Raw genomic sequence first — 288,358 nt, 5'->3', positions numbered from 1 at the left:
GCAATGGTTGTTACAATGAATGCTATTACATATTAACGTTATCAGTTCGAAAAAAAGACTTGACGTCCATCAAGTTTAACCTTTTAAGTCTATATAACCCGCCTAACTGCTAGTTGATCCAGAGGAAGGCAACAAAAAAAAAACCCATTTGAAGCCTCTCCAATTTGCCTTAAAGTGGACCTGTTGCCCAGACTGTATAATAAAAGTCCCTTTCTAATTAAACATGAAAATCCAAATTCTTTTTTTATTAAAGCATTCATAGCTGTTGTAAACTCATGTAACGCTTTTCTGGCCTATCCCGCCAATTAGGGGTTAAGGGTGTCCAGCTAGTGTATGAGCATGGGTTACAGTGTGAAACTACACTCAGGGCGGAGCCTTCGCTAAATGGAAGCTTCCCCTTTAAGATGGTGTAAAACTACAACCCACAGGCTAATTAGTGTAAAAGATAGATTAATGGACGCCAGGAGGTTCTTAGATAGTGAAAACAAGTGAAATGGTTTATTGAACCCAAAAGGATATGCAAAGGCAATTGACCACAGGTTTACTCACGCAGGAGTTGTAGTAGGATTTAGCACATCACAGAGGAGAAAGGATAGCATTGATGATGATGCAGCATGTACAGATGTCACTCCCCAAGTCAAACAGTAGGAAGAATATCTCACTCCCAAAGACCAGCGACCAAAGTGAAACAGGATCGATCAAGTAGGGGTCAGGCAGTGCTCTGCTAACTGAATTCCCTATCACTGAGTTCCTTACACTAAAGGCACCTTAAAAGCCTTTGGGAGGCTACTCCCTGCTATTCTCCTCGTTGGAGCACAGAACTGCTCATGCTACCTTAATCTAGCTATCTCTCTCTCCTAGAGAGACTATTACAGATCTGCCCTAATGATAGCTAATCCTCATTCACGGGATTGCCTGGTTCCCGACTTCAGCACCAAAGGTACAGGTCCCTTTGGGGTAAATGGCTTTACTGGGGCCTTGGTGATCCCAGGCTCAATGGGAAACACCAGCAGCACAGACACCAGGAACCAAAGAGGAAGAGGCCACTCCCTACACAGCACTATATAGCAGTGTGGCAGGGGAGTGTCATTACACTCTTTGTCCAATAGGTGTGGATGTTACACTTTACCAGTTAGAAGGGCTAGGCCCAATAACAAGGGAAAAGAGAACTTAAGCAAAGGTAGGGGATTAACTCTATAGGAGCCTAATAGAGCCTATAGGTCCCTACATACACCCGGGGGAAAAATCCATTTCGTCCCGACAATGGTGAAATGATATAGACACAATAGTAACAAAGTGAATATACAAGTGCAAACCAACAATACCATTGAACATCACTCTTCTGGTATCCCCTCCTGAGGAATACCTGGTAACAATGGGTACTGTGGAGAAAAGAACAGTAAAGAGCAAAAGTGCAATACTGTGTTGAGTAAGTTTCAGTGCAAATAACATCAGTTGCATAACTTTATTACATTCATGAGAACCCATAAGGACACTCAGGCACTTAACTTACGACACTTGAACCATCCATAGAGTATCAGGAGGTCCAGGCCCAGGCTTGGCTGAAAAGAAAAATTAGCATACATTTCTTTTCACACATGAACACTCATTTTCAGTGCAGTTGAGTTACATGACCCCACCATAACCAAAAGCTTTATTCCATATCACACCCCCCCCCCTACCCAAGTGTACAAAGTTACTGAGAGCCACTTGGGGAGTAGTAAGGCAAGAATAAAGGTGCTACTCAGCGAGTAGTTAGAGGTAGAAGAGTTTTGGTGGGGGCTCAGCAGTCCTTTCTCATGAACCCAACTATTTACAAGTGGTCCTGGACAATGTCCATAAGTCCAGCAACTGAAAATGGTGAACAAACAAATGAAGAAGGCCCAAACAGGGCATCAATCTGGACGACTTCTTTGAAGAAGGCCCCAATAAACGGGCATCAATCCAGATGAAAGAAACAAAGACAACCCTCAAGGAAGTCTCAACAAACTGGAGCCCAGAGAGAGCTGTGCAAACATAGAGGGGTCATACACCCGGAGGAATTACAGTCACACCTCCTCTAAGGAAGGCTTTTCGATCCCTCTCCCAAGGCATGATCTGGCCCGTGTGTCCTCATATGAAAGGTAGTAGTTGGGGTGCGGCTTGTCAACGCGGCCCCCATTGGATATAAGCTCACTGAGCCCAAAATGCTTCTCTTCCTGGAACTTCCCGCAGCTCTTGACATAGTGCTTCAGGATGGTATGGCCGTACCACCACTCGTGAACCACGTTGCTGAGGAAATTCAGGTCACGCTCCCTCTTGGTAGCGTCGCTGTGGAAGAGGCCTCCAGAACCAATTCCCTCCTTCCTGAGGAGCTCCCCGTAGATCCATTCATCAAGGTGCTTTTCCATCTCATCATACACCCATTCGGGGGCATACGGCATGTAATAGCCCCACTGGTCATACACCTTGATATTGATGATCCTCTGGATCCTTGAGACAGTGCGCTGCTTCTTAGGATCAGCACGCCCAGGGGAGACCCAAAAGGAATTGTCGACTTCAGGGCTCTTAGGAGGCAGTGGCTCATAACAGAAAAACTTGGTATCAGAAGACGAAGATGGAGTTGGCAGAGGTCCAAAATCCATTTCGGCCCAGTCTGGCTCTGGAGATGCTATAGAGAGAAAGCTGCTCTCCGCAGAGGAACTGGGTTGGGAGACATTAGCATTCCCCTTAGTGGAAGCTGTGCTCCGTGGAAGCGTGGAGGAAGTGCGGCCGCGGCCCCTACCACGTGTGGCAGGTGTTGCATCTTTAGCGGGAGGATCTAAGGAAATGCCCCCCATAGCAACAGAGGCTTGTTCTTCACCCACAGCCGTGGGACTAGAACAGCGTGGCGTTGGTGATGGACAGGCAGGGGGTGCAGGCTCATTGCCAGTCACGGCTGCGACATCAGGCACCCTGGGGACAATCTCTTCTGGTGCGGGAGGTGCTGGGGACATGATCATTGGCCCTGGGGACTCCTCTACAACAGCTAGGGGCCCCATCCAGCAACCAAACCCACACACATGGCACGAAGAGCTAATTCTTCGGAAAGCTCTATCCCCTTCAGCGCCGCAGCGCCCACAATACGCCACAATCCCCTTACATTCGGCAGTGATATATTTTTCCCCAAAAGTGCCGTTCCACACATACCTCTTATTGCTCGTTTCAGGTAGTGGGTCTTTCAGGGTGAAGTTATTGGAAGCAGAACCGGCTTCCGGATCAGGCCAGCCGTCCCATCCATGATCCGCCATCTTCAAATCAGCCGCTCGCCACGTGGCTAAAGATGGTTGGCAAATGATGTACCCGCAGCCGCAGGGTATTGGACAGAGCTAGTATGAACTCCGCACAGGATCCGGCCACAGCCGTGGACCGGTAGAGGTGCGGCACTGGGGACCTTGACAAAGTTGATATAAACCGTCGGGGTATCCGCAGTGAAGGGCGATATGTTTGTAGCTAATATCGCTACTAAAATGGAGTAACTGTGCTTACAATCCTCACCGTAGCAGTCGCTAGGTTTGTAAAGTAGGCCAAAGCAGGAACTGTGCTGGGACACGTCCTCCCTCCAGATAACACTCCACAAAATGGCGGCGATGACGTATAGTCATAGACTGCCTCCTTGCCCAAGCGCGCCAAACAGGATCTGCGCGGGACAAGATGGCGCCTGAAAATCTCGCGAGGGCTAAAATGGCGCCAGCGACGACTCCAGTGCAAAACAAAAACGCCAGCGAATACGCGCCTGGCGGGACTTTAGTGGCGCAGGCGAATAGGGGAAACGGGGAGAACCACCAAGCCCGAACCCACGGCCTTACTATGCGCACACCAAAAATAGCAAGTGCGTGCAGGACTGCCTTTTGCCTAACGGGTCCGGCAGCCTGTCAGCAAAATTTAAAGGTACAGTGCACCAATTTCACAAAAATTGTAAAAACACAAAATATAGCCTGGATTGGGGGCGGGGCCCCACGTTGGGCGCCAAAATGTAACGCTTTTCTGGCCTATCCCGCCAATTAGGGGTTAAGGGTGTCCAGCTAGTGTATGAGCATGGGTTACACTGTGAAACTACACTCAGGGCGGAGCCTTCGCTAAATGGAAGCTTCCCCTTTAAGATGGTGTAAAACTACAACCCACAGGCTAATTAGTGTAAAAGATAGATTAATGGACGCCAGGAGGTTCTTAGATAGTGAAAACAAGTGAAATGGTTTATTGAACCCAAAAGGATATGCAAAGGCAATTGACCACAGGTTTACTCACGCAGGAGTTGTAGTAGGATTTAGCACATCACAGAGGAGAAAGGATAGCATTGATGATGATGCAGCATGTACAGATGTCACTCCCCAAGTCAAACAGTAGGAAGAATATCTCACTCCCAAAGACCAGCGACCAAAGTGAAACAGGATCGATCAAGTAGGGGTCAGGCAGTGCTCTGCTAACTGAATTCCCTATCACTGAGTTCCTTACACTAAAGGCACCTTAAAAGCCTTTGGGAGGCTACTCCCTGCTATTCTCCTCGTTGGAGCACAGAACTGCTCATGCTACCTTAATCTAGCTATCTCTCTCTCCTAGAGAGACTATTACAGATCTGCCCTAATGATAGCTAATCCTCATTCACGGGATTGCCTGGTTCCCGACTTCAGCACCAAAGGTACAGGTCCCTTTGGGGTAAATGGCTTTACTGGGGCCTTGGTGATCCCAGGCTCAATGGGAAACACCAGCAGCACAGACACCAGGAACCAAAGAGGAAGAGGCCACTCCCTACACAGCACTATATAGCAGTGTGGCAGGGGAGTGTCATTACACTCTTTGTCCAATAGGTGTGGATGTTACACTTTACCAGTTAGAAGGGCTAGGCCAATAACAAGGGAAAAGAGAACTTAAGCAAAGGTAGGGGATTAACTCTATAGGAGCCTAATAGAGCCTATAGGTCCTTACACTCATTTAAAACTTAGATGTCAGTCACATATTGCCTGCCCCTCCTCTATGCCTTATGGGGCAAGCAATTACTTTCACTTTCCATTAAGCACTTTCTAGATGTCACTGCTCTCCCCACATTCACCCAGTTCTCTAAACCATTTAATTGTGTAATCAGGGCATGGGGATGCACATCAGGTCCCCCATTCTGGTGCACAAACAGGATTCTGAGATGATGCAAGGCTTGTCTTAATCACAGTGTCCACAAAATGGCTGCTGCCTGACTTGCTATAATTATGAATTCCCAGACTGAAGGAAACGAGATTCTAATAATTTATATAGTGAAATTTAAAGTTCATTTTGCTTGATTAACATGATAAAATAGGATTTGGAATAGCTTTTTTTGGGTGACGGGTCCCCTTTAAAGTTATCGAATGTATCAGCCTGTATGACTGATTCAGGGAGAGAATTCCACATCTTCACAACTGTAAAGTATATTGTGCTGTGTACATTTAATATACTGCAAATGTAGATTCTAGACCTAATGCATAAGATTTGTACATAAAAATAGTAACTACCACTCAGAAAATTTTACTTGCGCTTAACAGTTGCCTGGTGTATTTTTTCTTTCACATTTTGATAAATTGGCCCTAAGTGGTTAAACTTATACATGTAACTTTATTAAAGGAAAACTATACCCCCCTAACAATGTAAGTCTCAATAAAAAGATATTGCATAAAACAGCTCATATGTAAAACCCTGCTTCATGTAAACAAACCATTTTTCATAATTATATACTTTTCTAGTGGTATGTGCCATTGTGTAATCATAAATAGAAAATTGCCATTTAAAAAAAAAAAAAGGGCCGCCCCCTGCAATCGTACAATTCACTGTGCACACACAAACAAACCAACAAACCATACATGTTAGGTCACATTAGCCAATTAACGCACAGAGTTCTGTCTTTTGCTTCAACACTTCTTCATGTTACAGTTAGAGCTGGAGTATTTCTGGTCAGGTGATTTCTGAGGCAACACAGACCATCACAAAAATGGGGGTTCAAGGCAAGAGATGTAAAAGGGCAATATTTACTTTAAAAAAAAAAAAAAAAAAAAAAAAAAAAATATATATATATATATATATATATATATATATATATATATATATATATATATATATATATATATATATATATATATATATATATATATATATATATATATATATATATATATATATATACAGTGTACACACACACACAGAGTAAGATTCTTTAATATGCCACTTAATATGATGTAAACTATCTGTTGCTTAAGTGTTCATTTTGGGGGTATAGTTTTCCTTTAACATGTGGCTTTATCCAAAGAAACTGCAACAAATAGTGGGAAGATGTAGATGCATATTAGATACTGTAAACATTAATGCACAATTTCTTTGCAGGCAGCCAGCATCTGCAAAGTGGTACGACAGAAGAGACTACGTCTTTCTTGAATTTTGTGTGGAGGACAGCAAAAATGTAAAAACAGACTTCGATAAAAATAAATTAACATTCAGGTAAGCAAACTGGCTGTTTTAGTGGTCATCTGCTTTAACAAAATTTTGTGTTTCAAATAATAAAACTTGTACAAATGTTCTAAATCATGGCAATTTAATGTAAACACGGTGCTGTTACTTCATTATGTTAGTGCCTTTTATACATAAGTAGTTCAGAAATTAGTTATTGTAAACATACTTTGAGTGCTTCTGTAAGCTGTTTTTTTTTATGATATGTTGGCAGACTGCTAATATCAGGTTTTCAGCTTTCTCAGTCAGCAAACGGTTAACTGACAATACAAGATGTGAATACACATCACCACTGCCACTCTGACCTTCAAAGAGAGCTGTTGAGCTGAAAGCCTGTTTACCAGTCTACGGGGGTTGTGTTATAAATGGCACTAAGTTTGCCCGGGTAGTAACCCATAGCAACCAATCAGCAGGTAGAATTTACAGGTTGCCTGTTTAAAAGCAAACATCTTATTGGTTACTGCTACTGGGCCAACTTAGTGGCTTTATTACATATAGGGGCAAACTGCTAATATCTAAAACTCTAAGCATACACTGAATTAGGTTAATTCTTTGGGTTTAGATCCCTTGTAAGATGAAAAATAATGTATAGCTGTTAAAACACTAACATTTGTTTATGTTTCAATTTTATCTGCTTGCAGATTTTTATAAACCCTTCTATGACACTAATGAATATACACTTTAGTTTATAGTTATTGTTCATAGAATACAGTATTTGGTGATTCAAACTTATTTTTTTCTTTTTTTTTACAGTTGTCTTGGAGGAGCGGATAGTGTAAAATATTTAAATGAAGTTGAACTTTTTCAGTCTATTGATCCCAATGTAAGTTAACATACTGTCCTTTTTTTTTTTTTTTTCTTCCATTAATAAGTTCTAGAATAATTTATCTTCATACTATCTGGTTTATTGTAATTTTGTTTTGCAGTTATCTTGGGTCTTTAAACAAGATTCAAAATATAAATAATACATGTTGAGGGAAAAATTGCAACATTTTGTTTAATTAGAATTTAGATGTGGAAAGACTGCCAGCCCTAATATCCGTTTCAAAGCATTTTAAAGAATAGGTTACATGTATATCAAAATAAAAATCTGACCTCATAAATATTCTCCATTACACTTGCCAGGGCCCAAAATGCTGAAACTAACTTTATTTCGAATCTTTATGCATTTGAAAGTAAAATATGTTTTTTGAGCAAAGAGGAGCATGCAGGTAGGCTGTAAAATGAATATATTATTGCTTTTTTCCTGAGGATTTTAGCTAATATGCAGAGCAGATTCTACAACCTACATGGGAGGTCCCAATGTAGTTTCTTAAAGAGGAAACTACTGCTAATTCAGTAGCGTTTTTTGTGGACATCTTTTTTTTTTTTTTTAAATAGCATCTAGTGATGTTAGTATGCCTTAAGAGTAAGTAAAATCTTGAAAGTTTGTATGGTTTACCTCCAAAAATAGTTTTTTTGCCCACACCCCAAATTGACTTGTATATTGTCTTCTTCTTTTTTTTTTTTTAGGCATCTAAACATAAAAGAACAGACAGATCTGTTTTGTGTTGTTTACGAAAAGGAGAGCCTGGAAAATCATGGCCACGACTGACAAAAGAAAAGGCAAAGGTATTTTACTACATAAAATATTGCAGGTGTAGTAGGTGAGAAAAAAAGAAGCTTTAAAATATATTACACTGACATTTTGCAGATCTTCAAGAATGTTTCTTCATGTTAGGGTCTGTCCCACTGCATATTACAGTATAGCTTGCATGCCTCAGATGCTAAGCAGCCTACCAGTGTGTTAATGGCTGTTCAGATGTAGCAGGTCCAACGATAAAGCATGGAGGGGTGTCTTTCTTTTTACTTAAATGTATTGATTGGTGTCTGTGGATTTTATCAGTGACTTGCTTGTTGGGGATAAAACCTGCTTGATCTTTATGCATCAGGTCACTGATACATGAAAATTTTTGCTAATAATTTAAGATCAGTATTAAGCACCGATATGGGACGAAAATTGTCTTATCCCTATTAGGCTTAGGTATTACAGCTATATGAGCTGATTGGGAGTCACGATCAAAAGTCTTTCCCAGACATATCATTAAATAGGGATACCTTAGGGGCAATTGTTGAAGCATATTGCCTATAATATTTGGCAGTGAAGCCAAGCCATCAGTAGTAGCTTCTTGACTTCCTGTTCAGTCATTGGCAAATTTAATTCCATTCTTATTTTCTCTATTGCTTGCCTATGTGTGGTAGTGGGCCAAATTTTATTTTCGGTTTCAAGTAGTGTCAGTTGACCCATCACGGATGACATTTTTTCTTTTAGTTCTTTTACATTTAGCTGAGGCTTGTATCGGTAGGCCTCAGGTATAGGCCTTATGGGCTTGCCCACAATGTGGAAGTCTTGATGTCAGGGGTTCTATTTAATTGAAAAAAAGATTGAATTTCTTTTGCTGTTTGGGGAGTGAGATAGAAGGGTATCGTCTAGTCTCCAAGTATATTGTTGCGGTCTAGGTGCAGTATTTCGTAGCCAGAGCTTAACAATAGAGTGGTCAGACCAAAGGCAAACATGTATCGAGGTACAAGTTATGGCAGGGGCCATGGGTTTATTTAAGAGGATCATATCTATTCTCGAGTATGATTTGTGTGGATGGGAAAGAAAGTAAAGTGTCTTTTAAGTGGGTGAGTCTCCCAACGCACATTTAAGTGGAAAATTAAGCCCTTTAGTGTTATGAGATGCGCATGTCAAGGCCATATTACCATAATAGAAAATTAAATACCCCTTGGATACAAATAAAATGAACAAATTACAATAAGAAAGCTAACCAAACATGAAATAAACATCTTCTTGCAGAAGGATATTTGCATATGCAGGGGTGGGCCGAAACTGTATATCAGCTTCGGGGGGGGGGGTCTGCCCCAGGGTGGTGATCTTAAAAATGCATAATTCTGTCTCCAAAGCGACTCTTTAGTACCTCATGATTTTGAATGTCTGTGCCACAGCGCTGAAACGGAGTCCCTGTTGTGACAATCCCCTTTTGGAACGCCACCAGCTATCTCATCAGTCACGTCTGTTCTATTTGGTCATCTACATCAGAACATATATGACACCACATGGGGCTAGTTTTTGCAAAGTGTTTTTTGTAACAGCAAAACAGTTTGACTATTGTCTAGGTGAATAGATTAGTGGTAATTAATATATCAGTTGTTGCAGTTACATTGTTTGCCATCCCTTTAGGCCTATGTCTGTCAAATATCAATTTATCTAAAACAGTGTGGCAGTAAGGTGGATCAAGCTTTTATTAGACAATGGCTGCAGTTGTTTAACTTGGAATTTCAGATGTGGGGATTTTGAGGGCCCTACAACCTTGCCCCTTTTCATGGTTCTTTAAATTTGTATGCAATACCAGAGTCTGAAAATGTTACTGTGTTCTCTATGTATCTTAATTATTCTGTAATTTTACTGTATTATATATTCTGTGGGCAAAAGTATTTTCTAAAACTCCCCAACTGCTGCACAGAGGAGGCAGAGTATGAATAAGGTTCTGCTTGGATGTGCCTATTTGATCCCATTGAGCAAACCTGCCCTCAATGATTATAAATGGTAGTTTTCTTTCCTGATAGTGTGGCTGCAAAATGCTGTGTACTGTTATTGTATTTTCAGTGATTGCCTTTTAATATATATGTTTCTCTGTCGTCTCAGGGGGACACAGGGACTCTAGGGGTTTAAGCTCCACCCTCCAGGAGGCAGGACACTTAGAATAAAAAAACTTAAGGGGCGTGCCAAGGAATAGGCTTAACCCCACACACTGTAAGCATACCTCAGTTTTTAAGTGTCCTGCTTTCAAGGAGGATGGACTTCGCATGCTCTTCAGCAGCACTCATCATTGTGGGGTATCTCCAAGTACAGGAATGCCTGTTTACTCCTGGAATTCCCCCATCGCGGGATTCTTCACCGGGGTCTCTACCCTAGCCATTTCAGGCTATATCCGACCCACACAGTCACTACCTGCCACCCACTAGGGACAGCAGCACTGTACGGTGAAGCACCGGGTGAGTACCATGGCACTGTTCATGTATTCCTCCCCGGGTTGCTCTCCCCCCCCCCCTCCCCCCAGTCAGGGAGAGTAGGCCCACTTATCCTTGGGGGATTTGGCACTCCAAGGCGCTTCCGTTCTCCCTCTACCGCTCAGTCGGCTTTCGCGCGCAGCTCCTTCTGCGCTTCAGTCCTGGAACGCATCGCGTCTATGCGTTCCAGGCGCCATTTTGTGTTAGCGCGAACAGAAGGAGCTGCTACGTGCGGTTACACAGCGCGCCTTCTCTGCTTATCCAGAGTGGGACGGAGAGGGACTCACAGCAGCGCTCCAAAACGCGGTGCTGCCTACTACTCCTAGGGCACGCTCTCCCTTTCAGGAAGCAGTTTTTATAACTTTTCACTGCAAAATTAACCCTGCGCTCTCCAGCCATTCCTCAGCAGGTACCATTGACACTGCATTATGGCAGAAGGTAAGTCAGGGGGACTTTTCCCAAGGGCCGGGGGGAGAGCACCAACAGCACAGGTTACCTATTTTGCCTGCAAAAATTGCCACACAAAAATACCTGGGGGTCAGGCTGAATCCCTCTGCAGATCTTGCTCCAAAGGTCAGGGCTCTGCACCTGCCCAGGAACCTGCCACACCCGAGATTCCTCAATGTGGCGAATCTTCACAAGATAATTCTGCACAAGATGGGATTGCAGGTACATCATCTGACCCCCCAGCCCCCTCATGGGCTATCCAGCTTTCGCAGTCTCTAGCATCATTGCAGAGTCTACCTTCAATTGCTGATAATCTAGGCAGGGCCATAGCCAAACTAGCCCACAAGCCTAGCGGGAAGCGTAAAAGACCTTCCAGTCCCACAGCGGACGACGACTCCCATTTATTTTCTGAGGGCTCTTCATCTGGAGGAGCTGCCTCCCATTCAGAGGGTGAACTCCCACTTTCTGATATTTCCTCTGACGAGGAGGGGGACCACGAGGAGGAGACCAAAGGCAGAGAGGTTCCTCACGATGTGGATCATATTATTAAGGGAGTGATGGAAGTACTAAAAATTTCACAGTCAGCAGAACAGCACACTTCTTCTGCAAATCTGTTTAAGAGGAAACATAAATCCTCAGCTTGTTTCCCATCTCATGAACAACTTACCAGCATTATCCATGATGAATGGAATTCCCCTGAACGCAAATTCCAAGCTACTCGGAAATTTTCCAAGTCCTATCCATTTAATAAAGAATCGGTGGAAAAATGGTCTATGCCACCAGCAGTGGACGCTCCAGTTTCTAGACTCTCTAAGTCCACTGCCTTACCTGTTACAGACGCGCAGCCTTCAAGGACCCATCTGACAAACGGCTAGAGGGATTCCTGAGGGCAGTGTACTCATCTGCGGGTTCTACCCTTCGCCCTGCCCTGGCGTCCGCCTGGGTAGCCCGAGCCATACAAGCCTGGTCCGAATCTCTAATTTCAGACATTCAAGAGGGTGTCCCCAGAACGGACCTTATGTCATCTGCACAATCCATCGCGGAGGCAGCAGCATACTTGTGTGATGCAACTCTTGATACAATTCAGATTACTGCACACACCTCAGCACTTTCTGTGGCTGCCCGCAGGACGCTCTGGCTTAAGAATTGGACAGCTGATATCAGTTCCGAGAAATCCCTAACCTCGCTCCCCTTCAAGGGCCAAAGACTTTTTGGGGAAGAACTTGAAAAGATAATCTCACAGGCCACGGGGGGGAAAAGCACCTTCCTCCCCCAAAACAAGTACAGAAACGCATCATCTTCTAGACGGGGAAAGTTTTTTCGTGGCCCCAGTGAAAGATTCTCCAGACGAAACAGCCCCCCTCAACGTTCCCAGTTTCGCTCCAAACACAGCGACAAGGGCCGTACACCATGGAAAACTAACAAGTTCCACAACAAACCTTCGGCCGACAAGTCCACTTCCGGCTGACGGGGCACCCCCTCCGGGGTCTCAGCAATCAATAGGGGGCAGATTGCTTCGATTCCGGGAGGTATGGAACCACTATTCGTCAGACGCCTGGGTCACCGAAATAGTTACCGAGGGTTATCATCTGGACTTTTCTTCTCCCCCCCCCCAGAAAATTCCTCATGTCCAGGGTTCCATCCAAGCCCGACAAAGCTCAAGCCTTCCTGGACTGCATTTCCAACATGGAACGGGATGGAGTGATCATTCCTGTTCCCCCGTCAGAGACATTCTCAGGTTTTTACTCCAACCTGTTCCTAGTACCCAAGAAAGACGGATCATTTCGACCAGTGCTGGACCTGAAATTTCTCAACAAACACATACGTTCAGTACGGTTCAAGATGGAGACCCTACGATCAGTTATCAGAGGTATGGAACCGGGTCAACTGCTGATGTCCCTGGACATAAAAGATGCCTATCTCCATGTACCGATATGGCCTCCTCACCACCGCTTCCTCCGGTTTGCCTTCACGAACCGTCACTACCAGTTTGTGGCGCTTCCATTCGGATTGACCTCTGCTCCCAGAGTTTTCACCAAACTCATGGCGGTGACAGCAGCAACCCTCCGACTTCAGGGAGTTTCGGTGACTCCATACCTCGACGACTTGCTCCTGAAGGCCAGAACGGCAGATCAGTGCAGAGCACATCTTCAGACGGCAATATCCCTGATCCAGAGCTTCGGCTGGACCATCAACTGGAACAAATCCAGTTTGACACCCAGTCACCAGATGATGTTCCTGGGCCTTCAATTCAACACCCTAACCCAGCGGGTATCTCTACCCCAAGACAAGCAGAGGAAGATAAGGGATCAGATCACTCTTCTTCGTTCCAGTCAGCCACCCACAGTCCACCTGGCAATGAGGGTACTGGGACTGATGGTCTCGTCCATCGAAGCTGTACCATTTGCTCAGTTACACCTTCGGCCTCTACAAGCCAACATCCTATCGGGATGGAAGGGGGGTCCTCTAACCCAGAGAATTCACCTACAGCAAAAGACACGAGACTCTCTCCTTTGGTGGCTAACCCAACACAATCTCTCCACGGGTCAGTCCTGGGCAGTCCCGGATTGGACCGTCATCACAACGGACGCGAGCCTTCTGGGCTGGGGAGCAACGTGGGGCAAACTCTCCGTTCAAGGTCTTTGGGCTCCCAGCGAAGCCAAGCTTCCAATAAACATCCTAGAGCTTCGGGCGGTAAGACTAGCCCTCAGTCACTGGTCCTCACGACTTCAGAACAACTCGGTCCGAGTGCAAAGCGACAACTCCACCACAGTCGCATACATAAACAGACAAGGAGGAACCCGCAGCAAAGCGTGTCTAGCGGAGGTGGAACTAATCCTGACGTGGGCGGAACTCAGCTCCGTCAGACTTTCCGCCATACACATTCCGGGAGTGGACAACACTCAAGCGGATTACCTCAGTCGAAACCAGCTGGATCCGGGAGAATGGGAACTACATCCCGACGTCTTTGCGGACGTCGCGAAACTATGGGGTCGTCCCCAAATCGACCTCATGGCATCCAGAAACAATCGCAAAGTACCCAACTTCTTCGCTCGCTCTCGGGATCCGATGGCGATGGGAGTGGACGCCATGACACAAGAATGGCGGTTCGACCTGGCTTATGTTTTCCCTCCACTTCCCATGCTCCCTCGGGTACTGAAGAAGATCCGACAGTCACCCTCGACTGTAATCGTGATAGCCCCATATTGGCCCAGGAGAACTTGGTTTTCGGACCTTCAGGAAATGTCCATAGCACAGCCACTTCGACTTCCGGCCCGGGAGGACCTCCTCCACCAAGGTCCCATTGTCCACCACAACCCAGGGCTGTTCGCTTTGACGGGCTGGCTGTTGAGGCAACCATTTGGAGAAGAAAAGGCTTAACAGAGGAGGTCATTGCCACAATGCTGAAGTCACGCAAAGCCACATCCTCCAAAGCTTATCATCGGGTGTGGCGCACTTACTGGACGTGGTGCCATGAGGCACACTACCCTTTCCTTGAATTAGACATTCCCAGAGTTCTCTCCTTCCTGCAAAGGGGTCTTCAGCTAGGCCTCAAGTTAAGCTCGCTGAAGGTTCAAGTCTCCGCTCTTTCGGTTTTGCTCCAGACTCGACTTGCTATGGATGACTCGGTCCGCACATTTCTGCAGGGAGTGGCCCAGATTGCTCCGCCATTCCGGCCACCAGTTCCAGGATGGGACCTCAACCTGGTGTTGGAGGCTCTGCTCGATCCTCCTTTCGAGCCCTTAGCATTCATTCCAGAGACACTTCTCACCTGGAAGGTAGCGTTCCTAGTAGCCATTTCCTCTACCAGAAGAGTCTCCGAACTCGGTGCCCTTTCGTGTGATCCTTCCTTGCTAGTCTTCCACAAAGACAAAGCAGTGCTACGCACGGTGCCTTCCTTCCTACCCAAAGTCGTCTCCTCTTTTCACATCAATCAAGAGATTGTCGTCCCGTCCTTCTGTCCGGCTCCAAAGAATGATAAAGAACGGCGTCTTCACAGTCTGGATGTGGTCAGAGCACTTCGCTGGTATCTTGAACGCTCTAAGCCCTTTCGACGTTCTCAAGCCTTGTTTTTGCTTCCATCCGGCCCCCGTCGGGGCATGGCAGCTTCGAAGACGACGATTGCGAGATGGCTTCGGGAACTCATCCGTCAAGCTTATCTAGCCAAGGGAAGATCTCCGCCAACATCAGTTCGTGCTCACTCCACAAGATCCATGGGAGCTTCCTGGGCTTGGCGTAACTCGGCTTCTTTGGACCAGATCTGCAGAGCAGCCACTTGGTCCTCGGTTCACACATTCACCAAATTCTATAGCCTTGACACGTTTTCTTCTGCGGAAGCCGCCTTTGGCCGCAAGATACTGCACTCGGTGGTGCAGTAACGTGTCTTCTCCACTGTTATTCCTGATTTCGCTCCCTCCCTGCTGTTCTGGGGCTGCTTTGTTAAGTCCCCTAGAGTCCCTGTGTCCCCCTGAGACGACAGAGAAAACAGGATTTTTTGTTACTCACCGTTAAATCTGTTTCTCTGTAGTCGATAGGGGGACACAGGGCTTCCCGACCCTAGCGAAATGTTGACCGTTTGGTCTTATGGAAAAGTTTCCTTGGTTTTACCTGTTGCCAGTTGAGTTCTTTTAGATTTTTTTCTGCAGTCTCTTTGGTACCAACTGAGGTATGCTTACAGTGTGTGGGGTTAAGCCTATTCCTTGGCACGCCCCTTAAGTTTTTTTATTCTAAGTGTCCTGCCTCCTGGAGGGTGGAGCTTAAACCCCTAGAGTCCCTGTGTCCCCCTATCGACTACAGAGAAACAGATTTAACGGTGAGTAACAAAAAATCCTGTTATTGCTATTGTAATGGAAGATGTTGTTGCTGGTTTTATTGCAATATTTTAATTACTTTTATTTTACAGCTTAATTGGCTTAGTGTGGACTTCAATAACTGGAAAGATTGGGAAGATGACTCTGATGAAGACATGTCAAATTTTGACCACTTTTCTGAGGTAACTGTTCATTTGTAACAGCAGTATTTCACCTAAAGACATAAAAATTCTTGAAAGGGAAATAGCAACTTTTTTCAGTCAGCAGCTTTATCAGCCTCTGTAATCTTAAATGGGAACTATTGCTAAAATGAAAATGTAATATTGGCTTCTTCATACTGAAATAAGAAACTTTCTAAATACAATCAATTAAAAATTCAGTACTGTTTCTGAAATAATCAAGTTTATCTTCACTATTTCTCTCTCAGTTTCTGTTTCTCTTCATTCTGTCCATGCAGGAGTTGGGTGTCAGATATTCATTGACAGTTAGATCCAAAATATCTTATACAGGGGCTCATGTCTCTCTTCATGCAAAATTTGTGCAAAAGGCAGTTATTTTGTTAGATTTTCTTTGTACTGGAATCTGTTATTTGAGTGAGCTCTGCTAAATGAGCCCTCCTAAAAGATATATTGGATATAACCGTCAATCAAAATCTGACACCCAACTCCTGCATGAAGACAGAATGAAGAGAAATTAGTGAATATAAACTTGCTTATTTCAGAAACAATGCAGCATTTTTAATTGTTGTATTTTAAATGTTTCTTTCATCAGTATCAGCAAGCTTATATTAAAATTTCATTTTCAAGATAGTTGCTCTTTAAGAGTTTCAACTACTGACTCGGAGCAGGTACAAGAAAATGCATAAACCAAACACAGAGGCAAAGATTACTAAAGGCTCCTCCTGTCACAGCTACTTATTTGCTGTGTCGATTTTGTTTGCATTTTTTTGAATTATATATGCAGTTGTTACTTTAATTACAACCCTTTAAATATGAAGTTATGTTTTGGTATTATTTAGAACAAAGGCTTGGCAATTTAATGTACTTAAGTTTTTTTTTCTCTCTCCTTTAACAGATGATGAACAATATGGGAGGAGATGAGGATGTAGATTTACCAGAAGTAGATGGTGCAGATGATGTAAGTTAGTGCCCAGACATTATATAGATGATCATGCAGAGACAATTATGCTTCTAGTCCACTCCACATGCCTGCACCAAGGCCAGCTAAGTGTCTCACTGCAGACAGAAAGAAAGCCAAATATGGCCTTAGATGGACTGGTTCCATGTGACACCAGGTGAAGGTCCATAGTACAAGTTGATCCAGGGACTGGTCCAATTGCCATTTTGCAGTCAGGAAGGAATTTTTCCCCCTCTGAGGCAAATTGGAGATTCAGATGGGGTTTTGCCTTCCTTTGGATCAACTGGCAGATAGGCAGGTTAAAAAAAAAGTTAAAAGGTTGAACTTGATGGACGTGTCTTTTTTTTTTTTTTTTTTTTTTTTTTTCCAACCAAACTTTCTGTGTTACTATGTAAGAAAAGGCTGTTAAAGATTACATCTAACCTTGTTTTCTACGAGTGTTATTTTAAAGGACAATTTAGAAGTATGTAAGTAATATAAGTAATGGCATTAAAATATAGATTGTACTATTAGTATGACACTGCACATCTTAATTTCTCTCTCTAATTTGTTTAGGACTCACCAGACAGTGATGATGAAAGTAAGTTCTAGTTCTTCCCATATATATATATATATATATATATATATCTATCTATCTATATATATATATATATATATATATCTATCTATCTATCTATCTATCTATCTATCTATCTATCTATCTATCTATCTATCTATCTATCTATCTATCTATCTATCTATCTATCTATCTATCTATCTATCTATCTATCTATCTATCTATCTATCTATCTATCTATCTATCTATCTATCTATCTATCTATCTATCTATCTATCTATCTATATATATATATTATCTATATATATATATATATATATATATATATATATATATATATATATATATATAATCTATCTATATATATATATATATATCTATATATATATATATATATATATATATATCTATATATATATAATCTATCTATATATATAATCTATCTATAGATATATATATATATATAATATATCTATATATATTATCTATCTATTATATATATATATATATATTATATATATATATATATATATATCTATATATATATATATATATATTATCTATCTATATATATTATCTATCTATATATATATATATATATATATATATATATATATATATATATCTATATATTATCTATCTATATATATATATATATATATATATATATATATATATCTATATATAATCTATCTATATATATATATATATATATATATATCTATCTATATATATATCTATCTATATATATATCTATCTATATATATATATATATATATATATATATTATCTCCTGACATGCAAAAATTTACATATTAAGTACAGTAACTTGTCATAGTTATTGTAACTGTGAAATGACTGTTCATTTTCTAAACTGTGTTTTTTTGGTTTTTTTTTTTTTTAATTTCTTTACAGAAATGCCTGACCTTGAATAAGAAAAGTCCTCTTGCAGTTTGGGAAATGGATGGGAAAATAGGTGGAAAGCAAAATATTTCAACACACTGCAACACTCGCTGAAATCTGAGTTGTAAATACAGTTACTGAGTACTTCCAGTCAGCCTTGTTTGTTTATCACCACCAAATGGCTTTCATTGAGGGTCAGAAATTACAGTTGTACAGTGCATCATTCACTCATTCACACCATTCAGCCTCTTCTAGATGTATTTTGTTGATTACCTGTATTTATGCAAGACTTCACAGCTTGGTATTGCATATAGTCACAATATCAATGCACTTAAACTTTTTTTTTTTCTGGGGGGGGGGGGAGATGGTGTGCATCTTATCTGAACCAGCAGGTCACATCTTACATGTGTATCTCTTCTGACAACACATACAAACATTTTCCCAAATTAATGTACACATCTTAGCAATTGTAATGGAACCCAGGTCAGATTCTTCTTTGTGGATCATAAACACAGCCAAACGGTCACTAAGCATTGTAGTGGTGGGGACAAGTGGCTGGCATGTAGGTCCTGCTTTGGATGCGACTGGGTTAAAAGATTGAACATTTGAATGAAAATAATGTGGGTGAGTAGCAAGACATGTTAGGAGAGACGGATGTGCTGTTTGATTATGGAAAGGTGATTCTGAAGTAATACAATTGATCTATTTTGCATCAGTGTATAATTGCACAAGTCTCAATCGTCTGATCAATTTATAGTAGAAAACCTGCAAATTAGAAAGAAATAAGAAAGTATAAAACTGCAATCCACAGCTTTTCTTTTACTCCTAACTGGTTTAATTTTATGTAGTGTTCACCCAATCGTGTCACTCTTGGGAGTTTGTTAGATGCAGCACGGAACTTAATTTTCCTTTAATAGCGTCTTCTGTCAATACTGTGACACAAGCTGATTTTATTTACCTTAATTTTGAAATGTGCTTTTGTATTTTAATGCTTTGATATAGCCATACCATTTGTTCCCCATATTAGTTTCTAGCAGCACATTCTATACATTTGCTAGCCTTATTCTAATTCAGATTTTCAGGACATCCTTATGCAACTACTTGTCAGTAAATTCAACGTGTGTGTGCTTTTAGAAGGATTGTCTGGGTTATGTTTTTGGGTTGGACACCAAGGATGACAGTAAGAACTTTGTTCTCACAGCTTCTAAAACATGCCTGTACAATTGTTTTTCTTTCACCCGTTTGCATCTCTGTCTTTGGAAGAGTGCAGCCAGCTGTACATTATTTCTCATCAGTCTGTACATTTAGACCAAATTGTATTTGCACTGTCACAGTATATATTAAAAAGAGAGTAACAAAATGTCAATACACTATTCTGTTTTGTTTTATTCCTTTTTTTTTGATCAGGAAACGATACCTAAAGTTGTTTTGGAAGTGGTGGGGATTTTTTTTTAATTGTCTGCATTATTTCTAATAAACTGTTAAGAGACAATGTGATTTTTTTTTTATATATATGTATATATTTTATTTTTATTACAAAATGTGAAATCTTTGCATTTATGTATTAACAGGCTGGGAGAGTTTATTTTTTTTTTTTTTTTTAACACTTTCTAAAAGTTTGCAACGGTTTTTTGTTTTTTTTCTTACAGTTGCTCTGTAACGCCTGCCCAAACAGCATTTTTCTTTTTACGAAATATAATACTGCTTTTATTGAGAAAAATACAAATAAAGAAAAAATAAGGACATATAGTGGTATTCGCAAGGTACAATGTGCAAGGACATGACTCTAATCTTGCATCAATATACAGTTATTACATCTCCAGTAAACCATTCACTCCTATATTGCATAGAAATCTTGAAATGGTAATGGCTAGCCTAGAACAGTTGCGTGCATCATAAAGCATGTAATGTGACCTTCTTAATGTGGAGGATTGGGCTGAGCAACCTGGGTGGATATGGAAATCTGGTGGGAAGTCCATGGCTCCCATGCTTGTATGGTTTTATGTCTCTTTTCCGGGTCAGTTTCTGACAAAATTTCCATACATTTCCTTGACTCTATTCGTTTTGTTAGCTGCTGTATCAAAGGAGTAGTTGGTGTTTTCCATGTAATAGCTATGAGGGTTATTGCTGCGTTCAGTATTTGGAACAATAAGCGCCTTTCATCCTTTGAGATTGGTACTGGATACATTTGGAGTAACGCTATCTGAGACAACTGGGGTATTTCCCTTTATGAGTATCTCTTTTATTAGGTTGAAGGTTTCTGTCCAGAATGTTGTCACTTTTGCGCACTGCCACCACATGTGGAGCATTGTACCCTGTTGTCCACATTGTCTCCAACACACATTGGGGTAAGTTGGGGATATTTTGCAATCCTGGAGGGTGTCAGGTACCATCTTCCAACCACCTTTATGTTGGTTTCTAAATGGTTAGTGCAGTGGGTGGCACCTTTAGGACTATTTATGCATGCAGACCACTGAGGCCGGAGAGAACTGTAGTTGTAGCTCTTGTTCCCACTTGTCCATGTATGGAAGTTTTTGAGATTCCTCTCTTTGCATTTGCATTTATAGCAATCCGACAAAATCGCTTTTCAATTCCAGAATTTACTACAGAGGTACTCCATCAGTGTCTTAGTGCGTATGGTTTTGTAATCCAAAGTTATGGTGCGCAGAAAGTGAGTGATTTGTCCATAGGTATACAATTGCTGCTGTTGTAAACCATAAGTTTTCACCAGGTCCTCGAACTGTCTTAGTGTTGATGCTAGGTAGAGGTTTCATAATTGGAAAATTCCAGCCTCAATCCAACTGTTAAGGGTTATTTGCGGTATGAAATATTTCAATGCTTTTAAAGGCAGCAAAGGGGAAGGAAAGGTGCCAAATTTAAGCTTTTCTTGTGTTGAGTCCCGGATTTTTATGGACAGTCCATTGGTGGTCTGGTTTTTTTAGGCATTCAAAAAAAATGAATTATAGAATTGTCCCCTATCATATGAGTCTCCATATCCACCCATGCTCTACAGCCCTTCTCCGCATGTAATCAGACAACTGATTCCAATATGGTCACAATGTAATAGGCTTTAATCTTGGGTATCCCCAATCCTCCAGATGATCTAGAATATTGTGTAGTCGAGAAGGCCATTCTCGGGGGCTTTTGCTGCCATATAAATTTATTTATAGTTTTCTGTAAAGTTGCTAAATATTTGAGGGAGTGGTACCTGTAACATTCTAAACACATAAAAGATTAATTTTTATAGCCATTATGCGCCCATACCATGAAATTTGTTTCTTTTCGCCATCTGTTACATTCTAATTCAACTTGTCTTTTCAATGGAGAAGGATTTAGCTTGAATATAATTCTGGGTCTTTGGGTAGTTTGATTCCCAAGTATATAGGAATCACGCCACTCAAAAGCGTAGTAATGTGTAATCCCTTCCAAAACCTGCCTAGGTATGTTAATGGGCAATGCTTGTGTTTTTATGGTGTTCATTTTATACCACGATATTGTTTGGAACTGTTCTAGTTCTCAAAGAATATTAGGTAGAGAGGTTAGGGGATTTGTGATAGCCAGGAGAATATCGTCTGCAAACAATCCAATCTTCTTTTGCCCTACAGGTGTGGGTATGCCCTTTATATCCTGATTGTCCCTTATACTTTGAGCCAGGGGTTTGACCATTAAGGCAGAGATCAAAGGCGATAGTGGGCACCCCTGCCTTGTCCCATGCGTGAGCTCGAAGGTGTCTGACAGGGCTCCTACGGTACAAACTTTAGCTGTCGGATATAAGTATAGTGGGGATATAGCTTTTAAAAACCGTACTACAAGCTGGAATTTTGTCAGTGTAGCTCTCATATACTCCCAGTTTACCCTGTTAAAACGCCTTCTCTGTGTCTAGGGAAAGCAGTAGGGCTGGTGTTTTAGTGCTTTTAAGTAAATGTAAAATATTCTGGAACCTCCTGATACTGTCGGCTCCTTGTCTGGTAAGTATGAATCCCACTTGATCGTTTTTAATGAGAGGGCAGTACCAAATTAAGTATTGGGCTAGTAACTTAGAGTATATTTTGAGGTCAGTATTAAGCAGAGTGATGAGTCTGTAGTTTTGACGCTGATCTTGGGTTTTACCAGGTTTAGGGGTGGTAACCACATGGGCATTTAAGAACTCTGGATTGATCAAGCCTGTGTCCATGATATTCCTGGAATAGTCGGAGCATTTGAGGAGATAAGTCTACATACATTTTGTAATACTGATTAATAAAGCCGTCTGGGCCCAAACAGCATTTTTAATGGGGCAGTATGTATCTTTGTTCAGCATGAGTTCAATGAAGAGGACTTGTATCAAGCATATCGGTTTGTTTCTTTCCTCCCTAAACAGGGAGATTGGACTAAGGGAGGGGGCTGTACACTGATAATGTAATGATCTATCTCTATAGGACTAAACATGAAGTAGCTTCAATTTCCCTGTCTAGAAACAAAACCTGTAGGCAAAAAGTATGTATATCTATTAAACTTGTTTTGAACAATGGGGCAATACTGCAATTCAGATATATGCGAGTGTCCAGTCATTCCCTGCGTTGTTTGCCATCTATTGAATGGACCCAGAATGAAGAATAACATTTATGTTTTCAGAAGTTTTATATGCTCATATCTAGAAACCCATAGTAACCAAATCAGGTGTTTTCAAACCGCTGCCTGTAAAATACTAAGAAAAAAAGAGAAAAATTGCCAGCACACAGTTTGCCCTTTAAAAAACAATTTTTACAAAAGATGAAGGCATTGGTACCACACAAAATATTTAAGCTCACGTGCCACGTCAAGGCCCCTCATTGTACACAAGTCCTACGCTATTTATGAGCATTCTAAGTTTGTAGTGCTTTTTAAATCCAGTCCCCAGCAACCAATGTGAGTTGTAAGACCAATGTGCGCTTACCCTTAGCTTAGGAGCTCTAGTGGGAAAGCAGGGACTTTTAAGCCCCAGCCAACAAACATACACCTGTGAATAATTACCTTCCTTTGTAGTGCATTAAAATCAAGTCCCCGAGTAAACAATGTGACGAGTAATAACGCCATGATGCACTTCCCCTCACTCGGGCTATAGTGAAAAAGCAAGAAAGGAGCTTTGTAGCCCCAGTCAATTAACATACATCTGAAAGCGATTCCCTATTTTAAAGGCTGAATGGCAGCTATAGGCAATATTTGGCTAAAATTTGTAAACAAAACATAAAAAAGAAATCGCCAGTGATCAGTTTTAACCCTTTAAGTGCCAGCAGAATTTCACATTTTGGTTACGCGAAATGCCAGCCGTTTTTAAGCATTTTGTGCTCTCTCACTTTAGGGGCATTTTCTGAGGGGAAACCTATAGTTTACCTAGGAAAACTATACATTGTTTTTTTCGGTAGAAACTGAGCTTTCTAAATCTGCCTGAGTTTTCATGTATTTCCACCTGTGCAAAAAAATTTATAGTGCTAAATACCAAAAAAAAAAGAAAAATTACCATTTTTCATCGTATATCAATTTATACCAGAAAAATATTTCATTTTACAGATGAAATCCAACTGATTTGGAAAGCCTTATGTCTCTCGAACGTGCCAATACCAGATATGTATAGTTTTAGGGAGATTTAGGACTTCTGTACAGCAAAAACTCCCCGGCAAGTATATTACTGAATTTTGAAAGCACTAAGGCAGAAAACGGCATGCTTTAGATTCCAAGGCAAAAAATCCTGAAACCATAGGTTTACCCCCAGAAAACCATACATTTTTGAAAAGTACACATTCTGCCGATTACAAAATGGGTAACTATGTCTCTCTACTCCCAACTACCAAACTGAAAGCTTGTCTGAACATAGCGGTTTTTCAAAATAAAATTCAAAATTTTGAAAAATCATTTCAAAGGTTTTATTTTGCTGCTCCGCATATCCCAAACTATATTAGGTACCAAGAAAAAGCACCTGCAATAATGATTGCCAGGGGTCCACTGAACAGTTTGATACCCATTATGCATAGGTTTACCAAAGTATCTGGCATTTAGAGGCCCCAAAATGAAGTTAGCGCATACAAACAGTCCCGTGCGTAACTTCAGCTAATGAAAAATCAACACATTGACTGCATTTTTGTGGGGTAAAAACACAGAAATATATGTTACCCCCCAAAACCCATATATTTTTGGGAAGTACACATTCTACCGAATCTAAAATGGGTACCCATGCCTTTCTGCTCCAAACTACTGAGTCGCAAGGCTTTTCCCACAATTGTCGGTTTTTGGTGAAATATCTGAAATTGCCTCAAAGCTTCAACTTCTCAAGCACCATATCACCCATGTATCGTTACGCACCAAAAAAAAGCACCCTAAATATGATTTGCCCAGGGTTCCCCGAACAGTTTGGTGGCCATTGTGCATAGGTTTAACCAAAGTATATATGGCATTTAGAGGCCCCAAAATGAAGTTAGCGCATACAAATTGTCCTGTGGGTAACTTCAGCTAATGAAAAAATCAACACATTGACTGCATTTTTGTGGGGTAAAAACACAGAAATATATGTTTACCCCCCAAACCCATATATTTTTGGAAAGTACACATTATACAGAATCTAAAATGGGTACCCATGCCTTTCTGCCCCAAACTACTGAGTCGCAAGGCTTTGCCAAATTTGGCGGTTTTGGTAAATATTCTGAAAATTGCCTCAAAGCTTCACTTTCCAGCATCGTATTGTCCATGTATCATTACCCAGCATAAAGCATCCTAAAATATAAACATAGGGGTCTACTAAACAGTTTGATGCCCAATGTGCATAGATATACCAAACTATGTGGCGCACAGAGACCCCCAAATGACAATATGTATAGACATTTTTCACGGCCTGACGCGCTGGCTGCTGCAATATAACCACCCCGGTGTGTGTATTATGCGACATTAGACCACCTAACAGTACAGAGACCCCAGAAAACCATATATTTTCAGAAAGTACACATTCTGACGAATCCAATATGGGTAAAATAAGTCTTTCTACTGCAAACTGCCAAACTGCAAAGCAATGCTGAACATAACGGTTTTTATCAAATTTCTGAAAATCGTCACAAAGCTTGAATTTTACCCCATTATATGCCCCACAATCCGTAACTTATCAGCATAAAACATCCTGAATATGAACGCCAGGGGTCTACTAAACACTTTGATGCCCAATATGCATAGATATACCAAACTATGTGGCGCACAGAGACCCCCAAATGACAATAGTGTTTATACATTTTCACGGCTGACGCGCGCCGGCTGCTGCAATATAAGCACCCCGGTGTGTGTAATATGCGACATTAGACGCCCCTAACAGTACAGAGACCCCCAGAAACCATATATTTTCAGAAAGTACACATTCTGACGAATCCAATATGGGTAAACTATGTGTTCCCTACTGAAAACTGTCAAACTGCAAAGCAATGCTGAACATAACGGTTTTTTAATCAAATTTCTGAAAATCGTCACAAAGCTTGAATTTTACCCCATTCATAGGCCCCCACATTTCGTAACTTATCAGCATAAAACATCCTAATATGAGCGCCAGGGGTCTACTGAACACTTTGATGCCCAATATGCATAGATATACCAAACTATGTGGCGCACAGAGACCCCCAAATGACAATATGTATAGACATTTTCACGGCTGAACGCGCTGGCTGCAGCAATATAACCACCCGTGTGTGTATTATGCGACATTAAGCACCCTAACAGTACAGAGACCCCAGAAACCATATATTTTCAGAAAGTACACATTCTGACGAATCCAATATGGGTAATAAGTGTTTCTACTGCCAAACTGCCAAACTGCAAAGCAATGCTGAACATAACGGCTTTTATCAAATTTCTGAAAATCGTCACAAAGCTTGAATTTTACCCCATTTATATGCCCCACATTTCGTAACTTATCAGCATAAAACATCCTGAATATGAACGCCAGGGGTCTACTGACACACTTTGATGACCCAATATGCGCATAGATATATCCAACTATGTGGCGGCCGCACAGAGACCGCCCAAATGACAACTAGCTGTATATACATTTCACGGCTGACGCGCGCTGGCTGCTGCAATATAAGCACCCGGTGTGTGTAATATGCGACATTAGACCCCCTAACAGTACAGAGACCCCAGAAAACCATATATTTTCAGAAAGTACACATTCTGACGAATCCAATATGGGTAAATATGTGTTCCTACTGCAAACTGTCAAACTGCAAAGCAATGCTGAACGTAATGGTTTTTATCAAATTTCTGAAAATCGTCACAAAGCTTGAAATTTACCCCATTATATGCCCCACATTTCGTAACTTATCAGCATAAAACATCCTAAATATGAGTGCATGGGGTCTACTGAACACTTTGATGCCCAATATGCATAGATATACCAAACTATGTGGCGCACAGAGACCCCAAATGACAATATGTATAGACATTTTCACGGCTGACGCGCTGGCTGCTGCAATAATAACCACCCGGTGTGTGTGTTATGCGACATTAGACCACCTAACAGTACAGAGACCCCAGAAAACCATATATTTTCAGAAAGTACACATTCTGACGAATCCAAAATGGGTAAATAAGTGTTTCTACTGCAAACTGCCAAACTGCAAAGCAATGCTGAACATAACGGTTTTTATCAAATTTCTGAAAATCGTCACAAAGCTTGAAATTTACCCCATTATATGCCCCACATTTCGTAACTTATTCAGCATAAAACATCCTAAATATGAGTGCATGGGGTCTACTGAACACTTTGATGCCCAATATGCATAGATATACCAAACTATGTGGCGCACAGAGACCCCCAAATGACAATATGTATAGACATTTTCACGGCTGACGCGCTGGCTGCTGCAATATAAACCACCCGTGTGTGTATTATGCGACATTAGACCACCTAACAGTACAGAGACCCCAGAAAACCATATATTTTCAGAAAGTACACATTCTGACGAATCCAAAATGGGTAAATAAGTGTTTCTACTGCAAACTGCCAAACTGCAAAGCAATGCTGAACATAACGGTTTTTATCAAATTTCTGAAAATCGGCACAAAACTTGAATTTTACCCCATTATATGCCCCACATTTCGTAACGTATCAGCATAAAACATCCTAAATATGAACGCCAGGTGTCTACTGAACACTTTGATGCCCAATATGCAAAGATATACCAAACTATGTGGCGCACAGAGACCCACAAATGGATATATAGTAGATAAAATTTACATAGGCAAAACAAACTAACACAGAACAGTGTGAAATGCAAATAAATCACCAAAAACTAATAAAACCCAAAAATCAATGCTTTTTTTTTTCACACTAGTGTAATCAGCCACCAGAATTACCGTTTGAATATTTTAGCTGGGCCAAATCGATTATACGGACAGAAACAAGTGAACAACACAAATGCAGAGCTGAAAATGCAATAAAATGGCTAAAAATTCAATAAAATGGCTAAAAATGCACCAAAATACCCAAAATTGCAATATAACCACCAAAATAACATACAAAAGCTATTGCACAGTACGGTTAGTGAATACGCTATTCGGAACGGCAATAAAACATTTTTTTAGCCCAAAAAGAGACGATGCCGATAAGAAAAAAAAAAAAAAAGCCACAAAGCCATATATGTACATATGCGTGTGCACAACGGGTAAATTGCATGTTATTTGCCGCGTGTGCGCGTGTGCAAGTGTACATGGGTGCTGTGATGTGCTTGTGACCCCCCCAATCCCCAAAAATCTATGTGTGAGTGCTGTGTAAGTGTGAATGTAAGTGTTATATTACTGTAATAAGTGTGTGTTGGTGTGTTTTTGTGTGTGTAAATGTTACACTTACCTGGGGTAGATGCATCAGATCGATGAGAAAGGGTCCCACGCACAGCAGATCTCCAGCTCCAACGGTCAGCAGCCATGGGGGGGCGGAGCTGGGCGGAAGTGCAGCGCAGGCAGCAGCAGGACGCATAGGAAACGCGTCCCTGCTGCTGCTTGGGCCCCTGGGCGATCGCGCCCCAGGGGCCACACGATCCCCTGCTCTGCTCGTTGTCTAGGGGCAGGGGATCGTGAAGGAGGTGGAGCGAGCGGCTCTAACACCCGCTCCTCCGCTCGCAAACCCGGAAGTGCTGCAGAACGTAGAATCTACGATCTGTGCACTTTGGGTCCTTTGATCCACAGAACGTAGATTCTACGTTCTGTGGCACTTAAAGGGTTAACTGATTCTGTGGCGTTGACCAGCTGCTATAAACACCATTGTGCCAGCTCTCGGCCTAACCCACATTCTGGAGTTGACCAGGAGCTATAAACGATAAAAAGCCAATATTAAGATATATAAGAGAAAAATTGTCAGCACACGGTTTGCCTTTAAAAATAATTTTTACAAAAAAATTGTCTCTAGGAAGAGAAATTATTTTGGAATTTGAGCAGATTTGTAATGAAAGTGGTTTGGCTGGTGCTGTGAAATAAACTGGTCTTGATGGGAAAAAAAGAAGGTATTGATATCCAGCAGGTTGTGGCTATAATTCAGATCCCACCTGCTTATCTGTATTGTTCCAAATGTTACCGTCTGCATGTTAAGTTGCTTTTCCTAATGTTGAAGGACTCACCAGCAGATTCCTTTCTCCTCTCAGAGGCCATAGGGTTTGGTTATTGATCTGAATGAATTGAAAAATGGCGTCAACAATAAAATGTCAAATGACATCTAAAAAGGGGAGGGGGGAATTTGCAGTCTGGATCCATTTCCTGTTGCAGGTGCAGTGCACAAAAACATCTCTGGGAAATTGGGAATGCACCCTATAATGTTGGAGTGCTGTATTCAAAACACACACGTTATCAAATGCTACTTAAAAATAACAGTGTAATGTGACAATCCTGTTTCTCTAGTCGGCCCTTCTGTCAGTGCAGACATCAGGGGTTTTGTTTTCATTCACCTCTGGAGGCAGGACAGAAATTTGTCTTTGGTACTTCTGGTCCCTCCCTCTGTGTACATCATTTTTTTCTTTTTTTTTATTTAACCATTATTATTTAATTCCCTCTCTCTCTTAAAATGGCCAACTATACCAGCTACATAAGGTACGCAGAGCTAGCACTCATGGATTATTGGGCACGCAGCGCTGCCCTTAGAAAAATCATTATGGCACGCAGAATTGCCCCATAAGAATCGTTATGACACGCAGAAATGCTTCTTAAAAATCATTATGGCAAGCAGAGCTACCGATTTCCAGCATTGGTAACACTCAGACCAACCATCTCCATCTAGGAGTAAGCAAAGCGCACCCCCCTCATCTTATGGCACGCAAAGCAACCATCGGGATCTAATTATACACTGTGTCTACTCGATCAGTGATGGACTATCAGGCCAGTATTGCGGGGGCACTCATAACAGGAGAGAGAGAGAGACACACAGGGCGGCTAGGCAACACATGTGCCTGATTGCGCACACCAAGGAATCTTTCGCGCCAAGCATTGGGGTGCCTTGATGTCATACTTACACCGTTGCGGTAGTGTAGGGGAAAGTTAACAAATAGTAGTAGATAGCACAGAAGACAGCGTCTTTACAGTGAGCACCTGCACAATAGCATGGAGGAGACTGATTCATTAAAGGACCTCAGGGAGGTAGTACAATCTGTTAAAAAGAAGCGACCGGAGAAATTACCGAAATGCAAGGTATGCAAACACTCCTTGAGAAAATCAGATCAGATTATTGCTCTGACTGCAAACCCGCTCCAAAGACCCCTTCATTAACGGATCCACCAGTACTATCCCTTCAAATGACAGCCATTACAGGACTCGACTTCACCACCAAATACTCCATCTCTAACCACAACTCAGAGACCCCCAGATGAGTGTCCCATACCAATATCCTGGGGAAATGAGCCACTTGCCCATACATCTGACCAGGGTCCAGCTCAGATTAGGGAGTTTCTTCAGATTATGAGGACAGTACAACCACCCCCTGTTCAGAGGGAAAGAAAGAGGTCTACAGCTAACAGAAAGCGTAGAACTCTAACATTATCACCATCAGAATCTGAAGAGGGCCAGACCTCAGACTCAGAAGAGGAAAAAACACCAAATCCAGAATCAGATAGCTCTGATCACTCCCAGCTTCAGTCTGATTCAGACTCTGAAGGGGAAGGTCCAGCAACAGCCACTCCAGACGTGGCAAAGAGACTACTGAGAGAAATGATGCAGACTCTGGAAATCAAGGACAAAACAACTGCTCTCTCTAAGGCAGATAGACTCCTAGGAGTTAAAAAGAAGTCAAAATTAGCCTTTGTCCCATCTTTAACTTCCATTACACAGGCTATAGAGACGGAGTGGTCACACCAGAACGCCGGAGTTGCACTTACACAAAGATTCTTTAACACTTATCCAGATTATCCGAAGAACACCAAAGAAATGGGATAAAGCCCCAAAAGTAAATTCAGCTGAACACTCGACTGTCTCGCCAAACAGCATTACCAGCAGAGGAGGCACAAGAATTGGCCCGACATCCACCAGAAACGAGACAACAATTACAAGCGGAGGCAGAAAGACTATCTACCGCCTTAGCCTTCCTAGCAGAGGCAGCAATGGAGATCACCAAGCTTGCAGCTAAGACAACAGCAAATGTGGTGGTTGCACGCAGAGCTATGTGGCTCAGACATTGGACAGGATATACAGCCATCAAAAATGAGACTCTTGTCACTGAAGTTTACAGGCGACTATTTTCGGACCTGATTTGAAACATATAATATCTGAAAGTGACGGGAAGCAAGAGTACCTTCCTACCCACAGGAAATTTGAAGCCATTAATAGATACTCAGGCAAGAGATCATGGTCCTCACAGTCGAGACCCTTTCGTCCTACAACAAGAGCTCCTCAACGGATCAGACTGCAAGACACAGAAAGCACAATTGGCAACAACAAGCACGTAATACCTGCCTGACTCAGCCCACCAAATCAGGGCATAGCAGGTGGGGGGCAGACTTCAAGAATTTATTGGGATTATGGGAGATACACATCACAGACGATTGGGTACTGACCATATTCAGGCAAGGATACAAGATACCTTTTTCCCCACACCTTCCACTAGGGAAGTTCATCACGTCAAGGCTACCCCTCAAAACTACACTTACTTACAACAGGCAGTAGACACACTGATTCTAACCGGGGTAATCGAGCAGGTCCCAGAATTCTCAAAAAGTACAAGGGATTCTACTCAAATCTATTCCTAGTCCACAAAAAAGAGGGATCCTTCCATCAAGTACTCAACCTAAAACCACTAAATCCCATGATACTAAAACAAAGATTCAGGATGTAGTCCATAAATCAGTAATTGCGGCCATAGATCTACGGGATGCCTACTTACACATACCCATCTCCCAGTTCTCAAGAAAATTCCTCAGGTTTTGCCATCGGAGAAAGTCATTATCAGTTTACGGTGGCTGCCCTGTGGTCTTTGTACAGCACTAAGCGTCTTTACCAAAGTTCTAGTTCTGATAGTGGCGTACCTCAGGTCCTTGGGTGTGAACATCATTCCCATACCTCGACGATTTCTTAATAAAGGCATCCACAGCTCAACAAGCAACCAGGGACACACAATTATGCTCAAAGTACTAGCCCAGCATGGCTGGTTAATCAATCACAAAAAGAGTTCACTAATACAAGTCAGACAATCATTTTCCTGGGACTACTCTTCGACTCCAAGAGACAAAAGGTAATACCTACCACAAGACAAGGCACGAAGTTACAGCAAATGACCCAGTAATTTCTGAAGAGGGAGGAGACCTTAGCAGAGGACTGCTAGGGACTGATGGTAGTAGCTCTAGAGGCCATACCATTTGCCAGGTTTCACCTCAGATCTCTGAAACACAACTTCCTCAGATACTGGGACAGGAACCATCAGAATCTGGAACAGATTATCCCTATCTGTCAGACAACCAAGGAGAGCTTTGTTGGTGGACAGTAATACAGATCCTCCTACAGGGGAGGAGTTAGACAAGCAATATCTGGGAAGTAGTAACCAAATTTACTAACACCAGGACCAATCAAGCATCCGAAGGTGACATGCTACGACTGACTGCATGGCTCTTGAGACCAACTGGTATCTACAACGCGGTTCTGGCAGACAGCAAAAGACATTATGTTGCAAGCCCGCAAGCGATCCACTTCTAAGGCATATTATAAGACCTGGAAAATGTTTATTAACTGGTGCAACAAGAGAGACATTCAGTGGGACTCTGTTAATTCAAATCAGATGATAGAATTCTTAGCAGAAGGGTTCCAGAAGGGACTCGCTCTACGTACTCTTAAGACGCAAATTTGTGCCCTAGCGGCTTTAACTCATACAAAATGGGCAGATTGTCCCACAATACAACATTTTATCAAAGGAGTGACTAGGGCCAGACCTCCACTTAGGGAGCCTTTAGCCACATGGAGCTTACCGCTGGTCCTCACAGGCTTACAACAACCACCCTTTGAACCATTAGCAACATGTGAACTGAAGTGGTTATCCCTAAAGGTTACTTACTTAATTGCAATTACATCAGCAAAACGAGTTTCGAGATTCAGCTCTTTCCTGTAAAGAACCATGGCTCACGTTACATCAAGATAAAGTGATTCTCAGAACTGCACCAAGTTTTCTTCCAAAAGTAGTGACTGAGCGCCATATGAACCAGGATATCATTTTGCCATACTTTTGCCCAAACCCATCTAATGACAAGGAAGCAAAGCTACATAAGCTAGATGTGGTTAGGGCACTTCTCATTTATCTCAAAAGATCAAGAGATTATAGTAAATCTGATTCTTTGCTTGTTTCGTAATGTTACATCACACAAGGGAAAACCTGTGTCAAAAAGGACAATAGCACGTTGGCTAGTTGATACAATAAACAAAGTTTACGATGACAGTGGTACAAGACCATTTGCAGTTAAGGCTCACTCTACACAAGCACAAAGCACTTCATGGGCAACTGCTGAACAAATATACCAAGCAGCTACTTGGGTATCTCCCAATACGTTCATTAAGTTTTATACGTTAAACGTTTATGCTTCCAGATCGGCTGCGTTTAGGGTTGCCACCCGGCCTGTATTTTTACCGGCATAGCCCGGTAAAACACCTGCCGGGGCCCGGTATTACAAGTTCACCGGCAATGTAGCTGCTGGTAAATTTGTAATACCCTTCGGCCTGCCCCCAATCCCCTGTAAAACTTAACCACCCCCTTATGCTTCAGGGATTGGAGTTTGTGGGCAGCCATCTTTTCGGGTCTTTGGTAATCTGAGAATGAGACAGGGGTGGCGGTGCATGCACAGTTGGAGCAATTCCCGGTTTGCAACAACTGCACATACGCAGAAATTGCCAAAGCGCCGGAAGAAAGACCCTGAATCTACATCGAGGGGTAAGTAGAAAGTATGGGGCATTTGCTCGGGGTAGCAGCTAGGCTTGGGGGAGGAGGGAGGGGGGTCTATGTGGGGTAGGGTTTTTTTTTAATAAGGGATTTGTTTCTCCTTTAAAGGACAAGAAATTGTGTTGTCACTGTATGATGATTATGCCTCAGGGGAAGGAAGTTATGCAAAGAGAAAGCTCTGGTGGTTCAGCCTGCTTTTCTGCTGCTAGGCTTTAATTATGTGATGGATTAAAGAAGGCAGTGTGTGATTCTATGAAGCAATGGTGGCAAGTTTCATCTTCAGAGGAGGAAGGAGAATTTTTGTCCTTAGCAAGGGAGGATCAGAATGAGGTTGAAGGTTTGATACAAAACGTATTCCTTCACTTAATAAAGTTTTAAGACTAGAGGAAGTCTAGTCTGCCCGGGTTGGGGCAGGCAGAGTGCAAGTGGAGTCAAACAGGCAAGGGTCAAACCAGGAGATCAGGCAGGCAGGCAGGGTCAGGATTTCGGAAGTCAGGATCATCAGAAGCAGGCAGGGGTCACAACAGATAGTCAAATCACAGAGAATCAGAAGCTATAATAGCACAGAAGCACCAGAAACTCACTAGGAGATACCTATAAAGGGCAAGGCAAAATACGTTTTTGTGGCCTTCAAATACTTTTAAATTTGCGCCACTGCTTGCTGACGTCATCACGCCAGCGCGCATGTGCCAATAAACTAGGAAGTAGCATGCCACGCGCGCCTTAACAAACACTACTTTGTGGCTCAGAGGAGCAGCAGCATGGCGGCCGCCCCCGCCGAGGAGGCTGCAGGCATCCCTGCAGACCCCCTGCCACTAGACCACCAGGGTAAGTGTTACATTACCCCCCCCTCTAGGAGGGGCCACCAGACCCCCAGGTTTCTCAGTTAACAAGGTGGAATTGTTTCCTGAGACAATCAGCTCTAATGTCACAGACAGGAACCCAAGAATTCTCCTCATGGCCGTAGCCCTTCCACTGTACTAGGTATTGCAACTTACCCCGCACAAGGCGAGAGTCAAGGAGTTCTTGGATTACAAACTCAGGCTGACCTTCTACCAACACTGGGGGAGGAAAGACTGTTGACTGACCTGTGAGGCTGGTTTTAAGAGAGAGACATGGAAAGAATTAGAGATCTTAAAATTATCAGGTAGTTTGAGACGAACAGAAGAAGGATTAATAATTTCAGTAACGGGATATGGACCAATAAACCTGGGCCCCAACTTGAGTGAGGGAACCTTAAGTTTGATGTTCCTTGTGGATAACCATACTGAGTCTCCTACCTGATATTTGGTTGCCTCTCTACGAGACCTATCAGCTGCCCTCTTTTGAGCAGCCGTAGCTGCAGAAAGAGAGTCGTGAACCCCAGACCAGATCTTTGCAAAATTGTTTCAAAGAAGATTTGAAAGATGGTACAGAGGATAATGAACCAGAAAAAGAAAATGCTTTGGGAAAATAAAACATTAACAATAAAAAATGGTAATTGACCAGTAGAAGCATGTGTTGCATTATTGTAAGCAAATTTCTGCCTAAGGTAATAGTTCAGCCATGAAGATTGGTTGTCAGATACATAACACCTTAAAAATTGTTCAAGGGACTGATTAACCCTTTCAGTTTGACCATTGGTCTGAGGGTTATATGCAGTAGAGAAAGGCAAATCTATCCCAACCAAAGAGCAGAATATTAACTGGAAAAACCGTGTAATTTGAAAATATTACAAATTAATAATTCAGCCAACGTTTTAGCAGATGGGAGGTGTGGGAGGGAAATGAAATGACTCATTTTGCTGAACCTATCCCACCACCACCCAAATCACAGGGAGGTCAACAATAAAATCCATAGACGGGACCAGCGGTCTGTCAGGAATAGGTAATGGCCTTAGCAATCCCTGTGAACAAGTTCTAGAAGACTTTGATCTCTGACAAACAGGGCAAGAATTACCACCACACAGGCCCGGACTGGCAATCTGTGGGTTTTGTCAAATGCCAGAGGGCTGCTATAAGGTGCCATAGAAAGTCAATATTTAGTGGGCTGGTGGGAGCTGTTTGGGCCTCTATGTGGGTTGATTGGGCCCTCTGTGTACCTGAAATGCCAGAGCCTATTTTAATTCTCAGTCCGGACCTACCACCACACATCACGGGACAATAATGACATAGTTTTTATATAACCTCCCGGAGGGAGTATCTACAGGGGCAGAAGATTGAACTAAGGATAATTGTTTGGCAAGGTTCTGATCCCAGAGCTGCCACAATCAACTCACCCGGAATGATGGGAACACACTAAGTTCAGACAGGTTAGACTCAAAACTCCTAGAGAGTGCATCGGCCTTAGTGTTTTTGGAACAGGCCTGTAAGTGAGAGAGAAATTAAACCGGGTAAAAAATAAAGCCCATCTAGCCTGCCTAGAGATTCAAACCGTTTGGTAGACTCGATGTATAACAGATTCTTGTAGTCTGTAAAGACTGTTATGGTATGTTTAACCCCCTCCAACAAGTGTCGGCCATTCCTCAAAGGCCCCATTTGATAGCCAACAATTCTCTTTTTCCAATTTTAGAATTGGCTTCGGGCAGGTGAAAATTTCCTAGAGAAGAATTCACATGCATGCACCTTGTTGGTTATTGGATGCCTTTGAGAAAGGACTGCCCCAACCTCTGAGGCATCAACCTCTACAATAAAAGGAAGCGTGGTAACGGGGTGACGGAGAATGGGGGCAGATACAAAGTCTTTTTTTAGAAATTCAAAAGCTTGAATAGCCTCGGGAGGCCACATACTTGGATCTGCACCCCTTTTTGGTTAGATCCTTGATTGGAGACACCACCAAAGAAAAGTTTTTAATGAACTGATTTATAATAATAATTAGCAAATCCTAAGAATCGTTGAGTTGCACGTAAAGAAAGAGGCTGAGCCCAATCCAGTACGGCCTTAACCCTCCCAGGATCCATTTCAAGACTCTTACCTGAGATGTTGAAGCACAAAAATTGGACAGAAGAAACCTCAAAGGTACATTTCTCAAGTTTCGCAAATAAATGATTCTTTCTTAATCTGAGCAACACCTCCTGGGCATGTTTTTGATGGTCACTCAAGTTAGAGGAAAAAATTAGAATATCATCAAGATATACCACTACGAATAACCCCAGCAGCTCCCAGAAGATGTCATTGACAAATTACTGGAACACTGCGTGGGCATTGCAAATGGCATCACTAAATTTTCATAGTGGCCATCCCTGGTGTTAAAGGCCGTTTTCCACTCATCCCCTTCCCTGATACGGTTGAGATAATATGCACCTCTAAGGTCAAGTTTGGAATAAATAGAAGCATTTTTGACCTGATCGAATAGTTCAGAAATCAGCGGAAGGGGATAACGGTTTTTGATGGTAATTTTATTAAGACCTCTATAGTAGATACATGGGCGAAGACCTCCATCCTTCTTGCCCACAAAAAAGAACCCAGCACCAGCAGGAAGAAGGCCTAATGAAACCTCTTTAGAGATTTTCTTTGATATACTCTTTCATTGCTTGGGCTTCAGGCAAAGAAAGAGGATATATCCTCCTTCTAGGGGAGTAGACCCGGGAATGAGGTCAATTGGGCAGTCATAACGCCTATGTGGGGGTAAATTTTCTGCAGCTCTTTTAGAAAATAAACCCTCTAGAGACGTGACTGCCATCAATTGAGGAAGACTTATGCAAGAGCCCTTACATTTTTGACCCCACTGAAGAATCTCCCCAGTTCCCCAATCAATATGTGGGTTATGTACCTGTAACCAAGGTAAACCTAAAATGAGAGGAGAAGAAGAACCTTCAATAACAAAGAAAGATAACTCCTCAGAGTGCAGGTTGTTAATGCACATGAAGAAGGCCACCGTTTTCCTGGTTACCAGAACTGACCCCAAAGGGCTTTTGTCAACAGCTAAGATTCTCATGGGAGGATTTAAAGGAGTTAGAGGAATATTAGACCTCACTGTGAAGGCAGCATCTACAAAATTCCCCGCCGCCCCAGAATCCACAAAAGCGGAAACCTTAACTGAGCCCATAGACCAGGTTAAATTAACAGGCACCATGATCCTAGAGGAAAAATTGGGGAGAGGAAAATTCTCGACCCAAATGGAGCTCCCCTTCTCCATTAAGGCCTTTGTAGTTTCCCGGCCTCTTAGGACACTGATTGATAAAATTACCCTTTTCCCCACAGTAAATACATAGACCCTGAGACCGCCTGCGAGCCTTTTCCTCAATTGAATGGGTTCCTCCTGAGGTAGAGGCGCAGAGGGGTTAGATGGCTTAGCAGACCCAGTTGGAAAGGAAGTACCCTTCTCACCCCTTCTCTCCCTCTGTCTTCTTTCTACTTGGATGGCAAGAGACATTAGATCATCCAAATTAGTAGATAGAGGGTAGTTTACTAAGCTGTCCTTGACAGTATCAGAGAGCCCTATCCGGAATTGGCTACGAAGAGCCAAGTCGTTCCAACAGCCCACTGGCGGAACTCGTACAATACACCTCTGCATCCCGTTTTCCCTGGCGTAATTTACAAATCAGCAGATGATGCACGATCCGGGTCATCCGTAAAGAAGGTGTTAAAGAAGGTTTCAAGGGAAAAACAGCCAGGGTCAGAGGAGGATAATCTTACAGGTCATCCTGTAATAGGGTCATTACAAACCTCACTTTTTCCTCCCCAGTAGTGAAGGAGTGAGGGAAAAAACTCAGGTATAGTTTGCAAGACAAAAATTTGGTTCTATCCCCACTAAATTTTTCAGGGAAAGAAATTTTGGTTTCATGGGGTTTATGAATATTACCCATCCCCGCATGAGAACCCACTTGGATGGCAACAGGAGGTGAAACTACTGGACTTGGTGCGTGTTGTTGGAGTGTCCAGTCTGCGAGTCAGGTTAAGAAAGCCTTGCATCAGATAATCTTGCTTTCACTCTTGGTCCTCCATGCGCTGTAGCAGAGTAGTGAGGAGCGCTTCGGTGGGTAGAAGGAGCAGCGGCAGCGTGACCTTCGTCTTCCATTCTGGCTTGTTATAATGTTGGCCCGTTATAATGTCATGGTCGGCACTCTAAATTCAGAACCAAAGCTAAGCACCCTGTTCTCGGCTCTTGCTTCTGCCTTTAACAGCCACCTTTCACCTCGAGAGGAGCCCTTGGCTAATCGAATGCCGCCAGGTCTTAATAAGAGAGGTGCAAAGCGAAGGGTTCTGAACGAGCAAAAGGGCACAACGGTAAAGTCTTTTGGGCAGAAGGTCGCAGTACAAGGCGTAGACAGAAAGTGAAGTCAGAACAGGCCGGGTCGGGGCAGGCAGAGTGCAAGCGGAGTCAAACAAGCAAGGGTCAAACCAGGAGATCAATCAGATGGGATACGGAGTAGAGGAGTCGGTAACCAGGCAGGGTCAGGATTTCGGAAGTCAGGATCGTCAGAAGCAGGCAGGGATCACAACAGGTAGTCAAATCACCAAAGAATCGGAAGCTATAATAGCACAGAAGCACCAGGAACTCACTAGGAGATAACCTATAACGGGCAAGGCAAAATAAGTTTTGTGGCCTTTAAATACAATAAACCAGGAAGTAGCGTGCCGCTCGCGCCTTAACAAACACTACTTTGCGGCCCAGAGGAGCGGCAGCGTGGCGGGCGTCCCCGCCGAGGATGCTGCAGACGTCCCTGCAGACCTCCTCCCACTAGACCACCAGCGGTAAGTTGTTACAAACAGGAATGGAAGGGATATAAGCAGACCCCAGTAGAGGCTAAGTTTGCTGCATTATATCCTTTTCAGCTGAGGATATGGAGATTTGGGATAAACCCCCCACCTTCCAGTAGATGCTCCTGTGGCTTATCAAAAAAGTCAGCTCTGCCAATTGATGATGTGTCTGCACTTAGGGTAAGGGCACACGGGGCAGATTCAGGGAGATTAGTCGCCCCCAGTGACAAATCGCCTCTTCTTTGGGGGTGACAATCCCCCCGAACTGCCTTCCCCTACCTTCCCGCTGGCTATAATGAAAATCGCCAGTGGGATGGCACTTGCGGCAATTCGCTTTCCTCACGAGGAAACTTTGTGCGACTTCGGAAGATGAATCGCACGAGTGCCATCCTGCTGGCAATTTTTCATTATAGCTGACGGGAAAGTAGGAGAAGGCAGTTTGGGGATATTGTCACCCTGAAAAGAGGCGATTTGTCACCGGGGCGACTAATCTCCCCGAATCTGCCTGTGTGTCCTTACCCTTAAGGGTCTGCTCCAGACACTAAGGGGGTTATTTTTTTAAAGGTCAAGTGTGTTTATCCCGAAAAAATTTGAGTTTTGGAGGTAGTATTCAGTAAAACTTGAGTTTTTTTGGTGGTTTGTGCTCGAAAACTTGATAAATTCGAACAATTCTAGCTTTTTTTTTTCGCTGGACAAATCAATAAATTCAACTATTCAGGTAAATATAAAAGCCAAGTGTCTTCTGAACAGTTTGATGCAATTATGTATAATATACTACTAAGTTGAGACCCCAAAATGAAAATTGTGAAAACTTGCATTTTTTAAAGAAATGTCTTCAAATCGACTCAGCTTGCATTTTAAGAATTCAATCAGCCTTGAAAATTTTGATGGCAATAAAAAATGCAATAAAATGGCACAAAAATTTGATTAAATCACAAAATAATCTTATTTGTCTTTCTTTTCTGTATTTCCAAATTCCTTTGTGTTTGTTTTATTTTATTTGTTATGAAAAACTAAATAAAAACATGTGTTAAAAAAAATCACCAAAATAAAAAGAAAGTAGCGAACAGGGAGAACAATTAGCCAGTGGGAAAAAATACATACTTGTTATTATTTTTTTTTATTACTCCTCTTTTCTTTTCAGCATGCTTGTGAACGAAATGCAATCACATGCCTGGACTCTGGTGTAGGTGGCCTGAAACTGTCTTAAAATAACATTATGGACTAGTGAAGAACTAGTTTATGCCTTCCTTTACTGTTGGAAAAAATGTGATCAACCAGCATGGCTGGCCAAGGCAATGTCTCAAATGCTATAAACAGTTACATAACATTTAAAAATAAAAATTTTATTGGAACATATCCCAAACATGCATTCCCCCTGTCTTTTTTGTGCAGGGCCAGGGCCTCTGACTGACCCTGGGCTAATGTAGATCGCTGGGTAGTTCCTGGGGACATATTATGTAGAAATATGAAAAAAATCAGCAACTAGGCACGCCTGATAGGGAACCAGTGCATACCATTGCTTCTGTGAAAAAGATGATCATATTGAAAGCAGCACCATATTTTATTGATTATTGCATGACATTATGAGGATTTTCAATACAGGTATAGGATCTATTATTTGGAAACCTGTCATCCAGAAAGCTCTGAATTACAGAAAGGCTGTCTCCCATAGACTCCATTTTATCCAAGTCATCCAAGTTTTTAAAAATGATTTCCTTTTAAACAGTTCCTTGTACTTGATTCCAACTACGATATAATTGATCTTTATTGAAAGCAAAACCAGCCTTTTGGGTTGATTTATTGGGTTATTTATCCAAGGTCGAGTTTGTGAGGGTTTTTTTCTACCTCGAATAAACTCGCAACTCGAATCTTTGTTTATTTATGAAAAAACTCCAATGTAAAAAAACTCGAATCAATGCAATCAGGGGTGGGGGGAAACTCAAATACTTTGAATTGATTGGCGAAAAAAAAATCACAAATAGTTTGAACTGATCGAGTTTTTGAGTGCAAAGCACCAGAAGAAACCAGAGAATCATATAGGCTAAAAACATCTTCAAATAGTTCAAAGGACTTCTACATGACCTGGACAGGTTTTGACCTGGACAGGTTTTAGCTGGAGATTCTAGCTTTTGTTTCTAGCTTCGTGCATAATAAATATCGAAAAATTCGAGTTTTTCTTACCTCAAAAAATTTGATTTTTCAGGACAAACACAACTTGACCTTTGATAAATAACCCCCGTAATGTTTACATGATTTTCTAGTAGACTTAAGGTATAAAGATACAAATCGGAATGATCTGTTATCCAGAAAACCCCAGTTTCCAAGCATTCTAGGTAACAGGTCCCATACCTGTATACTATGGGGGTTATTTATCAAAGATCGAGTTATGTTTTTCCTGAAAAATTTGAGTTTTTTCAAGGGTAGTTTCAGTAAAAACCTGAACATTTTTGTGATTATTATTGCCCCGAAGCTGCTGAAAAGACTCCAGTTAAAACCTGTAAAGGTCATGGAGAAGTCAATGGTAGAGGTTTTTAGAACCATTTGAAGATGTTTTTAGCCTTCATGATTTTTGGGTTTTTTTCTGTGGTTTGCACTTGAAAACATGATCAGTTCTAGCTATTCGAGTTTTTTTTGTTGTTGATAGTTCGATCAAAGGAAGTCATGTAGCAAAAAGTGTGTGACTCAGAATTATAGACTATTGGGACATTTAATGGACTGTCAGTAATCCATCAGACACTGGAACACAGGCTTTAAGGCTAGGACTTCACGGGCGATTTCACAGTGATCTGACGCACTGTGCAAAATCGCAGGCGTCACGTCGGATGCGACGGAAACAAGGTAAGTAATTCAATTGTCGCATCGTGTCGCATTGTTGATGCGACGCGACACGACTGTCGGATGCAGACGCTGCACGCTGCGTCTGCATCCGACAGATGCGACACTGCCATTACTTACCTTGTTTCCGTCGCATCCGTCGTGACACCTGCGATTTTGCGTAGCGCGTCGGATTGCTGCGAAATCGCCCGTGAAGTCCTAGCCTAAAACAGAGAGTGAAAGGGGTGGTCCACCTTTATGGTAACCTTTATTTTGTTATAGAATGGCCAATTTTAAGCAACTTTTCAAATGGTTTTCAATAGTTTTATAGCTATTTGCCTTTTTCTTCTGACTTTTTGCAGCTTTGCAATGGGCGTCGCTGACCCCTTCTAAAAATCAAATGCTCTGTAAGGCTACACATTTATTGTTTTTTTATCACTCGTTTTTTATTACTCGTCTTTCTATTCAGGCCTCTCCTATTCATATTCCAGTCTCTTATTCAAATCAATGCAGGGTTACTAGGGTAATTTGGACCATAGTTACCCCGATTGCTTTAGATACAAATTGAAGAGCTGCTGAATAAAAAGCTAAATAACTCAAAAACCTTCAATAATAAAAAATGAAAACAAATGTCAAATTATCTCAGAATACCACTCTCCATATCATACTAAGGGGCAGATTTATCAAAGGTCGAATTTCGAAGTTGAAAATACTTCGAAATTCGACCATCGAATTGAATTACTTCGAAATTCGATATTTTTTCATTGAATTCGGCCATTTGCGGTCAAAGTAAAAACGTTCGATCGAACTATTAAATCCTTCGATTCAAAGGATTTCAGCGATCAATCGAAAGATTTTCCTCCAACCTCGAAAGACTTAGAAAACTGCTCTAGAAGGTCCCCATAGGCTAACATAGCACTTCGGCAGGTTTAATTTGGAGAAGTATTGAAGTTGAAGTTTTTTTAAAGAGACAGTACTTTAATTATCGATATGGTCGAATATTCAAACTTTTTTACTTCGAATTCGAAGATGAAGTCGTAGTACCCTAATCGATGGTCGAAGTATCCAAAAAATTACTTCGAATTCCGAATTTTTTTACTTTGAAAATTCCCTCAAATTCACTTCGACCCTTGATAAATCTACCCCTAAAAGTTACCTCAAAGGTGAACGACCCCTTTAAGTAAGCCCTTTTAATGTCAGTGCTCGTGGCCCAGTGGCCCTGCTACTTGTCATTTATATTTCCCAGTTCCGGTGGGCTTACAATTTCCTCACTGTCCATTCAGCCTACAAATTGGAACTAGTCAGACTAGGATATTACGGCTTGTACTACAGTGTACTACAATGCCCCAGCACCACGTTGCTCATCACACTTCCTGCTCTCAATCTGAAAGACACTGAAGGACATGACCGCGCAGGTCACAAAGTCTCCCAGCTCCCTCCTCTCTAGGCGGACGGATACGCCTACTTCCACACTAACGTTATTCTGGCCACAATAAATATGTCATCCAATTGAGAGACGCCGAACACTAGAGTGACGTCGTAACTGGCCAATCGTCATTGTAACTCCGCCCCGTGACGTTACTTTGCATCCCCTTTATGTACCCGCCCCTAGCGCTATAGCCTCTGAGTGCTCTTTCTGCGCTGCTCTCCGCTGCTAACGCCGCCATGATAGGGGCTGTCGGACGTTGTTCTGCTGGTGCCCTGCGGGCTCTGAAGCCAGCATGTAGCCCACTCCAGCTCGGGCAGAATCTTCTCAGATGTTCCCCTGCAGCACTGCACTCCCGTGAGTACCGAGTCCTGGATGTATGGCAGTGTGACCTAGCGGTGTCATTGAGTCGTGGTTAGGCCTCTGCACTTCTCAACCGGACTGCACAGCGTTGTCAGTGATTTATATAAAGCAGGGTATAATGGTGGTATGGAGATGCAAGCTATTCTTTCCTTTACGGCTTCCAGTTTGCTATTTGTTAAGGCGCGGCTTCCATCTTGCAATGACTTGTCCATGCCGGTTACTCACGTGGCTGTGACAGGCCCGGCAATTCCACAACTCTCCACTATACATGAACAGCCGCTCACCTTCTGTGTCTGGCCTGTCTTATAGCTTCTGTGTGTCTGGCCTGTCTTATAGCTTCTGTGTGTCTGGCCGGTTTTGTTGCAATGTCGCAAGTCGCCTGATTGAGGTGCAAGGTCATGAGTCTCCGTTGTTCTGCACAAGACCTCCCAATATACTGTCTGCATAGAAACTTTTTCCCCAGGTGTAACATATTTTGTGTATATTGTAGGGAGAGACTATGCAGCTCAGACATCCCCAGCAGCCAAGCCTGGAACAGCAGTTGGTCGTATTGTTGCGGTTATCGGTGCCGTCGTGGACGTCCAGTTTGATGAAGATCTCCCACCGATCCTGAATGCCCTGGAGGTACAAGGCCGAGACACCAGGCTGGTGCTGGAAGTTGCACAGCATTGGGTAAGTATCCCTTTTTAGGGCAGAGACAGACGAGAAGATTCTGGTAGATTAGGCGATCAATGGCCTCTTCTTCGGGCGACTAATCTACCCTCCCTGCTGGCTAGAATATAAAATGGCTGGCGGGATGGCACTCTGAGCGCTTCGTTTTCCAAAGTTGCCTCAAGAGGAAACTTGGGCAACTTTGGAAAACAGAGTGCTCCGTGTGCCATCCCGCCGGCCATTTACATTCTAGCAGGAAGGCAGTTCGGGGAGATTAGTTACCCCGAAGAATAGGTGATTTGTCTCCAGGCAACTAATCTCCTCGAATCTGATCGGTGTCTCTGCCCCTTAGTCCAGAAGTAGCCATTAACTCCTCTAGCCCGACACTTCCATGAAAATGATTATCTCATTAGACCTTATCGTTCCTTCTGCCAGTTCATAGCATGAAGCAACTTCTTAGTTCTGCGAGACAGTAACGTTAAATCACCTAATGCATTGTCCTTGTGTGCCTCTGAGGCTCTGACCCGCTCATTCTTTCTCCAGTGATAAAACACTGTGCCGAACAATTCCATCGGATGGCACAAGAAGTTTGGTGAGAGCGCGCAGAAAGTCTTGTATTGCATGACTACACAATCAGCAATTCCATGTCGCGCTCCTGAGACCCTTGGATAAAAATCATGAATGCTCATTGCCGTGAACCCATGATGAAAAGCCCCTATTCCTACAAAACAGTAGAGTGCACTGGCTGTTGTGAACTGTATTTTCTGTAATAAAAACCATACACACTATGATAAATCTCTAGTAAGACTGGACATGTTCTAAACCATCTTTTTCTTTTTCCAATGCCATACTCTCCTGCCTCTGTGCAGGTTGCAGCCATCCATGCAGAACCCCCAATTTGGCGAGAAATGCGATTTGAGCACAGGAAATCTTGCGTTACATGAAGCTGATTCAAAGTTGTATATCATGCTGGCACCCATTATCCAAAGCAGGAAAAATCTACGGTAACTTTTTTTACTTTTATTTCCTCATTGCTCACATTTTAACCTTGGCCGTCAGTAGTACGCGTCCTATTTCTGCCACTCAAACTGCAACTGCTAGAGAACGCGACAAGCAGCTGAAATTCACTGGCGGTTTGGAACCTTCCTTAATCGGTTATTTAATTTTTTTTCTGCGACTTGTTTATCTTTATCCTATACAGGTATGGAACTATTCTCCAGAGAATACCAGACCTTGGGACTTTTTGGAAATAAGTCGGAGATTCTGTAATTTGGAGTTCATAACCAACAATCTAGATATAAAATCTATGTCAAACTTATATCCATTTTCGCTCCTCAATAAAGAAGTTAAGCTTATCTCTATTGCGATCAAGTACAAGCTTACTGTTTTTAGTTATTCCGAGAAAAAGAAAATCATTTTGTAAAGACACTTCTGAAAATGCGAGTCTATGGGAAGACGCCTTTCCGAAAATCGGCAGCCTTTTGGATTACTGTTTTCACACTAACAATCCTGTGTGTGTCACCTGGTGTGTGCTGCCCTGTAAAAAACAAAAAAGCCTAGTGAAAACATGGAGGCACGCTGCAACCTTAGTAAAAGCTTGGAGTGCATAAAGTTTTGAGGAGCCTAACCCCCTGGCAAATCTCTGTTGTCTTTTAGAGCCTAAGCCATCAATAGGCGATAGCGCAGCGATTTGACATGCAACACGTGAAAGATAGACAATCAGTCCGACCCTTTACAAACCATAATCAGCCCGCCGACTTCTTAAGCCCGCAACGCTGGCGAAATTTTCTCGTCCGGCATCTCTATGAGTTACTCGCTAAAATCGCATGCGTAAAATAAGCATCGGCAATCCTTACTTTCTATTGTTGCTCAAATCGCACCTAGCACACAATTTCGAACACAGTAGCAGAAAAGCATCGCCCCGCGTTGTGTTACCTGCCGCATTTTACCGATTCCCCATATGACACCAGCGCAAAAAGTTTCCCATCGAATTGCTGAATCGCCGCGAGTCAAATCCCGCTGGCTAATCGCCTAGCTGTCCTTAGCCTTAAAGGGTGTCACTTTCACATCCAAACACTTTTTTTTTACGTTTCACAAAACGTATATTGAATGTCATCTCTCTGCGTGTTGTCTGGCAGCTCCAGTAATTCAGATGCAATTCTAATTCTTAAAAGTTGCCACATATTCGTGATCACTTATACACTTCACTCTCTGGCCAGTATTAGCAAACATAATTGATATCAAATTTAACATCTGCCTGTAATGAACCCCAAACCAGGGTTCCTGCCCTCAGCAGACCAAACTGTATCCACTATGTATCAATTATATAAAACAACAAGTTAATCATCGCTATAGATGACCCCACTCCCCCTGACCTCAGCCTTTCCTTTAGAAAGACAAAAGGCGAGAAATGAAACATTTACTCTGTTTTTACTTGGTAACAATATAAACCAACAACTGCAACTTAAAATTGCTTTGTAGGTAACCACCCTTTAAAGTTAACTTTTTAAATATAATCATAGACTTGCTAATTCTAAGAACTCTATAAACATTTTTTTATTATTTTTATATTCTGCTTACAGATGGCGCTGGCCCACACTGAGCCAACATCTAAAATAAAAATGCCCTCCTAGAAGCCGCATACTATTCTTATTTAATCTTATCTTTTATTGAATTTCCCTATTCAGCTTTCCGTTTCTCTCATTGAGATCATGGCCTGGTTGCCCTAGCAATCTAGGACGGTCTAGACCCCGTTAGCAACCAGATGCTAAACTGCCAAACTTGGAGCTGCGAATAAAAAGCCTAAATCAGATCAGACATAAATAATAAATGAAAACCACACAAACTATAAATGAAAAACAGAATATCACTTCTCCATTCAGGATGTAAATGCTGAATAAACCCTTATATATGATTTAGCAGCAAAAAATATGCGATTAGATTTCGTTCATGGTATAGGCCCTGACTGTATGGAAACTATACTCGACTTTGCCTTCTGTGTATATTTTTCATGTATTGACTTCGTTCTTCTGACATTATCTGACAGCACATGTGTAATCTGAAAAGCGAAGCCTAAAATAAAGCGACACCAACCTTCTCCAATCTTTTCTTTTATTTTTCTTTTTTTTTGTGTAAAATTCGCACAAACTGTTTTTTGTCTCAAGTCCGTTGGGTGGTGCAGCGCAGTAGCGCTAAAACTCTGTGCTACCACTTAGCGCGAGCTGATCAACAATGTACGACTGCAAAGCGGACCCATGGTGTTTACTCTGTCTTGCTCGAAGTCGAGAACGTACACCTGAAAGCAACATATTCTGTATCATGAAATGAATGAATCTGCGACGTTATCAACTTGAAGGCATCGACTACATCAAAGTGAAGTGTTTAGAACATAAAACTGAGGCCTGACGTCTGTTTAGAAATCGAAACGGTTCTGAACTAACTTAAATGGCCACCTAAATGGGTTTTAAGTATGGAAATGACCATTGGAAACGCTACATCGTTAGATCTTTCTTCATACAGGCCTCGCCACTCCGGTATAATGGGCAGATAATGTAGCCTCCCAGATGCCAGACTCGTGTTGCTCTTATACTGTGTCCTGACGGTCTATGTGCGCAGAATATTCTCCAGACTGGAAGGCAGAAAGGAGACGCTGACGCGCGAAAGCCGACTGAGCGCGGTAGAGAGGGAGAAACTGGAAGCGCCTTGGAGTGCAAATGCCCCAAAGATAAGTGGGCCTACCTCTCCCTGGACTGGGGGGAGGGGGGGGGAGAAGCAACCCACTCGGGAGAATACATGAACAGTGCATAGTACTCCGACCGCGTGCTTCACCAGTACAGTTGCTTGCTGTCCCTAGTGGTGGCACGTTAGTATGACTGTGTTGGGTCGGATAATATAAAAGCCCTGGATAAATGGCTAGGGTAGAACGCTCCGTGAAGAACTGCCCCGCGATGGGGGAAATCCAGCGAAGTAAAACAGGCATGTCCTTGTACTTGGAGATATCCCTCACAAAGCATGAGTGGCTGCACTAGAAGAGCATGCGAAGTCCACTCCTCCTTGACAAGCAGGTACACTTAAAAAACTGAGGTATGCTTACAGTGTGTGGGGCTAATCCTATCTTGGCACGCCCCTTTAAGTTTTTTATTCTAAAGGTCCTGCCTCCTGGAGGGGAGCTTAAACCCCTAGCATCCCTGGTCCCCTGAGACGACAGAGAACATATATACTTAAAAGGCAATCACTGAAAATACAATAACAGTACACAGCATTTTGGCAGCCACCTATCAGGAAAGAAAACTACCATTTAATAATCATTCTGAAGGCAGGTTGCTCAATGGATCAAATAGGCACATCCAAGCAGAACCTTATTCATACTCTGCCTCCCTTGCAGCAGTTGGGGAGTTTTAGAAATATACTTTTGCCCACAGTAATATTATAATACGTAAAATTACAGAATATATTAAGATACATAGAAACACAGTAACATTTTCAGATCTGGTATTGCATAACAAATTGAATAGAACCATAAAAGGGGCAAAGGTGTAGGCCCTCAAAATCCCCACATCTGAAATTCAAGTTAAACAACTGCAGCCATTGTCTAATAAAAGCTTGATCCACCTTACTGCCACACTGTTTTAGATAAATTGATATTTGACAGAACATAGGCCTAAAGGGAAATGGCAAAAAATGTAACTGCAAACAACTGATATATAATTACCACAAATCAATTCACTGAGACAAAAGTCAAACTGTTTTTGCGTACAAAAAACACTTTGCAAACTAGCCCCATGTGGTTCATATATGTTCTATGTAGATGACAATATAATACAGACAGGACTGAATGAGAGTATCTGGTGGCGTTCCAAAAGGATTTGTCACAACAGGGACTCGTTTTCAGCGCTGTGGCATCAGACATTCAAGATCTATGAGGTACTGAAAGAGTCTTTGGAACAGAATTATGCATTTTTAAAATCACTCACCCTGGGGCAGACCCCCCCCCCCGAAGCTGATATACAGTTTCGGCCCCCCCTGCATATCAAATATCCTTCTGCAAGAAGATGTTTAATTTCATTTTTTGGTTAGGCTTTTCTTATTGTAATTTGTTTCATTTATTTGTATCCAGGGTATTTAATTTTCTATTATGGTAATCACTGGCCTTGACATGCGCATCTCATACACACTAAAGGGCTTAATTTTTCCACTTAAATTGCGTTGGCAGACTCACCCACTTTAAAAGACACTTTACTTTCTTTCCCATCCCACACAAATCATACTCGAGAATAGATATGATCCTCTTAAAATAAACCCATGGCCCCTGCCATAACTTTGTAAACCTCGATACATTGTTTTGCCTTTGTCTGCCAACTCTATGTTAAGCTCTGGCTACGAAAATACTGCATCCTAGACCGCAACAATATACTTGGAGACTAGACGATACCCTTCTATCTTCACTCCCCAAAACAGAAAGAATTCAAATCTTTTTTTCAATTAAATAGAACCCCTGACATCAAGACTTCCACATTGTGGGCAAGCCCATAGAGCCTATACCTGAGGCTACCTGATACATAGCCTCAGCTAAATGTAAAAGAACTAAAAGAAAAAATGTCCATCCGTGATGGGTCATACTGACACTACTTGAAACCGAAATAAAACTTTGGCCCACTACCACACATAGGCAAGCAATAGAGAAATAAGAAATGGAATTAAATTGCCAATGATGAAGGAAGTCAAGAAGCTACTACTGAATGGCTTGGCTTTCACTGCAAAGTATTATAGGCAATATGCTTCAACAATTGCCCCTAAGGTATCCCTATTTAATGATATGTCTGGGAAAGACTTTTGATCGTGACTCCCAATCAGCTCATATAGCTGTAATACCTAAGCCTAATAGGGATAAGACAATTTTCGTCCCATATCGGTGCTTAATACTGATCTTAAATTATTAGCAAAAATTTTCATGTATCAGTGACCTGATGCATAAAGATCAAGCAGGTTTTATCCCCAACAAGCAAGTCACTGATAAAATCCACAGACACCAATCAATACATTTAAGTAAAAAGAAAGACACCCCTCCATGCTTTATCGTTGGACCTGCTACATCTGAACAGCCATTAACACACTGGTAGGCTGCTTAGCATCTGAGGCATGCAAGCTATACTGTAATATGCAGTGGGACAGACCCTAACATGAAGAAACATTCTTGAAGATCTGCAAAATGTCAGTGTAATATATTTTAAAGCTTCTTTTTTTCTCACCTACTACACCTGCAATATTTTATGTAGTAAAATACCTTTGCCTTTTCTTTTGTCAGTCGTGGCCATGATTTTCCAGGCTCTCCTTTTCGTAAACAACACAAAACAGATCTGTCTGTTCTTTTATGTTTAGATGCCTAAAAAAAAAAAAAGAAGAAGACAATATACAAGTCAATTTGGGGTGTGGGCAAAAAAACTATTTTTGGAGGTAAACCATACAAACTTTCAAGATTTTACTTACTCTTAAGGCATACTAACATCACTAGATGCTATTTAAAAAAAAAAAAAAAGATGTCCACAAAAACGCTACTGAATTAGCAGTAGTTTCCTCTTTAAGAAACTACATTGGGACCTCCCATGTAGGTTGTAGAATCTGCTCTGCATATTAGCTAAAATCCTCAGGAAAAAAGCAATAATATATTCATTTTACAGCCTACCTGCATGCTCCTCTTTGCTCAAAAAAACATATTTTACTTTCAAATGCATAAAGATTCGAAAATAAAGTTAGTTTTCAGCATTTTGGGCCCTGGCAAGTGTAATGGAGAATATTTATGAGGTCAGATTTTTATTTGATATACATGTAACCTATTCTTTAAAATGCTTTGAAAACGGATATTAGGGCTGGCAGTCTTTCCACATCTAAATTCTAATTAACAAAATGTTGCAATTTTCCCTCAACATGTATTATTTATATTTTGAATCTTGTTTTAAAGACCCAAGATAACTGCAAAACAAAATTACAATAAACCAGATAGTATGAAGATAAATTATTCTAGAACTTATTAATGGAAGAAAAAAAAAAAAAAGGACAGTATGTTAACTTACATTGGGATCAATAGACTGAAAAAGTTCAACTTCATTTAAATATTTTACACTATCCGCTCCTCCAAGACAACTGTAAAAAAAAAGAAAAAAATAAGTTTGAATCACCAAATACTGTATTCTATGAACAATAACTATAAACTAAAGTGTATATTCATTAGTGTCATAGAAGGGTTTATAAAAATCTGCAAGCAGATAAAATTGAAACATAAACAAATGTTAGTGTTTTAACAGCTATACATTATTTTTCATCTTACAAGGGATCTAAACCCAAAGAATTAACCTAATTCAGTGTATGCTTAGAGTTTTAGATATTAGCAGTTTGCCCCTATATGTAATAAAGCCACTAAGTTGGCCCAGTAGCAGTAACCAATAAGATGTTTGCTTTTAAACAGGCAACCTGTAAATTCTACCTGCTGATTGTTGCTATGGGTTACTACCCGGGCAAACTTAGTGCCATTTATAACACAACCCCCGTAGACTGGTAAACAGGCTTTCAGCTCAACAGCTCTCTTTGAAGGTCAGAGTGGCAGTGGTGATGTGTATTCACATCTTGTATTGTCAGTTAACCGTTTGCTGACTGAGAAAGCTGAAAACCTGATATTAGCAGTCTGCCAACATATCATAAAAAAAAAACAGCTTACAGAAGCACTCAAAGTATGTTTACAATAACTAATTTCTGAACTACTTATGTATAAAAGGCACTAACATAATGAAGTAACAGCACCGTGTTTACATTAAATTGCCATGATTTAGAACATTTGTACAAGTTTTATTATTTGAAACACAAAATTTTGTTAAAGCAGATGACCACTAAAACAGCCAGTTTGCTTACCTGAATGTTAATTTATTTTTTATCGAAGTCTGTTTTTACATTTTTGCTGTCCTCCACACAAAATTCAAGAAAGACGTAGTCTCTTCTGTCGTACCACTTTGCAGATGCTGGCTGCCTGCAAAGAAATTGTGCATTAATGTTTACAGTATCTAATATGCATCTACATCTTCCCACTATTTGTTGCAGTTTCTTTGGATAAAGCCACATGTTAAAGGAAAACTATACCCCCAAAATGAACACTTAAGCAACAGATAGTTTACATCATATTAAGTGGCATATTAAAGAATCTTACTCTGTGTGTGTGTGTACACTGTATATATATATATATATATATATATATATATATATATATATATATATATATATATATATATATATATATATATATATATATATATATATATATATATATATATATATATATATATATATATATATATATTTTTTTTTTTTTTTTTTTTTTTTTTTTTTTTTAAAGTAAATATTGCCCTTTTACATCTCTTGCCTTGAACCCCCATTTTTGTGATGGTCTGTGTTGCCTCAGAAATCACCTGACCAGAAATACTCCAGCTCTAACTGTAACATGAAGAAGTGTTGAAGCAAAAGACAGAACTCTGTGCGTTAATTGGCTAATGTGACCTAACATGTATGGTTTGTTGGTTGTTTTGTGTGTGCACAGTGAATTGTACGATTGCAGGGGGCGGCCCTTTTTTTTTTTTTAAATGGCAATTTTCTATTTATGATTACACAATGGCACATACCACTAGAAAAGTATATAATTATGAAAAATGGTTTGTTTACATGAAGCAGGGTTTTACATATGAGCTGTTTTATGCAATATCTTTTTATTGAGACTTACATTGTTAGGGGGGTATAGTTTTCCTTTAATAAAGTTACATGTATAAGTTTAACCACTTAGGGCCAATTTATCAAAATGTGAAAGAAAATACACCAGGCAACTGTTAAGCGCAAGTAAAATTTTTCTGAGTGGTAGTTACTATTTTTATGTACAAATCTTATGCATTAGGTCTAGAATCTACATTTGCAGTATATTAAATGTACACAGCACAATATACTTTACAGTTGTGAAGATGTGGAATTCTCTCCCTGAATCAGTCATACAGGCTGATACATTCGATAACTTTAAAGGGGACCCGTCACCCAAAAAAAGCTATTCCAAATCCTATTTTATCATGTTAATCAAGCAAAATGAACTTTAAATTTCACTATATAAATTATTAGAATCTCGTTTCCTTCAGTCTGGGAATTCATAATTATAGCAAGTCAGGCAGCAGCCATTTTGTGGACACTGTGATTAAGACAAGCCTTGCATCATCTCAGAATCCTGTTTGTGCACCAGAATGGGGGACCTGATGTGCATCCCCATGCCCTGATTACACAATTAAATGGTTTAGAGAACTGGGTGAATGTGGGGAGAGCAGTGACATCTAGAAAGTGCTTAATGGAAAGTGAAAGTAATTGCTTGCCCCATAAGGCATAGAGGAGGGGCAGGCAATATGTGACTGACATCTAAGTTTTAAATGAGTGTAAGGACCTATAGGCTCTATTAGGCTCCTATAGAGTTAATCCCCTACCTTTGCTTAAGTTCTCTTTTCCCTTGTTATTGGGCCTAGCCCTTCTAACTGGTAAAGTGTAACATCCACACCTATTGGACAAAGAGTGTAATGACACTCCCCTGCCACACTGCTATATAGTGCTGTGTAGGGAGTGGCCTCTTCCTCTTTGGTTCCTGGTGTCTGTGCTGCTGGTGTTTCCCATTGAGCCTGGGATCACCAAGGCCCCAGTAAAGCCATTTACCCCAAAGGGACCTGTACCTTTGGTGCTGAAGTCGGGAACCAGGCAATCCCGTGAATGAGGATTAGCTATCATTAGGGCAGATCTGTAATAGTCTCTCTAGGAGAGAGAGATAGCTAGATTAAGGTAGCATGAGCAGTTCTGTGCTCCAACGAGGAGAATAGCAGGGAGTAGCCTCCCAAAGGCTTTTAAGGTGCCTTTAGTGTAAGGAACTCAGTGATAGGGAATTCAGTTAGCAGAGCACTGCCTGACCCCTACTTGATCGATCCTGTTTCACTTTGGTCGCTGGTCTTTGGGAGTGAGATATTCTTCCTACTGTTTGACTTGGGGAGTGACATCTGTACATGCTGCATCATCATCAATGCTATCCTTTCTCCTCTGTGATGTGCTAAATCCTACTACAACTCCTGCGTGAGTAAACCTGTGGTCAATTGCCTTTGCATATCCTTTTGGGTTCAATAAACCATTTCACTGTTTTCACTATCTAAGAACCTCCTGGCGTCCATTAATCTATCTTTTACACTAATTAGCCTGGGTTGTAGTTTTACACCATCTTAAAGGGGAAGCTTCCATTTAGCGAAGGCTCCGCCCTGAGTGTAGTTTCACAGTGTAACCCATGCTCATACACTAGCTGGACACCCTTAACCCCTAATTGGCGGGATAGGCCAGAAAAGCGTTACATTTTGGCGCCCAACGTGGGGCCCCGCCCCCAATCCAGGCTATATTTTGTGTTTTTACAATTTTTGTGAAATTGTGCACTGTACCTTTAAATTTTGCTGACAGGCTGCCGGACCCGTTAGGCAAAAGGCAGTCCTGCACGCACTTGCTATTTTTGGTGTGCGCATAGTAAGGCCGTGGGTTCGGGCTTGGTGGTTTCTCCCCGTTTCCCCTATTCGCCTGCGCCACTAAAGTCCCGCCAGGCGCGTATTCGCTGGCGTTTTTGTTTTGCACTGGAGTCGTCGCTGGCGCCATTTTAGCCCTCGCGAGATTTTCAGGCGCCATCTTGTCCCGCGCAGATCCTGTTTGGCGCGCTTGGGCAAGGAGGCAGTCTATGACTATACGTCATCGCCGCCATTTTGTGGAGTGTTATCTGGAGGGAGGACGTGTCCCAGCACAGTTCCTGCTTTGGCCTACTTTACAAACCTAGCGACTGCTACGGTGAGGATTGTAAGCACAGTTACTCCATTTTAGTAGCGATATTAGCTACAAACATATCGCCCTTCACTGCGGATACCCCGACGGTTATATCAACTTTGTCAAGGTCCCCAGTGCCGCACCTCTACCGGTCCACGGCTGTGGCCGGATCCTGTGCGGAGTTCATACTAGCTCTGTCCAATACCCTGCGGCTGCGGGTACATCATTTGCCAACCATCTTTAGCCACGTGGCGAGCGGCTGATTTGAAGATGGCGGATCATGGATGGGACGGCTGGCCTGATCCGGAAGCCGGTTCTGCTTCCAATAACTTCACCCTGAAAGACCCACTACCTGAAACGAGCAATAAGAGGTATGTGTGGAACGGCACTTTTGGGGAAAAAATATATCACTGCCGAATGTAAGGGGATTGTGGCGTATTGTGGGCGCTGCGGCGCTGAAGGGGATAGAGCTTTCCGAAGAATTAGCTCTTCGTGCCATGTGTGTGGGTTTGGTTGCTGGATGGGGCCCCTAGCTGTTGTAGAGGAGTCCCCAGGGCCAATGATCATGTCCCCAGCACCTCCCGCACCAGAAGAGATTGTCCCCAGGGTGCCTGATGTCGCAGCCGTGACTGGCAATGAGCCTGCACCCCCTGCCTGTCCATCACCAACGCCACGCTGTTCTAGTCCCACGGCTGTGGGTGAAGAACAAGCCTCTGTTGCTATGGGGGGCATTTCCTTAGATCCTCCCGCTAAAGATGCAACACCTGCCACACGTGGTAGGGGCCGCGGCCGCACTTCCTCCACGCTTCCACGGAGCACAGCTTCCACTAAGGGGAATGCTAATGTCTCCCAACCCAGTTCCTCTGCGGAGAGCAGCTTTCTCTCTATAGCATCTCCAGAGCCAGACTGGGCCGAAATGGATTTTGGACCTCTGCCAACTCCATCTTCGTCTTCTGATACCAAGTTTTTCTGTTATGAGCCACTGCCTCCTAAGAGCCCTGAAGTCGACAATTCCTTTTGGGTCTCCCCTGGGCGTGCTGATCCTAAGAAGCAGCGCACTGTCTCAAGGATCCAGAGGATCATCAATATCAAGGTGTATGACCAGTGGGGCTATTACATGCCGTATGCCCCCGAATGGGTGTATGATGAGATGGAAAAGCACCTTGATGAATGGATCTACGGGGAGCTCCTCAGGAAGGAGGGAATTGGTTCTGGAGGCCTCTTCCACAGCGACGCTACCAAGAGGGAGCGTGACCTGAATTTCCTCAGCAACGTGGTTCACGAGTGGTGGTACGGCCATACCATCCTGAAGCACTATGTCAAGAGCTGCGGGAAGTTCCAGGAAGAGAAGCATTTTGGGCTCAGTGAGCTTATATCCAATGGGGGCCGCGTTGACAAGCCGCACCCCAACTACTACCTTTCATATGAGGACACACGGGCCAGATCATGCCTTGGGAGAGGGATCGAAAAGCCTTCCTTAGAGGAGGTGTGACTGTAATTCCTCCGGGTGTATGACCCCTCTATGTTTGCACAGCTCTCTCTGGGCTCCAGTTTGTTGAGACTTCCTTGAGGGTTGTCTTTGTTTCTTTCATCTGGATTGATGCCCGTTTATTGGGGCCTTCTTCAAAGAAGTCGTCCAGATTGATGCCCTGTTTGGGCCTTCTTCATTTGTTTGTTCACCATTTTCAGTTGCTGGACTTATGGACATTGTCCAGGACCACTTGTAAATAGTTGGGTTCATGAGAAAGGACTGCTGAGCCCCCACCAAAACTCTTCTACCTCTAACTACTCGCTGAGTAGCACCTTTATTCTTGCCTTACTACTCCCCCAAGTGGCTCTCAGTAACTTTGTACACTTGGGTAGGGGGGGGGGTGTGATATGGAATAAAGCTTTGGTTATGGTGGGTCATGTAACTCAACTGCACTGAAAATGAGTGTTCATGTGTGAAAAGAAATGTATGCTAATTTTTCTTTTCAGCCAAGCCTGGCCTGGACCTCCTGATACTCTATGGATGGTTCAAGTGTCGTAAGTTAAGTGCCTGAGTGTCCTTATGGGTTCTCATGAATGTAATAAAGTTATGCAACTGATGTTATTTGCACTGAAACTTACTCAACACAGTATTGCACTTTTGCTCTTTACTGTTCTTTTCTCCACAGTACCCATTGTTACCAGGTATTCCTCAGGAGGGGATACCAGAAGAGTGATGTTCAATGGTATTGTTGGTTTGCACTTGTATATTCACTTTGTTACTATTGTGTCTATATCATTTCACCATTGTCGGGACGAAATGGATTTTTCCCCGGGTGTATGTAGGGACCTATAGGCTCTATTAGGCTCCTATAGAGTTAATCCCCTACCTTTGCTTAAGTTCTCTTTTCCCTTGTTATTGGGCCTAGCCCTTCTAACTGGTAAAGTGTAACATCCACACCTATTGGACAAAGAGTGTAATGACACTCCCCTGCCACACTGCTATATAGTGCTGTGTAGGGAGTGGCCTCTTCCTCTTTGGTTCCTGGTGTCTGTGCTGCTGGTGTTTCCCATTGAGCCTGGGATCACCAAGGCCCCAGTAAAGCCATTTACCCCAAAGGGACCTGTACCTTTGGTGCTGAAGTCGGGAACCAGGCAATCCCGTGAATGAGGATTAGCTATCATTAGGGCAGATCTGTAATAGTCTCTCTAGGAGAGAGAGATAGCTAGATTAAGGTAGCATGAGCAGTTCTGTGCTCCAACGAGGAGAATAGCAGGGAGTAGCCTCCCAAAGGCTTTTAAGGTGCCTTTAGTGTAAGGAACTCAGTGATAGGGAATTCAGTTAGCAGAGCACTGCCTGACCCCTACTTGATCGATCCTGTTTCACTTTGGTCGCTGGTCTTTGGGAGTGAGATATTCTTCCTACTGTTTGACTTGGGGAGTGACATCTGTACATGTGCATCATCATCAATGCTATCCTTTCTCCTCTGTGATGTGCTAAATCCTACTACAACTCCTGCGTGAGTAAACCTGTGGTCAATTGCCTTTGCATATCCTTTTGGGTTCAATAAACCATTTCACTTGTTTTCACTATCTAAGAACCTCCTGGCGTCCATTAATCTATCTTTTACACTAATTAGCCTGTGGGTTGTAGTTTTACACCATCTTAAAGGGGAAGCTTCCATTTAGCGAAGGCTCCGCCCTGAGTGTAGTTTCACACTGTAACCCATGCTCATACACTAGCTGGACACCCTTAACCCCTAATTGGCGGGATAGGCCAGAAAAGCGTTACATGAGTTTACAACAGCTATGAATGCTTTAATAAAAAAAGAATTTGGATTTTCATGTTTAATTAGAAAGGGACTTTTATTATACAGTCTGGGCAACAGGTCCACTTTAAGGCAAATTGGAGAGGCTTCAAATGGGTTTTTTTTTTGTTGCCTTCCTCTGGATCAACTAGCAGTTAGGCGGGTTATATAGACTTAAAAGGTTAAACTTGATGGACGTCAAGTCTTTTTTTCGAACTGATAACGTTAATATGTAATAGCATTCATTGTAACAACCATTGCAATGCAACATGTGAAGGCAACATCCTTTCCAGCAACCTGAATGTTAGTGTAACCTCAATGTGGTCTCAAATGATGGCGTCATACCTATAAAGTCTAGGAACTCAAGAGTTTTTAGAGTTTTTAAAATGAAAATATTTTACTGCGACAGTGCAATTTTGAGTATGTGGCCAGCTGTGCGGCACTTGCAGGTTAAGGCGAGTTTTGTTCAGATGTGTAGTACACTTGGCAGGCCAGAGGATAGTTGCTTGCAACTGCAGATTGCTTCCATGCAACAGCTATCTTACCCGAATTAATACGGCACAGGTCCCAATTACATGGAACAATGCTCAGTGTTTTGTCCAACTACAAACTGCTTAGAACCTGTCCGAACAGTCTACAGCAATGGCTTCCAACAGGGAGGCTGTCTTCCAGTGTGGTATGGCTCAGCCAGAAGATTCTAACACAAATTGGATATCTCCTTGGTGTAGTAGTGTCAATTGCTCAATCATACAGTGGTGGGGTTCGCCAGGTCCACATAACTTCAGGTACAAATAATGATTCCACTGGAGAGCTGGTTACAATGCAGTGTTGTGTTTTATTGAAGATGCATAAGCACTACATGTTTCGTACCTCTCAAGGGTCCTTCCTCTGGTGCACCAGAGGAAGGACCCTTGAGGTCTGAAACATGTAGTGCTCAGCCAGAAGACTAGTTAAAGGGGAACTATTGCAAATATGAAAATCTAATACCGTACAAGATTTTCAAGCGATTGTTTTATCTTCTATTCATAAAGTTCCTTCTTTCCATGAGATGAGGCTCATATTTAACTTTCATCCTTTAATGTACGATTTGGGGAGAATGTCTGTTCCCTGCTAGATATACTAGAAACCCTGCTTAAAGGTCAGTTATGCAGAGATTTTTTATATATATATTATTCTGGAAACTATGGCAGAAACTTCAATGGTTTCCTGTATCCATAGCCTTGTGTAGGAAATACCAGGCCATGACCAAAAAGTGCCTCTCAGAGAAACATAGAGGCCAGCAACCGCATAGTGTGCTTTTTAGCTGTCTGAAAAGTGCCTGCAAGCTATGCCCAAGATCTGATGTTGTAAATATGAAGTGCAGGTGTGGCTCAGAGCTATATACATATAGGAATTACAGTACAAATATATAAAGCAGGTAATCCTCCAGCTATAAAACTGAAAGAATCTTGTGTCTGCCTTAGATTGACTCGTATAACAGCCCTGATTAATAGGCCGAGAAGACGGGAGAAACGGAAAGATCAGGTATCATCAGCCTGTAGCTCTGTTGTTCAGACAAAGGCAAGAATAATGCAATATTTTGTTTGCAATACAAGTGTTTACCTTGCAGCACTCTCAATACTGTGTAAGAAGCCTCCCAGCATGAAGGAATAGTGTGTAGGCCACAGGTTGCCCAGCCTCAAGGTAACTGCTAGAACATTCTGCACTAAGTCACTGATTGTGTGTTGCTGATGGGAAGTGCACGGATTTGCTGCTGGTTGTTATAGTTCAGATGCATCCTACTTTATAACCTTTATACACAGTTCTCATTGCTGTGCCTCGAGCGAGCACATTGAGTTTTATTGGGGGGCTGGGCGACATTACTAGTGACAGGGGAAAGGAAAAAAAGGAAAGGGCAGCATGTTGCCCGAGACATGGCGACACCCACGAGCGCGCGCCACACATGCCGGTTTTACAGGCCGAACACATGAATGAAGTCACAGCGCCGGTTTTACATGCGAAACACACGAATGATGTCACAGTTCTGGCGGAGTAAGAGGATTAGCGGAGGGGATGGCCAGAAGCTCACTATAAAGAGCCTTCCTCCCGAGAGAAGATTGTGGGGTCAGGGAGGCTGTAGGTAGAGGCCGACTGCCGGTTGCTGCCAACACGTGTTACTAATAGAAAGGTCCAGCCCCGCCATTCAGCACAAACAGAATGAATCACGTGACAGCAGTCTCAAGCAGAATAAACAGGTCCCCGCTTCCTAGCAAACCCCTACTGCCTCTGAAGGCGAACCCGCAGTCTCCCCCTGCGTTCCCCAGCCGCAATGACTGACAAAAGGCATCTGCACAGCTTAAAGTGTCGGCAGCATGGCCTGTAATTTCCCTGCCCATACCCGCCATCACAACACTAGACTCCCGCTCTCTCATTCTTGAGCATGTGGAACTATTGCTCTCGTGCCACTTACATGTTGCGTGTCTTTAGCTCGGCGCTCGTTCCCCGCTCTCCTCACGCACTCCCGCTGCAGCTACTACCGCTCCTCCTCGCGCTCTCTCCAGGCCTGCCTACGTCACCGGAGATGGAATAAGCAGTGCCCGCGCTCCTTCCGAGAGGGATTTGGCGCGTACTCTCGCGGTAATACGTCACGATGGATCTGCGGCGCTCGGATTGTGTTGCTGCTGCCGCCTATTGTCTGTCTGAGGCACTAGCTGGCGGGAGCGTCTAGTAATTGCTAGAATGTTCTGCCTATAAGTGTATGGCGCTGGCGCGGAGTTTGTGTAACAAAATTTGTAAAAAAAACATATCATAAACGAAACGGTTTTTGATTTTAAAAGAAAAGTCTATCATGTACTTTGTTTTAACTCATATTTGCAACCCACGTCCTTTGTCGCTGCAGTGTGACGAAACCCTCTCAGGGCAGATTTATCAAGGTCGAGGTGAAGTTTCAAAGTGAAAAGCTTCAAATTTCGAGCTATTTTTTTGTGCACTTCGACTAGAATAGCCATACTTTGTTTCGAATTTGTAAAACTTTGAAATTCGAAGGTTGAAGTTTTTTGAAGTTGTCTCTTTAAAACTTCGACTTCGATCAGTCGCCACCTAAAGCTGCCGAAGTGCTGTTTTAGCCTATGGGGGACCTCCTACATATGGAGGAGTTTGGAGGTCCAAGTTAAAAAAAACCTTCGAATCTAAGTACGACACTAAAAAAACTTTTTGGGGTAAATTGCCTAGGAGCAAGTCTGGAGTCAAAAAAAGGCCTGGCAGTTAAATGATGGTTGATCATGTTATTCTATCGGCAAAAAGATAAATATAATAGGCAACGGCTGGTGGTTTATATATTCAGAAACGATCCACAGTCCCTGGACTGAGAAATTAAAATAGGCCCTGACAAAATAATAAAGGTACACAGAGGCCCAAATCAACAAAACCCAACCAGGTCAGCAGCCCACTAAATACTGACTTCTATGGGGACCTTATAGGCAGCCCCTCTGGCATTTGCCAGACCCCAAGATTGCCAGTCCGGCCTGGGACTCCAAGATTTGCTCCTAGGCAAATTTACCCCTAAAGTTTTTTGTGGTCGAAGTGTCGTACTTAGATTCGAAGGTTTTCTTTTTAAACTTGGACCTTCAGAACTCCTCCATACAGGTTGTAGGAGGTCCCATAGGCCTACAGAACAGATGCACTTTCGGCATTTTTAGGTGGGCGACTGATCGAAGTCGAAGTTTTAAAGAGACAATACTTCAAAAAAACTTCAACCTTCGAATTCAAAGTTTTTACAAATTCGAAACAAAGTATGGCTATTCCCTAGTCGAAGTGCACAAAAAATAGCTCGAAATTTGAAGCTTTCACTTTGAAACTTCACCTCGACCTTTGATAAATCTCCCCTGCAAGGGTTCGTCACACTGCAGGGCGACAAAGGACGTGGGTTGCAAAATATGAGTTTAAAACAAGTACATGATAGACTTTTCTTTTTAAAATCAAAAACCGTTTCGTTTATGATATGTTTTTTTTACAAATTTTGTTACACAAACTCCGGCGCCAGCGCCATACACTTATAGGCAGAACATTCTAGCCAATTACTAGACGCTCCCGCCAGCTAAGTGCCTCAGAGCGACCAATAGGCGGCAGCAGCAACACAATCCGAGCGCGCAGAATCCATCGTGACGTATTACCGCGAGAGTACGCGCCAATCCCTCTCGGAAGGAGCGCGGGCACTGCTTATTCCATCTCCCGTGACGTAAGGCAGGCCTGGAGAGAGCGCCGAGGAGAGCGGTAGTAGCTGCAGCGGGAAGTGCGTGAGGAGAGCGGGGAACGAGCGCCGAGCTAAAAGACACGCAAACATGTAAGTGGCACGAGAGCAATAGTTCCACCATGCTCAAGAAATGAGAGAGCGGGAGTCTAGTGTTGTGATGGCGGGGTATGGGCAGGGAAATTACAGGCCATGCTGCGACACTTTAAGCTGTGGCAGATGCCTTTTGTCAGTCATTGCGGCTAGGGGAACGCAGGGGAGAGACTGGCGGGTTCGCCCTTCAGAGGCAGTAGGGTTTTGCTAGGAAGCGGGGACCTGTTTATCTGCTTGAGACTGCTGCAACGTTGATTCATTCTGGGTTTGTGCTGAATGGCGGGGCTGGACCTTTCTATTAGTTAAACGTGTTGGCAGCAACCGCAGTCGGGCCTCTACTACAGCCTCCCTGACCCCACAATCTCTCTCGGGAGGAAGGCTCTTTATAGTGAGCTTTCTGCCATCCCTCCCGCTAATCCTCTTACTCCGCCAGACTGTGACATCATTCGTGTGTTTCGCATGTAAAACCGGCGCTGTTGACTTCATTCATGTGTTCGGCCTGTTAAACCGGCATGTGTGGCGCGCGCTGTGGGTGTCGCCATGTCTCGGGCAACATGCTGCCTCCTTTAGTTTTCCTTTCCAGCAGCCAAGATCCGATGCACTTCCCATCAGCAAAACACACAATCAGTGACTTAGTGCAGAATGTTCTAGCAGTTACCTTGAGGCTGGGCAACCTGTGCGCCTACACACTATTCCTTCAGGCTGGAGCTTCTACACAGTTATAGAGTGCTGCAAGGTAAACACTTGTATGCAAACAAAATATTGCATTATTCTTGCCTTTGTCTGAACAACAGAGCTACAGGCTGATGATACCTGATCTTTCCGTTTCTCCCGTCTTCTCGGCCTATTAATCAGGGCTGTTATACGAGTCAATCTAAGCAGACACAAGATTCTTTCCAGTTTTATAAGCTGAGATTTACCTTCTATATATTTTACTGTAATTCCTATATGTATATAGCTCTGAGCCCACACCTGCACTTCATATTTACAACATCAGATCTTGGCATAGCTTTGCAGGCACTTTTCAGACAGCTAAAAAAGCACACTATGCGGTTGCTGGCCTCTATGTTTCTCTGAGAGCACTTTTTGGTCATGGCCTGGTATTTCCTACACAAGCTATGGATACAGGAAACCATTAAGTTCTGCCCATAGTTTCCAGAATATATAATATAGTAAAAAAATCTCTGCAAACTGACCTTTAAGCAGGTTTCATATATCTAGCAGGAACAAACATATCTTCCCCAAATCGTACCATTAAAGGATGAAAGTTAAATATGAGCCTCATCTCATGGAATAAGAAGGAAAACTTATGAATAGAAGATAAAACAATCGCTGAAAATCTTGTACGGTATTAGATTTCATATTTGCAATAGTTCCCCTTTAACTAGTCTTCTGGTCTGAGCACTACATGTTTCAGACCTCAAGGTCCTCCTCTGGTGCACCAGAAAGGACCCTTGAGGTACGAAAACATGTAGTGCTATGCATCTTCAATAAAACACAACACTGCATTGTAACCAGCCTCCAGTGGAATCATTATTTGTACCCTGAAGTTTTATGTGGACCTGGCGAACCCCACCACGTATGATTGAGCAATATGACACACTTACACCGAAGGAGATATCCAATTTGTGTTAGAATCTTCTGGCTGAGCCATACCACACTGGAAGACAGCCTCCCTGTTTGGAAGCCATTGCTGTAGACTGTTCGGACAGGTTCTAAGCATTTGTAGTTGGACAAAACACTGAGCATTGTTCCATGTAATTGGACCTGTGCCGTATTAATTCGGGTAAGATAGCTTTGCATGAAGCAATCTGCAAGTTGCAAGCAACTATCCTCTGGCCTGCCAAGTGTACTACACATCTGAACAAAACTCGCCTTAACCTGCAAGTGCCTGCACAGCTGGCCACATACTCAAAATTGCACTGTCGCCAGTATAATATTTTCATTTTAAAAAAACTCTAAAAACTCTTGAGTTCCTAGACTTTATAGGTAGTGACGCCATCATTTGAGACCACATTGAGTTACACTAACATTCAGGTTGCTGGAAAGGATGTTGCCTTCACATGTTGCATTGCAATGGTTGTTACAATGAATGCTATTACATATTAACGTTATCAGTTCGAAAAAAGACTTGACCATTCCAAGTTTAACCTTTTAAGTCTATATAACCCGCCTAACTGCCTAGTTTGATCCAGAGGAAGGCAACCAAAAAAAAACCCATTTGAAGCCTCTCCAATTTGCCTTAAAGTGGACCTGTTGCCCAGACTGTATAATAAAAGTCCCTTCTAATTAAACCATGAAAATCCAAATTCTTTTTTATTAAAGCATTCATAGCTTTGTAAACTCATGTAACGCTTTCTGCCTATCCCGCCAATTAGGGTTAAGGTGTCCAGCTAGTGTATGAGCATGGGTTACAGTGTGAAAACTACACTCAGGGCGACCTTCGCTAAATGGAAGCTCCCCAAGATGGTGTAAAACTACAACCCACAGGCTAATTAGTGTAAAAATAGATAATGGACGCCAGGAGGTTCTTAGAAGTGAAAACAAGTGAAATGGTTTATTGAACCCAAAAGGATATGCAAAGGCAATTGACCAACATTACTCACCAGGAGTTGTAGTAGGATTTAGCACATCACAGAGGAGAAAGGATAGCATTGATGATGATGCAGCATGTACAGATGTCACTCCCCAAGTCAAAACAGTAGGAAGAATATCCATCCCAAAGACCAGCGACCAAAGTGAAACAGGATCGATCAAGTAGGGGTCAGCAGTGCTCTGCTAACTGAATTCCCTATCACTGATTCCTTACACTAAAGGCACCTAAAAGCCTTTGGGAGGCTACTCCCTGCTATTCTCCTCGTTGAGCACAGAACGCTCATGCTACCCTTAATCTAGCTATCTCTCTCTCTAGAGAGACTATTACAGATCTGCCCTAATGATAGCTAATCCTTCATTCACGGATTCCTGGTTCCCGACTTCAGCACCAAAGTACAGGTCCCTTTGGGTAAATGGCTTTACTGGGCCTTGGTGATCCCAGGCTCATGGGAAACACCAGCCAGCACAGACACCAGGAACCAAAGAGAAGAGGCCACTCCCTACACAGCACTATATAGCAGTGGCAGGGGAAGTGTCATTACACTTCTTTGTCCAATAGGTGTGGATGTTACACTTTACCAGTTAGAAGGGCTAGCCCAATAAAAAGGAAAAGAGAACTTAAGCAAAGGTAGGGGATTAACTCAATAGGAGCCTAATAGAGCCTATAAGTCCCTACATACACCCCGGGGAAAAATCCATTTCGTCCCGACAATGGTGAAATGATATAGACACATATAGTAACAAAGTGAATATACAAGTGCAAACCAACAATACCATTGAACATCACTCTTCTGGTATCCCCTCCTGAGGAATACCTGGTAACAATGGGTACTGTGAAGAAAAGAACAGTAAAGAGCAAAAGTGCAATACTGTGTGAGTAAGTTTCAGTGCAAATAACATCAGTGCATAACTTTATTACATTCATGAGAACCCACATAAGGACACTCAGCACTTAACTTACGACACTTGAACCATCCATAGAGTATCAGGAGGTCCAGGCCCAGGCTTGGCTGAAAGAAAAATTAGCATACATTTCTTTTCACACATGAACACCATTTTCAGTGCAGTTGAGACATGACCCCACCATAACCAAAAGCTTATATTCCATATGACACCCGCCCCCCCTAACCCAAGTGTACAAAGTTACTGAGAGCCACTTGGGAGTAGTAAGGCAAGAATAAATGCTACTCAGCGAGTAGTTAGAGGTAGAAGAGTTTGGTGGGGCTCAGCAGTCCTTTCTCATGAACCCAACTATTTACAAGTGGTCCTGGACAATGTCCATAAGTCCAGCAACTGAAAATGGTGAACAAACAAATGAAGAAGGCCCAAACAGGCATCAATCTGGACGACTTCTTTGAAAGAAGGCCCCAATAAACGGGCATCAATCCAGATGAAAGAAACAAAGACAAACCCTCAAGGAAGTCTCAACAAACTGGAGCCCAGAGAGAGCTGTGCAAACATAGAGGTCATACACCCCGGAGAATTACAGTCACACCTCCTCTAAGAAGGCTTTTCGATCCCTCTCCCAAGGCATGATCGCCGTGTGTCCTCATTATAAGGTAGTTAGTTGGGTGCCGCTTGTCAACGCGCCCCCATTGATATAAGCTCACTGAGCCCAAAATGCTTCTCTTCGAACTTCCCGCAGCTCTTGACATAGTGCTTCAGGATGTATGCCGGTACCACCACTCGTGAACCACTTGCTGAAAATTCAGGTCACGCTCCCTCTTGTGTAGCGTCGCTGTGGAAGAGGCCTCCAGAACCAATTCCCTCCTTCCTGAGAGCTCCCCGTAATCCATTCATCAAGGTGCTTTTCCATCTCATCATACACCCATCGCGGCATACGGCATGTAATAGCCCCACTGGTCATACACCTTGATATTATGATCCTCTGGATCCTTGAGACATGCCGCTGCTTCTTAGGATCAGCACGCCCAGGGGAGACCCAAAAGGAATTGTCGACTTCAGGGCTCTTAGGAGGCAGTGGCTCATAACAGAAAAACTTGGTATCAGAAGACGAAGATGGAGTTGGCAGAGGTCCAAAATCCATTCGGCCCAGTCTGGCTCTGGAGATGCTATAGAGAGAAAGCTGCTCTTCCGCAGAGGAACTGGGTTGGGAGACATTAGCATTCCCTTAGTGGAAGCTGTGCTCCGTGGAAGCGTGGAGGAAGTGCGGCCGCGGCCCCTACCACGTGTGGCACGTGTTGCATCTTAGCGGGAGGATCTAAGGAAATGCCCCCCATAGCAACAGAGGCTTGTTCTTCACCCACAGCCGTGGGACTAGAACAGCGTGGCGTTCGTGAATGGACAGGCAGGGGGTCAGGCTCATGCCAGTCACGGCTGCGACATCAGCACCCTGGGGACAATCTCTTCTGGTGCGGGAGGTGCTGGGGACATGATCATTGGCCCTGGGGACTCCTCTACAAAAACAGCTAGGGGCCCCATCCAGCAACCAAACCCACACACATGGCACGAAGAGCTAATTCTTCGGAAAGCTCTATCCCCTTCAGCGCCGCAGCGCCCACAATACGCCACAATCCCCTTACATTCGGCAGGATATATTTTCCCCAAAAGTGCCGTTCCACACATACCTCTTATTGCTCGTTTCAGGTAGTGGGTCTTTCAGGGTGAAGTTATTGGAAGCAGAACCGGCTTCCGGATCAGGCCAGCCGTCCCATCCATGATCCGCCATCTTCAAATCAGCGCTCGCCACGTGGCTAAAGATGGTTGGCAAATGATGTACCCGCAGCCGCAGGGATTTGGACAGAGCTAGTATGAACTCCGCACAGGATCCGGCCACAGCCGTGGACCGGTAGAGGTGCGGCACTGGGGACCTTGACAAAGTTGATATAAACCGTCGGGGTATCCGCAGTGAAGGGCGATATGTTTGTAGCTAATATCGCTACTAAAATGGAGTAACTGTGCTTACAATCCTCACCGTAGCAGTCGCTAGGTTTGTAAAGTAGGCCAAAGCAGGAACTGTGCTGGGACACCGTCCTCCCTCCAGATAACACCCACAAAATGGCGGCCGATGACGTATAGTCATAGACTGCCTCCTTGCCCAAGCGCGCCAAACAGGATCTGCGCGGGACAAGATGGCGCCTGAAAATCTCGCGAGGGCTAAAATGGCGCCAGCGACGACTCCAGTGCAAAACAAAAACGCCAGCGAAATACGCGCCTGGCGGGACTTTAGTGGCGCAGGCGAATAGGGGAAACGGGGAGAACCACCAAGCCCGAAACCCACGGCCTTACTATGCGCACACCAAAAATAGCAAGTGCGTGCAGGACTGCCTTTTGCCTAACGGGTCCGGCAGCCTGTCAGCAAAATTTAAAGGTACAGTGCACCAATTTCACAAAAATTGTAAAAACACAAAATATAGCCTGGATTGGGGCGGGGCCCCACGTTGGGCGCCAAAATGTAACGCTTTTCTGGCCTATCCGCCAATTAGGGTTAAGGGTGTCCAGCTAGTGTATGAGCATGGGTTACACTGTGAACTACACTCAGGGCGGAGCCTTCGCTAAATGGAAGCTTCCCCTTTAAGATGGTGTAAAACTACAACCCACAGGCTAATTAGTGTAAAAGATAGATTAATGGACGCCAGGAGGTTCTTAGATAGTGAAAACAAGTGAAATGGTTTATTGAACCCAAAAGGTATGCAAAGGCAATTGACCACAGGTTTACTCACGCAGGAGTTGTAGTAGGATTTAGCACATCACAGAGGAGAAAGGATAGCATTGATGATGATGCAGCATGTACAGATGTCACTCCCAAGTCAAACAGTAGGAAGAATATCTCACTCCCAAAGACAGCGACCAAAGTGAAACAGGATCGATCAAGTAGGGGTCAGGCAGTGCTCTGCTAACTGAATTCCCTATCACTGAGTTCCTTACACTAAAGGCACCTTAAAAAGCCTTTGGGAGGCTACTCCCTGCTATTCTCCTCGTTGGAGCACAGAACTGCTCATGCTACCTTAATCTAGCTATCTCTCTCTCCTAGAGAGACTATTACAGATCTGCCCTAATGATAGCTAATCCTCATTCACGGGATTGCCTGGTTCCCGACTTCAGCACCAAAGGTACAGGTCCCTTTGGGTAAATGGCTTTACTGGGCCTTGGTGATCCCAGGCTCAATGGGAAACACCAGCAGCACAGACACCAGGAACCAAAGAGGAAAGAGGCCACTCCCTACACAGCACATATAGCAGTGTGGCAGGGGAGTGTCATTACACTCTTTGTCCAATAGGTGTGGATGTTACACTTTACAGTTAGAAGGGCTAGGCCCAATAACAAGGGAAAAGAGAACTTAAGCAAAGGTAGGGGATTAACTCTATAGGAGCCTAATAGAGCCTATAGAGGTCCTTACACTCATTTAAAACTTAGATGTCAGTCACATATTGCCTGCCCCTCCTCTATGCCTTATGGGGCAAGCAATTACTTTCACTTTCCATTAAGCACTTTCTAGATGTCACTGCTCTCCCACATTCACCCAGTTCTCTAAACCATTTTAATTGTGTAATCAGGGCATGGGATGCACATCAGGTCCCCCATTCTTGGTGCAACAAACAGGATTCTGAGATGAATGCAAGGCTTGTCTTAATCACAGTGTCCACAAAATGGCTGCTGCCTGACTTGCTATAATTATGAATTCCCAGACTGAAGGAAACGAGATTCTAATAATTTATATAGTGAAATTTAAAGTTCATTTTGCTTGATTAACATGATAAAATAGGATTTGGAATAGCTTTTTTTGGGTGACGGGTCCCCTTTAAAGTTATCGAATGTATCAGCCTGTATGACTGATTCAGGGAGAGAATTCCACATCTTCACAACTGTAAAGTATATTGTGCTGTGTACATTTAATATACTGCAAATGTAGATTCTAGACCTAATGCATAAGATTTGTACATAAAAATAGTAAACTACCACTCAGAAAAATTTACTTGCGCTTAACAGTTGCCTGGTGTATTTTTTCTTTCACATTTTGATAAATTGGCCCTAAGTGGTTAAACTTATACATGTAACTTTATTAAAGGAAAACTATACCCCCCTAACAATGTAAGTCTCAATAAAAAGATATTGCATAAAACAGCTCATATGTAAAACCCTGCTTCATGTAAACAAAACCATTTTTCATAATTATATACTTTTCTAGTGGTATGTGCCAGTGTAATCATAAATAGAAAATTGCCATTTTAAAAAAAAAAAAAGGGCCGCCCCCTGCAATCGTACAATTCACTGTGCACACACAAACAAACCAACAAACCATACATGTTAGGTCACATTAGCCAATTAACGCAACAGAGTTCTCTTTGCTTCAACACTTCTTCATGTTACAGTTAGAGCTGGAGTATTTCTGGTCAGGTGATTTCTGAGGCAACACAGACCATCACAAAAATGGGGGTTCAAGGCAAGAGATGTAAAAGGGCAATATTTACTTAAAAAAAAAAAAAAAAAAAAAAAAAAAAAAAAAAAATATATATATATATATATATATATATATATATATATATATATATATATATATATATATATATATATATATATATATATATATATATATATATATATATATATATATATATATATATATATATATATATATATATATATATACAGTGTACACACACACACAGAGTAAGATTCTTTAATATGCCACTTAATATGATGTAAACTATCTGTTGCTTAAGTGTTCATTTGGGGGTATAGTTTTCCTTTAACATGTGGCTTTATCCAAAGAAACTGCAACAAATAGGGAAGATGTAGATGCATATTAGATACTGTAAACATTAATGCACAATTTCTTTGCAGGCAGCCAGCATCTGCAAAGTGGTACGACAGAAGAGACTACGTCTTCTTGAATTTTGTGTGGAGGACAGCAAAAATGTAAAAACAGACTTCGATAAAAATAAATTAACATTCAGGTAAGCAAACTGGCTGTTTTAGTGGTCATCTGCTTTAACAAAATTTTGTGTTTCAAATAATAAAACTTGTACAAATGTTCTAAATCATGGCAATTTAATGTAAACACGGTGCTGTTACTTCATTATGTTAGTGCCTTTTATACATAAGTAGTTCAGAAATTAGTTATTGTAAACATACTTTGAGTGCTTCTGTAAGCTTTTTTTTTTTTATGATATGTTGGCAGACTGCTAATATCAGGTTTTCAGCTTTCTCAGTCAGCAAACGGTTAACTGACAATACAAGATGTGAATACACATCACCACTGCCACTCTGACCTTCAAAGAGAGCTGTTGAGCTGAAAGCCTGTTTACCAGTCTACGGGGGTTGTGTTATAAATGGCACTAAGTTTGCCCGGGTAGTAACCCATAGCAACCAATCAGCAGGTAGAATTTACAGGTTGCCTGTTTAAAAGCAAACATCTTATTGGTTACTGCTACTGGGCCAACTTAGTGGCTTTATTACATATAGGGGCAAACTGCTAATATCTAAAACTCTAAGCATACACTGAATTAGGTTAATTCTTGGTTTAGATCCCTTGTAAGATGAAAAATAATGTATAGCTGTTAAAACACTAACATTTGTTTATGTTTCAATTTTATCTGCTTGCAGATTTTTATAAACCCTTCTATGACACTAATGAATATACACTTTAGTTTATAGTTATTGTTCATAGAATACAGTATTTGGTGATTCAAACTTATTTTTCTTTTTTTTACAGTTGTCTTGGAGGAGCGGATAGTGTAAAAAATATTTAAATGAAGTTGAACTTTTTCAGTCTATTGATCCCAATGTAAGTTAACATACTGTCCTTTTTTTTTTTTTTCTTCCATTAATAAGTTCTAGAATAATTTATCTTCATACTATCTGGTTTATTGTAATTTTGTTTTGCAGTTATCTTGGGTCTTTAAACAAGATTCAAAATATAAATAATACATGTTGAGGGAAAAATTGCAACATTTTGTTTAATTAGAATTTAGATGTGGAAAGACTGCCAGCCCTAATATCCGTTTCAAAGCATTTTAAAGAATAGGTTACATGTATATCAAAATAAAAATCTGACCTCATAAATATTCTCCATTACACTTGCCAGGGCCCAAAATGCTGAAAACTAACTTTATTTCGAATCTTTATGCATTTGAAAGTAAAATATGTTTTTTGAGCAAAGAGGAGCATGCAGGTAGGCTGTAAAATGAATATATTATTGCTTTTTTCCTGAGGATTTTAGCTAATATGCAGAGCAGATTCTACAACCTACATGGGAGGTCCCAATGTAGTTTCTTAAAGAGGAAACTACTGCTAATTCAGTAGCGTTTTTTGTGGACATCTTTTTTTTTTTTTTAAATAGCATCTAGTGATGTTAGTATGCCTTAAGAGTAAGTAAAATCTTGAAAGTTTGTATGGTTTACCTCCAAAAATAGTTTTTTGCCCACACCCCAAATTGACTTGTATATTGTCTTCTTCTTTTTTTTTTTTTTTAGGCATCTAAACATAAAAGAACAGACAGATCTGTTTTGTGTTGTTTACGAAAAGGAGAGCCTGGAAAATCATGGCCACGACTGACAAAAAGAAAAGGCAAAGGTATTTTACTACATAAAATATTGCAGGTGTAGTAGGTGAGAAAAAAAGAAGCTTTAAAATATATTACACTGACATTTGCAGATCTTCAAGAATGTTTCTTCATGTTAGGGTCTGTCCCACTGCATATTACAGTATAGCTTGCATGCCTCAGATGCTAAGCAGCCTACCAGTGTGTTAATGGCTGTTCAGATGTAGCAGGTCCAACGATAAAGCATGGAGGGTGTCTTTCTTTTTACTTAAATGTATTGATTGGTGTCTGTGGATTTTATCAGTGACTTGCTTGTTGGGGATAAAACCTGCTTGATCTTTATGCATCAGGTCACTGATACATGAAAATTTTTGCTAATAATTTAAGATCAGTATTAAGCACCGATATGGGACGAAAATTGTCTTATCCCTATTAGGCTTAGGTATTACAGCTATATGAGCTGATTGGAGTCACGATCAAAAGTCTTTCCCAGACATATCATTAAATAGGGATACCTTAGGGGCAATTGTTGAAGCATATTGCCTATAATATTTGGCAGTGAAGCCAACCATCAGTAGTAGCTTCTTGACTTCCTGTTCAGTCATTGGCAAATTTAATTCCATTCTTATTTTCTCTATTGCTTGCCTATGTGTGGTAGTGGGCCAAATTTTATTTTCGGTTTCAAGTAGTGTCAGTTGACCCATCACGGATGACATTTTTCTTTTAGTTCTTTTACATTTAGCTGAGGCTTGTATCGGTAGGCCTCAGGTATAGGCCTTATGGGCTTGCCCACAATGTGGAAGTCTTGATGTCAGGGGTTCTATTTAATTGAAAAAAAGATTGAATTTCTTTGCTGTTTGGGAGTGAGATAGAAAGGTATCGTCTAGTCTCCAAGTATATTGTTGCGGTCTAGGTGCAGTATTTCGTAGCCAGAGCTTAACAATAGAGTGGTCAGACCAAAGGCAAACATGTATCGAGGTACAAGTTATGGCAGGGGCCATGGGTTTATTTAAGAGGATCATATCTATTCTCGAGTATGATTTGTGTGGATGGGAAAAGAAAGTAAAGTGTCTTTTAAGTGGGTGAGTCTCCCAACGCACATTTAAGTGGAAAATTAAGCCCTTTAGTGTTATGAGATGCGCATGTCAAGGCCATATTACCATAATAGAAAATTAAATACCCCTTGGATACAAATAAAATGAACAAATTACAATAAGAAAGCTAACCAAACATGAAATAAACATCTTCTTGCAGAAGGATATTTGCATATGCAGGGGTGGCCGAAACTGTATATCAGCTTCGGGGGGGGGGTCTGCCCCAGGGTGGTGATCTTAAAAATGCATAATTCTGTCTCCAAAGCGACTCTTTAGTACCTCATGATTTTGAATGTCTGTGCCACAGCGCTGAAACGGAGTCCCTGTTGTGACAATCCCCTTTTGGAACGCCACCAGCTATCTCATCAGTCACGTCTGTTCTATTTGGTCATCTACATCAGAACATATATGACACCACATGGGGCTAGTTTTTGCAAAGTGTTTTTTGTAACAGCAAAACAGTTTGACTATTGTCTAGGTGAATAGATTAGTGGTAATTAATATATCAGTTGTTGCAGTTACATTGTTTGCCATCCCTTTAGGCCTATGTCTGTCAAATATCAATTTATCTAAAACAGTGTGGCAGTAAGGTGGATCAAGCTTTTATTAGACAATGGCTGCAGTTGTTTAACTTGGAATTTCAGATGTGGGGATTTTGAGGGCCCTACAACCTTGCCCCTTTTCATGGTTCTTTAAATTTGTATGCAATACCAGAGTCTGAAAATGTTACTGTGTTCTCTATGTATCTTAATTATTCTGTAATTTTACTGTATTATATATTCTGTGGGCAAAAGTATTTTCTAAAACTCCCCAACTGCTGCACAGAGGAGGCAGAGTATGAATAAGGTTCTGCTTGGATGTGCCTATTTGATCCCATTGAGCAAACCTGCCCTCAATGATTATAAATGGTAGTTTTCTTTCCTGATAGTGTGGCTGCAAAATGCTGTGTACTGTTATTGTATTTTCAGTGATTGCCTTTTAATATATATGTTTCTCTGTCGTCTCAGGGGGACACAGGGACTCTAGGGGTTTAAGCTCCACCCTCCAGGAGGCAGGACACTTAGAATAAAAAAACTTAAGGGGCGTGCCAAGGAATAGGCTTAACCCCACACACTGTAAGCATACCTCAGTTTTTAAGTGTCCTGCTTTCAAGGAGGATGGACTTCGCATGCTCTTCAGCAGCACTCATCATTGTGGGGTATCTCAAGTACAGGAATGCCTGTTTACTCCTGGAATTCCCCCATCGCGGGATTCTTCACCGGGGTCTCTACCCTAGCCATTTCAGGCTATATCCGACCCACACAGTCACTACCTGCCACCCACTAGGGACAGCAGCACTGTACGGTGAAGCACCGGGTGAGTACCATGGCACTGTTCATGTATTCCTCCCCGGGTTGCTCTCCCCCCCCCCCTCCCCCAGTCAGGGAGAGTAGGCCCACTTATCCTTGGGGGATTTGGCACTCCAAGGCGCTTCCGTTCTCCCTCTACCGCTCAGTCGGCTTTCGCGCGCAGCTCCTTCTGCGCTTCAGTCCTGGAACGCATCGCGTCTATGCGTTCCAGGCGCCATTTTGTGTTAGCGCGAACAGAAGGAGCTGCTACGTGCGGTTACACAGCGCGCCTTCTCTGCTTATCCAGAGTGGGACGGAGAGGGACTCACAGCAGCGCTCCAAAACGCGGTGCTGCCTACTACTCCTAGGGCACGCTCTCCCTTTCAGGAAGCAGTTTTTTATAACTTTTCACTGCAAAATTAACCCTGCGCTCTCCAGCCATTCCTCAGCAGGTACCATTGACACTGCATTATGGCAGAAGGTAAGTCAGGGGGACTTTCCCAAGGGCCGGGGGAGAGCACCAACAGCACAGGTTACCTATTTTGCCTGCAAAAATTGCCACAACAAAAATACCTGGGGGTCAGGCTGAATCCCTCTGCAGATCTTGCTCCAAAGGTCAGGGCTCTGCACCTGCCCAGGAACCTGCCACACCCGAGATTCCTCAATGTGGCGAATCTTCACAAGATAATTCTGCACAAGATGGGATTGCAGGTACATCATCTGACCCCCCAGCCCCCTCATGGGCTATCCAGCTTTCGCAGTCTCTAGCATCATTGCAGAGTCTACCTTCAATTGCTGATAATCTAGGCAGGGCCATAGCCAAACTAGCCCACAAGCCTAGCGGGAAGCGTAAAAGACCTTCCAGTCCCACAGCGGACGACGACTCCCATTTATTTTCTGAGGGCTCTTCATCTGGAGGAGCTGCCTCCCATTCAGAGGGTGAACTCCCACTTTCTGATATTTCCTCTGACGAGGAGGGGGACCACGAGGAGGAGACCAAAGGCAGAGAGGTTCCTCACGATGTGGATCATATTATTAAGGGAGTGATGGAAGTACTAAAAATTTCACAGTCAGCAGAACAGCACACTTCTTCTGCAAATCTGTTTAAGAGGAAACATAAATCCTCAGCTTGTTTCCCATCTCATGAACAACTTACCAGCATTATCCATGATGAATGGAATTCCCCTGAACGCAAATTCCAAGCTACTCGGAAATTTTCCAAGTCCTATCCATTTAATAAAGAATCGGTGGAAAAATGGTCTATGCCACCAGCAGTGGACGCTCCAGTTTCTAGACTCTCTAAGTCCACTGCCTTACCTGTTACAGACGCGCAGCCTTCAAGGACCCATCTGACAAACGGCTAGAGGGATTCCTGAGGGCAGTGTACTCATCTGCGGGTTCTACCCTTCGCCCTGCCCTGGCGTCCGCCTGGGTAGCCCGAGCCATACAAGCCTGGTCCGAATCTCTAATTTCAGACATTCAAGAGGGTGTCCCCAGAACGGACCTTATGTCATCTGCACAATCCATCGCGGAGGCAGCAGCATACTTGTGTGATGCAACTCTTGATACAATTCAGATTACTGCACACACCTCAGCACTTTCTGTGGCTGCCCGCAGGACGCTCTGGCTTAAGAATTGGACAGCTGATATCAGTTCGAGAAATCCCGTAACCTCGCTCCCCTTCAAGGGGCCAAAGACTTTTTGGGAAGAACTTGAAAAAGATAATCTCACAGGGCCACAGGGGGGGGAAAAGCACCTTCCTCCCCCAAAACAAGTACAGAAACGCATCATCTTCTAGACGGGGAAAGTTTTTTCGTGGCCCCAGTGAAAGATTCTCCAGACGAAACAGCCCCCCCTCAACGTTCCCAGTTTCGCTCCAAACACAGCGACAAGGGCCGTACACCATGGAAAACTAACAAGTTCCACAGACAAACCTTCGGCCGACAAGTCCACTTCCGGCTGGACGGGGCACCCCCTCCGGGGTTCTCAGCAATCAATAGGGGGCAGATTGCTTCGATTCCGGGAGGTATGGAACCACTATTCGTCAGACGCCTGGGTCACCGAAATAGTTACCGAGGGTTATCATCTGGACTTTTCTTCTCCCCCCCCCCAGAAAATTCCTCATGTCCAGGGTTCCATCCAAGCCCGACAAAGCTCAAGCCTTCCTGGACTGCATTTCCAACATGGAACGGGATGGAGTGATCATTCCTGTTCCCCCGTCAGAGACATTCTCAGGTTTTTACTCCAACCTGTTCCTAGTACCCAAGAAAGACGGGATCATTTCGACCAGTGCTGGACCTGAAATTTCTCAACAAACACATACGTTCAGTACGGTTCAAGATGGAGACCCTACGATCAGTTATCAGAGGTATGGAACCGGGTCAACTGCTGATGTCCCTGGACATAAAAGATGCCTATCTCCATGTACCGATATGGCCTCCTCACCACCGCTTCCTCCGGTTTGCCTTCACGAACCGTCACTACCAGTTTGTGGCGCTTCCATTCGGATTGACCTCTGCTCCCAGAGTTTTCACCAAACTCATGGCGGTGACAGCAGCAACCCTCCGACTTCAGGGAGTTTCGGTGACTCCATACCTCGACGACTTGCTCCTGAAGGCCAGAACGGCAGATCAGTGGCAGAGCACATCTTCAGACGGCAATATCCCTGATCCAGAGCTTCGGCTGGACCATCAACTGGAACAAATCCAGTTTGACACCCAGTCACCAGATGATGTTCCTGGGCCTTCAATTCAACACCCTAACCCAGCGGGTATCTCTACCCCAAGACAAGCAGAGGAAGATAAGGGATCAGATCACTCTTCTTCGTTCCAGTCAGCCACCCACAGTCCACCTGGCAATGGAGGGTACTGGGACTGATGGTCTCGTCCATCGAAGGCTGTACCATTTGCTCAGTTACACCTTCGGGCCTCTACAAGCCAACATCCTATCGGGATGGAAGGGGGGTCCTCTAACCAGAGAATTCACCTACAGCAAAAGACACGAGACTCTCTCCTTTGGTGGCTAACCCAACACAATCTCTCCACGGGTCAGTCCTGGGCAGTCCCGGATTGGACCGTCATCACAACGGACGCGAGCCTTCTGGGCTGGGGAGCAACGTGGGGCCAAACTCTCCGTTCAAGGTCTTTGGGCTCCCAGCGAAGCCAAGCTTCCAATAAACATCCTAGAGCTTCGGGCGGTAAGACTAGCCCTCAGTCACTGGTCCTCACGACTTCAGAACAACTCGGTCCGAGTGCAAAGCGACAACTCCACCACAGTCGCATACATAAACAGACAAGGAGGAACCCGCAGCAAAGCGTGTCTAGCGGAGGTGGAACTAATCCTGACGTGGGCGAACTCAGCTCCGTCAGACTTTCCGCCATACACATTCCGGGAGTGGGACAACACTCAAGCGGATTACCTCAGTCGAAACCAGCTGGATCCGGGAGAATGGGAACTACATCCCGACGTTCTTTGGCGGAACGTCGCGAAACTATGGGGTCGTCCCCAAATCGACCTCAATGGCATCCAGAAACAATCGCAAAGTACCCAACTTCTTCGCTCGCTCTCGGGATCGATGGCGATGGGAGTGGGACGCCATGACACAAGAATGGCGGTTCGACCTGGCTTATGTTTTCCCTCCACTTCCATGCTCCCTCGGGTACTGAAGAAGATCGACAGTCACCCTCGACTGTAATCGTGATAGCCCCATATTGGCCCAGGAGAACTTGGTTTTCGGACCTTCAGGAAATGTCCATAGCACAGCCACTATCGACTTCCGGCCCGGGAGGACCTCCTCCACCAAGGTCCCATTGTCCACCACAACCCAGGGCTGTTCGCTTTGACGGGCTGGCTGTTGAGGCAACCATTTGGAGAAGAAAAAGGCTTAACAGAGGAGGTCATTGCCACAATGCTGAAGTCACGCAAAGCCACATCCTCCAAAGCTTATCATCGGGTGTGGCGCACTTACTGGACGTGGTGCCATGAGGCACACTACCCTTTCCTTGAATTAGACATTCCCAGAGTTCTCTCCTTCCTGCAAAGGGGTCTTCAGCTAGGCCTCAAGTTAAGCTCGCTGAAGGTTCAAGGTCTCCGCTCTTTCGGTTTTGCTCCCAGACTCGACTTGCTATGGATGACTCGGTCCGCACATTTCTGCAGGAGTGCCCAGATTGCTCCGCCATTCCGGCCACCAGTTCCAGGATGGGACCTCAACCTGGTGTTGGAGGCTCTGCTCGATCCTCCTTTCGAGCCCTTAGCATTCATTCCAGAGACACTTCTCACCTGGAAGGTAGCGTTCCTAGTAGCCATTTCCTCTACCAGAAGAGTCTCCGAAACTCGGTGCCCTTTCGTGTGATCCTTCCTTGCTAGTCTTCCACCAAAGACAAAGCAGTGCTACGCACGGTGCCTTCCTTCCTACCCAAAGTCGTCTCCTCTTTTCACATCAATCAAGAGATTGTCGTCCCGTCCTTCTGTCCGGCTCCAAAGAATGATAAAGAACGGCGTCTTCACAGTCTGGATGTGGTCAGAGCACTTCGCTGTATCTTGAACGCTCTAAGCCCTTTCGACGTTCTCAAGCCTTGTTTTTGCTTCCATCCGGCCCCCGTCGGGGCATGGCAGCTTCGACAGACGACGATTGCGAGATGGCTTCGGGAACTCATCCGTCAAGCTTATCTAGCCCAAGGGAAGATCTCCGCCAACATCAGTTCGTGCTCACTCCACAAGATCCATGGAGCTTCCTGGGCTTGGCGTAACTCGGGCTTCTTTGGACCAGATCTGCAGAGCAGCCACTTGGTCCTCGGTTCACACATTCACCAAATTCTATAGCCTTGACACGTTTTCTTCTGCGGAAGCCGCCTTTCGGCCGCAAGATACTGCACTCGGTGAGTGCAGTAACGTGTCTTCTCCACTGTTATTCCTGATTTCGCTCCCTCCCTGCTGTCTGGGCTGCATTTGTTAAGTCCCCTAGAGTCCTGTGTCCCCCTGAGACGACAGAGAAAACAGGATTTTTTGTTAGCTTCACCGTTAAATCTGTTTCTCTGTAGTCGATAGGGGGACACAGGGCTTCCCGACCCTAGCGAAATGTTGACCGTTTGGTCTTATGGAAAAGTTTCCTTGGTTTTACCTGTTGCCAGTTGAGTTCTTTTAGATTTTTTTCTGCAGTCTCTTTGGTACCAACTGAGGTATGCTTACAGTGTGTGGGGTTAAGCCTATTCCTTGGCACGCCCCCTTAAGTTTTTTATTCTAAGTGTCCTGCCTCCTGGAGGGTGGAGCTTAAACCCCTAGAGTCCCTGTGTCCCCCTATCGACTACAGAGAAACAGATTTAACGGTGAGTAACAAAAAATCCTGTTATTGCTATTGTAATGGAAGATGTTGTTGCTGGTTTTATTGCAATATTTTAATTACTTTTATTTTACAGCTTAATTGGCTTAGTGTGGACTTCAATAACTGGAAAGATTGGGAAGATGACTCTGATGAAGACATGTCAAATTTGACCACTTTTCTGAGGTAACTGTTCATTTGTAACAGCAGTATTTCACCTAAAGACATAAAAATTCTTGAAAGGGAAATAGCAACTTTTTTCCAGTCAGCAGCTTTATCAGCCTCTGTAATCTTAAATGGGAACTATTGCTAAAATGAAAATGTAATATTGGCTTCTTCCATACTGAAATAAGAAACTTTCTAAATACAATCAATTAAAATTCAGTACTGTTTCTGAAATAATCAAGTTTATCTTCACTATTTCTCTCTCAGTTTCTGTTTCTCTTCATTCTGTCCATCGCAGGAGTTGGGTGTCAGATATTCATTGACAGTTAGATCCAAATATCTTATACAGGGGCTCATGTCTCTCTTCATGCAAAATTTGTGCAAAAGGCAGTTATTTTGTTAGATTTTCTTTGTACTGGAATCTGTTATTTGAGTGAGCTCTGCTAAATGAGCCCTCCTAAAAGATATATTGGATATAACCGTCAATCAAAATCTGACACCCAATCCTGCATGAAGACAGAATGAAGAGAAATTAGTGAATATAAACTTGCTTATTTCAGAAACAATGCAGCATTTTTAATTGTTGTATTTTAAATGTTTCTTTCATCAGTATCAGCAAGCTTATATTAAAATTTCATTTTCAAGATAGTTGCTCTTTAAGAGTTTCAACTACTGACTCGGAGCAGGTACAAGAAAATGCATAAACCAAACACAGAGGCAAAGATTACTAAAGGCTCCTCCTGTCACAGCTACTTATGTTGCTGTGTCGATTTTGTTTGCATTTTTTTGAATTATATATGCAGTTGTTACTTTAATTACAACCCTTAAATATGAAGTTATGTTTTGGTATTATTTAGAACAAAGGCTTGGCAATTTAATGTACTTAAGTTTTTTTTTCTCTCTCCTTTAACAGATGATGAACAATATGGGAGGAGATGAGGATGTGATTTACCAGAAGTAGATGGTGCAGATGATGTAAGTTAGTGCCCAGACATTATATAGATGATCATGCAGAGACAATTATGCTTCTAGTCACTCCACATGCCTGCACCAAGGCCAGCTAAGTGTCTCACTTGCAGACAGAAAGAAAGCCAAATATGGCCTTAGATGGACTGGTTCCATGTGACACCAGGTGAAGGTCCATAGTACAAGTTGATCCAGGGACTGGTCCAATTGCCATTTTGCAGTCAGGAAGGAATTTTCCCCCTCTGAGGCAAATTGGAGATTCAGATGGGGTTTGCCTTCCTTTGGATCAACTGGCAGATAGGCAGGTTAAAAAAAAAGTTAAAAAGGTTGAACTTGATGGACGTGTCTTTTTTTTTTTTTTTTTTTTTTTTTTCCAACCAAACTTTCTGTGTTACTATGTAAGAAAAGGCTGTTAAAGATTACATCTAACCTTGTTTTCTACGAGTGTTATTTTAAAGGACAATTTAGAAGTATGTAAGTAATATAAGTAATGGCATTAAAATATAGATTGTACTATTAGTATGACACTGCACATCTTAATTTCTCTCTCTAATTTGTTTAGGACTCACCAGACAGTGATGATGAAAGTAAGTTCTAGTTCTTCCCATATATATATATATATATATATATATATATCTATCTATCTATATATATATATATATATATATATCTATCTATCTATCTATTATCTATCTATTCTATCTATCTATCTATCTATCTATCTATCTATCTATCTATCTATCTATCTATCTATCTATCTATCTATCTATCTATCTATCATCTATCTATCTATCTATCTATCTATCTATCTATCTATCTATTCTATCTATCTATCTATCTATCTATATATATATATTATCTATATATAATATATATATATATATATATATATATATATATATATATATAATCTATCTATATATATATATATATATCTATATATATATATATATATATATATATATCTATATATATATAATCTATCTATAATATATAATCTATCTATAGATATATAATATATATAATATATCTATATATTTATCTATCTATATATATATATATATATATTATATATATATATATATATATATCTATATATATATATATATATATATTATCTATCTATATATATTATCTATCTATATATATATATATATATATATATATATATATATATATATATATATCTATATATTATCTATCTATATATATATATATATATATATATATATATATATATCTATATATAATCTATCTATATATATATATTATATATATATATCTATCTATATATATATCTATCTATATATATATCTATCTATATATATATATATATATATATATATATATTATCTCCTGACATGCAAAAATTTACATATTAAGTACAGTAACTTGTCATAGTTATTGTAACTGTGAAATGACTGTTCATTTTCTAAACTGTGTTTTTTTGGTTTTTTTTTTTTTTTAATTTCTTTACAGAAATGCCTGACCTTGAATAAGAAAAGTCCTCTTGCAGTTTGGGAAATGGATGGGAAAATAGGTGGAAAGCAAAATATTTCAACACACTGCAACACTCGCTGAAATCTGAGTTGTAAATACAGTTACTGAGTACTTCCAGTCAGCCTTGTTTGTTTATCACCACCAAATGGCTTTCATTGAGGGTCAGAAATTACAGTTGTACAGTGCATCATTCACTCATTCACACCATTCAGCCTCTTCTAGATGTATTTTGTTGATTACCTGTATTTATGCAAGACTTCACAGCTTGGTATTGCATATAGTCACAATATCAATGCACTTAAACTTTTTTTTTTTCTGGGGGGGGGGGGAGATGGTGTGCATCTTATCTGAACCAGCAGGTCACATCTTACATGTGTATCTCTTCTGACAACACATACAAACATTTTCCCAAATTAATGTACACATCTTAGCAATTGTAATGGAACCCAGGTCAGATTCTTCTTTGTGGATCATAAACACAGCCAAACGGTCACTAAGCATTGTAGTGGTGGGGACAAGTGGCTGGCATGTAGGTCCTGCTTTGGATGCGACTGGGTTAAAAGATTGAACATTTGAATGAAAATAATGTGGGTGAGTAGCAAGACATGTTAGGAGAGACGGATGTGCTGTTTGATTATGGAAAGGTGATTCTGAAGTAATACAATTGATCTATTTTGCATCAGTGTATAATTGCACAAGTCTCAATCGTCTGATCAATTTATAGTAGAAAACCTGCAAATTAGAAAGAAATAAGAAAGTATAAAACTGCAATCCACAGCTTTTCTTTTACTCCTAACTGGTTTAATTTTATGTAGTGTTCCACCCAATCGTGTCACTCTTGGGAGTTTGTTAGATGCAGCACGGAACTTAATTTTCCTTTAATAGCGTCTTCTGTCAATACTGTGACACAAGCTGATTTTATTTACCTTAATTTTGAAATGTGCTTTTGTATTTTAATGCTTTGATATAGCCATACCATTTGTTCCCCATATTAGTTTCTAGCAGCACATTCTATACATTTGCTAGCCTTATTCTAATTCAGATTTTCAGGACATCCTTATGCAACTACTTGTCAGTAAATTCAACGTGTGTGTGCTTTTAGAAGGATTGTCTGGGTTATGTTTTTGGGTTGGACACCAAGGATGACAGTAAGAACTTTGTTCTCACAGCTTCTAAAACATGCCTGTACAATTGTTTTTCTTTCACCCGTTTGCATCTCTGTCTTTGGAAGAGTGCAGCCAGCTGTACATTATTTCTCATCAGTCTGTACATTTAGACCAAATTGTATTTGCACTGTCACAGTATATATTAAAAAGAGAGTAACAAAATGTCAATACACTATTCTGTTTTGTTTTATTCCTTTTTTTTTTGATCAGGAAACGATACCTAAAGTTGTTTTGGAAGTGGTGGGGATTTTTTTTTAATTGTCTGCATTATTTCTAATAAACTGTTAAGAGACAATGTGATTTTTTTTTATATATATGTATATATTTTATTTTTATTACAAAATGTGAAATCTTTGCATTTATGTATTAACAGGCTGGGAGAGTTTATTTTTTTTTTTTTTTTAACACTTTCTAAAAGTTTGCAACGGTTTTTTGTTTTTTTTCTTACAGTTGCTCTGTAACGCCTGCCCAAACAGCATTTTTCTTTTTACGAAATATAATACTGCTTTTATTGAGAAAAATACAAATAAAGAAAAAATAAGGACATATAGTGGTATTCGCAAGGTACAATGTGCAAGGACATGACTCTAATCTTGCATCAATATACAGTTATTACATCTCCAGTAAACCATTCACTCCTATATTGCATAGAAATCTTGAAATGGTAATGGCTAGCCTAGAACAGTTGCGTGCATCATAAAGCATGTAATGTGACCTTCTTAATGTGGAGGATTGGGCTGAGCAACCTGGGTGGATATGGAAATCTGGTGGGAAGTCCATGGCTCCCATGCTTGTATGGTTTTATGTCTCTTTTCCGGGTCAGTTTCTGACAAAATTTCCATACATTTCCTTGACTCTATTCGTTTTGTTAGCTGCTGTATCAAAGGAGTAGTTGGTGTTTTCCATGTAATAGCTATGAGGGTTATTGCTGCGTTCAGTATTTGGAACAATAAGCGCCTTTCATCCTTTGAGATTGGTACTGGATACATTTGGAGTAACGCTATCTGAGACAACTGGGGTATTTCCCTTTATGAGTATCTCTTTTATTAGGTTGAAGGTTTCTGTCCAGAATGTTGTCACTTTTGCGCACTGCCACCACATGTGGAGCATTGTACCCTGTTGTCCACATTGTCTCCAACACACATTGGGGTAAGTTGGGGATATTTTGCAATCCTGGAGGGTGTCAGGTACCATCTTCCAACCACCTTTATGTTGGTTTCTAAATGGTTAGTGCAGTGGGTGGCACCTTTAGGACTATTTATGCATGCAGACCACTGAGCCGGAGAGAACTGTAGTTGTAGCTCTTGTTCCCACTTGTCCATGTATGGAAGTTTTTGAGATTCCTCTCTTTGCATTTGCATTTTATAGCAATCCGACAAAATCGCTTTTCAATTCCAGAATTTACTACAGAGGTACTCCATCAGTGTCTTAGTGCGTATGGTTTTGTAATCCAAAGTTATGGTGCGCAGAAAGTGAGTGATTTGTCCATAGGTATACAATTGCTGCTGTTGTAAACCATAAGTTTTCACCAGGTCCTCGAACTGTCTTAGTGTTGATGCTAGGTAGAGGTTTCATAATTGGAAAATTCCAGCCTCAATCCAACTGTTAAGGGTTATTTGCGGTATGAAATATTTCAATGCTTTTAAAGGCAGCAAAGGGGAAGGAAAGGTGCCAAATTTAAGCTTTTCTTGTGTTGAGTCCCGGATTTTTATGGACAGTCCATTGGTGGTCTGGTTTTTTTAGGCATTCAAAAAAAATGAATTATAGAATTGTCCCCTATCATATGAGTCTCCATATCCACCCATGCTCTACAGCCCTTCTCCGCATGTAATCAGACAACTGATTCCAATATGGTCACAATGTAATAGGCTTTAATCTTGGGTATCCCCAATCCTCCAGATGATCTAGAATATTGTGTAGTCGAGAAGGCCATTCTCGGGGGCTTTTGCTGCCATATAAATTTATTTATAGTTTTCTGTAAAGTTGCTAAATATTTGAGGGAGTGGTACCTGTAACATTCTAAACACATAAAAGATTAATTTTTATAGCCATTATGCGCCCATACCATGAAATTTGTTTCTTTTCGCCATCTGTTACATTCTAATTCAACTTGTCTTTTCAATGGAGAAGGATTTAGCTTGAATATAATTTCTGGGTCTTTGGGTAGTTTGATTCCCAAGTATATAGGAATCACGCCACTCAAAAGCGTAGTAATGTGTAATCCCTTCCAAAACCTGCCTAGGTATGTTAATGGGCAATGCTTGTGTTTTTATGGTGTTCATTTTATACCACGATATTGTTTGGAACTGTTCTAGTTCTCAAAGAATATTAGGTAGAGAGGTTAGGGGATTTGTGATAGCCAGGAGAATATCGTCTGCAAACAATCCAATCTTCTTTTGCCCTACAGGTGTGGGTATGCCCTTTATATCCTGATTGTCCCTTATACTTTGAGCCAGGGGTTTGACCATTAAGGCAGAGATCAAAGGCGATAGTGGGCACCCCTGCCTTGTCCCATGCGTGAGCTCGAAGGTGTCTGACAGGGCTCCTACGGTACAAACTTTAGCTGTCGGATATAAGTATAGTGGGGATATAGCTTTTAAAAACCGTACTACAAGCTGGAATTTTGTCAGTGTAGCTCTCATATACTCCCAGTTTACCCTGTTAAAACGCCTTCTCTGTGTCTAGGGAAAGCAGTAGGGCTGGTGTTTTAGTGCTTTTAAGTAAATGTAAAATATTCTGGAACCTCCTGATACTGTCGGCTCCTTGTCTGGTAAGTATGAATCCCACTTGATCGTTTTTAATGAGAGGGCAGTACCAAATTAAGTATTTGGGCTAGTAACTTAGAGTATATTTTGAGGTCAGTATTAAGCAGAGTGATGAGTCTGTAGTTTTGACGCTGATCTTGGGTTTTACCAGGTTTAGGGGTGGTAACCACATGGGCATTTAAGAACTCTGGATTGATCAAGCCTGTGTCCATGATATTCTGGAATAGTCGGAGCATTTGAGGAGATAAGTCTACATACATTTTGTAATACTGATTAATAAAGCCGTCTGGGCCCAAACAGCATTTTTAATGGGGCAGTATGTATCTTTGTTCAGCATGAGTTCAATGAAGAGGACTTGTATCAAGCATATCGGTTTGTTTCTTTCCTCCCTAAACAGGGAGATTGGACTAAGGGAGGGGGCTGTACACTGATAATGTAATGATCTATCTCTATAGGACTAAACATGAAGTAGCTTCAATTTCCCTGTCTAGAAACAAAACCTGTAGGCAAAAAGTATGTATATCTATTAAACTTGTTTTGAACAATGGGGCAATACTGCAATTCAGATATATGCGAGTGTCCAGTCATTCCCTGCGTTGTTTGCCATCTATTGAATGGACCCAGAATGAAGAATAACATTTATGTTTTCAGAAGTTTTATATGCTCATATCTAGAAACCCATAGTAACCAAATCAGGTGTTTTCAAACCGCTGCCTGTAAAATACTAAGAAAAAAAGAGAAAAATTGCCAGCACACAGTTTGCCTTTAAAAACAATTTTTACAAAAGATGAGGCATTGGTACCACACAAAATATTTAAGCTCACGTGCCACGTCAAGGCCCCTCATTGTACACAAGTCCTACGCTATTTATGAGCATTCTAAGTTTGTAGTGCTTTTTAAATCCAGTCCCCAGCAACCAATGTGAGTTGTAAGACCAATGTGCGCTTACCCTTAGCTTAGGAGCTCTAGTGGGAAAGCAGGGAGCTTTTAAGCCCCAGCCAACAAACATACACCTGTGAATAATTACCTTCCTTTGTAGTGCATTTAAAATCAAGTCCCCGAGTAAACAATGTGACGAGTAATAACGCCATGATGCACTTCCCCTCACTCGGGCTATAGTGAAAAAGCAAGGAAAGGAGCTTTGTAGCCCCAGTCAATTAACATACATCTGAAAGCGATTCCCTATTTTAAAGGCTGAATGGCAGCTATAGGCAATATTTGGCTAAAATTTGTAAACAAAACATAAAAAAGAAATCGCCAGTGATCAGTTTTAACCCTTTAAGTGCCAGCAGAATTTCACATTTTGGTTACGCGAAATGCCAGCCGTTTTTAAGCATTTTGTGCTCTCTCACTTTAGGGGCATTTTCTGAGGGGAAACCTATAGTTTACCTAGGAAAACTATACATTGTTTTTTTCGGTAGAAACTGAGCTTTCTAAATCTGCCTGAGTTTTCATGTATTTCCACCTGTGCAAAAAAATTTATAGTGCTAAATACCAAAAAAAAAAGAAAAATTACCATTTTTCATCGTATATCAATTTATACCAGAAAAATATTTCATTTTACAGATGAAAATCCAACTGATTTGGAAAGCCTTATGTCTCTCGAACGTGCCAATACCAGATATGTATAGTTTTAGGGAGATTTAGGACTTCTGTACAGCAAAAACTCCCGGCAGTATATTACTGAATTTTGAAAGCACTAAGGCAGAAAACGGCATGCTTTAGATTCCAAGGCAAAAAATCCTGAAACCATAGGTTTACCCCAGAAAACCATACATTTTTGAAAAGTACACATTCTGCCGATTACAAAATGGGTAACTATGTCTCTCTACTCCCAACTACCAAACTGAAAAGCTTGTCTGAACATAGCGGTTTTTCAAAATAAAATTCAAAATTTTGAAAAATCATTTCAAAGGTTTTATTTTGCTGCTCCGCATATCCCAAACTATATTAGGTACCAAGAAAAAGCACCTGCAATATGATTGCCAGGGGTCCACTGAACAGTTTGATACCCATTATGCATAGGTTTACCAAAGTATCTGGCATTTAGAGGCCCCAAAATGAAGTTAGCGCATACAAACAGTCCCGTGCGTAACTTCAGCTAATGAAAAATCAACACATTGACTGCATTTTTGTGGGGTAAAAACACAGAAATATATGTTTACCCCCCAAAACCCATATATTTTTGGGAAGTACACATTCTACCGAATCTAAAATGGGTACCCATGCCTTTCTGCTCCAAACTACTGAGTCGCAAGGCTTTCCCACAATTGTCGGTTTTGGTGAAATATCTGAAAATTGCCTCAAAGCTTCAACTTCTCAGCACCATATCACCCATGTATCGTTACGCACCAAAAAAAAGCACCCTAAATATGATTGCCAGGGTTCCTCCGAACAGTTTGGTGGCCATTGTGCATAGGTTTACCAAAGTATATGGCATTTAGAGGCCCCAAAATGAAGTTAGCGCATACAAATTGTCCTGTGGGTAACTTCAGCTAATGAAAAATCAACACATTGACTGCATTTTTGTGGGGTAAAAACACAGAAATATATGTTTACCCCCCAAACCCATATATTTTTGGAAAGTACACATTATACAGAATCTAAAATGGGTACCCATGCCTTTCTGCCCCAAACTACTGAGTCGCAAGGCTTTGCCAAATTTGGCGGTTTTGGTAAAATATTCTGAAAATTGCCTCAAAGCTTCACTTTCCAGCATCGTATTGTCCATGTATCATTACCAGCATAAAGCATCCTAAATATAAACATAGGGGTCTACTAAACAGTTTGATGCCCAATGTGCATAGATATACCAAACTATGTGGCGCACAGAGACCCCCAAATGACAATATGTATAGACATTTTCACGGCTGACGCGCTGGCTGCTGCAATATAACCACCCGGTGTGTGTATTATGCGACATTAGACCACCTAACAGTACAGAGACCCCAGAAAACCATATATTTTCAGAAAGTACACATTCTGACGAATCCAATATGGGTAAATAAGTCTTTCTACTGCAAACTGCCAAACTGCAAAGCAATGCTGAACATAACGGTTTTTATCAAATTTCTGAAAATCGTCACAAAGCTTGAATTTTACCCCATTATATGCCCCACAATCCGTAACTTATCAGCATAAAACATCCTGAATATGAACGCCAGGGGTCTACTAAACACTTTGATGCCCAATATGCATAGATATACCAAACTATGTGGCGCACAGAGACCCCCAAATGACAATAGTGTTTATACATTTTCACGGCTGACGCGCGCCGGCTGCTGCAATATAAGCACCCGGTGTGTGTAATATGCGACATTAGACCCCCCTAACAGTACAGAGACCCCAGAAAACCATATATTTTCAGAAAGTACACATTCTGACGAATCCAATATGGGTAAATATGTGTTCCTACTGAAAACTGTCAAACTGCAAAGCAATGCTGAACATAACGGTTTTTATCAAATTTCTGAAAATCGTCACAAAGCTTGAATTTTACCCCATTATAGGCCCCACATTTCGTAACTTATCAGCATAAAACATCCTAAATATGAGCGCCAGGGGTCTACTGAACACTTTGATGCCCAATATGCATAGATATACCAAACTATGTGGCGCACAGAGACCCCCAAATGACAATATGTATAGACATTTTCACGGCTGACGCGCTGGCTGCAGCAATATAACCACCCGGTGTGTGTATTATGCGACATTAGACCACCTAACAGTACAGAGACCCCAGAAAACCATATATTTTCAGAAAGTACACATTCTGACGAATCCAATATGGGTAAATAAGTGTTTCTACTGCAAACTGCCAAACTGCAAAGCAATGCTGAACATAACGGCTTTTATCAAATTTCTGAAAATCGTCACAAAGCTTGAATTTTACCCCATTATATGCCCCACATTTCGTAACTTATCAGCATAAAACATCCTGAATATGAACGCCAGGGGTCTACTGAACACTTTGATGCCCAATATGCATAGATATACCAAACTATGTGGCGCACAGAGACCCCCAAATGACAATAGTGTATATACATTTTCACGGCTGACGCGCGCTGGCTGCTGCAATATAAGCACCCGGTGTGTGTAATATGCGACATTAGACCCCCTAACAGTACAGAGACCCCAGAAAACCATATATTTTCAGAAAGTACACATTCTGACGAATCCAATATGGGTAAATATGTGTTCCTACTGCAAACTGTCAAACTGCAAAGCAATGCTGAACGTAATGGTTTTTATCAAATTTCTGAAAATCGTCACAAAGCTTGAAATTTACCCCATTATATGCCCCACATTTCGTAACTTATCAGCATAAAACATCCTAAATATGAGTGCATGGGGTCTACTGAACACTTTGATGCCCAATATGCATAGATATACCAAACTATGTGGCGCACAGAGACCCCCAAATGACAATATGTATAGACATTTTCACGGCTGACGCGCTGGCTGCTGCAATATAACCACCCGGTGTGTGTGTTATGCGACATTAGACCACCTAACAGTACAGAGACCCCAGAAAACCATATATTTTCAGAAAGTACACATTCTGACGAATCCAAAATGGGTAAATAAGTGTTTCTACTGCAAACTGCCAAACTGCAAAGCAATGCTGAACATAACGGTTTTTATCAAATTTCTGAAAATCGTCACAAAGCTTGAAATTTACCCCATTATATGCCCCACATTTCGTAACTTATCAGCATAAAACATCCTAAATATGAGTGCATGGGGTCTACTGAACACTTTGATGCCCAATATGCATAGATATACCAAACTATGTGGCGCACAGAGACCCCCAAATGACAATATGTATAGACATTTTCACGGCTGACGCGCTGGCTGCTGCAATATAACCACCCGGTGTGTGTATTATGCGACATTAGACCACCTAACAGTACAGAGACCCCAGAAAACCATATATTTTCAGAAAGTACACATTCTGACGAATCCAAAATGGGTAAATAAGTGTTTCTACTGCAAACTGCCAAACTGCAAAGCAATGCTGAACATAACGGTTTTTATCAAATTTCTGAAAATCGGCACAAAACTTGAATTTTACCCCATTATATGCCCCACATTTCGTAACGTATCAGCATAAAACATCCTAAATATGAACGCCAGGTGTCTACTGAACACTTTGATGCCCAATATGCAAAGATATACCAAACTATGTGGCGCACAGAGACCCACAAATGGATATATAGTAGATAAAATTTACATAGGCAAAACAAACTAACACAGAACAGTGTGAAATGCAAATAAATCACCAAAAACTAATAAAACCACAAAAATCAATGCTTTTTTTTTCACACTAGTGTAATCAGCCACCAGAATTACCGTTTGAATATTTTAGCTGGGCCAAATCGATTATACGGACAGAAACAAGTGAACAACACAAATGCAGAGCTGAAAATGCAATAAAATGGCTAAAAATTCAATAAAATGGCTAAAAATGCACCAAAATACCCAAAATTGCAATATAACCACCAAAATAACATACAAAAGCTATTGCACAGTACGGTTAGTGAATACGCTATTCGGAACGGCAATAAAACATTTTTTTAGCCCAAAAAGAGACGATGCGATAAGAAAAAAAAAAAAAAAAGCCACAAAGCCATATATGTACATATGCGTGTGCACAACGGGTAAATTGCATGTTATTTGCGCGTGTGCGCGTGTGCAAGTGTACATGGGTGCTGTGAGTGTGTGTGACCCCCCCAATCCCCAAAAATCTATGTGTGAGTGTGTGTAAGTGTGAATGTAAGTGTATATTACTGTAATAAGTGTGTGTTGGTGTGTTTTTGTGTGTGTAAATGTTACACTTACCTGGGGTAGATGCATCAGATCGATGAGAAAGGGTCCCACGCAGCAGATCTCCAGCTCCAACGGTCAGCAGCCATGGGGGGGCGGAGCTGGGCGGAAGTGCAGCGCAGGCAGCAGCAGGACGCATAGGAAACGCGTCCCTGCTGCTGCTTTGGGGCCCCTGGGCGATCGCGCCCCAGGGGCCACACGATCCCCTGCTCTGCTCGTTGTCTAGGGGCAGGGGATCGTGAAGGAGTGGAGCGAGCGGCTCTAACACCCGCTCCTCCGCTCGCAAACCCGGAAGTGCTGCAGAACGTAGAATCTACGATCTGTGGCACTTTGGTCCTTTGATCCACAGAACGTAGATTCTACGTTCTGTGGCACTTAAAGGGTTAACTGATTCTGTGGCGTTGACCAGCTGCTATAAACACCATTGTGCCAGCTCTCGGCCTAACCCACATTCTGGAGTTGACCAGGAGCTATAAACGATAAAAAGCCAATATTAAGATATATAAGAGAAAAATTGTCAGCACACGGTTTGCCTTTAAAAATAATTTTTACAAAAAAATTGTCTCTAGGAAGAGAAATTATTTTGGAATTTGAGCAGATTTGTAATGAAAGTGGTTTGGCTGGTGCTGTGAAATAAACTGGTCTTGATGGGAAAAAAAGAAGGTATTGATATCCAGCAGGTTGTGGCTATAATTCAGATCCCACCTGCTTATCTGTATTGTTCCAAATGTTACCGTCTGCATGTTAAGTTGCTTTTCCTAATGTTGAAGGACTCACCAGCAGATTCCTTTCTCCTCTCAGAGGCCATAGGGTTTGGTTATTGATCTGAATGAATTGAAAAATGGCGTCAACAATAAAATGTCAAATGACATCTAAAAAGGGGAGGGGGGAATTTGCAGTCTGGATCCATTTCCTGTTGCAGGTGCAGTGCACAAAAACATCTCTGGGAAATTGGGAATGCACCCTATAATGTTGGAGTGCTGTATTCAAAACACACACGTTATCAAATGCTACTTAAAAATAACAGTGTAATGTGACAATCCTGTTTCTCTAGTCGGCCCTTCTGTCAGTGCAGACATCAGGGGTTTTGTTTTCATTCACCTCTGGAGGCAGGACAGAAATTTGTCTTTGGTACTTCTGGTCCCTCCCTCTGTGTACATCATTTTTTTCTTTTTTTTATTTAACCATTATTATTTAATTCCCTCTCTCTCTTAAAATGGCCAACTATACCAGCTACATAAGGTACGCAGAGCTAGCACTCATGGATTATTGGGCACGCAGCGCTGCCCTTAGAAAAATCATTATGGCACGCAGAATTGCCCCATAAGAATCGTTATGACACGCAGAAATGCTTCTTAAAAATCATTATGGCAAGCAGAGCTACCGATTTCCAGCATTGGTAACACTCAGACCAACCATCTCCATCTAGGAGTAAGCAAAGCGCACCCCCCTCATCTTATGGCACGCAAAGCAACCATCGGGATCTAATTATACACTGTGTCTACTCGATCAGTGATGGACTATCAGGCCAGTATTGCGGGGGCACTCATAACAGGAGAGAGAGAGAGACACACAGGGCGGCTAGGCAACACATGTGCCTGATTGCGCACACCAAGGAATCTTTCGCGCCAAGCATTGGGGTGCCTTGATGTCATACTTACACCGTTGCGGTAGTGTAGGGGAAAGTTAACAAATAGTAGTAGATAGCACAGAAGACAGCGTCTTTACAGTGAGCACCTGCACAATAGCATGGAGGAGACTGATTCATTAAAGGACCTCAGGGAGGTAGTACAATCTGTTAAAAAGAAGCGACCGGAGAAATTACCGAAATGCAAGGTATGCAAACACTCCTTGAGAAAATCAGATCAGATTATTGCTCTGACTGCAAACCCGCTCCAAAGACCCCTTCATTAACGGATCCACCAGTACTATCCCTTCAAATGACAGCCATTACAGGACTCGACTTCACCACCAAATACTCCATCTCTAACCACAACTCAGAGACCCCCAGATGAGTGTCCCATACCAATATCCTGGGGAAATGAGCCACTTGCCCATACATCTGACCAGGGTCCAGCTCAGATTAGGGAGTTTCTTCAGATTATGAGGACAGTACAACCACCCCCTGTTCAGAGGGAAAGAAAGAGGTCTACAGCTAACAGAAAGCGTAGAACTCTAACATTATCACCATCAGAATCTGAAGAGGGCCAGACCTCAGACTCAGAAGAGGAAAAAACACCAAATCCAGAATCAGATAGCTCTGATCACTCCCAGCTTCAGTCTGATTCAGACTCTGAAGGGGAAGGTCCAGCAACAGCCACTCCAGACGTGGCAAAGAGACTACTGAGAGAAATGATGCAGACTCTGGAAATCAAGGACAAAACAACTGCTCTCTCTAAGGCAGATAGACTCCTAGGAGTTAAAAAGAAGTCAAAATTAGCCTTTCCCATCTTTAACTCCATTACACAGGCTATAGAGACGGAGTGGTCACAACCAGAACGCCGGATTGCACTTACACAAAGATTCTTTAACACTTATCCAGTATCCGAAGAACACCAAAAGAAATGGGATAAAGCCCCAAAAGTAAATTCAGCTGACACTCGACTGTCTCGCCAAACAGCATTACCAGCAGAGGAGGCACAAGAATTGGCCCGACATCCACCAGAAACGAGACAACAATTACAAGCGGAGGCAGAAAGACTATCTACCGCCTTAGCCTTCCTAGCAGAGGCAGCAATGGAGATCACCAAGCTTGCAGCTAAGACAACAGCAAATGTGGTGGTTGCACGCAGAGCTATGTGGCTCAGACATTGGACAGGATATACAGCATCAAAAATGAGACTCTTGTCACTGAAGTTTACAGGCGACTATTTTCGGACCTGATTTGAAACATATAATATCTGAAGTGACGGGAAGCAAGAGTACCTTCCTACCCACAGGAAATTTGAAGCCATTAATAGATACTCAGGCAAGAGATCATGGTCCTCACAGTCGAGACCCTTTCGGTCCTACAACAAGAGCTCCTCAACGGATCAGACTGCAAGACACAGAAAGCACAATTGGCAACAACAAGCACGTAATACCTGCCTGACTCAGCCCACCAAATCAGGGCATAGCAGGTGGGGGGCAGACTTCAAGAATTTATTGGGATATGGGAGATACACATCACAGACGATTGGGTACTGACCATATTCAGGCAAGGATACAAGATACCTTTTTCCCCACACCTTCCACTAGGGAAGTTCATCACGTCAAGGCTACCCCTCAAAAACTACACTTACTACAACAGGCAGTAGACACACTGATTCTAACCGGGGTAATCGAGCAGGTCCCAGAATCTCAAAAGTACAAGGGATTCTACTCAAATCTATTCCTAGTCCACAAAAAAGAGGGATCCTTCCATCAAGTACTCAACCTAAAACCACTAAATCCCATGATACTAAAACAAAGATTCAGGATGTAGTCCATAAAATCAGTAATTGCGGCCATAGATCTACGGGATGCCTACTTACACATACCCATCTCCCAGTTCTCAAGAAAATTCCTCAGGTTTGCCATCGGAGAAAGTCATTATCAGTTTACGGTGCTGCCCTGTGGTCTTTGTACAGCACTAAGCGTCTTTACCAAAGTTCTAGTTCTGATAGTGGCGTACCTCAGGTCCTTGGGTGTGAACATCATTCCATACCTCGACGATTTCTTAATAAAGGCATCCACAGCTCAACAAGCAACCAGGGACACACAATTATGCCTCAAAGTACTAGCCCAGCATGGCTGGTTAATCAATCACAAAAAGAGTTCACTAATACAAGTCAGACAATCATTTTCCTGGGACTACTCTTCGACTCCAAGAGACAAAAGGTATACCTACCACAAGACAAGGCCACGAAGTTACAGCAAATGACCCAGTAATTTCTGAAGAGGGAGGAGACCTTAGCAGAGGACTGCTAGGACTGATGGTAGTAGCTCTAGAGGCCATACCATTTGCCAGGTTTCACCTCAGATCTCTGAAACACAACTTCCTCAGATACTGGGACAGGAACCATCAGAATCTGGAACAGATTATCCCTATCTGTCAGACAACCAAGGAAGAGCTTTGTTGGTGGACAGTAATACAGATCCTCCTACAGGGGAGGAGTTAGACAAGCAATATCTGGGAAGTAGTAACCAAATTTACTAACACCAGGACCAATCAAGCATCCGAAGGTGACCATGCTACGACTGACTGCATGGCTCTTGAGACCAACTGGTATCTACAACGCGGTTTCTGGCAGACAGCAAAAGACATTATGTTGCAAGCCCGCAAGCGATCCACTTCTAAGGCATATTATAAGACCTGGAAAATGTTTATTAACTGGTGCAACAAGAGAGACATTCAGTGGGACTCTGTTAATTCAAATCAGATGATAGAATTCTTAGCAGAAGGGTTCCAGAAGGGACTCGCTCTACGTACTCTTAAGACGCAAATTTGTGCCCTAGCGGCTTTAACTCATACAAAATGGGCAGATTGTCCCACAATACAACATTTTATCAAAGGAGTGACTAGGGCCAGACCTCCACTTAGGGAGCCTTTAGCCACATGGAGCTTACCGCTGGTCCTCACAGGCTTACAACAACCACCCTTTGAACCATTAGCAACATGTGAACTGAAGTGGTTATCCCTAAAGGTTACTTACTTAATTGCAATTACATCAGCAAAACGAGTTTCCGAGATTCAGCTCTTTCCTGTAAAGAACCATGGCTCACGTTACATCAAGATAAAGTGATTCTCAGAACTGCACCAAGTTTTCTTCCAAAAGTAGTGACTGAGCGCCATATGAACCAGGATATCATTTTGCCATACTTTTGCCCAAACCCATCTAATGACAAGGAAGCAAAGCTACATAAGCTAGATGTGGTTAGGGCACTTCTCATTTATCTCAAAAGATCAAGAGATTATAGTAAATCTGATTCTTTGCTTGTTTCGTATGTTACATCACACAAGGGAAAACCTGTGTCAAAAAGGACAATAGCACGTTGGCTAGTTGATACAATAAACAAAGTTTACGATGACAGTGGTACAAGACCATTTGCAGTTAAGGCTCACTCTACACAAGCACAAAGCACTTCATGGGCAACTGCTGAACAAATATACCAAGCAGCTACTTGGGTATCTCCCAATACGTTCATTAAGTTTTATACGTTAAACGTTTATGCTTCCAGATCGGCTGCGTTTAGGGTTGCCACCCGGCCTGTATTTTACCGGCATAGCCGGTAAAACACCTGCCGGGGCCGGTATTACAAGTTCACCGGCAATGTAGCTGCTGGTAAATTTGTAATACCCTTCGGCCTGCCCCCAATCCCCTGTAAAACTTAACCACCCCCTTATGCTTCAGGGATTGGAGTTTGTGGCAGCCATCTTTCGGGTCTTTGGTAATCTGAGAATGAGACAGGGGTGGCGGTGCATGCACAGTTGGAGCAATTTCCCGGTTTGCAACAACTGCACATACGCAGAAATTGCCAAAGCGCCGGAAGAAGACCCTGAATCTACATCGAGGGGTAAGTAGAAAGTATGGGGCATTTGCTCGGGGTAGCAGCTAGGCTTGGGGGAGGAGGGAGGGGGGTCTATGTGGGGTAGGGTTTTTTTTTAATAAGGGATTTGTTTCTCCTTTAAAGGACAAGAAATTGTGTTGTCACTGTATTGATGATTATGCCTCAGGGGAAGGAAGTTATGCAAAAGAGAAAGCTCTGGTGGTTCAGCCTGCTTCTTCTGCTGCTAGGCTTTAATTATGTGATGGATTAAAGAAGCAGTGTGTGATTCTATGAAGCAATGGTGCAAGTTTCATCTTCAGAGGAGGAAGGAGAATTTTTGTCCTTAGCAAGGGAGGATCAGAATGAGGTTGAAGGTTTGATACAAAACGTATTCCTTCACTTAATAAAGTTTTAAGACTAGAGGAAGTCTAGTCTGCCCGGGTTGGGGCAGGCAGAGTGCAAGTGGAGTCAAACAGGCAAGGGTCAAACCAGGAGATCAGGCAGGCAGGCAGGGTCAGGATTTCGGAAGTCAGGATCATCAGAAGCAGGCAGGGGTCACAACAGATAGTCAAATCACAGAGAATCAGAAGCTATAATAGCACAGAAGCACCAGAAACTCACTAGGAGATACCTATAAAGGGCAAGGCAAAATACGTTTTGTGGCCTTCAAATACTTTTAAATTTGCGCCACTGCTTGCTGACGTCATCACGCCAGCGCGCATGTGCCAATAAACTAGGAAGTAGCATGCCACGCGCGCCTTAACAAACACTACTTTGTGGCTCAGAGGAGCAGCAGCATGGCGGCCGCCCCCGCCGAGGAGGCTGCAGGCATCCCTGCAGACCCCCTGCCACTAGACCACCAGGGTAAGTTGTTACATTACCCCCCCCTCTAGGAGGGGCCACCAGACCCCCAGGTTTCTCAGTTAACAAGGTGGAATTGTTTCCTGAGACAATCAGCTCTAATGTCACAGACAGGAACCCAAGAATTCTCCTCATGGCCGTAGCCCTTCCACTGTACTAGGTATTGCAACTTACCCCGCACAAGGCGAGAGTCAAGGAGTTCTTGGATTACAAACTCAGGCTGACCTTCTACCAACACTGGGGGAGGAAAAGACTGTTGACTGACCTGTGAGGCTGGTTTTAAGAGAGAGACATGGAAAGAATTAGAGATCTTAAAATTATCAGGTAGTTTGAGACGAACAGAAGAAGGATTAATAATTTCAGTAACGGGATATGGACCAATAAACCTGGGCCCCAACTTGAGTGAGGGAACCTTAAGTTTGATGTTCCTTGTGGATAACCATACTGAGTCTCCTACCTGATATTTGGTTGCCTCTCTACGAGACCTATCAGCTGCCCTCTTTTGAGCAGCCGTAGCTGCAGAAAGAGAGTCGTGAACCCCAGACCAGATCTTTGCAAATTGTTTCAAAGAAGATTTGAAAGATGGTACAGAGGATAATGAACCAGAAAAAGAAAATGCTTTGGGAAAATAAAACATTAACAATAAAAAATGGTAATTGACCAGTAGAAGCATGTGTTGCATTATTGTAAGCAAATTCTGCCTAAGGTAATAGTTCAGCCCATGAAGATTGGTTGTCAGATACATAACACCTTAAAAATTGTTCAAGGGACTGATTAACCCTTTCAGTTTGACCATTGGTCTGAGGGTTATATGCAGTAGAGAAAGGCAAATCTATCCCAACCAAAGAGCAGAATATTAACTGGAAAAACCGTGTAATTTGAAAATATTACAAATTAATAATTCAGCCAACGTTTTAGCAGATGGGAGGTGTGGGAGGGAAATGAAATGACTCATTTTGCTGAACCTATCCACCACCACCCAAATCACAGGGAGGTCAACAATAAAATCCATAGACGGGACCAGCGTCTGTCAGGAATAGGTAATGGCCTTAGCAATCCCTGTGACAAGTTCCTAGAAGACTTTGATCTCTGACAAACAGGGCAAGAATTACCACCACACAGGCCCGGACTGGCAATCTGTGGGTTTTGTCAAATGCCAGAGGGGCTGCTATAAGGTGCCATAGAAAGTCAATATTTAGTGGGCTGGTGGGAGCTGTTTGGGCCTCTATGTGGGTTGATTGGGCCTCTGTGTACCTGAAATGCCAGAGCCTATTTTAATTCTCAGTCCGGACCTACCACCACACATCACGGGACAATAATGACATAGTTTTATATAACCTCCCGGAGGGAGTATCTACAGGGGCAGAAGATTGAACTAAGGATAATTGTTTGGCAAGGTCTGATCCCAGAGCTGCCACAATCAACTCACCCGGAATGATGGGAACACACTAAGTTCAGACAGGTTAGACTCAAAACTCCTAGAGAGTGCATCGGCCTTAGTGTTTTTGGAACAGGCCTGTAAGTGAGAGAGAAATTAAACCGGGTAAAAAATAAAGCCCATCTAGCCTGCCTAGGATTCAACCGTTTGGTAGACTCGATGTATAACAGATTCTTGTAGTCTGTAAAGACTGTTATGGTATGTTTAACCCCCTCCAACAAGTGTCGCCATTCCTCAAAGGCCCATTTGATAGCCAACAATTCTCTTTTTCCAATTTTAGAATTGGCTTCGGCAGGTGAAAATTTCCTAGAGAAGAATTCACATGCATGCACCTTGTTGGTTATTGGATGCCTTTGAGAAAGGACTGCCCCAACCTCTGAGGCATCAACCTCTACAATAAAAGGAAGCGTGGTAACGGGGTGACGGAGAATGGGGGCAGATACAAAGTCTTTTTTTAGAAATTCAAAAGCTTGAATAGCCTCGGGAGGCCACATACTTGGATCTGCACCCCTTTTTGGTTAGATCCTTGATTGGAGACACCACCAAAGAAAAGTTTTTAATGAACTGATTTATAATAATAATTAGCAAATCCTAAGAATCGTTGAGTTGCACGTAAAGAAAGAGGCTGAGCCCAATCCAGTACGGCCTTAACCCTCCCAGGATCCATTTCAAGACTCTTACCTGAGATGTTGAAGCACAAAAATTGGACAGAAGAAACCTCAAAGGTACATTTCTCAAGTTTCGCAAATAAATGATTCTTTCTTAATCTGAGCAACACCTCCTGGGCATGTTTTTGATGGTCACTCAAGTTAGAGGAAAAAATTAGAATATCATCAAGATATACCACTACGAATAACCCCAGCAGCTCCCAGAAGATGTCATTGACAAATTACTGGAACACTGCGTGGGCATTGCAAATGGCATCACTAAATTTTCATAGTGGCCATCCCTGGTGTTAAAGGCCGTTTTCCACTCATCCCCTTCCCTGATACGGTTGAGATAATATGCACCTCTAAGGTCAAGTTTGGAATAAATAGAAGCATTTTTGACCTGATCGAATAGTTCAGAATCAGCGGAAGGGGATAACGGTTTTGATGGTAATTTTATTAAGACCTCTATAGTAGATACATGGGCGAAGACCTCCATCCTTCTTGCCCACAAAAAAGAACCCAGCACCAGCAGGAAGAAGGCCTAATGAAACCTCTTTAGAGATTTTCTTTGATATACTCTTTCATTGCTTGGGCTTCAGGCAAAGAAAGAGGATATATCCTCCTTCTAGGGGGAGTAGACCCGGGAATGAGGTCAATTGGGCAGTCATAACGCCTATGTGGGGGTAAATTTTCTGCAGCTCTTTTAGAAAATAAACCCTCTAGAGACGTGACTGCCATCAATTGAGGAAGACTTATGCAAGAGCCCTTACATTTTTGACCCCACTGAAGAATCTCCCCAGTTCCCCAATCAATATGTGGGTTATGTACCTGTAACCAAGGTAAACCTAAAATGAGAGGAGAAGAAGAACCTTCAATAACAAAGAAAGATAACTCCTCAGAGTGCAGGTTGTTAATGCACATGAAGAAGGCCACCGTTTTCCTGGTTACCAGAACTGACCCCAAAGGGCTTTTGTCAACAGCTAAGATTCTCATGGGAGGATTTAAAGGAGTTAGAGGAATATTAGACCTCACTGTGAAGGCAGCATCTACAAAATTCCCCGCCGCCCCAGAATCCACAAAAGCGGAAACCTTAACTGAGCCCATAGACCAGGTTAAATTAACAGGCACCATGATCCTAGAGGAAAATTGGGGAGAGGAAAATTCTCGACCCAAATGGAGCTCCCCTTCTCCATTAAGGCTTTGTAGTTTCCCGGCCTCTTAGGACACTGATTGATAAAATTACCCTTTTCCCCACAGTAAATACATAGACCCTGAGACCGCCTGCGAGCCTTTTCCTCAATTGAATGGGTTCCTCCTGAGGTAGAGGCGCAGAGGGGTTAGATGGCTTAGCAGACCCAGTTGGAAAGGAAGTACCCTTCTCACCCCTTCTCTCCCTCTGTCTTCTTTCTACTTGGATGGCAAGAGACATTAGATCATCCAAATTAGTAGATAGAGGGTAGTTTACTAAGCTGTCCTTGACAGTATCAGAGAGCCCTATCCGGAATTGGCTACGAAGAGCCAAGTCGTTCCAACAGCCCACTGGCGGAACTCCGTACAATACACCTCTGCATCCCGTTTTCCCTGGCGTAATTTACAAATCAGCAGATGATGCACGATCCGGGTCATCGTAAAGAAGGTGTTAAAGAAGGTTTCAAGGGAAAAACAGCCAGGGTCAGAGGAGGATAATCTTACAGGTCATCCTGTAATAGGGTCATTACAAACCTCACTTTTTCCTCCCCAGTAGTGAAGGAGTGAGGGAAAAAACTCAGGTATAGTTTGCAAGACAAAAATTTGGTTCTATCCCCACTAAATTTTTCAGGGAAAGAAATTTTGGTTTCATGGGGTTTATGAATATTACCCATCCCCGCATGAGAACCCACTTGGATGGCAACAGGAGGTGAAACTACTGGACTTGGTGCGTGTTGTGGAGTGTCCAGTCTGCGAGTCAGGTTAAGAAAGCCTTGCATCAGATAATCTTGCTTTCACTCTTGGTCCTCCATGCGCTGTAGCAGAGTAGTGAGGAGCGCTTCGGTGGTAGAAGGAGCAGCGGCAGCGTGACCTTCGTCTTCCATTCTGGCTTGTTATAATGTTGGCCCGTTATAATGTCATGGTCGGCACTCTAAATTCAGAACCAAAGCTAAGCACCCTGTTCTCGGCTCTTGCTTCTGCCTTTAACAGCCACCTTTCACCTCGAGAGGAGCCCTTGGCTAATCGAATGCCGCCAGGTCTTAATAAGAGAGGTGCAAAGCGAAGGGTTCTGAACGAGCAAAAGGGCACAACGGTAAAGTCTTTTGGGCAGAAGGTCGCAGTACAAGGCGTAGACAGAAAGTGAAGTCAGAACAGGCCGGGTCGGGGCAGGCAGAGTGCAAGCGGAGTCAAACAAGCAAGGGTCAAACCAGGAGATCAATCAGATGGGATACGGAGTAGAGGAGTCGGTAACCAGGCAGGGTCAGGATTTCGGAAGTCAGGATCGTCAGAAGCAGGCAGGGATCACAACAGGTAGTCAAATCACCAAGAATCGGAAGCTATAATAGCACAGAAGCACCAGGAACTCACTAGGAGATAACCTATAACGGGCAAGGCAAAATAAGTTTTGTGGCTTTAAATACAATAAACCAGGAAGTAGCGTGCCGCTCGCGCCTTAACAAACACTACTTTGCGGCCCAGAGGAGCGGCAGCGTGGCGGGCGTCCCCGCCGAGGATGCTGCAGACGTCCCTGCAGACCTCCTCCCACTAGACCACCAGGGTAAGTTGTTACAAACAGGAATGGAAGGGATATAAGCAGACCCCAGTAGAGGCTAAGTTTGCTGCATTATATCCTTTTTCAGCTGAGGATATGGAGATTTGGGATAAACCCCCCACCTTCCAGTAGATGCTCCTGTGGCTTATCAAAAAAGTCAGCTCTGCCAATTGATGATGTGTCTGCACTTAGGGTAAGGGCACACGGGCAGATTCAGGGAGATTAGTCGCCCCCAGTGACAAATCGCCTCTTCTTTGGGGTGACAATCCCCCCGAACTGCCTTCCCCTACCTTCCCGCTGGCTATAATGAAAAATCGCCAGTGGGATGGCACTTGCGGCAATTCGCTTTCCTCACGAGGAAACTTTGTGCGACTTCGGAAGATGAATCGCACGAGTGCCATCCTGCTGGCAATTTTTCATTATAGCTGACGGGAAAGTAGGAGAAGGCAGTTTGGGGATATTGTCACCCTGAAAAAGAGGCGATTTGTCACCGGGGCGACTAATCTCCCCGAATCTGCCTGTGTGTCCTTACCCTTAAGGGTCTGCTCCAGACACTAAGGGGGTTATTTTTTAAAGGTCAAGTGTGTTTATCCCGAAAAAATTTGAGTTTTGGAGGGTAGTATTCAGTAAAAACTTGAGTTTTTTTGGTGGTTTGTGCTCGAAAACTTGATAAATTCGAACAATTCTAGCTTTTTTTTTTCCGCTGACAAATCAATAAATTCAACTATTCAGGTAAATATAAAAGCCAAGTGTCTTCTGAACAGTTTGATGCAATTATGTATAATATACTACTAAGTTGAGACCCCAAAATGAAAATTGTGAAAACTTGCATTTTTTAAAGAAATGTCTTCAAATCGACTCAGCTTGCATTTTAAGAATTCAATCAGCCTTGAAAATTTTGATGGCAATAAAAAATGCAATAAAATGGCACAAAAATTTGATTAAATCACCAAAATAATTTATTTGTCTTTCTTTTCTGTATTTCCAAATTCCTTTGTGTTTGTTTATTTTATTTGTTATGAAAAACTAAATAAAAACATGTGTTAAAAAAAAATCACCAAAATAAAAAAGAAAAGTAGCGAACAGGGAGAACAATTTAGCCAGTGGGAAAAAATACATACTTGTTATTATTTTTTTTTATTACTCCTCTTTCTTTTCAGCATGCTTGTGAACGAAATGCAATCACATGCCTGGACTCTGGTGTAGGTGGCCTGAACTGTCTTAAAATAACATTATGGACTAGTGAAGAACTAGTTATGCCTTCCTTTACTGTTGGAAAAAATGTGATCACCAGCATGGCTGGCCAAGGCAATGTCTCAAATGCTATAAAACAGTTACATAACATTTAAAAATAAAAATTTTATTGGAACATATCCCAAACATGCATTCCCCCTGTCTTTTTTGTGCAGGGCCAGGGCCTCTGACTGACCCTGGGCTAATGTAGATCGCTGGGTAGTTCCTGGGGACATATTATGTAGAAATATGAAAAAAATCAGCAACTAGGCACGCCTGATAGGGAACCAGTGCATACCATTGCTTCTGTGAAAAAGATGATCATATTGAAAGCAGCACCATATTTTATTGATTATTGCATGACATTATGAGGATTTTCAATACAGGTATAGGATCTATTATTTGGAAACCTGTCATCCAGAAAGCTCTGAATTACAGAAAGGCTGTCTCCCATAGACTCCATTTTATCCAAGTCATCCAAGTTTTTAAAAATGATTTCCTTTTAAACAGTTCCTTGTACTTGATTCCAACTACGATATAATTGATCTTTATTGAAAGCAAAACCAGCCTTTTGGGTTGATTTATTGGGTTATTTATCCAAGGTCGAGTTTGTGAGGGTTTTTTTCTACCTCGAATAAACTCGCAACTCGAATCTTTGTTTATTTATGAAAAAACTCCAATGTAAAAAACTCGAATCAATGCAATCAGGGGTGGGGGGAAACTCAAATACTTTGAATTGATTGGCGAAAAAAAAATCACAAATAGTTTGAACTGATCGAGTTTTTGAGTGCAAAGCACCAGAAGAAACCAGAGAATCATATAGGCTAAAAACATCTTCAAATAGTTCAAAGGACTTCTACATGACCTGGACAGGTTTTGACCTGGACAGGTTTTAGCTGGAGATTCTAGCTTTTGTTTCTAGCTTCGTGCATAATAAATATCGAAAAATTCGAGTTTTTCTTACCTCAAAAAATTTGATTTTTCAGGACAAACACAACTTGACCTTTGATAAATAACCCCCGTAATGTTTACATGATTTTCTAGTAGACTTAAGGTATAAAGATACAAATCGGAATGATCTGTTATCCAGAAAACCCCAGTTTCCAAGCATTCTAGGTAACAGGTCCCATACCTGTATACTATGGGGGTTATTTATCAAAGATCGAGTTATGTTTTTCCTGAAAAATTTGAGTTTTTCAAGGGTAGTTTCAGTAAAAACCTGAACATTTTTGTGATTATTATTGCCCCGAAGCTGCTGAAAAGACTCCAGTTAAAACCTGTAAAGGTCATGGAGAAGTCAATGGTAGAGGTTTTTAGAACCATTTGAAGATGTTTTTAGCCTTCATGATTTTTGGGTTTTTTTCTGTGGTTTGCACTTGAAAACATGATCAGTTCTAGCTATTCGAGTTTTTTTGTTGTTGATAGTTCGATCAAAGGAAGTCATGTAGCAAAAAGTGTGTGACTCAGAATTATAGACTATTGGGACATTTAATGGACTGTCAGTAATCCATCAGACACTGGAACACAGGCTTTAAGGCTAGGACTTCACGGGCGATTTCACAGTGATCTGACGCACTGTGCAAAATCGCAGGCGTCACGTCGGATGCGACGGAAACAAGGTAAGTAATTCAATTGTCGCATCGTGTCGCATTGTTGATGCGACGCGACACGACTGTCGGATGCAGACGCTGCACGCTGCGTCTGCATCCGACAGATGCGACACTGCCATTACTTACCTTGTTTCCGTCGCATCCGTCGTGACACCTGCGATTTTGCGTAGCGCGTCGGATTGCTGCGAAATCGCCCGTGAAGTCCTAGCCTAAAACAGAGAGTGAAAGGGGTGGTCCACCTTTATGGTAACCTTTATTTTGTTATAGAATGGCCAATTTTAAGCAACTTTTCAAATGGTTTTCAATAGTTTTATAGCTATTTGCCTTTTTCTTCTGACTTTTTGCAGCTTTGCAATGGGCGTCGCTGACCCCTTCTAAAAATCAAATGCTCTGTAAGGCTACACATTTATTGTTGTTTTTTATCACTCGTTTTTTATTACTCGTCTTTCTATTCAGGCCTCTCCTATTCATATTCCAGTCTCTTATTCAAATCAATGCAGGGTTACTAGGGTAATTTGGACCATAGTTACCCCGATTGCTTTAGATACAAATTGAAGAGCTGCTGAATAAAAAGCTAAATAACTCAAAAACCTTCAATAATAAAAAATGAAAACAAATGTCAAATTATCTCAGAATACCACTCTCCATATCATACTAAGGGGCAGATTTATCAAAGGTCGAATTTCGAAGTTGAAAATACTTCGAAATTCGACCATCGAATTGAATTACTTCGAAATTCGATATTTTTTCATTGAATTCGGCCATTTGCGGTCAAAGTAAAAACGTTCGATCGAACTATTAAATCCTTCGATTCAAAGGATTTCAGCGATCAATCGAAAGATTTTCCTCCAACCTCGAAAGACTTAGAAAACTGCTCTAGAAGGTCCCCATAGGCTAACATAGCACTTCGGCAGGTTTAATTTGGAGAAGTATTGAAGTTGAAGTTTTTTTAAAGAGACAGTACTTTAATTATCGAATGGTCGAATATTCAAACTTTTTTACTTCGAATTCGAAGATGAAGTCGTAGTACCCTAATCGATGGTCGAAGTATCCAAAAAAATTACTTCGAATTCCGAATTTTTTTACTTTGAAAATTCCCTCAAATTCACTTCGACCCTTGATAAATCTACCCCTAAAAGTTACCTCAAAGGTGAACGACCCCTTTAAGTAAGCCCTTTTAATGTCAGTGCTCGTGGCCCAGTGGCCCTGCTACTTGTCATTTATATTTCCCAGTTCCGGTGGGCTTACAATTTCCTCACTGTCCATTCAGCCTACAAATTGGAACTAGTCAGACTAGGATATTACGGCTTGTACTACAGTGTACTACAATGCCCCAGCACCACGTTGCTCATCACACTTCCTGCTCTCAATCTGAAAGACACTGAAGGACATGACCGCGCAGGTCACAAAGTCTCCCAGCTCCCTCCTCTCTAGGCGGACGGATACGCCTACTTCCACACTAACGTTATTCTGGCCACAATAAATATGTCATCCAATTGAGAGACGCCGAACACTAGAGTGACGTCGTAACTGGCCAATCGTCATTGTAACTCCGCCCCGTGACGTTACTTTGCATCCCCTTTATGTACCCGCCCCTAGCGCTATAGCCTCTGAGTGCTCTTTCTGCGCTGCTCTCCGCTGCTAACGCCGCCATGATAGGGGCTGTCGGACGTTGTTCTGCTGGTGCCCTGCGGGCTCTGAAGCCAGCATGTAGCCCACTCCAGCTCGGGCAGAATCTTCTCAGATGTTCCCCTGCAGCACTGCACTCCCGTGAGTACCGAGTCCTGGATGTATGGCAGTGTGACCTAGCGGTGTCATTGAGTCGTGGTTAGGCCTCTGCACTTCTCAACCGGACTGCACAGCGTTGTCAGTGATTTATATAAAGCAGGTATAATGGTGGTATGGAGATGCAAGCTATTCTTTCCTTTACGGCTTCCAGTTTGCTATTTGTTAAGGCGCGGCTTCCATCTTGCAATGACTTGTCCATGCCGGTTACTCACGTGGCTGTGACAGGCCCGGCAATTCCACAACTCTCCACTATACATGAACAGCCGCTCACCTTCTGTGTCTGGCCTGTCTTATAGCTTCTGTGTGTCTGGCCTGTCTTATAGCTTCTGTGTGTCTGGCCGGTTTTGTTGCAATGTCGCAAGTCGCCTGATTGAGGTGCAAGGTCATGAGTCTCCGTTGTTCTGCACAAGACCTCCCAATATACTGTCTGCATAGAAACTTTTTCCCCAGGTGTAACATATTTTGTGTATATTGTAGGGAGAGACTATGCAGCTCAGACATCCCCAGCAGCCAAGCCTGGAACAGCAGTTGGTCGTATTGTTGCGGTTATCGGTGCCGTCGTGGACGTCCAGTTTGATGAAGATCTCCCACCGATCCTGAATGCCCTGGAGGTACAAGGCCGAGACACCAGGCTGGTGCTGGAAGTTGCACAGCATTTGGGTAAGTATCCCTTTTTAGGGCAGAGACAGACGAGAAGATTCTGGTAGATTAGGCGATCAATGGCCTCTTCTTCGGGCGACTAATCTACCCTCCCTGCTGGCTAGAATATAAATGGCTGGCGGGATGGCACTCTGAGCGCTTCGTTTTCCAAAGTTGCCTCAAGAGGAAACTTGGGCAACTTTGGAAAACAGAGTGCTCCGTGTGCCATCCCGCCGGCCATTTACATTCTAGCAGGAAGGCAGTTCGGGGAGATTAGTTACCCCGAAGAATAGGTGATTTGTCTCCAGGCAACTAATCTCCTCGAATCTGATCGTGTGTCTCTGCCCTTAGTCCAGAAATGGCATTAACTCCTCTAGCTGAACTTCCATGATGATTATCTCATTGACTTTCGTTCTTCTGAGTTTGCTGAAGCAACTTTTAGTTCTGAGAAGTAACGTTAAATCCTAATGATTGTCCTTGTGTTCCTCTGAGGGCTTGACCCCGTGCTCTTCTTTCTCCAGGTGAGAACACTGTCCGAACAATTGCCATGGATGGCACAGAAGGTTTGGTGAGAGGGCAGAAAGTGCTTGATGCTGGTACACCAATCAGAATTCCTGTTGGTCCTGAGACCCTTGGAAGAATCATGAATGTCATTGGTGAACCCATTGATGAAAGAGGCCCTATTTCTACAAAACAGTAAGTGCTGGTGTTTTTGTATTTTCTTGTTAATAAAAACATACACACTATGAGTAAATCTCTTGTATGACTGGACATTTTTATACCATTTTTTTTTTTTCCATTGCATACTCTGTTGCCTCCTTGCAGGTTTGCAGCCATCCATGCAGAAGCCCCAGAGTTTGTGGAGATGAGTGTTGAGCAGGAAATCTTGGTTACTGGCATTAAAGTTGTAGATCTGCTGGCACCCTATGCCAAAGGAGGAAAAATTGGTAACTTTTTTTTTTTTTTTCCCATTGTCCATTTTAACCTTGGGTCAGTAGTAGTGTCCTTTTTGCCCTCAAACTTGACTTCTAGAGACGGGACAAGGTGAAATTCACTGGGGTTTGGGAACTTTTAATCGGTTATTTAATTTTTTTTCTGGGGACTTGTTTATTTTATTATACAGGTATGGGACCTGTTCTCCAGAATACCCAGGACCTTGGATTTTCTGGATAAACGGAGATTTCTGTAATTTGGAGCTTCATAACGCAACATCTAGTATAAAATTATGTAAACCTTTAGTCCAATTTTGCTTCCAATAAGAATTAATTATCTTAGTTGGGGATCAAGTACAAGCTACTGTTTTATTATTCGAGAAAAAGGAAATCATTTTTTAAAAACTTTGATTAAATGGAGTCTATGGGAGACTGCCTTTCCGAAATTTGGAGCTTTTTTGGATTACTGGTTTTCACATAACTGATCCTGTGTGTGTGTGTGTGTGTGTAAAAAAAAAAAAGCCAGTGAAAAGATGGGAGGCACGCTGCTTAGTAAAAGTTGGGTGTATAGTTTGAGGGAGCCTAACCCCCTGGCAAATCTCCTTTTGTCTTTTAGGCTAAGGCCACACTAGGCGATAGCGCCGCGATTTGACTCGCCGCGACTTTTAAGCCGCAATCGCTGGGGAAACTTTTGCGCTGGCATCTATGGGGAATCGCGTAAAATCGCCAGCGTAAAAACACATGCGGCGATCTTTTTTCTATTGTTGCTCGAAATCGCCTAGCGAGGCAATTTCGAGCGACAGTAGAGAAAAGATCGCCGCGTGTGTTTTTACGCTGGCGATTTTACGCGATTCCCCATAGACGCCAGCGCAAAAGTTTCCCCAGCGATTGCTGAAAAGTCGCCGCGAGTCAAATCGCGGCGCTATCGCCTAGTGTGGCCTTAGCCTTAAAGTGGTTGTTCACTTTCCATCCAAACACTTTTTTTTTTTTACGTTTTCCCAAAACCTTATATTGAATGTTCTCTCTGGTGTTTGTCTGGCAGCTCAGTAATTCAGATGCAGATTCTGAATTGTTAAAATTTGCAACATTTGGTTGATACTTTTATCAGCTTCATCTCTGGAGTATTAGCAACTATTGTATCAATTTGAACATCTGCCTGTAATGAAACCCAAGGGTTCTGCTCAGCAGGGACAATGTATCCACTTATGTATCAATTTAGAACAGTTGGTTGTTGACCCCACTCCCCCTGAGCTGCTTTAGAAAGACAAAAGGCGAGAAATGAAACTTTACTCTTGCTTGGGAACAATATGAAACCAACTGAACTAAAGTGTTTGTAGGTGAACCACCCCTTTTAAAGTTAACTTTTTAAAATAATATAGACTGGCTAATTCTAAGGAACTCTTAAACATTTTTTTTTATTATTTTTATATTCTGGCTTTCAGATGGGGCGACACTGACCCAACATCTAAAATAAAAAATGCTCTAGAAGGATACTATTTTATTTAATTTTTTTTTGAATTTTCTATTCAGGCTTTTCCTGTTTTCTCTCATTGAGATCATGGCCTGGTTGCTAGGTAATCTAGACTTCTAGACCCTAGCAACCAGATTGCTGAAACTGCAAACTTGGAGCTGCTGAATAAAAAGCTAAATTCAGATCATACATAATAATAAATGAAAACCAACAAATATTAAATGAAAAACAAGAATATCACTTCTCCTTATGCAGGGAGTTATGGTGAATAACCCTTTAATGATTTAGAGCAAAAAATATGCATTAGGATTTCTGTTCATGGGTAGGCCTGACTGTATGAAACTATACTCGAGCTTTCCTTCTGTGATGATTTTTCATTTTGACTTTCGTTCTTCTGAATTATCTGAAGCAACATGTGTAATCTGAAAAGGAAGCTTAAAATAAAGGACACCAACTTCTCAATTTTTTTTTTTTTTTTTTTTTTTTGTGTAAAATTCGAAAACTTTTTTGTTTTTCTAGGTCTGTTTGGTGGTGCAGGAGTAGGTAAAACTGTGCTAATTATGGAGCTGATCAACAATGTAGCTAAAGCGCATGGTGGTTACTCTGTCTTTGCTGGAGTCGGAGAACGTACACGTGAAGGAAATGATTTGTATCATGAAATGATTGAATCTGGAGTTATCAACTTGAAGGATACTACATCAAAGGTGAAGTGTTTAGAACATAAAACTGACCTGACTCTGTTTAGAAAATCGAAACGGTATCTGAACTAACTTAAATTGGCACCTAAATGGGTTTTAAGTATGGAAATGAGCATTGGAAATGGCTTACAGTTGATCTTTCTTTATACAGGTCGCACTGGTATATGGGCAGATGAATGAGCCCCCAGGTGCCAGAGCTCGTGTTGCTTTAACTGGTCTGACGGTTGCTGAATATTTCAGAGATCAAGAGGGACAAGATGTGTTGCTTTTCATTGACAACATTTTCAGGTTTACCCAGGCTGGATCAGAGGTGAGAACACGCACCATCAGTATTCACTCTTGGGGCTCCAACATATTTGCCTGGCAAAACATACTGGGGTGGCTAATGCTCCGTAACATGAGGTCTGTTTTGGACGGTAGGGGGCCGGGTTTGCAACTATCTTTAGTTCTTTTTGGGGAAATTGTTTTGTATATTTATTTTATATTCTAGTCGACAATCTTAAAATACGCTGCTTGTTATTTTTAAGGTTATCTTTTTAAAGTTCTGTAGCACAAAATATCTAAGGCAATCATTAATGAAACTTTCTTTTTTTTAAGGTATCTGCTCTTCTGGGACGTATCCCCTCAGCTGTTGGTTACCAGCCAACTCTAGCAACTGATATGGGTACCATGCAAGAGAGAATTACAACTACCAAGAAAGGGTCCATTACATCTGTGCAGGTAAGTCTTCAGTTCATAGGCCTTGAACTGTCCTTTTGCATTGCCTGCAGTGATGAGTAAACCTGACTTTCGTTCTACTGACTTTGCTGAAGCCATATATTTGTATCTGAAAAGGCAGTAATGACTTTGTGGTGGTGTCTGTGGGTTTTACAATTTTTCCTTAACTTCATCTTATTTTTTTTAAGGCCATTTATGTACCTGCTGATGACTTGACTGACCCAGCTCCTGCCACCACCTTTGCCCATTTGGACGCTACCACAGTGTTGTCTCGTGCTATTGCTGAATTGGGTATTTATCCTGCTGTGGATCCCCTGGACTCTACATCTCGTATCATGGATCCCAACATTGTGGGACTGGAACATTATGAAATTGCTCGTGGTGTGCAAAAAATACTCCAGGTAAATAAGGGCAAAATTTAAATAAGCATGAACATTTTGTACTATTCACCCAATCACCCCTCCCCCCCCCACACGATAATGCAAATGAGTTTATTTTTTCTTCCTTTTCAGGACTACAAATCCTTGCAGGATATCATTGCCATCTTGGGTATGGATGAGTTATCAGAGGAAGACAAACTGACTGTAGCACGTGCTCGTAAGATTCAGCGTTTCCTCTCCCAGCCTTTCCAAGTTGCTGAGGTCTTCACTGGACATCTTGGTAAATTGGTCCCACTTAAAGATACCATCAAGGGATTCAAGCAGATCCTCTACGGTAAAGGTTTTTTTTTTTTTTTAAATGAACACTCATATCTTGACGGTTAAATGATGGGACTACTGATATTTATTCTGGGGGGGGGTGAAGTGTTTCTCGCAATTGGGATATTTTTGGTCTTTAACTGATTGCTTCTCCACTCATATGCTTTATAATACTAAGGCTATTTTCTGTCCATGTTGCCCTGTCTTCGGTTCAGAAAAGTTTTTTTCGCTAGGGATTGCCTATGAATGCTATAACAGCAACTTGTGTGTGTTTTTGTTTCAGAGAGCAGCATAACATAACTCTTGGTTTCTGTCATTTATCTAATTGCTAGAGGGATATCGTTATACATTTAAGAGACATGTGATTGTATGCAACACACAAAAAAAACTTAATTTTTAAAATATGTATTCAATTTACACAGGTGAATATGATAATCTTCCAGAACAGGCTTTCTACATGGTAGGACCTATTGAAGAAGCTGTAACAAAGGCTGAAAAACTTGCAGAAGAGCACTCGTAAAGACTTTATTCCCGTTTTTCCTCATGCACTTCAACTAAATCTTCCTCAATGTAACACTTTATGCCCGTTTGTCTTGGGTAATGTCATAGTGTATTTAAAGTTTCCAATAAAACATCCGTGTAAAGACCAACTTGTGTGGCTGTTACAACATAAAGGGGCATTCTGTAATAAAAGGCGCAATGTCTGCTACAGATTTAGTAACCTATAAAGACCAATTAGTTGGTAACTTTCATCATGTTTGTTCTATTTTTCTTAAGATAAGCTTGTGTTTCTACATCAGAAATTCTGCCAGTCACACCTGAACATCAATGGTACATTACTCCGTGAACTTGTTCTTACTGGTGCTCCTGTCTGGGGATCTTGCTAAGTAGTACACTGCCATCTTAGTAGTATCTCACAAGGCTCTCGTCTTTTTGGTAACTTCTTATTTTTGATAAACACATGCAAATCTAGACTGCTGCAAGAGAGCTTTGGTAGATATAAGGATGACTGGGTGGCACTAGAAAAGAAATTACCTGGACTGGTGCAAAAATCTGTTTTTTTCCCACTAGTGTTATTTGGAAGTTGCTGATAAATAATATGTTTAGATTTGCCTTAACATATAGCCCCACCATAATATATTAACCAGGGGGATTCTGTGAAATCTCCTGTGTGACCAGATACTGTGTGTCTGACCCAAGTGTCGACATGTTTTGTTCCTATTGTCCTTTTGGGTAATGTGTAATAACCCAAAGCATCTGAACAGATTTTTGTTTTTCACACAGCTGGTTAGTAAATGTTACCAAATGTTAACTTCATCTGGGATGTCGTTCTTCCAAGGGGGGTCTGAACAAACTGCCAACTTGGCAGCTAATCTACAGATGAGGTCTAGTGTTGCTAAATGTAAGACTATGCAATTGGGGTTTAAAAATATGCACTTCAACCCTTAAAACTAAATTGGGCAAATCCTTCATGAGGCACCAGAAACTGCAAGTCCGCCCCAGGAAGGGCCAGTTCACTTTTGGTCTCCAGTAGTAAAAATAAGGTAATAGTGAATAGAGGGTGTTGAATGTTAAGGAAAGAATGGGCAAGATGGAATTATTTACACTAGACATTTGTGCTTAAGGGGTGATGTCTAAATATCAAACTCTACTTCAATCAACTAGATCCTTCCACTATAAATGAAGGCATCTGCTCCAGTTAAAAAAAAAAAAAAAGTGATTTATGTTTAACGGATTGTCACTGGGGCAAATGTGTTTCCACAATACATACGCAGACTTACACTGAAATCCATTATTTTTTTTTTTTTTTTTTTCTTCAAAAGAGCAACTACCTCTAATCTGCACCTCTGTCTTACTCCCCTCCGTCTCTCACCTCTTCCTCCCCATCAGTCTCTTCACTGTTGCCTAGGGCGCCCAGCCCTGGTTAGATTTATTCATGTGACTTGTGCTCTGATAAACATCAATCACTCTTTACTGCTGCACTGCAAGTTGCAGTGACCTCACTCCCTCCCTTAAAAGTCCCACTGCAACGCCTTCAGTTAACACTGAATAGGAGAAACAGTAGCTTAACTGAAAACCGTTCCATTGTGAAGTGCTGGCTCTTTCTGAAAGCAGATGACCAAGCAAAATGACCTGAGATGGCTGCCTGCACAGCAATATTAGCTTTTCCTGTCCAGGAAAATTTAATGTGGTGGAGTGAATTATTTGCAATGTAAACAGTGTAATTTAGAAATAAAAATCATGACCGTATCCCATTAAGATGCGAAAAGAGATTTTACCCCTCTGAGGCAAACTGGAGAGTCTTCTGACAGGGTCCTTTCACCTTACTCTTGTTAAACTAGCAGCTAGGCAAGGCTCTCTTAGACAAAAAAGTTGAACTTGATTTTTTTTTTTTTGAATCTTGTCTGCTGACTAGTTACTATGTTTTACTATTACTTTAGCAAACGTTGCCCCTTTTATTAAATTTTTTCTCTTGTGTGTTGTGTTTATTTCTAGATGACAATGTATGCAGTCAGAAAACCTGGCTGTTTTTTATTTTTTTTATTTTCAGGATTGAGTCTACACAACTTGTGCAAGCAGTGTATATTTTTCCTTATACTGACCGCAGTATTGCTTTTTAACTAAAAGTAGGCACTGGCAAACTATAGGTGATCGTACACAAAACCATTAATTGGCGGTGTAGAAGTAAACTGATTTTTGTGCCATCTACAAACAATGTTTTTATCCTTATTTTCAAAGTAATGTTGTATTTTCTATATCCACACACACTTTCTAAGGCAGGGGTGTCACCAGATTTGGTGAGGTGAAAATGTGTGGGGGCCGACCATTCAGCCCGACATTCTTTGAACCATTAACATCATTTAACTCCGTCATGAAGCGGTAGCAGTATTATTTGGGCACATTAGTGAAATGATCTGCCACTTTGTCTATACTGCTGCCTGTGTGCTGAAGGTGTTAGAAATAGACATGTATGTGAGAGTGGTGCGTCCTTACGTGCCAGTACGTGTCTATTACTAACACCTTCAGCACACAGGCAGCAGTATAGACCAAGTGGCAGATCATTTCACTAATGTGCCCAATTATTACTGCTACGTGATTCCTGATCGCACTGTGCTGGAGGGCCACATTATTATTAATTTCATTACGGAGGCTGAGGGCCGGTGTAAATTTGAAAATGGGCCGCACTTTGGACATGCCTGTTCTAAGGGAACAATAACCACAGCCCAACCACAAGCTAACTACATCATATTAATACTTTAATTGCTATTTGTATTTATCAATGGATGAAAGGTAGAACTCACCATTTGAGAAATACGGTTCTAAAAATCCCATGGGAATGAATAGAACCTGGGTGAGTATTTATGAAGCTCTAAATTTGCATTTTGATGAATCTGCCCCGGACTGTGTTCAAGATAACTAGAGGATGGTGCTGCAACAGCTTGCTGAACTGAGACAATAAAGTATACTCATTTTATTTACACCTCTATTCCAAGTATATACAGGAGAAAAAAGTCTGTTACACACCAGCAGGTTTTAAGAGGTTTTTTAATAGACGCAAAGTTCTATCCCCGATATACCATTAACGAGCATGGCTATATCAGGGGTAATCTGAACAATCTAATTACGATGTGCAATGGGCTCCGGCGGGATCAGTCGGGTCAAAATCAAACCTGTCCGATCTCCGCCGGACGAAAGATGTCGGCACTCTCCACACACGATCCGAAAATCGTACGAATCCTCGATTCGTACGATAGGATCTGTGCGTCTATGGCCAGCTTAAGATGGCAAATCTTTCATGTAATTTACACAACAGATTTTTGTATCAGTCCCATTATATTTGACCCATGCGACTACATCCGACTTGTAGAATGTGTTCTGTTAATCCGACTCCATCCTACTAAATCTCCTGTGTAGTTAAGCCCTTACAAATGGGTGTTTTGCTCTGTGGTGGATCTCCTTCATTTCACCTCCGGGGAATAAAAAAAAACAGAGCTTTTTCTTCCGTATTGCTTCATACTTATTTGGATGCATGCAAGTGCCAAATGCAACATGATGCATTCCACCTGTGTTTGGTGCATGTAGGGTACGATAAAACCTGGAAACACAGTGGCGGTACACTTCTATTGTTATGCCAATGCAGTGGATGTAGATCTGTACCATTAAAAAGGTTGAAAGCAGCCATATGACTAGCTGTAATGCATCACTTAGGCTAGATATAAACTTTTATTACACAACCTTCAGAGATCATTTGCAAACAATCTTAAAGGGATACTGTCATGGGAAAAAAAAAAATTTCAAAATTTATCAGTTAATAGTGCTGCTCCAGCAGAATTCTGCACTGAAATCCATTTCTCAAAAGAGCAAATAGATTTTTTTATATTCAATTTTAAAATCTGACATGGGGCTAGACATATTGTCAGTTTCCCAGCTGCCCCAGTCATGTGACTTGTGCCTGCACTTTAGGAGAGAAATGCTTTTTGGCAGGCTGCTGTTTTTCATTCTCAATGTGATTGAATGTGTCTCAGTGGGTTTTTATTATTGAGTGTTGTTCTTAGATCTACCAGGCAGCTGTTATCTTGTGTTAGGGAGCTGTTATCTGGTTACCTTCCCATTGTTCTTTTGTTTGGCTGCTGGGGGGGGGAAAAGGGAGGGGGGTGATATCACTCCAACTTGCAGTACAGCAGTAAAGAGTAATTAAAGTTTATCAGAGCACAAGTCACATGACTTGGGGCAGATGGGAAATTGACAAAATGTCTAGCCCCATGTCAGATTTCAAAATTGAATATAAAAAAATCTATTTGCTCTTTTGAGAAATGGATTTCAGTGCAGAATTCTGCTGGAGCAGCACTATTAACTGATTCATTTTTTAAAAAAAAAAAATTTCCCATGACAGTATCCCTTTAAAATGCTACTGTCTAAATCACAAGAAATACATTGCAAAGTAAACTGGCCTTTTGAGGGGGTAAAAGCTATATACATATTTATTGAGTAAGGAGCATATGAACTATTGTGCAAATTCCCACTATTGTCAGCAATATCTTTTTATGCCTCCTCTGCAGCCCTCAAAGACTGATGGATATTTGGGCAGCTTTTGGTTAGGAAGGCTATTGACAAGTCCCCATACATGGCCATTAAGCGGCTGATGTGGAGGGGTCGTTAGCAGCTTTTATCAGGGTATGGCCAGTTTTACACCTTTCCTGGTGTTATTTTTAAAGGAAAACTATACCCCAAGAATGGATACTTAAACAACAGATAGTTTATATCATATTAAGTGGCCTATTAAAGAATCTTACCACACTGGAATATAGATGTCATAAATATTGCCCTTTTACATCTCTTACCTTGAACCACGATTTCGTGATGCTCTGTGTGCTGTCTCAGAGATCACCTGACCAGAAATACTGCAGCTCTAACTGGAACAGAAAGAATTGGGTTATTAAAATGGCAATTTTCTGTTTAGGATTACCCAATTGCACATACTACATAAAAATGGTTCATTAGGTGAAGCAGGATGTTACATATGATCTCTATATTTTTATATAGACCTACATTGTTTGGAGGTATAGTTTTCCTTTAAAGGAGAAGGAATACAATTTTCTACTTGGGGGTCCAAAAAATTAGGCACCCCCAAGTGACTACTTTTACTTACATGACACCCCAAGTAAAGTAGTCACATGGGGGTGCCTAACTTTTGGCACCCCCAAGTAGAAAATGGTATTTCTTCCGCTTCAATAGGTGATATCCTGCTACATGGATCCTTTCAATATGAAGATTGTTATTAGATAAAAAATGTTTCTTGTTTTGTCAGTTGGCTACAGTATGTAAAAAATGGGAATCAACTTTGTTGGAATCCTGGTGCTTCCGTGGTTATTTGCATAATAATCACTGATCTGCTGGCTTTAGTCAGATGCTGCAGCTGTTTTTTGTGGGTGTGTTCCTATTGTAATCCTATTTCCTTCTTTTTTAAAAGTATTTTTTTTTATCTTCAAACAAAATTGGAAAAAAAAGGACAAAAACAATTAAACACTTACAAGGTCAGATGTGATAAGTGAAGTGTGAGATGATCTTTTGTGCAGAGGCATAAGGCAGGGGTGCCCAAAAGGTAGATTGGATCCAGGGCCGGAACTAGGGGTAGGCAGAGTAGGAACGTGCCTAGGGTGCAAAGCTGGGGGGGCGCTAGGCACGTACCTGCTCTGTCGCCTACCCCATGTCCGGTCCCCTCACTCCCTGTCTTCCTGTACGACGATTGGGGCTTCTGCGCATGTGCGCACGCTGACTGGCGCTTCTGCGCATGCGTGCCGGCGTTGACATGCACAACCGCGCCGGCGTCAACTTGGGCATATGCGAGCTCACCCGGCGCTGCGCTGGCCAGATCACCAAGGGTGCCCGGCCAGTGTGGCCTGGCTCTGATCAGATCTACCAGTAGACCTTTAGCTGGTGAGCAGTACATCTCAAGACACTGTCAACAAACAGCTTGTCTAAATCACCCTCCTATTTCATGCTTTTCATTCAGATATTTAATTACATAAAAGTTACATAATAAATAGTGGTTATAACTATACATTTTTCCATCATAATGGGACAACATCACTAAAAAGTAGACCACACATTAGAAATGTATGGGCACTCCTGGAATAAGGGAATGATCTCTTTGGACTACAGGCACCCAACAGCAGTTGGTTGGAGAAGCATGATTCCATCCAAGGGGCCCTGATTGCAGAAGTGCTCCATATCTTGATAGAAGAATATCTGGTGGGTATTAAGGAATCCATTACACCTATGACACACACCAAGTGGTTAACGCTCTTGAGGATCCAACAATTAATAAATTAAATTAAAGATATTTGACCAATAGGTTTTTGTTTACAGACTGGACCATATTAAAGAAGTTTGCTTCATACGCACCACATTTGGGGCATTTGTTTACTGCAACTAGTGATGGGCAAATTTCTCCTGTTTAGTTTCACTGAAAAATTCACGAATTTCCCGCAAATTTCGCATAACGGCGAAAAATTTGCGAAAAATCATGAAATTGGAAAGTTCACGGAAAATACGTGAAATGCTAATGTTTTCAAGAAAAAAAATCATGAAATTCGAAAGGTTTTCATGAAAAAAATCGTGCAATTTGAACATTTTCACAAAAAAATCATGCAATTCAAACGGTTTCACTTAAAAATTGTGAAATTCAAACGTTTTCAAGAAAAAATCGAGAAAATCAGAAATTGACGCCGTGAATTTTCACGGGGGATTCGCTAATTTATTCACCAGCGGCAAAACAAGGAAATTCACCACAAGTTAGTGCCAGTTGAATTTATTCGCCCATCACTAACTGCAACCCATTCATGCCATGTAAACTTGGTGGAGAATCTTGTATTAAATTAATCTCTAGTTTGTAGTTGTTGTCTGTAAAATCTACCCACCATTGCTGGGATAAATCAGGAATTTCTGTTCTCCACTAATTGAACTGAATTGAACACTTTTGGGGTATTGGCCATGAATGCATGGAATAGTCTGGGATAATAGTTTGGCATAATTTGGTGAATGTTTTCAAGCTGATGCTGTTGTAGTACTAGTAAAAGAGTGGAGAACTGAAAGGAGAAGGCATGCCGCTGTTGATAGTATTTGATAAGAGGCATACCGGATACTAAACAGTTGGGCCAGCTCTGAGTGCTCTGGCAACTTGGGGGCAGATTTATCAAAATGTGAGTTTAGAGCTTGATAAATAAAAACTCATGTTCTCTTCATTCCTATGGGATTTTTAGAACCATGTTTATCATATGGTGAGTTCTAACTATCACCCATTGATAGATACAATTCTAAAAACCTATAGGAATGAATAGAACATGGGTGAGTTTTTATTTATTAAAGGAGAAGGAAAGCTATGTAAGCATTTTATTGCCAATAGATTAGTTGCAAAAGTGCAAGCTAGAATGCCATATTTATTCTGCAGAATGTTTTACCATACCTGAGTAAACAGCTCTAGATGCTCTCTCTGTTTGTTTAGGATAGCAGCTGCCATATTAGCTTGGTGTGACATCACTTCCTGCCTGAGTCTTTCCCTGCTCACTCATAGTTCATTGGCTGTGGGGGCTGCCTCTGGACATGCTGCTGCTGTCTGGATTCTCTATCTGGGCATGGCGCTGAGTACAGGAGAAATAGCCTGCACTCACTTCCCGGCTCTGCACTTCCTAACGCTTTGTGACCTGCACTTGCAGCAGACTATTCTCACTCTCCATGCTCCGCACCTTGTCTATATACACGGCCAGGCAGTCATTGAGCTCCTGCAGATCGGTTTTCTCCTGCAGCCGATAGATACGGGTCGGACTGAGCGGGGTGCTCATGCTGCTTCTTTGGCCGGAGCTCCTGGGGCCGCTTGGTGTGGTGGTGGCCATTGCACAGTTGATGGCTTCTCACGGTTCTACAACAGCAACGGTTCTCTGGCTAAATTCTCAGTTTTACTGCCCGCAAATTCGCACTCCGGGGCACCCCCCACTGCTTAAAATACGAGTGCTTTTGCAATAAAAATAAAGCAATAATTAAAATATGTGCGTTAAAAACCAAGGGCAAAAATTGTGCTGAATCCGCCGCACACGCACTCGCTCAGCACCCTCCCCCACTCAAAGCCGCTAATGTACCGCTAATTATTTCAGTGTGACTGCCGTGGACTGCTCGTTACATGCTGAAGCCTAAAGATCTCAGTACAGCACAGCAGCTTTCTTTGTACAACTCATGCAAGTGGCCAACTCCAATACTCGCCATATACCCACAGCCTCCTTCAGATGCTATCAGTAGCCAGGGAGGAGAAATCAAACACTGCAGCATGGATGGTAGCCCTGTCGCCTTTTTTTAAGAGTTTTGATAAGTTATTTCTTTATAAAGGCTTTGCTATTTTAAAGTTTAATTTGTCTTGGTGTTTATTTTTCGTTCTATACTAACGAATTAAAAAAAAAAAAAATTTGATGTTACTGTTCCTTTAAGCTGAAGGCAGGAAGTCTGATACAGAAGCCCATGTGTACACAATAGAAGGAAAGAAATGCAGTGTTTCTTTTGACAGAGGACTCAGAGCAGCGCTACATTGTGGAACCTTCTGATAAGGCTTACATAGTTTTAACCTTTTCTTCTCCTTTAAGTTCTAAACCTCACATATATGAGGTCCCTTAGGCAGGGTCAGTCTGGGGGCCTGGGGCCTACCAGGGCTGCTGCCTTAGGGCCCCCCCACACACACCTCACGCCCCTGGCGCAAAATTCTCTACGGCCCCCCGCTGATAACGCAGCCCTCCTCGAGCCACCTCCCCGCCTGTGTTCCTTTTTGGGTCAGGACATCTGGGCAGCAGGGACTGGATCTGGCCCAGTCCGACCCTGCCCCTAGGTTTTTGATCATATTTTTGATTCAATTAAAAATCTTTGAGGCTTCATAGATGGGCCAGTCTTGGGGATTTATAGTTATTTATAAAGGTTATTAAAATAGGATGACTCTAATTCATAGTTTTGGATTTGGCTGAATGTTAAATCCTTCATTGAAAAAAATTAACCCAAATAGTAAACCAATGTTGTGCTTGAAATTTTTCAGCCAGGGAGATCATTGCAGCAGCATATGGGTTAATGCCTGGGAAGCTTCATTTAGTGCTGATCCACAGATGATTTATATCCGCTGGGACATACAGTTAGATTTCCTCAGCCCATCTTTTGGCAGGCTACTAAAGACAATGGGAACACAGAACTCATGTGGCGAGGCCTAGCCAATCACACTAGCCAATTTTTTTTTATTCTGCATTAAATTAATGGGCAGTCCCAGCCATTTAACACGGAAGTGCAGCTAACCCTTTCACTAACTAAAAGCAAGATTTAATACTATAGGGCTGTTGAAAGGAAAGTGTCCACAAAATGAAGATTAAAAGTACAGGTGAATTATTATCCTGTTAATGCTAGGTTTGCTTGCAATGCTGCAGTTTATTGGCTTTATTAAAAGGTTGTTAGTTACAGGATGGAACATTTTGATGAATCACGCTAATGTTGCTGTTGCTACTGCATGAGTCTTTCCTGGCAGATGCTGAAAGGAGATCATGTGCTAATTGTCATGCCTGTGAAATATTGTCCATAGGTGTTTTATCAGATGGAAAATGTGAAACCAAACTTGGCCCAAAAAAGCATCAAAACTATCATTTTGTGCAGAGGCCCTCAGAGATGAATTGGTCAAGTGAGAAAACATTTCCAATGACAGAATGTTACCTGCTTCCACCACTTTGCAAAGGAATAGGGTTGCCATTTGTCCGGTTTTGACTCAATCCAGTTTTCGTAAGAGCTGACCGGGTCACAACTGCCTGCCGAGTTTTAGGAATTTTCGGATAGGACTTCACAGTGAATGGCAGGGTAATCAATGATCTCCGAATCATAGTCCAACCCCCTGACATCACAAGCCTGCCTGCTAAATGTCACCGCCACCCAGGTCCGGACTGAGAATTAAAATAGGTCCTGGCATTTCAGGTACACAGAGGCCCAATCAGCCCACTAAATACTGAAATTCTATGGGACCTTATAGCAGCCAGAACCCACAGATTGCCAGTCCGGGCCTGCCGCCACCTAACGTCACACACTGCCTCCCTAGATCACCTGCCATGCCTCATTGAGACAGACTTCCTCCCCCATATGGTGGCAACCCTACAAAGGAACAAGGTAAGGGAGAGATTGCATGACACTGTGAGCCTAAAAGTGGCCATAGAAGTTACAGTCACAATCGTTCCTTCGACCAATGGTCGTTCATTTCCACTACAAACTTTGTTGAGTTGAATCATAAGATAAAGGTAGGTAAAGGTAGAAATAATAAAATTCACCTTTATATGACTATTCAGCAGTATGCCCTTGACGATTTTTGGGTGCCTTATCAAAATTTTCCATCTTGGCCGATCGTCTAGACGACAGATATCCCAGTTATTTGTCAATATCGGTCGTCACTTATCCCACTATACATCACTGAATATCTCCCCTTTATGGGTGTGGAAAACTGGTGCAACCAAGCACAGGTGATCAGTGATATTAGGTATGTCTGTGTAAAAAGAAATGTAGATTTAAATTTATTTCAGATAGTGTTTCAGGTTCAGATAGTGTTTATGCACTTATTCTACATAACTCCAACTGAATGAGCTTATGTCAATAAGACAGGGGTATATCTTGCCTTCAAGTGATTCAGAGAAAGTCTGATGGACTTTGGTGGAAAGGAATTCCAGTGAAGAAGCGGTGGCAGCATAAGTAGGGTTGCCACCTTTTAGCCCCTGTGGAGACTGAGCTGGGCTCTGACGCAGAGGGGGCGGGACCGGGAGATGCAGAGGGGACGGGGCTATTACTTGGCAATCGGCTGATCGGGAATCCTGCCCGGTTTTTTCTAATTTGGAAAACCGGGCAGGCAGTTTTGAAATTTTTGAAAACCGGACAGGTGGCAACCCTAAGCATAAGTGAAGTGTAAAATCTGTTTATTAAAGGGAGACTATACCCCTATTTAATGAGTAATATGAATAGGGTGTATGCTGAACATATTGTTTAAATCATGTAAAATCTATGGTTGTTGATATCCATTGAGCTAAACAGGGCAAAGGGGGAAACTGAAGCTACTCCATGTTTGGTCCTTGTGAGGTAGATAATTTAATTACCAGTGTACACAATGAGATCATAACAATGGCATATACAAGCACATCAGATAAGGAAAGCTTAGCCAATATGATTCACAGACACGGAACTATATACAGGCAGATAATTTGCCAACTCTGCCAGTATTAGACACATTTAATATAAGGTAGCTGAGAACTAGCTGAAAGACAAGAAACGCAAGAGGCACGTGCCTAGGGTGCAATAGTGGAGGGGGCGGATTTTATTAGTAAGGAAGTGTTTTTTGTTTTTGCTGATGACAGGACATTGGTGAGTTTAAGATAGAAAATTTCTACAGAATGTTGTGGCCAAACACATACATTATACGGGCAAGTAGCCAAGATCAAAAAGAAAGCAGGCCACTTGGTTGTATAGTAAAAGGTTGTGTAGCTTAGAGATAGTAAAGAGATGGGGTAGAGGTTAACAAGACTGGAGGGAGAGCTGTTTTATTGCAGAAGCAGGGATTAGTGCATATTTATATTGAGAAGGGAACATTCTATTTGAGACAGAAAGATTGAATATATTAGTAACGGCTTTGATTAAACAGAGGTGAGACTGTAGACACATTTGGGAAAAATAGGGTTGAGAGGGCAGGTACTTTGATGTGAGGAGACCTTCCCTGTTCTCCTGGGGTTATAAGGGGGAGTTAACCTATAAGTTAACTTGTAGGAGGGAAGTGACATCTATGATAATGGAGAGGAAACAGTGACAGCTTTGGGTTGAGAAAAGAATAAAAACATATTGCCATGCCCATCTTGAAACCAAACTGGCACAATATTTCATTCATAGTCCTCTACAGTAGTATTTATTGTGAAAGAAGGATACACAGAGTGAAATCAAAGGAAAGATAGACGACAGAGATGCAGAACAAACAGATCCCTTTATAAACAGGAAATTAAAAAAAGAAGCCTCCATACAATTGGCCCTACAAGGGATATGTATGCCCCTAGTCTGCCCAAGGGCTCCACACGCGTCTTTAGATGATCGAATACAACCCAGCCCTCCCACATACACACTGACAGATAATAGTCTCTCTGCAGATAAACCTGTACAGCAATGGCCTGTATTACACTAAAAGTTCATTTTAGGGTGCGCTATCTCTTTAAATGTTTCAGCACAAGGGGTTCCCCAGCAAATGGGATTCCTGGCATCATAATGACAATGTCCCATATGCCCTTCTCTGTAAAGGCAAAGTGGCCGCTGCCTGTTAGCCGTGTAACCCAACTCTGTCTCCAGTCTTCCCCCAGTCATAAAAATGAATCGTGCCTCTTTAAATAATTCATGTTAATGTGTAGCTGCTGCCGGCTGGGGATAATGTGAAAGCGGTGACATCAGCAGAGGCGGCAGCAGCAGAGCAATAACAGGCACCTGCTTCCAGCGAGCGAGACACATACACACAGGGGAGAGGGGGAGCCGGGCTACACCCCCTACTTACTTCTCTCTGCACTTCAGCTCCAGTACAGAACAGGACAGGATCCCCCCCCAGGTGAGTGTCGGATAGTCCCAGCCCTTCCCCCTGCCCCCATCCCACCCGACTCCCCGACCATCCCAGCCTCACTCTGCACTTTCGCTTCCACTCTCTTCCTGCAGCTGCTGCCGGCTCAGCTGCTTCTGCTCTTTTTCAATAGAGGCCTCGCCTAATCCACCTCTGTGTGATATTTGTCTGAGCCGCCCATCCTGCGTAGAACATCGCCTGCTCTCATGTAACGCACCTTCCTGCGCCAAAGCAGATCCTCGTCTCCCACAACCCACCCACTGCTTTTTAATCGCGCGCCGTTTATCCCGAGATTCGTCCCTCTCTGCTCTCTTTTCTGCTACCTATAATTACCTTGGCTCGTGAGTCGTGACTTGCTAAAATCGTTTCCCCAGTGCACAACGCTCAGCTGCGACTTCTGCAATTGTATGTTTTCTTCGACCTACCAGTAGGTGTCACTGTTCCTTGCGAGCAGTTCTTTCTGACCTCAGCAACAGTGGCCCCTAGTGGTAGGTCGGGGAACATGCATAAGCATCCAGGTTTGTACTGGACAGGGGGTCCCTAAAGGTGGCCATACACGGGCCGATAAAAGCTGCCGACAGACCGAGTTGGCAGCTTATTGGCCCGTGCATGGGGCCCTCCGATGGGCTACCCTGATCGATATCTATTGATCGGACGGGACTAAAGATGGCCATAGACGCAAAGATCCGATCATTGGCAACATATGCCATTAACAAGCATGGCTATATCGGGGGTAATCTGATTGTTCAGCCGTATGGCCGAACGATCCCATTAAGATGCGCAATGGGCTCCAGCGGGATCGGTCGGGTCAAGATCGACCAAATGACCGATCTCCGCCGGACGAAAGATGTCGGCACACGCCACACACGATCCGAAAATCGTACGAATCCTCGATTCGTACAATAGGGTCTGTGTGTCTATGGCCACCTTAAAGCTGGCGATAGATGTAAAGATTTTTAAAAGATCCGATCGTCATTGTGAGACCACGATTTTCTTGGAACGATCGTACCAATTAACCATCAATTAAAAAGACCAATTTGCCAGGAAAACAAAGGGGAGCTGCCTGCTTGGCCCTGCAAACATAGACAGATTGCACTGGGACCGACAGATTTTTTAACCTGGCCGATCGATTTCCTGACAGATGTCGGCTGAAAAAATCATAAGATGTTCGATCGTTCGAATCCCACTAAGTGCACGATAATTTCGAAGGATTGGTCGGACTTCGCTAAAATCGGTAGTTCGCAAGAAGAATAGTCGCATCTATAGGGAGCTTTAAAATCCCGTCAGATCGCGGCCGCATCTGTTCATTGATGTGGCCCCGCGATCCGACCGCCCGTTAATGGAAAACTATACCCCCAAAATGAATACTTAAGCAACAGATAGTTTATATAAAATTGAATGACATATTAAAGAATCTTACCAAACTGGAATATATATTTACATAAATATTGCCCTTTTACATCTCTTGCCTTGAACCACCATTTCGTGACTATCTGTGCTGCCTCAGAGATCACCTGACTAGAAATACTACAACACTAACTGTAACAGGAAGAAGTGAGGAAGCAAAAGTCAGAACTCTGTATGTTAATTGGCTCATGTGACCTTACATGTGGTTTGTATGTGTGCACAGTGAATCGTACGATCTCAGGGGGCGGCCCTTATTTTTTAAAATGGCAATTTTCTATTTATGATTACCCAATGTCACATACTACTAAAAAAGTATATTATTATGATAATGGTTCATTTACATGAAGCAGGGTTTTACACATGAGCTGTTTTACTCAGTATCTTTTAATAGAGACCTACATTGTTTGGGGGGTATAGTTTTCCTTTAAGGTGGCCATAGACGAAAAGATCTGCTCGTTTGGCGACATCGCCAAATGAGCCAATCTTTCCCCGATATGCCACTAACGGGCATGGCTATGTGGGGGGTAATCTGAACGTTCAACCCTATGGCTCGATTCGTACGATAGGATCTTTGCGTCTATGGCCACCTTAAGCCATAGGATCCGATCGATCGGATCAGCCCGATATTGCCCACCTCAAGGTGGGCATATCGGGTAGAGATCCACTCGTTTGGCGACATTGCCAAACGAGCGGATCTCTCCATGTATGGCCACCTTTAGTATAAGTAGTGCTCTGGCATTTTTTGATGCAGTTAAAGGGGTTGTCCGCCTTTAAACTAACATTAAGTATGATGTAGAGCGTGATATTCGGAGAAAATTTGCAGTTGGTCTCTAGTTTACAATTTCAGCAATCTGGTTGCTAGGGTCCAAATGACTCTAGCAATCATGTGTTGATTTGAATAAGAGCCTGGAATATGAATAGGAAAGACCGGAATTGAAAGAAGTGATAACAACAATACATTTGTAGCCTTACAGAGCATTTGCTTTATATGGGGTCAGTGACCCGCATTTGAAAGCTGGAAAGAGTCAAAGCAGATAACACAGAAACACTAAAATATAGGTCATGAAGACCAATTGCAAAGCTGCTAGGAACTGGACGTTCTTGAACATATTAAAAGTTACTTCAAAGGTGAACCACCCCTTTAATCTCTTTTAAAAAGACATTAAAGGAACAAATCATGATTTTACTAACTGTGTCATCCGTGAACATTCCTTGTGTGACTCATGTTTAGTAGAGGTCTTATTGCTAGGTTAATGTAAGTGAACTGGTTTGAGAAAGGTGGCCACATTTCTATTCACCTGACAAATACCCAGAAATGCACCCATCAGCTATATGCCAATCTTAGGTGTTTCACTGCTAAATCTCTGTATTAGCCATCAGGTTCGGACTGGCAATCTGTGTATTCTGGCAAATGCCCGAGTGGCTGCTGTAAATTGCCATAGATAATCACTATATAGTGGGTAGGGATGCACCGAATCCAGGATTTGGTTACGGATTCGGCCATAATTTGGCCTTTTTCAGCAGTATTCGAATTCGACCGAATCCTTCTGCCCGGCCTAACCGAATCCTAATTTGCATATGCAAATTAGGGCGGGGAGGGAAATCGGTTGACTTTTTGTCACAAAACAAGGAGTTAAAAAATGTTTTCCCCATCCCATCCGTAATTTGCATATGCAAATTAGGATTCTGTTCGGTATTCTGCCGAATCTTTCGCAAAGGATTCGGGGGGTTTGGCCGAATCCAAAATAGTGGATTCGGTGCATCCCTAATAGGGGGCTGGTGGGGGTTTGTTTGGGCCTCTGTGTACTTGAAATGCCAGGGCATATTTTAAATCCCAGTCCGGGTCAGTTTGCCATCGATTCCCAATAGGCAGTTTACAATCTAAAAGTACCAGTGTCTCCTTGTTATAAAAAGGAGTCAGAAGATTCAGAGTCCTGGGCTCTCAGATCTGCCAACTGCCAAGCCCTTGGGTGCCATTGTGGGCTTGTGCTGTGGATTTAAAGAGAAAAGATAATAAATTAGTGTCAGATTGTGAATGAAAACTGGTTTAACAAATGTTATTTGTTGTCTGTGAGCAGTGTGAGGAGAGAGAAACAGGGGAAGGCGCACAGGCAGTTCTGCATAAAATGTGGGAGAACATGGCGGGGAGGCAAGTGTATGGAGAATTTAGAAGCGGAGTGGCAATGGGGATGAGACAGTGAGGAGGTGAAGCTCCTATTCCCAGGAGCACAGCAGGCGTCCCATCTGTCGTGGTGCACCTTGCAGCTGATAAGGAGAGCTAGTGTGTCATTTGTCTGCTTTCCCCCAGGCAGAAGGCGAGCAGCTGGGAAAGAGCAGTCAGGGTGAAATAAAAGCAGAGCTTATGAAAGGGTAGTTCTCTTGTGGGCTGGATGCTTCATCTTAACCCTATCAGTTTTAAACCTGACAGACAAGCAAAAATTTCATCATGAAAATACTTGAATAACAAGAAAAAGTTACCCAGTCATTGCCCGATGTGAAGCCTTGCACGCCGTTATTAAGGCCAGCCTCCCCTGACCCTGTAATGGTGAACTTTGCCTCCCAGGAACCTCTGGCTCAGCAAAGGGAAAGCATCCCAGCCTCTTGCTCCTTCCTCCCACCATACTGACCTGCACAGTTTTAGGACACAGTTTTGCCCTCATTTGGGTTGTTCCCTCTGGGGAAGGACACACTATCTGGTGAAAAGTGAAAAATGTCTTGATATACTATCTCTCAGGGCCACCATTGGGCGAAAGAAACGTGCAACGGGAGACATGAAGGTCCCACTCATTGGTTACAAAGCTATGGTTTTGAGGAGTGGGTGTGATTTGAGGGGATTGTGTGCAAAGGTGTGTGTGATTAAGGTATACTGGGGGCATGACCAATATGGTTTGGCCCCAATTTAATTATTTGTCAGGTGGCCACCACCTTTCAGGGTGCTGAGGCAGGGGGGCTTAATAACCAGAATTTACTAAGGATGGACTATGTTAAGAAATATGAGGCCCTATGATTTCTTGTGCCAGCCTTACTGTCTTTCCCGCTGCAGCTCACAGAATATCACAGAATGACCTCTATGATTTATACAGTATATAATGCCACCCCTCCCCCCCCCTGAGAGGAGCCCACTCTTTCCTAACCTCTGCCATTAACCGGCAGCCAACTGTATGTTACTCAGTTGCTGCTGGGAGAATCCTAAACCTGTTGAGCTATAGTTCAACAAGTTGAGCTGCAGGTGATGCAGAACAACCCAACCTCTTTGTTACACCCTTCTTAAAGGAGACATATAGGATAAATGAAAAAACCCTAATTTTGCAGGCAATTATAAGTAATAGATGATGTTGCCTTTACATGCCGTTAAAAAAATAATATCTTTAAAAGTAGCCCCTTTATTGGAGCTCCATATAGATGTTCTCTGGTCCCTGTCTGTGTTTCAAATGAGGGCTAGGCATGTCCCTGCAAGATGCACAGTAGGAGGGGCGCAGCCAATCACAGCCCTGCAGTCACACAAGCACAGACAGGCTTCAGTTCCCTATGAGGTCCTGCTAGCTGCTGATTGGTTCCTGTCCTACGGGTCAGTGAGCTGAGAGCCCTGCACAGCCTCGGAATTCAGGGAGCAGGAAGCGGAAGAGAAGGGAGGGATTTTTAGGGTTTTTGCAGAAATATTCAATAAATCAGCCTGAAACACTTACTTTTTTAAGCACAATCATTCTATATCTAAATGAGTATAACGCACTGGTACGTTCTTATTTTTTACACAAAATGTTTCCTTTAAATTGTTCTTGTCTCATTATTTCCACCCAGAAGCTTTGGTCCATTCTCTTGGGTCCAGCATATTACTATTGTGGCCTGCCAATCCCAACTAATAATCATGAACTACTGATATCGGTAAATTTGATGCTCCATGCTGGTCAGAGCATGAAATGAACCAAGTGAAGAGGATCCATAACTCTTCTTCATATCCTGTTGTTTCAATTGTCCTGGTTGCTTGCACGAATGATCTGAACAATTAATGTGCCATACTGTGTGTGTGGCCCCCTGTGCATTTCCAGCTCAGAATACCTGATCATTCTGTGTATGACTGTCCTAAGTAGTTGTTTTTTTTTTTTTTTTACCCACACCCGCCACCTCCTCTCTATTTATAGGCCTGCGCTGTGATGTCACAAAAGGGGAGTGGTGAATGAGCGCCTATAAAAACAGAAGTACGAAGCCGGCAGTGGAAAGCAGGCAGAGGTGCTCAATTAGAACCCTCCCCGCACTTGCAAATGGAGTGCTGAGGTTGGCCCAAACCAACTGACCTGTGGATCCCGCTGGCCCCGCTGGGCGCAGCCCAGGGGGCCCAGGAAATTTTGTCGTATGGGGCCCTGTGATTTCTGATGGCGGTCCTGAACCTAATGGCACGGCTTGTATAACTGATCTCATGCTTCTGTCTGTACCCATTAGTGTTGCCACATTTTCTGGAAAAAAAATACTGGCTTCCTATATATTTATCGTTTTTCCCCTATTAATAACATTGGGATCAACCATCATTTTTACCGGCCAGGCCAGTAAAATACCGGCCAGGTGGGAACCCTAGTACCCATTGGAATGAAGACTAACACACAAAAAATAAGCAACCAGTTTTTATAAATTAACATGGATGGTTGAGTGTTGAGTCACAGCCACATTGCACCCCCACCTAATTGAGCAGTGGCCAGCTTAGGGTTGCCACCTGGCCAGTATTTTACCTGGCAAGGCTGGGGCCGATATTCCAAATTTACCGGCAATGTAGTTGCCGGTAATTTGTAATACCCTTAAAAAAAAGCCAGTGGCCTGCCCCCAATTCCCTCAGAACTTACCTTTTTTTTAGCCTCCTGGCCATCGCTTGTTTTGCTCCGCCCCTTTTGTGGCACACTGCGTGAACCTGCCCCCATTTTGTTCCCGCCCCCCCCCACCATCCAGTAAAGTTTTTCAGAAAAGGTGGCAACCCTAGGCCAGCTCCATGTTAGAGTTCCCATCCCTTCCAGCTATAGTCATGTGATCCCAGTGGTGGCCAATAAAAGGGTAACCATTTTGGGAGTTTTAACCTTGAAAGCAGCAAGTAATTTGCAGGTAAAATTTAGTCCCTGGGTGAAATGTATAATGAAGCAGTTGAAATCAGATGAAAATGAGTGTAGGACTGGCCCAACCAGGGCTGACATCGTTGGCCAGCTTAAATATATTGCAAAAAATAGACCCCTGTCCTTAATACACTGATAACGGGGGATTGCAGATGATCTCTTGTATTTGTCTGTATACATGTTGTGGTCACAGCCTCATTGTGCCCCTGCCTAATGGTTTAAAAATGAGTGGGGAGCACAACTTTCCCCTTTTTCACATAGATTCTCATCTCTGTTGCAGATCAGTTAAATGGGTTGTTCACCTTTGATTTAACTGTAAGATGTAGAGAATGATATTCAGAGACAATTTGCAATTGATTTTCATTTTTTATTATTCATTTTTTTATTTAGTTATTTAGCAGTTTATTCAGCAGCTCTCTAGTTTGCAATTTCAGCAAACTGGTTGCTAGGGTACAAATTACCCTAGCAATTACATTTTATAAGAGACTGGAATATGAAGAGGAGGGGACCTGAATAGAAAGAGGAGTAATAAAAAGTATCAATAATAATACATTTGTAACCATACAGAGCATTTGTTTTTTAGATGGGGTCAGTGACCCCCATTTGAAAGCTGGAAAGAGTCAGAAGAAGATGGCAAATTAAAAATAAATAATGCAGACCATTTGAAAAGTTGCTTAGAATTGGCCATTATATAACATACTTAAAGTTAACTAAAAGGTGAGCACCCGTTATGCTTGTGGCTATGGTTGTGAAATTCATAGAACCAGTAGATATTATAATGTACAGAATTACAAACAACTTGTGAGTACAGAGCATTAGGGTAATTGCTCACACTGCAAATTACCTTGATGCTTGGGAATCACTATTGCTAATACTATTGCTGGCTGGCCCATGATGCTTCTCATTCTAGTAAATGGGAAGCAACACAAGGCCTATAGTAGCATTTCATGTTCCATGACATGGCTCCCTAATTTTCAGTTGGATAGGTGATTTTTTCTAAATTCGTTTATGCCTTTAGCTTCCATCACTTCAAATACACAGTGTGTTACAAAGTGTTATTTTGACATCAGGCTGCTTGATATGAAAGATTGTTGTCTTTTAATCTGCGGCAAACACAACAATGAATTTGCTTTTATTTACTCGAGCATGTTGAAACATTTTTAACATTCTTTGAAAGCTACAAAACAACTGAGCTGCCTGCAGAAGAGATTGTTTTCCCTTAGTCTGTAACAGAGAGATCACATTTTTCATATTATTTAGAAAACCACTACCTTAAAGGGGCAAATCACCTCATATTTTAGCATTTTCATTTAATACCGGTATCTCTTTTTTTAAAAGAGGCACATTTTAAAAATGAATCAGATTTATTTCTCCCTTTCTCATGTTCCAGGAAACAGATAACTTTCTAAACTGTTGATGTTTAATACATCCGTTCACACAGCGCTCATAGCAGCAGCTTCTGCCTCTAAGTCACAGAGCAACTGTTACAACTAACACATTAGTTGCTGATATGTCTCTGATGATGCTGGGAAATTTATTCATTAATGTATCAAATTTTACCATTTTAGTCCGGCCTAGTTTACTGAGTTTATATGAGATGAATGAAACAAATTCTATTTCAGAATTACATTTAGGAAAATGTTAATAATAGAAAATAGAATTCAATATTTAAAAGTCATTGGTATACTGGCAATACTTATAAATAATGTATAATGCTCATTCATATGTCTCCTTAGGCTGGACAGAAGGGAGAAGTGGACTGCATGCAGGTTCGTTTTTTGGCACCCTTCAGAAGGCAGGGTATAGGCCAATATGAGCCTGGGTATTGCATTACAGCTTAAGCTGGTTATTGTGATTTAGGGGAAGTGGGGGTTGATGTTATACTTGGAGGGAATTAGTAAAGTGGGAGAGATCAGTTGTAGCCCCATCACCCATTAAAAGCAGGTGCAAATGATCCTCATGCACTGGTGAAAAAGGGTAAATGGCAAAAGATGCAACATTGTAGTTACGTTGGCAGAGGGGAATTTTGATTCTTTTGATGAGGTTTTTATGGCAGAAGGCTGAGCTAGTGATGTGCTGATGCTGCTTTTTGTATGCAATTTCCATTTGGCAAAAACTCAGCAGCATCACTGAAATCAATTGTGACGGCAAGAGGCAGTCAGGAACTTCTCATACTCACAATATTCCTGCTTGCTTTGTGGATAAAACATCTTGTCCTTGGAAAAGGTCTCAGAGCCAGAAAAGCTTTTAATATTTCGTTTTTTTCCTTACTATGCCACAATAAATAGTATCTTATTTTTAATGCAAAATATGGATAATTATAATGCCTATGGCATGTATTTTATTGTCTAGTATCCTTTATCCTGTTTGTCTGTTCTCCACTCGATTTGGTGCAGCTCACCAGTTTAAAAAATTTTCCCCACCTATTCCCAGGAATAACATTATCCTAAAATAATCCAGAAAACCACTATTCCCATTTAACCTGCAGAAAAATTCAACCATCAAAACCCTTCAAGAGGAAAGGTTCTGTTTTAGAGCAGGTTGGGGCTGGGCTTGATGGTTTATTTTCACTTCCATTCAATATGATTATTTGATTATACATTAAAGGCATTGTTATGCTGGAAGTTTTGCGTTTGTCCATGTTTAATTTTTCTGGAATTGATTTCCTACTAGAAGGCGCAGATTAGCAATCTGTATTTCTTGGTATGCTACTCTTTGTGGACACTAATGAAACTGGTGTAGAGTGGTCAAAAAGTTTGAAGTGGTTTTTATGGCCAGATGCATTAAAGGTCGAATATCGAGGGTTAATTAACCCTCGATATTCGACCGGCGAATTAAAATCCTTCGATTTGAATATCGAAGTCGAGGGATTTTGCGCAATTCGTTCGATCGAAGGAATAATCGATCGAACGATTAAATCCTTCGAATCGAACGATTCAAAGGATTTTAATCCATCGATCGAACGATTATCCTTCGATCAGAAAAAACTTGGAAAGCCTATGGGGACCTTCTCCATAGGCTAACATTGTCTTTGGTAGCTTTTAGGTGGCGAACTAGGGGGTCGAAGTTTTTCTTAAAGAGACAGTACTTCGACTATCGAATGGTCGAATAGTCGAACGATTTTTAGTTCGAATAGTTCGTTTCGAAGTCATAGTCGAATGTCGAAGTAGCCAATTTGATGGTCGAAGTAGCCAAAAAAATACTTCGAAATTCAAAGTATTTTTTATTCTATTCCTTCACTCGAACTTAGTGAATGGGCCCCTTAGTGTTCATAGCACCCAGTATGAGCCAAAGTCAAAATGACATTTTGGCAAACACCTTATGCTTTAGCGGGTGTTCTTTTCTTTGAAAAGTTTCTCTTGTGTTACCCATACACTCACGAGACAAAAAATACAAAAAGGGGTTACTAACTGATTTTTGGAATGAATAGAATATTAATATGTTTCTTTTTATTGATCTTCCTATTAAATAATAATTTTAGATCCTTATGTTTTTGAGGCACCTGAGTAAGCCATACATTTTTAAATAATGATAATAATATCACAACAGTATTTGTTGATCTGTATTGTTAATATCTTTTTTGTTCATTATTATCAAGCACACTCAAATAATATCTGGATACTATAGTTCTATGTGGCATCAGAGCTGTCTCTGCATTGTAAAGTACACCTAGGATAATTATTCATTCCCATTAATCTAATATTGACTTTTGTTAAGATCATTGTAGAAGCAACATAAGTAACTGTTTACAGAAGGCATTCCAATAACTAAAACAATGGGACAGCTAAGCATTATCTTGTCAAAGAGAGACGATGAATGTTCAGCTGTATATGGATGCCTAAGGCGGCATTGCACTTCTGTAAGAAATTTAGTAATGGAAGTAGGACCAGTCTTTGGGTTGTGCAACCTGTGCATCTATATAGGATGCCAACCTTAAAGGGAAAGATCAACTTAACAAAATGTTTTATTTAAAGGAAAAATTGGCACCTGCAATGTTTTTTTTTGTGGTTGCACATATTTCATTATCTGATTTTTGGGTGTGTACCCAGCCATATGTGTAGGAGGGGTGTGTGGCTTTACTGCATAGTCCAAATTAGTACTTTTTAAAGGTGAGATGGCAAGAGACAGAGGGACATTAGGGTCTGAAGGTCAATTATGTATGGTAAAACTAAAGGCAGGATAAAGTTTACTAGCTGACTATCTTAGAGAATAGACTAGTAAATTAGAGTGTTTAAAAGCTGCACTGACTTCAATGTTCATTTGTCATGTTTGCCTTTTTTATTTTTGCAACCTAACCAAATGCTAGACCTCAGAGGTGGGGCTTTAACTCAAAATGTTTGCAAACATGTGTCTGGCTAAAGCCGCTAGGCTGTAACATTGGAGAGTGATGGTGATGATTTCCATGATAACTATGATGAACTTGGTAAAGTCACCATCTGACTGTGCCTAGGACACAAAAACTCCACTAGAAGCTGTAGTGTATAAAGTTAATCGCTATGCTTGAAATATTTCAGGGATCATTTACTAAAGGATAGTAGTATTATTATTATTATAGTAGTATGTGTATATATTATTATATTATTATATAATATGTGTATATATCTGGTTAGGGCACATTTTACAAAATCCTGTGCCCACTCTCTGTGTACATATGAGTAAAGAGTACTATTAGTAAATAGGAAGTGTGGCTTATTGCATAAGGTTACTAGCTACTGTCTAAGGAGTGATAGAATGCAGACAGAACTGCAGTCTGGTCCTCAATTTAGACTATCTGCAATTCTGCATTTTAAAGAGCATGTAAAGGCAAAAAAATAAAATCCCATTTTTACTTTTGTTAATGAAAAAGAAACCTATCTCCAGTATGTATATTATGTATATTATGTATATTTTTATAAGAAACCTGACTATGCAGTGAAATTTTCCCTTCATTTACTGCTTTGGATAGGAATTATCAGACGGTCCATAACTGCTCTGCAGGAAACAATCATACTTATGAACAGCAGGGGGAGCCCCCGCCTTATTTCCCAATCTTGCAGAAGCATCTTTGTTTGTTTCCCTGTATAGCAGTCGGCAACTGTGTAGAGATTTATATTGGATTTTTTTTTGCTTTTACATCCCCTTTACTGTTTCCAACTCCAGCTGCAGGGACAAAGACCATGGAGCCATATTTAACAGATATACTAGGATTCTATTTGGAGGATTATTTTGCTGCAGCCACTGGTTCTGCAGAGTTGGAGAAAGTTTGTATTAAATAATACAAAAACTCTAAAATCCACATTAGATTACATGACAACAGAGGACCTAGTGCAGTCTGCATATTCTGATTATTAATCAGTCTTGCTGTATCGGCTTCTGGCAGATATTATTTGACTTGTGCTGTTTTGATAATTTATGATGATCCCTAAGCAGCCCAGACCATACTGAGCATGTGCACAGTCTTGGTCTTGCAAAGATGTTTAACAAAGTTACAAGATGGTGACCCCCTGTGGCCAACTTTGAAAGCATAAATCATTTGTTTGAATAGGCTTGTGGCACAGTAAGTTCATGTTTGTTTAGTTTACAAAATACAGCATTTCTACCCTTATTCTATTTTAGAATTTACTTCCCCTTTAAATCCTGATTTGTTATTCCAGCTGAAAAATTGTTCTAGAATCAGTTGAAACTCTCACTGGCAAGTTCAAAACTGTCTGGAAGCAAAGTCAGGACAAGAACGATTTGCCATTAGAATGTTTTTATGGGTGCACAGCCAAACATCACCATTTGTAAAGCCAAGGGTTGACTAAAAAGGTATAAAGATTTCCCATCACTAGACCCAGCAGAAATGCAGAATCTGAATCGATGAACTGCACCGGCCTGGGTTTGGTGGATGGCAGGAGAGTGCTACCTGCCTGAATGTGTAATGCAATGTCTAATGGAAGAGCATTAATGGTGTGGGCTGTTTTTAATGGTTTAGAACAGGGCCTCTAGTTTCAGTGAAAGCAAACTCAAAAACTACAATGACATTCTTGGCAATTTTGTGCTTCCTAGCTTGTAGGAAAAGTTTGGGGAAGGCAAGTGCACAATTATACTCCCTATGCACAAAGTGAGGTATGTACAGAATTGGATTAAAAGAACATAACAGGCCTGCACAGAGTCTTGACCTTAACCCAGCCAAACATCTAGGGCTGATCATCAAAAATGATTAATACTCTAATGGCTGAATGCCCTATCAGCGCCAAAAGATTAACAGGACCTATAGGTAACTTTTAATAGGGTCGTTTTTTTTTAGTATAAGACTCTTTAAAATATCTTTAAATAAGGCAGTAGAAGACATTATTATTTGGAAAAAAATAGTGTTTCAAGACTAGTCCTAGATAGTAAGCAAATAATGCTAGTAAAAAAAATGTAAGGGCAATGACACACAATGTTACTTGTCGCCAGTGATTTGTCATGGCTACAAAATAGTAGAAAACACCCTGCCATTGACAATACTGAGAATTATCTATGGCAATACTAACTGGCATTTACTCATTTGAAGAGTTAGATCAGTTTGCAGTAGAGCTGATAAGGAAACTATAGGTGTACATCTGATTACTGTAAGAAGAGATAGGCATACATGTACTAATAAAGTTATGAGTATGTTGCTGGGTGATGCTGACATATGTATGTACCATGGATATCTGTCGGTTTGTTGATCAAGCAGGTTTAAACATTTGCTGTGCCGATGCACTCGGTTGGTAAGTGCATGGTATGTTGGCAGAGGAGCCACAGCTTTTCCACTTTTTTTCTCCTGCTTGTCTGATAATTTGCAAACAGTTCCAAGCAAACCGCACTTACTCTGTAATTTACTTTTTGCATTTGGGTGCACGTCGTGGGGCCTGTTCACCAAGACTCCTCAATAGTACTGTATGCATAAATCTTGCCAGTGACAGCACTCCAAGTTCCTTTTCGTTAAAATTGTCTTTAATGATATCACATATCAGGGCAGCAAAAAGATGCTTTCTGATAGTTTGGGCAGTGAGCCTTAACAAAAGAAAGATGGCAAGACAATGTATGGCACCTTATATATATTTGTCTACCTGTAGCTGTCGGATGACATAGGTGATTGCCAGTTAGTATTGTGCAGGGTGAAGCAAACAGGCATTGAGATATGGCTAAAGGTGGCCATATGTGCACAGATATTATCGTACAAAATTTTTTTCGTACAATATTCGTTGTGTTTATGGTGGGAGGTGAGCTGACCAATATCAGCAGAAGACTTGGCTATCTATTGCTCATTAATTGGGCAGGTCAGAAAATTTTGATTGGGTGCCTTTGAAGAGCCAGAACATTCTTTAGACGCTCTTTACTGCTGAATTGTCAGATACAGGTAGAATTCTATTGTTTCTACCTGTATATAAGACAATTTGCACATCGTAATTGTTATGTCTATGGCCAGCTTAAAGGGATCCTGTCATCGGAAAACATGTTTTTTTCAAAACGCATCAGTTAATAGTGCTACTTCAGCAGAATTCTGCACTGAAATCCATTCAAACAGATTTCTTTATATTCAATTTTGAAATCTGATATGAGGCCTGACATTTTGTCAATTTCCCAGCTGCCCCTGGTCATGTGACTTGTGCCTGCACTTTCTGGCAGGCTGCTGTTTTTCCTTCTCAATGTAACTGAATGTGTCTCAGTGAGACATGGGTTTTTACTATTGAGTGTTGTTCTTAAATCTACCAGGCAGCTGTTATCTTGTGTTAGGGAGCTGTTATCTGGTTACCTTCCCATTGTTCTTTTGTTTGGCTGCTGGGGGGGGGAGGGAGAGGGTGATATCACTCCAACTTGCAGTAAAGAGTGATTGAAGTTTATCAGAGCACAAGTCACATGACTAAGGGCAGCTGGGAAATTGACAATATGTCTAGCCCCATGTCAGATTTCAAAACTGAATATAAAAAAATCTGTATGCTCTTTTGAGAAATGGATTTCAGTGCAGAATTCTGCTGGATCAACACTATTAACTGATTCATTTTGAAAAAAATTTTTTTTTCCCATGACAGTATCCCTTTAAGGGCAGAGAAACAAGCTCACATTCAGGGAGATTAGTCATCGAGCGACAAATTGCCTCTTCTTCAGGGCGACTAATCTCCCCGAACTGCCTCCCGCAGGCTTGAATGTAAATCACGGTGGGATGGCAATCGGTGCGCTTTGTTTTCCGAAGTAACCCGAAGTTGCCTCATGAGGAAACTTCGGGCGACTTCGGAAAAAGCAACGTGCGAGTTCCATCCCAGGCAGTTCGGGTAGATTAGTTGCCCCGAAGAAGAGCCAATTTATCGCCAGGCGACAAAATCTCCCTGAATTTGAGTCTGTGTCTCTTCCCTAAGACATATTTGCCAAACAGTGTTTGGGCCTGATAAAAGGTTTTCATTGATGATGAGTCTGATTATGCAGATGGAATAACAATGTAGTAAATAAGTAACATAAAAAATCTTCTGCACTGAAAATAATGGGAAGGTGGTGATTGTTTGAAAGGGATGGGAATATTGTATATAGGACCGGGCAGCTTGTAACCTTGCACACCGAAGCCTGTTCTATGGCAGTGTCTGTAGAAATACAGCAAGTCATTTCCACGTAGTGTGTTTCATTCATTCACTGTGGCCTTATTCTTAATGTTATCTTGTCATATATCATGAATTTCTAAAAGTTTTAAGACTCTGCAGTGCAACTGCTTTTAAACAGGCACTAACCTTTTGCATACAGATAAGGGTACATAATGTGTTTCCTAACACACAAACGAGCCTACTAGAGCTTCCTTGCAAGGCCCATTTGGCCTACATGCGCCTGGCTGCATTTGAGGTATTCAGTAACTCAGGGCACAGGGTCAGCAGTCTATTGTCTGTGGGAACTATGTCCATCTTGCAAAAAAAAAAAAAAAAACACATAAAGTCCATATATTGCCTCCTATTCCTGGGGATGGCAGAATAATGCTTTTATGTTACAGTTCAGCAACCTGCTGGGTTGATTAACACTTCATTGCCAAGGACTTTATGAGCTTCTGGGACCCTGTGGTTTAGAAGCATATGAATTTCTTACACAAAATAAAGTGCTTTGAATTTAAATGCAAGCCAATCAGTGAATAATAAATGGTTACTCATCTGAAATTAGCATCACTATTGTTTAGAATTTTAGAAACACTTGTTGCTTAAATACAAGTGCTCCTAAAAAGCAACTATTTTAGTAACACTAAAATGTCTGTGTTCTTATATGTGAACAGAAGTAAGCCTTAAACAAAAAAGTTTCCCGGTCACCTGGTTCCCCACCACTTTGCTGCTCACCTTCTGGGCTCTGGCCACCATCTCAACCCTGGGTTCTCAGGATTAAATCTGGCAGTACAGGTGTCTGGTGCTAATATACAGAACTGTGCTTAAGCCTAAAATGTAAAGAAAAGACATGAAGATTTTAGCTGTATGTGACTGCTATACTTGGAGACATATATCATACCTCCCAACATTTTAGACATAGAAAGAGGGACAAAAAGATTTTGCCGCAATTTACCAGTTATGAAAGTTTGAACACATTTCTATGGTTTTTATGTGTTATTACAGTTTTGCTAATGAAGGTGATTGGCAAGTCACAGTTTTCCCGAGAGACTTGCATATATTAAATTGTTATAATTGCTTCTTTGCTTATCGTAAATTGTTACTAAAGTATCTAAGTGCACCTGGCACATATTCTGGGCTCTCTACCAAAAGCCAATTAAGTTAGAAACTTTGTATCTTTTTCTGGCTGTTCAGTGCAGGAGATCAAAGAGAAAGTAGGGACATTTCAGTAACTGAGGGTTGAGCTGTCAAAATCGGTACTGTCCTGTGAAAAATGGGACAGTTGGGAGGTATCAGTGTATTTGTCCAATATACTGAAACCAACAAAGGCAAATTGTAGTCTAGTGTCAGTAACATAACTAACACTTTAAAGCCCCCCTTGCACCGGCCACCATTGTCCTTATCAATCCACATATACTTACAGCACTGTAGCTATGCTGGCGGCATCCTGATGAGTCCTGTTAGGGGCAGGCCTTGGAGCCCCCCCCATATTTCTGCCGTTGTTTCAATTGAAATTTGCTTATGATTTCAATGTTGCTGGCTATACCTGCTTCCACTCTATATGAACAGTGTTATAGTGAATAGGGAATTTGTGTTAATGATGCACAATCCCTGTATGGTGCTGCAGAATATGTAGGTGTTCTATAATGTTTAATAATACTAATATAATACACAAAAGCCACGAATATCTTGTAAATTATGTCCTTATAAACGGTGAGTTCTGATGTGTGACGGTGAGTGTTTTTATATCGTCATCCTTATAATTTACAAGAGGGGGTACTTTATTCACTATATATACTACAGTTATTAAACCAAGGTGCTTGTAAGACCATGGCAGGTCGGGACTGGTAATCTGTAGATTCTAGCAAAGGAGCTGCTGCAAAATGATATAGAAAGTCACTATTTATTGGGCCTGTGGGGGCCTCTGTGCACTTGAAATACCAGGGTCTACTTTGAATCACAGTAGGGTTGAGGTGACCTTTCCCCCATTGAAAAAAACTTAGGCTGAACCAGCGCATGCAGTCTGTCCCCCCCCCCCAGCCACTTCTTCCAGCTGCCCGCTCACTCACTGCTGCACACCACAGTCCGGTCCACCTTGTCCTTCCCTGGGGTCTGCTGTATGGTAGTTACAGAGCTGAATCTCAGCCCAGAACTGAACTGGACCATGCAATAACCCCTGTCAGTCTATACCAACCGAGCACAGTCTGATGCTACAGAGATAGATGTGTGGGAAGGCCACAAAGGCCTGCGTCTAGGGTGGCACTATTTCAGGGGTAGCATGCCAAGCTACTTACTGGCTAAGTGAGCTTATCCCCTGCACACAAAGTACCACGTGCAGATAAGGTTGCCACCTGACATGTATTTTTCTTGCCAGGCAGGTAAAAATGATGGTTGATCCTAATGTTATTAATAGGGAAAAAAGATAAATATATAGGCAGGCTGGTATTTTTTTTTGGGAAATATGGCAACCCTAAGTGCAGATAAAGGGGATTGTGCAGACTGCGCAGCATGGGGCACTGGGAATGCAAATCCTGCCCTGATAAGAATACTTATCACACAACTTGTGTTTGGGTAAAGGAACACTTGGCGATTCGGGGAGATTTAGTCGCCTGGCGACTAATCACCTTTTCTGTGGGGCGACTAATCTCCCCGAATGGCTTCCCCCTGTCTTGCGCCGGCTATAATGAAAAGTCACCTGCGGCATGGCACACACGGTGCTTCGTATTCCGAAGTTTCCAGAAGTTTCCTCGTGAGGCAACATCGGAATACGAAGGGCCGCGTGTACCATGCCGCAGGCGACTTTTCATTATAGCAGGCGCAAGACTTTATGGGAGATTAGTTGTCCCACAGAAAAGGTGATTAGTCGCCAGCTGTGCTCTTACCCTTAAAAGGGACCCGAGGTATTGATGTTAGGGCACCTGGGCAGCATAAAGCACCAACATTCTGTCCAATAAATGGATTTAATACATTAATCGTGCAGAATTACATACAAAGCAACTCATAATCAATACAGGAGGCGAAGAAGACCCTGTCTAAACGGACTTCCAATCTAAAAGCTTGATGCCAATCTATATACAAAGTGTTTATATTTGTACAATATATAGAATAAAAGTATAGATATATAACATAGATATATAACATAGTCCGTGTGTGTTTAAGAGGAAAGTCTTCTTGTGAATATAAGGCTACTATTAAACTGATGTGTCTGTGGGGCCCAGTAAGTTATAATAATGCAACTGCTGCGGGAGGCAAACGCTAGTCACAATTCTATAGCTGAATCGTGCGGCACAATGTGTGTGTATAGGAAGTAAGGAAGTCTCAGGCGCGTGCGCAGATCTGAGTTCCTGACGGCGCATATCCGCTCGGCTGGCAGTGCAGGGGTTACCAGGGATACCGTTTGCCTTTAGGACCCAGCGGCTTTCGCCTGTACTTCCTGTCTCGCTCTCAGAGTCTTTCCCCAACGCACGGAGTCGCGGCCTCGTCCTGCTGTTTCCTGCCCCCCGGCGATGCTACTCGGGCACAGGGATAACATGTGAGGCAGCAGCCGCCGCAGCGACGCTCTCTGTACTAGAGCAGGGCTCAGGTGAGGGGGACTGGCTCCTGGTGGGTGGAGGAGGGAAGCGCGGGGGTCTCCATCTCCAGACATTGGGTATTCCCGAGAAACTGGCGCATCTACGTCTGTGTCCCGCCTGCCTTTCAGTTCGCTTGTATTGTACCCCATGAGCCGCCTTGTTCCCTCACGGCTGTGCCTGGACTACACTCGTATCCATTCAGCCAAACGCTCTGTCACCGGCAGTTGTTCAACTATAAATCCCCCAGCGGCGGCGGCCAATCCCCGTCGGATGATGATGATGATGCTGCTGCTGCGAGTTGTAATGAAAGAAGCGAAGGTGGCAGATGAGAGCTGTAGGCCCAAACAATCCTCCCCCTGCCTTCCATTTTATTCCTGTTAATCTCCTGAATCATCAGGCTGCTCATTAATTCGCCTTGTGAGAGACAAACACCCCCCCCGTGCGGCTCCAGATCGTCGCACCGAGCAAATGCCACTTTATTGCGCTTTGTGCGACATCTCCAGTGTCTGAGCCAGCAACAACAACAAGTAGTAAGCGATTAGGCGGCCCCGATCTCTGCTCATCTGTTTTATCAGTTAAAGTGCCCTTGTCTGTGCGTATTGTTTGTGTTTGGCCTTGTTCTGCCTCTGACTCTTTACATTGTCTCTCGCCATGTGTGTGGGCCACTTCTATGGGAGTCACATAACATTATGCCTAGAACTAGCCCTTTGTGCTCTTCCCAAGTAACTGTGACTCAACTCTTCTACCAACTGACCCCACAATCTGAAAGCACTCACTTCTGGATCCTACAGTTTAGGGGGTGTTGGACCCTCTACCCCTAAATCCTCCCACTGCAGGAAAGTGTTGTTTTCTGCATCAGAAAACACTTCATTGTTGTATCCATCACCCCTAACTGATCTGAGAACCATACAGTTGTCTAAATAGGCAGGGACGTCTGTTTTTTTTCTAATGTAATCTACTTAAAGGGATACTGTCATGGGAAAACATGTTTTTTTTTCAAAATGAATCGGTTAATAGTGCTGCGCCAGCAGAATTCTGCACTGAAATCCATTTCTCAAAATAGCAAACAGATTTTTTTATATTCAACTTTGAAATCTGACATGGGGCTAGACATATTGTCAATTTCCCAGCTGCCCCCAGTCATGTGACTTGTGCTCTGATAAACTTCAATCACTCTTTACTGCTGTACTGCAAGTTGGACTGATATCACCCCCCTCCCTTTATCCTCCCCATCAGCCTAAAGCTGGCCATAGATGCAAAGATCCGATCGTACGAATCATTGTACGATCGGACTTTCCCATCTCCCGACCCGCCACTAACCATTCAGATCAAAGTCTTACCAGTCAGATTAAAGAACAGATCAGCAATGTTCTGCCCCTAACAGCAATCGTACGATATCTATGTCCAACCAAAGCTAGTGACAGTCTCCCACTGAAAATCGTACGATCGGCAATACACGCAGAGATATTATCGGCAGCCGACAGAAATTTTGTAACCTGTCTGATCGACCAAACGACCGATCTCCGCCAGACGAAAAATGTCGGGACTCTCCACACACGTTCCGAAAATCGTACGAATCCTCGATTCGTACGATCAGATCTTTGCGTCTATGGCCAGCTTTACAGAACAATGGGAAGGTAACGAGATAGCAGCTCCCTAACACAAGATAACAGCTCCCTGGTAGATCTAAGAACAGCACTCAATAGTAAAAGCCAAGTCCCATTGAGACTGATTCAGTTACATTAGGTAGGAGAAATAACAGCCTGCCGGAAAGTAGTTCCATCCTAAAGTGCAGGCACAAGTCACATGACTGGGGCAGCTGGGTAACTGACAATATGTCTAGCCCCATGTCAGATTTCAAAATTAAATATTAAAAAATCTGTTTGCTCTTTTGAGAAATGGATTTCAGTGCAGAATTCTGCTGGAGCAGCACTATTAACTCATGCATTTTGAAAAAAACATGTTTTCCCATGACCGTATCCCTTTAAGCTGAGGTTTCCCAACTGTCCTTTCTGATCTGCTGCTGAACCTCACACGGTTTCCCAACATCCTACATTTGCCAAAGGATTCTGGAAGTTACAGTATAAGTGCAGCTGGAGAGCGACTGGGTATGAAACCCAGCTGTGATCCGTAGCCCAGCCCAGCGCTGCGTGACGCCCAGCTTATTTCTGCAAACTGATTATGTAAACCATTTTATGCCTCTGCTTTTTTTTCCCCTTTCTGCTAATATACGCTTGAAACACTAGGAGCTAAATGGAGATTGTGCTGCTATAATGAACAGGTTGGACAGCAGAGGTCTCCACTAACACTTCACACATCCACCGTGTTAAACAACTTATGACCTTACTATTATTATTTTTATCATCATAAAATGCTAAATTCTGTTCATTGGAAAGCTATAAACAAGGGTGGGGCACTAAAGTTTTTTTTTTTTTTTTTTCCCTTTCGTTTTTCACATTTATCTTTGTAATACAGAAGTCACACATGTGAAATGAGAATATTGGCTTTTGTGTGCTTTTTTTTTTTTGGAATATTACTTGTATGTACCTCAATAGTTTGCTTGTTTCAATGTATTTTGAGACAGGTTGTTCTGGGATAAGGAGACTGTAACATTGATTAGGATTGTATTATTAACATTCATTTATAAAGCTCCAACATATTCCACAGCGCTGTACAGTAAATGGGTCTATGTACTGAATGTACAGATTGTATACACATTACAATTGATAACCCATAAAAGCCTTTAACATTCAGTAGAACTCTGACTGCCCCAGCCAGGATTGTTTTGGTTTAAAGGAATGCTGTTTATGATGATTAAATTGTGATTTTTAAAAGAGTACTAAAGTATTAGAATTGTTAGTTTTTATATACTTTTCAATAGCAGCCCTACTGCACCAGAGACCTTTTTATAATTAGGATCGATGTCCCTAGTTTTTCCCATTTTGTTTCTGCTGATTCATAGCACATGCTCTGGGCTCGGGTTACAGAGTTTAGGATCTGACTCACAATGTACAATATAAATATATATATATACGGTATATATATATATATATATATATATATATATATATATATATATATATATATATATATATATATATATATATATATATATATATATATATATATATATATATATATATATATGTATGTATGTGTATGTAGAAGAATGAAAAAGCTCGCACTCACAGGACTTATCAAAAAACAAAAAAGGTGTTTATTCAGGTAACAATAACTAACGTTTCGGCTTGCACTCAAGCCTTTCTTTTTGAGTCCTGTGAGTGCGAGCTTTTTCATTCTTCTACCTAAATTTTGGGCTTATTGCTCCCAGGCAACTCCGACTGATTGACGCGCTGTGCCGGCTTCCAGGCTACCTTATACTTGGTCTGAAGAGATCAAATCATCTGAACATGGGGCCTTGCATAGGGATTTATGGGGCTGTGATTTGACTTTTCTTCTCGTTCACAATTACTCCTGTGCCATTACTCTTTCAGCTCCAAATTCTGCAGTGATATAAGAAGTTGGTTTCACACTGAATTTTGGTGGGCGGTGGTATCAGTATGTTATAAAAAATAGCATTGGTTTTGCTTTCTGAGATTCCTTCTTTGTGAGAGCAAGGAAGGCGTTGTAACTGATTACACATCCCTGTGCAAGCACAGTAACCATATTTTTTTTTAAAATGTAAATAATTTGTCTTCCAAAGTATGTTACCATACTAAAGAGGGATTCACCCAATCCACGATTAAGTTCGTGATTCAGCCAAATCCAAGTGCCTGGAAGAATAAAATCCAAAGAGTCGTGTGACTTCCTCACACAAAATAAGGAAGTCAATATTTTTTTTTCTGTGCTTGTGGTTCAGATTCTGTTATTTGGCCGAATCTTTCAAGAGAGGTTTCGGGAATCGGACAAAACCTAAAACAGTGGATTTGATGCCTCCCTAATACTTAATATATTGTTTTTAAGCACAAATACAAACTTTGCTTTTTGAAGAGTATCCCTCTAGTTAATTCTGTTTGTGAGTGGAGCTATTGCCTCTAACATTGCTGTACATGAGTGTTTTTTACACTTGAGCCACATTCAAATGTAAAAAGAGTTGGGGTGAGATCGTTGGCAATGTCATCATCATCATTTTCATCATTTATTTATATAGCGCTGTCAAGATACGCAGTGCTTTATGTCGCCAACGAGTGGATCTCTCTCCGATATGCCCACCTTGAAGTGGGCAATATCGGGCTGATCCGATCGTGGTCCCTAGGACCCAACGATCGGATCCTAACGAACAGAACAGGCGATCGGATCGTGGGACCGCATCAACGAACAGATGCGGCCGCGATCCGACCGGATTTTTAGTCCCATCCAATCGAGATCTGGCAGACTTTCGGCCAGATCTCGATCAGGGAAGCCCGTCGGGGGGGGCCCCCATACACAGGCCAATAAGCTGCCGACTCGGTCTGTCGGCAGCTTTTATCGGCCCGTGTATGGCCACCTTAACACTAACATGAAAACATTGTCCCTGGAGGTGCCAAAAAAGGGCTGTGATTGGCTATTGGTAGCCCTTATGTGGCCTGTCAGCCTACAGCCTACAGGAGGCTTGGTTTGGCAGTACAAATTTTTTATACAACCAAAACTTGCCTCCAAGCCTGGAATTCAAAAATAAGCACATGCTTTATAGCCAATGCGAGCAACATCCATGCGGTTGATGCACAACATGTTGCTCTCAAGCCACTGGTTGCCATAGAGATTTATTCAGAGCGCTTATATGATTGGTTTGATGTGTCATTTCATGTATACCTTGTGTTTAAGGATTTATTTGTATGCTTTTTTAGGCTTCAGACATGGAGACACAAAATCATCTTTCTTGCACTGGACAAACACCTCTCACTAATGCCTCAGGACTAAAACTACTGCCTCAATCGGTGGAACCAGTTTACACAAACAGTACACTTACAAGCTTTTCCCAACATGGAAAGGGTGAGTGTCAGCCATTGTATTTGATTAAACGTCTGTATCATATGGAAAATTATAGCAGTCGCCAGCATCAGCCATTTGGATGAGGCACTTTTATACCTGTTGTTCTTACACCCCAGACTGAAAGCATAGGCTCGTTGATTGCTCCTACAGCGCATCCAGCTTGTGACAGGGGGTGCATTCTGCAACTCAGAGCTCAGCACAGGCCAGCCCTATCTTTGCAACAGTTCATCAAGGGACGAAAGCAAAGAAAAAGGAACATGGTGTATTGTTGATCTTTGTATTTTGCAGTCCAGTTTGTAAATGTGCACTAGTGTGTGAGTGGTTTTCAGATTTGCTTTTTCACTTCAGGTGTAGTTTAGCATTTGATTCTGGCCTTTTGTATCTAACAATAGGTTACACCGATATAAAACACTGCCTAACCAGTGATCCTCCTGTAGTTATAACAGTATGTAGAAGGGCAAAGTGTACAATCCAAATCTCTCTCTACTTGCTTTCAGGAGTTCTAGGTTTTTGCTGTCATCAGAACTCACAAAGTTCTATTCTACCAGTTTCTACACCTTTTGAGAGTCCCGCTTTGAGCTTGCTAGTTGTAAAAGAACCCCTTTTTTGCTCCTCTAAATAGAGTCAGTTGGGGAGTTTAAAGTTCAGCTTTAAAATCCAGACTTGGGATTCCTATTGCTTTGCCAGGGAGTGTACAATTAATGGAATTTTTTTTTTGTTCACAAGTCAATTCATGAATGCTGGTCTCTTTCCACTGTTGTATAGGCTATCCCAAGCATTCTATAGCAAGTGTCTCATTAAGAATTGTGTGTAGCTATGAATGAAACCATAAAAGGTTGTCATTTCACGAGTAGCACTGTTTGATGCAAATAAAGAGTTTCATATTAATTTATTTTAAAATCACCCTTATAAAATTATGGGCCTGATTTTAATTTACGCTAAAAAGGACAGTTACCTTTACAAATATTACATTTAGTGGAGAGCCTCATAAATCATCCCTTGTCTATGTTTGTGTTACAAATGAGTGGCAGGCGTTTCAAAACATTTATTCAACGGAATTGAAGCAGCATGTGGGTACCAGTCACAGATCTGCTCTCATACAGTTACCTGTTAGGTTGGAGGTTTTGCCTGGCATCCTACAGTGCAAAGTGCTGAGAGCTTGGAGTCTTTTCTAATTAGCAAGGAAAACAGGAGGTGTAATGGTTTGCTGATGCTGGCATGGATTTTGGGGCAAATTAATAGATGCCTTGCATACGGCTCAACTATAAAGGCACATTCCTTATTGATTTGTATTTTTTTTAATCTATTTTTTCAAATGTTTGTAATGGGTTTTCAATATTTCTTATTTCTAGTGCTGAACTATGACCTACCAGTCAATGGTCTAATCTCTCCCTCCTTGTCTAACAATGCTCATGGAACATTATTATCAAATGAACACATCACCCATAATTCTGCATCCAATAACTTCGACTACCTCTGGAAAAAGCCCAAGTCCTCCGTTCATAAGGATTCTCATGTATCCAATCAGTTCTTAGTGAATGGCTCAACCTGTCCAATAACTAATGGACCTTCCATTAAAAGAAGCCCACAGGAGACATTGGGAAACTGTACATCAAACCAAACAGCTTCCTTCAATGTCAGCAGCCACAGCGTGTGCAGTCCTAATGAGGCTAATGTCAAGATGGTAACTGCAGCTAATGGGGCACATTATGGCTTCTATGAAGCATCCCTTCCTGTTTCTGTCTCGGCTTCCAACATGCAGTCTGTTTCTGGGGACAACCTGGTCAAAGAGAGAACAGTAGAGGAAAATGAGGCAGGCGCCACTGAGGAGCGTAATCACACACCTGAACTGGCAGAGGCATTAGAGCCATCTGATACACAGACAGGTATGCATTTGTCCCACTTTATATCACATATGCATATAACATATGTTAGTTTAGATTTATAGGGAAAGAGCCAATCTGATAATATAGAAAATGCTATAAAATTACTTTTTATAATAGTAGAGCTTAGGTTTCCTGTAGGAATGCACAGAATCCACTATTTTGGATTCGGCCGAATCCTTCGTGAAAGATTAGACCGAATACCAAACCGAATCCTTATTTGCATATACAAATTAGGGGTGGGAAGGGGAACATTTTTTTACTACCTCGTTTTGTAACAGTCACGCCAGTTCCCTCCCCGCCCCTAATGTGCATATGCAAATTTAGATTCGGGTTCGCGGGGAAGAAAGATTTTCATTGCTTAAACAATGTAGCATTTAAAGATATGTAGGATGGACACGAACCATTGTTTATCCCTTTATAATAGACCAGAGCCATGAATACCCTGTAAATTATATTCTTATAAATGATTCTCAATGATGTAATTTGTCACGTGACTTACTGTAACTTGTGTATAATAAATAATGTGCACTCTGTTGTAAAATATGAGGTGATTATGCCTTTATATGATCATGGAACTCCTCTGACTTTTAATATAGTGAATAAAGTACCCCTATTGTAAGATATAAGTATATCATAAGTTACTGAGGAGTTCCATGACCATATAAGAGCACAAGGCCTGTTTTTATACAGGTCATGGAACTCCGAGGTGACTTCTAATATCCTCATATTTTGCAACAGGGGGTACTTTATTTATTATAATACACAAGTTTCAGGGAATCATGTGATGCCTCCCATGGACACCAGCATTTAAAATAGTCCCTACATGTAGTTGTAACTGCAACCCTCTTCTTAGTGCCGGTTACTGCTGTATATACGTATTGGATACAAAATTTGAGGCACCAAAATAACTTAGAAATCGCACAGTGAGTCAGAGTCCTGTTTTAAATGGTGTTGGGATGCTATTGTGGGAAGTTGCCTTATGTCACAGTTAATTAAAATAATCCGTGTTGAGCAATATTGAATCCAGATATTCGTTGCACCTTGGGCAAGTGGAAGGAAATTATGCGTAATTGTCTTACATGTATGTGATCTGTTATTCAGAAACCTGTTATTTATTAAGTTCTGAATTACAGGAAGGCCATTTCTCATAGACTCCATTTTAATCAAATAATTCATGTTTTTAAAAATTATTTTCTGCTAAAAAATAAAACAGGAGTGTGTATTTTATCTTCGCTAAGATATAATTCATCCTTACTGCAGGCAAAACAATCCTATTGGGCTTATTTTATGTTTCTCAGACTTGAGATCCCTTATCCGGAAAACCCCTGGAAATTGAGAAATCTAGATAACAAGTCCCATACCTGTACTTCATCTTGACAATGTTGGTGCTAGTTTTGTTCTCCTTCATATGGTCGCGCTGAACATTGTCTAGTTATCTGCTGATTCATAATTTAACCTTTTACAGCAGAATATTTAGGTCAGGGATTTAGGATGTAGCTTTCATTGTACTTTTTACTGTGTCTTATCCACCCTATTCTCTCTGATTTTGATGGACAGATCTTAACATTTGTGAATACAAGGAATCTGTCCTAGACCCTGTTATTCAGTCGACACCCAACCCACTGCTCCCTCCTGATGTTAGCAATCTAGATGACCCATCCCAGCTTCCATCCCAGCTTGGGGACTCCCATCTTCTTAATGAAGATTCCCTGGAACCTTTTGGAGCAGATCTCATTCAAGGTAACTTTTGATATTCTATGGGTGGCACTAATGCTCTTGCCCAAGACAAGGCATCTGGGTGGCTTGTTGACAGGATTTGACTAACCTAAACATTTGAGGGCCTATGCTTCCATCTAGTAAATTCACATCTTAAATGTACTGTAAATTCTAGCATGTGAGCTGAAGTTAACAGCATCTTAAGGCAGCCAAGTGATAGAAGGATCCTGGACAAACATGGAGCATGGTTGGGCACTGCAGTTTGTGTACTGTTAAAGCTTAGTAATGCAATGCATGTTCAACACTTGTGGGGATGATCACCTAAAGGAAAGCACTCTACTTGTAGTATAGCAGTTATGACAGTGACAATGTTGTACCGCTGCTACATAGTTTGCAACTTGTCAGTGGTTGTTCTACAAATTCCAGGATTGCAAGTGAGCGGATTGATGAGTTGAAGGGATACTGAAGAGTAACTTGTAGCAATTTTAAGCACATTTATAAACACACGGAGAGGCCCATTTATCAAAGTTCTAATTTCGATTTCATGAGCCTTATTTATTTATTTCTTTTAACTCTAATAAATTTGAATATACCCGAAATTCAAAAACTTTGAATATCCAAAACTCGAACGAATATTGCTGACCAGAAAACTCGAATTGAATTTGAATCTCATTTGACTAAACTCGAATCATGTTTTTTCTCAGATAAAAACTGCCAGGAAGGCTTTTAAAATCTTCATAAGGATCACTGGAGCTCTCCCATTGATTTATTCTGTTCATGGACTTCGGCAAGCTTTTAGGTGGCGAATAACCGAATTCGAATTGTTCTAAGAGTCAAGGCTTGATAAATCTCGATTTTCAAATTTGAATTAAAATTAAAATCTAAAACGAGTTTGGATTATTCCCAATTAGAAATTAAGAGTTTTGACCAAAAAATAGTTTTTGAAAATTCTTATTTACTTAACTTTACCCCAAAACAAGCGCAAAATTTGGTGCAAAAATAAATGTATATTTCTAAAAACATGGTGGGTAAAATACCACTTCCCTTTTGCATGTATAGCTCCTGTGCTCCTATAATGGTCTATATCTTGTTGGATATGAATAGGGATGCACCGAATCCACTATTTTGGATTCAGCCGAATCCTTCATAAAAGATTTGGCCAAATACCGAACCAAATCCTAATTTGCATATGCAAATTAGCGTTGGGAAGGGGAAAACATTTTTTACTTCTTTGTTTTGTGACAAAAGGTCACGCCATATCCCTGCCCGCCCCTAATTTGCATATGCAAATTAAGATTCGGATTTGGTTCGGCTGAATCCTGCTGAAAAAGGCCGAATCCCAAACCGAATCCTGGATTCGGTGCTTCCCTAGATATGAATTACTTGCAAAACTTAGCTGCTATACATTAGAATTTTGAGCAGGAAGTACATGGACACAGGAAGTACATGGACACACATTTTATGCCAATGCTACTAGTTCTCAGGATGACTGAGAAGTATGCAGCGGTTCAATGTACCTGTATCTCTTTTTAAAATTTTAGTACGTTTTGTCATGTTTACTTCTTATAGATCCAATAAGCAGCACCATGTATGATCTAGAGGAATTGGAAGTAGGAAGTACAAAACAAAAGGATCCACAGTTGGACACCTCAAGCTTGGATTGCCCAACATACTCTCTTTCTGCTGCCTTTCCTCTTGTGGCTGAAGACACAAATGATTCCTCAGTCCTATTTAATGCATCGTCTGCATCCCCAGTTCTTGGAGATTCTGTAATGCAAGGTATATTTACATATATCAAATGACTTTGTTTTAATACATCTTGTACTGTTTTTAATTCATTCAATTCTGGGGTTTTAAATATTTGCGCATGGAGCATGTTTTGCATTTGCACGCTTTGTCCTCCTGCAACTGGGCAGCCACAACAAAAGGAAACATACTGCTATGATTTAGTCTCTTTCTCGCCTAGTATAGAGTACTTTTACAAAGCAACTAAAGTTCCGGCAAATTTGTGTTTGAAGTAGTTGATGCACCAAATTCGCAAGTTTGGGATTTGGCTGAATGCTTCATGAAAGATTCGGCTAAATCCCGAACCAAAGCTGAACCCTTATTTACATATGCAAATTAGGGCAAGGAAGGGTTAAGTCAAGTATTTTTAAGAATTTGGTTTGGCCAGGCACTTAGATTTGGATGAATCCTGAACCAGATCCTGGATTCGGTGCATCCCAAACTTGAATACATGGGACTTTCAAGAGGTCCTGTATAGAAAGGTCCTCTTATCTACTGGCAAACTTACCTTATACTTTATTTGCATACCTGTTGACGAAGACTAAAACCTGATTTATAGTTTCAGCCTTGTTCAAGCAGGCTGTATTACCTCTTGGCTGCACATGACTTAACTGGTGTAAAATTGATGAATGCTATTCTTCACTACTGGAAATAAAACCCTTACCCCCATATGTAATAATAGGCACTAAGTTTGCCCAGGAGCAGTAACCCATAGCAACCAATTAGGAGCTTGCTTTTAAACTGGTAATCAGTAAATGCTACCTGATGATCAGTTGCTATGAGTTACTGCTCCTGGGCAAACTTAGTGCCTCTTGTTGCATAACCCCCCAGAAAACATAACGGTTACTACTTTTTGCAATTGAAATGCAATCCTGGTGGTTGTTTTTAACAGAAAGTGCTTCTGAGATGGGCGAGGATCCCGAAGGCAGCAAAGCTGAGGAACCAGTTTCGGGACCAGAGAATGTATCTCAGGATGAAATGACTATAGAAAACACAAGTCCAGAGCCCTGTGTTGCTGCTGAACATGAGGAGGAAGAACTGGAACCCGGCGAAGTAAAGGGTAAAAGCATGAAGTATTTGATCACGATTGACTAATGTAACTGACTGCATTGTAGCCATTGTGTAGGTAGAATATGATAGTTTGAGCAAATAAAGGAGACTGGTGCACTATTTAACCGTTCTGCTTTTGTATTATGTGCTGAATAGTGGCATGCAGATAATTATATTTAAATAGGAAGTTCACGCTTTTTATTTTTTGTCATTTGTTTTTCATTTATAACTCTCTTTTGGGGAAAAAAAATCTTTAACGTTAAAGGGCCCCAGTGTGCCAGATCAGCTGTTGCTTTGATTTAGTAAAGCCACATGCATGTATATCCATACTTAACAGTGATGTTCGTTCAAGTAGTCTGTAGCTTACATGACGGAGATTTAGAAAGTGGCACAAAGACACGTGCAGGCAGAAGCATTTTATTTGAAAATATTTTCTTTGTATTAGATGAAAGCTAGGAGCAATGTATTTTCATTTGATTTGAACTAATGCCATTTACTGCACATGCCATAAGGCCATCTGTGTAAAATATCACAGCCGCCCATGACTTTAACCTGGTCGAAGCATAAATGTAGCCACTGCTGTATACAGTGTAAAAAATGAAGCTTAGTTCACTGATACTTCATAGCATGTACATGCTTGTTAAAGCATTCAGTGAACAGTCACAGCAAATAAAGATGACCAGTAGTGTATTGAAACAGAACCCAAGATCTAAAGAAACAACATTGACTGAAACAAGTATTTAAAAATGAAAAAATGAAAGAGAAAAATACACTGTTTGGTTTCTGAGTAATTTCATCTTTTAATGAGGCATCTCTAGTCTAAGAGAAAATTAAATTGCTAGTAACTAAAATGCCACCAGTTTGTGCTCTTTACCATGAGGGTAAAATATACTTTTTATCCTCTGAAATTAACTTGTTTCCTTTGGCTGAACTCCAAACGCAAACAAACCAAAGCAGATGGCTGTCCAGGCAGCTAAAAACTAGTGACAGGACACAGGGTGAAAAGATAATTCTTTAAAAAGTTCTAAAAAAATTTAGTGGGTACATGTTGAAGTGAATGGGGTGTGTGCAGTAGATGCGTGATTTGGAAATGTCGGTACATTGCAAATACAGGATGTATTAAATTATGGTATATACATGGACTTAGTAGCGAATCTTCTTTCCATCTTTTGTATGTATACATTTTGGAGGTCTTTCCAAATCATACATTCTTCCACTGTGTTAGATAGCATGCCTCCATTCTGTATAAATGTAGTTTTGCTTTTGTTTGAAAGCCTGAAAAGAATTTGCCTTTTTTTCAGGTACAATTTCTAGAAGGAGGATCGCTACTCCAGAACAAGTGTGTTTCCCATTACAGCATGGGTAAGTTTAAGCCATTTACTGCTACATCCCGCACTGTTTTACAACAAATCTAAAAATGCCTTTCCTTTACCTACATTTGAATTGCCACATGTAAAATGCCGAAAAATGCCTTCTGCATTTTCAGTGAAAACGTCTGATTGCCGCATGTAAAACAATATATTGCTGATTCAGTTGTAAGTAAAGGGAAATACGTTTTTGGGAGATTTATTACCTGTGGGTATCTCAGAATTTCTATGAGCAACAAACCTCCCCCCCTTGTGCCATTGCCCTAACATGCTAAAACTGAATTTTAAGGTAAACATCCATGTAAACCGTTTAAAGGACATGTAAAGCCTATATTTTCCTACCACGATTATATAAGTTGGACATATCTTCCCCACCCAAGCCACATCATTTGTACTGTATATACCCCCTCCATTTGCCAGGGCCATCACATTTTCCCAAAACTAATATCAGCTTTTACCCGGAAGCCATTTTCCCTCTGACACATCATCAATAACATTGACATCCGCAATCCGAACATGTATGCTGTATAGTTCATGCAATGCAGAATGCAGGTTTACACAGACACAACATACTTTGATAAAAAGTTCTGCTGGGGTTGAGCACTGTAATGGTTAAGCTGAGCTCAGGAGAGCTGGTTAGGAGAAAAAATAGCATCAGAAAGGTAGTTTCTGTGGAAACCAACAATGCTATCCCTTCATTGGCTGTTAGACTTTAGGGTGTGTTTAGTGAGCTGAGAAGAACTGAGCATTCTCATAAGTCAACAGCCAACGCAAATTCCTGAGGGAGGGGGCAGAGTGGGTTATAGGATCAGAAGGATTTCTAAGTGATTATAGGGATGCTGCATCTTACGATTGACCTTTTAACAACCAGAGTGACAGGTAGCTAAAGGTTTCAAAGAGGCTGTTCACTGAATAAATTTTGAATTGAGAATTGAGCTTGTAATCTGCTTTTAATGTAGGTGGAGGCGGGAAGTGAGGATAAAGAAAGGCAGCCACCGCTGGCAAGGAGAGACCTGGTACTATGCTCCTTGTGGCAAGAGAATGAAGCAGTTCCCTGAGGTTATCAAGGTAAAAAATGGTGTAAATATAACTAAATGGAAGGGTTGTGATGTGTGTAAGAGTTCAGCCTACAACTTGACAAATATAAAGAGAGCCCTGCCTTCCACCCTCTAACCTGCTGGCAGCCCCAATGCTTCTGTTATATGACGGTGTTCCAAGAAAAAAACATTTTCTCTGGGATGTGATAAGGCAGTAGATTCCATCCCACCGCCGTTCATTCATTTTTCTGGAAATTTCTTGAGACCATGTCGGTAAACTTTTTTTTTTTTTTTTTCTTGTCCATTGTATGTTTGCTGAAACAGAGTACATTGCCTCCTATAAAGTAAACCACACAAATAGAATTGCTGCTTCCTATATAAAAAAATTGTGCAATAAGGTTCCTTTTTTTGGCTTTGCTTTTGATTATGCAAAGTTTAGCTTAAGCGTTCCATTTACTTTCTTTAAATATTCATAAGTACAAATAACTGGAAGAGTATAGATTTTTGTGCTGAAATTCTAAAACCTGCTCCCATTGCAGCAGGTGTTGCAGTTTGACGGGTCCATATTGTACCGCTCTACAGTCATGTTTCTTTTAGGTTATTTGGGGCACTGTTTTTATATATGTATGTTTTATATATAAATTCACAGTCTGGGCTGTTGCACTCAGAAACCAAGAATCCGCAACTGCCTAGGTGCCGTTGGATAACATCATAGATACTGTACAAAAAATGAACCACACTCACAGGACTGAAATTAACGAATCAACTTTTATCTATGTTTAAATATAATTTATTTCCAATGTCTTTTCTATATAGTATCTGTCTAAGAATGCAGGCCCATTCGTGCGTAGAGAACACTTCAGCTTCAGTCCTAGGATGCCTGTTGGGGACTTTTATGAAGAGCGTAATACAGCAGAAGTGAGTTATTTCAATGTATAAACCCAGTGATGGACTGGCCCACCAGGATACCCGGAAAAGTCCGGTGGGCCCAGGTGTCGGTGGCCCTCATACTGCTAAAAATTTGGCTTATTTCATGGCCATTCGATATTTCTATGAGAACAAAGAGGCTAAATAGATAGAATTATAGATTATAGTATGTAAAAAAACGAGACTAGGAGAATAGAGGTTGAGTGAGGAGAGGAAGAATAATAGTGCCCCTGGTTTGTTTTTGGGTGGGCCCCTGGTGTCCCAGTCCGACACTGTATAAACCTGAAATATTGAACAAAATATAGAGGAGAGTCACTGCGACTTTGTAGTCGGCACAGTGACAACCAAAAGGCTAAAGCAACTTCTCACAGAGGGACAGTCCTAGAAAAGTTCATCTGGTCTGAAGTGGCCATCAACAGTCCAGAAGTAGTGAAGGCTGCACTTAAGTTGTTTTCAACTAGTTCACCAGAAATACAGACCTTTTTTTAAATGACTTTCTATTTTCTTTTTGTGACTGATTCTGTAATATTGAGGCTTCATTTTTCGCCTTATGCTTTTCTAAAGCAGTTCGGGGGGGGGGGGGGTCTCCAGCTCTGGAAACTGTTTTAAATTGTTACATAAGCCGATACATTTTTATCTTTGGCCCTGCTGAGCAGAATCCCTGAGTTTCAACAAAGGCAGCTTTTGTAATTGATACAATTGTTGCTAATAACTTACATATGCTGCTGAGAAATGTATCAACTAATGTAGCAAATTGTAACCATTCTGAACTGGCAGCCTGAAAAACACCAGGGACAGAAATAGTAAACTTTTAAAGTTTTTTAAAGTTGCTTAGATCTAACAGCTGTATGACTATGGGAAAAAACAAACCTCTTTTAAATGTATATCCTTTTGTAATTTTAATTCTATTGTAGGGTCTTCAGTGGGTATTGCTCAATTCTGAGGAAATTCCCTCCCGAATCATAGCCATCACTGGAAAAAGAGGGCGTCCTCGTAACTTGGAAAAGGCAAAAGCAAAGGAGCAGAAGGCAAAGAGAGGACGAGGGAGACCTCCAAAAGTTAAAATGATTGACCTGTTAAGTAAGGCAGATGCTAAACTCTTACGGAAGTTGGAAAATCAAGGTGAATACTTGCTGCAAGCATAACCAGTAGTTTATCATTTCTACCACTGACGTAACATAGCTCTAACATACCAGGTTTATTGAATCACTTTCATTCTGATTGGCCTGTGATAAGATGGGGCACAGCATTTGAGGACACTGACATGAGGACACTTAGCAATAAACAAACTTAGCATCTAATTATACATTTATTGTTAATGTGCTAGAGGATTTTGCTTGCTTCTTTTGTTGCAAGGGCTTACCTTGGAACATGAGTCGATATCAATGGAAAGAAAAGGATATCAGGGGTTGATGTTTCAGAGAATAAAATAAATAAATACCAGACACCAGATAATATGCATTTTTATAGTTCAAGATAAAGGCCAATTAAAACAAGAGTCTTTAGGGTAAGGCTTTTTCTTCTGTGAACTGTTTTACTTTGCTGTTATATGTCTGCAGTGTTTAAGGGTTGGGAAGCAAGAATCCTCAGCAAAAATTGTATTTATATAATACTTGTTTTTATTCCTTTTTCAGATATACTGAGTGATTCTGAAAAAGTGCAACTGTGTAAGTTAAAGAAGAAAATGAGGCGAAAGGTGAGGCTTGTTCCCCATACAAATATTAAAGTCAGATTTTTGATAGTTTCTTTTTTATGATGAGGTTGTGGCTGCATAGTAGTTACAGATGATAAATAAAACTGATTCTTTTGTATTTATTTTACACACTCCAATGGCCATTTAAATGTCATTCTGCTTCTTGTCAGATCTTGTAGGAGACATGTATACTAGTGTTCACAAAATTATATTATAATTAGTCTTATTCACAAAAATATTTTTTTATTTTCAAGGCTAGAAATCAAGAAGCCAAACTGGAGGCAGCAAAGAAATTAAAAGTAAGTTAAACTAGTTATTCTGTATTGATTGGTAGAGGATTGTTTAAGGTAACTGAGGAGGTGCACTATTAAGACTCTGGACAGGATACAGTATGTTAAATGAGACCTATAACAAAAAATTCCCTATGTTGTAGGCAATTATGAATAATATGAAGGTGCTGTTTTTACATTGGCCTTAAAATTTAATCTTTTCTTTACGGCCCCTTTTATTGGAGCTCCCTATAGATCTGCTATGGCCTCTGTCCAGGTTTCAAATGAGGAGTGGGTGTGTCCTAACAGTCTCTGCCAGAATCACTGTAGCAGGGGGAGAGCCAATCACACACCCTACAGTCACACAAGCAAAGACAGACTTCAGTTCATTATCAGATCATCCTAGCTGCTGAACAGATGAGTGGGACTAGTAAAGCTGACACAAATCCGTTGGCCTCCGCACATAGGGGACCATCCTTACCCAGGGTCCCTCTGCGGTAACCGCAGAAGCACAGCTGCGACAAAGTTCGGCTTCCCTCTTCCGGTCTTTGCCTGTACCTCGGCACGCGCTTGCCACGAGACTACAGGCAGGTAGGACACAGCACCAACTGTCTCCTCGCGACACTCTGTTCCCAGGCGCAACATGGCTGAAGGGGTTGGTGAGGTTTTGTTCCTCAAGGTTACCGCCACACAGCTAAAATTCCTAACACAGCTAAAAACACTGGGGCACAAAGAACCTCTAATAAATGCCATCCCAATGAAGCTCCTTCCGTACCCACTCCAATTACTTCTGCCACTGGGGAGACTGCACCATTGGCTGGCCCCACTAACACAGCTAGGGACATGCCTAGCCCCATAGCAACTGCACCCACGTTTCCAGGCTCCCGCTGACTGGACAGTCCAATTGTCTGACAACATCCCAAGACTTGCATATTTCCTTAACAAACTGATAGAAAAATAAGACGCTTTCAATAAAAATCTCACAAGCGTCATGCACCCCCCTCATCTGAGGAGCAGAGCGATCATCCCCCCAACCAGGCTCTGTTGCACCAGACAACTCCCTAAGTGAGGGAGAGTTATCTGAGGAGCAGGAACAGTTAGAAGCCGAATCCCGTCATTCCTCCTCTGAGGCAGTAGATATCCTTATTTCCTCCGTACTGGAGAAATTAAATCTAACCGACCCAGGGGCAAGCCCAGAACAAGCTCAGCTACTGTTCAAAGGACAAAAAAAGGTGTTCCCAGTATTCCCTTCTCATACCCAGCTGGACTCCATCATCCAAACAGAGTGGGATTCTCCAGAACAGCGTTTCCAGCCTACCAGAGGGTTCCAACGCCTATACCCTTTCCCACAGGCATCAATTGACAAATGGACCACAGCTCCCTCAGTAGATGCACCAGTCTCGCCTATCAAAGAATACCACCCTACCAGTATCCGATGCGTCCTCCTTCAAGGACGCAATGGACGAGAAATTAGAAGGAATTCTGCTCTGCTTCTTAAGCGCATCAGGTGTGGCATTGCGGCCTATGTTCGTTCTGCCTGGGTTAGCAGAGCAGTGCATGCATGGTCGGACTCTCTATTAGACGGCCTAACGTCAGGTTCCACACGCCAAGAGATGGCACAACTGGCTCACCAGATCAAAGACGCCAGTGCCTACATCTGTGAGGCAACCCTGGATGCAGCACAACTCACCAGCAGTGTCTCGACACTATCCATAGCTGCCAGGTGCTCCCTCTGGCTAAAACTATCATCTGCAGACCTATCATTTAAAAAATCTCTCATAACCATTCCCTTCAAAGGAAGCATACTATTCAGCCCCGAATTAGACAAAATTATCAGTCAAGCAACGGACGGCAAGAGCACCCTTTTGCCACAAAGCAAGAACCGCTCCTCCTTTCACAGGGGACAAGTTTTTTTGTGCCAGAACCAGGCCATTCAAAGCACGAGATTCCGTTCAGCGCTCCATATTTAGTTCTAAGTATCCACCAAAACACAGTCAAGGCTGGCAGCCATGCAAGGCTCCAAGACAGTTACCGTATATACTCGATTATAAGCCGACCCGAGTATAAGCCGAGGTACCTAATTATACCTACGAAAACTGGGAAAACTTATTGACTCTAGTATAAGCCTAGACACAACTACAGCCCTGTCTCCCAGCAGCGCACATTCTGCCAAAGCGACCCCCCCAGCGATCAACCGGACTTCTTTGCAAAGTTGATGGTGACAGAGAATTGCCAAACGGATTACTGTGTGCATTGTCCCACTGTCCCACTACCATGTGCAGAGGGTGCTGTTTGATATTGCCATCACTGTTAATCTTTCGTATAACCAACAGAGGGCGCTGTGATATTGCAGTCACTGTTATTCTTTCATACAACCAACAGATGGCGCTTGTGTGATATTGCAGTCACTGTTAATCTTTCATATAACCAACAGAGGGCGCTGTGATATTGCAGTCACTGTTATTCTTTCGTACAACCAACAGATGGCGCTGTGTGATATTGCAGTCACTGTTATTCTTTCATACAACCAACAGATGGCGCTGTTTGATATTGCAGTCACTGTTATTCTTTCATACAACCAACAGATGGCGCTGTGTGATATTGCAGGTACTGTTATTCTTTCATACAACCAACAGATGGCGCTGTGTGATATTGCAGTCACTGTTATTCTTTCATATAACCAACAGAGGGTGCACTGTTATTCTTTCCTATAACCAACAGAGGGCATTGCGGGATATTGCAGTCTCTCCCCAAGTGTACTGTTGGTATAGGAATGATTAAAAGTGACTGCAATCTCAGCTACTCGGGTCGGGTACCGCTGACCCGAGTATAAGCCGAGGTAGACTTTTTCAGGACATTTTGGATGCTGAAAAACTCGGCTTATACTCGGGTATATACGGTATGTGAGAATGCTGTTTATAGACTTTAGCTCAGCATTCAATACCATCATCCCTCAAAAGCTAAGTGGGAAACTAAGCGAGCTGGGCTTGAGTACCTCTTTGTGCAATTGGATCTCGGACTTTCTGTCAGAGAGGCCTCAGTCTGTTCGTATCAGCAACAACGTTTCCAGCACCATCAGAATGAGCACAGGAGCTCCTCAAGGATGTGTTCTCAGCCCGTTGTTCACATTGCTGACACATGTCTGCATAGCTAGACACAGCTCAAACCACATCATCAAGTTCGGTGATGACACATCTGTGGTGGGGCACCTCGGCCACAACGACGAGTCGGCGTACAGAGATGAGGTTCAGCCGCTGGCGGTCTGGTGCAGTGAGAACAACCTGTCACTGAATGTGGATAAATTGAAAGAGATGATCGTCGATTTCAGGAGAACTCTCGCTGCTCACACACCACTCAACATCAACGGCTCCACAGTAGAGATAGTAAAGAACACCAAATTCCTGGGAGTCCACATTTCTGATGACCTCACCTGGATCACCAACACCGCCTCCATCACCAAAAAGGCTCAGCAGCTTCTTCACTTCCTAAGACGACTGAAACGGGCTAGCCTTCCGCCTCCCATCCTCACAGTGTTCTACAGGGGCACCATAGAGAGCGTCCTGATGAGCTGCATCTCCATCTGATAAAGTCGTGGCAGCTCTGCTGACCGGAAAAGTCTACAACGGACTGTAAGAGCAGCTGGCAACATCATTGGAGTGGCTCTTCCATCACTGCAGGACATCTTCCACAAGCGCTGTTTAAGAAAGGCCTCCTGCATTGCACTGGACTCTACACACCCCTCACACGGACTGTTCACGCTGCTCCCATCCGGCAGACACTTTCACAGTATTAAAGCCCCCAAGGTGGTATCTCGGTGATACCACCTTCATGTCCAGGTTACCAAAGGATCCACTTCTTGCAAAATTCTTCCTAACTGTGATCCAGGACATGGTGGAATCGGCCTTCATCACCTCCATTCCCGACTCTGAGTGATTCTGCGGGTTCTATTCAAATTTGTTCATGGTCTCCCGTTCAGTCATTGCCGCCATGACATCGGACGAGTATCTCACGACATTAGACGTCAAGGACACTTACGTCCACGTGCCCATTTTCCCTCACCCTCGCAAATTCATGAGGTTTGCATTCCAAAACACACTTTTTTTTCACCTCTCTACCTTTAGGGCTGCTATCAGCCCCCATGGTATTTACTAAACTCATCGGCACTGATCTGATCCAGGGGGATCTCCGTCAACCCCTATCTGGACAATCTCCTGATCAAGGCAACCACCTCCCAGCTAGTGTCAATACATCTGCAGCTGGCGATGACACTCCTGCAGGAGTTTGGTTGGAAGATCAACCTACAGAAATCCTCTCTCATTCCATGATAAACTATGGTATTCGTCGGAATGAAATTCAATACCCAGCTCCAGAAAATGTTCCTTCCACAAGACAAGGTTCACCGACTCCAGGACCTTGTCCACCACCTTACCCAGACTAGCCACCCCACCTACCGTTTCTGCATGCTGCAAGTCCTGGGCTCCATGGTGGCAACAATAGAGGCTGTGCCCTTTGCCCAATTGCACCTGAGGGAACTCCAGTGGAACATCCTCTCCCGCTAGCAAAAGGATCAGAGCCTCCTGCAGCCGATTCACTTGTCCTCCCAAACCAGATCCTCGCTGGCATGGTGGACAGACATCTCACCAAGGGAAGGACCCTCGCCAATCCAATCTGGCGAGTGCTGACCACAGACGCCAGTCTATCAGGCTGGGGAGCAGTCTTCGAGGGACAGACGGCACAGGGTCTCTGGTCAACAGCAGAGTCCTCTCTCCCCATAAACATACTAGGACTCTGCGCCATCCGCCGAGCTCTATCTCACTGGCAGAACAGTCTGAGGGTACATCCAGTCAGAGTTCAGTTGGAAAATGCTACGGCAGTGGCATACATCAGTCATCAAGTAGCCACAAAAAACCCCCAGGCACTCGGGGAACCCAACACAATATCCAGCTGGGCACAGCCCAATGTTCCTCTAATATCAGCAGTTTACATTCCCGGGGTTGAAAATTGGGAGACTGAATTCCTCAGCCGGCAGCCAATAGATCCCGGGGAATGGACCCTAAACAACAAGCTGTTTTGCAGACTCTTGGAAATGTGGGGACTCCCGGAAGTAGACCTCAAGGCATCCGGGTTAAGTTGCAAGGTTGCCCGGTACTTGACCCACACAAGGGACCCAAGGCTGTGGATGCGATGACAACATGCTGGTCCTTTCAATTGGCCTACCTATACCCCCTCCTCCCCATGCCTCCGTGAGTCATCAGGAAGATAAGGGAACAGGTAAGGACAGTCCTCATTGCTCCACATTGGCCATGTCGAACCTAGTTCTCCGACCTGATTGCAATGATGCAGGAGGAGCCTTGGACTCTTTGCCTGATTCCAGAGTCTACTATACCAGGGCCCAGCTCGAAATCAGACTTTTTCCCAACCGGTTATCAAAATGCTCATGGCTGCCCTAAAACGGTCTCATTCCGAACCTATCGTAGGGTCTGGCAGCTATACTTGAACTGGTGTCAACACAACCAGATTACTTTCCGGGAGCTCTCCATTCCATCAATACCTGAGTTCCTTATTGGCCAGCCTAGTCAAGGGACCAGCACTGGGTTCCATCAAGGCACAGGTTTCGGCCCTTTCAGTACTTTTACAAGAATGCCTGGCTTTCCACCCGGACTTCAAGACTTTCATCCAGGGGGCCAGCCACGTGGTCCTACCCTTTTGTTCCCCCTGTGGGACCTCAACCTCATACTGTGGGCACTTCAGGAAGCTTCCTTCAAACCTCTTTCCTCCGTGCCACTTACCTGGCTGACGTGGAAGACTAGTTGCGATATCCTCGGCAAGACGAGTGTCCGAACTCTGGGCTCTTTCCTGCAGATCCCGTTTTCTCATCTTCCATCTCAACAAGGCAGTACTCAGCAGGCCTCCAACTTACTTCCTAAGGTGGTCTCCAAGTATCACATCAACCAAGAGAGAACCATTCAGTCTTTCTGCCCCAAGCCCCACAATCAAAAGGAAGTCGCTCTCCATTCCCTGGATGTGGTTCGTGCTCTACGTATTATGTTGCCAGAACAGAAGGTATCCGCAAGTCTGAGACACTGTTTGTCATTCCATCAAGCCCTCGTCAGAGACAGCCTGCCTCCAAAACCACCATAGACAGGTGCATCAAGGAATACATCTGCAGATCATATGTGGCTCGGAGCATGACCGCTCCCCTAAGACTACTGGCGCACTCTACCCAAACATTTAGTACCTCTTGGGCATTCCAGAACCAAGTCTCTGCAGACCAGATTTGCAAGGCATCAACATGGTCTTCCATGCATTTATACGCTAAATTCTACAAATTAGATGTCCTTTCAGCATCAGACGCACGCTTTGGCAGGGAGGTCCTGCAGGCAGCGGTGGCCTAAATGAAACTGGTTTCTGTTTCCATTTCCTACCCACCCTTTGGTATGGAAAAGGGGATTTTGTGATACTCACCCTTTCTCTTCAGTCTCTTGGAGGACACGACTTCCCTCCCTCGGAAGCAGCAGACTTCACTACGCCTTCAGCCATCCTTGTGCATAGTTAAAGTTTTTAAAGTTTTTGTATTGGTTTTTTCATACTCCTTTTTTGGTATGAAACTGAATTCAGTTAGTCTCCGCCTTGGGTTATAGCCTATGTTGGAGGAGACTTTTGATTCTAGTGTCCTGCCTCCTAGTGGTAGACGCTATAATCCGTAGTTCCTATGTCCCCCAAGAGACTGAAGAGAGAGGGATTTAACGGTGACTATCACAAAATCACTTTTCACACAATAATCCCCTTTAACTAAACCAGAAAGATTACTTTTTTTTCCTGTAGAAAAGTGAATGTGAATCTTTCTTGTGCTGCAGTTTTTATTTTTTTAAATTTTTTTTGTACAAGATCATATAAGACATATAAAAGTGCAGCATTTACTTCAATGTGTCCGGGAATTAGACCAGAGAAAGCTTAGACTAGGCTAAAAAGTGAAATCTGTGCTAGTAACACCTTCATAGCAATTTATAAAAAGAAGCAAAAAGAAAATAAAGTTGAATTTTAAGTATTGAAATGATCTATCCTGTCTTACATTGAGGAATTTAGGCATAATGGGGTCTCTTAAAACAAGAGAGTGAACAGAAATTATACTCCTGCCTCTATACTTTTTAGTTCATTTGCCTAATTCTACCTCCTTTCAGAAGAAGACTTAACTAGTGGATTACATTCACTAGTTAATCATTCATAAGTTATGATGATTTATCCACAATACCACTTGCTGCTAAATATGTAGCTGTGGTAGAGCATAAACTCTGACCATCAAAGGTCTATGACCATCTCTGTAAAGCAAAAATATTTATAATACGGAATGCTGCAAATTCTCTTGCCTTCCACCTGGGACACAGGCTACATTTGTTTCTCCCAGAGGAACCCACCTCTCCCACCTCATAGGTTCTGCTAGGAAGAATGTAAGCATGATTCATTTTGTCCAGCCATATGCATTTTGTCCAACTGCTTCTTATAGGTGGACTAGGTTTATATATATGAACATGCAACTTCCTGTCATATCTGGTCCACTATAGCTTTGTGTCTAGATAACTGGCTATGAAGCTCTTTTTCTGTGTAGAGTGAGCAGTGACTGTCAAAGGAAAGGGTTTAGGGATAATGGCATAAGCTCTCAGAAAGACTGATTTCATCTACTTGGCCAACATAGTCTTTTGCGGCTTCTGGTCTTTCTTGGAACATTTTGGAACTGCAGAGGGCTTCTAAGATTTGGATATTCGAATAGAGCTATAGCCTTGTTTAGCTTGTGTAGACTTGCTTCCTGGGTGTTTTTGCTTGGGGTACTAAGATGTCTTGATTGAGATGAAATTCCAACACCTTTAAGCAAGAGGAACAAGTTGCAGAACTGAAATTAGACCGAATAGTGATAGGCTGGTAATCTCAGACCACTCTAAATAGCAATGGAAGGTGGTTGACTTGGAGGAAACACAATATGCACCTTTTACGAGGTCTACAGTCAAATATGAAACCTTTTTTAATTACTAGATATTTGTCTAGGTGTTTTGCCAATGCACATTAAAGAATAACTCCATGGCTGATCATTTTGTAATTGGTTTTTCAAGCCATTGACGTTATACCAAAGATTCCTGGTTTTAATAGCACTGATTGTTTTCAAAGGAAATAAAAGAAAAGGAGGAAAAAAAGCAAAAAATTCAGAAGGCAAAGAATCAAGAAAAGGCAAAGAATCAAGAAAAAAAGAGAACAAGGAGACAGCCAAAGCAGAAAGCCCCTGTCGTTCAGAAACCTGACAGAAAGCAACTTGCACAGCAGCGCCGTCTGGAAGAGCGAAAGCGACAGCAGTTTATCTTAGAGGAGCTAAAGAAACCCACAGAAGACATGTGTTTACCTGATCACCAGGTAGGTGTGAGTCCTCAATAGGGGGAAAGGATGGCGAAGCTGTAGATGGGGGGGGGGGCACAAATGATCTTCTTTACATGGAATGCTTTTTAGGTTTTTGCATTAACAAGTTATCTGTTTTTTTTATAGCAACTTCCAGATTTTCCTTGTGTACCAGGCTTGTTTCTGCCCAGCTGTGCCTTCTCAGACTGCTTAACCACAGTAGAATTTTTGCATTCTTATGGCAAAGTGCTTGGACTGGATGAGGCCAAGGACATACCCAGCCTGTGCACTCTGCAGGAGGGTCTTTTTAAAGTTGGGGACAGCCTAGGAGAAGTTCAAGACCTGCTGGTGAAACTTTTGCAGGCAGCGATGATTAACCCTGGGTTACCACCTTATTGCCAGGTACTGCCGTGCCATTTTTTCCCCTTTCAGTATATTTTTCCTTATTTTGTTTTATAGATTTTTAAAAAATGATTTGTAAATTTTCATATTCTTTAATTTTCAGTCCCTGAAGATCCTTGGTGAAAAAGTGTCTGAAATTGTACTAAGTCGTGAGAATGTGTCAGAACCTCTGCGAATCTTCCTGGAGGCTTATGGTGGTGACATAGAGCTTTGTGACAGTCTTCGCTCTCATCCATTCCAGGCTCATGCTCCTCATATCAAGACTGCAATTCTTGCATTTATTGTCAATGAATTGAATGCCAGCTCACTCATTATTTCGTAAGCTTTCCAATAATCTGCATTCATTTTAAGATACTTCCTGCTCCTAAAAAGAGCAATCTCTTCATGTTAGAGTACAGATGTTAAAAATTTGTCACATCACTGCCTAAAAGTTATAGCTTTATTTAAAAAGAGTTTGAACCTAAAAAAAACTACATGCTGGACAAAGCTGACTGAATCAATATTCAGTTAAATATGGATGCTTAATAGGTATATTTTTTCTAATAACATACGAAGGAATGTAGCAGTTGAGATTCTAGATACATTTAGGTTTACGTGATTCTTTTAAAATTTTAAAGATCAATGACCCTGTAAATGAGGCATCGGGCACCTGTTTAAAGCAATTGGACATTTTCAGGAACTACGTCAAAGGGGGCTGTTTTCTATTGACGGATAAATGCAGATGATGCAAAATGAAAATAACATCTTCCATTATAGTAGATACACTGTTTGTGGGGATACCAATTAAAGTCAGAGGAACTGGGTTGGGAAACACAAACTATGAATTAAACTATGCCAGGGATCCCCAACCTTTAGAACCCGTGAGCAACACTCAGAAGTAAAAGGAGTTGGGGAGCAACACAAGCATGAAAAATGTTCTTGGGGTGCCAAATAAGGGCTGTGATTGGCCATGTAGTAGCCCCTATGTGGATTGTCAACCTACATTGAGGCTCTGTGTGGCAGTACATCTGGTTTTTATGCAGCTAAAACTTGCCTCCAAGCCTGGAATTCAAAAATAAGCTTCTGCTTTGAGGCCACTGGGAGCAACATCCATGGGGTTGGAGAGCAACATGTTGCTCACAAGCTACTGGTTGGTGATCAATGAACTATGCTATCCAAGCTGGATTTATTCTGTAAGGCTTTTCTGTACAGTGACATCTAATGAATAACGAAAAACATTGTTATTCTGCAACTTTCCCTTTTTTCTTTGCAGTGAAATTGACAAAACTCTGGAAAACATGTCTCACTACCGAAAACATAAGTGGATAATTGAGGGAAAAATTCGCAGGTTGGTCAAACTTAAAATACTTAAAACCTTTCTTCTTCATACTTAGTAGGTGAATTACTAAATATGTATAATATGCCATTCCATTGAAGCAGATGTACCGTTATTACCTTAATTTAGGGATACAGACGGTAAGCACAGAAATATGTTATTAATGTGTGTATTGTGTGGTTCTCTATAATATTACTATATTTAATGCATCATTTATTAAATCACTAACGTGAGACTTTTCATTTCACTTCAAAAGGTTGAAATTTGCTTTGTCCAAGAGGAAGAGCAGTGAAGAAAGTCAGATAACCACTACAGAGGTTTCTCTGAGGAGGCGCAGTGAACGCAATGCTGAAGAGAATGATGAGCTAGACTCTATTGACGAGAGTGCTATACAAAAGGATTATGTGCAGGAAGAGGTATGTGTAACTGAATCTTGCTTATATAATTACTATAGTGTGTATGAAATATTCATTGACATTGTTTTGCTTTACAGGTAGACATCCCACCCTCTACCAGTGTTGTGGAGCTAGAGAGACAAATTGAGAAGCTCACTAAGGTAACTTTTTGTAAGATGGGTTGTGAAAAAAGATTGTATTGCATTGGAATAATCTGCTTTACAGTGGCAAAGAAATGTAAATTCACTGTTCAAGGCACTGTATCAAAACCCTATATAATCTTAAGTAGATCACATCTGTGATGATACAGGTATGGTAATTCAACTTGTTTACGTCCTCTTCATAGGTAGCGGATGTTTATATTCTTGTAATAGGAGATGTCAAAACCTGAAGCTGATTCTTCCAGGTTTTAAGAGATCTATGTTTAAAGGGGAAGTAAAGTCTAAAATAGTATAAGGCTAGAAATGCTGTATTTTGTATACTAAACATAACCATGAACTTACTGCACCACAAGCCTAATCAAACAAATAATTTATGCTTTCAAAGTTGGCCCAGGGGGTCACCATCTTGTAACTTTGTTAAACATCTTTGCAAGACCAAGACTCTGCACATCCTCAGTGTGGTCTGAGCTGCTTAGGGATAGTCATAAATTATCAAAACATCACAAGTCAAGCAATATCTGCCAGAAGCCGATACAGCAAGACTGATTAATAATCAGAATATGCAGACTGCACTGGGTCCTGTGTTGTCATGTAATCTAATGTGGATTTTATAGTTTTTGTATTGTTTAATACAAACTTTCTCCAACTCTGCAGAACCAGTGGCTGCAGCAAAATAATCCTCCAACTAGAATCCCAGTTTATCTATTTAAATGTGGCTCCATTATCTTTGTCCCTGCAGCTGTAGTTGGAAACATATAAGGGGAAAGGCAAAAATAAAATCCAATAAAAATCTCTACACAGTCGCCGACTGTTCTACAGGGAAACAAACAAAGCTGCTTCAGTTCTGCAGGGCTGGGAAGTAATATGGGGGCTCCCCCTGCTGTTCATAAGTATGATTGTTTCCCTGCCCAGCAGTTAGGGACCGTCTGACAATTCCATTCCAGAGCAGTAAATGAAGGGAGAATTTCACTACATACAGTCAGGTTTCTTATAAAAACGTTTTTACAGTATATTCACATTTTTTTAAAGTATATTGAAGATAGGTTTCTTTTTCATTGAAGAAAGTAAAAATGGATTTTATTTTTTTGGCCTTTACATGCCCTTTAAAGACATTCTGTCATGTTTTTTGTTTTCTCCTACTCAACGTAGCTGAAGGAGTTGCAATTTAGGTTAGCTGGACTTGGATTACGATTAAGTGATGTTCCCATTGTTCTTCTAAAGGGCTGCTTGGGGGGGGGAGGGTAGGGAGGTATATATCACTCCATCTTGCAGAGCAGCAGTAAAGAGTGACTGAAGTTTATCAGAACACAATTCACATGGCTGAGGGCACTTGGGAAACTAACATGTCTAGCCCCATATCGGGTTTCAGATTTTGCTGTTGGGGCACTAACTGATGCATTTTTTTAATAAAATGTTTTTTCATGACAGAATCCCATTAACCTTCACATTCTTAGGAACTATAAATCAAGAAGTTGGCAAACTAATGCTCGACTAAATATGTAAATGACATTGTGTGGAAAAGCAGAGTGGCCCCATTCCACAAATATATTATCATTCTTCAGGGATTTACTGAATCATGCATCAGTCCCCACCCGGGAGGAGCTTACATTTAAGGTCCCTATTGCATTCACACACACTTGTTTATATTATCAGGAGCCAGTTAACATACCTGTAAGTTTTAAGAATTCATAGGAAATCAATGGAATCAATTGAAGAGGCCTATGTGTGCAGATGAATTGAAGTTATTATTGAACTGAATCGCTGATTCTTCGTTTTTTCCTCCTCGTTTTTCTGAAATGATTTTAATCTGCAGCGCCAGATGTTCTTTAGAAAGAAAATACTTGGTTCTTCACAAAGGCTTCGAACGGTGTGTCTAGGACAAGACCGCTACCGCCGATGTTATTGGATGCTGCCACACCTAGGTGGAATATTTATAGAAGGCTTACCTGAGAGTGCTGGTAAGTGATGAAAATGTTCCATATAAAATCCAACACATTTTGCAGAATTTAAAAAATTATCAAACTGATTTATGAAATTGCCCCCCCCTTTAGAGTTTGTCAGTGCTGTAATTTTGTGTTGGAATTGTCACATTTAGCTGCAGAAATAGATGAATACCTTTACCAGCTTTTACTTATGACTTTACAGAGCCAACTGAAGAAGCTGCACTGGGAAACGACATAGAGGCTTCTTCTGTAAAGACTGAGGACAAATCTTTTGGCTCCTTATGTAAAACTTCAGGTCATCCTCGAAATTCCACTGCCGAGCCAGAGCAAAACTCTACTTCGTGTCATTGTTCAGATTCCAAGGACAAAGAACCCAGTGGTGTTACTGATCAATTCCCAAATAGTGTGCCTCTCACCAACAATCAACAGGATCTCAGTCAGTCAGTGTTCCTTTCATGGTTGACTAAAAATCAAACTTCTATCATGGACAGCACAGTGCTTACTCCTGAGAGTAGCCCTCCACACAGCGAATCAACACCCATCATTTCCTCTGAAGCAACTGAAAAACCAGAGCAGTGGCTTCCTCTGATTTCCAGAACTCCTTGCCGTAACCATAACCAGGGCCTTTCTACCCACTCATCAAACAGACTATCTCCACCATCACCAACTGCAGCTACATCTGTAAAACAGGTAAGTGTTTCTGTTTTTATTTTTTTATTTTCTTAATTTGTAACTTGCGTTCTTATTATTTTTGACGAAAACATAAATAATACAGAAGCACTTTGTACAGTTAGGGGCCTAGTTATCATGCTGTGTAAAACATTGGAGACAAAACATCACCGGAGATGTTGCCCATAGAAACCAATCAGATCTTTGCTTTTGTTTTCTAACTTGTAGGTGACTGTTGAAACCTAATTGCGAATTGGTTGCTATGGGCAACATCACCTGGGGTGTTTGTCTCCAATGTTTTGCACAGCATGATAAATAGGCACCTTAGTCTTGTCTCATTTGAAATTGAAAGAGCGTGGTTATAGGTTAGCATAAACCATTGTCTATTTTTCAAAAAAGCATAAGAAAGTGAAGGTCTTAACCAGCATCTCCAGCCTTATTATATTTACACTGTACATGTAAGGTAGATTTCTTGTATTTTATATTTATAAATATTATGTGTACTGTATACTGTATATTATATACAAATTATATGTGTGTGTGTGTATTATGTAAAGTAAAAGTAGCAGTATTCTAGATATATCTCTATCTATGATACTGCTGCTACTTTACAGTCACTGTTTTATGTGTTTGATGGTCTTATTTTAAGCAATTTTTACTGTGGTTTTCTTTACTTTCTCTTTTCTGAACTATTCGCATTCCTATTCTGCCCATTTCCTAATCTGCAGCTGGAAATGCTGTCTCATTGCCAGGGCCCCTGTCCCCGCAAACATGAAATAGTTTAGTGTCTTATCTTCTACAGTATTCTACAAAATATTACACCTAATTTTCATAAATTTTATTGTGACAACTGCATCACTCTTAAAAAAAGGCACGCTTCCAACTCTGGAAGGAGGCCGTATCCGCAAGGACTTATCAGCAAGACTTATTCACTATATATTGCAGATTTTTTTTAGAACATCACAAGACTGTTGATTTTTGCAGGTCAATGAATTCACGGAGGAAGCACAAACTTTTGCTACGTCCTTGCCTTCTAATTCAACCCCATGTCATGTTTGCTACAATTCTGGGAAGAGCTCCACTGCATCCCATGAAATAACATTGACCTCTAATATTCTCCATGACTCCGAAAAGGAGAAGCGAAGAGGACGTCCTCCTAGTAAGCTGCTAAAACAGATTGAGCAGAAATACTACAACCAACTCATAGAAAGACCTATACCTGCTGGTGAGTGCTCTCATACAATGTTCTATTCATCCGTGTGAAGAGAGAGGTAGTGATTATCATGGTTTTCATTCAATCTGTGGAATAGAAAAATGTCATATAGATATATAAAAGGAAGCCTGCTTCACCCTCTCGTTGGGACTTGTGATTGCTGGCAAAGCATCCCCCTCTACTAGGCCAACATACCCTGGGAAGGGTATTTATGGTGTCTCCTTACAGAACTGTCACTGCCTTAGTGTGTCCTCTTACTTCTTTTGAAGGGCAAACCTTACTTTGTATCTGTGGATTAAACTGGGCAATTGAGTAAATATTTAGTAACTGGCCAATTGAGTAAATATTTATTCTATTAAGTTTAAGCAAGAATTAAAAAAAAAAAAAAAAAAAAAAAAATACAAACACTAGCCAGTGTTTTATGCCTCCAGTTTATGCAGCAATGTTGGGTCCACATGTTTCCCAAACCTGCATTGCATCCCTTGCCTTATGAGGAAGTTGGGGCATCCGCTCATAAGTGCCCAAACATGGCCATGGGGCATTAGCTTGCATAACTAGTATTGCTTACCCCTGCCTGAGTGTGGGCACCTCACTGGGGACTGCAACTCCAGTGTAAGAATGATAGGTGCTGTGATAGATGTCATGTGCATCTTCAGCTGAATCTGATTTGACGGAATCCTAAACCGTCCTGGATTCGGAGCATCACACTTACCTTTTTTAATCTGAATGATGATAGGCCTGTTTCTCAGACTTCATTAGCAGTTGTTTCATTTATAGCGCCCACAAAACAGCAAATGCAACTTTGCCAAGTGGAGACTTAGACTGATCCAAGTGCCTGTGGCTAAGGCACTGCTCCTTTTTTTTTTTTTTTTCTTTCACTGTAGATTAGTTGTTTGACTGTCTCTTATTTATAGGTGTGAGACAGAAGTGGTGGTGGATAAAGGACCCAGCAATGTTGGAATCATTATTGAAAGCTCTACATCCTCGTGGCATCCGTGAAAAAACATTGCACAAACATCTCACTAAGCATTTGCAGCACCTAAAGGAAATGTGTGCACGACCAGCCAGCGGTGAGAAGCATTTTTGTAGCATCCGTTCCAGACCTGTATTGTAATGTAGACTCATCCATTCCGTAAATGTGCATGCACAAAAGCAGAGAAGTCCTCTGTATAATCAAACCCTACAATTTACTCCAGCTGCTGCCTGTTAGGCTTAGTGATAAGGAGCAGCTCATTATACAGGAGGCTTCTTAGTGGACTACTGACTTTTTTTTGTGGTTGTATGAACTGGAAGTAGATTAATTTAAATACTTTTGTCTTTTGGTTTAACTAGCAAATGTGTTCAGCACAAATCTTGAAAAAAATTCATTCTGCATTTAAAAGGGGAAGGTTTATACGGCCCCTAATATAATTCTGCTTCATTTTACATGGAAGACGTTGATACCTATTCTGGCATATTCTATAAAAAAGAGAAAAAGAACCCCAATTGCCTCCCACTCGTACAGCAGTTCCTCAAATGTTAAACTACCTATTAAGTATTTTGTGATTGCTGAGGGCAATCACTAACCAATAAAATTAATGATGTGCTTGGTTTTAACAAAATAAGATTACATTAAAGTGCAAGTGCTATAAAAATTTATTCTATTGATTATACTTTAACTTAAAGGTTAATAAATACTTGATACAATTAATACTTCGCACAAATTAATAGCCTTATGATACAGTGTATTATCAGGTACCTTATGTTTTCACCCACAATCAATCCGACCAAGGAATTAATTAGGATACTAAAGTGCTTTAAGTGCTGATTAGATTATTATAAGATGGCAATTACCATAAATTCATAATTGCTTCCAAATTAATTGATTATAAAGTGCTAGACAGTGCCAAGGAATTAATAATAAATAGATAATAATAAATAGTGTAGTTGATATAAAGAGGACCACAATTGATGGGATAAATAATTGTTAAAAACACACAGAATGCTCAGGTTAAAAGGTTTTAAGCAAGAAATGGAAAAATGCAGGGGGTGGAGTTGTCCCAAAAACTGCTACCTTAATTGTTTTCTATCCCTGGGACACCACAAAGATAAGGAGGCAGAGTATCCGGGACTGTGGTCTTGTTTGTTAATCTAAATCCTATTCTGAGGAGAGACTAAGTAACCCTAAAAAAACACAAATCCACGGGCTCTTGTGAGCTTTAGTAGCAGAGAAGAGAGAGATACCCGAGCACTAGGTAGAAGTAGATTTCCTTCCCACCCCTTCTATTCCGTTTCCCAAAGACCGAAATTATTCTAAAATTTTAAGTTAAAAGGATTCCAAACGCCGACGCGCGTTTCGCAGTGATAGCTTTATCAAGGCGTAATAAGAGCGTACCCCCAGCGTCGGGTTTAAATCACTTCCTTAAGGTGCGTCACTATAGGAACTATCGCGAGACTTAAACCCTACTCGCAATGGTCAGTGTATCTATCGCGAGGATTAGCTACCATGTGTTGTCATGGATACCATGTAGCGTACGTATAGTGTTTAATGCAGAAAATCATATACTTACTGCAACTATTTGGCATATCTAAAACAAATCGCAGATATCACTGCCAGCATTCTTAACACATCAGGGGGACTTATCTTATTAAATGAACCGATTATTAGCCTATTGGCTTCAGATGGATTAGGCTGTTTACTGTATATATGTATGTACTATGATTATTTTAAAATACCATATTTATTAAATATCAATTAAAATTAAATTAAATACCATCCATTACTTGTTTTTTAATATATATTTATACATCATAAGAGCATAGGTTAAAAATGAACATGTTTCTTTGATTTAGAATAATTAGATGAATTATAAAATTACTTAAATAAATGATGTGAATAAATTATTCTCATTTATTCCTATAGGGGATACTGTGTTCATTCTAAAGATCCAAAAGCTCTCCCTTTTTAACAGAGCTTGTTCCAGGTTTCCTTTACGTATTCCCAATTCGACTTTCTCCAATGCCCAGAACTTCATAGTAGAAGGATCCTTATTATGTCGTTTTTTGAAATGTTGAGCTACAGTGGAAATTGTTTTGTCACTTTTATTTTCGTTACCAGCAGTTCTAATTGTACTGCAGTGCTGCTGCATTCTTGTTTTAAGCATTTGAGTGGTCATTCCTATGTAACGTTTATTACAAGGACATTCTATGCAATATATTACGCCTTGAGTCCGACAATTTATGTAGTTGTTGACATTATGAATAGTGCCGAAACGATCCTCAAAGTTAGTAATTTTACGCATCCTACTGCACATATTGCAATCACCACAGGGAAAGCAACCACAGTTTTTTTGCCTATTATTTCGTGATATTTGGAAGTGACTCCTGGTCAATAAGTCCCTCAAATTCGGACTTCTCTTATAGCATATTGATGCACGTTTCTGTAATAATGTTCCAAGAGTATCATCTTCCAACAGTATAGGCCAGTGTTTATCCAAAATGGTTTGTATCTGTGAACTATCAGCATTATAGGTGGTTATAAATCGAACCGAATTGTTAGATTGCGGTATTTTATCTTTTATTATTAATAAATTGCTTCTATCTGTCACCAATGCTCTGTGATATGCCTTTTTTACTATCTTGCCGGAATAACCCCTCTGTTTGAGTCTGGTTTTCAATTCAGTAGCCTGTTCTTTAAAATATTCTATTGTTGAACAGTTACGTTTGAGTCTTAAAAATTCACCAGTAGGGATTGATTTTTTTACAGAATGAGGATGAAAACTAGAGAAGTTTAAGAGTGAATTAGTAGCCGTGGCTTTTCTAAAGTTCTTAGTCACCAAATTCCCTTCCTGTGTCACCTATTCTGGCATAGTCTTATGGTATCTGTGGCAGCTTTATGCAGCCCCTAGTAACCTGTGGAGGGATGCAGCCTGACAGAATAACACAGAAGGAGCACTAGGATTGGAGTAAGGCTTTCTGATTGGGAAACGTGTAAAATAAAAATCTCCTCTCTTTAGGGTTGATTAACCTTTCCTTAAACTTTTATTTTATTATATCTTGTTATATAGATCGGTCAGTTCGAAGAAACTTTTCAATTTGTCTTAATTACTTACTTTTTATAGTTTTTTTTTAATTTGCCTTTTTCTTCTGACTCTTTCCAGCTTTCAAATGGGGGTCACTGACCCTATCTAAAAACAATGCTCTTTAAGGCTACAAATGTATTGTAATTGCTACTTTTTATTACTCCTCTTTCTATTCAGACCCTCTCCTATTTATATTCCACTCCCTTATTCAAATCAATGCATGGTTGCTAGGATAATTAGGACCCTAGCAACCAAATGGCTGAAATTGCAAACTGGAGAGCTGCTGAATGAAAAGCTAAATCACTCAAAAAAACACAAATAATAAAAAAAAATAAACTAATTGCAAATTGTCTCAGAATATCCCCCTCTACATTATACTAAAAGTTACTTTTAAGGTGAACAACCCCTTTAATGTATCCATAATGCAACGGAAAATAATAAATAACAGTATAGTATCCAAGTCCCAGGATAGCAAAAAAGTAATGTCTCGTGTGTTTGTTGAGCAAGCTAAGCCTCTGCAGTGTACTACCAAAATGCTTATACTTGTGTATTTATATGATATATTTTAATAAGGGTCAGAATGTAATTTTGTTGTATCTTTTTAAAGATGCTCTCTTCAAGTTCACCCCTGTAGATGGTCACCGTGTAAGCCAAGAGACACTGGATAGATGGTCTGTAACTGATTTGACTTTCCAAGTGGATCTGTCAGCCCTGCAGTGGGTGGAGGACCTTGAACAAAGGGTCATGTTGTCTGACCTGCAACAAAGGGTCAGTGCTTTGAGATGACTTACATTTCATGGGGACAGATACAATTCTGTTTATTTTGCTTTGTTTTTAATTGAAAATATCAAAGGGTTTTCCACCAAGTAATAAGATTTAGTTTGGACTGGTGCAGATCTCCTTGTTGTTGGTAGGACCTAAGCAATAAGCAGTAGTGGAAGTGAGTTTGAAGCACTACCGCTAAGTTTTTTTTTTTGTTTTTTTTTTCTTTCTGTTTTGATATTGTCACTATAGGACCTCTGCAGTGGTGTTTACTATTCTGATAGAAAGAGAATTTATCTATTTAATGGTTTGACACATAGGACACTATTTTCTCAGGAGAAGTCTAGCCAACAAGACACAGAAATTGCCCATGAGTATAATGCACAAGTCCAGCTTCTGCCCCCACATTCACACTATTGCCAGTAATTCTGATTATTTTCATGCTTTTTATTTTTTTATTTCTATTTAGCTTTATGGAGGGCAATCATGGCTGCAAGAATTTTGTGCAGCAGCTGTGGTTTCTGGGCATTTCCTGTTTATAATTTGTGTCTTCATCTCCCAAGTTAAACCAATAACCATTTAGGTACTGTCTGTGGCTCACTTATTGTGATAGTTACTGATGAAGTATTTGTGTATTGCAGGGTTGGTCCCCATCTGCGCCAGACTCCGTTAGAACAGATCTTAAGTACTATGAACACCAACTGGAGCCAGCCGACGACATTACAGTGAAAGTGAAACGAGAAGACTGTCGACTCTACAGAGAGTCTTCTAATCCCTTGGATTTAGCCGTTTTGCGCATTCTATGTTTGGAGGAAAATGTGGAGAGAAAATACTTGAAAGAACCCCTCTGGTTGTTCAGTGAGGTGCAGCATGAAAAGGTTGTGATCACAAATCCAGAGGATCCCCTCTCTACGACAGAAATGTAAGGACAAAAGTACTTTATATTTTTTATTTTTTTACATAATTTCCTCCCAATTTCCACTCTCTGTACTTCCAGAAAAAAATATATTGAACATACATACCTGATTCCACAGATTAAATGGAAATCATATTAGTCTGTCTCTTTTCATATGGATGTAACATTGTAAGTTAGGTTGAAAAAAGACACACGTCCATCAAGTTCAGCATTTTAACTTTTTTTAACCTGCCTAAATGCCAGTTGGTCCAGAGAAAGGCAAAAAACACCCCATCTGAAGCCTCTCCAATTTGCCTGAGAGGGGGAAAACTCCTTCCTGACCCCAAATTGGCAATCGGACTAGTCCCTGAATCAACTTGTACTATGAGCTATCTCCCATAACCCTGTATTCCCTCACTTGCTAAAAAGCCATCCAACCCCTTCTTAAAGGAACAGTAACGTCAAAAAAATGTGTTTTAAAGTAATGAAAATATAATGAAGTGTTGCCCTGCACTGGTAAAACTGCCGTGTTTGCTTAAGAAACACTACTTTTGTTTATATAAATAATCTGATGTATAGCATTGGGGGCAGCCATTCAAAGGAGAAAAGACTCGGGTTACACTGCAGATAGCAAATAAGCTCTGTCTGTCTAAAGGTGTTATCTGTTATCCATTAGTTAACCTGTGTTATATAGCCTTTTTTCAATTTCTCCCACAGCAGCTTGTTTATATAAACAATAGTAGTGTTTCTGAAGCAAACACATCAGTTTTACAAGTGCAGGGCAACAGTACATGATATTTTCATTACTTTAAAACACTTAAATTTTTTTTGTTACTGTTCCTTTAAAGCTATCTAATGTATCAGCCTGTACAACTGATTCAGGGAGAGAATTCCACATCTTCACAGCTCTCACTGTAAAAAAACCCCTTCTGAATATTTAGGCGGAACCTCTTTTCTTCTAATCGGAATGGGTGACCTTGTGTCAGCTGGAAAGACCTACTGGTAAATAAAGCATTAGAGAGATTTTTATATGATCCCCTTGTATATTTATACATAGTCATCATATCACCCCTTAAGCGCCTCTTCTCCAGCGTGAACATCCCCAATTTGGGCAGTCTTTCCTCATAGCTAAGATTTTCAATACCTTTTACCAGCTTAGTTGCCCTTCTCTGTACCCTCTCTAATACAATAATGTCCTGTTTGAGTGATGGAGACCAAAACTGTACGGCATATTCTAGATGGGGCCTAACAAGTGCTCAATACAGTGAAAGAATGACCCCCCCTCCCTTGACTCTATGCCCCTTTTAATACAGCTCAAGACCTTATTTGCCCTTGATGCTGCTGACTGAGTGTGTTCCCCATCCACCTTTTGGTTTGGATTGTAGTGAAGCCTCTCCCTCACCTTCTTTCAGTGTGAAGTGATGCATTCTGGGACTTGATGTCCTTTTGCTTTTAAGTGAATCTGTGCACCACCCATTATAGAAAGCAGAGGGACTTCAAACCCACTATCCATCACATCACAGTGACAGAAGGTGGATTTTGCATTTTTATTTAAGTAATTTTGACTATAGCGCCACTAATTCTTCGCTATTTGTCAGTGAATACAGCATTACATCACGCTTAAGATTGTGGCGGCAGACAGTGGAAAGATGTCGTAGTGCTGCCCAACTGTCACTTTGTCTACAGCAGCTGGAGAGGTCAATAGCTTGGGAGCGGTCACTTAATAAAGTGGTAAGTCACCTCTGCAATACTTCATTCCTCAATATTAAGGCTTTTTAGAATATTTTTTTTATACTGTGTGTGTATATATGAAGTGTGTGTGTACATGTACAATGTGTACAACTGTAAATGTTGTTGTTGTCACAATGGATAAAATGAAACCTCTTCTGTTTTAGACCTGCTTATATTGTAGAAAAGGGGATAATGATGAGCTCTTGCTACTCTGTGATAGCTGTGATCGCGGCTGTCACACTTACTGTCACCGACCTCGAATGAATGAGATTCCAGAAGGTGATTGGTTTTGTCCTACCTGTATATCACTGGTAAGTTGAAGAGTTGAGTGCTGCATTCCTTGTAGTGTTCAATGTTAGTATGAACAGGGAAAATAAAGATATATTATGCAACATAATTAAATTTATATTCTTCATTTAGTGAGTTGACTTGTTTTTGTGCATGGAAGATTAGAATGTTTTGGTTACAAGCTGACTCCGTTTTATTTTTTTTATAGAAAGTGACCGAGCATTTAACCTATGCTTATACCTATAGTCCTCAGTATACTTCTGCTTGTAGATTTATGTATGTATGTATGTTTGTATGATTTATGTTGATTTATGATTTGTGTACAAACCATATGGCAGCTAAACCATATGCAGAAATACTATATGCAAAGAAAGTAGGATCTGGGCCATTGATCCCCAACCAGTAGTTTGTGAGTAACGTGTTGCTCTTCGATCCCTTGGATGTTGCTCCCAGTGGCCTCCAAGCAGGTGTTTATTTTTGAATTCCTGTTTTAAAGGCAAGTTTTAGTTGCATAAAAACATGTCTAATGCCAAACAATGTCTCCTGTTAGCTGCAAGTCCACGTAGGAGGTACCAATACTCAATCCTAGTCCTTATTTAGAAGCCCTGGGAACTTTTTGCATGTTTGTTTTGCTCTCCAATATTATTTTATACTTGAGTGTTGCTCATGGGTATAAAAGGTTGGGGACCCCTGATCTGGGCACACAACAGGTTGTGAATTAAAGGGAGTTGTTCAGCTTTACATGAACTTGTAGAGTGATTTTTGATGCAATTTGCAATTGTTTTTTATTATTTTTGGATTTTGCGTTATTTAGCTTTTTGTTCAGCAGCTCTCCAGTTTGGACTTCAGCAAACTGGCTGCTAGGGTCCAAATTATCCTAGCAACCATGTACTGATTTGAATAGGAGACTAGAATATGATATAGGAGAGGCCCTGACTAGAAAGAGGAGTCAAATGTTGCAATAACAATACATTTGTAACCTTACAGAGCATTCGTTTTTTTAGATGGGGTCTGCGACCCCCATTTGAAAGCTGGCAAGAGTCAGAAGGCAAATAATTAAACTATAAAAAAGAAAAAGGCCAATTGAAAAGTTTCTTGGGATTGTTCATTCTATAACATACTAAAAGTTAACTCAAATGTGACCCAACCCTTTAAGATATTTAAATGGAAGATACTGTAAATTATACTTTTAATTTTGGTGGATGTTTTGCATTACTTGAGAGATTGACATTTGGTGTGGATATAACTATTATTTATTAATACTGCTGGTTTAACAGGCAGGTCTGCATACATTTTTATTTGGTCACTGTTATGTTATTGTTAAAACGTTTGTATTTTTTATTAACTGTTCTTGGGATTGACACCCTCCCAGCTTGATGTGTATCTTTGACCTGATCTAGAGCTTAAGGGCGGTGTGTCTGTAAACTGGGAGAGCTGCAGTTCATTCAGTGGCTACACTGCTAATCTGAGTGGCTGTTTTATGGTAAATGATTAACTTGTATTAAAAGAAGAAATATCTTTACACAGCAAAGTGAGAGTGAGTTTCTAAGATCCAGCGGCACATCAAAACGCATCAGAAAGTGTACTGTGCGATTCACAGAAGACAGCCCGTCAAAGCCTTCACGGCGGCGAGAACATCCCACGGCATCTCAGTTCTCACCAGGAGAGTCGCCAGCTTCCAAAAAGAGGCGCATGGGCACAAGGAGCCAGAGTCCAGATTTAACTTTCTGCGAGTAAGTAACATCTCATTGTCTTGTTATTGAGCTTTTCCTGTTCCACCTGTCTGGCTCCGCTGAGAATATTTTTAAAATGTTTTGGTTTCTGTCATAATTAGTGCCACAATAACTGTGCCATTACCATACTGTATCCCTAGAATTCTTCCTCTGGCTGCAATACAGTCTATAAATACTACATTTTATCTTTTTCTCCTGTGCTTGGTTTCCTAGAATCATTCTAATGGAGTTGGAGTCGCATGAAGATGCCTGGCCTTTTCTGGAGCCTGTGAATCCACGCCTTGTGCCTGGTTATAGGAAAATCATTAAAAACCCCATGGACTTCTCTACCATGAGGCACAAGCTGTTGAATGGAAAGTAAGTTCTTTACCAGAGACATATTTATCTCATCGTATCAAAGAGTGAAGTTAGAGATCACCACATTCCTCTAGAGTTAAATTTCACCACTCTCCATTCATTTCGATGGTATTTTGAAAGGCCTATTTATCAAAGGATGAACTTTCACCCATTGATAAATACTCCGATAGAAATGAATGGAGAGTGGAGGAATTTCACTCTAGAGGACTGTGGTGATCTCTAACTTCACTATTTGATAAATATACCCCTTAGTGTTTGTGCCTGTCATTTCTCTTTGGGACTTGGTTCGTTCCATTTGTGCGCCAGCCTCAGTAGACTTTCTTGAAAATTTGGTGAGGCCCGAGTGGACTCTTTGATCCCCATACGTGGGATTATCTTCTGCTATTTTTACATACAGCTATAGCCAGGGAAGCACTAATTCTCTCCTCTTATTCCCCCAGTTATTCTAGATGTGAGGAGTTTGCTGAGGATGCCGAGCTTATCTTCAGCAATTGCCAGCTGTTTAATGAAGACGAATCAGACGTGGGGAAGGCTGGCCTAATTCTTAAGAAGTTTTATGATGCTCGATGGGAAGAGTTCAGTCAGGAACGCAACCAGATTTCCCTGTGATACTGGAGTCCTCAAGCCCCCCCCTTCTCTTCAACCCATTTATGTTGTGCATTCTCCGAAATGCTGAAAACGGGTTAAAACGCTTATTGTCAGTTCAGCTCCTATTGTGTTTCACACAGCGACCTGGCAAATCAAGGGTAAATTAGTTCTTTCCCCCGAGCATATACACTCTTCCAACGTCATCACATGGCTTCTGGAACAGATTCATTACCCAATCACCTTTCAGTGATCTATCCCTTAATTGGGACTTGGAGAGTTTGCAGTTTGGTGAATTGGCTGGGGGTGAAATTGGACAAAACTTTGCATAATCCCTTAAACAATCTCTCCTCTGCCCCTTCCAGTTGTGTATGCATTAACATGTCTTTGTATCATTCAGTACTTTCTAAATTCTACAACTCGTAGTTCCATGCTGCATGTCAGGCAGTGACACGTGTACATATGATCCGTTCATGCATCGTGTAGCCATTGAATATATACGTAATCCGTCACAACATGAGTGCACAATGATACCTGCTATAGTTTATTCCGGCACATTCATGGGTCAGTGCTTTCCCACTGACATCTGCTCACTCTTAAAGTTTCCTTGTTAATATCTGCAGCCAGGTAGGAATTATAAGCAATAGCAAATAGTCAACATATCTTTATTTTTTTTCTTATGTTTCAACAGCGTAGGTGGGAATCTACAGTGTAGCAGATATATTGTCTATGGCCAGTACAGTGGGCACCAGCCCATGACAGGTTACCAGTATTTAGTTGTGCCCTGGGCTGGACATGTCTAATCTTTTTTTTTTTTTTTTATGTGCTGCTTCCAGTAGTAGTCACTGTTATATGAACCTCCTACCTTTCTTACTCTAGCACTACCTCTCTCCCATTCCACCTTTGACTTCTTATTCATTCATTTTTTTTTATCTTGGCCTAGAGGTGACCATTTATGTTGCTTTGAGCCTCTGGCCTTTAACCTGTTCCAGGCTTTTAGCACTACAGGGATCCTAGGGGACAACCATTGAATGCCCAGTGGTAGGGAAGTCATGGTGTGTGCTCTGTTGTATGTACATTGTTTTATTTATTGAACTTAGTCATGCTGCAGAGGCCAGTTGCTTCTCATATTTAATGTCTTCTTTTAGGTTGAAATGTGGGTGTGTATTTTGAGCTGTAAGCACCACCCCCCAATCTAAGTATCCGAATCATCTTGCAGCTCTGAAGTAGCCTGTCTGTGACTCAAGCTTGGTTACACTGCTGCTTCTGTCATCACGTTGCTGGTCGTTTATTCTCCTAATACATTGTGGTACAGTTGTGTCTCTTTAACGGCTGTTTAATGTCTTTAAGGGTGTATTCAGTTCAGTTAAAATGCTATTTAAAAACATCACATTGTGAGGGATAGGATTATGTTTTTACATTTGCAGACATGAACCAAGTGCTGTTGCCTTTATGGATCAGTGTTCTTTGTGTTTCATCAGTGTGGAAGGAGCTGCTTTGCCCTGTTATTAGAAAGCCCTGCTGTCTCATGAAAGAACTAAACCTGCTGAATATGCGTACGTACAGTATGACCCATCTCATGCCCTGTAGAGGCAGTCGTCACCCCTCATTCATGCAAAGAGTGGCAGATTCTGTTTGAATTTTTTGGCTTCAGTGTACTTTGTCATTCAGAAGCCCAAACTAGTACCTGTACCTTGCAAAGTTTTAATCATTTGGAGACAGTTTTTTTTCTTTAAGAGTAACTTGTGTGTAAATAAAGGTGGCCATACACAGACCGTGTCGGCAGCTTATTGGCCCGTGTATGGGGCCCCCCGACGGGCTTCACCGATCTCGATCGGATGGGACAAATAATCCCGTCGGATCGCGGCCGCATCTATTCATTGATGCGGTCCCGCGATCCAAACACCCATTACTATTCGTTAGGATCTGATCTTTGGGCCCTAGGGCCCATGATCGGATCAGCCCTATATTGCCCAACTCAAGGTGGGCATATTGGGGAGAGATCCGCTAGTTTGGCGACATCGCCAAACGGGCGGATCTCTCCGTGTATGGCCACCTTTAGATGTTTTCTAAATGTAATAAATTAAAATCTGTACTTCTGTCTCAACATGTAGCTTAGTGTTGGAGTTGGTTGTTTTGAAAAACCAGTTGGTTCCTATACATTGTCTAGGCAAAATGAGCCCAGGGCAATGTGTTTGACCCAACTTTCCCTCAAAGTCTGACTCCCGGGTCTTACATGAAGAGAGAATGGAAGGCAACAGATGCTGAGAGAGGTATAGCGAAGAGGAACTTGCTTATTTTACAACCAGTGCAGAATTTTTAATCAATTATATTTAGAAAGTTTATTATTTTTATGAGATGACGTTTTCTTTTCCAAGATTGTTTCCCATTCATTTTTATGAGCAAAGGTTAAGGCTTCCATTCCTCTTAATGTATCAGATTTATTTATTTCCTGGTTCATTTGTTGCCATTCCCATTGCACTAAAGTCATGCTTTTCTGTAAAATCAGCATGAAAAGTATAGCAGTCTTTGCATAGACAGAGAGATCCAGTTCCAAACATCAGGGGTCTAGTTAGGCCCCCCAGTATGACCGTTATTTGCCTTGCCATTATTCTCCCTGCCCAGTCTGTGCTTAATTGTGCCCCTGCCCCGACACAAACACTCTGGGCTTTATAGCAATAGCAGTTTTATTTGTTTATTATGGAAAAATACTTTTGTTATTTTGAAAGCAATATCTTCAAATACCTTCCTCCAATATTCCTTACATGTGACTTTCTGTTCAAGGCAGATATTCTCCTGGTTAATAATAAAGATATTGAGGGAGGCAGCGATGCCCTGTGACCACCATTAGCCAGTGTTGCCATGACGATCTTGCTGGCCCTGCCGCACAAAACTATTATTTTTTTTTAGATTCTGGTTTAATTTAGTTTAGTGTTTTTGTTTATAAATGATATACCATGAAATGGCTTTGTAATATAGATATATTTATATTTTGTCTGAACGACAGGTTTGCTACGAGGTTTTCTGTTGGGTGTTAGATCCTTTTCTTATGGGGTTTCTTGATTTTATAATATGTAATGTCTGCCTCTTCTTTCTCTGGGATTTGTGTTATTGGGGAGCAGAGCTTACATTCTCCAAGTGTCCTATAATAACGTTGTGTAGAGTCGCAGCATTTGCTGAATGGACAAAACTTTAAATAAAGGCAATCGGATAGTTCCAGCCGTCCTGGCCCAGAATATAAAGATGGATGAAGGACTAAAGACACTGATGTGCCAAACAGCCTAAGATTTGTACCAATTTTAAAGAGTAAATACATCTAAACCGAAGATTCATAATGGGGGGGGGACACGTTAAAGCTTCCATACTAATTCCTGATGATAAAATTGGTCTTGTTGCAACAATGAGTGTTTGTGTGTGTGCTCCATCTTGTATAATACGGGACTACTTTGCTGGTCGACATCACACAGCAGTTCATGTAACGTATGGGACCTTCATTCTTACATTGAGATCCATTCGCTGACCGCATGGAGACATTATGATCTCACAACCTGTGACCCTCCATCTGCTTATGGACTACAGCTCCCAGAATTCCCTGTCATTGGCAGTCAGTGGCTGCTTGGGAGTTGTAGCTTTGCAGCTGGAAGACCAAGGTTGGGTAACGTTTATATTCCTTGTTGCTCTTGATTATTCTTGGCTATTTCTGTCGCCGCAATGGCTGCTTGCACAGTCCGGCTGCATTAATGGTGAACAAATTTACTCTTCCTAAACCTCTAGATAGAGAGAGACCCTTGATGTCCATCCTGCTATCACTAACTACAGACTAACCCATGATGCTTCTGTGTTGCTACATCACAACATAACAACACAGAACTTCTACAACTGTTCTGAAACGTCATTTGTTTTACAGAAGGTTGTTAATAAATTTCTTCACTTTCTCTCACATCCCTCCTTTGGGTCCTTATCCTTTCCCCGGTCCAACCAATGGCTGTTCTCTGTAATAGGAATTAGCAGCCCCACAGGCACTGTCCATTCACTGGCAGCTTTATGAAGGACCAGGATAAATCAAGTGCCACTTATTTGTAAAGCTATTCCTTTAAATAAACCCATTGTAAGGGGGGGGGGGGGGTTGGTGTATGTTTTTATTTTGATAATAACCCTGTACCTGATTTTCTTCTCTATGCATTTCAGTAGCGTGTTAAAAGCCTCTTTAGGGTCAAATGGGAATTAATTTAATATTGTTTATTAATTTCAGTGCAAAATAGTCTTTAGCCCCAACCGGTCAACATGGTCACTTTGTCTTTGCAGCTCCATCTGTAACACACGACGGGAAAACACAGGTTAAAGTCTTTACTACACTGAACGAGAGTCTGGGAGGGTTTATTTAGTTGTGGCTGTGCGAGGCACCTACTCTTTGCAAAATGGGACTCAGATTCATTCTCCACATGGTTCTGTTTTGCATCTGAATGTTGCCCAGCGCTCCCCATTCTTCTAAGTAACCCCACTAGCTCTCACATCCTTCTATATTATTTTTTATATATATAAATATATGTAACCAAACTGTGTTAAAGTGACTTTTTTGATAAATGTACAGTTTTTTCTGTGAATTTAAATTTATTTCTTTCTATATTTTTAGGACCAATCTCGTTTTTAAGAAATAAAAAAAAAAAAAAAAAATAGATTCACGTTGTTGCACATGTGCTGTAGTGTGCCCTTTAGCAGCTGAAGTATAATAAAATAAAAAAAACAAAATGGGAAAAAAAGCGTTGGAGTCATTTTTTGTATTTTCTTTGTTTTACTTGAAACCATTTATATTGATGTGTAAACTGATTTAGGGGCATCATATCATTGCAAAAAAACATTGTTCCCCATAGCAACCAATCGGCAATTACATTTCAAAAGTCAACTACAAGTCAGAACACAGAAGCAAAGATCTGATTGGTTGCTATAGGTTACATCACAGGTGGTGTTTGCCTCCAATGTTAATAAATATGACCCTTTGTGAGGGAATTAATGAGGCAGTATATCCATTTATTCAACATGAGTGCAATCAGAGTTTGTGCTGGGCATACTTTTTTTTCTATTGTTGTTCCTATTAAATTGGACATTTAGGGACAGATTTATCAAAACGAGTTTAGAGCTTAATAAATAAAAACTCGCCCACATTCTATTCATTCCTATGGGATCTCAAGTACCGTATTTAGCAAATTGTGAGATCTTTCATCCATTGATCAATACAATTTCAAAAAAATCCCATAGGAATGGATAGGACATTGGTTCGTTTTTATTTATTAGGCTCAAAACTCATGATAAATCTGCCCCTTAAGCTTCTCTATGTCCTTTAAGGGGTTGTTCACCTTTTGAATTAACTTTTAGTATGATGTAGAGAATGGTATTCTGAGGCAATTTGCTATTGGTTTGTGTTTTTTGTGATTTAGCTTTTTATTCGGCAGCTCTCCGGTTTGCAATTTAAGCAGTCTGGTTGTCAGAGTCCAAATTACCGTAGCAACCATGCATTGATTTGAATAGGAAAGGGCCGGAATAGAAATATGAGTAACAAAAAGTAGCAGTGCAGTCAGTGAGTGACCCCCATTTGAAAGCTTTAAAGGAGAAGGAAAGTCATTTAGCACTTGGGGGAGCCAAATGTTAGGCACCCCAAGTGAATGTGTTTGATTATCTGAAACCCCGGACCAGTGCTCCTGTCAGCAGAAAACTGCACCGATCTGGGGTTATTCCAGTGAGCACCAGTGGCTTCTTCTTTCTTCTCGTATGTGCATACAATGTAGAACAAAAAGCCAAACTTTAACTAAAAAGTCTTCTTTTTTCATCCTACTGCGCATGCGTTTGCCCCGGGAAATTTATAGAAAGAAGAAGATCCTAAGCAATTAAAATTTAGCAAATATACTGGGGGGGGTGAAAAATATCTGAGAAAAATATATATTGTTCTCAGTGAAAAATATCGTTACATTTTACACAAGGTTACATTATAAGCCTATTCACTGGTATCTGCTGAGAAAGGAACATGCGTAAAACTACTAGTTTACCAACTATGAGTGAAATAAAGGGTTTTTCATTCTTGTTCAGTAAAGGGAAATCCCACAGATGGTTCTGCTTAACTCCCCGCTGCATTTATACTTGGAGTTGCTGGTTACATATGTGAGGAGATGAATAGGAATAGCTATGCCTCACATTTGCCTCCGGTAGGGTCAACACAGTAGTGAGGCTCATTTATAAACACTGGGCAAATTTGCATCTGGGCAGTAACCCATAGCAACCACACTGATTAGATTTTTCCAGCCAAATGCAAGGAAATCCACAAAATCAAACATATCATTGGTTGCTGTGGGTAACTGCCTGGGGGCAAATTTGCCCAGTGTTTATAAATGAGCCCCAGTGTGTGTGAAGAAGAGGTGCAGGGTAGCTATAAAGCTGGCCATAGACACAAAGATCTGATCATACGAATCTGTTTCTTATTGTTTTTGGGCCGTGTGTGGCTACTGATAATATCTCTGCGTGTATTGCTGATCTGACGATATCAGAGGGAGACTGTCACCAGCTTTGGTCGGACATAACTATCGTACGATTGCTGTCAGGGGCAGAACATCGGCTGATCGGTTCTTTTATTACTTTATTTGATCGGAATGGTAAGACGTTGATCTGAATGGTTAGTGGAGGGTCGGAAGATGGGAAAGTCCAATGTGAAGGTAAATCTGCACGTCTATGGCCACCATTACACACACACATATATATATGTATACTCGTGGGTAGGGTGAGTTATGGGTTGCAAAGGAAGATCTTTCAGCAAGGGTTCTAGCCTGGGTTTAGACTAGGATTATTTATTGATTGCAGGGGGGCAGGGCTATGATGTGGCGATCGTCGATTGCCACATCAATTCTAGGAAATCCTTCTTGGTTTTTCTAATTTGGAAAACTGGACAGGCAGTCCTTCAAAAAAAAAAAAAAAACAGACTGACCAGGTCAAGAATGGACAGGTGGCAACTGTACTCGGCTATCAGCATGATTCCTAGATCTGCCACAATGTGGGGATTATACTGACCTGAGACCTGCAAGAGGCCAGTCATGTTATCACTGTAAATCCAGGTTTAATGATCATCTAAAGCATCATTTTAAGTTCCATTTTTATATTTCTCTCTCTCTTACAAACTTTATTTTTCAGTAAAAGTAAAAACCCATAAACCCATCTCTTTGTGGACAACTCCTTAACAGGCCTGGATTTGTGGAAAGGCCACCTAGGCCCGGGCCTAGGGCGGCAGGATTTTAGGGGGGCGGCGTGCTGCCCAACCACACCCACATTGGTTCAAAAACACTGGGGATGCGCTGGAGATATAATCAATTTTTAAATTTCCCATCCACCAATCCCCATTGCTCCTGTCCCCCTGGAGAGGAGAGGGGCGACAAACGGCAGTAGGCCTAGGGGCGCCCACTATGTAAATCCGGCCCTGCTCCTTAACGACATAAAAGGTGATCATTGCAATGTAATCCACTGGCTTTTACTCCCACACTTCTTCCTGTTAAAGTTAGAGCTGCTTTATTTCCTGTCAGGTGATCAATGAGCGACACAGAGAAACACAAAATGGTGGCTCAAGGGAAAAGATGTAAAAGGGCAATATTTTTTACTGATGTGTATTTGTCAATTAAGTGTTTTCTGGTCATATATTCTATTATACATCTGTTTGCTTATGAATTCATTCTAAAGGTAAAGGTTTCGCGTGTGTGTGTGTATATATATATATATATTAAAAAAAGGCTGGGTGTTAATTGGCCTCCAACCATTTTCTCCAGCGCATTTTGTACAAAGCACACATTCATTCACTTCATCACTTATGGAATATCCCTATTCTTGCCATCATTATCTTCTCCTACTTACCATTCCATGTTCTTAGTGTTGTACCCATTCATTTCTTACTAAATCTTTCTTACCAATACATTATATTACAGTACAGTTTTGGTCTCCATCACTCAAACAGGACATTATTGTATTAGAGAGGGTACAGAGAAGGGCAACTAAGCTGGTAAAAGGTATGGAAAATCTTAGCTATGAGGAAAGACTGGCCTAATTCGGGATGTTCACACTGGAGAAGAGGCGCTTAAGGGGTGATATGATGACTATGTATAAATATATAAGGGGATCATATAATAATCTCTCTAATGCTTTATTTACCAGTCGGTCTTTCCAGCTGACACAAGGTCACCCATTCCAATTAGAAGAAAGGAGGTTCCGCCTAAATATTCGGAAGGGGTTTTTTACAGTGAGAGCTGTGAAGATGTGGAATTATCTCCCTGAATCAGTTGCACAGGCTCATACATTAGATAGCTTTAAGAAGGGGTTGGATAGCTTTTTAGCAAGTGAAGGAATACAGGGTTATGGGAGATAGCTCATAGTACAAGCTCATAGTTGATCCAGGGACTGGTCCGATCTTGGAGTCATGAAGGGATTTATCCCATCTGAGGCAAATTGGAGAGGCTTCTGATGGGGGTTTTTTTTTTTGCCTTCCTCTGGATCAACTGACAGGCAGGTTTACGATAAAGTTAAAAGGTTGAACTTGATGGACGTGTGTCTTTTTTCAACCTAACTTACTATGTATTAACCTCACATCTATATTTACCCCACCCACCTCTCTGTCCCTATTCACCCCCTGCCTCTTTCCTCTTCTATTTATTTGCTCCACATTCCCCCAATCCTGCTCATTTCCTTCTTCTTATTGTTTCCTTCTGCCTTTAATTGCCCTTTTCTCCCCACAATGTAACTACTGTACTATTATGCCTTTCATTGGATGGCCAGTGGAATCTTTTAACTGCTGAGCTGCAATAATAATGAAGCTTTCTACTAGATTCAAATAGAATTCATAAACACAGATTCTATACTGCTGGCATTTCAGTTAATCCATTGTCAAAAACACAATGTTTAGCTTGTTGGCAGGGAAAGAGTTAACCACTTTGTTCCTGTCATTGATACAAACAATTGATGAACAATCAGTCCACCCACATGATCATTTTTATGTCCCTTGAATGCAAGGCACTGCTTTGTCCTGCATAGACTAGCAGCCTGGCCATAGCACCTGATGAAGTGTAAGTTCTTTTGGGTAGGGCCCTCTTTACATCTTGTATCAGTTTGTGGTTGTTTTTGTATGCAGATCTGTAGGTTCAGTGTATACACCCATTTTATTGTACAGATATTGTGAATATGTGTTCACCATGTTGTCTCCGCCCCACGCACTATTTTGCCTGATGAAGATGGCTGCATTGGACCAGAGTAAATTGTGTAAATGTGATGATGACCAACTTTCGAAAATTGAAAAAAGTCAAATGTTAAATCTGGAGTGGAAGCAACCTTGACTCTTGAACAATGTAGGTCGCTATAAAAAAAATATATTGCATAAAACAGCTCATATATAAAACTCTGCTTCTTCTAAATAAACCATTTTCCTAAAAATATATTTTTTAGAAGTATGTGCCATTAGATAATTGTAAATAAAAAATTGCCATTTTCAATATTAAGAGCCGCCCCCAGGCATCATATGATTCACGGTGCACAAACAAACCAAGGGCACGCATACAAGTTAGGTCACATTAGCCAATGAATGGTTCAGTCTTCTAGTCCCTCACTTCTTCCTGTTACAGTTAGAGTTGTAGTATTTCTGGTCAGATGATCTCTGAGGCAGCACACAGACCGTCACTAAATGGTGGTTCAAGGCAGGAGATTTAAAAGGGCAATATTTACATTATATATATATATACGTATATAAATATTCCAGTTTTGTAAGATTCTTGAATGGGCCACTTTCTATGATTTAAACTTTTAAGTTAAGTATTCATTCTGGGGGGTATATTTTTCCTTTGAATTGGCTGGGGGATTTCCAAAATTCTAAGGTGCTCTTTAAATTACAGCTATAAAATAATGCAGTACTGCATAGAATTCCAAACAGCCTTGTAAAATAACGTTTGGGGTCTTGTGTCCATTTTATGAAAGCTGAGGATCAGGGCTGGATTTAGTGGACAGGCGCCCCAAAGCCGCCACATCCTGGCGCCCGGCCGTGTGGTCCTAGTGCCCGTCCGTCTACTCCGTTCCGGTACGAGCGCACATGCCTGCAACAGAGCACTAGGGATCGGTGCTCCCCGGTAAGCGGCTGGGTTGCATGCCGCCTGCCACCCTAGGCCCGGGCCTTTGTGGCCTCGCCACAAATCCGGGCCTGCTGAGGATAGTAAAGGTGGCCATACAGTCCACTTGTCTGGAGAAATCTCCAAATGAATCAATCTCGGTCACCTACCTACCAGACCAAATTGGGATGATCCAATCACTGGCATGGGTGCCAAAGATTGGATCATACAGCTGGGCCAAAGGAGAAGAGGACCACGTGTGATTGATATCTGACATATATTGGTCAGGTAGCGCATTGATGGGCAAGTAAGCTGCTGACTTGGTCTGCAAGGACAGAGTCAGCAGTTTTTATCAACCGTTGTATGTCAAGCTTACCTGTGACTTGGCAATGGTGGCCCTGAGTCTACACTGCAAAACATTTACTAGTTGAAGCAAGAATAGGAATAACTTACGGGTGCTGACCCCAAAAATGTCACCAGGCTGTTTCCAGTGGTTTTCCATGATCCCCTTAAATATAATTAATTTTTCTCCAACTAAGCATAAACAATCCTTAACTATTTCTAAACCAATTTGGGGCTGCAAAGCTATTTATATGACTATTTGGGTCCCTTAAAAAAAGGGATAGAATTAATACATTATGGTGCATGTCATTATTTTTAGTTTCTGGTGTTATACTGCGTTACTAGGCATTTGGATCGAGCTCTAACTAGAAATGCAGAAATCACAGAGCGCTGTCTTAGCGGAAGTATGTGTCGGGATAATGGGTTTCTGAATAATAGATCCCATAAAAGACAAATCAATGTCAGCTTTGAATGGATGTAACCAGTGGAGTGTCTGGGCAGCTCTAATTTCCACTATACAAGACCATCTCCAATGGACGGTGGCTGTGCGGGTACAATATCACCATAATCTGAATTCTCTCATTGGTACAGATCACACACACGAGACTCTGGAGTTGGCAATATTTTCTTTTATTTAAAAACAACAAAAAGGTATTTTTCAAATTGGAACTTCACAAAATCATTGCAAAAAAAAAAATGAAGGATTTTAGCAGAGAAGCAGTGGATGGAAATTGTTAAAAAGGAAAAAAAAACAAGAAGAAACATCTGTACAAATGGTTCAATGACAAGCTATTTTACATTATTTTGTTTGGGACCGAGAAGTGAAAGAGCAACACATGACAATTTACTTATTGATGGCAAAGTCAATTCACTTACTGTGTCAGAATTAGGGGGGGGGGGAAGCCATATGTAACCCCTGACATGCCAGAAAAGTTCCTGGGCCAATGGCATGCAGTGACGGATGGGGAACCCCAGTAATGGCCGACAGTAAATGGATGATTTTGCGGTTACCTGACACGGTGTTTACTATGTGACACTTTGAGGCTTTTATCATGTCAGGTCCAAGGCACCTTGTCCTTTCCAGCACACCAGATATAGGATGGTCCACCCGGCCAAGGTTAATTGCCTGCATCCCGTTCTGGAGGCAGAAAAGGTATGTACAGCCCAGCATGGCTGTCGCATTGAAACGGATATGTATATATAAATCAGACAATTTCTACTGGAAGACTTTCCTCTTTCCTGTACAGAAAACCAATCACAGGTTGCCTTCTTCTGGCCCTCAGCAAGTTCCTGATAAGTGATAGTGAGTAGGTTCCATGTCTGCAGTGTTGGGCCTGTGCGGTTTCCATCCCAGCTTTGCTAGGAGCCTGAACAGGTTAGAGTTAGAGGGGGTGTTCAATGTACGCCCTCCATCATCCTTCTTCCAAGCATACTAGGTGGTGTCGGCCAACTGGGACACGTACAGCAGAGCTGGGCAACATGTGGCAGGGTTGTGTTGCGCTTCTATGTCTCTGCTCCACCCAAGCAGCAAGAGGAAGGAGGGTTACGTAGATGATCACCAGACGGTCGCCTGTCCCTGCCCTAAGGACTTTGTCCTGTTGCCCGTTCCCCACTAGAGGACGTGAATTCTGCACTATTTAGCTGGACCCTGTATCTACAAAAGCCTTCTGTCCTCCAGCAGCGACGGCAAGAAAAGGAAACACAACTAAAAAATCAATAGCAAAAAAAACAAAACAAAAACATTTCTTAATTTTAACTCTTAAAATGTAATTACAAAAAGTGTTTGTGTGATGTCAGAGTAAGGAAAGGGCAAGTAGTCTCCTCCCTTTCCTGTCTAGAGGCTCTTAGTGTTTCAAAGCTCTGCATCATCCTATTGCCCCTGCTTTCTAAAGGGGACCGTTTCTATTTTACACTTTACATCAGCTGCTGATTCTCTCTACTATTCACAAGTTGCTCAGAACAGCTTCAACCTCACGATCATCTCATTGTTACAGTTTTGTTTGTTTTTTTAACTTTAATTTATGGGGGGGGGTTGAAGTTTAGCAGCAACAGAATGGTTTGGAAGCCAAAAAGAACCCTCCGTATTGTGAGCGAATAAAGCTTTACACATGGCTGTTTAGCCACAAGCCCCTTTATGGTATCGGACACAGAGAGGAAGACGATTGAGTGAAAGGAATAAATGTTTGGCGCACAAGGTACAAATCTGTACAAAACAGACGCGTGTGTGTAAAGCACCAATTCAAGCTGCAAAATATATACAAATGTAACATAGTAACTTGCGAGCATCCTTGGCTTGGTTTCCAGCAAAGGGCTTGGATATTCTCACTGGAGAGTTAATCTACCATCTTTATCTTTATAGTCACATATCTGAATCCTCCTTGCTGGGAAATTCTATTTATTTCATATTCTGCTAATAGCAAATGGACTGAGGGAGAACACAAGCCCTACCCCTTCCTTATTGATCTACAGTAGGACACTAACCCACCGTTCGACAGATTTGTATGGCCCCAACATGCCCAAGATTTAAAAGAGCAAATACTTGTCTCATGGCAATCTAAGAGAACCTTGATCTAGAATAATAAACTTGCTTGTCCAACACATGGGTGTGATCTTGTGTCTCCAGGGTATTGATAAATAAAAGTGGACAAAAATGACAAATACCAGGTAAAGTAGCAGCATAAGCAACTTCTATGTCTGTCAGTCATTTCCTTAAAACTACTACAGGTATGGAATCTGATATCTGGAAATCTGTTATCCAGGAAGTTCTGAATTACAGAAAGGCCGTCTCCCATAGACTCCATTTTATCCAAATAATCCACATTTTAAAAAAGTATTTCCTTATCTCTGTAATAATAAAACAGTAGCTTGTAGTTGATCCCAACTAAGATATAGCAAATTATTGGAAGCAAAACCTGCCTATTTGGTTCATTTAATGTTTACATGATTTTACAGTAGATTTAGGGTAAGGGCACACGGGCAGATTCGGGGAGATTAGTCGTCACGGCGACAAATCTCCTCCTCTTCGGGGTGACAATCTCCCTGAACTGCCTTCCCGCCAGCTATAATGAAAAATCGCCAGGGGGTGGCACTCGCAGCGATTTGTTGTCCGAAGTCGCCCGAAGTTTACTCGTGAGGCAATTTGGGCGACTTCGGAAAACGAAGTGCCGCGAATGCCACCCCGCTGCAATTTTTCATTATAGCTGGCGAAAAGGCAGTTCAGGGAGATTGTCGCCCCGAAGGCCAGGCGACTAATCTCCCGAATCTGGCCGTGTGCCCTTACCCTTATTATGGAAAGATCTGTTATCTGGAAAACCTCAGGTCCTGAGCATTCTGGATAACAGGTCCCATACCTGTATAGATGTTTCCCTTGGCCTGAGAAGGACATTGTTTAGTGTCCCATGCAATTCATTATAATGGATGCTCATGGTATTATTGGACAGTGCACTTGATACATATTCCTGCCAGTGACACCACAACTAAATGTCTCAATTGCCAAACATGACAATAATATCATGGGGTTTCACCTGGGCAGGTTTGAAGTGAACACCAGTCTGTTGATGTAGGCTAAAGGCTTAGAAAGAAGATTACTGCTCCAGAAAGCCCTAGGCTGGACAGAAAGAAGTGTCCCTGGTGTTGGAGCAGCACTGAGCATCTCAGCATGATGACTATGGTTTGTAGGAGGAGACTGGATCTGGTTCCAGTGAGAGATCATTGCCACACCAGAAATAAAACTTTCTGCAATGAGAGATCATCTGACAGGGAAGGTGCCAATTACAGCCTCCAATATGTCATTCTCGGGGCTCTTTGGTTTCTACAGAAGCTTCTAAGAGGTTTGACTCATGTATTTACAATCTATAAGGCAGATGAATACAGCTCTCTACTTTCAACTTGTACTGAAACATAAGCAATGTCATACATGTGTCTCCTAATGGACTTTACAAAACAGGTCTCCCATCCCCAGGAGTGAGCAAAATGACAGCACATGAGTTTGAGTGAGTGGGGGGGGGAACTAACAAACCCACCATAGACTTGGGAACAAGACTACCTACAAAGACTAATCCCAGCTTGAGCATGACATCTAGAAGGAGAAATAAACTGGGCCAGTAAAATGCTGTTCAATCTTCCCTAAACCACAAGACAACGGTTTCCACCACCAAATCTGATGGAAGACAGATACACAGACAGCGGATCCAACTCACTCACTCAACTTTAGCTCCCAGCAGGTTTGTCGGCACAGGACCCATTTAGTTGTCAGAAATCCATGTTATCTACGGATTCGCTTATTGCCACACAGTGCAGCTCCAATGGTTTTTGGAGTTTAAGTTCTGCAGGAACCATTTATTGGACTGAGCCCTACTGCAAACCATGTGTCTCATGAGGTAGAAAGGACTAAACAGGAACCCATGGTTTCCATCATGGGAGAGACTGCACCCCCTTTCCCCAGTACCAAACTGAGCCCACAATATATAAGGTATAAGAAAAGAAATGAGGGAAGGATCTGGTGATGTGAAGTCTCCAAGCAAAGACTCAAACCTCAGACTGCAACTAGCAAGTCCCACGTGTGGTAGAACAGGTCATGATCAAAATGTCCTAATAGCTACATTTACAGTTCCACAAATACCCATCTGTCAACCTTATTTTTGTGTTTTTTTTCTTTACCTTTCAGCTACACATCACTATGACTCCAGCACCCAAAACTGATTTTTAGTTTCTGATTTTCCTTCATAGAGTGAATGGCACGCTAGAGAAGAACATCATTTACCCATTAGACACCTTGTTAAATGCCAAATGCAGTTACATGACCCTTTAAACTCCACAAGAGACAAACATCAAGACATCAACATCTACTCCACAAAACCCAAAGTGACCAGCTCATATATTTGTATCACAAACGCCTCGGGCCTGGCTACAAAAACCTCCAGCATCTGAACCATACTATGGGCTTTCCCATAAGGCACTGGGGAATCAAACAAATGAATGAACACTAAATAGCTTATTATGAAATAAATAGTAATACCTTCCAAATACTCACACTTTCATTTCCCATGTAGAAGCAAGGCAAAAGGTTAAATTGGAAGAATGAATAAAAAAAAACAACAGATATTTTCCATGTGAAAGCAACAGACATATTGACGACAAAGCTGGAACTTGTGCTTTTTACGGTCCGAAATTTGTATTTACTGGCTGAAATGCACCAGCACCAGTAAAGCACCGACATACTGGCCATACATCCCAACTGTCAGCTCCACATTGCCAACCCAACAGAGGAGGGATTGACCTTTTGTATGAAATTGTTGCATGGGGCAAAATTGCAGCAATTGTCATGATGCAACAAAGCTAGATTTTGTCTACATATATATTAAGTGTGTAACAATGTGTATATTGCACATAAACGGCATGTCCAAGTCTGTCCTGTAGGACACAAACAATCCATGTGAGTAGAAACCACGGAACTATGGAAAGTACGGGTTATACTAAGGTATTGCACATGACTTGCTGTTGTAGTGTCTCAATAGCTTGTTGGCTGAATTACTGCTCTCACCATTATCGTGAATTAACTAAAAAAAAACTGCATCTAAACGATATTGTACAAAAAAACCTCCCTCCATAAAACATATTTGTGGATTAAACACCAACCTAACAATAACAGAGACATCTTTTCCTATATTACACTGTGTTATATACTGTAAGCTCATTGTCATCATGTGAGGTCTTAAAGGAGAACTAAAGCTGAACAAAGACTAAAGGTGCAACATATCTAGTCTTCTTCTATACCAGGACACATCCACAATATTCATCATAGCAGGGAAACTCTGTGCCTCCAAAGATACGGCCAGTAGCTCCCATCTTCTTTTCTACTGATTCACTGCACATGCTCTGTGCTGCTGTCACTTACTTAGGGACTGACTCACAATATAGAGTATATGTACATAATGGAAACTTCATGACACAAGGCTAATTAGTAATTCATTCAAATTCACATTACCTGGCATCTATTGGCATAGCTAGAAGTTTCTAGGGCCCATAGCCTCCAAAATCAGTTTAGGGAATAAAACACATATACTAAAGCCCATTTTTCAATGACTTACAAGGTCTGCTCCCCTTACAGTCACACCCCACTTACAGTGCACAGTGCCTTTAGAATTGACTCATAATCAGCCATGATAATTTGAGACAACCCTTAAGCTTAGTTTCTCAACATCAACCCAGAGCACACTGAGCATGTGCAGTGACTCTCAAAAGAGGGCCTAACAGGATCAGTATCAGGTCCACTCTAAAATGTTACCTCAATTATTCTACACTTAAGCCAATAAGCTTCAAGCATGTATACCAGAAACAACTGCAGGGGCACTTTTGTTTTCAAAATGAATCAGTTAAAAGTGCTGCTCCAGCAGAATTCTGCACTGAAATCCATTTCTCAAAAGAGCAAACAGATTTTTTTATATTCAATTTTGAAATCTGACATGGGGCTAGACATATTGTTAATTTCCCAGCTGCCCCAAGTCATGTGATGTGTGCTCTGATAAACTTCAATCACTCTTTACTGCTGTACTGCAATTTGGAGTGATATCACCCCCTCCCTTTTACCCCCAGCAGCCAAACAAAAGAACAATGGGAAGGTAACCAGATAACAGCTCCCTAACACAAGATAACAGCTGCCTGGTAGATCTAAGAACAGCACTCAATAGTAAAAACCCATGTCTCACTGAGACACATTCAGTTACATTGAGAAGGAAAAACAGCAGCCTGCCAGAAAGCATTTCTCTCTTAAAGTGCAGGCACAAGTCACATGACCAGGGGCAGCTGGGAAATTGACAATATGTCTAGCCCCATGTCAGATTTCAAACTTGAATATAAAATAATCTGTTTGCTCTTTTGAGAAATGGATTTCAGTGCAGAATTCTGCTGGAGTAGCACTATTAACTGATGTGTTTTGAAAAAAACATATTTTCCGATGACAAGATCCCTTTAATATAAGAATTAAAATGCAAAGGCAGTTCCAGCTAGAACAGGACAAGATGTGTCAAATCACTCAACAAAGACCAGTTTACGGTTTCTTACAATGCATAATTACCAAACAAATTGAGAAGGAAAATGCTACAAAAGGTGCTGTAAAAGATTTCTTTTTTTTATCCTCCTTTGATAAATATGACCAAAGAGGGGGGCTGACAAACTTTTTTAATAAAACCAATTCTCATATTGCTGCCCCTTAATACCTCTCCCAACTAAATATTCTTCCAAAGCCTGGAGCCCTGACAGCCTATCTAGATCGATCTCTCCCTGTTGGATGATGCTTTGTTGCCCTTGAGTTTCCCAATGTAGAGGCTCCAGTGGGAGAATAGGAATGACAAGCCATGAGGATCACTGTTGAATGTCTCTGCTTGCCAAAAAAGTATCCTCTAAATAAAACAAAAGGACAGATGGCTTCTGATTTGTAGAGGATTCTATTCGTTGCTTCTTATAAGGTCATATATAAGATTTTTCTAATCTTTCCACTCACAAGCACATAGTGTTAGTTAAAAGGAAAAAGAACTGCCAATGACAGAAAAATCTACATACAACATAGGGAAGAAAAGCCCATGTACACTTCTATAGGAAATAGAGGACAAATTCCGAGATGTAGGTTCAATCACGGTCATTTACATTTAAAAACCCCCAGCCTCCCTCACACAATGCCTGGATAAAGCATCCAATTATGTACAGAAGAGGTAAAAAAGGAGCATCAGCTCAGCGCTACACATGACCCCACGTATTTACACACACCAAGAAACGCCAGTTTATGGGCAGCTACACTGACTCCTAAACAAAGGAATTTCGGAAGGAATAGTAACAGCATGAGGCACCTGATAAACCTCTGCAACAGACATGCTGATCTGGGCGGTGAGACTGCAAGCAAAGGATAAATCTATGTATGATATTACATTCTCTACCTCTTCATATTTACAGCTGCCAGCAAAGGTCCCTTTAGCCTCAGAAAGCAGGACTCCTGGGGAAAGTTGGAGATTCCCAGGTGAAAATGCACAATAACATGAAAAGCTACATAAAGAACAGACAATGCAACGTATTGCTACCAAAGAGCTACCCGGGGATGGCTTTGTGTGTGTGTCAGGCAGCAGATCCTTACACAGCAGGCACCCACCCAATATGCAGGTAGAGAGATACCTAATCAAGGCAATGCAGTAAAGACATTTCCATAAAGCAGCATTAGACAAAAGGTCCCCCTAGTGGCTGAGCATGGCAGGGCCCAATGTATAAATATTAGTGACAAGTTATGGTATTATAGAGTGAACCGAGAGCTGAAGCCAAGCTTCAATCAGAGTTAAATGTATAAAACTAAATACTGGGTAAATACATAGGCTGTGCAAAATAAAAAATGTTTCTAATATAGTAAGTTAGGCAAAATTGTAATATATAAAGGCTGGAGTGACTGGATGTCTTACATAATAGCCAGAGCACTACTTCCTGCTTTGCAGCTCTCTTGCTTTCCTGCGATTGGTTACCAGGCAGGAACCAATCAGCGACTTGAGGGGGGCACATGTATCATAATGGTTTGCTTTTGAATCTGAGCTGCACGCTGAGGATAAATTTCAAGTTCACAGTTATGTTCCATGTGACTAACTCTGAGAGCTGCAAAGCAGGAAGTAATGTTCTGGCTATTATGTTACACATCCAGTCACTCCAGCCTTTATACATTGCATTTTTGGCTAACTATAACTATATCAGAAACATTTTCTATTTTGCACAACCTATCTATTTACCCAGTTTTTATTTTTACACTAAACCGTTCCTTTAATCGCACAAAGCTGTCTCTGCCTAGAGCAATGCTCTTAGAAGTCTCATCATCCCAAATTCACTAAGCTGATGGAATTTATAAGGGTATAAGATACAGTTGTTACTAGACCTGCTAAGTAACTTCAGATGATTAGCCATGATTGTGTTCCTTCGCTCCTCTGCAGTGTTAGGTATATTTGTGAGCAGGGCCCTAGAATGCTACTGTTTTACACTTCTCTGTTATAATAGCAATTCACCAGTAGGTGGCACTATATAAATAACGATGTAAAGTATAGGGACCTATTTAAGATTGCTCGTGCCTTTTGGCACAAGCAACTGACGTGGTTTCAGGCCGAAAAACCTTGGCAATTCCCATCATTTTACCCGAAAAGGCTTTGGCAGGTTTTAATTAGGCCCCTACGTTTCCCGTAGTTTAGAAACCTACAGAAATGATCTAATATCTATTTATAGAGTGCCAGCAAAGTAGTAATATAGTCAAAGTTTGTCCTGATCCAGTAACCAAGAGATTATTTCTAAGGACCCAGATAACAATCAGCTGTTCAGGCACAACATAGCCCTGTTCTTACCAGTGGGTAGGCAAGTGCAAAGGACAGTGCCATGAAGCGCCATGTATAACCGTCACTCTGTTACCTGCGAGTCTGAATGATGTTGAAATTAAGGGGGAGGAATAGAGGACACTTATATGGGTGACACCTCATGAATACAATGCTATCTAACACAGACTGCACTGTATTCAGCAGGGAAGCATAAGTCCTTCTCCATTCTGGAGTTCAAAGAGATCCGTCTGTACTCACACACCACAAGGCATGAAGCAAACTGCACTCTGCCCCCGTCACCACATTACCCTTCTCGTCTCCAATTCTGTGTCCTGACCCTTAGAGTCAGGCCACACTGGGCATATTGGGGAGATTTGGTCGCCTGGCGACTAATCGCCTCATTTTTGCGGCAACCAATCTCCCGAAACGCCTTCCTTCACTCTGCGCAGGCTAAAAAGAAAAAAACCCCGGCGCTAATCACATGCGGAGATTCGTTTTCCGAAGCCGCCCAAGCAACTTCAGAAAATGAATTACCGCGTGTGATTAGCGCCGGCGTTTTTTAATTTTACCCGCCACAAAAATGAGGCGATTAGTCGCCAGGCGACCAAATCTCCCCAAAACGCCCAGTGTGGCCTGACCCTTAGGTTAACAATCACTACAGTAACCAATCACGTTATTTTTAATGGTCTGATTCCGTTACAAGAATGAAAGCAGACACCGATTGGTTCCTGTGAGTTGCTGGACTGAGGCAAACTTTGTCTGTGTTACAACATAACCCCCTCACAGCTGCAGAAGACAGGGCAGACTCTTTGCATCAGTTCCACGTGTACAAAAGAATGATTTTGCTAAGTATAGACCTAGGGCTAGAATTACTAAAAAAAACAAAGCAAACAGGTGTGAAGCTGGAACAAATTCAATTCTGACCGTTTCCCTGCACCTTTCGTTTTCCTTCTGAGACCACTATAAATATGTTATGTATCTTTCCAAACCAAGCTGATTCAAGTTCTGTATCCTATTGAAAAGAACAGTGCTGGCTGCACTTTTCACCATATTATGTGGGGGCTTGTGGCATAAACTCTCCTGTTTCTTTCACCTTTCCGTCTCACAAGTTCAAAAGCTGTTACGTGGCATCCATTTTTTTTGGCCTGCTTTGATGTGGCTTCCCTTCAGATAAGGTAGGCAATCCACAAGATGGACTGTAACAACTCCAAAACTCACAAACCAAATACTTATAAACCCCCCTTTCAAAAACAGCTTTTGCATATAACTTCTTTTTCTTTAAAAAAAAAAAAAGTAAAATATGAAACAAAAAATCAAGTTCCAAATACAGTCCTCAAAAATATGATGTGAAAAAAAATGGTGTCAGGCAGCAAAATTGCAACTTCCCCTTTGCAGTTTCTGTCTTACAAATGATCCACCGTCTTATGTCCTGTTACTGCGCTTTCCACGTAAGAAACGCATTTAAATTAAGAAGAAAAAAAAATATTCTACGGTAAAAAAATGACGAAAAAAATCCTCTTATTAAAATAGAATTTTGTTTGTTTTTTTTTTAGTTTTTTGTTTGCTTTTTTTTTAGTTTTTTTTTCAGTTTTTGTCTTTCAGTCAAGATCTGTAAGTCTGTTCCGGTTCCATGTGATTTATTAAGGTTTTTTTTTTCTTAGCTGCTTTGGTTCCTTGGAAGTTTTACGTTTATTGCAGTAAAAATGCTTCTTTGCAAAAGAAAGAAAGAAAAATAAATCGGGGTTTTTCGTTTTTTTGTTTAAATCGCCCTTCCCTCCCCTTGTTTTTTTTTTTGTTTTTTTGTTTGCCACTTTCCCGAGGTTCATTACAGCTGCATATTCAGCCCTGCAGAGTTCATCTTGTCACTTCCAGCGCTGTAGTGAGTTTCTCACTTGAACCTGAGAAGACAAAATTATAATGTCAATGCTGGCTAACAATTTGAAATTGGCTTTCATTTTTTATTATTTGTGGTTGTTGAGTTATTTAGCTTTTTATTCAGCAGCTCTCCAGTTTGCAGTCAGCAATCTGGTTGCTAGGGTCCAAATTACACTAGCAACGATGAATTGATTTGAATGAGAGACTGGACTATGTAAAGGAGAGGGCCTGGATGCAAAGAAGAGTAATACAAAATAACAATAACAATAAATGTGTAGCTTTACAGAGCACTTGTTTTTTTTAGATGGAGTCAGTGACCCCCATTTGATAGCTGAAGAGAATCATAAGAAATAGGCAAATAATTCGAAAGCTATAAAAATAAAGGCAAATTGAAAAGTTGCTTAGAATTAGCCATTTTATAACAAATTAAAATAATAAAAATTAAATATTAAGGCAAACCACCCCTTCAACCCAGAACACTGCCTTACAAGAAAAAAAAAAGATATGGCCTGACATTGCATGTGGCATGGTCAGCCAAAAGTGGGCACTATTATCTTTGATTCTTGTATTGTTACAAAAAGATTGACCTAAAAAAAAAAAAAAGCACAGATTTCTTCTTATCTCTAGTGGTACAAAACCACTTTCATTAGAGGCCTTCACACTTCCATATGGTTGTATTCAGTGCAGCCCTTCCTGCCTTTCATTCCATATTATTATTATTAACATGTATTTATATAGCGCCAACATATTGAATGTGAATTTAATGCGTCTATTGATACACAAAGCTGTGAGAACCCAGGAGCAAGTCATATCCTGAGGTGACAGTCGCTTCAGGGTTCCCTCAGCATCTTGCGTCAATCAATAGAAACAAGTTGTGGCTACTGAATCTGGTGCAGAAATCATTTACACAAGAAGCAGACCAAGCAGAACTGTGTTTTCAAAATTCTGAAAACCGGACAGGATCTCCTAAAATTGACGCGGGGACCACCCAATGGCCGCATAATAGCCCTGTCCCTGATGCCACGGCCCGCCCCTGCTGTATCACTGTCCCGTCCTCACTGCGTCACTGCCCTGCCCGGATTCCATGGGGCAAAAAGGTGACAACCCTAGATGCGGCGTATTTGTGGCAGAATCAGCGCCCATATTGTGCCCAAAATGCTGCCTGAATTCTGAGAAAAAGTATAGACAGGGAAAAGTGGCAGTTCAGGCCTAGATCTCTGGCAAAAGTAAAGTCCAGAGTAGAGTCCAGTAGATCCAAGAAAGTAAAAAAATATTATGCACCATTAAAAAGGGAACCCTTTCCCTGACAGAGCCTTGTGGTACGCTGCATAACTCTACACTACTGAGGGACTGGAAGCAGTGAGGAAGGGGGGCAACATAGTTTCTGAGCAGAGATTTTACCAGCCCAAACCTGAGAAACAGAGCCTGAGGAATGCAAGTTCATTTCTTGGAATTAAAAATAATTTATAATTTCTCTTAGACTGGTTCAGTTAGTCTTTACATAACAGTCACACATTCTGCAACCAGAGATATGGTCGAGAACACAGGGGACTAAATCCTGGCACTTAAAGGGACAATGCCTTAACCTTCTGCACTTTTACCCACCAGTTTGTGTTATCCACTCTTTGACTGTAAGCTCTATGGCACAGGATCCTCCTTCCAACTGTTTCTCGTTCCACATGGCACTTAAGCTCTTTGTATTTATATTGTGTTATTTTATTTATTAGGTTAATTGTCCTCCCTGCATGTACATTTACGTAGGGGCAGATTTATTAAGATTCAAGTTGTTTTTCTCCACAAAAATTTGAGTATTCAAGTGGTATTTCTTGGTCAAAATGCAAATTTTCGAGTTAAAATTAAAACTCGAACTGATCAAGTTTAAAAAAAAAGATGTATTATTCCTCGACCATGGCAATAGCTTGAATTGGAAAATGCACCACCTAAAACCTGTCGAGGTCCTGTAGAAGTCAATAACAGAGGTCATTGGAACCATTTGAAGAGGTTAACAGCCTGCTTGATGTTCGAGTGTATTTCAGAGGGTTTTGTCCGAAAACACGAACCAAGAACTCGATTTGATCAATTCGTTTTTTTTCTGCCAAAAACTCAATCAATACAAGTTTTCGGGTTGCGGGACTCGAACTCACAGAATTGAGTTTTTGCCATTTCGGTTTTTTCTTAAGTAAGATACCATTTGAGTTTCAAGGTCATTCGAGGTTAAAAAAATGCTAACAATCGCCCTTTGATAAATCAGCCCCATAATGTAAGGTTGCACAAGGGTGTGCTTTGTATATAAAGTTATACATACAGTTAGGTCCATAAATGAAACATCTCAGATGCAGTTGAACTGCAGACTTTCAGCTTTAATTCAGTGGGTTGAACAAAAAGATTGCATAAAAATGTGAGGAACTAATGGTGCCCATAGACGCAAAGATCCGCTCGTTTGGTGATGTCGCCAAACGAGTGGATCTTTCCCCGATATGCCATTAATGAGCATGGCTATATCGGGGGTAATCTGATCCGATTACGATGTGCAATGGGCTCCGGCGGGATCGGTCGGTTCAAAATCAAACCTGACCAATCAACCAAACGACCGATCTCCGCAGGATGAAAGCTGTCGGCACTCTCCACGCGATCGGAAAATCATATGAATTCTCGATTTAAACGGTAGGACGATAGGTCATACATACGTATGACAACATATGAAGCACTGTTGGGGAATCAGTGAGACCCTGACTAATCTATAATTTCATCTGTCTTCTTGTCCAAGTTTAAGGGGTTGCTAAATTGACTGGGGGCCCAGTAGCTTCTAGTAATGTAGCCAATACCCTGTACTAGTTTACTTTTTATCTGTCAGTAAAAGAAAATGAAATGGGCTAATCTGTTTATCCTGGATTAGAAGGGCACTATACAAATGTAAAATATTGAGCGCAAGCATGTAATGCTGCATTCTGAAAGTAAACTGGTGAGCTGTATGGACACAAATGTACACTTTAGAGGGAGTATGAGTGAATAGCTGCAATCAAACGCCTTATAGCTCACATAGAAACACTTTCTGAATTCAACTTCAGGCCTAGCCAATACCATTAGAATTCTCTTCTTTATATTTTATAACTCACTTCATATTAAAGGGCAATTCTAAGCAACTTTTCATTTTTTCATAGTTTTTCAATTATATGTCTTCTTCTTCTGAATCTTTCCAGTTTTCCAATGCGGGGGTCCCTGACCCCATCTAATAAAAACAAATGCTCTGCAAGGCTACAGATTTATAGTTATCGCTACTCTTTATTACTGGTCTTTCTACTCAGGCCTCTCCTATTCATATTCCTCTCTTATTCCAATCAGTGCAAGGTTGCTTGGGTAATTTGGACCCTAGCAGCCAGATTGCTGAAGTTGCAAACTGGAGAGTTGCTGAATAAAAAGCAAAATAACTCAAAAAACTACAAATAATAAAAGATAAAAACCAGTTGCAGTTTGTCTCTGAATATCACTCTCTACATCATAGTAAAAGTTAACTCAAAGGTGAACAACCCCTTTAAAGGAACATACTACCTTCTTTATTTGCATTTGCCAAGCACAAGATGAAGGTGATACTATATCTGATACTATAGCTGTTACATGGCTTCCGCAAGCTTTTACGTATAATGGGATTCTGCTTGAACATTTGTCTTGTACAAACATACATCACTCTGTCTTCCCATAACTTCATTACATCCCAGCAAAGTATATGTAAAGCCAAAGTGGCAGAGGTCTACTTACCCTCAGGTATGGTTTTCATTGGTAGGAGTACGTGGCGTGTTCTGTGGTAGATTCCACGGCAACTTGTTGAGGCTGCCCGCTGCTCTCCTGAACAAAATACACCATTAGTTGGTCTGAGACAGAGTGATTATTAAATAAGCCAACCCTCCGACATCTGAATTTATATGGAAACCAGTATTAACAATGAAAGGAAAGTAATACCTTATGGAAGGGGTCCCCAAACTTTTTTACCCTTGAGCCACATACAAATGTAAAAGGAGTTGGGGAGCAACACAAGCATGAAAAAGTCCCTTGGGTGCCAAATAAGGGCGGTGACTGCCTATTTGGTAGCCCCTATGTGGACTGGCAGCCTACAACAGGCTCTACTTGGCACTATATTTAGTTTTATGCAATTAAAACATGCTTTCAAGCTCAATATTGAAAAATAAGCACCTGCTTTGAGGACCCTGAGAGCAACATCCAAGGGGTTGGTGAGCAACATGTTGCGCACGAGCTACTGGTTGGGGATCACTGCCTATAACATGTTTGCACATATTGATATGGGTGGAACAGGTTTATGATTGCCCAAGCTTCTGTTTTCAGGCAATCATAAAGGAAACTCCATGTGAGCTTACTAACCATGTGGAGTTTGTGCCAAAAAAAAATAAAAAAATAAAAAGCTTGGCTATCTTCATAAGTTTTTTAAGGGAAGCTCTTCATTAATTAAACTTCAGATATTTGGAAGGAGAAGTCCCTTGAATATTATTTTATTAGTTATTATTTTTGAAGCATTGTTAATGAGCATTGAAAAGCATTGGGCTATGTCAATGTAACACCTGCTTTATTTCCTTCCACATAATATACTGGCCCTGACCTAATAGCACCCTGACTAAAAGGAGAAAAAAAGAAATAAAGGAGAATTTTGACCCTGTCTGCAACCTTTTATTACAGTGAGTGATGCTGTATTACAATTTGTAATGAGACACCTCTATAAATAATCATCCAGTTCTGTAGGATAAAGGTGTCCAAAACATAGATTGTGACCTATCAGTCTTTAGGAGGATTTTGGTTCTGTGCAGCTAAGAATAGGTCGCTCATGGGAAATATGATTATGATAATCATTGGTTGCTACAGGTGCCATTTTCTATTTATCTGTAAGCCTGTGAACTGCTCAGACTTCACTATGGATGCAGACTGTCTGCCTGTTTATTCAATACACAGTGTTTTGTTAAAATGAAGTAGGGATGCACTGAATCCACTATTTTGGATTCGGCCGAACCCCCGAATCCTTAGTGAAAGATTAGGCCGAATACCGAATCCGAATTTGCATATGCAAATTAGGGGTGGGAAGGGGAAAACATATTTTACTTGTTTTGTGACAAAAAGTCACCCAATTTCCCTCCCCGCCCGGATTCGGATTCGGTTCGGCCGGGCAGAAGGATTCGGTGGATCCCTAAAATGAAGAAGAAATTGTGATTGTGAATGGCTGGCTTTGTGATATATTAAAATATATAAGTATAATAATTGTAATAATTTAATAATTGGTTTATTTCACACTAATTATTGTACGCAGGGCTCCAGAATCACCTACTATTGCTCATGTACATCAGACTGGGACCCCTCTAGCAAGGCTCCAAGCATTTTGACAAAATCTAAAAAACTTGTTTACTTTCCAGTTAACCAAAGGCTACAAGCACTCGCCATATTATATGACTGTGATCTCTCATAACCCGCAAGCAATCTCACCTCTATGGAGACAGTGGAAGGCACGGACGAGTACTGGGGGATGTAAGGCCCCTGCATAGCGGCTGCAGCTGGCATATACTTTAAAGAGGAAAGATGCAAGTCATTAAAGAACAATCAGTTCATTGTGTATTAGAATAAATCAACAGTAATGCTCATTCACAGATACATATTTAACATTTTTCATGTACCACTGTTACAATGCATGCATTGTGCAGCACTCTCTCAGAAAGGAAGCTTTCTATGCAATAAAAAAAAAGTGTTATAACATACAGTACTGTGTATTAATGAGTTGGTATTTACACACATGATGCTGGGCCCAAACAGGCATTGGTTTTAGCCCCGTTGCAATGTGCGGGATGTTTGAGATTTATAGGCGTAAGTCAGCTCTTCTGATCTTTATTCATATTTCTATATAGCTAAAAATCCCCCAAAATGGCATCATATTTGCCAAAGCAATGGGGTCATGCAAGACTTTTTTATTTTTATTAGGGGGTGCAGGTCATGGGATGTTTGACAACAACCCACACAACCTATTGCTAACAGTAGCAGTGATCAGAGTGCTGCAGCCCTTGACAATAATCTACTCCATGCAAATAAGCTGGCAAGAGAGAACTTTACTTACAGCTCCGGTGCTGCCGAGCGATAGGTGTCCCAGCTGTTGAGTCAGAGGTCCCATCATGGAAGCAGGCTGGATGGAAATAGCATGGTCCATATTGGAAGTAAGGACAGTTCCCTGATAAAGAGTGCAAGTTCATGGGAAACAGTGCACGATCATACTACTATTCATCTCCCAGACAGATTTCCATTAGGGGCTTCTCAGCTGCATGTACACCCCAAATATTTACATGATGGGGATCATGCCTGAGCAACACTACTACCTGCTTGTCATATGCATCCCACAGATACATCTTATGCTTATGGCACATGTAATGTTTTCCTTGCTGGCAGACAAATGCCCAGAACACAAATTGTCAGCTGTCTTTGACTACAGTGTAGACACTGCTGGTACAGGGATACGTCAACCCAAAAGCAAGCATTTCAGCAGAAAATGGCGTAAAACGTGTGCATGCGACCAATGGTTTAGAGCCAATAATACAAAGCAGTGTGTAGATTGCTGCAGTTACAGGACTGGTGTTATTACGTCAGAGAGGACATTTATCATCCTTAGACAAAAAAGTCACTATTGGTTTTAGTGATTTTCTTCACTATTGATTTTAAAGATGCCCAACCTGAGCTGAGAACAGTAACAGCAAAAAATTAAAGTGTTTTAAAGTAATGAAAATATCATGTAGTGTTGTCATGCACTGGTAAAACTGATCTGTTTGCTTCAGAAACACTACTATAGTTCATATAAACAAGCTGCTGTGTAGCAATGGCGGATATTGAAAAAAGGCTATATGACACAGGTTAAATAGTGGATAACAGATAACACCATTATGTTCTACAGAGCTTATCTGCTATCTGTTGTGTAACTTGAGCCTTTTCTTATTTGAATGGCTGCCCCCATTGCTACACAGCAGCTTATTTATATAAACAATAGTAGTGTTTCTGAAGCAAACACAACAGTTTTACCAGTGCAGGGCAACACTGCATTATATTTTTATCACTTTAAAGCACTTTTATTTTTTGATGTTACTGTTCCTTTAAAGTTCAGCTCCCCTGTCATGCCTGAATGCTATAGTTTGAGCTAGTGGGCTGCGGATTGCATGTTAGAGATTCATGGGCTTATTTGAATTTATTTAATCACGTTGGTGCCCAAGCTTTGCTCAGGAAAAGGCACCTTCTTTACCAACTCTGACAATGTCTGGATGTCCAACCAACGAGGAATGGATTACCTTATCATTTATCAAGCATGGAGTTATGTTACATTTACATTCAGATTGGGTAAGATGAAGGCCCTTCCCAGAACATGAGATATGATATCTTATATTATATCTTATATTATGATACTAAGAGATGCAGAAACTTATTTTGATAATGCCTTATTGGAGTTGTGTCTATGTTATCTCCAGTATGGAGAGGATTCCTCACAGACCACTTCCGACTGTAATAACCAGAGGAAGCCTTTGTGCGTTATCATCTAAAAACAGTTTTTCAGTTTTAATTGTGCCCTTGAGCCATACCCCTAGGTAATGCTCAATAACTATTATAGGATCTATGATATTTCCCTGCATTTTGTCACTAAGCCATTGGTAAGGCTGTGGACATAACATAAGCAAAATCAAAAATGGACAAAAAGGGTAAAGGCCGATGATAAAAAGGAGGAATGAAATGGTTACTCACTGTAGGCTGCATGAGGTAAGATTGATGAGGCATCCAGGAAGGATTGTGAACCTTCAAAGAAAACACAAATATTAACAGCAATATAATATTTAGATAAGATACAAAAAGAAAACATAACTGTACCGTTATTATGTTTATTAGATAGCTGTAAATATATCACCCAGGACAATAGACAATTTTTCCTGTGTAAAATAAAATCCTCAATGCAAAACCCTTTTCTTTAAAGTACAGATATATGACCAAGGGGAGAAGTAGGGTGCATGTTAGCCCACTTGGCCAAGCAGTTCACCACCCCTCCAACCATAGTAACACTCAAGGATTCGAAAGGCAATGTGACTAGCGACCGCTTAGCCATAGAAGACACACTGGTTCAATTCTACTCAAACCTATATGCAACAAAGCTAGCACAGTCGCAGGAAACAATAGATGCTTTGGATCACCAACTCTCTCAAACACTATGGTTTTGGCCTTAGATTCATTCACTCCCCCACAGCCAACATAAGTACGGCTCCATCTGCTCTCTCAAGGGGCATAAGACAGGAGTGCCCCCTGTCCCCCCTACTATTTGCCATGGCAATAGAGCCCTTTGCCCAAACATTCTGCCAATCCAGAGACATATCTGGTTACTACAATGAAGGCAGTTAGGAAACAATACAACTGTATACCAATGACACCTGGTTTACTTAGTGGACAGGGGGAACTCACTCAACTCTCTCCTGCGGCTAACAGCTAAATTTGGTGAAGTTTCCGGGTTCCAAGTCAGCCGTCTAAATCTGTTCTCTTTTTACTGGATGCACCAGACCCACAAGAACAATTAGAAAACTGTACCACGCAGATAGTAATCCAATTTGTATACTTAGGACTAACAGTCACTCTCCCCATCTACCAGTATGCATTACTAAATGTAGATCCACTAATAACATTGGTGAAAGGGAACATTAAACAGTGGATGTCTCTGCCACTGGGTCAGTGGGAAGGATCAAACTAGTCAAAATGGTGGTAACGCCCAAACTGTTCAATACTCCCCCCCGCCATATCATCTGTGGCCGTGGCAGGATACAAAAACAACATGGGGACCCGTGGGCACGGCTATTAGCAAGGGACAACATAGACAATAACATACTTTTACGGCTAATGTGTCAAGTACAGAAGCAAGCCCATAGTATAATAGGATAGGATACAAAGCCCTCGTCTCCATTAGTAAACAATTCTATAGTTCCTGGTCTAGACAGACTCAATCTCCTGCATAATTGTCAGAGTGGCATTTGCCCACTTGAGGTGGGCAATATCGGGCTGATCCGATCGTGGGCCCTAGGGCCCAACGATCGGATCCTAGCGAATGCAAACGGGCGGTCGGATCGCAGGACCGCATCAACGAACAGATGCGGCCGCAATCCGACGGGATTTTTAATCCCATCCGATCGAGATCTGGCCGACTTTCAGCCAGATCTCGATCAGGGAAGCCCTTCGGGGGCCCCCATACACGGGGCAATAAGCTGCCGACTCGGTCTGTCGGCAGCTTTTATCGGCACGTGTATGGCCACCTTAAGATGTTCCCCATAGTATCACCACTATGCTTGCGGTGCACCAGCAACCCCCAGGTACCCTTCTCCACACCACGTGGGCCTGCCCCAGTATACAAATGTAATGGTAAGGGGTACTGAAACATTGTCAGAAGTTATAGGCTGCCTAATCCCAGACAGTCTTCTCCTCTGCCTGTTACGAGTAGGCGTGCAACACATAGGGTCTACAACAGGAATCCCTCTCACTACCAAGGCATTATTCCAAGCGAGACGGCTCATTAAGCTTCACTGGAAACGCCCCAACACTCTCCTCTTGGAAAAAAGAGGTTAGTAAAATGTGCACAATGGAAAGGGTAGCCCTCACCAGAAAGGGGGAAAAAACTCATGCAAAGGGAATACTGGCAGATGTGGATAAACTCCACCCCTGAAATGTGAATTAAGTGTTGTATAGTATATGTATACCAAAAATGACATTGTAATCTTCCTCCATGAAATGTCAGTTGATGTGTAACATGTATATAAGACTCATGTGAACTGTACCAAAAATAAGCTGTCAAATCTGGTACCTGTATATACCACTGTGTATATATGTAAATGCTGAGTTTGTTAAAAAATTTAACTGAGCAAACAAAAAATAGAATCTGCCATTACATCGTCACCTGACCAAGGTCATTTAAGTTCAACCTCTCCACATGAACCCCAGTGCACATATGTACACATTCAGATCTACAAACACACACTAATTAACTGTAGATCTAAGGATCACAATAGCCTTGGATATTATCCAAGCCACATAAAGGCATTAATAGAATCTGCCATCACATTGTCACCTAACAAGACATTCCCCAACCTCACTGTGAAGAGCCACCTACCCTGCTTCAAATTAAAGTTTTGTTCCGCTAGTCTAAATGAGTGGACCCTTGTGATCTTTTCTATAGAAAAAAAGATCCCGTTATCTGTCTATAATGTCTTCTAATGAGTAATGACTTCCTGATGCTGAATCTATGCTTTCATCTTATTAGCAAAGTGACATATGTTGTTTACCTGATAAGAAGATACAGGTGACTGCAGGTAGGGAGATAGAGCCGCCTGAGCTATCACCCGATTTGGGGCAATACTGTATGGGGCAGTGTAGAACCTTCAAACAAAATGAAACATACTGTTATATTGCTGTAGCATTTTCCAAAGAAACTGTTTTGATTACTTGGGTCACTGGACCTATCAGAGACCAGAGTTTATATGTCAGTTCTGATAAACAGTATATATTTAATATATATAAGAATATAATGAAAAATGCAGTAATGTGTTGTGTAATACTAAAATATTGAAATGAGTCTTTAGGAGATCTTACCCATTCTGCAGAGCTGTTGCAGGGTCATATGTCAAGGTCATGCCACCCTTCAGAGGGAAAGAAAAAGTCACATGACATTAATTCATAATACATACTGTATAATAGTAATGCACACAAATACCCACAAGCCAGCCCTACACAATCCTTTGGCAAGTGACACATTAGCATCATTTAATTACCGTCTCTCCCTCTCTCCCCCAGCCACGGCCATTTTGCATGTACTTTCCCTGGGTTTGCCTCTTTTTCTGTCCACCATCTGCAAACTTACAAAGTAACGGTTCCTGCGGAGCTGTAAAAAAATAAAAAACTTTCTTGAATATCTGTACTGTATAGTTGTGGACAAACAAGTGTTCATCCAACTGTAACTGTAATATCCGTGTTTTAAAAAATGAAAAGAATGCTTTTATGCAACTAGGTACAAGGGCCTAAGTACAGTTATGTCTTGTGTACAATCAAACAAAGCAAGCATTAAGCAGTGCAGGGGTGCAAGAGAACAAAGCTGAGTAATAGAATTAGGGATTCACAAATCCACTTTTTTGGGATTTGGGCAAATCCCAAATCTCTCACAAATAATCTGTCAAATCCTGAGCCAAAATTTGCATATGCAAATTAGAAAAAGGAAGTGGGGATCTGCATGTTTAGCAATTCCCTTGATCATGTCACCTAAAGTCATATGATTTCAAGGGTTCAGATTCAGTCCTGCCAGGCACTTAGATTTGGCCAAATCCCTAAATAGAGTATTAAGTAGAATTACAGTAGGCAAAACCTCTGGCCTGTTGTCTACAGCAGCAATTAGACAGCCTCAGGATGAAGACTGAAGACCTCAGAGAATATCTACTGGAGTGGTTTTTGTGATTTTCAAGTAACTGCCTTGCAAACTGCCCGGAAACTAGTGGCTCTCGAGCAACATGTTGCTCACCAACCCCCTGAAAGCTCCTCCCAGTGGCTTCAACACAAGTGCTTATTTTTGAATTCTTGGCTAAGAGGCAAGTTTTGATTGTATAAAAACCATGTGTACTGCAAAACACAGGCTCCTGTAGGCTGTCAGTCCACATAGGGACTGCCAATAGTCAATATAGCTCATATTTGGCATTCTCAGGAACTTTCTGTTTGTTTGTGTTGCACTCCAACATTTTTTAAACATTAAATAATTTTTAATGTGGCTGCCGGGTACAAAAAGGTTGAGGGATCCCCGATAAACAGTATCTAGTAGTGATAAGTCTAAACCAACTGAACTTGTTGAGTAAACCTGAAAACATTTTGCCACTCATCTGAGCAAGTTGAACTTGAAGGAGAAGGAAAGTCATCCTGCACTCAGGGGTGCCAAATGTTAGGCACCTCCAAGTGATTGTATTTACTTAACAGAAACCTCGGGCCGGTGCTCCTATCGGCACAAAACTGCACCAACCCAGGGTTATACCAGTGAGCACCACGGATTGCTTCCTCTTTCGTCTTCAAATTTCGTGGGGCAAATGCATGCGCAGTTAAACGAAATAGCTGACTTTTTAGTTTAAGTACAGCTTTTCGTTCTACTGCGCATGCACAGCCACGAGAAGAAAGAGGAAGACGGAAGAAAAGCGCTCCGTGGTGCTCACTGTATAACCCCCGGGCCCGTGCAGTTTTCTGCTGATGGCCTGGGGTTTCAGGTAAGTAAATAAATAAATTCACTTGGTGGTGCCGAACATTTGGCAGCCCCAAGTGCAGGATGACGTTCCTTCTCCTTTAAGAAGTTGCTCATATGACACTGTATTACTATATTACTTGCTTGGGATATTAAATCCTAGAGATTCCATTTCAAACACACAAAGACTGGCATCTACAAAAACAATTTGTTTGTTATACCCATCATCCATCCTTACCTGGAAACCCAGGAGGAGTCTTGATATATTTCCCATTAAAGTGACTAATCACAGCTTCACATTTCTCTGTGGATTCCATTCTAAAACAAGAAAGCGATAATTTTCTAAATATAACTGGCCACAAATCTACTCCAGAGAATAAAGCCAGTTGCAAAATAATACGCTTGTTTTTTTTTTTTTAGAGAATATCATCCTGACCACAAGTACCAGAAACCCACCACCTTGTTTTTTACCTGTGCATCTGTCCATAAAAAAAAAACTTGAGTGACAAATAAAACGTATGTGTTCCATCAGCCAAATACATGTACCTACCTATTACTAATCCTTTTTTGCATTATAAAGCAATGGTGGATAATTACAACAAATTTCTTTTTTTCTTTAGCGCACATCTCTTCCTTTCACACCCAAAAAAATGGAGTACTGTGGACAGGTGGTTTATGATTAAAGGAACAGTGTGAGACACCAGAAGTGGGATACAATGTGTCTGCCCCAAAATAGCACTATATACAAAAGTGTGCAGTTTTTACCTATCCACAAGGAACATATACCGTATTAAAACATTGGAACAAAGATGCAGCCATTCTGGATAGCTGCTGAAAAGTATGATATAATCCTTTCACAGAAAAAGAGACAAAATATTGTTAGAACCCACTTCCCCATATATCGCACCCATCAAATCCGTGGCCCTTTTTGGTCATTATCATACATGTGGCTTGAGTGAGTTGAAAAACACCCAAATAGTGAAAAAATCCATACCATTTCTGAAGAGACTTCAGTTCTATTAAACACAAAAAAAATATTTATACATATGATATGAGTGTGGAATAACCCTGTATAGCTAAAGGCCTACTGAGAGTAAAAGTACCCATTCTTTATTGGGAGACACACACAAAACGGGTCATTTACATACTTGAAACGAGCTTTGCATAAACTTAAGGTATTTGCAAAAGTATCATATTTTTTTCCCATTTATGCATTGCGGTAGGAGTAGGAAACAAGGACCTGCTGTATTACACTGTAATTGTTTGCTACAAACCCCCAAAAATTGCCAAGTAAATTTAAGGATGAGACCAAAGTTTTTCTAAACATTAAGTGTGTAAAGATAGTAATTGTCGACATACAGTGCTGCAGCTACCTTAAACACATTTACCTTGCAAAGCCGACCCCTCGGCTGGTCCCACTGGCATCACGCAGGATACGAGTGGAAATAACCTGCCCAAATGACTTCAGCAAGGACTCCAGCTCCTGCTCATCCATACTGACCGGCAAGTTGGAGATGTACAAGTTAGTGGGGTCCTGCTCTTGTTGCTATTAAAACAAAACACGCAGATTTAAAACAAGGAACTAAGTGGCATTCAAGGTGGGTTATATATATATATATATTATATATATATATATATATATATATATATATATATATATATATATATATATATATATATATATATATACATACATACACACACACATAAATCCATATTTCAGGATACAGCATGCAGTTCAAGGTAACAAAACATTACAATTAGTATAATCCAATGTATTTGTTAAAGGTGAAGTACTGTGCAGTTTAGAATGTGCTAAAGATTATTTTGATTATTTCAGAAATGGTATAATCAAAAGTGATTATATTTAGAAAGTAAGCCCCTTATTTCCATTAAGTGAAGGTCACAGTAAACATACAGTTATGCAATAGTTCCCCCCCGCAACTGCCTTACAACATTTACTCTATTTCCCAACCTCATTCTCTGGAGACCTACATAGATCTGTGAATCAGCTGGGCAACATGCAGATTTGTTTAGAGTCAATTATTTGGCATTTAATTACTATTTCCTATTGTGAGAACCACTTACCCCTTGTTCAACATCAGTTTGATCAATATAGGGCTTGGGCTAGACATATATCTTTTGTCTATTGTTTTAATGAGGAAACAAAGTTGAATGAAGCTACTCTGTTTTTAGTTCTTACACAATCTCCCAGTTTGCCCCGTTTATCTCAAGAAATAACAAAACCCATAGATTGTATTATGATTAAAACAACACGTAAAAAAAAATGTTCAGCATACGTCCTATGTATTGCACTCATGTTGAACAAAGGGTAAATTGAACCCTTACAGCAGAACTAAAGCCTAACTAAAGAAGTAGCTAGAAATGTTGTACATTTTGGTTTGTGCTTCATTACCAGCCCAAGGCAACCACAGCCCTTTAGCAGTAAGGATCTGTGTCTCCAAAGATGCCCCAGTAGCTCCCCATCTTCTTTTCTGCTGATTCACTGCACATGCTCTGTGCTGCTGTCACTTACTGAGCTTAGGGACCCACTCACAATATACAATACACATAGAATAGAAATGTCACAGTATAATGTTGATTAGTAATTAATACAGATAATTGCTACATGGCAGCACAGAAACCAGTATCATCAGAATTTAATAGTCAGTCCTGTAGCATCATCTTATATTATAGACATAACTTATTTTCTACTTGATAAATTGCAACGACCCCTAAGCTTCGCTTCTCAACAGCTGCTCAGAGCGAAACAAGCATCTGAGACACTTTCCAAGCTGGTGACCCCCTGTGACAAGTTTGAAGTCCTGGATTATTGCGGCTATTAAGAAGCTGAAACTTTAGGCTGGTGCAATAAGTTCAGTATATAAAATATGGCATTTTCTCCATATTCATTTTATTACTCTTTTATATACCTTATAATTTACAAATACTCTCAGGAAAAATATAGAACTTAAGCTCCCCATAGACGCAAAGATTATTCTTGCCGAATGACTGATTTTACCGAAGTCCGATCAATCCTTCGAAATTATCGTGAAGTTAGTGGGATTCGAACGATCGTACATCTTACGATTTTTCTGCCAACATCTGTCAGGAAATTGATCGGTCCCAGTGCAATCTATCTATGTTTGCAGGGCCAAGCAGGCGGCTATAGTGAAGGACATACACGTGCAAACCGACTGCAACCGCGAGATAGGGTGAGAGCACTAACCCTCCGTCCAGCTGAACCGATCCACTCTGGTCACGTGGGTTAAAGCAAACAGGAAGAATTAAAGGTGCATCTGCTGGCTCAATGGTAGGGTAGATGAGCACCAATGTAGAAGTAAAAAATCACGTTTATTATGTAATTTAAAAACATGCAGAAACTCAAAATTCCAAAGGTTCAAAAATGTATGAGCAGGGCAGGGGAGTGCATGGCTTTACGCGTTTCGTGACTACAATGGTCACTTCGTCAGAAGCTTTTTTCAGTTTTCACCATTGCTACACAGCGGCTTGTTTATATAAACTACAGTGAACCCTCATATTTAAGTACCCTGATTTTAAGTTTTCCCGCTTTTTAAATTTTTTATTTGTGGTCCCAACCAATTTATAATGCATTTCAATGGGTGCATTTCCCTGACTTTAAGTAATGTTTTCCCGGATGTAAATGGTAAATTCCAATGAGTCTGCACCTCATACAGTCCTGCACCAATCACTTATTGCTTTAGGTTGTGTATGTGACTGACAGAGAGGCCTTGCACATGGCCCCATAGTGTAACATCAATGCTGCAATGTTTAACCCTTGTTATTAACAAAGTAAATATTGTGGAGCTGCATCAGCTTACAATAAAGACTTAAGGTGGCCATACACGGGCCGATAAAAGCTGCGGACAGACCGTGTCGGCAGCTTATTGGCCCGTGTATGGGGCCCCCCGACGGGCTTCCCCAATCGAGATCTGGACGATCTCGATCGGATGGGATGAAAATCCCGTCGGATCGCGGCCGCATCTACCCCGCGATCCGATTGCCCATTACTATTCCCTAGGGCCCATGATCGGATCAGCCCGATATTGCCCACCTCAAGGTGGCCATATCGGGGAGAGATCCACTCGTTTGGCGACAAATTGAAACTTGATTAGAACTTTAATTTGACCCCTTCCCGTTATCTCTAATGCAAGTCCATGTTGGCAATTTTAGACAGGAAAAAAAATATATTATCCTTTTCACATGCATGCAAGTACAAAGCCCTACCACATTGCAAAAAAGACAGAACTGAATAATGTACTTTGATATGGGATTAAACTTGCATGTATCTATATTTACCTACATGTCTAAGTGTGTGTGTGGAGAGATTGCTAGTCACCTTTGCCATCTGGGCTTGCACGCCGCTTGCTTTTAGAGCGGTTACTGCCTTCTGGGCTGCTCCTGGGCTATCAAAATCCACAAACCCATATCCTATAACGGAAACAATATAGATGTTAAACATTTCATGTACCTTTATTAAACACATGATTTTCTTTTTTTAAAGCGGTTTTGGTTCAATCTGAACATTTCCTTTGGCCTCCATTTTGCTCTATTACCTGGTAATCCCACTTCTGATACTAGACATGCATGGAATGCCTGGAATTTGTATTTTCTAAAGCCTTCCCAAATGACCTGATAAGAGCAACTCCCCCCCCCCTAGATTTATTAAGGCAAAACATTAGATAACAGGTTCCTGACCTTCAAAAGATTATAACTGATTGAGGGCATTGTTTATCCTCGTTTCTAAAACATTTAAGGTGGCCATACATGGAGAGATCCGCTCGTTTGGCGATGTTACCAAACAAGCGGATCTCTCCCCGATATGCCCACCTTGAGGTGGCCCAACGATCGGATCCTAACAAATGGGAACGGGCGGTCGGATTGCATCAACTAACAGATGCGGCCGCGATCCGACGGGATATTTTGTCCCATTCGATCGCCTAAACCCATTGTATAGGTCAAAAGAGAAGTGCAGTGACTACAGTTGGCTGTACTTGGACATTGTCACCCAGTAGGGTGGATGACAGATATCAGCACATATATAAGACACAAGTAAACCAAGAAATTTCAAACTACTCCCTTTAGATAAATGGTGGCAGAACAATGGAACTAATCAACCATGTTTAAGAGTAGCAGCAGAATATAACAAAATGTGGTTCAATGGCAGACAAGACTAAGCCTGTCTCCATGAAGAGCCCCGGTGGCTGCAGCATCTCATATAAATGTCAGTAGAGATTAGGGATGCACCGAATCCAGGATTCAGTTCGGGATTCGGCCAGGAGTCGGCCTCTTTAGCAGGATTTGGATTAAGCTTGGCCGAACTGAATCCGAATCCTAATTTGCATATACAAATTAGGAGCGGGGAGGGAAATCGCATGATTTTTTGTTGCAAAACTAGGACGTAAAAATTGTTTTCCCCTTCGGTATTCGGCCAAATCTTTCACACAGGATTCGGGGGTTCGGCCAAATTCGAAATAGTGGATTCAGCGCATCCCTAGTAGAGATACGTTAGTAAAAAGCACAATAAAAATCTGAAGTCCCTCCGATAACACCAAACCAATTCCCAACCCCAAATGCATACTTCTGTAGCGTTCTGTTTAATCCAACAAGTGAAACTAGGTAGATGACAATATAAGAAATATCACTAACTTGGACTGGTAAAGATTCCCGATTTCTTGTTGCAGCAACAAACATAAAAGTACAGCTGGCCACACACACAAGCCAGTAGAAGTACAATTTATTAATTTGGAATTTGGCCCCAAGCTAAATGAGTGAATTGTGTGCAATTCTATCACATACACAGATGCCACAGTTTGGCTTGAGAATGACATTTTCATGTAAAAAAGAAGAAATCAAACATTTGTTTACATTTTAAAAGCCAAAATATATGTCCATCTCTCGTGCTGAAAAGTAATGGAATGCCTGACTACTTGATAAGTAATGGCAACAGATAGCTATAGAGCAAACACATGCAAGAACTCACCTTTACATTTGTTAGTTGTCTTGTCTAAAATGGCCTTGGTAGAGACAATCTTTCCATACCTAGAAAACACAATTAGAAGTTTTATATTGCAGCTGATGAGTAGTTATGGTAATTATACACAAAATACTAGACAATGATCTAAAAAAAAATTAGGCACCAAGTAGAGCCGTTGGAAAGGATAACTGCATTGAATTATTATAGCAGGCTGCAGAATGTTTGCACTATGTGCACATGCTATGTGAGTATGGGGAATCTGAATATTGAATAGTTACATGATCAGATGCATAAGGTAACACAGTCAGAACAGGTTAGCGGTGCTAGAAATAAATGCAAAAACAAGTAAACAGTACAATCACAGACTCAGTTCTGACTCTCGGCACTCCTAAAACCAAAGACATTTTTTTTACCAAACTATTCAGTGAACTACATTTGGTCAGGGTGAATTATCTAATTCAGGCACATATGAAAACACAGATGTATCAGTTACCCTGTAGTAGCTTCAAGAATATCCAGGACAGCAAAAAAAAAAAAAAAGCCATCACTCCAGCTGGTCTTTTAAAGGGGTTGTTCCCCTTTGAGACAATATTCTGAGACAATATGCAATTGGTTTTCATTTTTTATTATTTGTGGAGTAATTTTGTTTTTATTCATCAGCTCTCCAGTTTGCAATTTCAGCAATCTGGTTTCTAGGGTCCAAATTACCTTGACAACCATGGACTGATTTGAATAAGAGATTGGAATATGAATAGAGAGAGGGTCTGAATAATAAAAAAAAAGTTTCAATAAAAAGAAACGTGTATCCGTACAGAGCATTTTTTGTTTAAATGGGGTCAGTGACCCCCATTTGAAAGCTGGAAAGAGTCAGAAGAATAAAGCAAATGAAGACCAATTTAAAAGTTGCTTAGAATTAGCCATTCTATAACATATTAAAAGTTAAATAAAAACAACCCCTTTAAGCGCATCATCAATTTCTTTCCCAGTAAGCTGACCAGCTCCAGAGTTTATATGCTCCAAATAAATTCACTGTACCACTCATATTGTTAGTACATGACTGAACAAATGAGACAATTGGGGTGTTTTCAGATTATTCTCCAGAAATAAAGACTTTTTTCAATTACTTTCCATTTTTTATTTATTACCATTTTTCCAAAATCTAAGTTTAAGGTTCCTCTCTCTGGTGTTTGAGTCTGGCAGCCAGCTCAGTAATTCAGGTGCAGATTCTGTGCTGTTAAACTTATGAAACATTTAGTTGATACATTTATCGGCACCATCTCTGGAGTTTTAGCAATTATTGTATCAATTCAGCTGCCTTTAATGAAACTCAGGGGTTTTGCTCAGCAGGGACAAAGATAAGAAATGTATCAACTAAATGTATCAATTTAGAACAGTTTAGAGAGTTGGCAACCCCCCTGAGCTGCTTTAGGGAAGTCTAATTTTTCACCTTCTAAGGGCACATACACAGGGTCAGATTCGGGGAGATTAGTCGACCAGCACCAAATCTCCTCTTCTTCGGGGCGACTAATCTCCTCAAACTGCCTTCCCGCCGTCTAGAATGTAAATTTCCGTCAGGATGGCACATGGAGCGATTCGTTTTTCAAAGTCGCCCGAAGTTGCCTCACAAGTAAACAAAGTGCTCAGAGTACCATCCCGCCGGCGATTTACATTCTAGCCAGCGGGAGGGCAGTTGGGGAGATTAGTCAGCGGGCGACTAATCTCCGCGAATCTGACCGTGTGTCTCTGCCCTTAGAAAGTGAAAAATTAGACTTACTCTTCAATATAAGAAAAACAGTCACACATAGAATATAGAAAGTAATTGAAAAAAAGTCTTTATTTCTGGTGAACTATCTGAAACCAACTGAACTGAAAAAAGTGTTGGAAGGTGAACAACCCTTGTAACAGCTTAACATATTCCCTTACATCAGGGGTCCCCAACCTTTTTTACCCATGTGCCACATTCAAAAATAAAAAGAGTTGGGGAGCAACACAGACATGCAAAAACTTCCTGGGGTGCCAAATAAGGGCTTTAATTTGCTGGCCCCTATATGGACTGGCAGATTACAAGAGTCTCTGTTTGGCAGTACATCTGGTTTTTATACAACCAAAACTTGCCTCCAAGCCAAGAATTCAAAAATAAGCTCCTGCTTTGAGGTCACGGGGAGCAACATCCAAGGGGTTGGTGAGCAACATGTTGCTCAAGAGCCACTGGTTGGGGATCACTGCCTTACATATATAATAGTAGAAACAAGCAGCTGTTGGTTCATTAGTGCTCTATATTTGCACAGCTCATGGCTGTTAGAGGACACCAATGAGCAGCAATAACATGCTGGATAGGTTGTTTTGTCTATCGGCTCCCCAAGGTCATACATACAAGCTGAGAGAAGGGGGAAAGGTGTCGTGGATGCAGCTCAAGTATATGAAAAGTTCTGTAAGTTTCTAAAATGTATTTCTCTGTCATCATAGGGGGACACAGGGACGATGGGGTTAAGCTCCACCCTCCAGGAGGCAGGACACTTACTAATAAATTTGTGGGCGTGCCTAACCGGTTTAACCCCCACACTCCAGCTTATCCAATCAGTTTTTTAAGTGTCCTGTTACCAGGAGGATGGACGTCCAGCGATGTTAGTCAAGGATGACTACTCTCTTTCTGTGGTCTTACTCTGGGCAGCGCATGTTTGTCCTTAGTACAGTCCCAGTATTTCTCCGCCCACCGGGGTCATTTCTAGCCGCTATAGGCTATAACGACCACCCAGACGTATCCCTGCTAAGCTTGGCGTAATTCAGCCTCATTGGACCAGATTTGCAGGGCGGCTACCTGGTCCTCTGTACATACTTTTTCAAAATTCTATAAAGTTGATATTTTTTCTTCAGCTGAAGCATCTTTTGGGCGCAAGGTGCTACATTCTGTGCTGAAGTAATGGTTAATTCGTTTTCCCGCCCTGCTGTTTTGGGGGCTGCTTTGTTAAGTCCCCATCGTCCCTGTGTCCCCCTATGATGACAGAGAAAACAGGATTTTTTATACTTACCGTTAAATCTGTTTCTCTGTGATCAATAGGGGGACACAGGGCGGCCCGCCCTAAAACTTTTGTTTATTGACCGTTTGGTCATGTCGGGATAATTCCCTGATTTACCTTCTACGTGGGTTATTATTATTTTGATTATTACGTAATCTTGTTACAGCTTTTTTTGTGACAAACTGATTGGATAAGCTGGAGTGTGGGGGTTAAGCCGGTTAGGCACGCCCACAAATTTATTAGTAAGTGTCCTGCCTCCTGGAGGGTGGAGCTTAACCCCATCGTCCCTGTGTCCCCCTATTGATCACAGAGAAACAGATTTAACGGTAAGTATAAAAAATCCTGTTTTCCAAACTATTTATTCTAATACAATTTTTAATTATGGACACTGTTCCTAACCAACATCACTGATGCACCACTGTAGTAATGTGCAGCAAACACTCACCTCACATGGCTCTAAAAATGAGAGATATATGTCTGGTTGCTATGAATTAATGTGGATTTAGTTGGGCAGTTTGGAACCTACTGTTTGACTAGCTGAGCATCCATGGCACCTCATCAAACCATCCTGAATTCTAGTCAGTCTGTGCAAGAGGATTCCCTTTTCTAGTCTTTTTTGGTTCGTGGTTGGTGACAGATGAAAAACTCCTCCACATTTTTATTTCATTGGTCAGTGTGAATGGACACATTGCATGAAATCTAACCGATCCCATTGTATGTCAGTATATGAGCCCAAACGCAACAGATCTGGCCAGCCACAAGACTAACGGTGGCCATAGACACACGGATCATATCGTACGAATCGAGGATTCGGATCGTGTGGGGCGTGTGCCGGCATCTTTCGTCCGGCGGAGATCGGTCGTTTGGTCGATCAGTCAGGTTTGATTTTGACCCAACCGAACCCGCCGGAGGCCACGGCACATTGTAATCGGATCGTTCGGCCGTACAGTCAGATTACCCCCGATATAGCCATGTTTGTTAACGGCATATCGGGGAAAGATCCGCTCGTTTGGCGATGTGGCCAAACGAGCGGATCTTTGCATCTATGGCCACCTTAAAGGTGGCCATAGACGTAACAATTACGATCTTTCTTGGAAAAGATCTTTTCCTATATCGCCTATATCGGTTGTTTGGACCAATTTGGCAGCTTATCTGCCCGTGTGTGGGGGCTTCTGACGTGTCTTCCCGATCGATATCTGGCCACGATATCGATCGGGAAGGTTTGATTTTTAACCGACCGTCCCGTCGGACCCCCTTGTTGTATCGTAATTCGATCGTTGGGCCATACGCCCTAACGTTCGAATCACCCCCGATATAGCCATGCTGTTAGTGGCATATCGGGAAAGATGTCGCCAAACGAGCGAATCTATGAGTCTATGGCCAGCTTAAAGAGTGGGATTTCAAGAACCTGACTGCCATGTGCTGCAGATTGTTTCAGCCAGCAATAAGAAAAAACACGTGGTTAAGAAACAAAACAAAAACAGTTAATTCATAACTTGATCCCTTGTTTGTCATGTTTTGATTGAAGTGGCAAACTGGGGTAACAACTTCAGAGAGCTTCTCATATTTATGAAACTAAATAGCAACAGTGGAGATGTCACAGTAACAAAGTGGCACAAATAACCGCTAAACCGTGCCTTGGGGAACTAGAGGTATGGAATCCGTTATCCAGAAAGCTCCAAATTATTATTATATTAGTCACATAGACTCCATTTTATACAAATATTTTTCTCAGTAATAATAAAACAGTAGCATGTACTTGACCCAAACTAAGATATAATTAATTCGTATTGGAAGCAAAACCAGCCTGTTCGGGTTTATTTAATGTTTACATGATTTTCTAGTAGACTTAAGGTATGAAGATCCAAATTACAGAAAGATCCGTTATACAAACCCCAGGCCTTGAGAATTCTGGATAACAGGTCCCATATCTGTATGGTTTATTGACATAACATAACATGCCTCCCACACTGCATCTGTGCCTGCACCCAAATGTCTCCATGGTAGAGTCCTGAGCGGGTCAATTTTTTGGAACCCGTACACGACCCGTACTCGCAACCTGCAATCCGCAACCCGGACCTGCAACCCACATTCTTACCCGATACCCGACCCGCAAGTACCTAATATGCGACCCGGAGCCGCGACCCGCTGACCATTAATCAATCAGGAAGTGCTGTCATTGTAAACAGGACATCATCGGAAGTAGGCGTGATCAGAAAAAAGGAGTAATGGGGTTTAGTCTCCTTTAATACTACAGGGCAAGGGTTTCAATGAAAAACAGATCAGGCTTGTGCCTACTAGGGTCAGTGACCCCATCAACCAGATAGAATTTACATTTTGAACATGAGGCAAAGCAGCAAGCACTTGTACTGTTGCTTTACAGTATTTCATTGTAAAAGGTATAAAATATTATTTTATAGGGTAGATTTTCCCCTTCAACTGGAAATCTCAAATAATCCCTCAGCCAGCCCCTGATTTATGCATCTTAATCTCGGACATATTTTGTATGTTAAGTAATCAAATTAGGATTTCTGTTTAGAATGTTGGGCATGGTCAAGGGAAGAAGTCACAAAGAAGATGTAGGTTTGCTATTACTAATAGAGCTTAGGTCTGGACTTCCTTTCAGAGCAGTGCACAGGCTAGACATCTGGAGACAGTCAGGGAGTATATTAGGAGCCATGGGATCCTTACGCCCCCAGCATGTCCCACCACTCCCAGCTTATGCAAGCCTTAGACGAGGGAGGAGGGAAATATGAGCGAAATGGCCAACCCACGCTAGGTCAGCGGCACAATCTGCTTTAGGGGATTTGCTTTCACTATGCAACTCTTACAGTGCTTTTTCTTCTTACCACTCGTATATGAAGGGACCAATAACTAGTGATAGGAACAGAATGTCACCATACAATATGATAGTATGGAGCATGTATATGTAGTATGTGTATATATATATATATAGTATGTCATTTTTTTCTCACTATACTGATGCTTTTAAATATTAAAAAAGCACTAATCAAATGCACTGATAGGTCTTTATTTTGTTGTCCCTTCCCCTAGGAGACCAAGTGAACCAAAGAGCTAAGAATAACCACAGCGATAACCGCTTCCCACCCATCTCCCTCTTCCCAGACACTCCCTAGGGAGGCAGATAAGAGCCACTCTGGGAAGCTTAGCCCTATATAAATATATATATCAGCCATCCCTGCAATTGTACAATGAGTTAATCTGCTGCATGGTTTGGCTATATTCAGTTAGGAAAGGATTAACTTTACTCTTCCCCTTCCTACATCTCCCAGCCCCCACCTCCTCCCAACCATTTACTGACACTAGACAGGAAATAACTCAGCTGGGCACATTCTGTTTCAAATAAAAGGCAACTGAGCCGAGAGACTGGACTTGGGAGCTGCAAGTTTAATGGAACGCTTGAGCAACATGGCAAAATCATAGTGTAACTTAATTGTGACAGTGTACCCCAGACAGAAGGGATCCCTTTTAATCCGGGGTTCCCCTGCAAACACAGAGTTTTCTATATAAGCAACAAAATGTATTTATTTTTTCTTTGCCTTACGAAGGGGCCTGTGTGCTCCGAAAGCTTGAAATTGTTACTTATTCAGTAAGCCAATAAGTAGCCAATTAGTTGAGTGTCTCAACTCGCCTCATTGGGCAGCGCCCCTGATGAGCAACTCAACTTGCATAGAGATCACAGCTCTACCTACTTCTTAAATTGATAATACAGTACCTAGCAGATGGAGCAGTCAATTACTTTCACTTTCCATTGAGCAATTCTTAGATGTCACAGCTCTCCCCACATTCCCCCTCCCACCCCCAGGCTCTATAATTGTGTAGGGTCCCCAATTCTGGTGCATACACAAGATTTTGGGGTGACACACAACTTGTCATAATAACAGTGTCCACAAAATGGCTCCTGCGTGCTTGCTGTGATTGTGTAATTCCAAGACTGAAGGAAACAACATTTAAATAATAAATATCGGGTAAATAAAGTTTATGTTGCTATACTAACATGATAGAAAGAATCTGGGATTATTTCTTAGGGTGACAGGCCCCCTTTAAAGGAAAAGGAAAAGTGGTACCAAAATCTCAGGTACCCCCCAGTTATTATAAGTGCTTACCCCAGAACAGTGCTCCATTTCGCTTAAAATTTTTCTAGAACTCATTCACCAATGTTTTTTTGCTTTTTTTCTTGAGGCCCGAGCAGACACACAGGCACAGTGGAGTGGAAAAGCACAAGCATGCACCTGCCAAACCAGAAGGAGCTGAATAAGATGGTAATGATGAGCTTCTACAGTGCAGTTTTAGCAAACAGGGGCCTAGGGTATCATTATAACCTGGCCCGGACTGGCAATCTGTGGCTTCTGGCAAATGCCAGAGGGGCTGCTGCAGGATGCCATAGGGAGTCACTGTTTAGTGGGCTGGTGGGGGGCATCTATGTCCTGGAAACACCAGGGCCTATTTTGAATGACAGTCCAGACCTGATCATAACCACTAGGGGGTGCCAAACATTTTGACCCCCCCAGTGATGCCTCCTCATTTAAGAATTTGCTTCCTTGGGGGGGAGGTTACACTGGGTTACTGATTTAAACAAAATAGTCCATAAGGTGGAAGTAGAAAACAATCTACATTGTCTCAAAGTAAATACTGTACAACTGTTTCTAGAATGCCCTAGAGCAGTGATCCCTAGCCAGTAGCTCGTGAGAAACACGTTGCTCAGCAGCCCTTTGTATGTTACCCCTAGTGGCCTCAAATCAGGTATTTTTCTTTGAATTTCTGGCTTGAAGGCAAGCTATGGTTGCATAAAACCACATGTGTTGCCAAACAGAGCCTTCTTTAGGCAGCCAGACCACATAGGGACTACCAAATGGACAATCCCAATTCACATTTAGTACCCCCTGGAATGTTTTACATGCATCTGTTGCTACTCAACTCCGTTTACATTTGAATGTGGCTCACGGGTACAAAAGTTTGGGGACCCCTGCCCTAGATTGTGTCAAAAAAACACAGCTAAACCTACTGCATCAGGAAGACCAAGGAGATACCATACCAGGTCTGGAACAGTTCTGGATAAGTACTAATCAGGGTTGGGTTATAAAACGCAAGTATAAACATACCCCAGAGCACCCATACATCAATTTTTATACCATGGGAAGAATATGGCATAACCTGAAGGCCAAGTGAAAGCAATCTACTAAAATTCAGTGGCAGGATAAGTAGAGAAACAACCAGAATGACTATGGTAAGTCTGAATAAACTAAAAAGATTCACAGCTAGATTTTGGGAAACCCTCAAAGGTATAACATATGTATAGTTGCTTTATGAAAATGTTCTGAGAAATAAACAACAACGCTGCTCAGCAAACTGAAAGTACCATGGCCATGCTTAGAGTACCGGTCACTGAAAAATCGTTATCCCACCACCAGCAATGGTGTGGGCTAATATAATTTTTCCAGAAAAAACACGCTTCAATAGAGCTATCCTGCCCACCCTGGGAGCAAGCTCCTGGTGCAGACAGCCATGTTTGTTGATGCACATGCATTTAATGACTGAATCTCTCTAATTACTCATTATGCATATACATGTGTTATAAGAGTGGTAGACGCACCCTTAAACTTATGTCAAACACATGCACATAATGAGCAATCTGATGATATCAATGGAAGATTGTCACTACTATTTGTCAGACATAACTTTTGTATGATTGCGATCTTTCAATTAATGACCAAGCACTGTGTAATTTGTTCTCTTTTCTACTTTATTTTAATCTGAATGATTAGTTGCAGGTCGGAAGATTGGAAAGGTAGTTCGGTAGTCTGATATAGCCCAATAATCTGCATGTCTATGGCCAGCTTTAGTGCTGGTGAGGGGCATTTATGCTTGGTTTGTTTTTTTGAGGTTTTTTATTTTTTCCAGGTTGAGAGAAGCGAATCCACTCCCTGTCCCAGCTTCATTGATCTGTAAAGCTTGCTTACAGGCACACACAGTGGAGCAGAGCAAAGGTCGGCCTGAAATAGCAAAAACAGGCATTTTCAGGCTGACCTCAATGAAACTGGGGCAGGGAGAGGATCTGCTTCTCTCCAGAGGCAAAAAAAGGCTGAGGGCAGCAAAGCCAATACTGCATGTGCCTTATATAGTGATGAAAAAAAACTATTGTTACCCCCTTCCAGAGTACAGGCTCTATTAGCCTCCACCTCTAGGTGGGGGAGAGCAATAAACAAATATTCTATATTCAGCACCTCCAATATATAATATATATTTTGTGTAAGCCAAATGGTCAGTGTTGAAACGTCAAAGAGGGTGCATACTTACAGAAGACACACACATATATATATATATATATATCTATATCTATATATACAATGGAACCCCCATTTTACATCCCCTGATTTTAAGTTTTCCCTCATTTTATATTGTTGTTTTGTGGTCCCACCTATATATTGTGCATAATACATTTCCCCTAAAAAAACTTAAAATGGGGGTTCTACTGTATAATATATATATATATATATATATATATATATATATATATATATATATATATATATATATACACATACATATATATCTATACATATATATATATATACATATATATCTATACATATATATATATATATATATATATATATATATATATATATATATATATATATATATATATATATATATTAAACAAGAATACAAATACACAGCACACTGAGAATAAGAAGTAGATTCTATCATATATTGTAAGAGAACAGAAGAAAAAACATAGATTTCTGAATTTATCCATCCCATCTATCATACACAATCATTTTAGGAAAGATAAATTGCAGCATACAGTAGGTATAACGTTTCCAACATTCTACAAGCTTAAACCCTCCAGAAGTGAGCAGGGACATAATGCATGTGAATGGCCATACAAATCATTCATATCTGTCCTATCTGGCAAAAGCCAGAAAACCAGGAGTGATGAATAAGTGTGCCTTGGCTTTCCTAGAAGCACAGGTCTCCAGCATTAGCTCTCTCTCTCCTCCTCGCCCTGCCTTGGCAATAAGCGGGATCCCATCTGGCCTCTATTCTCCCTACAAACATCTTGCTTCATGCAAACAACATTCAGTCTGTGGGCGACATGTGCAGATCTCCTTGGGGCTCAGGGGATGTGCACTGCATTCCTTGGCCGGGTTAAATGAGGTTACGAGTCAGAAGCAAACTCTCCTTCCTTGGCTCCTCCTTCATTTCACTTTCTTACGTATGCATTTATCTATGTATAGTTCGCTGGCTCTCATACTCGCTGCTCTGTGCTTCATGAGCAAACCATGCCCAACCACTGGATTGTTTACATATATTCCTTCCTACATATATGCCTTAACAGATTCAGTTTCAAACTTTTTGCAGATTTTTGGCATATTCCAGATCCTTCTTTCACTTATAAGGGGGACTATCGCTAAAATGAAAATTTAATATAAGCTTCCTCATACTGAAACTTTCTATACACAATCAATTAAATATTCTGCATAATTTCTGAAATAATCAAGTTGATATTCACTATTCCTCTCTCAGCATCGGTTGCTCTTCATTCTGCCTTCTTGCAGTATTTGGGTGTCACATAATCATTGACAGTTACATCCAATATATCTGATATGGGGGGGGCTTCCTTTCCTAGCAGTTGTATTAGAGCTCACTCAAATAACTGATTCCAATACAAACAAAATCTAACAAAATAAATGCCTTTTGCACAAATTCTGAGAGACATGATGTCTGGTGATTTTAATAGAGTGAGCTCTAATACATCTTCTAGGCAAAAGGAGCCTCCCTAAAAGATATATTGGATCTAACTGTCAATGAATATCAGACACCCGAATCCTACAGACAGAATGAAGAGAAAGAGATGCTGAGAGAGGAATAGTGAAAATAAACTTAATTATTTCAGAAACAGTACAGAATATTTAATTGACTATATTTAAAACATTTCATACTTCAGTATGCTGAAGCTTATATTACATTTTGGCAAATTTTTCCCCTTTAAGGTTAATATAAAATGTTTTATGTGCTTAAAAACTCTAGGTGCAAAAGCACTCACGGATTCATATCTGCTCCCATTCAGTCCACGAATTATAACGTCTTTATAACAATCTTGCATGTTTTGTTACTCCGTTTTATGTCGAAGGAGAAAAGAAAAATATGCAGACTATGTGGTGTAACCCTAAGGCTGTAAGAAAGTCACCTGCACCCAGACGGGTTTCAGCTTAGACGGTGTGCAGAATGCGGACATGCTGGCTGCTGTGAACAAAGACTGCCTTGGCGAAACCTATAAGCGCCATCGACCAACAGTGCTGCTAAATGCCACCCATTCTGAGACATAGGTGTAGTCTAGTCCATGAAGCCAACCTAAAATGCTCCATCTGGGAGCTTCCAGGTTTTACCTGCTCCAGCTGGCAGATTTATTCCAGTCTGAGAGTAGTGCAGCTAGTTTCTCGCTACTGAAGAAAAAATTGCAGGAGGACATTTTCATATGAAAAAAGAAAAAAAAAATACTGCAACCTTTCTAAAAAAAAAATTAAGAAGGAAACATAGAAAGATAAGAGAGGTTAGTAGAACCATAGCAAACTAACCATGTCACAATTTAATATATATAACTGCGTGAAAATGATCTCTCTTCTGCACAGGACTAGTTGGAGAAAGAATGAATAGAGGACACCGTGTTGTGACAGTATCCCTCTTACTCGAACAAGGAGCCCTTGGCCGTCTTATAGCAGCTCTAAATATAAACAGTACCGAGACTGAAATCACATGGTTCTTCTAAGCCTCTGCTTTCCCAACGTGTTATGAAACCCCATGCAGCAACAGATCACTGGAGTACTTAGATTCCTAGAACTGCCCAAGCCCTGCAGCTATGTAAGTGCTATTTAAATCAAACAGAAATCCCTTTATAAATCTGTTCAGCGAGTCGGGCAGCTTAGAGGTTTCTAGTTAGAAGAGACATGTTCCCGGCACATGTACAGTGTACAGTGTAACCTCATGATAACATGAGTGGAATATCATACATGTTTAACACATATATGTGTATATATATATATATATATATATATATATATATATATATATATATATATATATATATATATATATATATATATATATATATATATATATATATATATATATATATATATATATATATATATATTTCAATAAACTGAAAGATACAAGACGCAGTTTTAATTAGGGATGTTAGCTCAAAGCCCTGTGCCTTGTGCAGAACACTGACAGCAAAACTTTTGTGCAGTTTATGGAACCCCACAGTGTTGGACTGGGACACCAGGGGCCCACCCAAAAACCCTAGACCAGGGGGCCATTCTCAATAGCAATATTCTTCATCTGCTCAATCAACTTCTATTGTCCTAGTCTGTTTTCTTTACATACTATAATCAATTATTCCATCTATTTAGTCTCTTTGTTCTCATAGAAATAGGCAATGACCATGAAATAGGCCAAATGTTTAGCAGCATGAGGGCCCACTGACACCTGGGCCCACCAGGAGTTTTCCTGGTATCCCTGTTGGCCAGTCCGACACTGGAACCCCAAACAAACTTTTATTGAGAATATATTTTTTCCCTGTACCAAATTACCCCTTGCCTCTGTGTTGATTATTAAACAATAAATAAATGTCTTTATATATATATATATATATATATATATATATATATATATATATATATATATATATATATATATATATATATATACACACACACACACACATATACACAGTTCAGGCTGTGGTGTACTCCAATCCAGCAGAGTTTTACTTCCTGGGTGCTGTCATATATAGTGCAGATAGTTGTGTTCCAAGGAATGACGCACTCCAGGACTTCATGTGTGTGTGTGTGTATATATATATATATATATATATATATATATATATATATATATATATATATATATATATATATATATATATATTGATGATTAAAGGCATTTACAGGAATTTTACCTATTCCTGAACCCTTCCTGTATAAACCACATCCATAAGTCTTGATATTATTTGAGGGTAAGTAAAGCCTAAATATATATTGCTCCAATGAGGACAAGTAATTTGACAAATATACACACTTTAACGCTAATCCGTGAATTCATTCCGTCTGAGCCATATAAGATTATTAGAATTTAGGTATGGGACTTATTAATCAGAATGCTCAGGACCAGGGGTTTTCTGGATAAGGGGTCGGTAATTTGGATCTCCATACGTTAAAGGTGCTAAAAATTATATAAACATGAAATAAACCAAAATTCTTTCCCGAACAATAAGGATTAATTATATCTTAGTTGGGCTTAAGTAAACTGTACTGTTTTATTATTACAGAGAAAAAGTTAATTATTTTTTTAAAATTTTTAATTATTTAATTAAAATGAAGCCTATGGAAAACGACCTTCCCATAATTCAGAGCTTTCTGGACAACGGGTTTCTGGATAATGGATTGTTTATTGTTATTTGTACTAGGGATGTACCGAATCCACTATTTTGGATTCAGCCGAACCCCCGAATCCTTTGTAAAAGATTCGGCCGAATACCAAACCCTAATTTGCATATGCAAATTAGGGATGGGAAGGGGAAATTTTTTTTACTTCCTTGTTTTGTGACAAAAAGTCACGCGATTTCCCTCCCCACCCCTAATTTGTATATGCATATGCAAATTAGGATTTGGATTCAGTTCGGCCAGGCAGAAGGATTCGGCTGAATCAGAATCCTGCTGAAAAAGCCCAAATCCTGGCCGAATCCCGAACCGAATCCTGGATTTGGTGCATCCCTAATTTGTACTGGAAAGAGCTCAAGGCAATGCCATTTTCTGTTTTACAAACAGATGAGCAGCAGAAGGCTTGGAGCAAATCCTGAGCTACATAGGGATATTAAGCCTATGGAAGACGACCTTCCCATAATTCAGAGCTTTCTGGACAACGGGTTTCTGGATAATGGATTCTTTATTGTTATTTGTACTGGAAAGAGCTCAAGGCAATGTATTTTTCTGTTTTACAAACAGAGTTGCAGCAGAAGGCTTGGAGCAGATCCTGAGCTACATAGGGAGAGTTAACTTTTCTGCATATTTAGGCCTGTGGTCAGCAATGAAAGTAAGTTAAGGCAGCACCCTGGGCTCCAATTAAGCCTTCTGTGGTTTAAGGAGCACATTTTCCTTACAGGCTACTCCCCACCATACAGAAATATCCCAACAATGCAGGGAAGATCAGCACTTTCAGTATTAAGGGGGGCCTTTATTTACTTAGCCACGGCTAAAATTCATGTTGTAGAATCTCTTTGTGCATGAGAGTTCAGACAGGAAAAGGGTTATTTTAGATTATACAATGGATTAGGCTGATACACAGCAGCAGAGGTCTTTCCCATACCTTTTATCTCAACACATCTCCAATATGCAATTAAGTATAACCATGAAAATTGAAATTATGTGAACATATAAATGTTTATTGCTGTGTCAATAAACAAGCAGCAACTTTGAGGCGGTTATTTATTAAAGGTTGAGTTGTATTTTTCCCGTAAAATTCTAGTTTCGAGAGTAGTTTCAGTAAAAACAGATTTTTTTTGGTGGGGGGGGGGGCTTGAATTTTTCAAAATTTATTATGCCCAAAGAAGAAAAAAGCCAGAATCTGAAAATACTCCAGCTAAATCCTGTCGAGGTCAAGGGCAGAGGTTTTTTCAAGCACAACGACTAGGAAAAAGCAGTAGTACAGTGCAAACAACAACTACAACTGTGTCTACATTACTTCATCCTCAGAAAGAAATATTTCTCAGGCCATACAAGGGGTAATGCTCATGCGATTACTTGGCAACTGGGCAGAATGACTTGATCATGTGCAATCCTGGCATAATTAAGTCACCTTCCAGTGCAAAGCTGCTTTTCTGTAACCTCCATCCTACAATTAGTACATTTTATAACTACAGTTAAGTTCCTTTTCATTATGCTTTAAAGTGATACTGACACTAAAAAAATACTTTTTAAAATATAAGGGTAAGGGCACACCTGGCGATTCGGGGAGGTTTAGTTGCCTGGCAAATGCCTCTTCTTTGGGGTGACTAATCTCCCTGAACAGCTTCCCCAGTCTTCTGCCGGCTATAATGAAAAATCAATGTAGCATGGCACATGCAGCGCTTCGTATTCCGAAGTTTCCTCGTGAGGCAAACCCAAATTCTTTTTTTATTAAAACACCCATAACTATTATAAACGTGTTTAAAAGTCTCAGTTGTAAATATACATTGCTTGCTCCTTCGTGGCAGGCAGTTACTTTCATTTTCAAGATGTCACTGCACTCCTCACATTCCCCCTCTCTCCTCACCATCTAATTGTGTAGCCAGTGCTTGGGCATGGGTATCAGTTGCCCAGCAGCAGGGTGCAAGACATTTGTTTCTTATAGTATCTCTGGTGCCTACCTACGGTCTTTTTCCAAGATTTGTGATCTGAAAGCCAGCGGTTCAGATGGACGTATACTGGAACAAGTGCCACTTGAGTTTATCGAGTTAGGGGTGATCCAGAAATTGATGGAGTACCTAGTGGCAGGCCTTACTGGGAATAGATTACTTAAGGTTTGCAGAAAGACTAAAAACAATGACAGAAACCAGAATGCCTGCTGTCCTTCCTATGCACAAGTCATCCACAAAAACAAAGGTGGCAATCTGTGTTTACTCCTGTTTGTTGTCATCAAACACTGGCTAGCTGAATTGGAAAGGGAGAGGAGTGACAAGGTTCTGATCTAATAATAAGCCACTCAAATGGTGTGCTGTCCATTCGGGGGAGACTGCTTTGCCCAGCATGCTGCCTGCACAACATGTGTATGCACCTGTGTTGCAATCACCTGTTGTCTTGGGAGCTTATACCATATCATGCGGTCACTTGACTGAGACATAGCAAAGGCACAGACAATCATTTGGAATTTGGCTGACTGGTTTATTATGGAAGGGTCCAAGTAAAAGCAAAGAAGCCACAGTTTGTGGGTGCATGTTGGACACCAAAGGAGCCACCTATAGATGTGGCAGTATATTTTATCAAGGTGTGTCAAATTTGTTATTAATAGTCAATGGGATATGGACAATAAAACAGCTAAAAACATCATTTCTGTAATTGTGCTACCATTATGTCAAATAAAGGTGTACCCTATGCAGATGCCTCTGATGCCTGCCCCTGGTCCCTTGGATGAGAAGAGCTCTCAACTGGGTAAAAATTGTACTTTTGGATCCTTGTGTATATAGACAATCCAAACAAATCGTGTTACTATTGATTACGCTTAAAATAAAATGGTACACAATACAGTGCCACTATATAAAAGTATATTATTACAGTATATATTGGCAGGGATGTGCTCGGCTGGGTTGGGCTAGTTATTACTTTATGTTGGCTGTTGGACCTTCTAAAGCAGTGATTCCCAACCAGTAACCCGTGAGCAACATATTGCTCACCAACCCCCTGGATGTTGCTCCCATTGGCCTCAAAGCAGATGCTTATTTTTGAATTTATGGCTTGGAGGCAAATTTTGAAAAACCTGGTGAATTGCAAAACAGAGCTTCCCGTAGGCTGCCACTCCACATAGGGGCTACCAAATAGCCAATCACAGTCCTTATTTGGCACCCAAGAGACTTTTTCATGCTCGTATTGCTCCCCAACTTTTTTTTACATTTGAATGTTGCTCACGGGTAAAAAAGGTTGGGGATCCCTGTTCTAAAGTAAGTGGATTTACAGGGTCAACCGTTTCCTTCTTCGCTGTTTACATCAAATCTGCCTTCCCTTCCCAAGGGAAACCAACTGAACAATTGCTTACGGCTGGCAGAGTTTCACCAGGTCTTGGTCTGTGGTGCTAGGATGAAGCCCTCTGATGTACAGGTTGGTTTTGCTTAACTGTTCCCCTCCTCCACCACCTCCTCCTTCTCCACCTCCGCTGCTGTTACTGGGGCTGGGAGGAGCCATGTGCTGCGCTGCTGAAACATAGGTCTGCTGGGAGAGCAAAGTAAGACATGTATTAGAGGAGGTGGCATGTAACAGTCGCCATGTTATTCATTTGTTTCATATAAAACTCAAAAGCCATACAGAATCTTTCAATTATGTTTGTCTGAGCTTAGTGATGGTCACAGGATGCCTCAGAGACTTAATGAATCCCCTAGATCATATTTAAGGATATTAGAAGTCACCTTGGATTTCTGTGATCTGTACAAAATCAATCCCTGTCCGCAGATTCACTCCTTTATGCAGCCCCTTATTGACTTCTTATATCCTTTAAGTTTATAATAGGGGTTGAATATTATTATCCCCTGTGTATTCATTCCACATAAACATGTTAGTGTTGCATATATAAAAGTAACTATAACTATTTACGCATTCTACCGCAAAGAGCTTCTTTATAGTAAAATAAATAAAATCAGTAACTATGCATTTTTTTTCTAATTCACAATGGCAGCCGCCACTGGTAAAGTAACTGAAAGACCTTTCTGAATTGCTTGTCCTAACGGAACGAATGGTCAGGTCACTGACTTCAGGTATATTTACTTAATGCGTAGGAGGAAAGAAAGCCAGACATTATAGCAGTGTTTCCTTTTCATAAATACATTTACTATTATAGGATATTCTCTTTTCAAAACATGCAGTGTGAAAATGTAAATAAACACAGCTAAATCCGTCAAGGGACATAAGCTTCGAACACTAGTAAAAAATAAAATAAAAAGTGGGTCCATAGATTTGCTTATACATCAAAGGCAATGGCACACAGGACAAGAGCAGTAATATGATTTGCCAGTGGGAATACATTTGCGTCACTTCTGCTTTCCGAAGTAGCCCCACGTTGCTTCACGCAAAGCTGGATTGAGACAAAATGGGGCCCTGGAAAGGGTTGTGCTTTAAGACCCTCACCTTCCACCCTGCAGCATCCCAGGGGTCCATACTGCCCTGAGGAGACCTTTCTCTTGCTGCCCCACCACACCCCGCTATTACAAAGAGCGCAATTGCAACGCCTTTTTGCTGCCTGTGGCAAGTTGCGGGTTGCTGTTGCCTGTGACATGTTCTCAACTCACCTCTTTGCAGCAACAACCTTGCTTCCACCATCTAAAACTGCTGCCTCTGCCTGACACAGATTCAAATAAGTAATAGTTCAACAATAAAGTACTGTATGTACATCGTCAGGAGACAAAAAAGGCACGCCCCTTAAGCTGTAGGGGCAGCTGTCTTTGTGAATAAGAAAAAAATTGCATAATTCATGTCCTTAAAGGTACAGTTCAGTGTGGAAATAAAAACTGGGTAAATAGACAGGCTGTGCAAAATAAAACATGTTTCTAATATAGTTATTTAGGCAAAAATGTAATGTATAAAGGCTGGAGTGACTTGATGTTTGCCTTGTTTGCCTTGAGGTGGGCAATATCGGGCTGATCCGATCGTGGGCCCTAGGGCCCAACGATCGGATACTTCACGTTCGCAAACGGGCGGTCGGATCGCGGGACCGCATCAACGAACAGATGCGGCCGCGATCCGACGGGATTTTTAACCCAATCCGATCGAGATCTGGCCGACTTTCGGCCAGATCTCGATCGGGGAAGCCCGTCGGGGGCCCCCACACACGGGCCAATAAGCTGCCGACTCGGTCTGTCGGCAGCTTTTATCGGCCCGTGTATGGCCACCTTAAGTCAGCGACTTGAAGGGGGGCCACATGGTACATATCTGTTCAGTGAGTTTGCAATTGATCCTCAGCATTCAGCTCAGATTCAAAAGCAACAGATATGACCCATGTGGCCTCCCCTCAAGTCTCTGATTGGTTACTGCCTGGTAACCAGGGTAACCAGTCAGTGTGAGCCAAGAGAGCTGAAAAGCAGTAAGAAGTGTTCTAGCTATTATGTTAGACATCCAGTCACTACAGTCTTTATACATTACATTTTTGACTAACTATATTAGAAACATTATCTATTTAGCTCAGCCTATCTTTTTACACAGTTTTTATTTTTACACTGAACAATTCCTTTAACCCTTTTTTTTTTTGTTTTTTTGTTTTTTACAGGAAAACCCTGATTTTATGTACCCTTGTTTTACTTTATTTTCCATACATAAAACTGCAGTTTGATTGTAGCAGAATCAGGAGGCCCACCATAACCATTTGTTGCCTCTCATCCTAACATGCAACGCTCTGTGATGTCCTACAAACACATAATAAAGTCAGTTCAACATGCTCTGTGTGTCATCACTAAAGCCCACAACCTTCACATACACAGTAGGGTCCAGATGATGATAGGTAGCTAGAAAAATACCTAGGAGAAGTTGGAAGCTGTGTGCCTAATGAGTATAAAAGGTGCCACTTTACAAAGCCATTATACTCTGAGAGACAGGGCCCAGCCATTGCAAGTAAAGCATTCATACAGCACATAAGTCTGTTCCACTAACAGCCACTCAAACACTAAGGCAGTTAGTAGAAAACAATCAAGGTACCAGTGTGCATTCTTATTATTCAAAACATGTCTGAATGTGCCCCTCAATAAAATAAACATCCTCCACACATCTTGTCTGTAACTGTAAATACATGAATAGGTGTTTGGTTTCCAAGTGAATGAATGCCCGCGCTTGTGTGATCTGTTTTTGTTTTATTTCCAAGTCGGTGTCCACATTTCTCTGTCTTATGCCCAGTCTTTTTTCTCCTCTGTTAATGTCACTGTGAGTCTCTGTGGTCTTCCTAAGGGAAGATCCATACTATACACTAACTATACAGGAAATGGTAAAGGAAAAAAATATCTCAAGGACTCCAAAGTGTCAAAGGCATGGTCTTCTAGAAGTTGTGATAAAATAGTTCTCAGCACCACTCATTGATATCATTCAAAGAATGAAAGGTTAGTAACAAGGGAATGATGATAAAACTGAAGCATCTCAATTTTTTGTTGCCAGGGTCAGCGACTAAGACTAAGCCTTTCCAGTTATGTGTCATTAAAATATAAAAAGAATTCTGATTGCTGGTTGCTAGTGATATTAAGCCCAAGTAACCAGATATCGGATAAAATTCCAAGCCTGACAGCTGAACAACCAAAATCTAATATTGAAAAATAAAGTTTATAAAAAAAACGAAGACCAATTGCAAATTATCTTAGAATAGTATTATCTACCTCAGTGCTGCCAAGGTTTCAAATTCTTTAAGAGGGCCGCATCTGATAAATACACCTCTACAAAGAATTCTGCCATTTGGGCTCATATACTATATGTCTAATAGAGAAGCTACTTCATCTATTTAAGTCCATCTGATATAGGAACCATGTTCATGCTGAGCTCACACTCCTTCTCGAAGTCAAGTAAGGCCCCTATGTCAGCTGGAGATCTGCTGCATACCAGACACCTACCATCAAAATAATTGCCTAATTATGCATACTGTTTGGTTTAAAATGGAACAAATAGAGTTAATAGTAAATGGAGGGCACACCAATTTGTAAATGTTCTGGATAATAGTATAAGTGGTGCAAAAACCATAAGTAACCCCTTCATAAGGTAACATAAAGCAATTCAATATATCTGTAGTTTGCACACTCAAAAAATACAATTTAGAGAACAAAATTAGTATCCACAAAAAAGCTTTACTTTTATGCAGAGAAAAATTTTACAAATAGTGCCTTAGTAAATTGGCATAAATTATACAATACATCAAATGACAATGCACATCATATGTACCACTCATTAGTTAAACATAGCAAGAAAAAAACATTAAGAAATCCCCTTGACAAAGGCCTTGGTGCTGAAACGTTGGGGCCATTCTCATTCTATTGGTAGCTGTATCCGCTCCTTGTTGGTGTTTTTCATGCTTTTTTCTCTGCATATAAATAAAGCTTTTTTATGGATACCACTTTTGTTCTCTAAATTGTATTTTTTGAGTGTGCAAACCTACAGATATATTAAAATGGAACAAACGCCATAAATCTGAAGAGAAGACAATGAAGACAATCGCAAGACAGATCTTTTTGGCTTTTAATTACATATGTGTAGGAGATCCAGACAAACTGCTATCCAAAGTGATTAAAAGAAGTGCCAAAGATGCCTTCTGAGGGGTCGTGGATGAAGGAACGTTGGCAGATGTAGATGTACAAGTAGCTGCAGGCCGAGCTGGCCTGGACTGACTGGCCAAATGCTGCTAGGTATGACAGGACCAACTATTGTTGCATATTTAAAATGATATGGATGCCTAGGCCTTTGTTATTTCCTGCAGCACTCTGAGCACCTCATGGATATTACAGTCACTACAGAAAATCCCATAACCTTGTGTTCTAAAAGGTTCTGAAAACTTTTACATACACTGTATATGACTGGCAGAGTGGAAACCGAGGGTAAGGGTTCAAAATATTTAAAGAGTAAATATAAACCAAACATTGACTCTGCTATGCCTCATGTGATTTGCCTGTTTTTACTTTACTTTATTTCAGAAGTTTTAGTCCATATACACTCCTGGCATACAGGCTCAATGAGCTTTGGGCCACCTACCTAATGGCACCTACAAATTCCATGAGAGCTAAGGACCCCTCACATGTGCCAAGAGAGGTTATCAACCAGCCATCCAGTGATTCACCCACAACAATTAAAGCTTAGAATTAACTTGTTAAAATAAATACAAATGTACAAGTGCAGTTCCTAAATGACGTTAACAAAGGATACCCACAAGCCTAAAAGCCAATGCTTTCCTCGTGAGGCGACTTTGGAAATTGAAGCGCCACAAGTGCCATTGCGCGTTTTCTCATTATAGAAGGCGGAAGGCAGTTTGGGGAGATTGTCGCCCCGAAGAAAAGGCGATTAGTCGCCGGGCGACTAAATCTCCCCAAATCTGCCCGTGTGCCCCTGCCCTTAAAGGCCAAGAAAAACACCCAGTACAGGTATGGGGAGTCTAATATGCATAATGCATGGGAGCTGGGGTTTATTGGATAAGAGTTTTATTCTTTCCTGAAAATTTTAAGTCTGCTTAAAAAAATAGTAAGCATTAAATAAACCATCAATATAGATTCATACAGCAAGTAGTAATTTACAGTATGGCAGCTCAGTATAAACTAGTGTAACATTTCTTTGAAAAAAACACTATAATAGAGAGTAATTATAAACACAGAAAGGGCCTAAGGCTTTAGCTGAAGAATGAAGAAATGAATAAATAAAGGTTAAGGTTTAGTAGAGTCAATATTATGAGGCCATGCCCAGCTATAATGCCGTCAATGACACCGAGCCAAAAGAAAAGTAAGAAAGTCTAACGTCAGTCTGGGTGCGTGTTACAAAAGGTATGCGAGGATCTCTTTACATTCCCCAGCACTCCCTTCTTATCTCCATTCTAGAAAATTTGCTAAGTGAAGCAGATCTTGGCAGAGCATACAGAAAGAAAGAGGCAAGAGTGGTTAAAGGAAAACTATTCCTGCAAGTACAATTTATTTAACTAAGTCCCAATCTATGCTAACTAGCACCCTCCTGCCCCCTCCAGAATCAATGGGGCCCACAGTTTGCCCTCTCTTCATACTTCTTTGGCAAAAAGGGAACAAAGCAGAAGGCTGCCTCACACTGTGCCCAGAAGTATACATACTGGAAGCCATGACCAGGTCCAGACTGAGAATTAAAATTGGCCCTGGCATATACGGATACACAGAGGCGTAATCAGCCCACACAGAGGCCCAAATAGCCCCCACCAGCCCACTAAATACTGACTTTCTATGGCACCTTATAGAAGCCCATCTGGCATTTGCCAGAACCCACAGATTGCCAGTCCGGGCCTGGCCATGACCAAGCCTGCTTGAGTGAGCATGCCCCTGATCAGCAATAACCCATTATCATACCAGAAGACCGGTGAAGAAGAGTGCAAGGCACTTGATAGAGCTAGACTGCACCATTAGACACAGAATCCCAAAGCAGTTGCTAATACCAAATAAATAGAGGCACACATATGACACTGGAGGCGCTATCACACACACCACACACACACCCATCAGGTAGTTTGCTCCGCTCAATTTAGATTCATTGTGGTCAGAATTCAAATGTCCCCAATGATGTCAGTTTTCTACCCTGCTGAAACTTACTGGGGCATTTACATCTGTTTATGTGGCTACCCAACAATATAAATGACTGGGTCTGGTGTGTCTGTACATCCTTAAAGGAACAGCAACAACAAAAAATTTAAGTTTTTTAAAGTAATTCATTTATAATGCAGTGTTGCCCTGAATTGGTAAAAAAAAAAATTGTTGGTTTCAGAAAGACTACTATAGTTTATATAAATAAGCTCCTGTGTAGACACGGGGGCAGCCATTCAAGGGATAAAAGGCACAGGTTTACATAGCAGATAACAGATAAGCTCTGTAGAATACAATGGGAACATTTCAGTTATCTACTATTTAACATGTGAATTTTCTTTTTTTTTCAGACTGAATGTCTGCCCCCATGGCTGGATGTTTATATAAACTATAGTAGTGTTTCTGAAGCAAACAGATCAGTTTTATCAGTGCAGGCACATTTTATTTTAATTACTTTAAAACACTTTCATTTTTTGATATTACTGTTCCTTTAAAGCTGGCCATAGACGCAAAGATATGGTCGTACGAATCGAGGATTCGTACGATTTTCGAACCGTGTGTGGAGAGTCCCGACATTTTTCGTCCGGCGCAGATCGGTCGTTTGGTCGATCGGACAGGTTAGAAAATTTCTGTCGGCTGCCGATAACATCTCTGCGTGTATTGCCGATCGTACGATTTTCAGTGGGAGACCGACTCTAGCTTTGGTTGGACATAGATATCGTACGATTGCTGTCAGGGGCAGAACATTGTTGATCTGTTCTTTAACTAATCTGACTGGTAAGACTTTGATCTGAATGGTGATTCTGAATCTGATGATTCGTATGATCGGATCTTTGCATCTATGGCCAGCTTAAATATGGAAAGAGCAAAAATCACCACTAGTAAGACCATGAGCCTGGCATTCCATCAGATCAGTGCTTTTGTACTGCCTAAACTAACCTCATTTCAAGAGATTTTCTAAAAAAGGGTATTCTCTCCTCTTTAAAGCATGGATATAGCCTGAGAATTTATTATATTAAGCTTAATAGGCATGGTTATGAGCAAACTTAGGGGTTGTTTCTATTAAAGCTAAACCTGGAGTACTCCGTCAGCCATTTCTGACTTTCCGGATCCCCAAAAACATCACACTACAACCTCCATACCACAAGCCAAAACCAAGGGGCAATTGAATCTCAATTTTTTTTCATGAATCTCTAAAAATGTGTGATTTTCTCATTTTCTTTGATAAATAGGCCCCTAAGTGTTGGCCCATATTGCTCCAATTTACAATGTGCTTAGCTGAACGAGGGATTTCAGTTAACCCGCCTTAGTGGTATATTTATCAAAGAGTGAAGTTAAGAGATCACCACAGTCTGCTAGAGTGAAATTCCGCCACTCTCCATTAATTTCTATGGGATTTTGAAAGGTGTATTTATCAAAGGATGCACTTTCACTTACATCCACTGATAAATACGCTTTTAAAAATCCCATAGAAATGAATAGAGAGTGGTGGAAATTCACTCTAGAGGACTGTGGTGATCTCTAACTTCACTCTTTGATAAATATACCCCTTAGTGTGAAGGAGGCTGTTAACCGCAGGTAGAAGCAGCAAATGTGGAGTGGTGGAATCGATTGAAAATTGGGGAAAGGTCACGGTACATAAGAACTGCCTAAAGGAAGGCGTGTACCCTTGACCTTCAGTGTGGATGAGATTGATTTGGTTTCCATATAAATATTTTTGTATTGTGATGAATTGTTGATACATTATGAATTCCTCCTTGATTAATATTTTTAATGGTTTTGAGTATATGAAGTACAGCTATTTATTGTTTTAATTGGTTAGGTATACATCGGTACGCCGGCCAATTTGGTATGTATGACAGCATGAATTCTTAATACAGGTAAGGGACCTGTTTTCCAGAATGCTCTGGTTTTCCAGATAAGGGATCTTTCCATAATTTGGATCTTCATACCTTAAGTCTACTCAAATATCATGTAAACATTAAAGGATAAGTAAACCTTAAAAATAAGTGAATGTAAAATTGATGAGGGGGCTATTCTAAGCAATTTTGCAATTCTGACCATCAAGTAGTCAAGGAAGTTTTAAGGAGAAAGAAAGAGGCTTTGATGCTTTTCTGGTCAGGAAAGAAGTGAGAAATTGTTTTCCTAAGCAGAAGAACATCAGAGCAGCCTCTTTCTTTCTCCTGACAACTTCCTTGACTACTTCCAAACGTGCTTAGAATAACACCCTCATCAATTTTACATTCACTTATTTTCAAGGGTTAATTATCCTTTAATGTTTACATGATATTCTAGTAGAGTTTAGGTATGAAGATCCAAATTATGGAAAGATTCCTTATCTGGAAAACCCCAGGTCCCGAGCATTCTGGGTTTAGTTATCCTTTAAATAAACCGAATAGGCTGGTTTTGTTTCCAATAAGGAATCTAAAGGTGGCCATACACAGGCAGATTTTTTACTTCCAAAAGACCGATTCCAGAACATACCGATAATATTGATAACCTATCGGATGGTTGATGGTGTACGAACTATCGTCAGGCGAACGATCGTCTCAACACTATCGTATGCAAAATTGATCTGATGAGTTTAAAAATTTTAGTCGTTCAGGGATAAAATTCCTCTTTGCGCATTTCAGGATTGTAGCACAAGCCAACAAACATATATACGGAACAACGAACATATACGTAAGGACCCGAACGTTCTTTGCTGAAAAGGGAAGGAGAAACTGACTATATACTACAGACAGTGACACAATGCTGCACCACTCCTCATTTGTTGAACAGCGTTCGTCCGTACACAAAGCAAAATATATGGTTATATCTGTTCATATAATCATTCTCCGTGGATGGCATATCGTATGGTAAAATCGTCAGACGATCGTTTACCGATACGATCGTTCAACGCAGAACGATAAAAGTATGCACGTGTATGGCCAGCCTTAGTTTGCATCAAGCACAAGCTACAGTTTTATTATTACAGAGAAAAAGGAAAATCATTTTCAAAAATTAGATTATAGAAATAGATTATTTGGATAAAATGTCTATAAATGTCTAAAGGAGATGGCCTTTCTGGATATGGGGTTTCTGGACAACGGATCCTATACCTGGACTAATAAATGTTTCGTTCAATTGCCATTTTAGTGATCAACAGTGGTTGAGGTGGATATGGTGCCCACCTTTTGGTATTCGGAATTGTTTGGTGCGCCAATCGGTGATATAGAGCGAATTCTATTGAAAACTGAGCCAACACTGGACTGAAAAGCAGGACTTAAACCCAGAAGAGAAGAAAGCCTCTGACTGACAAAGTTTATGTCCGACCTCTAGGAGGCTGCTGTATAATTTCTTTCTGAGGGCAACTAATGTTCTAAGCACACAAGAAGCTCTTACTTTGCCATCTATTTAAAGGTCAGCTAAAGCCTAAAGGCAAGGTGTGCTTGTGCTAGAGCTACGGCACAGGGCTGCCATTCCCATGGACAACAGTATGGAGATGAAGTCATTGCCTGTCAATCTCACCCACCTCACCCATCTCACACATAGGAGCCAACTCCTAAACCCCTCCCTAATGACACACATCTAGTTCAGCACAACAGCTTGTACTCTAAAAGTCCTGCAACCTAGGGCAGGTATTTGCTCCTACACAACTAGTTCTAGTTTCCAACTTTCTAATAAGTTTGAGCATGAACTTTAAGATAAGTTGTGATTTTATTGGATAGTCCTAAAATTGGTCCATCAGCAGTGTAAAAACATTACCGTTTATGACCCTCTAAACTGATGGGAAATAGGGTAAAAACAAAACAATGATCTTTAAAATGTTTTGTGCATATACACCAAATTGGTACCGGTACCGGTAAGAATGCTTGGTAAATCCTGTAAACATTAAATAAACCCAATAGGCTGGGTTTGATTCCAATAAGGATTCATTATATCTTAGTTTGGATCAGGTACAGACTACGGTTTTATTATTACAGAGAAAAAGAAAATCAGTTTTAAAAATTTGGATTATTTGAAAAAAAGGGGTCTGTGGGAGACGGCCTTTCCATTATTCAGAGCTTTCCGGATAACGGATGTCCAGATAATGGAATGTATGTGCATCAGCAGATGAGGATAAAAGTCCCCACTCCTTCATGGAGTTCTGTTGGTTTTTTTTTGGTTGCCAACCAGGTGGCCATGCACACATATAGGGGCTACCATATAGCCAATCAACGTCCGATCAGACTTCCCCATCTCCTGACCTGCCACTAACCATTCCGATCAAATAAAGTACAAAATTACAGATATCAGCCGATGTTCTGACAGCAATCGTACGAAAGTTATGTCCGACAAAAGCTGGTGACAGTTTTCCACTGAAAATCGTACGGTAATACATGCAGAGATATTTCCCGCAGCCGACAGAAATCTTTTAGGGTATATTTTCCTTTTTGTCAGCAAAAAAAAGAAATCTATAGGAGAGAATTTTATCTATCATGATAGTTTCCCATTTAACACAAAATAGGAGGAACCCCAATTATCCATGCATTAAAGAAACTGATCTCTGCTCCATGAACGCTTGCTTCTATTTCAGTCAATTTTTTTGAACGCTACTATAAGCACACAGAGCACATGCATTACTTTGTATCATATAAGGCACTTCTGACAAGATCCAGGTACCGTATATACTCGCGTATAAGCCGAGATTTTCAGCACCCAAAATGTGCTTGAAAATCCTACCTCGGCTTATACGCGGGTCATACGTCCTCAGACCGAGCAGGGCTTTCCCGGGGCCGCTGTCACATCGCTTGGTGCAGGTTCCGTATCCGGAGGAAGCGGCCGGGGGACTGGGCAGCTCGGGCCAGTGGTTGTGGTTGGGATCCTGCTCCATGTTCTCCTCATCTTCCTCCTGCATCGCCGCTCCGCCCTCTCACCGCTCTCGAAACGCACACATCCCGAGTCTGTCAGGCCCGACATCCGGCAGCCACATCGGAAACTGCGCGGGGCATGACGGGAAAGTCCGGGCGCTGCTGGGAAATGTAGTTTAAGGCCCGGATGAGATACTCCCAGGCCGACATGGCGCCACTTTCACTCGCTGCCTCTCTCTGTTCTTTTGTCTCTCCCTGAGCGGAAATGACGCGCGCTGCTGCTGGGAGATGTAGTTTTTATTGCGCATTGACCGCAGAGCAGTCGTGCCATGGTGTTAACGGGCAGTGTGGACGTGCCAGAGCAGGACCATCAGCGGTAATTATTTTCCCAGGTAGGGGGGTCAGCTTCAGCCCATATAACTGTTGGGGTCTGGGGGCCGTAATGGGACTGCTCATCTATTTGCTGTGATGCCACTTTGTACAATTTCTACTCTGTTGGGCTCTGGGTTGCCTCGATGTGTCATGACTGCATTCATTGCTTTGATAAGGGTTTCTGGCGCAGCTCTAATGGCCCCTGGTGCTTCTGGATATCTGTGGGTATCACTGATGGGCACTGGTCCAGTTTGGAGTTGTAGTTGGGCACAATATGAAGTCACTGTGCCACTCTGGCTTCTTTGCTGTGCCTGCCACTTTTTATGTAGAGGGACATAAACTTTTGGCTGTGGGGCAGGTGTCCTGCCTTTCATCCATGTTATAGCAGCCACGTTAGATGCAAAGTAATAGCTTTCTGCTCTTCTGTCTGTCAGAACAGCTACAGGGGACCATGTCAGAACAGCTACAGGGGACCATGTCAGAACAGATGTGTACCACCCTCTGCCCTCCCTTCCATTCTGGCTGCTAGGCTTATACGCGAGTCAATACGTTTTTCTGGTTTTCATAGGTAAAATTAGGTACCTCGGCTTATACGCGGGTCGGCTTATACACGAGTATATACGGTAAGCATTTGTCCTGTACAGGGGAGGAAATGAAGAGAGGTATGTTGATGATGAGAGGTACGTTGCTTGTGTGCACACATAAATAACAGGGAAAACACCAATTCAGCACGCATGTCACGATGTATACACAGCTTGAGCCTAAACTGTTTGCAGAGCAGGGAGGAGGCACATAGAGAGGACAAGCACTGCAAGTCCTTGATGGTTGGTAAGTGCATAATCCTATTATGAGAACTAGAGACTCATTCTCAGTAATTGCTTCCTCTATTGGACTTGGTGGGAGTAATGAACCCAAACAGCAATAAAGAACATATGTAGCTGTAAATATTTTAGGGCTTTTTTGGCAAGCTAGCTGACAAATATTACAGCAAGCATTTACATTGTAAAAATACAAAATGGATCATTATAATAGGACAAAGGGGAAAACACATCTATCCAAAACAGAATTTAGACTGACACTGCAGGAGGGGTTGATGCAAACAGCAAGGAGATACAGACGGGAAAGAGGAACCGTCCTTAGTTGTTGCTGAAAAACAATTTCCACCAACTACCAACAGCTAAAGCCGTTCTAGTTCTATCACTGCTACAGGGCCAAGGGATTGGATATCCCAGATCCAGACAAATTAGAAATGATCTCACAGATAAATCTGTGGCTCATTAATGGCAGTGGGGTACAGTCAGGGAGCAGACAAAGTATTCCATTTAATACAGGCTGGGATATGATACATTCCAAGTGGGACGGCCAAACAACAGAGTTGCATGTAGACCCACAAAAATTTAGTTTTTTTTATACTGTCTCTTTCACGTCTAGTCTACCAACAGAAAGACACTCAGAAAACTGATCTCAAATACCCAGGTTTGTCCTGTACACAAGCCACTCTAAGATGGCTGCTCACTAGCACTATTTCCCATTCATCTCCGCAAGGGAAACAAGTTTGAGGAAATGCCCTTGTGGGACAATATCACTAACGCTACTTAGCAAATCACATTTCAACAGGGTTCCTTCCATGACCAAGAGAAAACCTCCAGCTCACCCGGCTGCAGAGCACAATAGGTGTTTGCCCTTTGTTGTCTCTGAGGAAGGCACCCAATTTCCAGATGAAAGGAACACACCTAACTGCACAATGCAGTTTCACTCTCAGTGTACATGTCAGAAAACACACACACCTAGTGCAATAAAACAATCCTCCCTGCACTGCATCACTGGAGCACCCATCAATTCTCTATTGACCCACAAAAAGCCAATATTTAAAGGGACATTCTACTCACCAATAGTGGTCAATTTATATATGTGGTATAGAGGACCACGAGGCCCCTTTACATTTGTGAAAACAATTATAGACTGGGGATTATATTGCATCCAACGCAGATGCACCAAAGCACATTTTGACCACTACAATGCAGGCAAAACACTCATTCTTGCCCAAAAGACACTCGCTTCAATTGCACAGGTCAGATCTGTCAGCCGAGAGTCCTCCAGTAACGATCACTGTGCCATTCCCAAGCAATGCCCATCTGACGGAGACACTTTCTACTGCAGCCAGACCCCTATTCAAATGAATGGACATAACTTTAAAATTCTATCTGAGAGGTTAAACCATTTCCCAAGGCTGCAACTCTTTCAAAACCTTTTCCTATTACTAAATCATACAGCCACATTTAAAACTTAGTTGGGACTTTTTTCTTTCTTAGATCTTTCTCAACAATGTTATTATGCATATCCCCCGCTGTTAAATTGCTATATTTCCATTATTTCTAAGTAATTCCTTTTCTAAAAAGTATATAACGATTCTCACGTTGCAGCCCTCCAGCTATTACTGAAATACAACTGAGTGAGGCTTTGGCTATAAAGAGATGCTACAGTTTCCCCATTATTATTTAGTAGGAAGCAATGATTTCAATGTATAAATATTCATATGTATTTACACATACACTCAACAATGTTACCTCTACAGTCATAATAACTGATTTGTATAAACAGCTTCCTCAATGGCATACACCCATATTTTGAGGATTGGTTTCACCTATAGGGATATGACGTACAGTCGCAACCTACGCTGCCGCCAAGATATTCACATACTAATATAGCAAAGGTGATTATCAAGGTGTGGGCATCATGTCTAGCCCAGGCCTGCACACTACTAGTAGGATTTATTGTGAAGCAATGACTATTTGGATCAAGGACAACCTTTCACTGACATCAGTGATTTCATCATGCTAAGATGCATATGGATCACAAGATAATATGTTACGTGTTGACATGTACTAGCGGCAATGCAGCCCATTATATTTTTTACACAGTGAATAATGCACTCCCTTTTGTAAAATATAAAGTGAATAACGTACCCCTCTTGTAAAATAGAAGGATATTATAAGTTACCAAGGAGTTTCATGACCATATAAAAACAGGTACCGGTCATGGAACTCTGAGGTGACTTCTAATATCCTCATATTTTGCAACAGAGGGTACTTTATCTATTATAATACACAAGTTTCAGTGAATCATGTGACAGAGATGACATTACTAAGCTCCAATTATAATCGATTACATCACTATGCCCCATTTATAAGGATATAACTTACAGGATGTTCATAGCTCTTGTGTATTCTAAACATATTATAAGACACCAAGGAGTTCCATGGCCATTTAAAGGCAAAAGGCTGAGTGCTTTTATACAGGTCATGGAAAATAGAAGTAACTTCTAATTAGGGTCTAATACCGGCCTTCCTATATATTTAGATTTTTTCCCTATTAATAACATTGGGTCAATACTGGCCAGGTGGCAACCCTACTTCTAATATCCTCATATAAAGAACACATTTTGTTTATAATACTACACAAGTTTAGCGAATCATATGACAAAGCACGGATTATAACTTCACTAAGCACAGTTTATAAATATAGTTTCTATAAATATATGTATATATTTATAAATATAGCATTTACAGGATATTCATGGCTCTTGTGTATCATAAAGTATTACTGTCTGACCTATGGCTCTTCACATCTAGTTAGGGTTGCCGTCTGGCTGGTAAAAATGATGGTTGATGTTATTAATGGTGAAAAAAGAGTTCTATATAGGAAGGCCGGTATTTTTTTCTAGAAAAGTTGCCAACCCTACCTCTAGTTCAACTAAGTCCCACACAAAGGCTTTTGGGGATACTTCAACATATATTTTTATCTTGCCCACTCACCCCCCAACTTGTCAGCAGTATGACAATAGTGATAAAATAAAGGATGATAATAATATGCCAGAATCAGACATAGGGGATTCTAAACAAGAAAGTTACTGCCAATTAACAGACGTGAAATTTCAAATGAAGCAGAGGCGACAATACAGAGATCTGTTTAGTATTGACCACTGCATGTGAGTATTTCTTCAGCAAACACAAACCAAAATGTACTTGCTTTAATTTAAACCAATATGCCACAACTTAATCTGACAGAATCAAATGAAACAAAACTGTACCACACACACACACGCCTTCTATTGGTCAGAGGCAAATGTAAATACAGCTATGAATGATCCAGAGAGCTTAAAAATAAAGAAATACCATTTTTCACAATGTCCTGTTTAAGGGAACAATTTTTTAAATGAAAACAGTACCAATGGTAAATACGCTAAATGATCCCCTGGTTCTGGCAAAGAAATCGTAATTTTTTTAAAGGTTTAAATGTTTTTTTAGTATCCTTGAAGCAGTGTGATACAGATTACAGAAAACCCCAAGTATTCTAATAATAGCAAGAGCAAAGAGAACTACTGGTCATGGACCACTTCAAATCTCTTTGTCTACTGTGCAGTCCAATGTGGATCAAGGGGTTCTGCCACATGGTACCATGTGTAGTCATTATTCCATATAATCCATATCACTCAGGAATAAATACTGACTTTATTTTATCTTTTTGGGAATTATAGGCTTCCCTGTGGGTACAGGGACACAGGGATAAAAAGGTAGAATCACTGCATGTGGTTTGTGTTGTCACTGGCAACCAAAGCTGCCCATACATAATGAAAATGAGAATGTAGAATTGAAGTAAAAGTCAGTAATGGATGCTGCGTTATAGGGACTACCAGTGTAGCGCTGCCCTTCCATGTGCCACTAAGTGGACAAGGAATAAAGTTTCAGCCAGTGCCAGGACTGAGCATGCTACAGAAATGCCCATCTTTACCAACACCACTACCCCCCAGCAGTGGAAAAAACTACGCAGGGCGAGGGTGCAGGAAGGGCATTCCTTACATACGTGCTTCCTGACCAGGCTCATTACCTGCAAACTACCCAGCAGCCACCTTGAGCCGCAGTCCAGCCTCACGTGACAGGCAGTAAGCATTCCACCCCAGCCGCTCCCCTCACACACACACAAACGTATCCAAGCCCGTGCCTACCAGCTTCCCGCTGGGGATCCTCATGGGGACACTGGAGAATATCATCCTCTGCTCTCCCACACTCCCAGCCGATGTACAAGCGTCGCACTCCCGAATCACTGCGCGTTGTATGTGCCTGTAGCACTGCTCCAAGGACCTGGCCTGACCCTGCTCTTAATGCTCCAACAATTGAAGGCGGCGGAGGTCAGATCGGGGCTCCACTCACTATTGAATCAACTACAAACGCAGGAAAATAGGGTTCCTGTAACTTTCATTAACAAAAAGGAGAAAGGCAGGGCTCTGGATACGCGAAACCCCACCCACATAGGATGGGCTGTCCCAAAACCTGGGTGATGCTGCAGGCAAAGCTCAGCTTCCGCATGCACCATTAAAGGCAAATGGGGGAGTTCGGGGACAGCCTGGGGTTACAGGTTCCCCTCTACTGGAATGGCAAACAGTAAGCGGTTGTCATGGGAATGTTTAGGGAGATTCGACAATAAAAGGTAGAGTCCTCCTCCCCTTCCCTTAAGTGGCCGACTCCACGTGGGTTTGTTCTGCTGCTGCTGCTGGGAGGCGCATTGTTCCAGCGCAAGGATTCCTGGCATAGTTTGGGATTTAATCAGCAGATCAGAAACCGAGCAAGAGAAACAGTCCCACATCCCACCCATTTCCACACTGAGTAATACTCCCGCACTGGACAGCCACAAGCTGGGATCTCTAACCTGTGGCTGGGAAGCTCCCATAACCTCACAACAACCTAATGAGAGTTGCAGTTCATTACCAAACATTCACTCTTAACCTGTCTCTACATATATGGAGTTACATACAGTAATTGTTCGAATACATGGCAAACAAAGCCATACATAAGTATAAACAGTAAAAATTTAAGTAGCGCTTTAAAAGACAGAAGGAAGATGGTGCCTGCCCCACAGAGCTTACACTCTAAATAGGTGGGTTTCTTACAGGAACAAATAGTAAGTAAGCTATGCAATTCACAATGGTTGGAGTGCTGACCAAATATGCCAAGTCTGGACCAAGTACCAGGCTAGTGCTCCAAGAGGTAGGATTTAAATGTTGAAGAGATCCTTATGGAGGATTTCAAGGGTGGAATTTCAGGGGTAAGGGGCAGCAGAAAAGCATGGTTTATGGTGGTGGTGTGAAAAGCAACCATGCAGAATATATCTAAATTAATAGGATGTAATATTATAGCTGGTTTTGAAGGTATAAGCATTATGCCATATACTCTCTATTCTGTTTCATATACATTTTTGGAATAATCCGATAACAGGATTGCTTGTTTAACCTACCAGCTAAATGAATTCTGACCAGTCCTTAGTTTTATGGCATAAAAGATTATTAAAGGTGGCCGTACACGCACCGATATTAACATACAAAACAAAGTTTCTTATGATTTTCAGTGCATGTATGGAGGGATACGAGGCAAACAATATCGTCAAAAGACTTGGATACGAGTCATCTCATTGATTGGCTAAAGGTGGCCATACACGGGCGATAAAAGCTGCAAACAGACCGATTCGGCAGCTTATTGGCCCGTGTATGGGGCCCCCGACGGGCTTCCCCGATCGAGATCTAGCCGAAAGTCGGCCAGATCTCGATCAGATGGGACTAAAAATCCCGTCGGATCGCGGCCGCATCTGTTCGTTGATGCAGTGCCGCGATCCGAACCCCCGCTACAATCTGTTAGGATCCTATCGTTGGGCCCTAGGGTGGGCATATCGGGGAGAGATCCGCTCGTTTGGCGATGCCAAACGAGCGGATCTCTCTGTGTATGGCCACCTTTAGATGGAAAATTTTGATTGCGGTTTACTGCTGAATCCTCAGAGGTAGATGTTATTGTTTCTACCTGTTATCTGATGATTCAGCTCTTAAAGGGGTTAATTAGCTTTTAGTATGATGTAGAGCAGGGGTCCCCAACCTTTTTTTACTCGTGAGCCACATTTGAATGTAAAAAAGAGTTGGAGAGCAACACAAGCATGAAAAATTCCATGGGGATGTCAATTAAGGGTTGTTGTTGGCTGTTTGGTAGTCCCTTCATGGACTGGTAGCCTACAGGAGGCTCTATTTGGCAGAACACCTGGTTTCTATGCAACCAAAACTTGCCTTGAAGCTGGGAATTCAAAAATAAGCACCTGCTTTGAGGCCACTGGGAGCAACATCCAAGGGGTCGGTGAGCAACATGTTGCTCGCGAGCTACTGGTTGGGGACCACTGATGTAGAGCATGATATTCTGCGACAATTTGCAATTGGTCTTCATTTTTTATTATTTGTGGTCATTGAGTTATTTTTTTCAGGGGACTGATCAGGAGCATATGGCACATTTAGGAAAACCGAACTACAAAGTCATAAATAAAATATTTATACAATTGCAGGAATAACCAATAAGGCCAATTATAGAGGAATAACCATGTCAGGAGCCAGTCTTAGCCTGTGTTTAGCCCGCTTAAGGGCTCTTACTCGTGAGCGTTTTTACCTGCGTTCCGTTTTTCGGCGTTCAGCCGCAGGGGAGCGCAGGGATAGACGCATTTCATTTTTTCAAATGGGGCTGCACTCACACAGGCGCATGTAGGCGCCGAACGCAGGAAAAATGCAGCATGTTGCATCTCAACCTGGGTTCGGCGCCTACACGCGCCTGTGTGAGTACAGCCCCATTTGAAAAAATGAAATGCGTCTATTCCTGCGCTCCCCTGCGGCTGAACGCCGAAAAACGTAACGCAGGGGAGCGCAGGTGAAAACGCTCATGAGTAAGAGCCCTTAGTCTTCGTGCATCGGTGAAACTCAATTATAAATGATCAATGTCTGATTGGGTCAGGCAAAAAATCCAATCAGGCTGTAGATGCAATCAGTGCATGTGTTTTGATCTGATCAGCATCATTTGCGTCGCCGCTTGAGAGGCCAGACTGGAAATGATCCACTCCTCTGACAATATGGCCAAGAGGAACTTACCCATTTATGGTCACGGGTGGCAGCAGATTTGGAATTGAATTAACGCTTCAGCGACCACATGAGAACCATATTCATCATATAGAGGCTGGCATGTTCCAGTGCAAAGTATTTGTACTGTACATTCTGGAAGCAGCATATAGACTCAATGCACAAGTGTTCATTTTGTGTACAAAACAGATCTGTAATTGTGAATGGGTTAAGCCTTAAGGGTATGTTATTAGGATTGCCTCTCACTAGGCCACACCAAACATTCCAAGCTGCAGGGGAGCACTGCTTACATTCTCAGTGGATAAAGGATTAGACATTATCCTTTATCTAACAAAATTCCTATGTAAAAGCCTAAAACCCTTCAGGAAACCAAAGGTGACTATAGAAGCAGGTTTTTTGTTGTAGTTCATTTTTGACCAATGATCTGTCTTTTGTACTATGAAACTGGCCAATCAAATGCTGCTACAACTGTGTCGAAGTTGACTAACTAAAATAAAAAATGGAGCCCCCATGGCCCGATTTGGCATACCTGCATCAGGTAAACTAGTCACCCAGAAAATGCTTGAGTGGCAATTCCATCCCTATGGAAACCACAATGTCACGTCATGTCATAAGATGTCACTAAAATTTCTCTGCATTTTGTTTGTGCACGAATTCCCAGAATTCCAAGCAACCTGTAATGTGCATGAATAAGACACGGACAATTAAAAGAAGAGGAGGGCCTGAACAGATAAATGAAGCATACAAAATAAATAAAATAATTCAACAATGGTCAAGAGATAAGTTATGCCAAATAACATGACTGTCTGAACTCAGCCCGCTCCTACGATTAGAATTAGCCCCATCCTTGTCTGCACCCAGCTCTATTGTGTCAGCCCGGGTACACGTTTCTGCTCCAATGGTTCCGGGTGTAGGCAAAGAAGAGGCTAATTTTGGTCATGAGGAGTGGATTCTTGGCCTGCATTTATCCGCAAGCTGCAATCCACGTGGAATGAGCTTTAAAGGGCAAGTCAATGCCAAAATAAAAAATTGCCTAATAAAAGAAAACATATATAAGCAACTTCCAAGCATTTGCCTAACTCATAGGGGCAGATTCACTAAGCACTGAATTTGCGCTAGCGTCCGATTCGCTTACATCGCAACACTTCGCCAGGCATAGATACGCCAGGACAGCGCTAATTCACTAAAATCCAAGTTGCGTCCAGGCCGCCAAATGCTGGCGAAGTTGCACTAGCGTAACTGCAGTAAGCAAAGTGAAGTTGCGCTAGCGTTGCCTAATTTGCATACGGTGGGAAGTTAAAGTTGAATGTACGTATATGTTGCAGCCAATACATTACACTACACAAGCCCAGGAAACCTTAATTTAATAAAATAAAATAGAGTTGTTATATTGCCCTACACATGAGCCCAGTGTATATTTTATGTGCCATATGTTAGGAAATGTAGGGGGGAAGCCGGGTACCCCAGAAAAAATGTAAAAAATTTTTGCAGCCTATCACCCTGAAAAATCGCCAGCATTTTTTGTGAAAAAAAAATGTCAACTATTTTTTGATGAATCCCTATCTACTCAATTGCACTTCACCTGGTCTGAGGTGGCAAAGGCAAGTCTGGCGCAAGAGGTAATGTTCAGTAATATCCGCATCTTAGTGAATTTGCTTAATTAAGTCCCTTTGACAGAGGGCAACTTCATCAGGCGCAAGGGAGCGAATTACCGCTAGAGTCTATCTCCTTCGCTAGCGATGTTACGCCAGCGCTCGTTAGTAAATCGGCAAAGTAACGAAATGAGGTCACGCGGGCGAATTTTCGCTAACGTTAGTCACTTCGCCCTTTAGTAAATCCGCCCCATAGATGTTACGTTTTAAACAATGTTGAAAAAGTCCCAAGAAAAGACAGGTCTGTTATCAGCTGCCTTGTCTTACATTGTATCAACAGCCTCCGGAACAGAGAAGAGATAAGGGCAAACAATACTTTCAATAGCAATACTTATACAAATCACTTAAAAAAAACATATTATGATTCTAATGAGTTTATATTGTAAAGTTGTTTAAAATTATGTTTTCTTTTATTAGGCAAAACATTTTTGGTTTGACATTCCCTTTAAGCTTCACTAATTATTTTACTGTCCACTAGTGGGGAAGTGTTATGGTCCTATGGAGACACCTCTATGAAAGAAGACTTACAAATAAATGTTTTCCTCCCCGCATAATTCTATAGTAGTTTTTCCCAATGGAACAAAATGTACAACCAAATCACTCCGTTTGTCAAGAGCACAGATATTCCTATTGACTGTAATTAGGAGAGACATTCCCTTCAACATTCCCACGCACAAAAAATCCCTGGGCTGAAAACAGACATGCTTGGCAAAACACTTGTAAGGAATACTGCTTTAAAAACAAATCCGATACCCACAAATGTGCATCTATCCCTAACATTTTATGCTACACGTGTGTGTGTGGGGGGGGGAGTAATTCAGAGTGGATTGGAGTCTGTAGTACCATGTCCATTTATACCAAATTTACAATTGTCATTAGCTTTTTACACCACCCTATAGCAAAATAATTTTTAATCTAAAAGATTCCACCTTTCAGAACTCTATTTTAATAAGGCAATTGAGTCAATAATGCCATACACTGACATTAAATTGTCATTCGTTGCTGTGTGACTCTTAAAGGGTACTCCAAATTGTGGCACCTGGAACTGCAATTTATTGACATATATTAAAGAGATACTGACACCAGAAATTAAACCTTTTGTAACATCTATCATAACATTGAATGCTATCTCTAATTTTGCCATAAAGGTATTTGCAGATGCATTTACATTACCCATCTGATCCCCCGTGTTCCTCTATGAGGAGGCTGCCATATTTGAACTTCTGTAGTTTGTTAGCTTTAGAAATTCTAACTGGCATGTTGAGAAGGGACAGTCAGGTTGGCAAAACAGTCAGGTTTAAAAACATCAAGTAACAATTAATAACAAAAACAGACCTATCAATGAAAAATGATCGATGTGAGCTATAGGTAACTTTTAATGTACATTAATATTTTGAAGAATAATTTTTTAGTGTCAGTATCACTTTAAGTTGTGAGTATTTGCTCATGCACTACTAAATCCAACACTCTTATTGCCTAAAAAGTCTCAAGGTGGCCATACACAGGCAGATTTAAGATGCTAATTCGGCATCTTATTTGGCAATGTATGGTGCCCTCCGACGGGCCTCCCAGACAGATATCTGGCCTAAAATTGTCTAGATCTCAATCGACAGGTTTGATTTGATTGGCTAATTGATGCAGTCCTCTTCATTGTAATCCAATAGTTTGGCCATAGAGCCACACTCATTTGGCAAGGGCAAGCAGATCTTATAGTGTATACAGGTGAGTCGTGAGAAGAGCACCAACACTCAACGTCATTATGCCTTGTTTTTGCCTCTGAACATCACTATTTATATACTTGTACCCCCATTATCATGGCCCATTCAGTGAAATCACAGATTGGCAGGTTGTGCACAGGTATAGAAGTAGTGGTAGATCGGGTATGGTTTGACTTGGGAGCAAGCAGGTTAATTGGGTGCAGGTCTACTTTTTGTCGACCCACACATTACTAGTCTCTTGGGTCTAAAGTATTTGCTTTTACCAATGCCCATCGGTTGCGACACCACCAAGCACAGCAAAAAATGATGCATACAGAAATCGCGTTGTGCCAACGCATAGTACAAAGCTGTTAACATTATCACCTAATCTTCCATGAAGGATTCTGCCAAATCCTGAACTGAATCATATTTTCCATATGCATATGAGCAAAATTCAGAGAGTAAAATGCATCCGTTCAAAAACAGCAATTAACATAATCACATTATGATTTTAAGTGTTCAAATTTTATTCAACCAGGCACTTGGATTCATCCGAATCCCACCAAAAAAAGTTAGTATTAGCCTGAATCTCAAACCAAATCTAGGATTCAGTGCACCCCTACTCTAAAGTTACTAAAGGTATTGCAAAATAAATAAATAAATAAAATTGAAAGTGCATAGATCGTTAAGGTTGCTGACTCTCTGGGCCTTCAAACAGAATTGCTAAGCTAAAAGCCTGCCTAACTGTATAAAACATTCTAAAACTGCTAATAGCTCAACACCATTGAAAATAGTACAGTTATGCAATTTTCAAAAGTACTCTTTTGGGTTTACATACACTTTAATACTGTCCCAGCATTGTTACAGGGATCTCAACTTTAAATAACTAAGCCCAACCAGGATTTCCCGTTTACTATTCCAGTTGTCTTTAGTCACAAGGAAGGTCAAAGCTGCCGTCATTCTTTGTGCCCCATAATAGCCTTAGTTGACACAAACACACACAAAATGCCTAATGAGCAGGATCATTTATCTGGATAAACTTATAGCCCTTGACTGCAAACTTTGCAACTAGCTTGAGGCAGTTGAAGGCAGAGACCCCCAAACAGCTGATTTGGGGATTGTAAGTGACCCAGATAGCTGTATTATTGTGAGATTCTGACTAATTTGCTCATTAACAAAATAATTTGTGTACTAAATTTAATTCAATGCACTAATCTTTGGAACAAACCATAAACCCATTATATCTAAAACAATTATTTGGATGTGGGGTAGAACAGAAACAGAACCCTCTGGCCTTCTGCATGCTGACATTGCAGGCATTGCGTATATTGCCACAGCATGGTGCTCTCAGAGCATTTCATGATGTACTGTATTGCGAGTACTCTGTCCCTTCTAGATTATTTGCAAGGACATGATGTTGGTATGAGGAGGGAAATCTGCAATGACAACCAGTGAGCTCTTTTTTAGCCCAAACATGCAGTGCCAAACAGTTTGTGGCACATTTCCATAGAGAAACATTTTCGGAGACAGGCAATCAAATATCAGTGACTGTCCCAATAAATAAAAAGAGACATCAAACCATTGCACATTTAGTCAATACATTCTTTCACCAGCATCTCTGGAGTATTAGCAACTATTGTATCAATTCGAACAGCTGCCCTTAAAGGGGAACTCCGGCTTCCAAACCAATAAAGAGGCCCACATAACAAGGAAACCCCTAATATATCCATCACAGTTACCAGTTTCTTCAAAAAGTATGAATAAATGTCATTTTCTATGTTGAAATCCAGCTGTTTAACAGTTCTTCTCTTTCTGCATCATTTAAAATCCTGGCAGGGAAGGAGGGACTTAACACTGAAATTTGTAACAACTTCTCTACAGCTGACAGCATGCAGGAACTACATAACCCACAATGCATTGCACTGTGATGTTCCTTTCCTTATTGAAATCATGTGTGCAGGGAATTGTGGGGTTTGAAGGATGCAGCCTAGGACAGATGGCTGCTGATACAAAGTAACAGTAGTCAGCCAGCTCAGCAAAGTAGTCAGACAGATCAGCAGGAGAGCAGGGGGTTAGGCTTAGGGATCTGTTCCAAACCATTAAAAATCATGAAAAGTCTGCATATTTTTTAATTGATGTATATTTCAAAGTTGCTTGAAATTATGTTTACTTTTCAAAAAGCTTAAGTTATGTTTGTGTGGAGTTCCCCTTTAATGAAACCCATGGATTCAAAGATAAGAAATGTATCAACTAAATGTATCAATTTAGAACAGTTTAGACCCCCCCCCGGGGCTGCTTTTGAAAGGTGAAAAATTAGATTTGCACTTCAATATTAGAAGAATGATCACTCATAGAAAATAGAAAGTAATTAGAGAAAGTCTTTATTTTTGGTGAACAATCTGAAACCAACTGAACTGAAAAGTGTTGGAAGGACCCCTTTAGAAGGTAACAGGGTGACAAAAGTTTAAGACCGATTGCAATTAGGCTTCACTCTGCTAAATGTGCATTTCACATGTTCTCTAATGTCCCTTTGCGCTGATGACAAAACATTCAACCCAAAGGCCTCAAAATATATAGAAATAACAATATACATTACACCGACCACTAGAGTAGCAAAAAGAAGGCAGATCGGGGAGATCAGTCATCACGAAGAAGAGTAGATTTGTCGCCTGACGACTAATCTCCCCCGTGTGGCCAGACCCAAATGCTAGCCACATACTAGTCTTAAAAGAGTGGTTCACCTTTAAGGTAACTTTTATTATGTTATAGAACAGCCAAATCCAAGCAACTTTTCTAATGGTTTTCATTATTTATTTGTTATAGTTTTATAGTTATTTGCCTTTTTCTTCTGACTCTTTCAAATGGGCGTCACTGACTCCCTTCTAAAAAAAATGCTCTGTAAGGCTACAAATATATTGTATTGTTACTTTTTATTACTGATCCTTCTATTCAGGCCCTCACCTATGCATATTCCAGTCTCTTATTCAAATCAATGCATGGTTGCTAGGGTAATTTGGACCATAGTTACCAGATTGCTTAAGATGCAAACTGAAGAGCTGCTGAATAAAAAGCTAAATAACCCAAAAACCACAAATAATGAAAAATGAAAACAAATTGCAAATTGTCTCAAGATAGCACTCTCTACATGATACTAAAAGTTATCTCAAAGGTGAACAACCCCTTTAAACAACCATATGAGAATTATATCTAAAATTGATATATACTGACTTTACCACTAACAGGCTATACAACTAATGAAGAGACTTCTTGATTTGTGGGCATTGAACTCTGCCTCATTATTCAAGCTTTATAAAACCCCTATAGTACACTTGTGCTTAAGTAACATAGTAGCATACAATAGTAACATAGTAAGTCATGTTGGAAAAAAAAGACACTCTATTCTCACTCTATTTTAACCTTCACTTCTACAACTGAACCCACATGTACTTTTACACACCTATGCAGTATGCATTTAACCCAGGCACCCACACAAAAAAACCACAAGGGTCTCATTAACAGTCTATATACATTTCACAGAACATATATGAACAAATCAGATATTTGCTAGAGTCAGTTCTCTGCCGCATGACTACTTTGTGGATGTAAATTGATGTCACATGATGGCTCTTTCTGACCCATTTGCACTTTGCCCTTGTAACAGCACAGCAGTTTCCTGTACAGGTATGGGATACGTTATCCAGAAACCTCTGAATTATGGGACTCCCACAGAGTCTATGTTAATCATATAATGAATGTTTTTAAAAATGTTTCCCTATTCTTCTATAAAAATAAAATGGTACCTTGTACTTGATCCAGAATGAATCCTTATTGGGGGTAAAATAATCCTATTGGGTTTATTTAAAGGGATACTGTCTTTGGGAAAACATGTTTCTTTTTTTCAAAACGTATCAGTTAATAGTGCTGCTCCAGCAGAATTCTGCACTAAAATCGTTTTTTTAAAAAAACAAACTTTTTTTTAAATGTAATTTTAAAATTTGGCATGGGGCTAGAAGTTGTCCATTTCCCAGGTGCCCCACACCATGTGACTTGTGCTCTGAGAAACTTCAGTCACTCTTTACTGCTGTACTGCAAATTGGAGTGATATCACCCCCTCCCTTCCCTCCCCAGCAGCCTGTCAACAGAACAATGGCCAGCAAACCAGGTAACAGCTATCTGGCACCTTTGCTGAAGGATTTGTTTGCACTGCTAACTAAACCCCTGCCTCTTTCTGCTTGGGTGCCATTCTCATTTCTACTATTGGGTGGGGCTAGGAAGCCCGACTTTGGTGAAACACAATGAGAAGGGGAGAAACAATAGCGGTCTCAAAGCAGTTCCATCCTGAAGTGCTCGCTCCTTCTCAAAGCTCAGAATCAGGCACAATGCAAGAAGATGGCTGCCTCCACACCAATATAACAGCTAAAATAATACATTTGTTGGTTCAAGAATAAAATAATAAAAGAATACAATTTTAAATGGTAAAGTGGATTATTTGCAATGTAAACAGTGTAATTTAGAAAGTAAACCATATAAATCATGACAGAATCCCTTTAATGTTTAAATGTTTTTTTATCAGGCTTAAGGTATAGAGATCCAACTTACAGAAATACCCCTTAAGTCCCATACCTCTACAACATAAATCTATTCTAGCCAGCAGATAGGGTAGTTGTATAGTAACTGATATGCGAGCACCAAAGATCTATTCATTACCTATTAACAATAGTACCACATCTATCTTTGGTTGATGATGCCAATGGAAAGCTTCCCAGTCGAGGCAAAACATGCAGGTACTACTTATGCTTATTACTTAATACGTATAGGAAGCATTTTCTTTGCATAAAGTCCATTTTGTCTTCATTCTTTAGTGTTTATGTAAAAAAAAAAAAAAAATAGAACAGACAATAATAAAAAGCAGCTGCCAGTCCAAGCAGAATTTAAAGGTTACCCACTGCCATAAATCTTGAGAGGCTAATGTTTAAATAACTGACAAAGTATATTTTTTATTAACCTACTAATTTACTTTGTGAAGACTAAAAAAAGCAAAGTCTGCAAAAGGAACAGTTCTGCTGCACAAAGTGTTAAATATATTTGAATAAAGCGAGAAAGCTACAACAGTTTGACCATTTCGGTGGGGACCTTTAAAATTGAAAAAGTATAACTATCTCCCACACCTCTGTACTCACAGCCAGGCCATGGATGAGAAATAAGTACATGCGAAGGCCATTTCTTTTTTTCACTGATGACGTCAATGGTGCATTTGTCTCCATGGCTTTGCCTGGCATTTTATTAATGAAGAGTAGTGTAATCTTCTGTAAATATGCTCTTACTGTGGTCACTACATTTCTACAAGGCAGTGATGTTTAACCTGTCAGTGTCATGGGAAATTATACGATACTCTTTATGTTCCAAGGCCAGATTATAATTAGACAGTGACATAAAGGTATGTCTATGGAGCCCTTGGTCAGATTACATGCCATAAAATCTCGTGGAAGGCAACATCCAGCCCACAGTCTCCAATTGAGCAGCCCCAATACCCCTGTATAATGTACTGCAGTTAAATATCAGAAGTCACTCACGGGTTTCATGAGTCTCTGAACAATATATTTAGGAATGGGACAACTGCACGCAGAATTTCCTTTACCTTTATACTTTACTCAGGAAGCATTACAGGGTATATTTAAAGGGGAACTACTGCGAAAATGAATAAATAAATACAATCAATTAAAGATTCTGCACAGTTTCTGAAATAAAGTTTATTTTCACTATCCCTCTCTCAGCATCTGTTTCTCTTCATTCTGTCTTCATTCAGGAGTTGGGTGTCAGATGAATGATCCAATATATCTTTTAAGGGGACTCCTTTTGCCCAGAAGATGCATTAGAGCTCACTCTATTAAAATCACCAGAAATCCTGTCTCTCTATATGCAGAATTTGTGCAAAAGGCAGTTATTTTGTTAGATTTTGTTTGTACTGGAATCAGTTATTAGAGTGAGCTCTAATACATCTGCTAGGAAAGGGAGCCCCCCTATAAGATGTATTGGATCTAACTGTCAATGAATATCTGACACCCAACTCATGCATGAAGACAGAATGAAGAAGGATATTAAACATAAACTTGATTATTTCAGAAACGATGCAGAATGTTTGATTGTATTTAGAAAGTTTCTTAGTTCAGTATGATGAAGTTTATCATTATTATTATAATAATCATTTTTGCGATAGTTCCCCTTTAAAGCTGGACAGAAAAATGGTACAGAAACATAATTTCACTAGCCTTCGTAATATAAACAGTGTATATAATATTTTAAGGTCACTCTGAAGCTGCAAGTAAAAATATTTTTTGTTGAAAGTGGTGCAAAGCCTAGTAAACACGCTTAGAAGTGTAGGTAGTTCAATTGCATCTCATTACATTCTAATGCAGTTTTCCTAACTATGCTACTGGTTATGCACATTTACTAGACTAGTGCTGATCTTTTCATGCCAAGTAAACGGAAATGTATATTTTTAGCATACATTATTATATATCTGAAGAATGCGGATTTATTAATAGTGCACCCAGAGTGTTTAAAATTAGAATTTATCCCAAAGGGGAATCTCTATGTTACTTTAAATGCTCCAGCTTTATAAATGGGTATTTTATTAAGATGGGTGGAAATGTATCTGCCTGGAGAATTGTAGAATCTATCTAAAACATTTTCATAGTGACAATATAAAGATGAAAAAATACTTTAATACACATGGTTTTTAATACACTCAGGGAGCATTAGAGAGAAGAGGAGTGGGTTAATGTAATGGCTCCAACAAATCAAACAAAATTAGTGGATAGGAAATACAGGGAAGGCAAAGCCCCTCAGATGTGTGAATAGATATCATTCCCATGGAAGTAGGAAGAAATATATTCAGCACTTTTTGCAGCATCCAAATTCAGCTAAACCAAATCTGAACCCTCTCCTTAAAGGACTTGAAATAGCAAGTGAGGGTTCAATTTGGGTTTGTTATTTGACTTAGGGGGTTATTTACCAACCCTCGAATTTATCTGGTCAGGCTTTTTGGGGCAAAAACTCTAATTTTTTGTTGAGAAATAAAAACTTGATTTTTTTTCAAGATTTTTTTTATACCCTGATGCTGCAAAAAATCCAGAATCTGATAATATCCACAACCTCAGACCTGTGGATGTCAATGGGAGAGGCACCTATCTCAATTTGACGTTATCGGGGTCTATGCTGGGTTTAGCCAGAAACACTGACTATGCTGGGTTTAGCCAGAAACACTGACTTTTTAGGGGTTTTCAGACAAAAACTCAAGCGATTCAGGAAAAAAAAAACTGAAAAATTAGTTTGATTCTGGTTTTTTATCAAGTTTTTCCACAATCCGATTGAGTTTTTTTTATTAATAAATAAGCTAAAATCGGGTATGGGAGTTTGGTCAAGCAATTTTTATTGGTATTGGTATTTATTGGGATTATGAGATACATTCGGATTTTAATCTTTTGTGGAGGATCTAGTATTTTGGCCAACAAATGTTTGGATTCTATGTTTCCCTAGTTAAATATTTATAATATATATATGCAGCAGCTGCAAAGTCACTTAAATGGACAGAACATTGTAGCAAGCTTTAAAAAGAAAATAAAGTGAAAGCACATCACAACATAGGTACAATAAATATTGAAGGTCTAAAAAATGCAGAGCTTCATTCCTAATATTGACAAGTGAAACAAGGAAGTAGTATGAGTGTCTGTGGGCAGCTTCCCAACGGTCACAAAGGAAGGCTTTAGGAAAAAGCCATACCATCATCAGTGCTACTAAGCTGACCAATACACCTGTATTCAGGACATATAAATGTTCCTGGTGGGGGATTCTGGGAACTGTAGTTCTATAGCAGATAAGGGCAAAAGCTTGCTTGTACCGCCGATTTGGTTGATGGAGTAATTAGACGTTTGCGAAAAGACACACACGCACAAAAACCAACTTTTTGGAATGAAAACGCTGCTATAACACAAATGCTGTGAGATGCATCCTAATCCGCAGGCCAGTACTCCCTATCCATGATACAGCCCTGCAATGCAGCTTTAATCAAGCACAGACCCAACAACACAAGGTTTCTGGGAGGAGCAGTACAAGAAGTGATTCTTGCTGCTCCCTATGTTGTCCTTGTTGCTTGAGGTGTCTGTCACCAGCGCTGGCGACAGCAAAGTCTGACACTGAGGCTACAAGTGCCCAGGCTGTGCCAGTAACAGCTGAACAAATGACAGATAAGTTATAAGAGTGAAGAAACAAACAGAAATTAAAATAAGTGCTGTCACATCTGAACACTATTTCCTTGGCTTTATTCCACTTCTATTTTACATTAAAGAATCAGAGCCATTATTGTAATGAAGCAGGATGTTTAAACACACCTGCTATACTGATCCAACTGAGTAACCTCCTTTAATCTGACATACAGAGATTTACAGTAATATGTGTATCAAATGCCAGGGATAAGTGGTATAAACATACCAACATGGGATTCATGGAGAGTGCCTTTATTTGTTATCACATGACTGCACTCACTGGAGTCCCCAAAATGGAACTTCTCACCATAGAAGTAAGGGTAGCCTCATAATGTGCGCTGCCTATTCCCAGGAGTTCTGGGCACTACTGTCATTTATTTTCACAGCCATAAAGAAGTTGAACCATTAACGGAATTGTTCAACATAAAAATAAAAACTGGGTAAATAGATACCCTGTGCTTTTTTTTTTTTTTTTTTTTTTATTTCAGTAATCTGGATGCTGGGGTCCAAATTACCCTAGCAACCATGCATTGATTTGAATAGGAGACTGGAATATGAATAGGAGAGGGGCTAAATAGAAAGATAAGTAATAAAAAGTAGCAACAATAAATTTGTAGTCTTACAGAGCAGTACAGGATAAGTGACCCCCCATTTGAAAGCTATAAAGAGTTGAGGCAAATAACGCAAAAACTATACAATAGAAGTAATGAAGACCAATTGCTGCTGAATTGATTACTACACCGTGATACAGAGGAACACAGCTGTGCACTTGACGCTTCAACAATCGGAATAGAGTGTGGCACTTTTATTGACTTTATTGAAGACCAACTGCAAAGTTACTAGGAACTGGACATCCTTTAACAAATTAAAGGAACAGTAATGTCAAAAAATAAAAGTGTTTTAAAGTAATGAAAATATAATGCGGTGTTGCCCTGCATTGGTAAAACTGCTGTTTTTATTTTAGTAACACTTCTTATATAAACAAGCTGTTGTGTAGCAATGGGGGGAGCCATTCAAAGGAGAAAAAGCTCAAGTTACACAGCAGATAGCAGATAAGCTCTGTCTGTCTAATGGTGTTATCTGTTATCCATTAGTTAACCTGTGCCATATAGCCGTTTTTCAATTTCCGCCATTGCTCCACAGCAGCTTTTTATATGAACTATAGTAGCGTTTCTGAAGCAAACAGATCAGTTTTACCAGTGCAGGGCAACACTGCATTATATTTTCATTACTTTAAAACACCTAAATTTTTTGGTGTTACTGTTCCTTTAAAGGTTAATTATATTAGAAACATTTTTTTTTATTTTGGACACTATTTATCCAGGTTTTATTTTTACACTGAACTGTTCCTCTAAGAAAGCATGTAATAGTTACATAATATATAAATACTGACAATGCTACTAAGTATCATGTATAAGCCTGACAAAAACAAGCATTACTATAGAAACATTGTATGTATGAAAATCTGAAACAAGCAATGCCGCAAATAACCTGTTCTTCCAATGAATTGGAAATAAAACAGAGGAGAGTAAATGGGTACTGTAATCAAAGTAGTTGTCTACAGCAGCACAAGTCACCCAAAGCAACCCAACCAGATGGTTGCTTTTAAACAGGTGACCAACAAATGTTGCCTGCTGAATGGTTTCTATGGGTTACTAGACCTGGTGCAGCTTTTGCGCTTCATATTACATTATCTCTATACATGCCCTTTAGCTTGGGACCATTCCAAAGCATTCCAAGGGGGCCTCTCTGTATGTACTTAACAGCATTGTGCACCTCCAACTATCATCTTCCCCACACAATCCACTTCCCAGCGTCTTTATGGCCATCTCTGACAATCTACTATAAGAAGTCTGATACTGGTCTTGCAACCCATAGCAACCAATCAGCAGATCACCATCGCGAGGTGGGCCACCTTGAGGTGGGCAATATCGGGCTGATCCGATCGTGGGCCCTAGGGCCCAACGATCGGATCCTAACGAATGGGAGCAGGCAGTCAGATCGCGGGACCGCATCAACAAACAGATGCGGCCGCGATCCGACAGGATTTTTAGTCCCATCCGATCGAGATCTGGCCGACTTTCTGACAGATCTCGATCGGGGAAGCCCGTCGGGGGGCCCCATACACGGGCCAATAAGCTGCCGACTCGGTCTGTCGGCAGCTTTTATCGGCCTGTGTATGGCCACCTTAAGTTGAGCCTTGTGATAAGTGTCTCTCAGCTCCACTCTTGTACTTTGCAGTTAGTTGACTGACTGTCCCATCTGCACAAGCAGTGTCAGCTCCTTTAATCAATTGCTTGTTTCCAACCAAAGGGCCACTGTTGTTGTTCCTGATTCTATTCCAAAATCAGATTAGGGCTCATGGCAGGATTAACAGGAGAGTAGATAAGGCAGCAGCTCCAGGCCCTTCACATAAAATAGACACATTCTATTCAGCCTATTGCTGTGAACAGAAGCCCTATGCCACTTATTATCTTTGTTTTATTTATATTGCAATGTTTGTCCATATCATATTGGATTGTACAAATGTACAGCATGGTGTATACAGTAGCACTATATAAATAATAAAATACATACATACTGTGGAACAGAATAATGGTAACAAAGTATGGCATGGCCATGAATAATTTCTTTAAATAACTATGTTATGGCTATACAGGGATGGTTACATTCGCTCTTTGCCTGCATGTCTTGCTATATGGTGAAGTTCTAGCTTTTCAACTACATTCAGACCACAGCTGTCAGAGTTCCTTTTAAAAATCCACTATTTTCATCACTGCATGATTTAAAGCCCTTAACAGGCTTAAATAATTAGAGTGACTGTCTACAGGTATTAAGATGCAAAAGATGTAATTCAAGGGCAGTTTTGAAATATGTAATTTTTATATAAACTGGATATATATATTAACAGAGAACTGGGCAGCACTAATGACAAATTAATGCAAAACAAAACATTTTATAAAGGGTCATTTTACTGTGATAGTTTCTTTAATTCTACAGCCCAAAAAAATACGGTACAAATGTTACATTATCTACAACTGCACATGCTTGTGGTAACACATTGCATTGGCCACTTTAAAATCTTCATCAGCTCCCAGCAGCCTCAATAATATCTTGCATATCCAAAGCAAAAAATACAATTTCCTTTCTCTTAATAAAATGTAATTTAAAATTACTGTATATAGGGAATAAGCTACCCCTAATATTAAAAAAAAAAAGTCACAAAGGATTTCCATGACTATAATAAAGTACAGGTATAGGACCTGTTATCCAGAATGCTCGGGACCTGGGGTTTTTTGGATAACGTATCTTTCCGTAATTTGGACTTGCATATCTTAAGTATACTAGAAAATCATGTAATCATCATTAAATAAATCCAATAGGCTGATTTTGCTTCCAATAAGGATTCATTATATCCTAGTTTGGATCAAGTACAAGGTACTGTTTTATTATTACAGAAAAAAAGGAAATCTTTTTTAAAAATTTTGATTATTTGGATAAAGCGAGGTCTATGGGATACAGCCTTTCCATAGTTTGGAGCTTTCTAGATAATGGGTTTCCAGATCTCATAACTGCACAATGGTGCAGGCCTGAGTGCTTTTAAACAGGTCATCGAACTCAACTAATATCTTCATATTTTAAAACAGGGGGAACATTATTTTTTAAAATACAAAATTACAGTCCGTTATCAAGCATCTGACCCTATGGAGCTTACAAATGATGTTCTTTCACATTCAAAAAGCACAACAAGACAGCTATATATTTATGTATATATCAGCTACCCTTGATTCAAACGTAGACTAATGATCCCTCTAAGGCGTCCGCTCGTACACAACAAATGGTGCATAAAGAAATTTTGGTGAAAACACACAATTTTGTATGAATTCCGACTGGAGCACACAGTTTTTTAAAACTGCGCACACAAGTTAAAAATGTGTACACAAAAGAATTTTTTTGTGCACATAGCCGAGAAGGAATTAGAGGGAACATTGAAACATTTTAAAGGAGACCTATAGTATAAGTGAAAAACCTTAAAGGGATGGTTGAATAAGAGACTGGAATATGAATAGGAGAGGAGCTGAATAGAAATATCAGAAATATGAAGTAGTGATAGCAATACATTTGTATCCTTATAGAGCATTTGCTTTTTAGAAGGGAGTCAGCGACGCCCATTTGAAAACTGCAAAGTGTCAGAAGAAAAAGGAAAATAACTCTATAAAACTATAGAAAATAAATAATGAAAACCCATTGAAATTTGGCTTAGCATTGGCCATTCTATAACATACTAAGAGTTGCCTTAAAGGTGAACCACCCCTTTAATCTTGTAGGCAATAATGAATGATAAAAATAATATGGTGCTGGTTTTATGTTGGGCAAAAAATGCATATTGCCTTTAATATGAGGGGTGACTGAGCATAATTTGCTGGGACTATATAAATAAATCGTGCTGAAAATTATAACATACCCTTAGCAAAAGTGTTGCTTTAAGTGATTAGATCACATGATCTTGTCATTCATGCTTATGTCACGAATGGAGAGAATATGATGCCTCATTTTAGAAACTGGAGGCTGTATTGATTGCATTCAGGCAAAATTGAAATGTTGTGCAGTATACATTAGTCAAGTATACAAATATAGGATATTTTCTTAACAAATTTTAAACATTTATATCAGGTAAACACAGAGGAAAAAACATGTTAACTTGTTGGCTGGCAGATCAAAGTATAAACTGTTTTGGGCGTGTTTTACATATGAAACATAAAAAATTGTATGCTCCCCTCCATCTATACAATTTGGCCCTCCATCTTTCTGAGTATAACCCTCTGTCCATCTTACACGTGAGTATATTGTTCTGTGCCTCTCCAACTTCTGCCAGTATTTCTAAGTATATGCCTCTGTTCCTCCCATATCTGGGAATAAATCACTCCCATCTCCTGCCTGTGTAAACATATTCCTCTGTACCTCCAATATCCTGATTTTCTGAGTATATTCCTCTGTGCCTCAAATCTCCTGCCCTTCTGAGTATATGTCTCAGTGCCTCCAATCTCATGCCGTTCTGAATATATTCCCCTGTGCCTCCCATTTCCTGCCTTTCTAAGTATATTTCTTTGTGCCTCCCATCTCCTGCCCTTCTGAGTATATTCCTCTGTGCCTCCTATCTCCTGCCTTCCTGAATATATGCCTTTAATCCCCTGCCTTTCTAAATATATTTGTTTGTGCCTCCTGTCTCCTGCCTTCCTGAGTATATTCCTCTGTGCCTCCAATCCCATGCCTTTCAGAATATATTCCTCTGTGCCTCCAGTTTTCTGCCATTCAGAGTATATTCCTCTGTGCCTTCCATTTCCTGCCTTTCAGAATATATTCCTTTGTCCCTCCATTCTCCTGCCTTTCTGAATATATTCCTCTGTGCCTTAAATCTCCTGCCTTCCTGAGTATATTGCTTTGTGCCTCCAATCTCCTGCCTTTCTGATTATATGCCTCTAATCCCCTGCCTTTCTGAATATATTCGTCTGTGCCTCCCATCTCCTGCCTTTCTGAGTATATTCATCTGTGCCTCCAATCCCCTGCCTTTCAGTATATATCCCTCTGTGCCTCCAGTCACCTGCTTTTCTGAGTATATTCCTATGTGTCTCCAATCTCCTGCCTTCCTGAGTACATTGATTTGTGCCTCCAATCTCGTGCCTTTCTGAGTATGTATCTGTGACTCTAATCCCTGCCTTTCTGAATATTTGTATGTGCCTCCCATCTCCTGCCTTTCTGGGTATATTCATCTGTGCCTCCAATCTCCTGCCTTTTTGAGTATATGCCTCTGTGCCTCTAATCCTTTCTGAGTATATTCCTATGTGCCTCCCATCTCCTGCCTATCTAAACATATTGTTCTGTGCCTTTCATCTCTTGCATTTACATGTGCCCCCTATCTCCTGTCCCTATGCTTCTTTGACACCCACCCCGACTTTTTGAGTATGTTCCTTCATCTCCTGCTATTCTGTCACATGTCTCTCATCTCCCGCCTTTGAGTTTATTACTCTCTGCCTTCTATCTCCTGCCTCTTGAGTATATTCATTACTACCTCATAGCTTTCCTCTTATATCTGTGTTTGACTTTTCCTTGTTTTTTGCAGTACTTTGTATTTCGTCTAGTGACCTTTGTTATTCTGTTTATGGTGGAGATATATATATATATATATATATTGCAGACTGTGTCTTTTGTTTATCAGCTTCTTTTCCCCAGATATCCTGCCTCCTTCCCCTGTGTTACAGTAGAAATATGACAGTGTGTTGCTTTGTTGTATTCTGGTGCCTGTTCCTTGCCCTTCCTTTCCTGCATGTCTGTGACACTGTCTCTTCCCTGTGTGCTGTTTCCCTCTGGGTGCGCCTGTATCTCTGCCTGTCACTGCCCTTCCTCTCTTACTGTTACTTCCAGTGCGTCTGACCAGAGAATCCCCACACATACCCCAGTGATCCCACCATGCACTTCTGCACAACACGAACCCAAGGGACGACTGTGCTGCGCCTTTCCCCTGAGATCATCAACCAGTGAAAACACATAGAAACACATAGAGCCATGACTGTCTGGGAACACACAGTAGAACCAGCTGACACACACACACACATATACACATAGACACACATATACAGACACATATACACACACACACATATATATATATACATACACACACACACACACACACAGCCCTACTGCAAGGGGAAACTCATTGTGAGAAGGGGAGGCCTGTGTGGGAATGGGACTGTCAGGGTGCCAGTGGGTAAGGGTCGTTAGCTGGGTTACCTTCTTGTGGCTCCTGGTGTAGCTGAAAGAAGCAATCCCTGCCCTTGAAGGGACAGACAGCAGCATTTTTTCCTTTAAGGTACAGGGAGATGGGACACAGGAGACTGGCAGATTCGTCCCGCCTTCTCTGACGTCGCACAGCCCTTATGCTGGACTGCCGGGTCCTAGTGCCCATCGTGTAATCCGCTTGTGTGGGTTGTATGGATAGCTCTATTAACTCTCACTTTGCTGGGGTGCTTGAAAGGCCAATGCTACTTCCGGCATCGATTTCTATACATTACAGATTTCTCACTTTCACTGTATTCCCCACTCATTGCTTGGAAATCGGCACATTGCAGTGAGCCGTGGTGTGTGTTTGTCTGTGTGTGACTACTTATTTCTGGGAAATGTTTTTCAATAAAAATGTGACTGGTGCGAGTCCACATATATTAAAAAAACAAGGGAAAGTTGTGCTCACCACTAGTTTTTAAAACCATTAGGCGAGGGTGCAATGAGGCTGTGACCACAAAATACATAAAGACAAATACAAGAGTCCTCTGCACTCAACCCATTATCAATATATTTAAGACAGACATTTTGTGCATACTGCTACTGAAAAATGCCTTACCCTTTAAACAAAACAGGGATTGTTTGTCCATATATTGCAATATATTTAAGCTGGCCAACTACGTCAAAGTCATCCCATATCTGGCCAGTCCTATGCTCAATTTTATCTGATTCATTAAGAATTCTATTGCTTCATTATACATTTTACAAAGGGACTAACTTACATATATTAAGTTGTTTGCAGGTTTTCTTTCCCTTTATACCCGGATTTAGCATGCTCTCAGGTGCGTCATAGAAAGGGCGCAATGCGTTGGAGCCTTAAAGGGTTTGTTAACCTTTGAGTTCACCTTTAGTATGGAGTAGAGACTGAGTGATATTATGAGACAATTTAGATTTTTATTCAGCAGCTCTCCAGTTTGGCGTTTCAGCAATCTGGTTGCTATGGTCCTAATTACCCTAGCAACCATGCACTGATTTGAATAAGAGACTGGTATAGGAGAGGCCTGGATAGAACTATGGGTAATAAAAAGTAGCAATAACAATACATTTGTAGCCTTACAGAGCATTTGTTTTTAAATGGGGTCAGTGACCTCCATTTGAAAGCTGGAATGAGGCAGAAGAAGAAGGGAAATAATTCACAAACTATAAAAAAAATTATAATCCATTCTATGACATAATTAAAGTTAACTTAATCACCCCTTTTAAACAATCTCCTTGTAATCTTTGGGGGGTGTCCTGTGTAAGAGGTCTTGTGTAGATCCATTTTAAATACACCGTGGGCTAAAAGTTTCCTTCGAGGGTATCAGACCAAATTCTTTTCACGGGTTTCACGTTACCTTATGCGTGACACACCATTAGGTGTCTATAGAAGAGCTGGGTGCCAGTGTAAAGTGATGATGCCATTGGATAGTAGTGGCTACTTTGCATGATTATTTCATCTCACTATGCCAGTTTATTCCTATCAGTGTGACGCCCTGTTACTCTGCCCATCATTTGATTTTTTGCAGGGCAGATAAATGAGAGAGAAACAACGTATGTTTACGTAGATAGATACCTCTATCATGATGCATCGCAAGGAAACTCTTGGCAATGTAGGAAACAATGTAACGTGAATGGTTTCCCACCGGCAATTTACTTTATTGCCACGAGACAGCATTTTCGGGAGGTTTGTCAGCTGCAATAGCACAGATTTAACCATGGGCAAAAAATTTCCCTGTTTGCTATAGCCCTTAAAGGATAAACAAACCCCTTATTAAAAAAATATATATAGCTGGTCCGCTATAATCATTGTATAAATGGCCAATGAGCACTCCATTGATCCCAAACAAGCAAGTAAGATGACTAAAACATGGTCAATCAACAGAATGTCTCTGCGACCTTGTCTGTGCTTGTTGCAGATTGGCAGTAAGGCAGAGTGAAGAGAGAAGGAACTCTGAGAAAACATAAATCAGTAGTGAAACTGTGGAAGTGGAGTTCCCTGTTGTTCACCTTCAAACAACTAGTTGTTTTCAGATAGATCACCAGAAATAAAGAATTTTTCCAATTAATTTCTATCTTCTATGTGTGATTGTTTTTCTAATATTTAAGTGTAAAGTGTAAATTTTTCACCTTCTAAAGCAGCTCTGATAGGGGCCGCTGACTCTGTAAACTGTTCTAAATTGATAAATTTAGATACATTTCTTATCTTTGTCCCTGTTAAGCAAGAATCCCTGGGTTTCATTACAGGCAGCTGTTAGAATTGATACAATAGTTGCTAATACTCCAGCGATGCTGCTGAGAAATATATCAAATAAATGTTGCAAAATTGTAACGGTTTAGAGTCCACATTAGAATTAGATTAGATTTTGTAAAAACAGTAAAAAATAAATAATGGGAAGTAATTGAAAAAAGTCTTTGGAAGGTGAACAACCCCTTTAAAAAGGTTGTTCATGTTTTAAATAACTTTTAGTATGATGTTGAAAGTGATATTTAGAGACAATATGCAATTGGTTTTCATTTTTTACTATTTGTGGTTTTTGAGTTATTTAGCTTTTTATTCAGCAGCTCTACACTTTGCAATTTCAGTAATCTGGTTGCTAGGGTCCGAAGAACCCAACCAACCAGGTAGTGGTTTCAGTGAGAAACAGGAGTATGAGTAGGAGAGACCTAAGTAGAAGATTAGTAATAAATACCAATACTGGTGGGGGTCTACTCTGTGACCCCCATTTGAAAATCAGGTCAGAAGAAAAGGCAAATAAATTAAAAACTATAAAAACTGAAGGATGAACACAGTAGTAGCTCCATATATAAATGCCCCCAAAATTTACAACAGAATGGAACATGGGCAATTCGATGAATAAATGCCCCAGAATTTACAGCTGGATGGCACAGAATTCATAGTAGAATGACACATGGGCAATTCCAGGTATACATGCCCCCAGAATTCATAGTAGGATGGCAAAGGGGCAATTCCATGTATAAAACCCCCAGAACCCATAGCAGGATGGCAAATGTGCAATTCCATGTATAAATAACCCCCAGAACCCACAGCAGGACTCACCTAGGAGGATTAAGAGAAGGTGCCTGGTGGAGAGGTGGAATCCATGTCGGCTGTGGTACTGTGATGATGGGCGGTGTGCCCAGGCCCGGATTTATTTTTAGAGGAAAGTAAAAAAAATTGTAGATGCAAACCAAATCACACTTTCGTTTATGATTATAGATCAGTGCCTTTGCACCACAATTAGTCTAGCTCCATTATGTATCTGCCAAAGTGTATATATTAGAGGGATTTAAATTAAAAAAAAAAATGTTTGTCTTATGATAGAAAATGTGATTCTAAGCAACATTCCAATACACATTAATTAAAAAATGTCAACAGCTTGAAAGTTATTTGTAAATGTATCGGAGATTAACAGCATTTCTTGCTGTGACTCTTTAAACAATGTAGCAGAGGTAAATTCTCTTCCAACCAAGATAGGCCTGTTTATCAGCTGGCCTCTGATACCTTGGGCCAGTTTTAATTGATGAAAAAAAACCATCTTTAAATTCAATGTCAGATTTATACAATAGAGAGAGATAAACCATGAAATTTTGCCAAGACGCAGTAGCATTTCAGGCAAACAAGGAGCTTTTTCATGCAGAATGTAGGTGGCCAAATCACGCAAATATCTTGGATCTTAAGGTATATCACTAGAATTACAGATATATAAATTATTTTCCAGTGAATCTTGGTAAAAGAAAACGACCCCATTGTGGGTACCAATGACCTTGTGCAGCACAAACAAACCCACTAAGCTCAACATAAGTTGTTAACAACTGTGAAGCAATAAGGTACAAATAATCAATTATCAGTTCTTTATCATGTGGTTGAAGGACTCATCAATCAGAAATGCTGGACATTGGAGCATTTACACCAAATATGGGACATTGTATACTTCTATCCACAGTTTTAGAGAAACATAAGACTAGAAATAGAGATCATTCCCGTTATCTTTATAAGATGTTTCAACATACATTAAGGTTATACACTTAAGATCTGTTCATTAAGCAAGGTTACTAAATGAGCGTGTCTTTGCCTGATTTATCCACCTAAATTCTGGGACAAGTTGGACTGATATGATCCCCAGGTCAACCTCGGATCATAGAAGAGTGAGTATGCAGGTCCATCGGGGGAGGACCACATTTACACGCTGATGCAGTGCCCTCTCCGACTAGATTTATATCTGCCTGATTTTCACCAGACATCTGTGGGGAGGCAATTGAATAGAGCCCATAAACGTGCAAGTAATCTTCTGTCTGAAGGGGCCAAAGTGGTATCTTAAATCTAGGTTTAGATTTAAAGAATATCTGTTAATGGCATACCAAATATTTTGTCAATCTCGAATGTCTTAATTCTTTTTCCCAGCAATGGATATAGGAGGGAGGTTTATTATCAGTTTTAGATTTCAAATAGGCAGTGGCAAATATTGACTGTCTATGGCAAATTGCAGCAGACCCTCTGGTATTTGCCAGTAATTGTAGTTGGCTTTGACATAATGTTGTGTTTGATGTGGTTTCTCCCATCTTACTTTTTAGTTGTCTCGTAAGTTCATTAAAGATTTCCTGTAGTATTTTTCTCAAAGTGGGGTCAGAAAATTTTAGCATAAGGACGGTCAGCTGAAGAACAAAATGTTGCAGCAGTTTATTGCAAGCAAATTGGTGCAACCTGCAAGGAAAGGGGCATCACATGGGTAAGCAGTTACCAGCCTTTCAGTTGCATGTAATATACCAAGTGCCTATAGGCTTAACATGCAAAAACAACCCAGTACTGCCTGGTCAAACGTATTAAATACACATTGTAACTTGGAGTTTCAAGATTAGAATGAAACCATAGTTTGATATCAGTTCTGTGTAACTAGCCTTGCAGTATGATGTTGGTGCTGTTTGAAAAGCCTTTGTGTTAAAATATAAATGCTGTGTGCCATAGTTGGACAATCTGCTGTGGGAAATGCCTCATAGATATCAGAATAAGCCTGAATTAGCATTTTTTTTGACAATAAATCAATCATTTTATAGGAGACTATGCAGGGTGAGAGTCTATGATTATTTTACTGCAAGGTACATGCATGAAATTACTATTTTCTTTGTCTGTAAGATATAAAGCATGCTATGTGTAAGTACATAGGTTTTGTTATTCTGAAATTTTGAAAATGCTAAAATATCACTAGATAATTGTGCATTGGGACAGAACAAAACGCAGAAATCCTTTCTAATAGTATCTGCTTTATACCAATCATGTCTAAAATTAAGTTACTCAATGTTTTTGAGTAGCTTGGTGTTGAAAGACATTGATTTGAGGATGGTGTTATTTATTTAGATGGCCTTTCCGTAATTCAGAGCTTTACGGGTAACGGATCATATACCTGTATTTGCTTCCTTTCAGTTACAGGAGCATTGGTGAATTTAGATACTGTTGGACTGCAGCCAACATTCCACACATGTACATTGGAGTTGAGGTCATGGATCACACACTTTCCAATCCAATCTCTTCCAATCAAAATTCTGTTCAGACTTTGCTTTTTGTATTGTAGGCAATATCTTGCTGAAACAGGAAAGGGCCATCCCACATGTTCAGGACCTGCACTGTGACTGGTGAAGGTGAATTGGTGGTGACCAGGAACAATCAATATAGAAGATAGAAAACCAGGTCGGTAGTAGTAAAAACAAATATGAATATGTAGAGCTGTACATCCAGGGCTGGCCACAGAAAAAGACTTAGTTTCCTAAGCCATGATTGTGGTATATTGCTTACTGCTGACTTGAGTTATTATAGCTATCCAAGAAGACATATAGGGGGATGGCATAATATACTGTATTTAAGGACAGGGTCAGTGAAGAAATGGAGCGCTCCAAGTAGTGATATCCCCCTAGATATTCTTACAGACTGAACAAAGAGATACTATATCTTAGTGCCTGAATCAGGGCTCCCTTGTAGTGCTTTGAGTGCAGTTCCGTATGGCTCATGCATTATTAAAGTGCAAGTGCAAACAGACATATGGTTGCATCATCCTCCTTTATGAGTGGTGTAGATGGATGCAATCCCTACTTGA

General features: G+C 41.1%; 5 protein-coding genes, 3 non-coding genes and 2 pseudogenes across 18 annotated transcripts in view; 8 read left to right on the top strand and 2 right to left on the bottom strand.

Moving 5' to 3' along the window:
* Window positions 1–19,885, top strand: part of ptges3.L (prostaglandin E synthase 3 L homeolog) — a 22,320-nt gene extending 2,435 nt beyond the window's left edge. Inside the window, 7 exon segments of one of the 2 annotated variants that reach the window (NM_001087139.1) lie at window positions 6,364–6,477; window positions 7,240–7,309; window positions 7,999–8,097; window positions 15,890–15,979; window positions 16,872–16,934; window positions 17,490–17,514; window positions 18,406–19,885. In NM_001087139.1, coding sequence (NP_001080608.1) covers window positions 6,364–6,477; window positions 7,240–7,309; window positions 7,999–8,097; window positions 15,890–15,979; window positions 16,872–16,934; window positions 17,490–17,514; window positions 18,406–18,425 — 481 coding nt within the window. In that variant the 3' untranslated portion in view covers window positions 18,426–19,885. 2 annotated transcript variants of the gene reach the window in all.
* Window positions 19,886–43,875: 23,990 nt separating this feature from the next.
* On the top strand, window positions 43,876–45,657 carry LOC121399736 (ATP synthase subunit beta, mitochondrial-like). Its single transcript, XM_041581291.1, has 3 exons — window positions 43,876–44,056; window positions 44,553–44,734; window positions 45,583–45,657. Exons 1-3 carry the CDS (start codon window positions 43,939–43,941, stop codon window positions 45,655–45,657), a joined length of 375 nt encoding a protein of 124 aa, XP_041437225.1. The 5' UTR covers window positions 43,876–43,938.
* Window positions 45,658–50,511: 4,854 nt separating this feature from the next.
* Window positions 50,512–60,558, bottom strand: LOC121400048 (annotated as a pseudogene).
* A 7,968-nt stretch (window positions 60,559–68,526) lies between these two features.
* On the top strand, window positions 68,527–85,090 carry LOC121399735 (annotated as a pseudogene). Its single transcript, XR_005965258.1, has 8 exons — window positions 68,527–68,564; window positions 71,561–71,673; window positions 72,432–72,503; window positions 73,192–73,317; window positions 81,096–81,184; window positions 82,077–82,138; window positions 82,692–82,716; window positions 83,609–85,090. The product of XR_005965258.1 is annotated as a prostaglandin E synthase 3-like (transcript).
* Window positions 85,091–109,023: 23,933 nt separating this feature from the next.
* Window positions 109,024–115,019, top strand: atp5f1b.L (ATP synthase F1 subunit beta L homeolog). Its single transcript, XM_018247436.1, has 10 exons — window positions 109,024–109,196; window positions 109,692–109,874; window positions 110,375–110,549; window positions 110,679–110,800; window positions 112,776–112,960; window positions 113,106–113,264; window positions 113,552–113,674; window positions 113,860–114,072; window positions 114,184–114,385; window positions 114,792–115,019. The coding sequence occupies exons 1-10, from the start codon at window positions 109,079–109,081 to the stop codon at window positions 114,887–114,889; spliced, it is 1,578 nt and encodes a 525-aa protein (XP_018102925.1). The 5' UTR covers window positions 109,024–109,078; the 3' UTR covers window positions 114,890–115,019.
* On the top strand, window positions 110,235–110,306 carry LOC121400240. The gene has a single exon (XR_005965648.1). It is a non-coding gene; the product is annotated as a small nucleolar RNA SNORD59 (small nucleolar RNA).
* On the top strand, window positions 112,614–112,687 carry LOC121400241. Its single transcript, XR_005965649.1, has one exon. It is a non-coding gene; the product is annotated as a small nucleolar RNA SNORD59 (small nucleolar RNA).
* Window positions 113,718–113,789, top strand: LOC121400242. The gene has a single exon (XR_005965650.1). It is a non-coding gene; the product is annotated as a small nucleolar RNA SNORD59 (small nucleolar RNA).
* A 12,364-nt stretch (window positions 115,020–127,383) lies between the features above and the next one.
* baz2a.L (bromodomain adjacent to zinc finger domain 2A L homeolog) lies at window positions 127,384–189,484 on the top strand. Of its 2 annotated transcripts, none has more exons than XM_018244899.2 (29): window positions 127,384–127,495; window positions 150,964–151,108; window positions 152,461–152,994; window positions 154,552–154,734; window positions 156,280–156,489; window positions 157,388–157,555; window positions 158,847–158,907; window positions 159,872–159,980; window positions 160,766–160,867; window positions 161,791–161,998; window positions 162,511–162,572; window positions 162,824–162,868; window positions 170,999–171,238; window positions 171,368–171,622; window positions 171,726–171,940; window positions 172,875–172,949; window positions 173,194–173,353; window positions 173,431–173,493; window positions 175,307–175,451; window positions 175,639–176,126; window positions 177,090–177,330; window positions 178,233–178,388; window positions 181,987–182,147; window positions 182,783–183,063; window positions 184,635–184,767; window positions 184,932–185,078; window positions 186,583–186,788; window positions 187,002–187,145; window positions 187,586–189,484. In XM_018244899.2, exons 2-29 carry the CDS (start codon window positions 150,973–150,975, stop codon window positions 187,752–187,754), a joined length of 5,097 nt encoding a protein of 1,698 aa, XP_018100388.1. In that variant the 5' UTR covers window positions 127,384–127,495; window positions 150,964–150,972; the 3' UTR covers window positions 187,755–189,484.
* Window positions 189,485–208,309: 18,825 nt separating this feature from the next.
* rbms2.L (RNA binding motif single stranded interacting protein 2 L homeolog) lies at window positions 208,310–282,378 on the bottom strand. Of its 8 annotated transcripts, none has more exons than XM_018247427.2 (14): window positions 282,246–282,378; window positions 244,478–244,650; window positions 227,655–227,713; window positions 225,975–226,102; window positions 223,039–223,196; window positions 221,889–221,968; window positions 220,209–220,318; window positions 220,030–220,076; window positions 219,723–219,816; window positions 217,156–217,206; window positions 215,495–215,605; window positions 214,873–214,950; window positions 213,148–213,234; window positions 208,310–209,414 (listed from the first exon to the last, which is right to left on the bottom strand). In XM_018247427.2, the coding sequence occupies exons 1-13, from the start codon at window positions 282,309–282,311 to the stop codon at window positions 213,163–213,165; spliced, it is 1,227 nt and encodes a 408-aa protein (XP_018102916.1). In that variant the 5' UTR covers window positions 282,312–282,378; the 3' UTR covers window positions 208,310–209,414; window positions 213,148–213,162. The 8 variants fall into 8 exon arrangements, with proteins under 8 accessions (XP_018102916.1, XP_018102921.1, XP_018102920.1 ...); XM_018247432.2 differs by having other exon boundaries at window positions 215,495–215,560; XM_018247431.2 differs by having other exon boundaries at window positions 226,011–226,102.
* Between the last annotated feature and the right edge of the window lie 5,980 nt (window positions 282,379–288,358).

The sequence above is a fragment of the Xenopus laevis genome, chromosome 2L (assembly GCF_017654675.1).
Source record: "Xenopus laevis strain J_2021 chromosome 2L, Xenopus_laevis_v10.1, whole genome shotgun sequence".
NCBI classification, from domain to species: Eukaryota; Metazoa; Chordata; class Amphibia; order Anura; family Pipidae; genus Xenopus; species Xenopus laevis.
This window is presented reverse-complemented; position numbering and strand designations above follow the sequence as displayed.

Coding starts and splice junctions, on each gene's coding strand:
- LOC121399736 (XM_041581291.1), top strand. CDS start 43,939: ATGATAGGGGCTGTCGGACGTTGTTCTGCTGGTGCCCTGCGGGCTCTG. Junction 44,057..44,552: donor CCCTGCAGCACTGCACTCCC/GTGAGTACCGAG, acceptor TGTATATTGTAG/GGAGAGACTATGCAGCTCAG. Junction 44,735..45,582: donor TGGAAGTTGCACAGCATTGG/GTAAGTATCCCT, acceptor GCCTCTGTGCAG/GTTGCAGCCATCCATGCAGA.
- atp5f1b.L (XM_018247436.1), top strand. CDS start 109,079: ATGATAGGGGCTGTCGGACGTTGTTCTGCTGGTGCCCTGCGGGCTCTG. Junction 110,801..112,775: donor TGCCAAAGGAGGAAAAATTG/GTAACTTTTTTT, acceptor TTGTTTTTCTAG/GTCTGTTTGGTGGTGCAGGA. Junction 113,675..113,859: donor GGTCCATTACATCTGTGCAG/GTAAGTCTTCAG, acceptor ATTTTTTTTAAG/GCCATTTATGTACCTGCTGA.
- baz2a.L (XM_018244899.2), top strand. CDS start 150,973: ATGGAGACACAAAATCATCTTTCTTGCACTGGACAAACACCTCTCACT. Junction 159,981..160,765: donor AGTTCCCTGAGGTTATCAAG/GTAAAAAATGGT, acceptor TTTTCTATATAG/TATCTGTCTAAGAATGCAGG. Junction 175,452..175,638: donor AGGCTTACCTGAGAGTGCTG/GTAAGTGATGAA, acceptor ATGACTTTACAG/AGCCAACTGAAGAAGCTGCA.
- rbms2.L (XM_018247427.2), bottom strand. CDS start 282,311: ATGCTGCTGTCTGTCCCTTCAAGGGCAGGGATTGCTTCTTTCAGCTAC. Junction 227,714..244,477: donor CTGGTGAAACTCTGCCAGCC/GTAAGCAATTGT, acceptor TGTGTTTTCTAG/GTATGGAAAGATTGTCTCTA. Junction 217,207..219,722: donor CACCTGTATCTTCTTATCAG/GTAAACAACATA, acceptor TTTTCTTTGAAG/GTTCACAATCCTTCCTGGAT.